The following is a 288358-nucleotide window of genomic DNA, read 5'->3' as shown; positions in this document are numbered from 1 at the left end:
AGAGGGGTGTTATAAGTTTGACGTGTCTGTCTGTCTGTCTGTCTGTCTGTCTGTCTGTCTGTCTGTTTGTCTGTGTGTGTATGTACGTGGCATCGTAGCATCCAAACGGGTGGACCGATTTTGATCTAGTTTTTTTTTGTTTGAAAGCTGACATGATCGAGAGTGTTCTTAGCTATAATTCATCATCATCAGCCTGCTCAGTCCTGGACAATCAGGGTTTATCTGGTTCATGAAAGGCCGTTAGCAACTTGTAGTCGTTTGATGGGTTTTATATTTCATTCTAGTTCGTGATATTTGTGAATATACAATATACGTATACACATAATAATGGAAAGTTGACCTGGTGTTGCAGCATCACCTGGTAATCAATAGGATATCCAACTTCTCGCCAACTAAGAGCAGAGGTTTCGTGTTTGGGCTCATTTTAATTGTGACAACCAGTAAGAAGTAGATAAAGTATAAACAGTCAATATTTACATGCTGCTGCTGCAGCATCACCTGGATTCTATAGGAACCGAGCTTCGTATGAACCCAAAGTGGAGGTTTCATGTTTGGGCTCATTTTAACGGCCTCATCGAAAAGGACATTGATAGATGGTAATCATGAGAATATAATTCTGTTGATAGGAATTATTCTGCACTGTAACCAACACAAGTTTAAAAAGTATAAAATAAAATTAAAAAAATTAAAAAAACCCCCGCCAAAACAACTTTAATAAGTAATGAAATAATATTTAATGCCTTTAAGTTCAAATAATTCCTAACTTGTGTAAAGTAATATTTTAGTCCATAATTGTTGTCAAGGTGTGTCGGGGGACCGCTAATGTAGATGTTTAATTTCACTTAACAAGTTTAAGGATCAATTCACAGCGATCTGAATCGAGATAGGTAATCAGCGACTTGGCGGTTATAGGTTGTAGTTTACTTGGCGGTCCCCCGACACACCGTGACAACAATTATGGACTAAAATATTACTTTACACAAGTTAGGAATTATTTGAACTTAAAGGCAGTCAATATTATTTCATTACTTTTTAAAGTTGTTTTGGCGGGGGTTTTTTAAATTTTTTAATAATACTTGCTCCTAGTCACCGAAATTCTAAATCCCTAGCTTTGTTAACATCGAAGATAAAGGGGGTGTGAAAAAGCCGCGAACCGCTTCGAGAAAAGTATGCTACGGCCGTGCCTTTGCTAAAAAGCTTGGCTGGAGCACTGCCGTGCTCCCAGATAATGATAGTATCGCGAAAAAATTATGGAGTATAGGAATGTATATTCCTGAATCCCGATTAACGAGCTTAGTCGTAAATGAAGTTAGGATATTATCTCTATCCCTTTATTTATGTGACCAGTGCACGTGGAAAGACGCTTAAATGAGTGAAAATAAATTGAACATTTCGATCGCCATTTTCGGCAATTTTCTTAGTCCAAATGAAGCCCCCGAACATCGAAATATTACACTATGGAAGAGTTACGGAACAAAAATATGATTTTATTCATTTGTCGCGCGGTAACCGTACATGCAACAATGCATACAACCGTCTGGTATAAAAAGTATCTTATGTCCTTAGTATCCTACTTACCAAATTTTAAGAAAAACAGGTTCAGCGGTTTGGGCGTGTAAAGTTAACAGATAGATAGACAGACACACTTTCGCATTTATAATAATATTAGTATGTATTAAATGCACATCGAGGCGTACTTTTAGTTTGTTGTCACACTCAGTTCGGTCATACAATTGTCTTTATCATACAATACCTGTTATTAAGTGTTTATGACAGTCACTGAGCCATATACACTATACACTATACAGGGTGTACCAAAACAAACTGATAATACTTTAGGGTTTGTGTCCCTAATACGATGTACGTCATTTGGACATACTATGTCAATTTGTTTGGGTTTGACATAACGCGACCAATCTACGTAGGTCCACCATTATTGACATCCACCATATGAAATGAAACTATTAAAGTAACAGCGCTGAAATCAAAGTCAAATCAGACCAGTAGTTCCTGAGATTAGCGCGTACAAACAACAAAGAAACTCTTCCGCTTTATAATATTAGTAAGAATAGATTTGGCTTGAGTTTAGTTGCGTTTAACTGTAAATCTCCTCGCTCTGTAATATTTTATCTGTTAATATAAATATTGTCTGCCTATACTCATAAAAGTCAAGTCAGGTCACCTATTTTTTATAGACCCCCGTTAACGACTCGTGGACCCCCATTTTTCTTCCACGCGAGCGTAGACCCCTGTCGAGCTCCCGTGGACCCCTGGGAGTCCACCTGGACCACTTTGGGAATCAATGCCCTTTGTTTTGTTACAGTACCTATGAGTGGTCTAAAAGGCTATCGTTCTATAGGCACAGTATTTCGACGCCTCCGAATCACAGACAGGGCTCAGTCTATTGGCGAAACGTCAAATAAATAAGCGCAAATGTAATATAAAAGTAAGCGAAGTGCGTGCTCGGAATTCCAGAAACTTCCAACTAAAAATGATCTGTACCCCGATTCAATTATATTGATGTTACATTAATGTATAGTCCGTGCAATCCACGAAGACGCGCCCCACCACTTTTTGGGTAAGCATCTTTTCCTTTGACCGCGACGCTTTTTCTTAATTGGTCAATTAAGAGCCCATATGACCCTAAATTGACTACATATTTTAACCTAGATCTCAAAATCTGTAAGGTCTAGAAAACTGATTTTTTGACACAAGTAACTTCAGTTCATAAAGCTCAAGACGAAAACACGATTACTCAAAAAATGCTCGATAGTTTCTTTTTTACAAAAAATCTTGTTTTAGACACATTTTTGCTTGGATCTTCGAAGTTTGCTGTCTTTTCTTTAATATTTTTTAATATCTAAAAAGGTATTGATAAAACCTAAATTTGCTCAAAACACTTTTTTCATAATCATTATAGTTCGTCTTTTATTCAAGTAAAACTAACTCGGCGATGATTCCGCGCCGTCCTTTTCCACCTGGCATATGAAAGACGGGCGTGAGTGTGAAGAGAGAATGTTTGATTTTTAGAGTCAGGTGAGCTCTTAACAATAATAATTTATTGTAGTGTGCCCGTGCACTCATATGTATTTAGTGTGTACCGATAACACTCAAACATTGGCGAAAGCTTGCACACATATCTATTTATATAAAACTCAAAGGTGACTGACTGATTGACATAGTGATCTATCAACGCACAGCCCAAACCACTGGACGGATCGGGCTGAAATTTGGCATGAAAGGATTTTGATAAATTCCAACCCCAAGGGGTTTAAATAGGGGATGAAAGTTTGTATATAATAATACTTCTTAACGCGAGCGAAGCCGCGGACGGTTATACTATAAACGATTAGGAGGAATAGTGGGGCGCGTCTTCGTGGATTGCACGGACTATAGCTTCCATCCAGTCCGATCAAGAAGCAACATAGTGATGTTATAGCACTACGTCAAATTACTGACTTCTATCAATATACTCTTATGACTGGGTGAACTTCATAATACTTCCCTCTTAATACTTCCTTCCTAGACTTTCACAAATATTTTGAGACTAAAATTAGCCAAATCAGCTCATCAACATGTTAAGAACTTATAATTTTTTTTTTTTTTTTTTTTTTATGAAAGAAGGGGCAAACGAGCAAACGGGTCACCTGATGGAAAGCAACTTCCGTCGCCCATGGACACTCGCAGCATCAGAAGAACTGCAGGTGCGTTGCCGGCCTTTTAATAGGGAATAGGGTAATAGGGGAGGGTAGGGATGGGAAGGGAAGGGAATAGGGGAGGATAGGGAAGGGAATTGAGCCTCCGGTAATCTCACTCACTCGGCGAAACACAGTGCAAGCGTTGTTTCATGCCGGTTTTCTGTGAGAACGTGGTATTTCTCCGGTCGAGCCGGCCCATTCGTGCCGAAGCATGGCTCTCCCACATAGAACTCGACAAGGCTTTAAATGAACGTGGCGAAAAAAGGAACTAACGCTGTCATCATACAAAAACGCCATTTTTAACCGTTCTCCTTTACCAGCAGCGCCCCGCCCACGTTCATTTAAAGCCTTGTCGGACCATAATGGGCAACTGCTGCTACTAGTAATAACTGCATTTTTTATAAATTTTCATTTGTACATGAAACAATAATGGGTATGCATGAAGTTTTTTTTTAATGGAAAAAGAGGGCAAACGAGCAAACGGGTCACCTGATGGAAAGCAACTTCCGTCGCCCATGGACACTCGCAACATTCTAAATGATATTCCGAATCGAATGAGACCAAAATCATAATTTTCGGTGCATGAGATCAGGTTTCGAGGAAAATGGCACTTGTAGACTAGAGTAATATGGACATTTAAAAATGTGAAGGATTAATAAGTAGTATTACCAAAATTAGATTTGTCTTTCAGGTCAGTTTGGTCTTCTCTTTTGCGTAGTAACTATTAATCTATCAACGCCTCCGTGGTCTAGTGGTTAGAGCGTCGCTCTCGACTCCGGAGGTCGTGGGTTCGAATCCCGCGTTGGATACATGTTATTTCCAAGTTTGGTTAGGACAATGCAGGCTGATCACCTGACTGTCTGACAAGTAAGATGATCCATGCGTCGGATGGGCATGTAAAAAAGTCGGTCCTGCGCCTGATCTCTCGCCGGTCGTGTCGGTCTTCTGTCCCACTGGGTTATGAGAGTAAAAGGAATAGAGAGTGCTCTTGTGTACTGCGCACACACTTGGGCACTATAAAATTACTCCTGCGTACCTGGCCTGGTTTCAATGAAACCGGCCACCGTCACCGAAACCGGTGTAGGGAGTATTAATCTATTGTACAGTTGTAGCCTGTGGTAACTGGTAATACAAAGCAGATCTTACATGGCTGTAAATGTAATAAATTCCTAATATCCTTCCAATTTTCTCCCCCATTACGTTGGAATAAATATGTGTGTGGGAACAATTCCGATTCCAATTTATTTCCACGGTAATTGTATAAGTAATGAGCCTTCGAATGTTCTAGACGGGGGTATATCTGTGGCATATATTTAGTACCTACGTCGTGATTAAATTTGTGTGTACAGTGTACCATAGCAAAAAAGAGTCTAGCGCGGTGACTAAGAACTAAGAGTTTATTCAGGTTTTAAGAAAACTAAATGATAACAATTTAGGGTGTGTATCCATAGAGTTCAATGTGAAAGTAGCAGCGCTGAAAAAGCAATTACGTTCCTCCGGCGAGTACCCCAGAGTCACGCATCTACGCACTTCATTCAAAACGCGCTCTTTTTTGCCAAGCTGTAGCTATTGAAAATGTAGTAATATAGAAATCGATTCTTTATATCTAAGTATTATATTTTATATTTCTACTAGATGTCCCGCGCGGCTTCGCCCGCGTAAATTAGAAATTTTACAGAATCCGTAGGTACATTTTCCCATAAAAAATATTTCCCCCGTTTTTCCCACATTTTCCTGAGTTTCTTCTGTCGTATTAGTCTTAGAGTAATAATATAATATAACCTTCTCGATAAATGATGAGTCTTACTCGATAAATGATCTATCTAACACTGAGATAAGTTTTTAAATCGGACCTGTAGTTTCTGAGATTGACGCGTTCAAGCAAACATACTCTTCAGGTTTATAATATTAGGTAGATATAGATTTTTTTTAATTATCGCTTGACAAACTCGAGTCTCGATCTAAAAGACTATGAAATGGTATAATATGGTAGTGATGATGATGATGATGATGATGAAGAATGTAATTTGCATAGTAGCATATGCTTTCTGTTCTTAAAACAACGCCGAAACTCCCAAACTTGTATCTATAAAGAATCAGGAATTCTCTCAGCACCTTCCGAACCACGGTATACCAGGTATATCTCGGTGCAAAATCTTACTTGTTGGTAGCATATGCTTAGAATACTTCTCACGAAACCGAAGTCACCATATGTTTCCCTAAAAGTTTTGAGGAGTTCCCTCGATTACTTATGGATCCTTCATCAGATCACCACTTTTCTGAATATAATACCAAATTGGGATGATACCCTATATACCAAAAGAAAAATTTTGAAAATCGGTTAACAAACGGCGGAGTAATCGTTGAATATAAGAAAACGAACATAACACCTCCCCCATTTTGAAAGTCGGTTAAAATTGTAGCCTATGTGTTATTTATTTAATATTTTAATCAGCACATGAATTGAATAACAAAAATTTTTTCAAATTAATCGTAGCACCATCTGTCAGGACAAACTAAAATTGAAATAGAATAATATTGAATGCGATGATAGCGCCGTCCGCCGGATCTAATGTAAAACATTCCAAAATCAACAACTCCTTATAAATAAGAAATTAATTGAAAAAACATTTTCCAGTAGACCAAACTGTAAATCTAAACCATTCTCGAATCTCCACGAACACACACAAAAAATTTCATCAAAATTGGTCCAGTCGTTTAGGAGGAGTTCAGTCACATACACACGCACACAAGAAATATATATATTAAGATTGAATAATGTAACCTACATTAATCAATAGAAATATATAATATACTTATTGAAACTACTTGAAATACTACTTGAAATAATCCGACCAAATATATATAATATATTTGGTCGGATTATTTCAAGTCCGAAGTGAAATAATCCGACCAAATATATATAATATATTTGGTCGGATTATTTCAAGTCAATGCTAGTCGTGATTTGTCGGCTTGGTTTGATATAGTAATAATATACACTTTTCATGCACTTTTTCCACTTTTATTAATAACAATTATGTTTTACACGACCGGTTTCGATAAAATCATCATCAGGTGTAGTGATATAATTTAAAGTGGTTTGATATAATATAATGTTATCCTACTTTTTTAAAATCTCTAAATTAAAAACCGCTTTACTATTGCTACAATCTATGGCATTCATCCGAGTAAATGTAAATTAATAAATATTTTATAACTTGGTTATATTAACAAATAATGTCGTAAGGTGTCGTATTGTGGGCCTTATAAAATAATAATAATCTGTGTTTATCAATCACGTGGGTAGAGGCGGAGTTATTCTGGAAATGTTAACGCGCCGCCATTAATATTTAAGTGGGATGCCATCCGTGATCACGTTAACCCAAATCTTATATTACTACGTGTGAATTTTGTGCTGTTTATGCTGTAATATGTAACGCCTCCGTGGTCTAGTGGTTAGAGCGTCGCTCTCGACTCCGGAGGTCGTGGGTTCGAATCCCGCGTTGGAAACATGTTATTTCCAAGTTTGGTTAGGACAATGCAGGCTGATCACCTGATTGTCTGACAAGTAAGATGATCCATGCGTCGGATGGGCATGTAAAAAGTCGGTCCTGCGCCTGATCTCTCGCCGGTCGTGTCGGTCTTCCGTCCCACTGGGTTATGAGAGTAAAGGAATAGAGAGTGCTCTTGTGTACTGCGCACACACTTGGGCACTATAAAATTACTCCTGCGTACCTGGTCTGGTTTCAATGAAAACCGGCCACCGTCACCGAAACCGGTGTGGGGAGTATTATTATTATTATGTAACAATATTTTAGTGCTGTAGGGGTTGGTAATAATAATTACATAACTTAAAATGAATGAAGAATTTGACAGGAACTATGACACTGGATATACTGGATGTATGGATGTTTGTTACTCTTTCACGCAAAAACTACAAAACGGATTTTAATGAAACTTTACAATAATATAGCTTATACATCAGAATAACACATAGGCTATAATTTTAACCGACTTTCGAAATAGAGAAGGTGTTATGTTCGTTTTTTTATCTTCAACGATTATCCGCCGTTTGTCAACCGATTTTCAAATTTTTATTTTGGTGTTACATAATATGATATCATCCCAATTTGGTACCATATTCATAAAAGTGGTGACCTGATGAAGAGATCCATTAGTAATCAAGCAAGTTTCTTACGCCGGTTCTGCGAGTTTCTTACGCCGGTTCTTCTCGGCGGGGTAGTTCCCGAACCGGTGGTAGGCAACGTAATTTCTTCGTTCGACTTTCAAAAAGTGTATCATGATACCCATTTTGAATAAAAAGATATTTTATTTTAGAACTCTAAAAAGATATTTCATTTTATTTTATTTTAGAACTCAAAATTTATATGGACATATGTAGTACTAGCTGTTGCCCACGACTTCATCCGCGTGGACTTCAGTTTAAATAGCGCGCAATGTCAACAAAATTGATGTCAAAAGCTTTTATAAAAAAAAACCTGGTACCCCTTAACTCAAAACAGCTGTGCAGCGTGCACATTTTTTTAAATTAAACTTTTTTTTTTTTTGCCAAATTTTAAAGCTTATTTAGTTCGCCAGTTACACAACTTTACCCATATATGCATAGATAAAGTACTGAGTTATTTAACAACGTAAAATAGAAATAACAATCTAAAAAAATCGGAACGGAAAGACTTTGAGCAAGCGCCATCTCTTATGAATTTTTGGAACTAACTTAATTTGAACAAATTTACGCATTTTCACCACCTTACAACCCCTTTTTCCAGTAAAAAAGTAGCCCATGTCCTTTCTAAGGCTTTAGACTATCTGTATACAAAATTTCATTACAATCGGTTCTGTAGTTTTGGCGTGAAAGCGAGACAGACAGACGGACAGAGATACTTTCGCATCTATAATATTAGTATAGATCTTCAGTTTCGTGAGTAGTATTCTAAGCATATGCTACCAATAAGTAAGATTTTGCACCAAGGTATACCATGGTTCAAAAGGTGTTGAGAGAACTCCTGATTCTTTATAGATACAAGTTTGGGAGTTTCGACGTTGTTTTAAGAGCGGAAAACATAATATGATACTATGCAAATTACCTTCATCTTAATCATCATCACTACCATAAACCGTTATAGAACCATGTGTCGTTCCGTTTTGAAACTATTATTGGTACTTTTCATAGTCTTTAATGATATAATATCACTTAAACCGCGGGTAATAGCACGGGGCACAGCTAGTACTATATTATATAATGAATATAAATCAAAACTGCTGAATCGATTTTAATCATTTTTTTCAGTGGCTATTTATATTTTGTATCCGCGCGAAGGCGGGGCGGGTCGCTAGTATTTTTATAGTAAAATTTCACCATGTAATTATATTCCAGCCATTTTTTTACATTCTGTATTTTAAACAGATTTGATTCTAAGACTACCTCTGGTTGCAACTATCTCATAACACGACTATTTTAAATTTTATAAGACAATTTAATACTCATCACTTCAAACTCGTTTCATAGAATAATATTCTTTGCACTATCTGCTTGTGGCAAAGTTGAGTAGAACTTAATCTAGTCGGCGAGAGTTTTCCATGCATTTAAGACGAACTCAACTGAAAATGATAAATTGCATCACAGAGTAGTGACTACAGAGAGATGCTCAAAATGTTACTGCAATAAAAATAGTGTTCTAGGAATACAAACAAAATTATTTACCTGTTAAATACTTTGGTCACCTGTATATAGTTCACTGTGAAAAGAGCAGCGCTGAAAGCGTAACTTTTTTTAATTTTTGAATGTGAAAATTCAAATTCTAGGACGCTTACAAATCACAAAAAATAGCTCTGTCAGCGCTGCTACTTTCACTCGCGAACTCAGCACAAGGGAACCCATACATACCAGTATTATCACTTTGTTACATGATATTTAAAAAAAACTTGAGAGGTGTCAAGGGACACCTGAATGGAACGAAGTTATTTCTTATGTTAGAAAAACCTGTATACATAATATTATACACTCAAAATAAATATTAAAAAAACTCCATCTACTGACTACAGGAATGCTAACAACGCGTCGCTGTTTATTCTCAAAAAAACGCCATCTAGTTGACTCACAGGAATACTATCAACGCCCTCTGCACCTACCATACAGGTACTATTAAAAAAGTGTCGTTACAAACTTTTTCAGTCCAGCCCAAGGCGCAACGCGCGATTAGGAACTACGTTCCAATAAGGGCATAAACGAGGAAACCGATCATCTGATAATAAGCAACTACGGCATCGCATCGGGTAAAACTTTAGTTAAAGAAAGACGATACGAAAGTAGAAATTAGCAGTCTCACTATTTTCAGACTCAAGTTGTTTACAGACGATGTTCTCGAAAGTTCTGTAAACTTTAACCGAAGTTTGTAACTCAGGTAAGCCGTAAGCGACACGAATGATGACATTTCAATTATTTTTTTGTTAAGTATCCCAAAAACTCAAGTTTTTGATAACATGAAATATTTACGATAATATTAGTAGTTACGTCAGAAAATAAATTACTTGAGTTTTCATTATGATTTGTGATTTTTTTAGAACGAAGTTCCTTATCGCGCGTTCGGCGTAAATCTGAAGGCTAGTCAGAAAGATATTTTACCTTGATTTGACCTCGACATATTTTTATTAGTACCTGCATGTTAGGGGCAGAGGGCGTTGATAGTAATTATTCATGTGCGTCAACTAGATGGCGTTTTTTTTTTAAATAAACAGCGACACGTTGTTAGTATTACTAGACGTCAATAGATGACGTTTTTTTAATATTTTTTGAGTTTATAATATATACAGATTTTTTGAACGTATAAGTAATAACTTCGTTCCATTCGGGTGTCCCTTCACAACTCTCAAATCATTTTTGAAGATCAAAGCTGGAGGAGGTTATACGTTCGGCTGTATGTTTTTTTTTGTCTGTTCAACGATTGCTCAGCCGTTTGTGGTCCGATTTTCGAAATATTTTTTTCTTGTATAACTTGAATTTAGTACCGTGTCCACAAAAGTAGTTATATGATTAATGATAATGAAATTTTCCATCCTCGGCAACAAATACAGAAAATGTTAGCATTGTGTATGTCCGTCATTTGGGTACTTTACCTGTTCAGTTGATATACTCGTCGTGCAGTCAACATTTACTTAATTTTTGAGTTATTCTTACACAATCAAATACGAAAATGTTTATTACTATCACGATTTTACGTAGGTAAATAAAACACAAACTACCTTCCACCCACATTTAATAATATTAGAATTAGTTTACGCCCCCATATAAAACTTCGGAAAAGCAAAAGTATTTGTAATGTAATTTCGAATAGGTTTAATCAGTAGTGAGTTTCGAGTTACGACCGAACTTTATTATACGGCAGATATTCATTTGTATAAATTATTTTATCATTAGAATATACAAAGGTAAGCCGCTCTTACCGTTATTATAAGATTAAGTTCAAACTCGTTCTTGAGGTGCTGCTTTATTAGAACAGAGGTTCCCAAACTTATTTTGTTTACCACTTTAAGAACAAATTATATTTTAGCGCCCCTATTGTTTCAATTTAAAATGCATCGGGGTGAAATAAATCACCCCCCAAGCCTTTACTCAACGCCCCCATTTTTATCTGGGTCCCACACCGCCCCCCTTCAGACCTTCAGCGCCCACAAGGGGGCGTTATCGCCCACTTTGAAAAAGGATGGATTAGAACCATAATTTGTTTTTTCTATCCTTCGAAAGCAAGTTGTTGGAGCCCCGACGTCACTGTAAGTTGCACCCTTGTAGGACCTAATTTAAGGCCAAACTTCAGGTAGAGCAACTGCTGTTGTCGCCTAGGCAGGTCGGCCTGGAATCAAGGATAGAAGGAGTTACTATTAGTAGCTAGTAATATTTGGAAAGAGGCACCTTAACACGTTCAGACCGGGAGCTCATGAACTGGTATATAGTATCCAAACGGGGCGAATCTTCATATGGCCACCGGTGGTACCACCATAAACCAAAAGACCTGCCGGGCGGGGTGCGCCACCGGTGGACACGGCCAACGATTATGCACGAATTATGCATTTTCTCTCTTTCTAACGATCTAATAATTCTATAATAGGTCAATTGTTCTGTCTCATCACTCATCACGCGTGGATATGTATCAGATCAGATGGCTTCGTACTATACCAGCCTTAGAAAAACCCTAAAGTGGTACCGCAAACTTATCACCGAGATTGTGGCACAATGTTAGTAAATGCTTGGGTTATTCACTAGAAATTTGGAGAAGGAAAGAAATTTAGTATTTTAGAATTCTGGGAACAAATTATAAAAGAGATGATTAGCAAGTCTAGCACTGATAATGCACCCGATGACGCTGCAGAGGAAGGTGAGCCGATTGTTCAACGGAAGCCAAAACATAAGTTAGAGAAAACCGAAGGAAGTGCAGGCCTTGTTACGACCGTATTACAACAACCAAATCTGCGTCTATGGCTAGAAAAAAATCAAAACGCGTGAATACTTTTTGCTCTGCATGTGACTTATCAAAAATAATTTTCGTCTTGTACCATCAATGTCTTTATAAGTTTTTTCATGTTTGATTTAGTTTTCCTCTAAAGAAACGTTTTCTTAATGTGATCCAGCAGAAATAATTTGCATTTCGTACCTTTTATCGTGATTTTGTCATATTTTGTTTCTAATTAGTAGGTACAATTTTTCAATCCTGTTTTTTTTTACTTCCCAAAATAATATCCATCTCCTGAGCTACACTATAAAACTTTGTCGATTTTACAGGGCGGGAACGGTAATTACAATACTCTCTTTCAAGGCGGCACGAATTTATTAGTACACTAAAAGTCAGGTGTGATGTGGCCACCGGTGGTACACTCCGCCCTGTCAGCGAGTACTCCGTGCTCCACCGGTGGTACACCCCGGTCTGAACGTGTTAAGCTAAACCAAACAACCACCTAAATAAGCCGTCTTTAGTCAGTAATTTCTAATTCCCATGCACTGAAATAGAGGTACAAAATAACCTGAAGTAAAAAAAGTATGCCTAATGACTAAAGCAATCGAAAGCCGCCATTCAGTCGGTGGAAAGAAATGACGTCATTGATGTTATCGGCCTATAAAATAGCTCTCAGTAGGAAATAGAGCATTAGTCGCGCTCCGAGCGGTTCCAGAATAAAACGAATTCAAGGAATGGTTTAGCGAAACGAGCAGACGGATCGCCTGATCAGCGAATACCGCCCTAAAGAAGAATCTGAAAGTTCTGGGGTCTGTTCTATAGTATTTACATTGCCGTACCTTACCTAGATATTGCTGCGGGCAATATCTAGGTAAGGTACCACAGATTACCAAATAGTTACTACGTAACCGCAACTTCGGCCCAAATTTTAGGGTTCCGTACCCAAGGGTAAAAACGGGACCCTTTTACTAACACTTCGTTGTCTGTCCGTCTGTCCGTCTGTGTGTCTCCAGGCTGTATCTCAAGAAACCCTGCTAGACTTCTGAAATTTTCACAGATTGTGTATATCTGTTGCCGCTATAACAACAAAATAAAATTTTTCTCGTTATCAATAATGGAAACAGGCCAAATTTCAAAAAGGCCTAATCATATTCTGTGCACTTTAATAATTAATTTAATAATTTTAAATTAATACTTAGGTACTGAATAATAATAATAATAAAATAAAAATTTAAGGCGCATGCCATATAAAAAACACAATTTTAGTCCTATTTTTGCTTAATAACGGTACAGAACCCTTAGTGCGCGAGTCCGGCACGCACTTGGCCGATTATTTATTGTTCGGGAACAGCATATTTTTCGTGATAAAATCGGTACAGTGATTCAAGCCGGAAAAGGTAACAAAATAGACACTTTATCTGAGAGTAACACATTTTTCGGTTACTAAAACAGATTTTTTGGTTGGGACCAGCCCTGTCGTACCGAAAATAACATAATATTAGACAAGCGAAGTCGTCAGAATCAACTTAGTCGATAATATCATAAGCGAAGTCATAAAAGTTGCCAAAATAAAAAGCAAATTGAACGAAAAACACAAGGTGTTCAAATTGAGACCGACCGAAGTTTGATAAGAACATTAATGTTAAAAGTTATGATTAAACGAAAATGTTGATACGAGATATATTTTCCATTAACATTTTAACTTTAGCATTTCCTTTTAAAGTTGAGGTACTTGTTGTATGTGAAATATTGCATGTCTTGATTATTGGCTAATGGGTAGACCTTTGGTTCGCACTCTTAGAGGGTGCAGGTTCGAACCCGGGTGGAGGCGTGTACCAATGAGACATTTTCTGATCCCAAGTACATAATACGGACGCTCGCTAACGAGATCTAGCAAGCAAAAAAAGTGCTTGCTAGATCTCGTTCAAACCAATTTTCGTTGGTAGTTTTTATAGTAATGCGGTCATATATATATTTTTTTTAGAATTATCATGCCCCTACTTTTATAGAAGTTAGAAAGGGGAGGGAGGGGGGACACACATTTTACCACTTTAGAAGAGTCTCTTTCGCAAACTATTCAGGTTATAAAAAATGATATTAGAAACCTTAATATGATTTTTGAAGACCTATTCATACTGTACCCCACACGCATAGGTTAGATGAAATTTTTTTTTTGTTTCAGCTGTGCCTATGGGGACCCATAAATTTTTTTATAATTTTTCCATTTTTGTATCAAAAAGTATGTGATGCGGTTTACAGACTACATCTACTTATTAAGTTTCAATAGTATAACTCTTATAGTTTCGGAGAAAAGTGGCTGTGACAGACAGACAGACAGGACGTATCTATAAGGGTTCCGTTTTTTGCCATTTGGCTACGGAACCCTAAAAATGGATCATCGATTTACTAAGTAACATCTAAGGTATTAATCTCTACTACCGAATAACAACATAGGAGGTACTTATAACTTGCCTTTTTAATAACGTTCCAAAATCAGCCATATACCAGTGGGAGTCAATGACCTTCAGATAGGTGGAAAATTCTCTGGCGATAACGACTTTATGCGTTCGGATATGCAGACGATAATCTGCAGGATTAAGGTTAGCGAAACACATTAGCAGCTAAGCACAAATCCGCCACCATTCAGTGAACCGAACTAGTTCGTGTGGGTTATCAATGGAAATCAAACTCAATTGACGTTATGGTTTAAAATAACCTTTAAATAGTGTAATTAGTAAAAGATCTTTATTTAAATTTTAATTGTATGTATTTACGTAATAGAGCCATGCCATGGGCCGGTTCGACCGGAGAAATACCACGGGCTCACAGAAAACCGGCGTGAAACTTCATCAGGTGACCCGTTTGCTCGTTTGCCCCCTTTATTTCATTTAAAAAAAAGTTGTACCTCTACAATAATAACAAGCTAAAACATAAAAAGATTTTCCTCAAAACAATATTTTGTAATCAGCTACAGCCTTAAAAATTTGACCATTGGCCTATATATCTTGTCTCTTTCGCACACGAAAAATTAATTCTCTTACGAATTTCTATCCGTCTGGCGACCGGAATATATTATTTTCTACTAAATAAAAAATCCTCTAAGTACGAGTCGGACTCGTGCACGAAGGGTTCCGTACCGTTATAGAGCGAAAATAAGGAAAAAATTGTGTTTTTGTATGGGAGTCCCCCCTTAATTATTTATTTTATTTTAATTACTTACTGCCTCGATCGTGGAAAACCCAGGCACAAAAGCTTATCTATTATTATCGCGGCCGCATGTGAGTGAGTTTACCGGAGGCCCAATCCCCTAACCCCTACCCTATTCCCTTCCCTACCCTCAACTATTCCCTTCCCTTCCCTTCCCTACCCTCCCCTATTACCCTACTCCCTCTTAAAAGGTCGGCAACGCACTTGCAGCTCTTCTGATGCTGCGAGTGTCCATGGGCGACGGAAGTTGCTTTCCATCAGGTGACCCGTTTGCTCGTTTGAAAAAAAAAAAAAAAGTGCCGCTTAGTAGTTGAAGCATTAATATTAAATTACACATAATATAATTGAGGATTTTGTGAAAATTTCAAGTGTCTATCTATAATCTATATGTTGCCATTCTGGATTACGAGCCAAAAAGACCTAAACAATAACGTTTGCTGTATGAGAGCCCCCCTTAAATAATAAATATTAACTTTGATTTGTTTTTAGTATTTATTGTTATAGCGGTACCAGAAATACATAATCTGTGAAAATTTCAGAAGTCTAGCTATACCGGGGTTCAGTTACAGCCTGGAGACAGACAGATGACAGACAGACAGTCGGACAGACATTGAAGTCTCAGCAATAGGGTCCCGTTCTTACCCTTTGGGTGTGGAACCCTAATAAATCACAGATTTTTTTAATACCTAAGAACCTTAAAGAATAATATTGAACTGACAACTCGTTAAGCAGTATCGTGTTGTAAAAATTCGTTGGATAGCTCGAGATGACTGATAAGCACTGCCGGGCCGACGCGACAGCCGCGGCATGACGTAGGAAATGAAGTAGTATTATCTTTCTTCCACGCGGTGATCTCTTCTCTCTCTCTCTCTCTTCTTTTTTTTTATTTTAACACTTTTTTACAGGCTTTTATGAGCTTGGGCTGTATTTAATATGTATGTTACGGAATCTTTTAACACGATTTTTACCTATCTCCAGTAGTCCACTTAATTCAAACCTTGGCATAATAATATAATGAGCAAATAATAACGCAATAATTTGTACCTTTTTTTAGTTTAGAAAAAAGCGTGTTTTTTTTTTAACTATTATATTTTATTATACTTTTCCGTCGATGCTGCCAGAGCGCAACCCTTTTCTACAGAGCTAAATTTTCCCTCCCACTGTAACTTGCCGAACAAATACTTGTTTGGTGGGAGGTACAGGGGGAAGGAAAATTTATTACGTATGCAGATAGCAATGAGAGAATATACATTCTATCATTGCTATCTGCATACGTAATAAGCTCACAATTTCCACAAGGATACTGCAGTTATCGCGTGATATCAGCGATCACTGTCACGGCTCCTGACGATTAATTTTCCACGAAAATATCGATTTCCCTTTCTAAGGATAAAGGTAAAGCCTATTAATATTATATGGCGTCCGCAACTCAGTTTAGCACGCGGGAAACATACATTTTTCCGTGATAAAAAGTATTATATTATGTCCTTTCCCAAATTTAAGCAAAATCGGTTCAGCAGTTTAGCGTGAACAGGTAACGGACAAACAGACAGAAAGACAGACAGACACACTTTCGCAATTATAATATTAGTATGGATTATTTGTTATCTCTATAATGCCGCGGCCGCACATGCGTCTATCTTCATGAAGCTTCATACACGCAGATCGTCCAATGGTATCGTCTTTAGCACGAATTGTCACCACGATAAACGCATCATGTCACGTCATCAGGGTCACGTCGTCCGTCTGAGCTAGGGAATGCAATAGCGGGATACCGGGATCCCGCATGCATTTTGCGGGACTAATCCCAGTCGAAAATTTAGCGGGATCCCGCGGGACTGGCGGGATTACAAAGAAGCGTGATTCATAATTGTTAATTTACATAATACAATTTTTCCCAAATACATTTCCTGTTTACGACCTACTATGAATAACTCGATAATACTCAAACTCCGCGATAAAAACTATGCAACAGCTTTGATATAGTCCAGATTAATAGCAAAATAATATTATTGTTCTTAATATGTATTATGTCAAATGTCAAACAACGTCAGAGAGCCAGCCGCCGGCCGCACATTATCCGAATTTCTGATCAGAGAAATTCGGCCGCCATACATTTTGATACGTCAGAATTCTGATAGTATGCGGGTTCCACAACAAAATGTATTCATTTTGTCGGAACAGACTGCGTTCCGGTGGGCGTCCGAATTTTTCTGATCAGAAATTTCGGATAATATGCGGCCGGCGGCTGGCTCTCTGACGTTGTTTGACATTTGACATAATACATAATATTAAGAACAATAATATTATTTTGCTATTAATCTGGACTATATCAAAGAAAGAAGCCTGATTAAATGTCACGCTATCTCATTGCTCGTACTCAAAAAGAGAACTTAGACAAACGAGAAACACAAACATCTGATGTAATTGGAACTTAATTTTATGTTATATTAAACTCTGGATCATCTACTCCTCGTGTAAATTATTAATTATACTTAATACGAAATATTGGATTTGCCGTTAATTAAGTTTATATTACAATATAATTACACATAATAAAAAAAAACATAATATTGTAAATATTGAACATAATATCATACAATCTGTTGAGAAGTTAAATCTAATAGTCTAGAACAGCTGAGGTTGACAACTTTTTAAATGAAAAGAGCCAAAAATTTTAATTTATAAAATCTCAAATTATCAAAACAATAGCACAGATTACTAAATAGTAAATAGTTACTTGACAATATGTTATTACTTCCTAACTTACCAGTTACCTGGCTTACCGCCTACACGGTATAAATTAAAGTGTAGTTTAACGTTCGATTACATTTTACAGTTTAAGCTATACGGCTAAAATACCATATTGTATATGGTGAAGTGAAAAGGAATATTCTAATGAGCTTAGCAATTCAGATTATACAGTGAAAATAATTATTATACCTTAGCAGTCGATTTATATGCTCTTTAAGAAAATGTACGAATATGCGGACTGCGATAAACCTAGTAAGTAAGTTCATAAAAAAATGCTTCTTTAAGGATACAAATTGTCAGGTCATCAATTAGAACATTGAGTATGCAATTAGTGTTAAAGCAAACACTAGAATATTGTACGGAACAAACAGATGCCAGTTAGTGTTAGTGCATTAAGTCACTGGCTGTATTTTTCCATTTTACGACTCGACGACAACTTTAGAAAATTACTTGAGTAATCTCTAGAGTCTACACTCTAAACAAATACGAGCCAGGCTGGCCTACATCTGCGTTGGATCGAGAGGTTTAGAAGACTTTGGGGGAGGCAATGATATTCTACTTATACAGATCTGTTACGTTCATACTATTTTCCGGTTTAAATCTCTTCCGAACCACATTGACAAATAAGTGAAACAAAAGATACGAAATGCCATTTACATAAAAGAGACAGACTAAATTAAAGACGACCCAATTGGGTCGTATTTGAAGCTTCACAACGCGTGCGGTAGTAACATATCTGCTTTGAGTTTTTTATATAATATATCATTGGGGGGAGGCCTTTGCCCAGCAGTGGGATATTTTATAAAAACTCCCAATATTAATAATATATTATGAATATTGATGTTGGGACTTTTTCAATATGCCAGACAGAAACTAACAGACTTTTATGATATAGTTGTCTGCTGTCTATCGGTATATCTTTATGTGCATAAAATATGATGATTATTATAATTGGTTTATTGAATGATGATAGACCAATGTGATAACGAACATATAAATTATATTATGCCTATTCGGGATTGTCCATATTCGCCGTCGATTGTGTATGTTATCCATCATAGCCCAACGTGATTATATTATTATTTGATAATATCTAGGCGTCCTTTTAGACAATCTAGAGCCAATTGCTTAGTCACCCCAATAGATAATGTAACTTCTCTCACCTTCGTCCACAATTCTGTAAACTTTTAAATGAAGGAGAGTTAGCCAAGTTAATTAGTTTTCGTCGCATAAACAATCTAAACTTACCAAATTACTTCTTAGGGGGTCGTTAATCGTTAAATATTTAGGAGGTGTCGCGTTGTTTGATAGATCTTATCGAAATAGATGGTCTCTAGGTGTTGAGCACGAATGAGTCGGCTTGACAACGGCTTAAAAGATTTTTAAGGAGTATGCTTTTATGGCATGTGTGACACTTCTTTGCCATGTTCCAGCCTAATAGCGCACTAGCGGCCAGGCCGCGGCGGCCATCGAAAGTATGGTGTGGCCGCTGGCCGCGTTGCGGCCAGGTGGGCGTTGTCTGTGGCGGTTTTATACTAAGGTATATATCTCGATGGCCGCCGCGACGGCCGCTGCGGCCTGGCCACTAGTGCGCGCCCGGCCTAGGAAATCTATATAATTATATAAAACTCAAGGGTAACTGACTGACTGATTGACATAGTGATCTATCAACGCACAGCCCAAACCACTGGACGGGTCGAGCTGAAATTTGGCATGCAGGTAGATGTTATGACGTAGGCATCCGCTAAGAAAGGATTTTGATCAATTTCAACTCCAAGGGGTTAAAATAGGGGATGAAAGTTTGTATATAATAATCCTTCTTAACGCGAGCGAAACCGCGGGCAAAAGCTTGTATTTTTATATAATCAATATAGACATTTGTTCGTAATAATTATCACCAGGAAAACCATTTGCTCGTTTCCTACTGCCTTTTTACCTCATTTTATACACACGCTGATTTCGTGCGTAGCCATACTTCCATACCAATATTATAAATGCGAAAGTCTGTCTGTTTGTCTGTTACCTCTTCACGTCCAAACCGCTGAACCGATTTTGATGAAATTTGGTGTGGGGATACTTTGAGACCCGAGAAAGGATATAAGATAATAATATCTATAATAATATCTATGGACGCTTCACACCACGTTAGTCTGGCCCTGTGGTAAGTACCTGAAGGACTTGTGTTACAGGTACCAGACAACGGAAATATATTTAATACTTTTATACTATACATATATTTAAGATTTTATACACATCCATGACCCAGGAACTTTGAAAACTTTTTGTTCCGTCGGCGGGACTCGAACCCGCGACCCCCGGCTTGAGCTACCAACGCGCTCACCACTGAGCCACAGAGGTCGTCAAATAAGATACTTTTTATCCCGGAAAAATGTACAATTCCGCCGCGATAAATGAATTGCGGGCGTCATCTTGTTTAAAATAAGCGTTTAATTGTATAAAATACGCACGAAATCAGCCAAATTAGTTCAGCGGTTTGAGGGTAAAGAGGTAACAGACAGACGAATACTCTTGTGCATTTATAATCTTAGTTGGATTAAAAACAAATTGTAAAATACTAATCGTGTAAAATATAAATCAACTAGCGACCCGCCCCGGCGTTGCACGGGTATAAAATATAAAGCCACTGAAAAAATGATTAAAATCGATTGCCTATGATCCTTCACGTGGGCTACTTCATAACTGTGCCAAATAACATAAAAATTGCTCCAGTAGTTCGCGAGATAAGCCCTTTCAAATAATTTCCCCCGTTTTTTCCACATTCTCCTATTAGTCGTAGCGTGAGAAAATATAGCCTCCTCTCCTCAATAAATGGGCTATCTAATACTGAAAGAATTTTTCAAATCGGACCAGTAGTTCCTGAGATTAGCGAGTTCAACTTCAAGTTAGCCCTTTCAAATAATTTTCCCCGTTTTTTCCACATTTTCCTCTATTTCTTCGCTCCTATTAGTCTTAGCGTGATAAAATATAGCCTACAGCCTTCCTCGGCTATAAAATGGGCTATCTAACACTGAAAGAATCATCAAAATCCGTTGCGTAGTTTTAAAGATTAAAGGGAACAAAGGGATATGAGGGAAAAAAGCGACTTTGTTTTATAATATGTATAGATATACATGGGTAGTTAGTTGCTAGTTGGGTACCCTATATTGTTGGATGTTTAATGCGTAAACTTAGCAAACTTATAATTTCGCCGAACTTGTAACACGAAAAGGCTTTCAGAGGGGATTCTATAATAATAATCCTGTGTTGACATTATAGATTTTGAAATAGCTGTACAGGCTTTCAATTGAGGGTGTGCTCCGGTAATGGAATTGCCTAACCAAAATTTAATAACTTAAATAAAAAAATCTGCGACGTAATTCTCATATTAAGGTGCTCCGTCACCGGGAACATCTTACTAATATTATAAAGGCGAAAGTTTGTTTGGATGTATAGATGTATGGATGTGTGGATGTATGAATGTTTGTTACTCTTTCACGCAAAAACTACTGAACGGATTTTAATGAAACTTTACAATTATATAGCTTATACATCAGAATAACACATAGGCTACAATTTTAATCGACTTTCAAAATGGGGGAGGTGTTATGTTCGTTTTCTTATGTTCAACGATTACTCCGCCGTTTTGTTAACCGATTTTCAAATTTTTTCTTTTGGTATATAGGGTATCATCCCAATTTGGTATTATATTCACAAAAGTGGTGATCTGATGAAGGATCCATAAGTAATCGAGGGAACTCCTCAAAATTTATAGGGAAACATGTGGTGACTTCGGTTTTGTCAGAAGTATTCTAAGCATATGCTATCAACAAGTAAGATGTTGCACCGAGGTATACCTGGTACCGTGGTTCGGAAGGTGCTGAGAGAACTCCTGATTCTTTATAGATACAAGTTTAGGAGTTTCGGCGTTGTTTTAAGAACGGAAAGCATATGCTACTATGCAAATTACATTTATCATCAACATCATCATCATCATCATCACTACCATATTATGCCATGTTATTGGTACTTTTCATAGCCTTTTAGATCGGGACTCGAGTTTGTCAAGCGATAATTAAAAAAAAATTATACCTACCTAATATTATAAACCTGAAGAGTATGTTTGCTTAAACGCGTTAATCTCAGGAACTACAGGTCCGATTTAAAAACTTATTTCAGTGTTTGATAGCTAATTCATCAAGTAAGAATATAGGCTTAGACTAATACGACCAAAGAAACTCAGAAAAATGTGGAAAAAATAAAATAGAGTAGACCAAGTGAAGTGAGTGGGGATATAGGAGCTATTTTTTATGGGAAAATGTACCGTTTCCGTAAAATTCCTAATTTACGCGGTCGAAGCCGCGCGGGACATCTAGTTCGCTTATAATGTAACGTTACAGAGTCGATCATCAGTGTGTGATACAATGTGTATACGTGGGAGAGCCATGCTTCGGCACGAAACTTCGGACCGGAGAAATACCACGTTCTCATAGAAAACCGGCGTGAAACAGCGCTTGCGCTGTGTTTCGCCGAGTGAGTGAGTTTACCATAGGCCCAATCCCCTACCCTATTCCCTTCCCTACCCTCCCCTATTACCTTATTCCCTCTTAAAAGTCTGGCAACGCACCTGCAGCTCTTCTGATGCTGCGAGTGTCCATGGGCGACGGAAGTTGCTTTCCATCAGGTGACCCGTTTGCTCGTTTGCCCCCTTATTTCATTAAAAAAAAACAACTTATAACATCCATGCAACGTGACAGTGAAGTCAACTTGCTATGTAAATTGTAATGCTCAAAGTCGAATCTATAATGTTAGTGTCTAAACACACTATACCTACAGGAACGATAAAGTCCTAAGCCACATGGCGGGTAGATTCGACACAGAACGATATCTTTTTAACAACCTAGAAACTCCACCCAGCTTGAGTGACCCCTCTCCACCAAGCCAATGTCACAACATCTAAAGGCAAAGGGTGGAGCAGCATAAAATCTAAGGAAATCGGAAATTGTCGGACCTACTGGCCGCCACACCGACTGGGACCTCACCGTTCAAAACATTAATATTATTATTATGTAATTTATAAAACAATAAATATATTTTTATTTATTATATATATAATATATAATAGTCTATTCTACTAAGTATATATATATTACTTATATTGAAAAAAAAAAAAAGTGTCCATGGCGTGATGGACCACAATTAATTAAAATTCATAATATTATTTCAAATATCCTTGGTGCGAAAAATCTAAATAATAAAATAACAAAAAAAGGATATGGACCAACAGTCCATAGACGGCCACAATTTTATAATAAAAAAAAAAAAAAAAAAACACTACCTACCGAATTTCCGCGGCGGAAGTTTGGCTTGATTCCGCCTGCAATTTTCCGCCGGTATTTTAAATTACCGATGACACATCAAGCCGAACTTCCGTCGTGTTTTATTCTATGCTTTGTATGCGTTTGACATTGCTGACGTAATCATGCGGAATTTCCGCCGCGGAACTTCGGCATAGTGTGTTTAGACACTTAAATTACACGCGAATGCTCCCGGTGAGGGAGCACCTATAAGTTTTATTTCATTTTAATGTAGACTAAATGACCAGCTGAACTTCCTAGGTATCATTTCCCTTCTAAAATAAGTAAACCTTTTCTGGACTTCAACGAATATTATCTTAAAATCGGTTTATTGGTTCTAGGGTGTTAGCGAGGCTAAAAATCTAAAATATCAGTACAAAATATCATATCATTAAACCAAATATCAGTACAAAATGATACCTACAGTGTATGTCACCTACACATACGTGGGAGAGCCATGCTTCGGCACGAATGGGCCGGCTCGACTGGATAAATACCACGTTCTCACAGAAAACCGGCGTGAAACAGCGATTGCGCTGTGTTTCGCCGAGTGAGTGAGTCTACCGGAGGCTATTCTTTTCCCGATCCTCCCCTTTTCCCTTCCCTTCCCATCCCTACCCTCCCCTATTACCCTATTCCCTCGTGAAAGGCCGGCAACGCACCTGCAGCTCTTCTGATGCTGCGAGTGTCCATGGGCGACGGAAGTTGCTTTCCATCAGGTGACCCGTTTGCTCGTTTGCCCCCATATTTCATTAAAAAAAAATGTCATAGAGTAGCATTTTATTTGATTTTTTATCAGTCGCGGTCGCTCGCGGCAAAAGATCCGAAAGCCACCTTAAATAACACTCCATTTAATTTTATGCAAAAAAAACGGCATTTTTTACCGTTAGTTTTTTTTTTATGAAATAAGGGGGCAAACGAGTAAACGGGTCACCTGATGGAAAGCAACTTCCGTCGCCCATGGACACTCGCAGCATCAGAAGAGCGGCATGTGCGTTGCCGGCCTTTTAAGAGGGAATAGGGTAATAGGGGAGTGTAGGGAAGGGAAGGGAATAGGGGAGAGTAGGAAAGGGAATAGGAAAGGGGATTGGGCCTCCGGTAAACTCACTCACTCGGCGAAACACAGCGCAAGCGCTGTTTCACGCCGGTTTTCTGTGAGAACGTGGTATTTATCCGGTCGAGCCGGCCCATTCGTGCCGAAGCATGGCTCTCCCACGTATTAAGTAGTTATTATGTTCTTCCACTCACGTTCTCAAATCTTTCTCTTTATGGTAGCGAGGATTATGTATTAATAATGTAGAGCTCCATTAGGGAAAGATATCTACCGGAAATCGTATGACTGAGCTCGTTATACCCGAGCGTTCCTATGGGAATGAGATACGATGCTCATGTGATTTACTTACACGATGTTCTTTTATCAGTATTCTAAACCAACATTAATACAACATTAGTCCAGTCCGGATGCGATTAGTGCCTGTCAGATGAGGCGTTTTACGCGCGAAGTCCATACGCGCGTTTGAATTCCTATTGCATCCAGATATCGCGTTTCACGCGCGTTTTTACGCCACAAACATGGACTCGAAGTTATGACGATCTGCAATCAAATACGTCCATTCGCAACAGACTCGCGCGTAGTTCTGGACGCTGCAATGGTTCCCAAGTATCTCGACTCGCGCGTCGCTCGCGCGTTGTATGGGCGAGTCGAGAGTCCCGCTCATTGCAAGCGTTTTACGCGCGAGTAAGACAACGCGCGTAGGCATCTGGATGCGATATATTATAATGTACTCGTAGCTCTAGTATCTCGGGTACGCGCGAAAAAGCGCGAGTCGCTAAAATGCCTCATCTGGACAGGCTCTAAGTGAAGATTGTATTCTCCTATAGAAATAAACGTAAAATTTGTTACTTTTAGGATTTTGGTCCCGAAGGAAAGGAAGACGCAAAGGTTGGAACAGAGGGCGCTACCGACCTATCCGACCAAAATCCAACATGTTGCACAGTCCACAAATATCAGAATATTGGAAGAAACGTTGTCGAATGTTTTGTTTACTGGTGCTGGTGCTGTCTCTAGCGTGAAAACATTGCAGTATTGTACCCTTAGGGTCAATTTATACTAGCGCAGAGTCGAAGCGAAGCGAATTCCAGAAAATTCAACCATAACTCCAGAGCGTAGCGCGTACATTACTTCAGCGAGTCCAATCACCGTTGGTCACGCGAATTCGGGCAGATGCGCGCGCCTTTTTAAATTCTCAGAAGTAATAAAGTGCGTTAACGCTTTGGAGTTAAGGTCGAATTTGTTATGTTCAGTTTTAATAATTCGCTTCGATGCGCTTCGACTCTGCGCTAGTATAAATAATTGACCCTAATAAAACGTTTTGCGTCTGTTTACAATTTTAGAAGAATGTCGTTTTGTAGTTTTATACTGAGACTGCATCGAAACCATATCGATGTTGTATTGCTGCATCAACACCTCCATCGTGGGTATCGCAGACATAATAGATCAATTATTATGCGGCAATTGGAGATTAATGGGTTAAAACATAAAATTCTTTTTTTTTTATGAAATAAGGGGGCAAACGAGCAAACAGGTCACCTGATGCAAAGCAACTTCCGTCGCCCATGGACACTCGCAGCATCAGAAGAGCTGCAAGTGCGTTGCCGGCCTTAATAGGGGAGGGTAGGGAAGGGAAGGGAAGGGAATAGTTGAGGGTAGGGAAGGGAATAGGGTAGGAGTTAGGGGATTGGGCCTCCGCTAAACTCACTCACTCGGCGAAACACAGCGCAAGCGCTGTTTCACGCCGGTTTTCTGTGAGAACGTGGTATTATCCGGTCGAGCCGGCCCATTCGTGCCGAAGCATGGCTCTCCCACGTAATTCGAGGAACTAATGAATTTTGAATAAAAGTACTAGAAGACAAGCATACAGTAAAATATTTTTCAAAATGTAGACTTGACCAGAGAAATGGCGAAGCTACGTAATTTCACAAGTAATTTGATCTGGTTATGGAAGGTCTAGTTGACAGGTTAGCAACATTGCCTTGACATAACCCAACTAAATCGCGTACGCTATCTGCCTCAATTCCTAATAGTATAGGTCTACCAGAATCTGATGGCAAGAAGTGACAAAATAAACTGACTCTAGCATACCGGGGTAATTGGAATAAAACATTTTAATCCTTTTTTTCCTTATAGCGGCTTATTCTGTGTGTGAAACATGCAAATATAAAAATTTATCCAATGATCAAGGATATTTTTTTAAATCTGTCGTCAAAATTTGCCAGAACCTTCAGATCCAGATCCAAAAACTTTGAAATGATATTGTTTGCTAACCTGTGACAAACATTCTATTTTCCTATTGTCGTGTTTTATTGAATTCCATTTTATATTTTCGTTTATTAGCTAGTCGCGGAGACATTACGGCGGCGCGGCGTATTCCCGGAAGATACAGTTAACCACTTTAGTAGTTTTCATTGTCGAACGAATAGAATTTAAAATATGATATTATAAAGATTCATAGCTTGATTTATAGTTCAACGAAATCAATAAACTTTACAGTTCCAATAAAACAGAAATTATTTGGTTAGAATTTAATATGTAGCTCAGTTTATCTTTGTCTTTGTTACCTCACTGTGGTGTGGATGGCAATGATACGGATGCGGATGCAAATATGCGAATGCGGATTAAGATTTGGTTTCGGTTTCGGATAGGTCTTAGTTTTGATTTTGGGTTCGGTTCCAATTTCAATTACGAATATCCGGACGATTTCAATTTTTTTTCTGTTCGCGAGGAAATGAAGCTCGAAGAACCAACGTGCTATTGCTCGTTACACAATATTATGATTGGTATAAAACCTATTAACATCCTAAAGTATTATCACTTGGTGTTGTCAAATGAAACCAAAATTGTTTTTCATTTTTCATCTGTGTGAAAAATATGTGTACGTATACACTTACACAGAACATAAAATCTATGAGATTAAATTGTCAACGTGCGGCACGTGCTGACTGGACGTCAAAAAAAGAGGGCTGCTGTCATGTATCAAACGTCTCTTTTTACCATGCAGTGTTACTGATAGTGACATCTCTCTTGCCCGGCCTTTGTTTCTCTATTCCGCTAGGTATATTGACTTTATGCCCTGCGGGGCTAAAATGGTCGCTTTAGAGAATCATATATTGAATCACGATATGATTCATTTTTAAACTCCACTTTGCGTGCAATTCATATAGTGATTCGCTTCGATTAATGATTGGTCGCCGCGCGCGAGCGCCGCGCGAGAGACCAATCATTGATGTAAGTGAATCACTATACGAATTGCACGCAAAGTGGAGTTTAAAAATTAATCATAATATGATTAATTATATGATTCTCCAAAGCGACCATTTTAGCCCCGCGTAACCTATAGATGTTGCAATAACTTGACTGAAAATAAAAGATTTTCCCGGAACAAACTTTCAATGTGGCATCTACGATTGCAGAACATTCTAGAATCTTCTAGATGTAGAATACTCTAGAATCTAGATAACTCAGTACATTGAGTGACTTGTAACAGAGCGTGGGCGTTTACGCGAGGCTGCTTCGATATTGCCTTTGAGCGAGGCGATCTGAATACTTTAGCGTACAAGTTATCCTGACGTAATACTACTTAGGGCGGATTTAACCAAACTGGAGTAAAATTTTACTCGAGTATAATAGTTTCCTAATCTAAGAGTAAGCTGGTTTTGCGTTTTTCCAACTTCTAATCCAAAAATAAGGTAGGTAAAGTAGCACGGGAGTAAATATTTACACGGGCGATTTTGATGGAGTGAATATTTAACTGAGATTGCACAACAGGGTGTCTGACACGGTCGGTGTCATTGTGAACTAATTGACAATTTATTTCATACTCTTCGAGTATCTTGGTAAAACGCAAACGAATGTTATCCTAGAGTAAATTGAAGGAGTAAAATTATTCTGATGATAGTTACACTCGTATAACTTCAAGTTTCGTCGAATGGTGCCTTAAGGTGACGCCGTGTTAAAGTAAAAAACCGTATTGGGTATGTTTTAGATTGCTTGTTTTCTACAAGAGGCCGGCCCGGCCTCTCATAGAAAACAAGAAATAGAACAGCAAGAAATGGAAAGGGCGTAAGCGACAAAATGGTTTTTTGTCGCGTAATTTAAAAACCATAAATACATTTTATATATAAGCTATGGGCAAATTAAAGTGTATGCTTGAACCAATGTATGTACAAATTTTGGAACCTTAAAATATCACTCACCTCTGTTGGAAAAATAGGAATCCCTTTTTTTACAGAGGTATTTTTGATTGACTATTCTGTGTTATAAAAGTTGACCAATCGTGTTATGCTATGGGTAATTCAAAGACAAAGACATGATGAATACTGACAATGAACTTTAATTTCTTAGCTTTAGTCATTGCTGAGAAAAATCGATATCGCTACAGCCAAATTATCACGGCGTCGCCTTAAACTGCTTTAACGCGATAACGTCGGCTTAAAGATTTCTAAATAATAATTTCGAGAAGATGTACCACAATTGTACTGTTGGAGGCATACATAATGGAAAAAAAATATGTATATTTATTTCATACTTCATTTATTGCACTTACCCTCTTTTCTTTTGATTAATGTCTTTGCTGATCAGAACACAAACTAATATAAAAATTGAGAGGTGTCAAGGGACACTCGGATGGAACGAAGTTATTTTTTATGAACAAAAAACCTATACCTATAGGTACTCTCAACAACAAAAATAAAGAGAGAGAGAGACAGAGAGAGAAACACGCACTACCGCACGGCTAACAACTATATCAAAAAGCACAGACTAGATCAAGATAGATACCGCATGACCCGCCGCCCGCGAAGTACATACACATGCGGTATCTATCTTGATCTACGTCTGTGGCAAAAAGTGTCGTTACAACTTTTGGTCTTAATTTTTTCCATCTAAGGGTTGATTCAGACAGCAACGCAACGCGTAGATGCATTTCATAATTTATATGGATTTGACAGATTCGCAAGACGTCTCACGCAATTGAAATCTGTCAAATTTATGCCATACAAATTTATGCCGCGCCGCGCCTCGCCTCGCCTCGTCGCGTTACGGTCTGAATTGACACTAAAGTTTTTCGTTAAGGGGGCGACTAACCCTAAAGTGTCGATTTTATAATTCATTTTTATACTTGAAAATTGGCCCCGAATTGTTTCATTTTCTAAAATTAGATACTACATTATATTTTCGAGAATTCAATCTGAGCAAAAACATGATATCTTAAAATTTTCTCGATAAAAAAAAAATCACAAAAATGCATCTAATTTTCACGAATTTTTCATTTATTGCTATAAACGTGCATTGAGCTAAGTTATTATTTTAACACATTGTATAAAATTCTATCATTGAGAGACCGACCCAGCGGATTTTAAAAATGTTGTATATTTATCGAGTTATTGAGAAAAAACTAATTTGGCGATGAATCCGCGTCGTCCTTTTTCACCTGGCATATGAAAGACGGGCGTGAGTGTGAAGAGAGAAGGACGATGTTTGATTTTTTGGGTTAGTCGCCCTCTTAAGAATCGCCTGTCGCTACACAGGAGATGCAGTACTGAATATTTGGGGAGGACCAATGCCCGAAAATAGCATGCTTCTACACACTATATCCAATTATTATGTACATTTAATTTAGTCAACCCCTACAGCACAAGACTCTTAGTGTAGGGGTTGTGCACCTTATTATTGTAACACTCTGTAGGTATCTATCTTTTGTCTTGTATCATTTCCTTATTATGTATTTACTGAGACAATAAACTATTATTATTATTATTATAAAAAACTAGCGGTGTAATATGTTGTTATCAATTAGAAAACACCATTTAATTTCTTTTCTCTAACATATTGTGGATTTCATCAGGCGATAGCACTTATCTCAATAAATATAAGGCTCACTTTTTATTTCGCTATTTTATCTTATATCATAACATCATGTTATTGCATCTTAGGCTCCGAGCGAACCCTCGTAAAAACTTAATAACATCTGAACGACGTTTATCGTGACACTTTGGATAATTTAAGTGGCGTTTAGATGTTTTATATCCCACCAAATTATAGAATTTAAGTGGTCAGGCTTGTTTCAGGTAGGATAAAGGCTTCATGCGAGAACAGGTTGTCATAACTATGAATAGAACAAATTGTAATAACAGAAACTGTTTCACGCCGGTTTAATATAAATTGGATTTTGCCAAAAATCCCCTGATTTAAATAAGGCTTTTTAAAACTTCATAAGGATTTGAGCTCGTACTAAGTATGAATTAAGATAACATAAATAAGCAAAGTTATTATAACTTCTCGAGTATAACTTTTACATCCCCTTCGATTCCCATCAATTCCGGGAAATTCCGGAATTTACTCCGGATTTTATTTATATTCGGAAATTTATACGGATGTCTCAACTTTGACAGGAGTTTTGGGGTTCCAGTAATTAATCTTCCATTACGTCCATCTGATCTTAGCCCTAGATCTACAATTATATTGAACAATATTTTATTAAACAACTTATTTGACATTAAGATTGAAAGATGTTCAATATTAACCCGATATTTATTTGATTTATTTATTTATTGTGAAAACCAACAGCTTACATACTTTAAAAAAATTACATAGAGCGTTTAACAAACAATAAAGCCAATTACAGGTTTCCCATATATATGTATTACAAACTAAAACCTTAAAATAATAAAGGCACATTAATATTCAAATTAAAAGTTAAAAGTCTAGAAAGAAGAGGCTAGTCAAGACGTTTAACCAGTATAGTACAACAGTTACTGTTAAGTTCAAGAATAAGATAAAGTATCTCTCATTATTGTACACTTCAAATATTACACATAATATTATTCAAACCTTTTTTATTTTTAATAAGACTATAATGTTACTATGTAGGTTTTAATAATAACGAAGTGTTTTAGCTGTGTTTTATGTAAGTATTTAATTTAAATTATATTAACAAATTTGAATTAATTTTAATCAAGAAGACTGGTGCAAGCAATAATATTATTTCTTTAGTCATAATTTCAGGCTTTTTACCGATTTTATTACTTAAATTCTAAATTTATACGTGGGAGTGCCATGCTTCGACACGAATGGGCCGGCTCGACCGGAGAAATACCACGTTCTCACAGAAAACCGGCGTGAAACAGCGCTTGCGCTGTGTTTCGCCGAGTGAGTGAGTTTACCGGAGGCCCAATCCCCTACCCTATTCCCTTGCCTATTCCCTTCCTACCCTCCTCTATTCCCTTCCATTCCCATCCCTACCCTCCCCTTTTACTCTATTCCCTGTTAAAAGGCCTGCAACGCACCTGCAGCTCTTCTGATGCTGCGAGTGTCCATGGGCGACGGAAGTTGCTTTCCATCAGGTGACCCATTTGCTCGTTTGCCCCCTTATTTCATTAAAAAAAAATTAGCCTTAGAGTGAGAAAATAAGTCAATATTACTGAAATGCTTATTAAATACATGAGTGATACGTGTTAGGACAGAATTTTGTTCGTAAATTGTTTGATGCAACGGAACCTGCAGTAGTGGGGTCTTACGGGTCCGGGTTTTTGGGGTTCAAATGAAATTTGAGATACAAGGTGTGGACAATCTATCCTATTATTTAAAATATCGTAAAGAAAGCCCATATCCAGGACAATACGCCTCTGCTCTAAAGTTAGCAGATTGTGTGAATCACAGGAATCTTCATAAGTTTTAAAGAATTTCCCGCTTTTATAGTTCAGGTGATTAATAAACTTCTTTTGTATTCTCTCTAGTCGGCTTTTATAGATAATGTAGTGTGGAGACCAAATAGGACAACTATATTCTAGAGTACTCCTGACATAAGCTGAGTAGACTGACATAAGAGCTGTAGGGTTTGAAAAAGATTTACAGCTACGCAGAACAAATCCAAGGTTTTTGTGAGCTTTCGAGATGATATTCTCAATGTGGTCCGAAAACATGAATTTACTATCTAAAAAGACACCCAAATCCCTGATACTACGTTTTCTTTTAATGACGATTCCATCAAGCTTGTAGTGATTAGTAATAGGGTTTAGTTTTCGAGTAAAGGTTATGCACTCGCATATACTAGAGTTGACTGTGATGTTGTTCAATGCATAATATGAGAGTAAATTGTCTAAATCGTTTTGTAGCAAGATACAGTCCATAGGTGTTCTAATTTTAAAAAAAACCTTCTTATCGTCTGCGTACATTAGATAATTTGAGTTTTTTATCTATAATCCGATATCAAATAAGTATGCATTGTAAAAGAGCGGACCCGAATGAGAGCCTTGGGGGACGCCGGTAGGAACAATAATGAAATCCGAGCGATAGCCTCCCAAGACCACAGCCTGTGACCGGTTAGACAAGTATGATTTCATCCATCGTAACAAGTCTCCATGAATGCCGAGAGCCTGTAGCTTGTGAAGAAGAATATCATGGTCTACACGATCGAAGGCTTTCTCAAAATCCGTGTAGATTACATCAATTTGGCCACCACCTTCCATATTTTCTAAGATATAGCTAGAGAAACAGGCCAGGTTGGTAGTAGTGGAGCGACCTTTTAAGAAGCCATGTTGTTGATTGGGTATTGATTGATGTAAGATGGGGTATATATAATTGTAGACAATTTTTCCAAAACTTTTGCCGGTACATTCAATATAGAGATTCCTCTGTAATTTTTTATGTCCATACGCGAACCTTTTTTATGTATCGATACTATTTGAGCAGTTTTCCACCTACGTGGAAAGATTCCTTCTTTAAGAGAACGATTATACAATGTTGTTAGTGGAAGAGAGAGCGAATCAGAACAACGGGACCAAAATATTGCAGGTAGACCATCAAAGATATGATCAATAATATTGCACAATACGTGATATTTCACAAATTTGACACAGCGCCCGTGTAGCCGGCTATGCGTTAAAATATTTGCGTTGCGACGACGCAACACATCGCGCCGTGTGGACAGGCCGTCAAGCAATAATTTGTACGTGTGTACCATTCTTAAATTAAACAGAAAACTAGGCCAACGAATATGCTAATATTTATAACAATGTTTGTAATAAAAGTGGGAATACCGCGCGTAATTTTGTGTATGCCAACTTGTCGCCAAGCTATCTTTATGGTGGACATAAAATCAACGCGAAAGATAAGGATTTCAAAAGGAATATCTTTGGACTGGAACATTTTACTTCGTAATGATATGGATATTGGCCAAAATATTAGTACAGTCCAAAGGCGTACATTTCATGCAAAAATATGAAACTTTGTCGTTTGGACTATAGCTTTAGCCCGTGGCTTTGCTGTAAATTGGGACTCCTAAAAAGCAAAAAAAGCTGTTTTACCCCTGGGGGTGGAATTTTGAAAAACTCTTTTTCGTTTTAAAATATTGCCTAAGTGTTTTAATATTTTTGAGGAACATTTTTAATAGTTTTTTAAATATTTTATTTTACTGTACCGATTAACAATCTGCTATGAATAAATTTCTATAACAGTACGTAAGGCGGTAGATTTTTAATTATGTAAATAGCGTCTGAGGCATTGTCTATTCTTTTATCATAGTGTATCTCGATTCAATTGTTATTTTAATTCTATTTACTTATGATTGAAATAGCGAGAGAAAACAATGTTTATACAGGAATCAACAATCAAGTATCACTTAGGTAATATAATTAAAATCACTATATCGGAAGAATAAAACATTAGTAGAAACATAATAATTATTTTACAGTGGCAATATGCGGCTTTACCACGTTGACCAATGTTGGACAAAATATTTGGGCGGTTACACAGGTATAGAGATTAGAGGAACATGATCAATACTCATGGTCAATGTTAATTCGAAAATGTTTTAATATTATATACCGTACTGTAGATAGTTCCAATCGTGTTAGCAATCATGGTTATTCATCGTCCAACGTGAAAAGGAGTCGACGCGTATAACTTTAAAAATTACAAAAAGGCCGTAACGACTATACTTAGAGATAATTAAACTAATTTGATGAAAATGTTGGCATAAACTACATAAATTTTCCCAAAAAAACTGGTAATTAAAGTTAAGTAATCTTAAATCTAAATATATATATACTTAACTCAAATGTCACTGACTGACTGACATAGTGATCCATTAACGCACAGGCCATACCACTGGACGTAGGCACCCGCTAAGAAATAATTTTGATCAATTTGATAAAATTCGATAGAATTGATCAAAATACTCAAGGGGATAAAATTGGGGATGAAAGATTGTATGAAACTTTTAATAACGCGAGCAAAGCTGCGGGCAAAAGATACTAAATAAATATATCTGAGTGCGTAAGACATATCCACACTATTATATCCATGAAAACATATTTCAGTTGTGCAACTAACAGACTTCGGCTGCCCTAGTATTAGTTGTCGGACCACCATGGCACGCGCATTGTTCAGAGCTTGTGTGTTTTTATTATTTATTTTCTATTCAACGCAGAGTTCTATTGCTCAAATAGGTAAGCTTCCTTATTATAAAAAATAATATATAGGGTAAACTAGTAGAAACAGTCGATGTAGCAAGTTCTCTATGCAACTTTTCAACTTCTTTAGTTAGGGAGAGGAAGAGGGGATTTCGGTACAAGCTCGAGCGTGTCAGATTAAGCTGGTATAGGCTTCCGATATGTGTCTAGTTATCATGGTATAGAAATCAGATTTCTCACGTGGTGGGTTAAAAAAAGTTATTTTCGAATATTGAAAATATAAATGTCATTAGATCTGTCGAATTAAGATAGGGGATCACCCTCCCCTCCCCTACTATATGACAATGTTAATGTTCATCCTTTAAAAAAAAATTAAACACTGTTTTTGCAAAATGTATTTAGTATATTATTATGTTTGGGCCTATTATTTTGTAACGAAATCTTACGTACAGGTAGAAACAATTTTTGCCGTGTTACTTTACTAAACTTATATAACAATTTAACTGACAAGTTCGTTTACCAAAACAAAGCTAACAAATTTTACTTTTTCAGATGATGATTATCCTGAACTAAAAATATTTGGTATCGAGCAGTTCTGTGCCACCCACAGTTCCCATCATGTTTTAAAAACAAGCAAGGTTTGACACTTTTAAGAATGTACGCGTACCGATTATAATAATACATACTAAATATATTAAATGCGACAGTGTGTCGGTCTATTTGTTATCTTTTCAGTCTTCAACGACTGAATTGATTAAATTTAAACTAGACGACGCCCGCAACTCCGTTGCGTCAAAGTTCGTTTATCGCGCGGGAACCGTAAATTTTTTCCCGGATAAAAAGTATCCTATGTCCTTTCCCGGGACTCAAAGTATCTCCATGCCAAATTTCAGCAAAATCGATTGAGTGGTACGAGCGAGACAGACAGACGGACAGACAAACAGACGACTTTCGCATTTATAATATTATATTAGTATGGATTTGGTATAAGATACTTAAAACAATGGCAGTGGACATAATATTATTATGATAGTTTTTATTGTGAAAAAAAATTTGGTTCTCGTACGATTAACTAATTTGGTACAACGAGGGGGCCAAACGAATCGAGGGGGCTTAAAAACCAGCAAAATGTCTTGCGTAATTTATAAACGCCCCCTATATTGGCATCAAAACGAATTGAAACAGTACAAACTTTGAACTGGGCTACCGGGTTACACATGTTTATTCAACTGCACAACCTATGTTACTGTATTGTGTTGTAAAACATTGTATTGTGTTTGAAAGTTTTTGTGTCAATTTAACCATAGGCACATTATTTTCCAGTTAACCCCTAAGTCTGGAAACTGGAATGACGGCAATTAATAAAACAATTCTTCTATTTTAATGCAATAGAATGCAGCTTTGAGTTTCGTTACTTGTTCGATTTAAACTGTTTCGAATCAAACTACAAAATGGCATCCAATCATACTAATATTATAAATGTGAAAGGGTGTCTGTCTGTTACCTCTTCACGCCTAAACTGCTGAACAGATATTGATGAATATCTGTTCAGCAGTTTAGGCGTGATCATCTAGTAATATTATAAATGCAAAAGTGTATCTGTCTGTTACCTCTTCACAACCAACCGATTTTGCTGAAATTTGGTACAGGAGATACTTTGCTGTAGTACTTAAGTATGACCATAAAGTTAATATACCTAGCGGAATAGAGCAACAATCTCGAGCTGTCAAACGTAACTGAAATTGGTTTCATCTGTGTGTAAAAATATGTCTACGTATACACTTACACAAGCATGATTGAATATGATTTCTATGTGACGAACTTGTCAACGTGCGGCACGTGCCGACTGGACATCAAAAAAACAGTGTTACTGTCATGTATCACACGTCTCTTTTTACCACGCAGTGTTACTGATAGTGACATCTCGCTTGCTCAGGCCTTTGTTTCTCTATTCCGCTAGGTATATTAACTTTATGAGTATGACTCCCTCCAAATTTTAGGCTTTAACCACTGTGGTAACCGCTTACCATCAGTTATTTCACACATTTGCGCTTATTGGTAAAAATAATTTCTTTCAGTTAATCTGCCTCCTCTGCAAAGGTTTCGACATGTCCTGCCTATTTAAGACCACCACTGCAGCTACCACCAGCTCGGAAGCGACCACCACTACCACCACCACTACCGCTCCCACCACCACCACTATCACCACTGCAGCTACCACCAGCTCGGAAGCGACCGCCACTACCACCACCACTACCGCTTCCCCTACCACTACCGCTTCCCCTACCACTACCGCTTCCCCTACCACTACCACTACCACCACCACTACTACTCGCCCTCCCACTACCACCACTGCAGCTACCACCAGCTAGGAAGCTACCACCAATAAGTAAAGAGTACTAATGACATAATATACTGAGTGTGACAAAACAAAGTGATAATTATTATACGTCTTTAGAGTTTAGAGTGTGTATGTGCCCCCATATAAATTAACCGTGAGAGTAGTAGCGCTGATAAAGTATTTTTTTTTTAATATTTGTATGGGCAAATAACGCTAGGGCGCTTGCTCATACAAAAATCATAAAAAAATGACCCCTTCAGCGCTACTACTTTCACAGAAAACTCTATACAGGGGACTGAGCCTGTAGCCAAGACCAGCTTTTCTTTATCGCTTCTTTTAAATTGAATCGCCGATGAAAAATGGAATTGACATTAGACGAGTCGAACGTCAACGTCATATTAACGAACGCTTATGTCAACTCCATTCATTTTGATCGGCGACTCTATAACAAAACGATAAAGAAAAAGTCTTTGCTAAAGGGCTTGGGTACATATACACAGTACACATCCTCACGTATTTTAAGTTTCACTTTGTTTTGTTACATCCAGTTATGTGATCGAAGCATCCAGTAGATACTTTAGTAATTGTTGATAATTTCTCAAACAATAATTATTATTATACATACAGACCGCCGTACTCAGAGACATTTAATCATGATTAATTCTCAATTTAATGAAGAGTTTGACAGATAATGTATGAGGCTTATGTCAAAATTTTGAATTAATTACATTTAACTAAATAATGTTCCACTCTAAGTGCGGCAGTTAGCTCCTAAGGCTGCGTCCCCATAAGACACGGCGCAGCGCCGGCACCGTGTTACGGCACGACGCCGCCACCGTGATACGATACGGCACCGCACCGTGTCACGGTGCCGCGTACGGTGCGTCCCTATTCAGTCGATATTTGCGCTCGAACGAGAGTGCTTGTCTGGATATGGATATGGATCGCGAAAAAATTATTCTCTTGTTGTTACTAAGACGAAGATTGAAAAAGAAACAGAAACAGAGGAAATTTTGGGTAAATCCGTATATTTATACAAAGAACCCAGACGGAAGTCATTTCAGAAGGAAAATGCAGCGCTAAAATTTTCTCTATTATTTATTATTATATAGATAAAATTTCCTCGGTATACATGACAATATTTGCATTACGCGACTTTGATATGTACTTTCATATGCCTCGTTTAAGTTTGGACACAAATTTTGTTCGGAAGTTTTACCAGAATAGGGGCGTGCGGTGCACAGTACACGGCATCGTGTCACGGTGCGGCGCCGTACCGTATCACGGTGGCGGCGTCGTGCCGTACCACGGTGGCGGCGCCGTGCCGTGTCTGATGGGGACGCAGCCTTAGGGTCAGTTTACATTACAGGAGAGGAGATATGCATAGCAATTTATGTCTCGGTATAAATGATCCTTAGGAAATACTTTAGAAAATTTACAATATAAAAAAAAATAGTTTGTTATTATTTTTAGCAATATTCCGCGAAAACAACTTCCACCTTTAAGTAAATGAGTGAGTGTACGCATAGGCATGCGTACAGCACCTCCCTCCTCCCACACTGCCTATGCGTATACTCGCATGCAAGAACTTGCATACACCACCACCACACAAGCAACACTAGTACACTCACTCATTTACTTAAAGGTGGAAGTTGTTTTCGCGGAATATTGCTAAAAATAATAACAAACTAAATTTAAACTATGGATTTCCGCAAAGTAACGCCTGATTCCATTAACAATTTACAATATGTTAAAATATTATAATCATAGTCATTACTAATTAAACTTAAATATATAGATATAATTTTATTATGTGCGTGCGATTTTTTTTTATTTCTCTTATTTTGTAAGACTGCCAACATTAAAGTTTAAATAAAACTACTTTGTTTTTTCTTGGATCATTACAGCAATGATAATATTACAGTTAAGTTAAAAATAAAAAAAACCCCCGCCAAAACAACTTTAAAAAGTAATGAAATAATATTTGCTGCCTTTAAGTTCAAATAATTCCTAACTTGTGTAAAGTAATATTTTAGTCCATAATTGTTGTCACGGTGTGTCGGGGGACCGCCAAGTAAACTGCAACCTACAACCGCCAAGTCGCTGATTATACCTATCTCGATTCAGATCGCTGTGAATTATTGATCCTTAAACTTGTTATGCGAAATCAAACATCTACATTAGCGGTCCCCCGACACACCTTGACAACAATAGGACTAAAATATTACTTTACACAGGTTAGGAATTATTTGAATTTAAAGGCAGTAAATATTATTTCATTACTTTTTAAAGTTTTTGGCGGGGTTTTTTTAAATTTCTTAATTTAATTTTATTTCATACTTTTTAAACTTGTGTTGGTTATAGTGCAGAATAATTCCTATCAACAGAATTATATTCTCATGATTACCATCTATTAATGTCCATTTCGATGAGGCCGTTAATATGAGCTCAAATATGAAACCTCCACTATGGGTTCATAAGAAGCTCGGTACCTATAAAATCCAGGTGATGCTGCAGCAGTAGCATGTAAATATTTACTGTTTATACTTTATATACTTCTAACTGGCTGTCGCAATTAAAATGAGCCCAAACACGAAACCTCTGCTCTAAGTTGGCGAGGAATTGGATATCCTATTGATTACCAGGCGATGCTGCAGCATCAGGTCAACTTTCCATTATTATGTGTATACGTGTATATTCGCAAATGTCACCAACCAGAATGAAATATAAAACCCATCAATCGACTACAAGTTGCTAACGGCCTTTCATGAACCAGATAAACCCTGATTGTCCAGCACTGAGCAGGCTGATGATGATGAATTATAGCTAAGAACACTCTCGATCATGTCAGCTTTCAAACAAAAAAAAACTAGATCAAAATCGGTCCACCCGTTTGGATGCTACGATGCCACGGACAGATACACACACAGACAAACAGACAGACAGACAGACAGACACGTCAAACTTATAACACCCCTCTTTTTTGTCGGGGGTTAAAGATACATACAACCGAACGTATTGCCTCCTCTCTTTTGGTAGTCGGTCAAAAATTGGTTAGTAGTTTCAGCGTCAAAATAACGAAAAGACTCACGAATTTATTCCATTAGTATTTAGGGACAACCCACACTTACCACAACCACAACACAACCGCAACCACACGACAACCACACGACGTGGTCGGGCGCATATTTCGTATTGTAAATGAACTGGACCATTTTTTTTTATTAAATAAGGGGGCAAACGAGCAAACGGGTCACCTGATGGTAAGCAACTACCGTCGCCCATGGACACTCGCAACATCAGAAGAGCTGCAGGTGCGTTGCCGGCCTTTTAAGAGGGAATACGCTCTTTTCTTGAAGGTTTGCAGGTCGTATCGGTCCGGAAATACTGCTGGTGACAGTTCATTCCAGAGTTTTACAGTGCGCGGCAGAAAGTTACGCGAAAAACGCACTGTGGAAGACTGCCACTCATCAAGGTGATGAGGATGGTATGTTTTTCGCATGGGACGATAGCGAAAAGTCGCAGGTGGTATGATTCCGAACAATTCCTCAGAGCACTCCCCGTGATACAACCGATAGAGGATGCAGAGTGAAGCTAATTCTCGACGAAATCTCGGCGTAATTCCATTCACACGTACCACATTTTGCGGTCGTTGTCGACCACTTGTAAAATACCGACCACATCGCAACCACGTCGCAACCACGACGCAACCACGTCGCAACCACATCGCAACCACAAAATGCTGCAGCGACACCAATCACACGTAACCACAGCTCGACGACATTTTGTCGTTGCGATGTCGTGTGGTTGTGGTACGTGTGGTTGGCCCTTATACCTGTACGAAGTCAGCATAAGTAATGTACTCGAAAGGTCAATGTCGAAGTCTTGTAATTAATTTAGTCTACAAATGACAGGTCTGATTACTTGCACCTACATAAACACTTATGAGAATATTAATGGCGTCTCCACTTAGTTAAAGGTTTAATTTGTGTCAGTCCCTTTGAGAATCCAAGATGTCAGCTTGCAAAAATATTTCTCGAGTTAAATGTCAGGATTATTTACTAAATGAGACCTCAGCTTCAGACGTACTAGTGTAACTGTAGCCACTCATTTGCGTTCCTTCGATTTATCGCAAAAGGCTTAAAAGCAAATTGAACTTAGATTGACAAGCTACCGCGTGTCCAGATATCTATACTTAATATTATGAATACGAAAGTGTGTCTGTCCATCGGTCTGTCGTTACCTCTTCAAGCCCAAACCGCTGAACCAATTTCGCTTAAATTTGGTATTTAGATAATTTGATTATAGAGTCCCGGGTGAACAGTATCCTATGTTCTTTACATAGGATACTGTTCATCCCAGAAAAATCTACGGTGTAAGTGATCGCCACCGCCTGGTTACGGCACAATAGACATAACGACCAGTATTCAACTGCAAAGAGACGGACAGGTTTCAATATCTGTCAAATTCGTCGGGTTTCACTAGGATTATAAATGGAATGTGCCTCGCGCTGGCTGATATAATTTATTTTTAAATATTTAAAATAAAGATTTCAAAATTGGATTCTGTCAATTTTAATCGCATGTGCCAAAACACAAACAACAATACGACCAAAGAGGAACACGTCCAGCGAATATGTCATAGTTTTAAATTCGTAGGTAACAATTTAACAACCCTAGCGACGATTTTCGTCTTAATGCGTCAAATTTAAAAATTTCAACATCAGCTCTAAGTCGGCATACTCTATAATTCTGTCTACTCTGGTTACGGCATTTGGAAAAAATGGGTCAATTCAGACCGCAACGTCAGAGTAGACAGAATTAAAGAGTATGCCGACTTAGAGCTGATGTTGAAATTTTTAAATTTGACGTATTATGACGAAAATCGTCGCTAGGGTTGTTAAATTGTTACCTGCGAATTTAAAACTATGACATATTCGCTGGACGTGTTCCTCTTTGGTCGTATTGTTGTTTGTGTTTTGGCACATGCGATTAAAATTGACAGAATCCAATTTTGAAATCTTTATTTTAAATATTTAAAAATAAATTATATCAGCCAGCGCGAGGCACATTCCGTTCATAATCCTAGTGAAACCCGACGAATTTGACAGATATTGAAACATGTCCGTTTCTTTGCAGTCGATCTACTAGTAGTTATGTCTATTGTGGCAACGTGATGCGTAGATGCATTTCTAAATTTGTATGGATTTGACAGATTTACAAGACGTCGCACGCTCACGAAATCTGTCAATTCAGTACAAATTTAGAAATGCATCTACGCGTCGCGTTGCGGCCTGAATTGACCATAATAGCATAAAATTGTCATGTCAAGCGACATCACGCTATTTTTTGTACTGTTTTTATGCATCATCTGCAATCGTGCGTACTCAACCTTAGTTAGTGAAAAAATGTGATTTTCTTCCAGTAATTAGGATGCAATTAAGCAGTTTTTATAGCTCATCATTTAAGTTTGATATAGCTCAGCTCAGTTTGATACAGCTCAGCTCGTACAAACTCAAAGTAAGTTCATTAGTTCTCCTCCGTTTAAAAATTCTCAAACACAAACAGTTCATAAGTTCATAACTGAGGGAACTAGATTCCTGGCTATTTTTAATGTGAAAATAAGGAGCTCTAGACTGGTACTTAAACGAACCTGCCCCCTAGTTAAGATGTATTCGTCATAGATATCAAAAATGTATGGGATTATGGGATTTGACATTTAAACGCACCATGACACTCCATGCATTATGTCAGACCCCGTGGCACAGAATATACATTAGTTTAACAACCCGTGGTTACTTTTTTTTTCTTTTTATTCCTGCTGCTATAAAATTTCAGCACCATTTTTACTTTATATTGTTCTATTTCTTACATTACATAATATTTATTTTTATACAGTTTTGTGCCTTTTTTTTTTCCTCTTCTTTTTCACCTTTTTTATTATTATTATTTGACTCAGGGCTGGGACACAAAAACTCACGTAGAAATTTAAAGGTGAGTTTCTACGACGCGACGTCGTGCCGTTTATCGTGGCACGTCACGATGTCGCGTCGTCGTAGTTTTTTACGATGTTCGTAGTAGATTCCCACGAGACGACGTTGTATCGTGTTTATGTGTCCCGGCTCTTAGAGTGGTGACCACAAAGTGACCTGGTGATACCATATAACACTTTATAAGTCGGCGGCATTTCGAAAAGTAACGGGCCAAAAGACCTTTCAGTCTAACTATAGAAGTTAGAGAAAACCCATTTATAAAATCAGAAACTTATTGCAGCGTTTTGTAATTTAGTAAAGCGCACACCGCGATGTAGGAAATATAAACCGTGGATTAAGCTAAAGTAGTTTTACTTTGAGAATTTATTACTTAAATAATAATCTTTCATTATAAAATCTGTTTAAGAAACTAATGGCCGGCTTAAATTATTCGAGTAGTAATCCATTATCCAGCGCTGGATTGGATCACTGGATTGGAATAATGTATACCGGCCATAAAGTCCAAATGGCGAATCGAGGCAGAAAACTTCATATAAAATGACAAAATTTGTATGAAATGCCATGCCATGTAGGGTGTCGTTGGATAGGGTATTTGATTTTTTCAGATTATGAATTTCATAGATCGATCTGTAAGAATATGAATTGCCGATTATGAAATTCCGGCTGTGTGAGGCCAGCCTTACACTTCAACCATTAAGGGTAAGTACTTAATTATTATTAAGAAGCCTCACATTAGGAAAAACATAAACGTCTCGCAATTAGGAAAATATTATTTATCAAACGAAATCCTATAGTGATGGTTGGTTTGAGCCAATAAATAGATCGTACGAGAGGCGAATACAAATACCCTCATCAGTGATCCAGACCGATATAATTGATAGAAAAATTGGCATCAGCGCAGACTTGCGACAAAGTAGAAACTAGGTTTTTCTGATAAAGCGATAAAATGTACAATAAAATTGGATAGAAAGAGCGTCAGTGAACCCTTTAGTAAATTTTTAAAGGTTGAGACAGTACTGTCTTTATGACAAAACAAACTACATACTGTTTAGGGTTCCGTACCCAAAGGGTAAAAACGGGAGACTATTTTTTTCCTACTTTCGCTCTATAACAACGGTGCGAAACCCTTCGTGCGCGGGTCCAACTCGCACTTGACCTATTTTTTTCTTTCCGAGCATAAACGCAGAAAATCGCCGACAAAAAACTTGAGAACCATTTTAAAAACATGGCTGCCAAGAAGGTTGCTTTGATAGAAAAAGAATCGAAATAAAATGTCTTCAGTTAACTGTGCAAAACCTCATGGTTGTTAGTCCAAGAGGGGAAGTGACTTATGTCTACCCTAGTTCACAATATGTTTTGAGATGTGACCCGAATTTTTTCCTAGTTTTACTTCAAGTCTTATGTTTGCGCTACACTTATTGGAATATTGTTATTTGTAGTTCATCTTGAAAGAATCAAACACTGTTATAAGTGAGTTTTCACAATAATATAGGTACGGTTAGTTAAAATCAATAAATCAACTATTTCAATAATATTATGATAGGAAACGGAGTTTTTTTTTAATGAAATAAGGGGGCAAACGAACAAACGGGTCACCTGATGGAAAGCAACTTCCGTAGCCCATGGACACTCGTAGCATCAGAGGAGCTGTAGGTGCGTTGCCGGCCTTTTAAGAGGGAATAGGGTAATAGGGGAGGGTAGGGAATGGAATCGAGTAGGGGATTGGGACTCCTGTAAACTCACTCACTCGGCGAAACACAGCGCAAGCGCTGTTTCAAGCCGGTTTTCTGTGAGCCCATGGTATTTCTCCGGTCGAGCCAGCCCATTCGTTCCGAAGCATGGCTCTCCCACGTGGAGATGGCACTAGATGATGATGATGAAGATTTTCCCTTACATTTATGGGATCTTGTGACTATAATAGATTAGAAAACCAGAAAGAAAGCAATATGCGAGTGTTTATTATGAAAGTTGCAAAAGAAAAATGTGTTTAGTAACTTATTTTTTTAAGATAAATTATTTGATTGGAAAGATAAAATGGAAATGGAACATCCAAAATCTGAGTGATTAATCTGAAGTCAACTTCAATAAAATGTTCCATAATATTAAATTGTAACCTAACATATTAATTTATGGTCATTGACAAAATGAAACAACGGTTAGGCACTGTTTATTTTATTAATACGTAGTTTAGCTTCTGCGGCTGTGGTGTCTATGACCGGAGTCGTCCTGAAACACAGATACATTGATTAATTTATGAGTTATTAATATGATGCTGTGGACTGTGGAATAACTATAGAAACTGATTCCCAAAGTGAATTCTTTCTGGGGGATTTCAAATGTGGGTTAAGACAGAAATAAGTTTGAGAACCACTGTATAAAACAAAGGAGGCATGTCAAGGCCAAAAAGCGTACTCAAATGACCATAAAGTTATTATACCTAGCGGAATAGAGAAACAAAGGCAAGAGAGATGTCACTATCAGTAACACTGCGTGGTAAAAAGAGACGTGTGATACATGACAGCAGCACTCTTTTTTTGACGTCCAGTCGGCACGTGCCGCACGTTGATAATTTATTATTTAATCTCATAGAAACCATGTTCAATCATGCTTGTGTAAGTGTATACGTACACATATTTTTCACACAGATGAAAACCAGTTTCGGTTTCGTTTGACAGATCGAGATTGTTGCTCTATTCCGCTAGGTATATTAACTTTATGCAAATCACTAAATGACTGAATTGAAGCCATTGTCAAGTGGGTAACAATTTGAAAACTGACGTTTTTTGCACAAATGAAAGCTTTAAGACCGAGGAAAAGATTTTGAGCTTTAATTAGCTATATGACAAGGTAGGTAAGTTACAAGGTTTGTTCAAATCATAAGGGCAAAAATGGGTAATTGCTATGCTGGATTTACACGGGTCGATTTTAGTCGCGCGGTAAGTCACCAGTCGAATCGCCTGTCCAAGCCGAATCACATTTACGCCACGCCGTTTACACATTCTACAAAAATCGCCTGTGCCGCCCGAGGTCTGCGCTCGCTACAGTGCCGACAAACTATGTATTTACAGCAAGCGATCGCTTGTGACTGAGTGTTTGCACGGTCGATTTTAGTCACCAGCCGCATGCAGCCATTGGCCGCACGACTTTGGGGCTTACGGCTTTAGCCTCATGCGGCGTAGTCGAATTGCCATTTAGACGGTCGATTTTCGCCGTGCAGCGTAAATCGTGCGGCTTTAGTCACCCGTGTAGGGTTCGGCCAAATCCACCATTATGTTGTAAAATGTTATTTCATCCACTCATGTCTTCAATTAAATATGAGAGACAAAGAAAAGATTATTTGTTGATATTTTACCTCATCATGCCCCTGATCATCGCTATCGTGGTGATGGAACTCCTCTGGTACGTCGAAGTTGTTAATGACACTCGGGCTTGGCCAACTGTCGGAGCCTTCATCGATATCTTGACTCTTCATGGTCTTATGCTTCTTATGCGCTGAAATATAATAGAAAATGTCATTTGTGATTCTTTTCTATTTATGTTTGTGGTTTTATTTGGTTTTTTTAGTAGAATTAGGAAGTATTACTTAGCAATGTATGTACTTTTCTCTGAAAGAATTAGAATAATATCTGTTGTAAACAATGATATTCTATGTTACTAACGTAACTAGATTGGAAGTTTACGGTAGCAACGCGTTGCCACTTCGAAGATGCCTGCAGGCATATCTCACATACATAATGACATAACGAATATATGACTTGACATTGTCTTTTGAACAAAAAAGTGGTTACGCATTTCTGAGAATCTTTTGTAAGACATTGCTACTCTAGTATTTTAGAAACTCATTGGTTGTAAATATTACAGTTAGCCTGCCATTTCAGAATTCCAATACATCATTCAATTTTGGGTGACAGAGTAATAACTAATAAGTTATAACGTTTATACACGTATTTCTAATATATTTCCGTCACTAGTAGGCTACACTATTCTCTACAGCTACGCCGCAATGTTGCTACATCGCAATATTGCTACGCCGCTTTGTCGCTACGCCGCGCTATTGCTACGCCGTTCATTATTCGCTACGCCGCTTTGTCGCTACGCCGCGCTATTGCTACGCCGTTCATTATTCGCTACGCCGCTTTGTCCCTACGCCGCGCTATTGCTACGCCGTTCATTATTCGCTACGCCGCTTTGTCCCTACGCCGCGCTATTGCTACGCCGTTCATTATTCGCTACGCCGCTTTGTCGCTACGCCGCGCTATTGCTACGCCGTTCATTATTCGCTACGCCGCTTTGTCGCTACGCCGAGCTATTGCTACGCCGTTCATTATTCGCTACGCCGCTTTGTCGCTACGCCGCGCTATTGCTACGCCGTTTATTATTCGCTACGCCGTTTTGTCGCTACGCCGCGCTATTGCTACGCCGTTGATTATTCGCTACGCCGCGCCGCTTTGTCGCTACGCCGCGCTAATGCTGCGCCGTGTTAGTGGATAGAATACGCCACGCTGCAAAACTTGATGATATTGAATTTGATGCCACCCCTACACTTGGACGTCAAGCACTGATAATAAAATATTTAGTGTTGGTTTTATGTTTATGTTTTTATTTGTCTAAGGGCCTGATTGACCACTTCCTGATAAGTTCCGGATAGGTTATCGACACCTTACGAGCACCTTATGGATAATCTGTCAAATAAGTGGTTATGCTAATATGCTGGATAGCCTATCCAGTATTTATCAGGAAGTGGTGAAACAGAGCCTTAGTATAGATAAAATAAACGGAAATATTTTACATAATTAGAAACAAAATTTTATACAACTTAAAAATTGTAATTTAAAAAGTTAATAGTTTTTAAAATTCGTATTATTTAAGTTTGTATAAACCATTGAACCACGCAGTTTTAATATTTAAGTTCCACTTATTTTGTGAAACGTCTAAACCTCCGATCATAACATTGGATAAGCCTAACCCTACCTACCTACCTACCTGCTATTACAAGCAGCCAAGTGCGCGTTGATATTTCGTAGGTGATTCGGTATACCTTGCAATTTCTTTTGCTATTGTTGATATAATTTACAATTCTCATTTCTCAAAAAAATAGAAACTTATTTCTTGGACCTAAGTTCCAAGAAATACGTTTCTATTTTTTACTGTACTGTATATTTGGGTGTGGATTTTTGTCCTTTTTATAGTATTTTTCTGCTATAAAATTACAGAGTACGATAGTCAAGATGCATGACATAGCAAAATAGCTCTTGTTGACAAAACGACAAGACTTATAATACTCTACAGTCTACACCTTATAGAATTTGACGACCTCTGTGGCTCAGTGGTGCGCGCGTTGGTAGCTCAAGCCGGGGGTCGCGGGTTCGAATCCCGCCGACGGAACAAAAAGTTGTCAATGTTCCCGGATTTGGATGTGTATTAAATACGTGTATGAAATAATAAAAATCTTAAATATATGTATAGTATAAAAGTATTAAATATATTTCCGTTATCTGGTACCTGTAACACAAGTCCTTTAGGTACTTACCACGGGGCCAGACTGACGTGGTGTGAAGCGTCCACAGATATTATTATTATTATATTATTATTATTTATATTTTTAAGTTTTTACTTCTCCATTAGGGGTATTTCACTAAAGCTGCGGGCTTGTGACCAAGCAGCTTCAGCTTGAGTTGAAAATCAAGCAATCGACAGGAATTTTCTGACATGTATTAAGAATTACAGCCTTTTGAAGGGTGATATAAGTGAGTGGGTGAATGTTGAGTGCTTTAAGACTACTGTGTAATGTATTTGGGATGATTCCGGTACTCGATATAACTATTGGTATGGTTTTAACTATATTAACTTTCCACTGTGATTTTAATTCAATTGTTAGGTCTATATTAGGTAGGTAGGTTTGTGTGTGTGTGTGTGTGTGTGTGTGTGTGTTGTGTGTGTTGTGTGTCTATATATCTCTCGTAGGAATTGTTCTTTTTCTTGATAATCTAGAGTAGATTATCAAGAAAAAGAACAATTCCTACGAGAGATATATAGACACACAACACACACAACACACACACACACACACACACACACACACACACACACACACACACACACACACACACAGCGCGCACTTAAAACTTAAAATTTAAAATCTTTAATGAGTAGCCAGAGGCTCTTTTATTTGTTTTTAAAATATTATACCTGTTTTTAAATTTAAATCTTAACTAAACTATATGTCTAAAAGAAGGAAAATATATTGGTGATCTGCAGGACAGGCTCAGCCTAGTGCAGGCGCCAAAGTTATATAATATGTGTAAAATCTGTTATTTATTGTCTTCGTAAGTTCATATACAACTGTATTGTACTTCTAGGTCATATTATAACTACACATTGTAACAGATGCTAAAAGTTTTAAATAAAGATTATTATCATTATTATTATTATATATTTTGTGATTTTTGTTGTATGTGTGGTAGTGAGATTGTGTGTATTCGGTATGGCGATGTCTATTAGGTATACAGTTCTATTTCGTTTGTCATGTAGTGTTATGTCAGGTCTATTGTGGTGCACGGTCTTGTCTGTCAGTATTGTCCTGTCCCAGTACAATTTGTAGTCCGGTGAGTCTAGTATGATTTGTGGTGTGTACTTGTAGTATGGTGTTTTGTCTGTGATGAGTTTGTGCTTGTCTGCGAGTGTCTGGTGTATGATTGTGGCTACTTGGTCGTGTCTATGTTTGTAATCTGTTTGTGTGATTGATGAGCAAGCGCCTGTTATATGTTGTATTGTTTCAGGATGTTTGTGGCAGTGTCGGCAATGGTCACTTCTATAGTTACTGTCTTTTATTGTGTTTTCTATAATTCTTGGTATCTATTACTTGATCCTGTATAGCCAGCATAAAACCTTCTGTTTCAGTAAAGAGCTCGCCTTGCTTCAACCACGCGTTTGACGCTATTTTGTCAACGGCATTATTGGTAAGATCAAGGCAGTGTCGTCCATGTAATGATTTTTGGGTCCATGCGTCAATTTTTTGTTGGTTTGTGTAGGTATTTATTTTTTTAGTGTTATCAGCGAGTGTGTGGTGTGTACGTGTCGGAGTTGCAGATAGCTTGGTGAAGAGTTTTGGTTTGTGCGTGATTGTAAAAGAATGTTCTGAGAAGTGTTATTAGTCTATTGTGTAGATTTAGGATATCAATCAGTCCTCTACCTCCTTCATTTCCAGCTAAAGTTAAACGTTGGACACAGGCCTTTGGGTGGTATTTCCTATGTTTCGTCATTGTTGTATTAATAATTCGTTGTAAATTTTTTAGTTCAGTTTGGTTCCAACGTATTATACCAAAGGAATAGGTAAGTATGGGTATGGCGTATGTGTTAATTGCTTTTATTGTATTTTTTGCGTTTAAGTGTGTGTGTAGTATTCTATGTAATCTTTCTTTAAATTTTTGTCTGAGTATATTTTTCGTTTCTTTGTAGTGTATTTGTTGTGATTGGTAGTATCCTAGATATTTGTATCCTTCAATCGGGTCTACCACCTCAATTATTTCATCATTGCTAAGTTTATATTCTGTGTGTTCTATTGTACCATTCTTTACTGCCTGTATTTTACATTTGTCTATTCCGAAATCCATGTGTATGTCGTTTGAAAACGTTAGTGTGAGATCTGCTAAAGTGTGTATGTTGTTCTGTGTGTTTGCAAAAATTTTGATACGAAAACCAAAACCGATGCAAAACCAAGAATCGACTAATAAAAAGATGGTAAAGGATAGTAAAGAAAAAAAGAAAGAGCCGACGATCAGCCACGTGAGTACCTCACCCCGAAGATAGTGGGGTGGCGCACCCAAGTGTTGCCCGGGGACACCAACTAGAAGGGACCGGCTTCACCCCCTTATTATTATTATTATTATTATTAATCAATAGTGAGTTAAAATAACACGGAATTGGCAATGCCATATCAGATCTGACGAAGGTCCGTCCATGTTTTTATTACAATATAAATGAGGCGAGAATATCACATCAAGTCCAATAGCTCAGAAAAAACTAAATTATAGGTAGTTTGATTACTACTAACCATGGGCGTACCCAGGTTCTGGGCCAGGGGGGCCAATTACCCAGGTTCTGGGCCAGGGGGGGGCAAACCAGATTTTTTATAAGCTAGGTGTTTATAAAGAATAAAAAATTAATAATTTTTAGTTTTAAAAATATTGTATTGCAAACAAATGGCAAAAATACGTTTAATTATTTTTAATTTTTATAGATGAAAGTACTAGATAATATACTTAGTAGGGACGTCAACATGATCCAGGTGGGGGCAGCTGCCCCCCCCTCCCCCCCTCCTCAGAACGCCCATGCTACTAACTCAATTATAATAGAAAAATACGGAACCCTAACAAGGATCTTTGTTTTTCGAGGGAGATTAGATTTATGCAATGCAGGAAAATTATATACTATCAGATAAATTTATTAGTGAACTACGTAATTTGGTTAGACTATGTGAAGCCCAAAAGCTAGCAGCTGACAAATCTTAAATTAATATTGACTTAACATAGCCCGCCCGAAAAACATAGGTCAGCCATCTATCCATTGAATCAAGTTCCCTGATAGTACCATAGACTAAAAAGTTTTACCATAAACAAACGGATCCCCAAACTGATAACGATCTTACATTATGAATTCATTACGTGAGTAATCCGCTGTAGTGAAAATTGATGGATCATGGATTCCCAAGCAAACGGTATACGAGTTAAGGTGAACGCACATCTGCGTCCAAAATAGCCGCTTTTAGAACAACCATTCCCTACTAATCTGTACGTCTGTCTGTCTATTACAGCGTTGCCAGACGTCCCGATTTTGGCGGGACGTCCCGATTTTTTCATCAAAATGTAGAGTCCCGCGCGGGACAAGCTCAGTCCCGCTTTTCGTGAATAACTCGAATATAGTACGTGCAGCGTACTGAGAAAGGTGGGTAATGGAGATAAGAGTGTGGGAGAGAAAGAGGGGTAGATTTTTTATGGCTACTTTTGCCTATTGTCACGCAAACATAATTTTGAGTCAAATTAAGTCTTCAAATAAAAATTCGAAAACTTTTGATTTTATACTTTTTTTTTACTATGTCCCGCTTTTGACGGAAGAATCCCGCTATTTTCACTAAAATTTTCCAAAGTCCCGACTTGACACAAAAAAATCTGGCAACTCTGGTCTATTACCTCTTCTCGCTTCAACAGCTGAACCGATTAAAATTTTTGGTATAAAGATGAAAGACGGGAAAGGACAATAAGGGAGTTAAAGTTATGGTCAAAGTTACTTTAACCTTAACTTTTGACAGATGACACTTGACAGCTGGTCCGACAAGGCTAGAAATGAACGTGGGCGGGGGCGCTGCTGGTAAAGGAGAAATGTCAATAATGGCGTTTTTGTATGATGACAGCGTTAGTTCCTTTTTTCGCCACGTTCATTCAAAGCCTTGTCGAGCTCAAGGTTATGGTTAAATATGGCGTCCATTTTTTAACTTCAGCCAAAGATTAAACATTTTGCATTGTAGTTATAGTTAAAGTAAGTTGGTGCAACTCACTCTTATAGTTTTTATTGCGGAAAAGTGTACGGTTTCAACTTTCGCTTTCACAGTGCAAGTACTGTATGGTATTTAAGTCTGGACCGTGGAGTCCCAGGCCATGATAGTGGCGACAAGTATGCGTTTACGCTTACAGTACTATCAGTCATCAAACTTAATTAATAGGCCGAGGTCTGACTTTTCCTATTTTCACCCCCGATTTCACCCTGTGTTACAATAAATGTAATCCAGATTGATCTTTAAACCGCCTGCAACGAATCCATAGCAAAAGCGAAAAGTGTATTTCGCTTGTTGCTTTTACACAAAATATTATGTTCAGAGTGTTATTGCTCAGTTTTACCACGTTCTGTATATTTTTGCGAAGCGATCTTAAAATTTTGCATGATGCATATTGCATACCATAAAATGTTTAATGTCTCCTGCTTCGTCTTATGATAGTAAACCAATAGAATTATTGTAGCTCACATAAAATATAATCTAAGGTATAGCAAACTATATAAGTAATATTAAGCTCACAGAAGATGAGCGTCCAGGGCCAGATCGTGAGTATAGGGGGCCCAGGGCTAATACTACTACAGGCTATTATAGTAACTGTATTTTAAACAAGTAACATAATATTATGTTACTGCAATGTTTTACGCTAGACGGCAGCACCAGCACAGACAGACAAAAGGTTTTGTTCGACGTTTGACAACGTTTAACTGTCAATATTCTAATGCGTGCAACATGACGGATTTTGGTCGGATTATTTAATGTATGTGCCACCACTGGCACATACATTAAATAATCCGAATATACTGAATCTGAAATGAATCCGAATATATTGTAAAGATTAGAGCTGAGGACGCCACCGCCTTTTCATTATATTTCCAATATGGGTTTGAATAATCCCAGAATTTGCAGGGCTTAATTATTTTTTTTATGGACTATTTAGCATTATCGTCTTCTTTTTATTTGACTTGACACTACCTGGCCCCTTGAATTCACAGGGTCCTGGGCCCACAAAGCCATTAATGGTAGATCCGCCCCTGTGATCGTCTCAAAGTTATTTCGAATATAAACGACTTGTATAAGGTGTCGTTAAATTGCGAAATGGGAACGAAACTTCGTTATAAATGCATTTACTGTGTACATATTTATGTACCCATTTTATTTCCTTTATATACTTACTTCTTTTTTTACAAATAAAAAGTTTGAGAGGTTTCAAGGGACACCCGAATGGAACTAAGTTATATTATGATATTGAATGTACTGTCACTTCTTGGTGGAAATTCATCTTCAATTAAATAATTATACACTTTCCTTGCACTTATTCCACTTTATTTTAATATATTTATTACAAACTTCTTAAATGCACGACCGGTTTCGAAAAAATTATCATCAGATGTACTGCAGGTAATTTTAATTTTTTTTTTTAATTACCTGCAGTACACCTGATGATGATTATCGGTGATAATGCCATAGCTATAATTAATGTAACTGGCAATAAGTACATAATATACAAAAGACAAAGACTCATTGTGTAAAAAATGTCTGGTTTAAGAACGATAAATGAATTTAGGTTGAACGGGGTAGCGAATATATTATTTAAAGGAACAGTTTATAGGAGCTTAGCATAGGCCCTAGAATATTATAATGAAAAGCCTGGCTTTTCATTAAAATTCGCCAGGCCGACTGTAATTACACAAATCCGATTACAAATAGACATAGCTTTAAATAATTTATGTTCGTCCTTAGGCTAAAATAAAATAAATCTTAAACTAAATCCAACAATATTTTGTAAACACAACAACTCGGTCTAGGGATATTTCAATTAAACCTAATTAACTAAAATTATATTAACTTTTTGCTGAGACACCGACACATTAAAATAAACCTTGTTTAATATCCTACCTAATCTGATAATTAACTTTTAGATATACTTAGTTAAATAAAAAAAAAAAACTTAGAAGAGAAGGAAAAACTTTATTTTTGAAACATTAAAATCTAAACAATATTTTTGTTTCAAAATTTTTTAATAATCCGTGAATCCCCCTAAGACTCTCCTGACACATCTGCCGCGGTTCTGCATACTCAAAACAAGGGTGTCAATATCCTGTTGTGGAATACTGTCCCAAGTCCAGCTAAGATGCAAAGAAAAGTAGTTTTGATGCACAATGTCCTCAGGGAAATTCCTAAGGAGCTCTTCTCTGAAGCATATCCCAGGCATGCTCAATAGGATTTAAGTCAGGGGATTGTGCAGGCCAGTCCAAAGCTTGGCTATCATTGTAACCAACTTGTAACGATACGCGCGATAGCTGGAAAATTTGTCCCATTTGCTGTCTGTGGGGCAAGATCACAGGCTCTAGCACCTCATCTCGGTATTATATTGCCTTGTATCTAAACGAGGTCTGTTCTACCGCCGAGACCAATTATTCCTGCCATAATCGTGCTAACTAGATATGCATGAACTTATTGTGGGTGCTGCAGTCGATTCCAACGTAAAGGTTCTCTCCAAACGCGTACTCTTCGCGAATCAGGATGAAATCCAAACCTGGATTCATCAGTAAAAAGCACAAGTGACCACTTGGAATGGTTCCAGTTTCCGTGTGCAATAGCCCATTCTAATCTTCTTCCTCGATTGCCTCTCCTTAGCGCTGGTACCCGAAGTGGCCTACGAGCACGTAGGTTGACTTTATGCAGTCGTCTTTTTTTTAATGAAATAATAGACGGCAAACGAGCAAACGGGTCACCTGATGGAAAGCAACTTCCGTCGCCCATGGACACTCGCAGCATCAGAAGAGCTGCAGGTGCGTTGCCGGCCTTTTAAGAGGGAATAGGGTGAATAGGGTAATAGGGGAGGGTAGGAAAGGGAATAGGGGAGGGTAGGGAAGGAAATAGGAGACGGTAGGGAAAGGAAAAGTGTAAGGGATTGGGCCTCCGGTAAACTCACTCACTCAGCGAAACACAGCGCAAGAGCTGTTTCACGCCGGTTTCTGTGAGCCCGTGGTATTTCTCCGGTCGAGCCGGCCCATTCGTGCTGAAGCATGGCTCTCCCACGTCAAAAATAACTTCTCTTCTCAAAGTTTGAACGCTTACCATAAGTACTCTCTCTCTCTGTAGCCTATGAACAAATTGCATCGCTGTCACATTTGGTTGACTTCATGCAGTATTTACTATGAGTCGGTCCTGTACATGTGTTCTAATGCGTTAAGGTCCTCGGTGCCGTTCCACCACTTCCCCCGTGACACGATAACGTGGCTTCAGAAACTGCAATTTGTGTAGTGCCAGCTTGAATCATGCCCACTGCTTCGTTCCTGGTCAAGTGTCTACGTGCCATGATTAAATGAACACCGGAGATGCGTTAGACAATTTTTTTTTAAATAAAATAGTTGTTTGGTCTGGGTTTTGATGTTTCAAAAATAAAGTTAAGATTGAAATCTTGTCTGAGTTTTTCCTTCTTCTAAGTTTTTTTTTTATTTAACGTTATCTAAAAGTTCGTTATCAGATAATAGACAGGCTATTAAACAAGGTTTATTTTAATGTGTAGGTGTCTTAACCAAAAGTTAATAGAATTTTAGTTATTTAGGTTTAATTGAAATATCCCTAGACCATGTTGTTGTGTATATTATAATAATAATGAGAGGTGTCAAGGGACACCCGAATGGAACGAAGTTAGTTCTTATGTTCAAAAAACCTGTATACATATATATACACTCAAAAAAATCATTAAAAAAACGCCATCAATTGACGCCTGGAATAAGCAGCGACGCGTTGTTAGTGTTCCTGATACTAAGAACGCGTCGCTGCTTATGCTCAAAAAACGCCATCTAGTTGACGCACGGGAATACTATCAACGCCCTCTGCTCCTATTGAATCACTCTATCTATTAAAGAAAACCGCATCAAAAATATAGAAGTCTTTGATCAAAATACGTTGCGTAGTTTTAAAGATTAAAAGGGACATGAGGGAAAAAAGCGACTGTTTTATAATGTGTCACTACATATTGACATCACTTGATGGCCTGGTAAACTTCATATAACTTCCTTCTTAACATACTATCACTGTACCAACCTGCGCTGGACTTCCCTGATTAAATTGCCAAGACTAGAATTAGCCTAATCGGCATAGCCGTTCTCGAGTGTTAGCGAGACTTACAAAATAAAAAAAAATTCCTTATTCATAATCTTATATCTTTAAACGAGCAATTCTTGTATATAAATATATAATTGGAATCTCGGAATCGGCTCCAACGATTTTCATGAAATTTAGTATATAGGGGGTTTCGGGGGCGATAAATCGATCTAGCTAGGAACCATTTTTAGAAAATGTCATTTTATTCGTGTTTCGAGCAAAGCTCGGTCAAATAGCTAGTTCATATGTATATTATTATGTTTACTTACAAGCATCGACGTTGTACAGAACCACAGCAACCAACAACAAGACAATGGAAACCTTCATCTTGGACGCTTACTAACACAAAATGGAAATATCACTATTTATATACAAATACATAGGCTATTATTTGCAATTATACATGTTTCAAACTTATCGATAATTGTGTTTTTATCGCATAGGTCTTTATTTTGCAATTTTTTAGTACTAAGGAATTGCAAAAAGTATGCTATAAAGAACTTTCAGAGTAAAAGTACAGTATATTTAACTCACCAATTAAATTATTTTAAAAACAGCGAATCTACATAAGATCTGCTTGTCTTTACCAAATACGTTGGAAATGTCATAATACAGACAAAGATAGCTGATATTGAATAGCTGTAGTATTTAAAATACTTTAATGATGGATTGCACCAACTTACTTTAACTATTACTATAACTTTAACTATAACTACAATGCAAAATGTCAAATCTTTGGTTAAAGTCAAAAATGTATGCCATATTTAACCATAACCATAGAGCTCGACAAGGCTTTAAATGCACGAGGCGAAAAAGGTACTAACGCTGTCATCATACAAAAACACAATTTTTGACAGTTCTCCTTTAGCACTTAGCAGCAGCGTCCCGCTCACGTTGATTTAAACTTTAAAGCCTTGTCGGACCAGCAACGTCTTCTGTCAAATTCTGTGGTCAAAGTTAAGGTTAAAGTTAAATTAGCCTTAACTATAACCATAATTTTTACCATAACTTTAACTTAAACCACGCCTCTGGTGCAACCCACCCTAAGTGCCCACACTCCCTGACATCAGCGCCATCTATAATTTAATTAAGTATATTTGTACCAAACCAGATCAAATTTCAAAAATCACAAAGTAGTAGATAATTGGGTGTTCAGCGCTGCTAGTTTAAGGGGAGGTTATTCCTAAATTAGCAGGTCGATGTCTGTCAGTGCGAATATCGACGTAAATGACATTAAAATAACATTCATATCAGCGCGCCTTGAACAGTGGCGGTTACGACGCTCGCCACGTCCATGATAGGGCGAAATAGGAGAAAAAACCTTTTTACTTAGATAAAAAATAGTATAACTTAACATGTATCCGTACATTTCCCTGTAAAGTTTTAATAGTAATCGAACTATCCAAATTATTTTTTGATTGAGTCCCTGTAAGTCCTATAAAACTCAAAATGTTTTTAAAATCGAGGTTGTTTCGGATTTTTTTTATCGAGTAAAATTATCTGTATTGTGTTTCTAACCATAAAAGTCACTAGTTAAAAAATGGATCTGTACATGTATATATTTTTCAGTTTTTTTTAATGACGCTTTCTTGGAATAACCTAGCCTTAACTCTATATAAGACACACACACGTACACACCCTAAAGTATTGTCACTTAGTTTTGTTACACCCTGTATAATTAACACCAAACTTGGCTCTTACTAAAGGTAGTTTTTGTTATCTGCATTGCTTGGAAGATTCCTTTTTGCCCCGATGGGACGAACAGCTGAGGAAAGAAAAACCCGAGTAATCTTGTATCACACAAATTAATCTTGAGACCCTTTTTCATCCAATTCATAAATCAACAACAACAAGATTACAAAAGGACTTATTTTAGACTCGACTAGAAATAAGCCCTAATCTATAATTTTAGAGTCAGTTCACACCATAAAGTTAATATACCTATATTAACTTTATAGTTAACACTAAAATGGGACGTAAAGAAACACGATACAAGATTAAAATGTTATTAACCTATCAACTACCAAGTGGTCGAATTTCACCGCGATAACAATTAACAATCAATAGAATAACAATAGATTTCCAAGACAAAATTATAAACAAAAAACTTTTTGAAAAAGCTTTTAATTAAATAGTCTAAAAAGAAGAAAATAAATTTCTACTAAAAAAAATTAACTATTAAGTTGTAATCCTCAATATAAGTATTATACAATTTGCATGATAATAAAAGCTTATCGCGACTCACGAGACTGAATCTAGGACTTGATGATGATTGAAAAATATGATCTAAAAAGAATGAAATAATTCTTATTCTTCATTAGCGCCTTTTTCGAATTTCGACTAAACCTCAACCAATTCTGTTCTCAATTTTCATTTGTTTGAAGTTCGTCTGTTTGTCTGTGTCCGTGGCATCGTAACATCCAAACGGGTGGACCAATCTAGGTTTTTTTGTCTTTTACAATCACAATTTAATTTTGTAGAAGGGAAAAAGTAAAAATTGGTTAAAACTATAAGTGATCTGACTCGAGTTTTATATTTTTTACCCATGTCAAAAAAGTTCAAAACAGCACCTGTAGAAACTCAGTATTACCAGACCCTTTAGCCAAGGCGTTTTCTTTATAGCTTCTTTATAAAATGGCTTATATGTCAATTTTATTCATATCGAACGATAAAATGAGGTCGACTTTCAACTCATGTCATTGGCTTGGCTAGGGGATCAGCTTTTTATAATGTAGCGCTATTCTTGTGTACTCAGTCCTTAATTTTTCCATAAGGCCGCCCCAGAACACACTTAGTCCTTGGAAACAGTGGCAAAATAAATTTGTTTAACCACGACAATGATGTAACGTCCTAAACACATACCCCTGTAGGACACCTCAACTAACAAGAAGCAAATATGGCCATTAATAACGACAAACACACTTCGCAAATACGGATTCAACTGCTGCTAACAAATTAGAGATAAGTGGTCTAGATATATAGGGACCTAAGCTTAGGTCACTAGGTGCACATCTTAGTAATAAATTCGTAACCTAGGAAATAAAAATAATATTCACAGAAAATTACGTGAGTGCCGGCAGAAGAGAAAATGAAATGGAGCAGAGGGATTAGCCAACAACTTTTCTTTATCGCTTCTAATCGGCGATCAAAAATGTATGGAATTGACGTAAGCATTCGATAATATAAAGTCGACATTCGACTCACGTTATGTCATTGATGATCAATCTCATACATTTCGAATTGGAGAGAATTACGTCACAATATTCCAGACATTTCATTAAATTCTATTCCATTATTATCATCATAATACATAATTCAGATTTTCCATCAAATCTTTTCTTTTCGAGACCCTGCGTAATTGAATCCCTATTACCTGATTAAATTATAATCTACTTTTCTATGTAACCATAATTCGGATACGTATTTGGCATCATATTTAAAGGAAAATCTGTAATGCTCTGTCTTCGTCACACTTTAATTATCAGCATGGCCCGCTAAATCTCAAATCCAACTCAATGTAATAGAGTAATTACGGGCCCCTAGGGCCTAGACGATCAATTATCTGGTTGTGCAATATCACGCATTGTGCAATATTATTGTCAATAATACCCTAGAGTGCCCTAGACTCTCGTCTAGGGTTGATATTGAACGCGTTTGCCTTTCAATCTTAATATCAAAAAATTGATCAATAATATTGCACAATATAATTGATCGTCTAGGGGCCCACTAATAGACAAGAATAAACCTAGGATATCAAAACAAAAACCGTTGGCGTTCTTTTATTTTGACATGAAGCATACAATTTGGCGGTACCATCATACGATTTGATTCATAGGCAGACCTAACTTTTCGTGATGGTGCTGGAATAGAGAAGAAAATGATCAATTTCCCTTCTTAGTCTTTCTTTTCAAATACGGAACCTAATCGATTTTCTTGTGACTATACTAGCCAGCGCCATTATGCGTTACCATGGCAACGGCAGTAAACGAGCGCTAAACTCAGTAGGATTACTTGCACATAAACTGAAAATCACGCTGTTAATAGTGACGGGGATTATATTAAATTATTGCCTCAACAATGTACATAAAGGTTATTTCATTTAATAAGAGCTATGGCTTAATAGGTTTCGTCGCAGCTTATTTTCATTTTAGATTCATGATTTTCATGGACTTTAAACGTATATTACCACTATACTGCACTCGGCGAAATATGGCGGTAGCGGTCTCCCTGCCAAAAACTTGTCATTTTCTATATATAAACCGCGATTGACAATGAAGTATCAGATGTTGTCAATCATGCTTTGTATAGAAAATGACAAGTTTTTGGCAGGGAGACCGCTACCGCCATATTTCGCCGAGTACAGTAGTATAGATCTCAAAATGTGCTGAGCGGAGCCCACCAAATATAGTAAATGATCACCAAGTATAGTAAATGATCACCAAATATAGTAAACGATCACCAGATATAGTAAATGATCACCAAATATAGTAAATGATCACCAAATATACTAAATGATCACCAGATATAGTAAATGATCACCAAATATAATATATGATCACCAAATATAGTAAATGATCACCAGATATAGTAAATGATCACCAAAGCGAGCAAATCAATGCGATATTTCTGTCCAAATAAATCACTACGATTGACAAAAAATGTAAGCATATTAAAAAAGATTAAGAACTCCATATTATATTATGTTATATTCAGCAGTTTGGACCTCAAGAGATAACAGACGGACACCTACCCTTTCCAATTTAAAATATTAGCATGGATGATGAGAGTTTTACATACTACATAATAATATTATAAATGCGAAAGTTTGTCTGTCTGTCTGTAACCTCTTCACGCCCAAACCACTGAACCAATTTCGCTAAACTTAGGTAGGTTTTATACTGAGTCCCATTATCATTTTATTATATTATTATTATTTATTTACGATAGTCAAATAACGAGATGTAATTCTTTTGTTTCTCATTTTAAAATTAAAATGTAGTTGAAATTTGGTTTTTATTATTTATTATTTTCCGGTTAGCAATATTTTTATTGGTTCATTTTTAATAGGATTTTTTTTTTGCTCAAGGCAGGTCAAGTAGCCCTGATGTCACTGCGACCCTTGAGGATCTATTGTGACTCCTTCGCATTAGAGTACCGTCCCCAACCCAATGCTGCTCATAAATTGAACAATGTGGTTGGGGTTGGTGCCACGAATTTTCTCGGTGGATGTGTATTCGTAGCAACCAAGGTGTCTGTTCCTGCTCTGTAGTAGAGCAGGGCAGTCAAGGAGAAGGTGTATAGGTGTTTCATCCTCCTCCTCGCAGAATCTGCAAGTCATTGAGCTAGTAACACCTATTCTGTTAAGGTGCTTATTAAGCTTGCAGTGCCCAGTTAGGCTTCTGGTAAGGATTCTTAATTGATTCCTACCCATGGTGAGTACTATGGGCCATATATGAGACTCTCAGCCCCAAGCCTAGCCAGTTCGTCCGCGGTTTCGTTACCGGGGACGTTACTGTGGCTCGGGACCCATACTAGGCGTATTTTGTTGTCCTTTCCTAGCATGTTCAACGTCTCAATGCATTCCAGAACCAATTTTGACGAAACTTCTGCGGCAGTCAGTGCTTTAAGTGCAGCTTGACTATCAGAGAAGATAAAAATATTTTTGTTAACTAGTGCCATCTCTAGGCTTTCTAGTAAGCAACCGATGATTGCGAAGACCTCAGCCTGAAACACGGTCGCAAACTCCCCCAAACTGGCATGTTTGCCTCTTGGGGGTCTGCCTCCGTAGAATCCGGCTCCCGCACGGTTGTCTTTCCTTGATCCATCCGTGAACCAAACTATATCGCTAGGGCGAACATCAATTGGGATTTTTCCTTCCCAGTCCTCCCTGGCAGGTATAAGAACCTGATATTGCTTCGAAAAGCTATGCACCTTGATCATGGCATCTGATGGCATGTCCATGATGGGTGATTCACGAAGAGACTGTTCCAGCTGTCTAAATGGGGTGGAGGCCCAATTTGTCCTGCCCGCCGTCCTGGCCCGGAGAGCCGCCTTTCTGGCCTCTATCAGAACAAGCAGAGGAAGCGGAGTTAGTTTGATCAGGGCCTCGAGGGAAGCGGTGGGTGTTGACGAGAGCCCACCCGTGATTATTAGGCATGCCAGTCTCTGAACGCTGTTCAGATTTTTACGACAATTTACTTGTTCAGCCTTTTTTGCCACACTACGCAGCCATATGTGGTAATCGGTCTCACTATGGCTGTATATATCCATAGCATTGCCTTCGGCCGAATACCCCATTTAGAGCTGACAAGCTTCCAACAGGAACCCAGAGCACATCTAGCTTTTTTCGTAATATACTCGATGTGCTTATTCCAAGTGAGTCCTTTGTCTAAGATTACTCCTAAATATTTGACTTCACTCGCAAACTTAATAGTTTTCCCGAAGAGTGTTGGGGGTTTTAGTCCCTCCAACTTCCTCTTTTTGGTGAAAGGTATCAAGACCGTCTTGTCAGCGTTTACTGTTAGCTTGGCCCTTGGGCACCAATCCTCGACGACTCTTAGTGCTGACTGCATTAACCCAGCGACCACTGATGCGCATTTGCCCACCACTAGAATCGCGAGGTCGTCAGCGTACCCTTGAGCGTAATATCTTCTGAGGTTCAGTTCCCTTAGTAGGTCGTCCACTACCAGGGACCATTCCACAGGTGACAACACACCTCCTTGAGGGCAGCCTTGCGTCAGCCTGATTAAGAGTGTCAGTTCCATGATGGTCGATGAGGCTACCCTATTGTCGAGCGTGGCTTTGATCCACTGTACAGTAGTTGGATCCATGTCCCTCAAAGCCAGACTATTTGTGATAGAGCTGGTTGAAGTGTTGTCGAATGCACCTTCAATGTCAAGAAAGACACAGAGCGCAATCTCTTTATCTTCAATTGCTCCATCAATGCGATCTACTAATCTTTTAATAGGATAGCAAAATGAAAATTCTTTGGTTATAATTTTACATTAAAATGCTAGTATGATGTAGTTGGTGATCATTTACTAATTTTGATGATCGTTTACTACTTTTGGTTACAATAATTTATTTGGAGTCATTTTGCATAAATAGGATAGCGAGATGTTAAATCTTTGGTGATCATTTTACATTAAAATGCTAGTCTAATGTTGGTAATCATTTACTAATTTTGGTGATCATTTACTAATTTTGGTGATCATTTACTATTTTTTGTGATCATTTACTATTTTTAGTTTTAAGATGTTAAATCTTTGGTTATCATTTTTACATTAAAATGGTGGTTTGTATTTTGGCGATCGTTTACAATTTTTGTCTGTGAAATGTTACTATTTCTGGTGATCAGTTAATTATAAGCCAAAAAGAACTGCTGCAGTAAGAGAATATGATAATAACAAAATATAATTATATTTCCTAACATTTCTTGGAATAATTATGTAACGTGCAGCATATGCAAATTGTAATAAGTATCAGGAATCAAAAGCATTATTAAGCATTGTTTTTTTTTTCATTTCTTATACTTTTTTATAAAATATCGAAGTTGGTCGCAGTTTGGTCGCAGTTATTTAGTTGAATTTGCTATATTTTGATTGAATGACTAGAGAATTCATTAATTGAAAACATTAAATTTACAGTCAAAGACGTTTGACGAGTTGGTCTATTAGTCACTTAATTGAATGGTTTCATTTAATGAGTTCGCTAGTTAATCAAATAGCTGATTTAACCAGGTGACCTCGATACTTAAATGAAAAAACCCTCTTAAAATTCAAAGTAGGTACTAGTGAAAGTAGAGTTTGCATAAACAAGAACTAGGCTTATTATTAAAAGTAGTTTTTATGCAATGTTATGTCTAGTTAAACTTGTTTCTACGCAGATAACCCTATGATAACAGGTGGATAATTACAACATGTACTCTAGCAAATGACTGGGACATACTTGTGACACCTCTAGTATAATGTGTGTGTGTATAATAACGCCTCCGTGGTCTAGTGGTATAGAGCGCGGCTCTTGACTCGGAGGTCGTGGGTTCGATTCCCGCGTTGGAAACATGTTATTCCCAAGTTTGGTTAGGACAATGCAGGCTGATCACCTGATTGTCTGACAAGTAAGATGATCCATGCGTCGGATGGGCATGTAAAAAGTCGGTCCTGCGCCTGATCTCTCGCCGGTCGTGTCGGTCGTCCGTCCCACTGGGTTGAGAGTAAAGGAATAGAGAGTGCTCTTGTGTACTGCGCACATACTTGGGCACTATAAAAATTACTCCTGCGTAGCTGGCCTGCTTTCAATGAAACCGGCCACCGTCACCGAAACCGGTGTGGGAGCTATTATAATGTGTGTGTGTGACCCTTACGTCAATTCAGACCGCAACGCGACGTGTAGATGCATTTGTATTTGTATGGATTTGACAGATTTGCAAGACGTTTCACACAATTGAAATCTGTCAATTCAGAACAAACTAAAAATTTAGAAATGCATCTACGCGTCGCGTTGAGGTCTTAATTGCCCCACCCACGTTATTAAGTTTGATTATTTCAAATAAATGTAGGCGAGATCTGTTGGCTGGGATTGACATAACTCGACCAATTAATGTAGGTCCTCAATCGGCCTATGAATCAATTATTTCTTTCATAGTACCTCGTTCATTCAATGTAACTGATATTATATGCAACTAGATGACGCCCGCAACTCCGTTGCGCCAAAATTAGTTTATCGCGCGTGAATCGTACATTTTTCCGGGACAAAAAGTATTCTATGTCCTTTCCCGGGTCTCAAAGTATCTCCATGCCAAATTTCAGCAAAATCGGTTCAGCGGTTTGGGCGTGAAGAGGTAACAGACAGACAGACAGATAGACAGACACACTTTCGCATTTATAATATTAGTATGGATGTAACTAAAACTGAACTGTGAATTGACAAAAAACTAGGTATATCTATCACGGAAGCTTCAAGTCGATAACGATTTACAAACACAGCATTTAGTTATTGAACAGTTTCACATTAATCACAAACTTGGAGTATAAATCATAATTATTTCAGCGTTGACTGTGACGTTGGACACCGAATTTCACGCCTATTAATTAGTATCGATGATAGATACTTCAAAGTAGTTTAACACAGCCATTCCCAAACGCCGGCTTGGGAACGGCCTTGCTGGTACTCTGGGGGCGCGGGCGGTATTATTTCTAGAAATGACAGACTCTAGCTTGGAGACAATTAATTCAAAGAAAAAAACATTCTTTTTTCGGTGTCCGTTAAAAATTGCACTTCTTAAAAAGGTTCCTAAAAAGTTTGATAACCGCTGGTTTAGCCTATTTAGCTGTTTAAGAGCTAGGAATTAAGACGTAAATATCCTATTCCCTACGAATAATAAAAATTGCATTTCTTAAAAGGGTTCCAAAAAAGTTTGATAACCGCTGGTTTAGCCCATTTAGCTGTTTAAGAGCTAGGAATTAAGACGTAAATATCCTATTCCCTACGACTAATAAACACTCGTTAATACAAGAGTAGATGCGGCCCGCAGTGCGCGATTCTACGGATCATCGGAATGATCGGATATCAAATAATACGTGGGAGAGCCATGTTTCGGCACGAATGGGCCGGCTTGACCGGAGAAATACCACGTTCTCACAGAAATCCGGCGTGTACCAGCGCTTGCGCTGTGTTTCGCCGAGTGAGTGAGTTTACCTATCCCTTCCCTACCCTCCCCTATTACCCTATTCCCTCTTAAAAGGTCGGCAACGCACCTGCAGCAAATCTCCTGATGCTACGAGTGTCCATGGGCTACAGAAGTTGCTTTCCATCAGGTGACCCGTTTGCTCGTTTGCCCCCTTATTTCATAAAAAATATATGTTTTTGTATCTCACTGAAAACTTCCTAAAATTACTTACGATTGCAGAACTTCGACGATGCATTGATCTTTCCCAGCATTCAAAATGTTTTCCTACCATTAAAATGGGTTCGGCGGTTCAAGACATAACATTGTAGTAGAGGAGGGGGGAGCAGGGGAGAGTATTTGTGTAGTCACTCGAGCGCCATGGAGACCTAGTAGGTTTTATATATTAGGTAAAGCTGATAAAAAAAATAATAACAAGAGCGTTTTTTATTTTAGCAGTGGGTTCAGAAACTGCAGCCATTTTAAAGTTTTGAAAAGGAAAATATTATATTCAAGAAATTGCTCATTTCAGTCAGTTATTAATATATTTTAGACAATGAGGATTAAATCCATAGACTTATAATATATGGACTAAATCACTTGGTTTAGTGCTAAATAAAATATCTGCGAAGCTTAGTTAGGAAAATATGAAGCTTTATTTGTTTATATTTAAAAATGTCCCTACAGGCTTACCTAACATTTAAATCGTCAGTGCTTTATATGGATCGTATCCAACAACCCTTCGTTTCGATATTTTCGTATATTCGTATTTCGCGTATCTTCGTATATTTTTTACAACAATTCGAGCGGCCCTTCGCTCGAATTGTTGTAAAAAAATATACCATCCTCATCACCTTGATGAGTGGCAGTCTTCCACAGTGCGTTTCTCGCGTAACTTGCTGCCGCGCACTGTAAAACTCTGGAACGAACTGTCACCAGCAGTTTTTCCGGACCTACACGACCTGCAAACCTTCAAAAAGAGAGCGTATTCCCTCTTAAAAGGCCGGCAACGCACCTGCAGCTCTTCTGATGTTGCAAGTGTCCATGGGTGACGGTAGTTGCTTTCCATCAGGTGACCAGTTTGCTCGTCTGCCCCCTTATTTTATAAAAGAAATGGAAGCTTCTTTGGGGTGTACTTAACATCCCCTATCTTAATTTGACAGATCCGAAAACATTTCAATATTTAGAAAAAATTTAACCCCCCACGTGAGAAATCTGATACCTATACCATGATAACTAGACGCATGTTGGAAGCCTATACAAGGTTAATCTGACACGCTCGAGCTTCTCCCGAAATCCCCTCTTCCCCTCCCCAACTATTAGCATGGATATTGGATAATACTCATGCCTTTCTGAGAATTCACTGGTGCCCAAAAGAAAAATTCATTTGTTATGCCGGTTACACACTTAATCTGCCACGAAAGGCTTTTCCTAAATAATGGCATTGACAAATTGCTTTTGGCATACTCGAGTTTGTCGTACTACACCCATATAAATGGGTGGATTATCTTTTGATTCGTTGCCTGACGAATGAATTTCCGGAACATAATGGTATGGATAATGGAGAAATACAGAGTGTAACAGAACTAAGTGATAATACTTTTATTGTGAACGTTTTCCTTGTAGAGAGTACCTTGTAGAGAGTACCTTGTAGAGAGTACCTTGTAGAGAGTATAAAGACAAGCATTAAATTATAATCAATTAGAAAATCAACTCCGTTGCGTAGAAATTAGTTTATCGCGCGGGAAGCGTACATTTTTTCGGGATATATATCCTATAACCTTTCCCGAGACTCAAAGTATGTCTATACCAAATTTTAACAAAATCGGTTCAGCGGTTAAGGCATGAATAGCATTCCCCTCAAATTTAACAGTTCCTGTAGATTGTAGAAATTTTTAGGACCTGTTTCACCACTTCCTGATAAAGTACCGGATAAGCTATCCACAAGTCACAACTTATTTGACAGATTCTCCATACTCTATTTATCAAGTTAAGTGGTGGATAGTCTATTTGGCACTTATCAGGAAATGGTGAAACAGCTGCCCTAAGAGGAACAAAAGTTTGTGCCTTTTTCTGTTCGTCAAGGGCATGCGTTATAGCGCAGTCAACAGCGAACGTGAGGCATACCCGCGACGCATGCCCTCTGACCGTATCCAAAAACAATAATGATAATGTTGGCGTTGCGTTCGTTGACGCATTCAATTATTGAATGCGCCAAAACGAAAGTTGAATAAAAGAAGATGACGAAAATTGAAGACGAAAGCGCATAGTGTGGACACAGCTAAAGACCTTTATTGCTTTTAAACCAACGTCACAATACGTCATAATAATATGGTTATTGATAATTTTCGAAGAGAAAATTGAGAACTAACAATTGGACAATAACTTAATTTTCCACTTGTCGATTGCTTAACAAGACAAAGGTTTGGACAAAGGCATGTAAATTTTGTTGTGACTTTCGTTTCCTTATGATGCACGCAAATTAAAAGCGATAGATGGTAGCCGGTAGGTAGTCTCTGAACAGTATGTTAAAAAAGCACGACCTAATAATTATTGTCTTCACGACTCCTTTTAAATTTTCGTGACGAGAGTTGAGACCCATATTTTGTTTTTATTTTTGGTTAGTCTGATCAGATGGTATAATAAAACAAACTTGATATTATTATTAACAATTTACTAATAGCTTACCTTTCTATTTTTCACAAGATTTTCCTAGCGATGGTCCAGAGGAAAACCTTAAGGCCGTGTTCAGACGACACGCGCCCGCCCCGCCCACGCCACGCGCTTCTGCACCCGCGTCAAACTCGCTTTGAAATTTGTTGATTTTATTTGAGTCTTTAGGCACATCAATAGATTTCAAATTGCATTTATAGAATTCCACCCGCGTACGCCATGCGGCACGCACACGCCCCGCGCCCGCCTCGCGCTCACCCCGCATACGCGCTGCACATGCCTTGCGCCCGCGCTGTGGCTATTCTACTGAACCAAGTAGTCCAGTCATTACTTAGTTTATGCATGCGCGGGAGGTGCGCGAGGCGTGCGCGTGGCGAGCGCGGGTGTAATGCGGACACAACACAACACGTGGGAGAGCCATGCTTCGGCACGAATGGGCCGGCTCGACCGGAGAAATACCACGTTCTCACAGAAAACCGGCGTGAAACAGCGCTTGCGCTGTGTTTCGCCGAGTGAGTGAGTTTACCGGAGGCCCAATCCCCTACCCTATTCCCTTTCCTACCCTCCCCTATTCCCTTCCCTTTTTAATCCTACCCTCCCCTATTACCCTATTCCCTCTTAAAAGGCCGGCAACGCACATGCAGCTCTTCTGATGCTGCGAGTGTCCATGGGCGACGGAAGTTGCTTTCCAGAATTTTCCAGAGCTTTTAAGATGACCACATGGACGGAACGGAAAATAAAGGGGCAAACGAGCAAACGCCCTTTATTTAATAAAAAAAAAATAATAACGCGTGTGCGGTGCGCGTGGTCGAGGCGTGTCATCTGATCGCGGCCTAAGGAAGACTAACAACCGCACTCAGAGAGGAATATTAATTACGTAACTGTAATTAAATAATGAGTATTAGGGCCTGTTTCACACCACTTCCTGGTAAGGTGCCGGATAGGCTATCTACAACTTACTTGACATATTCTCCATACTCTATCTATCAAGTTAAGCTGTGGATAGTCTATCCCACAATTATCAGGAAGTGGTGAAACAGGCCCTTACAGACAATGTTTGGGGCTTATAATATGTCAAAACTTTATTTTAAATTTCGTCTCTGAGTATGGCAGTCACTTTAATATTATGCAGTTTACACAGATTACATTTTTCTTTTGTCTCAAGTCCCTTTTTTAAATGAACAAGTAATACCAAGAGCTGCTATGGATTCTCTATTATAACTATATTTTATACTCACTATAACTATAATATTTGCTGATATCAATCTTTACATTTCTTTTTACAGACTTGGCATATCAAAGTGGGTTCCTCCGTGGTGGTTGTTTTCTGTGTGGTGGTGGAGGTTGTCTTTTTGTGGTGAAACCTGGGGTAGAAGTGGTAGGGAAACTCCTCGAAATCATCAGCGTCGATGTACGGTGGAAAATCTTCGTAGATTTCCGGTTCTGAAAACAATTTCAATATTCATTAATCAGGATTCATGACTATCTATAGTAGCTAAAAGCCGAGCTTTGTACGGGCTCGCGTCATTTTTCTGCGTGGTATAAATCTTTTAAGTTTTTATTTTTTTATTTTAATAGTAACTAAACCTTGACTGACCGATCACACATCACCGAAACACATATCGATAGGTATGCTAGTTTTTCTGTAAAGTGTACCAGGAAAGTGCTCAGGTTGTAAGATTAACTAGGGCTCGCTTCGCTCGCCCTGATTATTTATCTTTGTCAATGCTATGATAATATTGACTAAATAATACCTCAGCAAAGAAATTGAATTAAAAAATTGGAAGAAGTCATGACATTCTTTTTGAGAATTTCATGAATATTAAATCGCCTCCTTTTTGGCGACTCAGTTAAAATCTATAACCAAACTATAGCCACTAGTTTCTATGTTGCTCGGGTCATATTAAAATTCTACGTTAATTACAATCGGATCACTAGCTTAGGCGCTTTGTAGCGCCTTGACATACAACACAATATGGCCGCGCCATGCCAACTGTATGGGCGCCGCAGACTCGATCACACAAAAAGTCTGTCGTCTGCGATCTCCCTTAGCCATGCCGACTGTATGGGCGCCGCAGACTCGATCGCACAAAAAGTCTGTTGTCTGCGATCTCCCTTAGCCATACCGATTGTATGGGCGCCGCAGACTCGATCGCATAAAAAGTCTGTCGTCTGCGATCTCCCTTAGCCATGCCGACTGTATGGGCGCCGCAGACTCGATCGCACAAAAAGTCTGTCGTCTGCGATCTCCCTTAGCCATGCCGACTGTATGGGCGCCGCAGACTCGATCGCACAAAAAGTCTGTCGTCTGCGATCTCCCTTAGCCATGCCGACTGTATGGGCGCCGCAGACTCGATCGCATAAAAAGTCTGTCGTCTGCGATCTCCCTTAGCCATGCCGACTGTATGGGCGCCGCAGACTCGATCGCACAAAAAGTCTGTCGTCTGCGATCTCCCTTAGCCATGCCGACTGTATGGGCGCCGCAGACTCGATCACACAAAAAGTCTGTCGTCTGCGATCTCCCTTAGCCATGCCGACTGTATGGGCGCCGCAGACTCGATCGCACAAAAAGTCTGTTGTCTGCGATCTCCCTTAGCCATACCGATTGTATGGGCGCCGCAGACTCGATCGCACAAAAAGTCTGTCGTCTGCGATCTCCCTTAGCCATACCGATTGTATGGGCGCCGCAGACTCGATCGCATAAAAAGTCTGTCGTCTGCGATCTCCCTTAGCCATGCCGACTGTATGGGCGCCGCAGACTCGATCGCACAAAAAGTCTGTCGTCTGCGATCTCCCTTAGCCATGCCGACTGTATGGGCGCCGCAGACTCGATCGCACAAAAAGTCTGTCGTCTGCGATCTCCCTATACCAAATCAATAACCCTATAAACTTCTGCGTTGTTGTTAGTTGAGTAAATTCCCAGACATTTCGAGTACATACTCTATTCCTTCATTTTAGATCTGACGCCTTTGTGACAAAGAAAATGTCTCGGAAACGCTATGCTAGCTATGCAATCCCGGTACAGTAAATTGACTTCAAAACTGAAGCCTTCAGGGGCAAAGTTGTTTAAAAGTCCCGCCTTTTTCCAACTTTTACAGACTATATATATATATATATATATATATATATATATATATATATATATATATATATATATATATATATATATATATATATATATATATATATATATATATATATATATATATATATATATATATATATATATATATATATATATATATATATATATATACATATATAATTAGAATCTCGGAATCGGCTCCAACGATTTTCATGAAATTTAGTATATAGGGGATTTCGGGGGCGATAAATCGATCTAGCTAGGAATCATTTCTAGAAAATGTCATTTTCCATTTTCATCGGATACCGAGCAAAGCTCGGTCAAACAGCTAGTCATAATAAAACGTACATAGTAAGTAAGTATATGTATAAAAAATCAAGTTTTCATTTCTTAGGTTCATTGACTACTTAAGTGAAGACGATTAAGCAGAAGAATAATTTAAAATATTTATCGCAAAAATATTTGTATAGTCGTGTTAGTGATTTTTTGTGTAATTTCCTTCCAAAATATCCTTCATTCTTTTTCCATTTTAAAAGAACTCAATATATTATGTTGATATAGGGAAGTGTTTAAACATGAAATAGAGTCCAAAAATAGTTTCAATCAACTACTTTTTATGATGAGAGCCTTTGAGATTGAGAGAGAGGGAGGAAATTGTAGCCTTCAAGGATTTCTTACCATAGTACTCGTAGCCAGCGTGCCTGCGAGTCCTCTTTTCATCAGGCTTGTCCATGTCCTTCAGGTCAGGGCAGTACAGCGGACAGACCTTCGAGCAGTAGAACGCTTGCTTCTTCTCTGTTAGTAAATAAACCATAAGATAAATATTATGTGTTACTGTGTAACAAATACTGGAACAAAAATAATGAGTAGTCAGTAGTCACTTGTCTTATTGTTCGTCCAACACAAAGGAAGTTCCAAATATAAATATACTTAGGGCCTGTTTCACCACTTTCTGATAAAGTGCCGAATAGGCTTTTCTCAACTTTTTTGACAGAATAAATTCTCCATATTTGATCTGTCAAGTTAATTGGTGGATAGCCTATTCGTTACTTATCAGGAAGTGGTGAAACAGGCCCTTGCTATTTTCATCATTTAAGACATTTTAAGTAATGGATAAAATGTAGGATTCTGGTATGCTTGTTCTGATATTTATAATATAAAGTAACTGTTTATTTGATTCGTCAAACTAAATAGGTTTTATCTTCAAATCGCAATCGATATAATATTTTGTATTGGCTAAACGCTATGATTTCTTCGAGGAAATGTTTATGCTTACCCAACAGAAAGAAAAAGCCTTGCACTTGCACAGAAGTTACAACAACGGCAAGGAGAAGCACCGAAGTCCCGTACATTATAAATATAACCCGCCTTTTTAGAAGTCGGATAAAGCGCAGTGCGTTTACTGAGGCCGGCACAAAACAACTTTGATGAAATTTCTTCCGCATCTCTATATACGCTGCAGAAGGGGTAATACGTAAACTGATGGAGATTAAACTCTATGACTGGATTTATATGCGTCCGCGTGAACGCGCGGTTTGGCGACACCGCGAGATGACAACAAAATGTAAGTAAATCGTATAGCCAGTACACAATGGCCCACGATGGCCCACTCCAGGCAACGCCATTGCGCCGCCATCATACACCATTACCCCGTCTACACAATGGCGATGGCTTGTAGTGGGCCAGCATGGACAACTGTGAAGAGGCACCTTTACATACTTTATATCTCGCGGTGTAGCGGCCATACATAATAGACAATCAGCCTATTGGGTAATGAGGAGCCAAACTAAAAGCTCGAAGCAGATGGCGCCACCGGCGACTGTCCTTTGTTTACTACAAATGTCAAATGAGTGGTTGCGATTTTCTATGTTTTCTTTGTGTTAACGATCTTAAAATGTATTCTTTGTTTACTGTGAGTGAGCTGAAAAGTGAGCTTCATAAGAGAAATGAATTAGTAGTGAGCAAAAAGCCGTGGTTGTGCACTTAATTTTGTTATAATTTAATATATTATATTTCCTTAATTTCCTTAATAATTAAATAATAAGTTCTCAAATTACACTCTGGATTTGTGTTGTGTTTGATTTCCACTGTTGGGATGTAGCTCAGTTTGGGAGTTTCTGTTCATCAACCGTTGGATGAACCTTTAACATAATATGGCAATTCACCACTGTCGGAAGAAGACGAAGAATACATATCTTTGACACTTGACAGATGACAAGTGTTTGCTGGCCGCTTTTTGCCGCTGACCGGGTTTGATGGCATTCGAGAAAATTTTGTTCTGATAATTTTTCCTTGAAAAGGCTTAATCTAGCTGGAATTTCAAGTTTCTTTTTCTTTTGGTTTTTCAATATAATCGCTGTGAACCTTTTGTGTGGTCGGCCGACCAAAGTGCATCAAAATTTAAGAGTACTTCAGCTACGCTCCGGAGCGGACCACGCGCTACAGAAGACAATCATCTTGCTCCTACAAGATCCAACGGGCTTGCTGCTACTGCAATTGCCTGCGGAGCACCCCTTGCTGACTATGGAACAGGTTAGTCGGGCATGATACGGATTCCGGAGGGTCTTTTTTGAGAACTTTGTATTATCCCGCAGGCAATTTAGCTATTTACACGCTATTGCCTTTCCAAGCCGATCTGAGCGAAAGGTAAACATAGTAATATTTTTAGGTTATAATATAATGTTTTCGTATCTCGTGAGATTAGGCTCAAGTGAGATTTCGCCAATTTTGAGATCTCGCTAAATCTCATGAGTTCTCGTTTGTTGAAAAATTAAAATCACTCTTTGATTATGACATTTCTATTCTCCAGTACCTACGGCTACAATCTCATTAATCTCGCGGGATCTCGCCCTTTTCTCGACAGAGTTTTATTTTCAAAACAAATCAAAACCAAATTAGCAATTGCTATTCTTTGTACGTGTAACGTTATGTATTAGGGAAGAAACAGAGAAATTATTCTTCCCTGATAAACAAAATGTTAACAAAAAGTTAAAAAGTTTCTCGTATTGAATACAATATTCCCTTATCATGGTGAGACTTAATATATTATCCGTTTTTAACTTTCATAACCTACAAGTATGCGAAAAAAAAAACAATTATTTTCCCTTTATTTTGGGTGGCCATTGGCCGCCAAATTGTTTTAAAGTGTTTCTCGGAACCTAATTTTCATTCCTGCAGTTAAGTTATCGTTTAAAATTGTTATTTTAACATTTATTAGTCTTAATTTCAACGTTTAAAGTTTTTTCGTTTCGACAAATTGTTAAAAGTATTTGGCACTTGTTTGATTTTATGAATCCTGCATTTTGTTATCATTGTCGCGCCGTAATAAAGACGAATTAATAAAATAAATAGAGTTATGAGATAATTTCCATAGAACTGGGGGCTTAGCCAACATGTTTTATCGCTTCTTCATAGAATCGTCGATCAAAAATGTATGGAAATGACGCGAGCGTTCTATAATAGTTTGAAGTGGACAATAGATTTATGTCATTCATGACAATTTCACACTTTTTAATCGGCGATTCTATAAAAAAGTTAGATATGAAGAAAACGTGTTGGCTAGACCTCTAGATCTATTCTGTCGCCAAACACGTAGATTAGCAACGAAAAGAAAACAAAATATTTTTATGTAGTACAATAAAACCACTCAATCAATCCAAAGTATCAGCACACTTCTAACAAGGGTAAAGGGAGGAAGGGGGGTTTTGTCCCTTAGATCAGGGACTCTGAAGCCTCTGTCTGCGACGGAAACCTTTTTGGTACTTACGAGTATTCCGCCTTTATTTTTAACAATCAATATGAGTTTCCGTTGAAAATAATGATGTAATATTAAAATTGAAGACATTTTAGCTACCAAGACGTATATATCTATATATATAAAACTCAAAGGTGACTGACTGATTGACATAGTGATCTATTAACGCACAGCCCAAACCACTGGACGGATCGGGCTGAAATTTGGCATGCAGGTAGATGTTATGAGTTATGACGTAGACATCCGCTAAGAAAGGATTTTGATAAAGTCCAAACCCAAGGGGTTATAATAGGGGATGAGAGTTTGTATATAATAATACTTCTTAACGCGAGCGAAGTCGCGGGCAAAAGCTCGTATATATATAAAACTCAAAGGTGACTGACTGACATAGTGATCTATCAACGCACAGCCCAAACCACTGGACGGATCGGGCTGAAATTTGGCATGCAGATAGATGATATGACGTAGGCATCCGCTAAGAAAGGAATTTAATTAATTCTACCCCCAAGGGGTTAAAATAGGGGATGAAAGTTTGCATATAATAATAGTTGTTAACGCGAGCGAAGCCGCGGGCAAAAGCTCGTTTTTACATAGCTCGTGATTTTATGTTTGACAAAGAGAATTGCGCTTGAAGTTTGAACTACTGTCCCTATTGGTCCAATAGGTTACTAGTGGACTATTCCACTCAAAATTTACAAAATCAATAAAATTTTCAAATTCAAGTTTTAGAAAAACGGATTTGGTAGTTACGAAATCTAATTACGCAAACGAACACAACATTTTCCTCATACAATCAGAATAGGCCACAGACATTGAGGTAGTGGACTTGTATTATTCACATTTTTATGGCTTAAAATATTTCAGAGGTAAAAATTAAGATCTAGGTAAAATCAAAGTCACAAGTGTATTGGTGCAATTTAGTTTATACCACAGATTATAGAAGGTTTATACCATAGACTTAATATATACTAGCATTATAGGTTTATGGTTTATACTTACGCAATATAAAGCAACTAAACCTTAAAAATTCAAAACTTGTTCTATTGACATAAAATAATGTCAAATGCTATTGTTATGTTCTTGATCTTGCCCAATACTTATGCGTTTTGTAAACGAAAATACGAACTTTACCAAAGTTGCCAAACCCATGACCATTTAAGAAAAGGGCCAAAAAGCAGAAAAGCAGGAATACGATTTATTACCCTTTTAAATCTTTTCGGTAACACTCCCTTGGAGGAAGTGGTATGGGAAAAACGTTTTACGTACTATACTATACTCCACTCGGGCTAACTTGTCGCTAGCGGTCATTGACTCCCTGTCAAAAACTTGTCATTTTCCATATAAGCCGCTATTGACAATGAAGTGTCAGATATTGTTTATTGTGGTTTTATATGAAAAATGACAAGTTTTTGACAGGGAGTCAACGACCGCTAGCGACAAGCTAGCCCGAGCGGAGTATAAAACCGTGGGGAACAATTTTTATAACACTTATTGACATTTAACTTTCAAATAAATAAACTTGTTACACATTAGGTTTATATTGCAACGGCAGCGATGCGACGAGATGCATTTCTGACCATGAAATAAGGGGGCAAACGAGCAAACGGGTCACCTGATGGAATGCAACTTCCGTCGCCCATGGACTCTCGCAGCATCAGAAGAGCTGCAGGTGCGTTGCCGGCCTTTTAAGAGGGAATAGGGTAATAGGGGAGGGTAGGGATGGGAAGGGAAGGGACTAGGGTAAGGGATTGGGCCTCCGGTAAACTCACTCACTCTTTCTGTGAGAACGTGGTATTTCTCCGGTCAAGCCGGCCCATTCGTGCCGAAGCATGGCTCACTCACGTCTAAACTTTATTAAATTATATAATTAATATAAAAAAAAACTTTAATTAATCCATTATAATTAATAAGATACACATTTAATTGAACTTGCCGCCCGCGATGTTAAACTGCCTGTTCCAAATTTGAATAACTCATATTTAAAAATCTATCGCAATAGACCCTTTCTTTTTATGTAACACTTCATTTCAGCAACAAAAATAAAATAGGTAAAACTTACAAGAAAACACAATCTTCCCTTGATTGATATGTGATTGATAAGAGATCTCGGTAATTACGGGGAATTCCCGGCGGGTGTACGTAAAACCCGGGATTATTCCGAAAGGGCACGAGGTAATTTCTCGCACGATTGTACCTGGATACGCCGCTGTATGTCGAATCAGCGGGAAACTATAATATGGTAACAGTTTTCTCATTAAGTGTACTTGTACCGTGAACGATCAAATGTTATAAGGGTGGATTTACATTAAGGCTTAGTGTAACACCACCCTTATAATATGCTTAGTGATAAAGTATCTAATAGCGTTTTCGGCATCTGAAACTGCCCCGGGGCAGGACAGGCCAGAGCAGGCCGAATGGATACGGAAATAGCCGAACAAAACCGATGACCCACGAAGCACGTGGACTTATTAGTACTATTGCAATACGTAGTTTATGTTCTTAATTTAAACTTCGGCTATTTCCGTTATCACTAAGCATATTATAAGGGTGGTCTGTTTGTACTACTACTAATTCTATTTGTACAGGTCTACAGTGGCCTGTACAAATAGAATTTAACAGGTAAATGATCTAAAGGTACTATCAGAGAAGTTGATTCCTATGCAAATCGGGGACCTAAGTAGTTTGCTTGCGTTACGTCAAACCCAGCTGACAGATCACAATTAACATTGCATTGACATATTCGACCAAATAACGTTGGTCTGTCAATTTGTCGTTTCGATCGATCCTCAAGAAAATCGTCCAATCGATCTTTTGAACGTAAAGTCGTTTGCGATATTACTACACACGTACAATTTGTCGTTCGATTTTAACATCGAGGAGATAAATCGTTACGATAATTGTCCCGTGTATGGCCACCTTAACCAATATTAAATATTCAATTTATTGTGTAAGCTAGATTTTAAGTTTTTTTTACTTGTAAGCCAAAATTATTATATCGCGTGGGAACCGTACATATTTTGTTCCGAGATAAGAAGTATCCTTATGTCCTTTCCCGGGACTCAAGCAAAATTTCAGCAAAATCGGTTCAGCGGTTTGGGCGTGAAGAAGTAACAAACAGACAGACAGACAGACACACTTTGGCATTTATTTCGATTCTTTCGACTCCGTATACTTAAAAAAATGATTTTTGCTATTTCTTATAAATATATGCACAGTCTGAATATTTAACGAAAACTCGACATGATGTATTCACTGAATCCAGAAAGCGTTTCGGCATTACTAAGACTTGGACGTGTGACGGATTTATATACATCCTTGACAATGAAGGTAACAGACATCGAGTAGAGACTAGAGAGCCTGAATGAATTCGACAAGATCCCAAACTCTGGCTCTGCTGAGCCGTCAACTTTGAAGAATCAATTTCCTTTTGATAAAACGAGTTTCACTCGAGCTAAAAAACTGAAAAAGTAACTTGATAATTTGGCATGTTTTTCGTCTACTATTAATATTTACTTTCTCCATGTCTGTATCTTAAATCCAGACATGTTTTACATTCATACAATTTGTAATAATTATAATAAGGTATTTGTTAATTCGTTATTTAAGTACACAGCAAAACTATTTATATTTTTCATTGTTTTTACGCAGATAGTACCGACATTAGAATAGACACTTACTTGACAGTGACACATGTCTTATGACACTGACAGTTTTTTTTTTCTTTTGTCTACATAGGTGGCATTGGCCACAACAGTTTAGTCATTATTCATGACTGAGATTCGAGACAAAAAGGTAAGTTTTCTGTGTCGATATTATTAGTGCATTATTATTTTTTTATTTTATTACATTGTATAGTCTGTTTTTTGAAATCATATTTTATAATATTTTATGCATTTTATGTTAATTTGTGTTGATTTAAGCATGGCATTTATGCTGTGGTGTTTGTGATACGTTGCTTCCTAATTTAGTTCTGATTTTATTCATAATTTATTATTTTAATGTTGTCAGTGGTGGTAATGTGTAGGTTATCATCGCAAATTTTAGATTAGATATAATTACTTATTTTTTTTTGTTTAGTTTATTAGTTTTATTATTAATTAAGTAGTTTTATTATTTACTCAGTGTTTGTTCTATTGCAATGGCAGAGACTGATGATGAATTTAATGATAGTTTTGTATCAGCTCTGAGCACGACAGAGTCCCAAACTAGCATTAGCAGTTTTCATAGTATTCCCTCCCTTAACGAAACACTATCCTCGACATTTTTTAACCTTCCAAAAAAATTTAATATGACTCACATTAATGCTCAAAGCATTCCAGGACACTATAACGAAGGTCTCTTCTTTCGTTAACCAAAATATTCATGCTATACTAGTTTCAGAAACATGGTTTAGGCCATGTCATAATTCTGACACGTACTCTCTACCAGGATACACCTTAGTTCGTCATGATCGTTCAGGCAGAAGTGGTGGCGGTGTTGCCATCTATCTCCAATCGAATATACAATTTAGTGTAATACTAACATCTTCGTCACTGGTTGGCGGCGCTGAGTACCTATTAATTGAAGCTATTATCGGTAATTCTAAAATCCTGCTTGGCGTGTTTTATAACCCCTCTCTTCATATAAATTACTTTGCTGACTTTGAAAACATTACAGATAAACTTATACCTGTTTACGACAAAGTCCTAATAATGGGTGATTTTAACACGTACCTAATAAAAGATGATTGGTGCTCCGCACGGCTTAGGTCCATTGCAACTGCTGCTAACTTGCAAATTTTACCTCTGTCAGCCACACACTTTTTCGTGATGCAACGCAATTTTTCGAAAATCGACCTGCCTAAGCTGCGTGATGATGCTCAACTCATTAATTGGTCTGCAATTCAATCAGAGCAGTCTGTTGATGAGCAAGTTACCATGTTAAACGCAGCAATAACTAAATTATATGACACACATGTCCGATCCAACCTATTCGTATTCGCCATCGTCCTGCCCCCTGGCTCACTGAAGAAATTAAGACAATGCAATTAAAAAGGAATAAGGCGAGACTTAAATATAGACTTGACCCGAGTGAAGTAAACAAAGAAGCTTATCGCGTCATACGCAACCGTTGCAATAAGGCATGTAGGGACTCACGAAGGCGTTATTACCACAAGGCTGTCTTGGAAGAAAAGGACCCGGCACGTGTATGGCGGTTCTTAAGGTCGCAGGGTATCTGCAAGAGTAGCGTCAGCTCTCCAGCTAATACCATTGACCTTGACGCCGCCATAAGTCATTTTTCCTCACCCACTCCTTTTGATGTTGCAACCAAAAATCTTACTCTCTCTTTATTGTCATCCACGCCTGTCCAGAATGTGCCTCTGTTCGAATTTGCTGAAGTCACGGTTGAAGACACCAAGCGAGCTATCATGTCCATTGACTCTGATGCTGCTGGTTGTGACAGCATTAGCCAAAAAATGATCTCACCAATTTCCGATATTCTGTCCCTTCCCATCACCTGGAACCTTAACAACTCTATCCGTACGGGTAATTTTCCTACTGCGTGGCAAAATGCTGACATCATACTTATTCCGAAAAAATCGAACCCTTCCCTTATTTCCGACTTTCGCCCCATATCTATCCTGCCTTTTCTTTCTAAAGTATTTGAGCGCCTTATCTATTTGCAGCTTAATAATTTCCTCAATAGTAATAACATCCTTAATCCTTTTCAGTCAGGCTTTCGCTCAGGTCACAGCACAACCACGGCATTATTGAATATTTTGGAAGATATTCGCTCCAATATGGATAACCGTCGCCTTACAATACTCGCACTTTTAGACTTCACCAATGCCTTTGGAACGGTTGATTTTGACTTATTGCTTGCTTCATTAAAATCAATTAACGCCGCTCCTAGCGTCTTGAGATGGTTTGAAGGCTACCTTAGAGGTCGAAGACAGCGTATTCGTAGTGACAACCATTACTCCGTATGGCATGACCTCTTAGCGGGGGTCCCACAAGGAGGGATTATCTCCTTTACTATTTGCTCTGTTCATTAATACTATTAGTAATCGCTTGTCGTCTCTTTACCATTTATATGCCGATGATATGCAGATCTATACCGATTCCGATATTGACCATCTAAAGGAGGCGAAAAAACGCATTAACGATGATTTGCTCCTTTTAGAACAGTGGTGCAAGTCCTTCGGTATTTGTGTTAACCCCAACAAAAGTCAAGCCATCATTATTCGAAGCGCTAAGCTCCTATCAAAAGTTAAGATCCAGGAACTTCCATCTCTCACATTCAATGGCTTACCAATCCCGTTTGTTCAAACAGTCAAAAACTTAGGTGTTATTTTTGACAACCAACTCTCCTGGAAACCGCACATTAACGCAGTCAGTAGCAAACTATTCCGTGCAAGTGGATTTCTTCGTCTCTTCGGTAATTTTCTTCCAATAAAAACTAAAATTGCATTGGTTCATACATTGCTTTTAGATAAACTTGAGAGACTGCAAAATGTTTGCATCAGATTTGTCTATGGCCTGCGGAAATACGATCATGTCACAGAATTTCGGAGGAAGCTCCGTTGGCTTCCTATTCGCTTGCGTCGAGACTGTCACGTCCTCTCCCTTTTGTACAACGTCCTTTTTCCATCCATCCTCCCCGTCCTACCTTAAAAATCGCTTTAAATTTTTGAACGATACTCACCAGCTAACAATACGCTCTTCAAGCAATCTCACTCTCGAGATCCCTCTGCACTTTACTTCTTTATATTCTAAATCTTTCGCTGTTCGTGCTGCTACTCTTTGGAATACTTTGCCTATAGATATTCGACGAGCCGGTTCAATAAATATTTTTAAACATAAACTTAAATCTCATTTTCTTAATATGCACTAGCTTATTCCTGTCACATCTCTGCTTTATCATCAATAATTATAGTTAACTGCCAACATAAATAGACCTGGTTTTAGTAATAGTTAGTAATAGTTTAGAATTTGTCTTAGTTTTAGTAATATAAGCACTAGTATTAGTTTAGTTTGCGCACCTACACGATTTTTATATCATTCCAATTTTCTAACGTATCTACAAAAGGTTGACTGGTAGAGATTGCTTAGTAGCAATAAGTTCGCCTTTTGTACATCAATTAGTAATATTTATTATTGTATCTTTCGTATTATGTACTGTATTTTGGTGTGCAATAAAGAGTTATATTATTATTATTATGCAAATGTTTAAACTAAATTCTTGGTGGAAATTAATGTTAAACACTAATCAAACCATTGAGTTATTATCTACGTGGGAGAGCCATGCTTCGGCACGAATGGGCCGGCTCGAATACCACGTTCTCACAGAAAACCGGCGTGAAACAGCGCTTGCGCTATGTTTCGCCGAGTGAGTGAGTTCACCGGAGGCCCAATCCCCTACCCTTTCCTACCCTCCCCTATTCCCTTCCCTTCCCATCCCTACCCTCCCCTATTACGATATCCCCTCTAAGAGGCCGGCAACGCACCTGCAGCTCTTCTGATGCTGCGAGTGTCTATGGGCGACGGAAGTTGCTTTCCACCAGGTCAAGCCTTCAAGCCTTTAAGACTTTTTTCTCGTTTGCTTGTTTCATAAAAAAAAAACATTATATTTTTTTGCCTGCACTTTCTATAAAATTTTAGAATTCACCTTGATGATACAATGATACACGTTTTAAACATGAACCCATTTACAATAATTAACTAATACTTAATATTGTAAGTTTGTTTAAAATGTTACAGACTACAGGAGTACATAATATTCTGTCGAGTCCGCTTGTTATTATTGTATCCATATTAACATTATAAATGCGAAAGTGTATGCCTGTCTGTCTGTATGGTACCACTTCACGCCCAAATCACCGAACCGATTTTACTGGGTATGGATACTTGTACCTACTATTATCTATTATGTGGTATGGAGATACTTTGGGTCCCGGGAAAGGACGGACGCGTACGGTTACCGCGCGATAAACAACTTTTGCTGCAATGGAGTTGCGGGCGTCATCTAGTAGGTAATAACTAATAAGTAATATCTAATAACATAACAGGAATACTATCAACGCCCTCTGCCCCTTCCATGGTACTAATAAAAAACCGGCCAAGTGCATGTCGGGCAACGCGCAATATAGGGTTCCGTAGTTTTTTTTAATTTTTATATGGTCAATGAATATACATTTATAACATGTTTTAAACTACTAACAACATCATCTCAGTTACGTTCAAAAGAATTTGAACGAAAAGTTCCTTTATACTCCGCCGAATAATTGTTTTTTAGTTGATCGACTATTACTCAATAACTTATCATTTATGAAGTCTTCTTAGCTGTGGTAGTTTTTCTTTTAAATTCAGCATATTTCCTACTCCCGTGAATTTTTTCACATATTTCTAGAAGCAACAATATTATATACAAGAATATTTTTAAAAAACCTATCCAACGACACCCCACACGATGGGGTGGACGCGAAAAAAAATTTTTATCCCCGCTTGATGAGCAGGGATGCGGAATAGTTTTTATTATAGTACGTAGGCAGGGAAAATTATTTTTTATGGTACCCATAAAAAAATATTTTTTTAAGATTTCATGTATCATTTTGTCGGCATCATTAATATGTGCATTCATGCCAAATTATAGCTATGAAGGTCCAATAGTCTCTGAGCAAAACCGCGGACAGACAGACAGACAGACAGACGGACGGACAGACCGAAACTATAAGGGTTCCTTGTTGACTACGGAACCCTAAAAAAAGTGTCGTTACAACTTTTTCAGTCTAGCCCAAGGCGCAACGCGCGATAAGGAACTACGTTCCAATATAATAATATTATATAGTAGGTTATAAAATAAGGTAAATAGACGGTCTGACAAACAAATGCAGATTGTAATTATTTTACGGGACGAATCGATAGTCAATTTATTTTCGGACAGTGACGCCTGTGGCTACGACAGTAGCGGAATTATTACAATCAATTTTAAATGGCATTTATTCATCAATCAACATTATAACCTACGCCTTACTAATAAACTACAATGGTTATTAACACAGTGAAGATCTTTTTAGCCGATTTCCAAAACGGAAGCGGTTATTATATTATATTCGGCTGTGGAAATTTTTCACTGACCTCCATTATACAAGTACGCTGGACTTATGATTTATGTAACCCTTTGAAATGACAGCTATGTTTTGCCTATTTGAAGCGGAATCAGCACCCCCAATGCGGGGGAAGAGAACTAAATCTGGCGTAAAAATGACGTTTGAAAGTTGCCATATTGGCGCTGATAGCAGTAGTGACAGTACTTGGAACTAATACTAGTGATGACAACCAATAAGGACTAAGCGGCCATTTTCAATTTACGTCACATTTAGTTCTCTTCCCCGCATTGGTCACTGATTCCGCTTCTATTTGAAGCGGAATCAGCCACTAAAAGCAGGTGGGTATAGCGTACTTGTATAATGGAGGTCAGAGATATTTTTTATTGGTAAGATCAATCTTATCTAAGTGATATCTGTCACATTTGATATTATAATTTATAAGGTAGAACTGGTGGAAGTCACCGCTTGCACGTTCCAGGGTGTGTTATCATGTACGTTACATGTTCTTTACGAAAAAAATAGAGAATAGAAGTTAAGCCTGACTGCTTCAAGCCTTTAAGACTTTTAAGTAAAAACATTGGCTACTTTTAATCTGGAAATATGTATACATAAAAAAATATAATTTATATTTTGAAGGTAACCTACTCATAAAATTAATCCCTATATCATATTATAATCTCTGTAATCTAAAGATTCACTATGACTACCTATTTTAAAATTTATTTAAATTTACAATCAAAAATCATTCCTTTGCGTTTGTACTACAAAAGTTTTTATACAATACTTACTATTTATTTTAAATTCATGCAAAATTCAAAAGCGACATCTAGCGAAATTTATGAGAACTACGTGTAGAGCGCGTGCTCTACGAAACAAAATATGAACAGCGAACGGGCATATTTTGTTTCGTAGAGCACGCACGTCCGTGAACGGGCATTCAACAGGTTCACTAAACGAGCACCAACATAATAATCAAAACAAATCAAAATTGTTTTATTTCTGAATAAATTTAAAATAAATGTTTTCAGAATGTCCTACATGATGCCTACCACCGGTAATATTATTATTATAATAGAACTCTAAACATACAGACAGTGTCATAAAAAGTATTCTACTATGTCGTAGCCCGGGTAGGCTCTTTCTCGAGTAAAGTATGCCAACTCGAGTTTTGCTAATTTGGAGTTGACTGGAGATGATTTTGGCCTAACTGGAGATCTGGCTGGCAGTAAATAAAAGATCAACATAGATAAAGAGTAAAGAGAACAGGATTCCTGTTTGCTCGTTTATCCCCTTGTTGTTTGAAAAGATTTAACAATAGAATTATCAAGCGACTAATATTTCCAAATAAATTTATTAATTTACGATCGGAAGACTTTTGTTAATTTTCATGCAACAAACTCTACTTTTTGTAGACTTATAGAAGGTGGTAATGTGGCCCCCCACTTTGTTTATCAAGCATTATTTAAAAAATATAGGAGTCAGAAGTCTCAAAAATACATTATGGGCTATGGCCTATGGCATAAATAAAACTCGTGCAGGATAATCGAAAGTTTTAATTATTCTTAATCAATGACATTTGGTATTTTGAGATTAAGTGATGGTAATGTGACCCCCCGAGGATGTCACATTAAATATATGTAATGTCACCTTTGGAGCCTCCACAGTCTACATAGCCCATTAGTCAAAATTTTGATACTGTACCCATGGCTCTACAACTATCGAAATAAAATCACACACAATAATTAAAAGTTTCACCGGTCGCAAGTTTAAACTCGATCAAATGACAATCGAACTTGACAGCCTCTGTTGGATTTGTATGGTGAGCATGCCGCGAACATCCCGTTCCACCAAAATTATACTGGATAGCGTTGTTAAAACATTAAAATATTGAAGAGGCCAATATATATGCAGGGGCCACATTACCACCTTTTCCCTGTAACTACTAGAGGATAAAATATAAGAAGATCTCCTGTTTTTACAACATGATGAACAATTAGGGGCCATCCATAAAGTACGTCACTCGATTTTCATGTTTAGACCCCCCTCCTCCCCCTTGTCACAGGTGGTCACATTTGTGCGACGTCCCTAGTATGACGTTAAAAACCACCTCCAATATTTTCGTTATTCAATTTATTAAATTTTAAATGTAACGTCAATAACCTATAGAACTCCTCCCCCTCCTTGTCACAACATGTCACACTTCATCGACTGCCCTCCACTTTAGGTATTTAGGTATGACATACTTTATGGATCGCCATTGGCCCCTTGCCAGATAATAGATACGAGTAATATTATGTTGATTAAAGTATTCTTAAAATAGATCTCGAAACAAATCCAGTCCATGAAATTAATCAACACAGCAACTAAATATTGCCGTTGTTTGTCTGTAGCCTCGAGGCAGACGAGCCACAGGGTGTAATCCCATCTCGGTATAAGACGCCAGTCTGTATCCTCTCAAACGTGTACGGATTACCCTCTCTATGTTATACGTACATTATGTACCGAACCTACACGTACATAACGTATTGATTTTTGTTGGGATGTAACGAAAATATCTTCTCTTATTAATAACTAGGTGACGCCTGCAACTCTGTTGTATAGAGACACTCACTTGTTGTGTGAAAAAAGTACATTGCGGTATAAAAAGTATCCTATGTCCTAGTAATGGGAATTAATGCTATTTCCTATTAATTTCATTAACATGCTAATTTTGATATCTTAGCATCAAGCATGTTACGTGCTATTGCTTTGCTATTTGCTAAAAACGCAACATTTTTTTTTATGAAATAAAAACGCAACGCACGCAAAAGACGGAAGTTGCTTTCCATCAGGTGACCCGTTGCAAACGAGCAACGGGTCACCTGATGGAAAGCAACTTCCGTCGCCCATGGACACTCGCAGCATCAGAAGAGCTGCAGGTGCGTTGCCGGCCATTTAAGAGGGAACAGGGTAATAGGAGAGGGTAGGGAAGGGAATAGGGGAGGGAAGGGAAGGAATAAGAGAGGGTAGGGAAGGAAAAAGGGTAGGGGATTGGGCCTCCGGTAAACTCACTCACTCGGCGAAAGTTTTAAAGGTGTTTCACGCCGGTTTTCTGTGAGCCCGTGGTATTTCTCCGGTCGAGCCGGCCCATTCGTGCCGAAGCATGGCTTTTCCACGTAGAAAAACATCGTGAATTCACGGTTTGCATCGCACTGCTCGCGTCGAGTATTATTTCGCATCGCGTGAAAAATAGCAATAATTCATAATTCATTAACAGTTAGCGCCGCGGTGCGAAACAACGCGAGCGTGAAATATTTTTCATGATCGCATACTATTGCTGCGCACGATAATATTGGCAATAATATTTTTGAGCAAGTATTGGTAATGGGCAATTAACAATTAATTATTATATATCCTTTCTCTGGAGTGCTCTGAACACAATGTGTTCCCATACCAAATAATGGGTAAGTATCATATAAATTATAAATCCATTCAGCGGTTTAAGCGTGTAGAGAGGTAACAGGCAGACAGATTTATATTATAATAACACAGGTCAACAAAATCGAAAAAAATTTGTATCCTGTGCAAACTAATAGCAGTTCCTATAAGAGTTTTGTGTGCACGATATATGTTTCTATGAAGCTTTCTTTCTATCAGCTCAAATTTTTAAGATATTTCATTCCAAAGTTTCAAAAATCTCGCATTTTAGCCCATTTCAGAATCACATTGCTGTTGAAAGTATTCATTTTTATTAGTTTTGTAATATTTATGCCAGAGGGAGACACTTCTTATTGAGAATGTAACTTGTTTCAATGAGTTATGACTAATTTCCCCAATATTATGACGGTTTTCAAAATGCTTTACCTAGCTCATACTACGTGGAGTAACAATTTTTGTATGAAAAAATAAAGTTTAGTTTACAACTCTCTTTTAATAAAAAAATATAATATGCAATTTAAATTGAGATCTAAATAATAGATATTGTGTATGTTTACTAAACATATTTTATCAAAATTCATGAAAATAAATTATTTCAATAGACTAAAATTCTAGATTCTTGAAACTTTGGAATGAAATATCTTAAAAACCTGAGCTGATAGAAACATGTGATCGGGGCACAAAGTTCTTACAGAAACAGCTTTTGGTTTTCAGGCACCAAATTTATTGTTGACCTGTGTAATTATACAAGATGACACCCGCAACCCCGTACATTTTTCCGCGATAAAAAGTATCCTATGTTCTTTCCTTGAACACAAAGTATCTGCATATTTATTTTTATTTTTATTTATTTATTTAATTCAGGCAACTTGGCCCATATTATAAATACCTTATAGACTGACATACATACAATTATACTAAAAACTAACACTAACACTAAAACACTAAACACGTATTGCATACCCATAAAAATCTAATCAGCGGTTTAAGCGTGAAGAGGTAAGACAAACATATTATTTTCGCATTATAATATTAGTACGGATAATAAAAGGGTTAGCTCTACATGTTTGTTTACTTCGTCCAATTGCCCTCGCGAGAGCAGCTCTACAGTCTACGTCGCTCAGGTGAGCAGATGTCTGGCAGCTGCCACGCGGGGTGGCCGTCGCGACCGACATTTTTATTTTCCCGAAAAAACTTTATCAAACAAAGCGCGCCTCCCCTGCATCTGCCGCCCAGCTGGCCCGCAGCCGGCCGTTCCGTCTCGCTCACTCTCGCACGATCCAGCCGCGTTGGTAAGGGACGGGCGATCCGGTAATCGCATCTCGACCCTCCGATTCCCGGTGCACGGCATTCGCAATCGAAGCGCCGGGATACGATGACGAACAAACGCAAGCACGAGGACGCGGCGAAGGCTAAGCGGCAGCGTCGCCGCAAGCGCTCCCACAGCGAACCGCTGGAATCCGACGGCGGGGAAAAACGACAGGTCCTGAAAAGGCTCTTCGGTCGAATCTGCTCCGTCGACTTAGACAGGCCTGAACCAGAGGAAGTGGAAGTGAACGACGAAAACGACGATCCCCTTCTGGACTCGATTCCCGTGGACATGGATCCGGAGCAGCTGGGTTTTCTGGTGTGCGCGCAGGAGACGCTGCGCTTCCTCCACGGGCGGGGAATCCCCATCGAGCACCCCGTCTTCGCGCGGCTTCGCTCGCGGCTGCTTCGTGGTATCGATGAGATGGCGACAGCCTGAGCGTTGCTCGGCCCGGAGCCCCCAAAACTGTGAACTGTGTTGTGAAAGTGCGGGCTTCGGCCGGTATGTCGTCCACGTAAGGTTCAATATCGTGAATCACGCAACAGGTGGTTGCTACCTAGTCAAATCTAGTCAAAATCTAAAGAATATATTTAAGCAAAGACGTTTATGTGTATGTAATAAACAGTGTATATGTATTGTGTACTTTTCTTTTACCTTTACAATTATTTTGTTTATTTTAACCATCAACTTAAAGCTGCGTCGCGTCGCAGGTAGATTAAAAGCTGGCGAGTAGAAAATTTAACTTTTCCTTTGTTACAATCAATACTCATAATATTCTTTTTATTTTATAAATTTATCTGTGACTAAAGAGTGTAGTCTAGCTTTTGTTTTGTTACTTGGAGAAAAGCTCAATAAAAGTATAGATAAGTTAAATAGTAATGACTAATGAGCTTGATTAGGGTAACTTTTCTTAGTTTTTTCTTTGTGCTCTGCAAATGTAACTTTAAACATTGATATCACCAAGAAATTTACAATATAATAAGATTATTCAATATATATAATGTTAATATTCATGAATATTATTTTTACTAAAGTCATAATTATTATTCGTTAAACTGGATATTTTTAACCTAGTTTTTAACATAAATTATTGTTATTAGACAAACATGAAAACAGAAAATGTTGAGCAAGCTTTTAGTCTTACGATGCTTATGTGAGGATAAATAAAAAACAAATTTATCTTCCAATGTGTAATAATTACAAAATAATTCATTTATTACACTCAAATAATACCACTAGAACATACTTTGGCGTTAAACATAAAATAATACTTAATACATAAAGAACATTGTTTTTGATACTGTAGTTTATAGTTTAAACATAATACTGGCAGGATCAATATTGAGTTAAAGTTGGACGCTGTTAAGCATACATGTACTAGCCCACAAAAAATACGTATTGAGTTATGAATGCAGTCATTTTCTCTAGACCATTTAGAAGTAGAGTGCATTCATAATCAAACAAAAAAAAAGTGGATTAGTACCCAAATGCTTAATAGCCACCGGTTATGTTTTGTCCTTATTTGATATGTTACAAAATTGATTAAACAGATAAAGACAAACATTGCTAACTATAACCTCTGTATATCAGTGTAATATTTTGATTACATAATGCATCATAATAAGAAGAAAAACTAAAAAGAATTATATAGAGCTAAAAGAGCATTAACAGTATTTCCTCAACAAATTCAAGATGGAAATTGTAATATTTTCCTTAAGCTGGTTCTGGGAAATGCACTTTTATTTGACGAAGCTTTTACGGGATTTTCCGAGAACTTGTAGCAAGTATTGATTTAAACTAAACATACATCATTAAAATATGTACTTTTTTAACTAGGATTTTAAAATAATACAATATGGCACATATATCATGTGACTGGATATAATATAAGTACTATCAGAGAGATTCATAGGTATGATCGACGTAATTGGGTCGAGTTATATCAAAACAATAGGCTTGACATCATCATCATAATCATCAGCCTATTGCCGTCCACTGCTGAACGTAGGCTTGACATAACCAGACCAAATTAATTAGATTCGCTAGGGTAATTTTCTCTGATAGTACATATAAAATAGAAATTACAATATAATAAATTATGAATACTAATAATATCTTTGGACATACGTAAAATAACTCGTATAAAGTTAATATTTAATTAAACATATGCATTTAAAAGTTATATTATATATTTTGAGTATTTTCTCTAAGCTTTAAAATTAGACTACATTCCGTCAGCAGCCTTATAATAGCTACAGAAATACTAAAGAATAGAAAATATAGAGACAAACTTGTGTGCTTGTTCCCGAATCTGTAGATTTCCTTTGTCAATCTGTCCCTTTGTTATTTCTTTTATAGAAAGTAACCCCTTTTATAGAAGCCATTCTAAGGGTCTGTTTTACCACTTCCTGATAAAGTGCTGGATAGGCTATCCACAACTTTTTTGACAGATTCTCCATTCTTTATCTGTCAAGTTGAGTTGTGGATTGCCTATCCGGGACTTATTAGGAAGTGGTGAAACAGGCCCTAAGTATCGTTATCTAAATAATATAACATTGATTATAATTCTACAGCATTATAATGTTACTGACAAAAATATAGATAGTCTCTAAAAATGTCTGAAATATAAACAAGGATCTTTTGGCGCGTGGGGACTTTTGCTAATACATTGTAAATATTTCTTTTAGAAGATTTCATTTGATTTGATATTTCATTTGACTATCGTGACTAGTTCTAGCCTCCAGGCGCGGTCGCAGCCTGAAATTGGGGGGGGGTTCTGAGTTGACAGCTACCTAGGTCGGACGCAGTGGTGGTTAGGGGATAACTAGAAATTTCCTTGTATTATTTGGCAAGATTTTGAGATATTTTCAATTTGACCTTAGATTTTGGGGAGTCATGTCCACTGTGACTCCCCCCCCCCCCCTTCAGACCGCGCCTGACTAGTTCTTGTATACTAAATTGCTACCTCTGTAAGCGTATTCCATCAGTATTCTGTGGACCTGCTCCTCTGTGAGTGGCTGATCATGATGATTCAGTCTCTGAGCCAGCAGCCTGGACAGCACCAGATAGTACTCATGGGCAGTTTTGGGCTTCGGAAACGCTTCTGCTGTAGAGGCTGTGACGGTTTCCGGAAGCATTCTGGAAATAAATAATTTAATATTTTAAACAAGACAACCTTGTTAAATCATATTATAATCGTTTTGTCTCATTACTTTTATGAAATTAATAATGTGCAGAGTTTTAGGGAAAAAAGGTTATTAAAAAATATGGTACTGAAAATAGAGCAAAGATATTTTTCGTGCTCTCTACAAACTGCATGGAAACAACATCTTTATTATAGAAATTGATAATTAATAATTATTATACAAAAGATGATGAAAAGAAGCTCTATTTAATATAGAGTGTAGCCTATGTACAAAATTACAATAATATTGGTAGTCGTTATCAATACATATGGTACAGTCAACGGATATGCGTACGTACAACGATAAAAATAAGGGAAATAGATAATTATTTTTTTATTTAAAAACAAAAATTATCGATGTTAGAGAATAATCGACCGTAGAGTTAAAAAAATGAAGAACCTGGGAGCTTAGCTAAGTTGCATTCGATAATATCGGAAATATGAAATGTAAGGAATTTGACATAAGCCAAACGCAAACGCTAGCGGCAATGTAATTTTACTAAGTATTCTGATATTATTTTAATTTTTTTTTTTACTATTCGACCCTAGAAATATGTGCATAAGCAAAGATCCTGCACAGATTGATCAACGTTATGGAGCCACATTAATGTTGGGCGTAGTTGACTCTACAAATTGCTAAATTAAGTTTCAAGGCTATTTTGAACATACTTTTTACAAATTTTTACAGCTTTTTACAGTGAGTATATTATACAGCAAATAAAATATAGCATAATGACGATGTAACATTAAAAACATATTATATCCCCAGCTGAACATAATATTATAACCTCCTCCTTTTTGGAAGTTGGTTGACTAATCCTACTTCTATGAGTCGATAATAGAAAGAAAGGAATATTTTAGAGCCAGAAAAACACACAACCAAAGAATTTGGTAGCTAAAATGTTGCACAAACACACTTTATGCACAAACACAACACATTATTCTATTTTGAGCTTTTAGAATGGAACACAAATACACACAAGTGTCCCCTCCACACTGACTCACAGGAAGGAATCCCAAAGGTAAAAAAACGCACCTGTATACCCTTATTCTTGAATAAAAACTTAAACGAGTATTATTCCTAGCGTTACTCGCGACGGAATGCCAGAAGCGAGCCGTGTTCATTCAGTCTTTTTTTATAAACACTAATTAACGGAGGACTTTGGATTCTATTATGTGGGTTTAGGGTTGGTTGTTGAATGTGTTTGGTATAATTGGGGTGCATATGGGAGCCGTCTGGGCCGGCGGATTTGCCCCAACATGTGGCGCTTTTTGACGGGGGAAATTATAGAGTAATGGTGTTTCGCTCGAGTTCTTAGAACTAATATTATAATATTATAGTGTAAGAAAACATAGTGATAATACTTAAGGGTGTGTATGTGTACTTTATATAGAGTTCACTGTGAAAGTAGCAGTACTGAAAGAGCAAAATTTTTGTGATATTTTGTATGAGCAAGTTCCATATAAAGGTGAAAAAAAGTTATCTTTCAGCGCTACTACTTTCACAGCGAACTCTTTACAGGGAACGAATATACACCCTAAAGTATTATCACTTAGTTTTGTTACGCCCTGTAGATACTAGATACATGCGAAACTCACGAAAGTGTGTTTACTGTTTAGCTATATTATGTTAGAACTTACCTTTAAGGTGACGCCTTGATAATTTGGCTGTAGCAATATCAATTTTCCTCAGCAATGACTAAAGCTAAGAAATTAAAGTTCATTGTCAGTATTCATCATATTGTCTTTGTCTTTGAATTACCCATAGCATAACACGATTGGTTGGTCAACTTTTATAACATAGAATAATCAATCAGAAAACAAAAAGAAGAAGAGAAAAGGGATTCCTATTTTGCCAACAGAGGAGAGTGATTTAAGCTTCCAAATTTTGTACATAGATTGGTTCAAGCATACACTTTAATTTGCCCATAGCTTAATTTATTATATGAAATGTGGTTATGGTTTCTAATTTATGCGACAAAAACTATTTTGTCGCTTATGCCCTTTCTATTTTTTGCTGTTCCATTGCTTGTTTTCTATGAGAAAGCATTTACATTATTATAGTGCACGTTGATTCATTTTACAGGAATATAATAAGGCACTAGCTATGAGGTGTCTGTTGTGAAAATATTTAAAAAATAAAATGGCGAACTGTCGGTAATATTATGTACTAGGAAATATACCTCTAGTATGTACTATGTTGTAAGTATACCACAAACCATTAAAAGCCTGTGTTTTTTACTGTGCAAAATATTTTTTATAATACAGGTTGCAATTAAACCTTCCTGCCAAATTTTGATATATTGATCCTTGTTAAAAATAAAAATACATTATATTATTTCTTTTATAGTCACTCAGTACTAAAATGTTGAGAAATACCTTCCGAAAGTCTTAAAAACACTACAATTAATGGACACGTCACACGATGCGTCGGCCGCGCGTGACGTGCCCCCGCGCGTGCACACTGCACTTCATCCCGCGTCACCGCCTAGCCTCTCATTCCCCCGCGCCGCGAGTGACCGTTCTGCAACGATTTTAAATGGGATAAAATATCATTGAAAAAAAAACACCCATTTATTTTGGTTAAATGGACACTGCTATTGTTACCCAAGCCCTGGAAAAAATTTGGTAGGAAGGTTTAATTGCACCCTGTATAAAGTATACAACCTCTACAAAGTGTCGTTGCAACAGGGGACCTAATTCTTGACGCCAAACAAAATTTAAAAGAAGTAATTACTGTTTGAGTATTTATTTCGACAAAGGTATTGTGCCTATTCCCCTATTAACAAATTGAATTATTTTGCCCCTTTCCCGCCTTTCAATTTTGTGTAGGAAATATTATTATTACTATTTACTATACAATTTATATACTAATAAAGTACAAGTAATATCTCAAATCTCAATATGTCGAGTCAATAGTCATGACTCAAGTCATGAGGAGGCTGAGTTTACCAAATATGTATAAATCAACTCTGATAGTACAAATAGTACAATGCTGTCACTACTCACAATTTAATAATATTATATTTACTCTGACACATAACCTTTTATACTTGCTTTGCTGCTGCTTGCTTATAATGCTTTTTACATAATATCCGTTTTGGATAAACCAGAAACTCTGATGACTACATCTCTGTTACTCATTGTACTTTTAAAATCTGTGTACTCATGTCAAGATAATTCTAAACTGTAATCTGCAAATAATAAAATTATTATCAGTCGAGTGGATGTTGATGTCAGACTGAGTTGTTAAATGATAAAAAATTAAGAATAATTAATATTTATTGTCGAGCTTTACAAACTAACAAATACTTAACATTACAAAAAAACATATCTTTAGAATGTTCCTAAATTATTTTATGCAGTCACATTCTACGGAAGCACGACCCGGTTCTTGATCTGATCCAAGTCTTCTTTTCTATATAATCCGCTATTTACTAGAAAAACAATGTTATCAGTCCATTCCATCTCAGAGCCTAACTTCAGCTTTTTGGGCAGTGGGGCTTCCATCGGTTCCGGGATAAGTTTATACCATGTTCCTTCCACCTTGTAGTGCTCTGGCACGATTGGATTGCACGGAACCTCAGCGGCATGGTCGGTAATGATATGGCTGCGCGGCTTCATGAACAGCTCTTTACCTACTATCCAAATCGGCAATCGGTCGTAGCATTTGTTCGTTTCTCTCACATAGTAGAATTCCACGGGCCCGCACTTCATCACGTGTACCACCTCCCCCGCTACAATACCAGTGTACCCCGGACCTCCCATTAATCGGAATGCGAACTCCTCGGGGTCCGTAGAGGCGAGAGCCAACTTATTCTTCAGAATTTCCTTTTGCAGCTCACATTCCCGTTTCTTCATATTGAGATACATCAACTCCATCGTTGCCTGAATGTTTCCGGGACTGGGAACTTGAGTTTTCTCATCCTGGAAGACATTCAAAGCATCCGAGTCCTTGTTTGCATCGGACACTTCTAAGTTGCCCAAATATTTACTTTTAACGATAAATAATCTAGGAATTTCCGTTTTCCAAAATGTTACTCCACAAGATTCTTCAGATTCATTAATTTTGAAGGAGTAGCTGGTCCGATCGACGTTAAATATGTTGATCATTCCTCTAGATTCTGACAGCGTGCCTTTTCCGGTCAATAATTTGGAGTAACTTTTTTCATAGCAATCCTGTGTAATGTTAGTTAAATTATTCAATTGCAGCACGGCGAAATCCTCGAAAGAACTCTTCAACTCCTCGATTTCTCGATCACACTCAGCATTTACGTCGATCAGAGATACACTAGTAAGTTTTTCTAATTTGCCGCCACATTCATAAGCAGTATAAGCGACCGCAGGTTCCACAGTTATAAAAAAGATCGCCAATATTCCCAAAACTGAAACAATGAAAGGCAGTTATTTAACAGGTGATTTGCAGTTGTCTTGGGATTTCAATTATTGTTTATTTTCAGCTTTGGGGCGTACCATTTACTGTTCACTGGGCGATTGTATTTTAACAACGATGCGTCACTGATCAATATGAGTTCTGTAATTTATTGTTCTTACATATACCGCCATACTCAGAGACATTTAATTACGATTAACCTTCAATTTAATGAAGATTTTGACAGATAATGTATGGGGCTTATGTCAAAATTTTGAATTAATTACATTTAAGTAATTAATGTTCCACTCTGAGTACGCTAGCTGACGATAAACTAACTGTCGTACAGTTAGTTAGTTTATCGTCAGCTAGCGGTTGTTTGACGTTTGTATTTAAAATAATGATAAAAGCAATTTCTGATCGCATTTTCCTGGAGATTGAATGTTCAAAGTATTTTATTTAGCCTTTTAAAACCTTTAACAATTTTCTCATTTTTTCTTTTAGTGGTTTTGCAATAAATTAACATTATTATTAAAATAAGATTAAGTAAGTAAAATAATTTATAAATTTTATTATTTGTAATTGTATATTTGGGACAGGAAGAGATCGGTAAAATTTACAATGAAAATATTTTATTTAACATTTTGAAACCTTTAAAAATGTATGTATGTACTTATTACTTAATAGACTTTCTGATGTGATATTCTCATTCCATTTTTCACAACGTTACTATGCTAGAGATTTTATTACATTATTTTTACACGGTAAATTAATAAACGATACTTTGAATTTTACGTCCTTACTTTGACGGAGATTTCATTACACTATTTTTACACGGTAAATTAATAAACGATACTTTGACTTTTACAACGTTACTTCGACGGAGATTTCATTACACTATTTTTACACGGTAAATTAATAAACGATACTTTGACTTTTACAACGTTACTTTGATGGAGATTTCATTACACTATTTTTACACGGTAAATTAATAAACGATACTTTGTCTTTTACAACGTTACTTCGACGGAGATTTCATTACACTATTTTTACACGGTAAATTAATAAACGATACTTTGACTTTTACAACGTTACTTTGATGGAGATTTCATTACACTATTTTTACACGGTAAATTAATAAACGATACTTTGACTTTTACAACGTTACTTCGACGGAGATTTCATTACACTATTTTTACACGGTAAATTAATAAACGATACTTTGACTTTTACAACGTTACTTCGACGGAGATTTCATTACACTATTTTTACACGGTAAATTAATAAACGGCAAAATAAACTTGTACTCACAGGGAATAATCGAAGTACCACGAGACATGGTGACCAGTGACCACTGGTGAACAACTGGTTTGACCAGGAATGAAATTACTGTGGCCCACAGTTCTTTTTATACATGTATGCTGTTCTCCAAATTAATATGACTAATCGCTGATAATATTGAACTGTACCTCTATGTGGTGATAAGACTCATCAACACATGAACAATGGACCTGTAATATTCAAACACAGCAACAATTCTGAAAACAGGAAAACCACTGTTCTAATTATAATAATATTTTAATTCAACATGAGTGTTCTCGGTCCACCAAACAATATGTAAAATGAAAGTAAAAATGTTGATGATGAAGACTCCAAGATAAACAAAAATCATCTCAAAGTTCGTGTGGCAAAAGTTATAATTTTGTTGACAGGTGTAATCATGTAGCGTAATAAGTAGCGATCATAATCCAGCCAGAACCATTCCATTCCAACCAGATCCAGCCAGAACCATTACTTTCCAACCCAGATCATAATCCTAATATGTACAGAACACGTCTATGCACACAGTTGTCCTAGGGCGCGCGGGTAAATGCCTTGAGTACACAAATATACACTGATATAATATAGTACCTGTATGATATATTATATAAATCTGAAACGCCCCTAGAGCATAGACGCCATAGAGTATCATAAGTCATAACCATAAAGTTAATATACCTAGCGGAATAGAGAGACAAAGGCCGGAGCAAGAGAGATGTCACTATCAGTAACACTGCGTGGTAAAAAGAGACGTGTGATTCATGTATCACACGTCTCTTTTGACAGCAGCACTCTTTTTTGACGTCCAGTCGGCACCTGCCGCACGTTGACAATTTAATCTCATAGTAATCATGTTCAATCATGCTTGTGTAAGTGTATACGTACACATATTTTTCACACAGATGAAAACCAATTTTGGCTACGTTTGACAGCTCGAGTTTGTTGCTCTATTCCGCTAGGTATATTAACTTTATGGTCATAACATAGTAATTTGTAACAGTCCATTCCGGCTTCGGGTGCAAAATTGACCATTAAATTGTTATAAATGCGAGATACTTTGTCCGTCTGTCTATATTTAGCACTCACAGATTTCGTCGCTAAGGTTTTAATCTTATTCCCGACGTTTCGACGACTTTCTAGCGGCTGTGGTCACGGGTGAACTTATAAGGTGATAGAAATGTTCGGATTGCTGAAATTAAGATTCATCAGTTACTATATTATGTGTTCTGACTTCTCATCTACACTGAAAGCACTCCATTATCTTGTTTTCCACTTTATAAGCTAATGTCTGCGCAAAAAGTTGCGAGTCTAGTATAGCTTCATCTATGGTAAAAACCAGCCCGATTGGATAAGTATGCCTTCGGTTAGGTCTTTTCTTGCCAAAGCATGTGCGGTTTCAATCAAGCTGGTCTTAAACTCTTCCACGATAATGGCTCCCACACCGGTTTCGGTGACGGTGGCCGGTTTCATTGAAACCAGGCCAGCTACGCAGGAGTAATTTTATAGTGCCCAAGTGTGTGCGCAGCACTCTCTATTCATTTACTCTCATAACCCAGTGGGACGGAAGACCGACGCGACCGGCGAGAGATCAGGCGCAGGACCGACTTTTTTACATGCCCATCCGACGCATGGATCATCTTACTTGTCAGACAATCAGGTAATCAGCCTGCATTGTCCTAACCAAACTTGGAAATAGCATGTTAAGAGCCGCGCTCTATACCACTAGACCACGGAGGCGCTATAGAGATCTTCCACGATATAGAGGTACTATACATACCACAATTGCACTTTAGCGTGGAGAAAAGAATAAGGAATTTAGCGCCAATCCATTTTCCCTGTATCAAACGTGTAATCTTACATAATATACCTAATGTCCTTCGCCGCAATACACTGTAGTCATCTGTAGTTCTTACGATTTACGCATTCAAACTATTCAGTTCTATAATCCATAAATTATCCATACTTACCTTTATTATAAATCCATACTTATATTATATTATAGTTAATATTATAAATGCGAAAGTGTGTCTGTCTGTCTGTCCGTCTGTTACCTCTTCACGCCCACCCCGCTGAACTGATTTTGCTGAAATTTGGTATGGAGATACTTTGAGTCCTGGGAAATCAAAGGACATACTTAGTACACTTTTTGTCCCGGAAAAATGTACGGTTCCCGCGCGATAAACGTATTTTGGCGCAACGGAGTTGCGGGCGTCATCTAGTATTAGTATTATGATGATAAAAATCATGAATATGAAGTTAAAGTATCCCGTGGTACTCCGCGGGATACTTTAACACATTTTAGTTAGCTTAAGCTGGCAAATAATAATAAACGAATATTTCATCATCTGCCTGCTTTGTACAAATCATATTATAATTTTATTTTAAAATATATTTTGTGGTTTCGGATAACGATGGATGATCGACTCACGGCGCCCCTCTTGCCCCCTCCCCCTCCTATTTACACTATTAGATGTTTCCCGGAACTTCATTGCCCAATCATTTAATCATTACCCAGAAACATAATATTTTTCCATAATAAAATCTTTAAAAAAAAGCCAAAGACTTTGTTTCTTTCATCCAAGTTGGTTAAATTAAGCGGTTTTTTCACCAAAATTCTGTTAACAGTAAAGAAGTTTGTCTGTCAATTAGTAATTACTTTGTTTGTTCTCTCCACTCGAAATAAACAAGCAAACACTTTTAAACAGTATTGTATCAAAATAAAAGAATTTATTATTGGCCTAGGCTTATGTAAAAAGAAGTATTAACATCTTTATTATATAAACATTCATTTACTCTTCAATGATACTCATTCCAGCATTACCGTCCGTGTTTTCAGTATTTCACCTGAGGGCCTGCCGCCAGCAGCATTGCTATTTCATTTCCACAGGCGCTCTGATTTTAAATCCACGCTTTGCGCCTGATAGACCATTAATGTTGATTACATTTTTAATGGAAATCATTTTTGTGTTTATTTGAAATCTTTATTTAGTATTTACATTTTCGTAATATTATATTACGAAAAATATTAGAGTTATTAAAGACAGTTTTCTCTCTCAACGCTCTTTCAACGCCTTTTCTAAGTCAACTCTATTTATTAGGTAAGTACTTACCTTTAAGGGACACACAAATACTTTAAATTATAATTGCTTAGCTTTGTTACACTCTTAATATTACGCGAATAACGTCTTTCTTTGATTTGAAAATTGGTCAAATTCTCTACATTTGTTTAGTTTTCGTAATGATAATAATTTCGGAAAAATAAAAAAAGGAATTAATTCCAATTTTTGCCAATAAATATCAGGTTCTCAGGCCTAATGTTTTGGGTCATAAATTGATTTCAAATATTTGACTTGTTTCACGTATATTTACGAATATTTACATAGGTGTAAAAAATATTTGCAAAATTTTCGTTTATCTAGCACATACTTCTAATATAATAATTAGAGATGTGTCGACTAGTCACCGACTAGTCGGTAAAGCCGACTATCCGGCCACTTTTGTAGTCGGCGACTAGTCGCGAAAAGTCTGCAAAAAGCGCCGACTAATCGGCTTTTTACTTTTTTGCTATTATTGAAATTACATTAAAGAAAAACCTTAATTATTATTATTTATAATACTGTTCATATCATACTCAATCAGTTTTACACATTTAAAAATTAAATAAGGAGTTTTTGGAAATTACTTACTAGCAGACATTATTTTTGTAGATATAATTTTAACAACAAATTAAGTAAGTATATGTATTATTAAATCGAGATTTCATGTACATGAAAACCATAAACTGTATCATAGAAACAAAATAAAGTAACGTACGCGAAGTAAACATAATTAACACGATTCGACACGTTTGTCGGCGGCGTGTGCGACTTACCCGCGAAACAGCAGTAAAAAGCGTTACGGAAACTTCCGAAACCATGATCGGCTTGGCCGACTAGTCGGCCGATTAGTCGGCTTCTTTGCAGCCGACTAATCGGCTAGTCGGCTAGTCGGCCAAAGTCATGATCGGCACATCTCTAATAATAATAATGTATCTATGGACGCTTCACGCTTCACACCACGTCAGTCTGGCCCCGTGCTAAGTACCTGAAGGACTTGTTACGGGTACCAACTACCAGACAACGGAAATATATTTAATACTTTTATATTATACATATATTTCAGATTTTTATTATATTATCATACATATCTATATATTAATACGCAAGCGAAAAACTTTGTAACCCTTTTTACGAAAAATGGGGAAACGTAGGTGCATGAAATTTTGCACAGTTATAGTTTATATGGTGAAGGAGTGCATCGAACTAATATTATTTTGAAATTATGCTTTTATCATACATTTTTTTAACAAATAAAACATTACACACACTACAACACACGTGTGTGTGTTTTAGTGTGTGTAATGTTTTATTTTATCTCATGTGTATGAGAAATGACAGATTTTTGAGTGACAAGCCTATACATACGAATTATACTCTTTTATTTATGGTTGAAGTCTGTTCACAACAAGTTGACAAATTGAAAATGGATTATAGTTTTTTTTATTGAATCTTAGATACTATTAGACAATGCTTACACGGCCAGTATGAGATCAGCAGAGTCCCAGAGACGAGAGTTAAAAAAAAATATGATAAAGTCAATATATTTTTACAAATTAAAAGTAGTAGTCCTAATGTCGTTGAAACTAAGGTCGAATTTCGACCATTGGGCGATCTCTAGTTATATTTAATACACATCCAAGACCCAGGAACATTGAAAACTTTTTGTTCCGTCGGCGGGATTCAAACCCGCGACCCCCGGCTTGCGCTACCAACGCGCCACCAACTGAGTCACAGAGGTCGTCAACAAAGTCGTCGTTCTTACTTTTATATGCTACTAAAAATTTTTAAAGCAAGTTATAAACCTAGGTAATCAGCTTACCGCGTGGCGATAGTCGGCACTAACTGAGTTAGCTTGAGCTCGAGCTAACAGCTTAACCGTAGCTATAACCCTGCTTTTACACCGTAGAGCTAACGTAACGTTAACGTAGCTACGTTATGTCGTTACGTTGCGGACAAACAACAATCTGGGGAGATTTTACTTACTTACGTTTTTAGGGTTCCGTAGTTAACAAGGAACCCTTATAGTTTCGGTCTGTCCGTCCGTCTGTCTATCCGTCTGTCCATCATACCATATTTTTTATGGTACCTTCCCTACATATCAAGCGGGGATGAATTTTTTTTCGCGTCTACCCCATCGTGTGGGGTAAGGTTGCATATGTTTTTAAAAATATTATGAGTATTCATAGATCATTTTTCGATTTAGCGATCCGTTTGTGAAATATTAAGTTTTAAAGTGGAAAAATCGCTTAGACTCCAGTGTGTGCCCCCCCCCCCCTCCACCAGCTAAACGGTTGCTTTTGGAAATGTGAAAAAATTCACGGGAGTAGGAAATATGCTGAATTTAAAAACTATCACAGCCAATAAGATTTCATAAGTTTTTGAATTATAGTCGATCGATTAAAAAAATGTACAAAAATTATCAAAAACTAGCGGTGCTACGGACCCGAACCCTGTATTGCGCGTGGCCCGACACGCACTTGGCCGGTTTTTACTTTTTCTATGATAACGGAAAGCCGCAGCCTACGTTTCTGGCTTCTTGGTACAATATATTATTTATTCAAAGGATCTTCTGCAGTCTGCACTAAAGGCCACAATGAAAAGCCATGATTGCGAAGCTGTGTATTGTAGAAATTGACGTCGATCATAAGCAATCATTGTCGAATATGAATCTCGTAATCACTTGCAAGTATGTCCACCATAGTCCATAGGTAAACTTGCATATTTCCCACACAAGAATAATAATATCATTAACCGATAATTATTAAAAAAGACGAGGTTCTATGGATAATATTGTTTTATTTTAATAATATTATTACTAACAGCAACAGCAAATAACAGGTATAAAAACTTCATGCGGAGAGGGACAATAGAAAAAATAGATAGAAAACCAGCTTCCATTGTTCGTACTTTACGGAAAATATAAAATTTACAGTCCTTTGTACATTTTACATCCAGCTTATCAATTATGTCCAGTTGTGTGTCCCATTGTTGGTTTTAAATTTATTTACTAAGTATAAATTATTATTATTATAAGTAAAGTATTTCATTTCTATAATATTATATTAAGTACTATATTACAGCAATTTTTGACATTGGACCAGTGGATAAAAAACAATTATATATTAATTTAATTTCCTTCATGAATACAGGTTAATTTCTAAATATTGCTTACTTATCTCAAAATGAAAGTGATATTATTTTAATTTGCGATTCGCGAAGCGTTAAACAATAAGATCTAGAAACATAAAATTATATTCATATTTATTTCTTAAGTATTTAATATTTAATATGTTTCCTGAAGTCAATTAGAACAATCTCACGTAATTTTTTACTCCATTTTCCTCTCGGAAACGACTTGCAGTTTACAGAGCCTATAAAGGATTACTATGTCGTATGTTCAAACAAAACCTTATCGTTCAAGACTTTATCACTCGTACACACGTCGCCTGCGCGCGCGCTCGTGACCAGAGTGTAAAGTGCTAAAAATGTGACGTTTTTTTTTTATTCTGGCAAAACCTGGCAAAACGCGTCGTTGTGCTTGGAGACTTCCTAATAAAAATGGTAATGTTCGGTTTTTAAATTTTTGTTCTTTTTATGATTACTAGCTATTTGATAGAGCTTTGCTCGGTATTCGATAAAACACGAATGAAATGACATTTTATAAAAATGATTTCCAGCTAGATCGATTTATCGCCCCCGAAACCCCCTATATACTAAATTTCATGAAATTCCGAGATTCCAATTATATACTTATATAAGTACAAGAATTGCTCGTGTAAAGATATAAGATTGGCGCTAACAATTTGTTTACTGTTTACAAATTTTAAATATTATAAAAGACGAAAACCGCTTTTTAGGGTTCCGTAGCCAAATGGCAAAAACGGAACCATTATAGATTCGTCATGTCTGTCTGTCTGTCTGTCTGTCTGTCTGTCTGTCTGTCTGTCCGTCGGTATGTCACAGCCACTTTTCTCCGAAACTATAAGAGCTATACTATTGAAACTAGGTAAGTAGATGTAATCTGTGAGCCGCTTTAAGATTTTAAACGAAAAAAATATAAAAAATTTTAGGGGTCCCCATAGATACAACTGAACCAAAAAAAATTTTTTTTCATCTAACCTATGTGTGTGGGGTATCTATGGATAGGTCTTTAAAAATCATATTGAGGTTTCTAATATCATTTTTTTCTAACCTGAATAGTTTGCGAGAAAGACTCTTCCAAAGTGGTAAAATGTGTCCCCCCCCCCCTCTAACTTCTAAAGTAGGGGCATGATAAGTCTAAAAAAAATATATGATGTACATTACTACAAAAACTACCAACGAAAATTGGTTCGAACGATTTCTAGCCAGCAGTTTTTTTATACGTCATAAATGGTAAATCTGGTAAATCTTAATTTAACTTTCATTAAATCAATTGAAATATGAAAATAAATGAAAAACCTATGAAAAAAAAAATAATCCTTATTGCTGTTGCAGAACCCTTCATGGGCGAGTCAAACTTGGCCGGTTTTTATTAAATTAGGCATGTACTTATTGCACCTTTAACCTTTTGTTATAATAATTGTGCTAAAAATCATGGTGTTTTTGCCAAGCTACTGCGAGAAGGTTGGACCGACATTAATAAAACTTTGATTGTGTAAAGGATAGGTTTGAGAATCCTCTAACATCTACTTTTTAAAAGTTTAAACCCTAAATTACTTACATATAACAAAACAACCTTTGCCAGCACAGTATTTAATAAAACTATTTCTTAGTAATTATCTAAGTGTGTAGTCTAATACTAAGTATATGTAAGTAACGAGCTTTTGCCCGCGGCTTCGCTCGCGTTAAAAAGTATTATTATATACAAACTTTCATCCCCTATTTGAACCCTTGGGGTTGGAATTTATCAAAATCCTTTCTTAGCGGATGCCTACGTCATAACATCTACCTGCATGCCAAATTTCAGCCCGATCCGTCCAGTGGTTTGGGCTGTGCGTTGATAGATCACTATTTTAATCAGTCAGTCACATTTGAGTTTTATATATATAGATTAAGTTATTAACCACTAGACTTTTCATTAAATTTTCATTTTAATGCTCATTAAAATTATGTAACCTGCTAGAACTGACTAGAAAACTGGTAGTTAGCGTTATCATGTTTTTGCGTCAGTTATTTAAACCAAATGACATCATTTTGTCGACATGCCAAGCACAAAATCCTAATCACTATAGATTCTTTCCAAGCTATCTAGCCAACGGTAAATACGAAGGAAACGTAAACGTACCGTTTACGCGACAAGACTGTAGTATGATTCTGAACACTCCGCGACCGACAAAAATTCAAATAAAATATCACTTTATGACCTAGGCTATAGGTTTCATTTTGCTCTACGCCTAGACAAAGCAGCGGCGGCATGGGTCGCTTGACCAATGTCGACAGAAAATGAAACGAATTGGAACAGATGAGGCCAAGACGCCGGCTGTAGGCTGATAATGATGAGTGATATCAGCTGACACAGATGTTGTTGACTTGAACCGAGGCTGTTAACCTCAATTTTAACTTGGAGCAGTTTCGTTGTCGTAGCAAAAATAATAAGTACCCAATAGTATTTTTAGCTATAGTAAAAAATAAAAATACTTATAATGAAGTAGATGACGCCCGCAAAATTAGTTTATCACGCGGGAACCGTACATTTTTCCTGGGATCCAAGTGTCCTATGTCCTTTCCCGGGGCTCAAAGACGCAGCAAAATCAGTTAGGCGGTTTGGGCGTGAAGAGACAACAGACAAAAGACCAGGCAAACACATCTCCGCGAGACTCAGTGGCTGTTTTACCACTACTCCTACAGCCTACTGCTATCTGTCAGATAGAGTATGGAGTACGTGTCAGATAAGTTGTGGATAGCCTACTCGGCACTTAACAGTAAGTGGCCAATCAGGCAAATATCACTAATAATACAAATTATTCAACGATTACTATTATATTACTAGCAACTATGTTATACAAAAACAGGCAAAGTGAGAAGTAACTTGAGTACTGACCATTGACTATTTGTGACTACTGGTTTTATTTGGGCTAAGGCTACATGTAAATAATCTTTTAATGGCAACCGGTCGGTCTCAAAGTCAAAATGTCAACAACAGGGTAGGTAAAACATAGAGCTCCTTATCGATCGTCTTGATGTAGAGTCTTAAATCCTTCAAAGTTGGGCCATAATGGCTGGTTAATACGTATTAAGTTGATAAGTAGTTAACTAAATTCTAATTGTCATCTAGTTTAGTACTTACTAAATTTTAACTTGCTACTTGCTACTAAATTTTGTGTTTACATGCAATTAACAACTTAAAATTAAGTTGAAATTTAGTTAACTACTTATCAACTTAATACGTGTAAACCAGCCATAATGGACGATTTCTATCTTAATTGTGAAGCTCTCTATAATAGCATGCACAACCAACGCCAATCATGGCCCATGAAGAACCATAGGCGGACATTTACACGTTTATAATCGCTTCAAGTATTGGTCGATCACGAATTCATTGCTCTTACCTATAGATTGACACCGCTGGCCCTTACTCCATAGTAAGACCTTCGTCATTACCACCAAATTGGCCGAGAGCATTGCCTCGCCATTCTACAAATATTTAATATGACAAATACAAATTTTTAATATGACAAATTTTACAGCGCTTCTAGCGGTTACTTGCGGAACTAAAATCACCATACTAAATATTTACGTAGTCGGTATCGAGTATCGAAAATAACTATATAGCTTTAAACACGTTTAAACTCATGGTAGACAGTACCGTGCCTACGAGTAGTACTTTGTATCGTGCTCGTGTATCGCGCATGTTTGTTTACACTTTTAATCGCTAATTGACCCCAAACCAGCAAACCAGCTGTATTGATTCACTGTATGCATACTGCTTTTGTCTGTTGACTCCTGTCATATGGCCATCCATACTAATAATCTAAATGAATCTTTCTGTTACCCTCTCGCCGTTCGCAATGCCACTAAACCATTTTAACATTTTAAAATCTTATATACTTGAGTTCTAGACAAGGATATAAAATAGTTACATAATATATCACACAATCCAGTCATAACATCTTTGAGCTTCCTCTTAGTTCTGTCACAGAATATACAGGGTGTTAGTGTAAACACCGTTATCCTTGAAACTATCAAATGAGGATGCCCGGATCGGCAATTTGTATGGATATGAAGACGGAGTTTTTTGAGTTCCCAGCATTGCTCTCATAGAAAAAGTTGTTCATTTTGACGGGCTCATTTGATGGTTTCAAGGATAACTGTGTTTACCCTAACACACTGTATATTAGTGGTACCAAGTTCTGTCTATAATGGCTTCCCTAACGAAATCGAAAGTTACGTTGTTAAGATTTGAAATTCAGGCGAACTCAAATTCTAGTAGCTCAAAATATTTTTATTTGGACATCTACCGGCGTAAAAAATTCGCACGGATAAGATCAATCAAAAAGATGGAAAACGGCTTGCCAAGTTGCTAAGCGTATAAATGCACTGTATAATAATGTTATCTATATATATAAAATTCAAAGGTGACTGACTGACATGGTGATCTATCAACGCACAGCCCAAACCACTGGACCGATCGGGCTGAAAATTGGCATGCAGGTAGATGGTATGACGTAGGCATCCGCTAAGAAAGGATTTTGATCAATTCCACCTCCAAGGGGTTAAAATAGGGGATGAAAGTTTGTATATAATAATACTTCTTAACGCGAGCGAAGCCGCGGGCAAAAGCTCGTCTACAATATTTTTATTAAAATATTCTTATTCTTACATGTGTTTGTTCCAGACATAACAAATGTGGAGCTACTCCAGCGTGGACATCCCGCGAGAGCGGGTGACTCGCGCGGACAGACTCAGGATATACATATCTGAGTGCGTCGTCTGCTTCTGTATCATATTCTTCATCGTCTGCGTGGGACTACTGCTGTATTTGTTCTTCCATCTATATAATAGTGTTACCAGCATCAAGAAAGTCACGGAGACATTGATAGAGAGCTAGAATTGAAAAGTACTCATAGTTAATATGCATTTCTGAGAGCGTGGTCTGCTTCTGTATCATATTCTTCATCGTCTGCGTCGGACTACTGCTGCATTTGTTCTATAATAGTGTGACGAGTATCAAGAAAGTCACAGAAACATTGATAGAGAGCTAGAATTATAGAATGTGAGTGATTTAACTTAGGAGCAATCCAGAATATACATATCTGAGTGCGTGGTCTGCTTCTGTATTATGTCTTCATCGTCTGCGCGGGACTGCTGCTGTATTTGTTCTTCCATGTATAAAATAATGTTACCAGTATCAAAAAATTCACAGAGACGTTGATAGAGATATAACAAAAAATGTAGAATATACATCTCTGTGTTCGTGGTCTTTTTCCGTATTATATTCTTCATCGTCTGGTGGGACTACTGCTGTATTTATTCTTCCATGTATACAATAGTGTGGCAAGTAATATTATGTGTAAATTAGGTCACAGAGACGTTGATATAAATCTATAATTAAATAATGTAGGTCACTCAAGTCATGATACAAGAACAACTCAGGAGTGCGTCTGAGTGCGTGTGGGCTTAAGCAATAAAGAATTTATTTTTTAAAGAATTGATTAAAGAAAGACTCGAATGTAACTAAATAGTTTCAAATATAAGTTTTTCAGCGTATTTTACACAAACTAGAGTAAAAATGTAGATGGAAGAGTATAGAGAACAAATAACTATTTTTAAAAATGTATTTGTGTATGAATGGTAAAAAAAATCTCGAACAAAGAAACGAGCAAATATTGACTTGTTACTGTATAGTGTGTGCTTACATAACATGCGTCATCACTTTATTGTCTACGTTTATTGACTCTGTAATATCAGGAGTAACATAAAACATAGCTCATGTCACATAATATAATACTTATGGTAAGAAAACTGTGTCTGTATGAAGTCATTTGAGTTTTTTTTTGTAATTTTTACACTGCCGGATCCAATACGTCCAAGAATAGGATAGACTCAGAAGGATGCAGCCTGCAGGACCATCGGGACAAAACCATGGTTAGGTTATATCAAGTCAATATCAGTTGTGATCTACACATACCCCACCAATTTACGGAGGTCCGCCATTTGCCTATAACATAATTTCTCTACTTGAAATTGGAAACTACCTTAGTATGTAAGTAAGTATTCAGAATTCAGCCATTTCTCAATGTTGCATTGTTTAGTACCTACTATTTAGAGGCGTAGCTACCACTGTATCTGCCGTATGAATTATACGGGGCCCCGAGCCCATGGGCCCCAACGTGCGTATGCAAAAGTTACTAAAAACTATCCTAATATTTTTTTATTCACAAACGACAAAGTTAATAAACAGCAATTTCTTTGTTACCCGCATCAGCGTGAGTTCAAATTGGTCACACCAGGTAACAACTTATTCGATTTTTTTGTGAGAAGTTTTAACTTTCTTAAGGGCCTCCAAATATTTTTATCGGGGTCCCTCCAAGGCCCAAGGCACGCTACGATTCTGCTAGTATTGTTACACCTTCATTATTAAATATTTATATTCCTAGTGTCTATTTTCGTCCTGATGCAGATGGTAATTTGCTACCCTCTATATATATATATATATATATATATATATATATATATATATATATATATAGGGTAGGGTAGGTTATGCTGCGTAGGGTAACCTCAATGAAACCACCACACTGCTGTTGGAACTCGGTTTATTCGAAACTAACTCGGGCTTATATAGGCTCACATAAAGTTTTCGATAGCGCGATGTAGCGGACTACAAAATTTGTATAGTGCCATCTGTTATCATTTGCTATAACTAAAATAACAGCTATCGACCTAAAAACTTCTATAACCTGCCTAGATATGAACCTTTACTGGGTGGGATCTTTATAATGTCAATGTTCTCAATTCACAATATTATTTTGTGTACTTATGTCATCTGTCATACCTCTTATTCGTATTAAACATCCCGCCCACCAAAAGGACTCGTTCCTTTTCAAACTTATAAAAAGGGAAAATAGTTAACTTACGTCTTGTTGCTATTACAATTAGTTGTTGAAAACGTTCACTTAGACAAACTAACATCCAAAGTATACATACTAAAATAAATATCAATATAGTTATAGCAATACTATATCATGGAAATAACAACAATATTACTTATGCACATTAAACATAATATAAGGCAAATTATCTGCTATCAATCTAACTCACAATAAAGTAACGGTAGACACACAAGATATAATGCAAGTAAAAACATAACTGAAATTAAACAAAACTTATTAGGCTTTTCGCAATGAACACAACTTATTATATGGACGTTCACAGATAGTATTTTTGATAACAGGTTTAATACTAACTACTCTGGTAAGGTTGTCTTTACCTGCATGGTTTTAACTACTCTTATCTCATACACAGTCATCTCTAGCTGATGAAATATTTTGATCTCAAATACTACAAAATCAATAACTTCTGGTACAGCATTTTATGGGAAACATTTAAGTATATTATTTAAAGTCACATTAACCATCTTTTGAGTAAGCTTCCATCGCTGAACGCCAGTTAGACGCGTCTCAGTATAATCTGGTTCTGAATTTGTATCCAGTGGTTCACCGATCAAAAGTGATCGGACGTCAAGGGCATTGGATTATCTGTGTTCTCGCTCAAAAGTAGATTGGATATAAAACTTAAGCGACTTCCACCAGGCTCAAAAAAGGTAAGTGTTGCTAGTACTCTCCCTCTCTTTGACGTGCGAGTCACTAGGCAAAATTGTTTCTCATTGAAAGAACAAGAAAATTGGGTAATATAGCCGCCCACCCTGAACACTCCGTTCCAATGAAAATGGATGATAGGGTGTGCAGTTGGTTTTTCTTCGTAACACTTCTCGTAGTTCTCCGACAAATTAAATATCTTGGAAATAAAATGATTGCGCAGCTTTTAGACTTCTATCAAATACTTCGTCCATTTCTTTAACACTTGTATCACTTTTGTTTTAGGTTTCCGACTCTTTTCATGCAGTATAATAATACTCTCTGGATTCACTCAAGTTTGGAAGACTCAGCTAAACAAATCTTCTTTAGGATAAATTGCCAGCACCGTGGTTGTTCTCGCTTCTATGTCAGGGCTGACATCTATTTTCACTTGCATTACGTCTGGAACATACCACCACAAATCGTGCTCTCAGTTCTCTGACCGAAGTACCTCTTGTTCTTGAGGCACAGTCAGTGGGTTTTGATCTGTGGCAATGTGAATCCAGTGATCGTATTCTGGTCGAAATTTCGGAAACCTCTTTTATCTTGTGGTCTAACAACTCGGTTCTCTTTGAAGCCAAGCTAAAGCTAAAAGTAGAGTGGAATTGGACCAGGCAAATAACTTCTCTTTAGGTATCTTCAATCTGTGAATACCTTAAACAACACCTTTACTCCAATCATAGTTGCACACAACTCAAAATTTGGAATAGTACTAATAAGCTTTTGAACAGGTTTGGCTGCAACGATATATACGTAAGTATTACCACTTTACCTCTTAGACTTTAGGTACACGGCTGCAGCATATGCCACCTGAGACACATCAGTGAAAACGTGCAACTCTACGGGATTGTGCTACGTGATCAACATCCATCGTGGTAAGTACTTCCTTAAACTCATCTCTGTTAAATTTGTTCCCTAAGAACTGTTTAGATCTCTTTATTCCGACATCCTTGGATTTATCATACATACACTGTGGATCAGGATCTCGAAAGGGTAATCTCACAACATGTCTGCCTTTAGTAATTCTTGCAGCTGTAGTCTCATCTATTTCTTTACATCTCTTTTCTTCTTTACATAATTTCCTTTCCTTTATGTCTGGCTTTCTCTCTATATCTCGAAACTGTTTCAGCATACTATCTTCTTTTACTTTCAGGTGATAACTAACAACTCTTGGTGTTTGCTCTCTTGTACGACCTGCATTGCCAGATATGATCCAGCCTAGCTGGGTATTCTGAGCAATCGGACCACTGGGTGATGAATGCTTAAGAAGACCACTTAATAATATTTGACTATAACCCTCTACTCCTAGAATAATGTCTATTTTTCCAGGTGAACCATAACAAGGATCTGCTAAAGGTAAGTGGACAAGATCTGGCCAGTTCAGGATGCAAGCTTTGGAAGATGGAAGAAGTGATGTTAATGAATTTAAAACAAATGCATTAATCGATAAAGAAAAGTCACGATTATGAAGTGACTCTATCTCAAAAGTAACAACACTCTTAGATATATTCTCTTTGCTTTGACCTACACCTGATACTAAACTATTAACTGGTTTGCGGTTAAGACCAAGTGATTTCACTACACTCTCAGCAACAAAGGATGTCTCTGAACCTTGATCAATTAACACACGCGCACTTTGACAGTAGCCATTTTGTGATTTAATTCTCACTAAAGCTGTAGGTAACAACACTCTGTTATGCTTTTGGTAATTCTCACTGGCAAAATTAGCTACTACTTTCGTCTCATATTTTGGAGTTTCTCTCTCATGACTGTGAACTGCATCTACTGAGTCGGATGCAGTACCAGTGGATGAAGTTGGCTGGCTGGAAATCACTTGAGGCCGACTTCTCTCATAATGCAGCAGTGTGTGATGCCTTCTACCACAACGTCGGCAACACGTAATTTGATGGCAATTCTTGACGTTGTGGGTAAGTGCAAAACAATTGAAACAAAGCCTCTTGGATTTTATAAACTCTGTTCTCTCTTGGGGAGACTTAGATCCAAATTGTTTGCATTGGTATAACAAGTGTGGTTTCTCGCACATTACGCAGCTTCTCTTAAATTGGACAGTTGAAGAATGATGGGCTTTAATCTCATTGGACAATGCAAAGCGGCGACCGGACTTGGAATCGGACAACATCTCTAAGGTTCTGAATTTCTTCTCTAAAAATGTAACTAATTCATTCCAGGTTGGGAAATCATCTGACTCTCTTCGGCTTACTTCCGACTCCCACTCCGTTCGTGTCTCATAGTCTAGCTTTGAGACGGTGATATAAATAATAATCACATCCCATTTATCCGTCTCAACTCCTAAATTCTGTAGCGATTTCAAACAAACGGCAGTAGTGTCAAGCAAATTCTTAATTGCGGCTGCGGATTCGCTATTTGCGGATTTCAATGAAAATAGTTTTTTCATAACCTCATTTGCATTATATCTCTTATTGCTGTACCGCTTAACTAGTTTGTCCCAAGCTTCAGCGTAATTTGATTCGGTAGTCGTCATACTTCGCAATAGCATCTCAGGCTCGCCTCTTAAGCCACACTTCAAATAATGCATCTTTTGCACAGCACTTAAAGAGTCATTGTTATGGATGAGCGACAGGAACATATCGTGAAAGCTTTGCCACTCTTCATATGCTCCCGAAAAAGTAGGTAGCTGGATCTGGGGTAATTTAACCTCTGGCTTTGCGGGATTACAGCTTTGGTTACATGCAGAAATCGCAGGTGCATCTCTTATCTCACTTCTCTTACTCATGTCTAACTTTAATCTACATTTATATTCGCTGTATGTCTCTTCTACAGTATCATACCACTCTTCTATGAAATAAGGTGTCTGTAATCTCTCGGCCTTAGATAGAGTATTCACAATCTTAAAATGGTTTTCTCTAAATTTTGTCCATAATGGTTCTAAAATTTCCAATCTATTGTTTTTATAAATCGAAGTTAATTTATCTTTGGCTGTTTTTTTATAGTTAGTAAAACCTTTCTTTATGAGTGTACTGATTTCCTCTTGTTCTAGCAAAAGTGACTCCATTATGTCAATCGCTTAATGCCAATACAACTGTCATATACTTCGCAGAATCTGACAATTCGCACAGCTCTGAATACAACTTACAAGTCCAAGCCACTTAATTTGAAGAGTCTATTGTCCTTTGCACCTACTACTCACTGCAATCCAGTTTTCTTGTCATTTGCACGCACTACTCACTGCAATCCGAATCTCCTGTCACTGCAATCCGAGCTTCCTGTCACTGCAATCCGAGGGTCCCTGTCACTGCAATCCGAGGGTCCTGTCACTTGCACTCACTAGTCACTTGGGTCCTGTCCACTCACTATTCACTGTTCCACCGCACTCACTATTCACTGGGTTCCTACCTTGTCCGCCGCACTCACTATTCACTTCTTCACTGTCCACTACACTTACTACTCACTTACTTCCCGGGTTTCGGCACCATATGTTGCTGCGTAGGGTAACCTCAATGAAACCACCACACTGCTGTTGGAACTCGGTTTATTCGAAACTAACTCGGGCTTATATAGGCTCACATAAAGTTTTCGATAGCGCGATGTAGCGGACTACAAAATTTGTATAGTGCCATCTGTTATCATTTGCTATAACTAAAATAACAGCTATCGACCTAAAAACTTCTATAACCTGCCTAGATATGAACCTTTACTGGGTGGGATCTTTATAATGTCAATGTTCTCAATTCACAATATTATTTTGTGTACTTATGTCATCTGTCATACCTCTTATTCGTATTAAACATCTATATATATATATATATATATTTATTATTATTATATTTTTTTTAAGAAAGAAGGGGGCAAACGAGCAAACGGGTCACCTGATGGAAAGCTACTTCCGTCGCCCATGGACACTCGCAGCATCAGAAGAGTTGCAGGTGCGTTGCCGGCCTTTTAAGAGGGAATAGGGTAATAGGGGAGGGTAGGGATGGGAAGGGAAGGGAATAGGGGAGGATAGATAAGGGAATTGGGCCTCCGGTAAACTCACTCACTCGGCGAAACAAAGCGCAAGCGCTGTTTCACGCCGGTTTTCTGTGAGAACGTGGTATTTCTCCGGTCGAGCCGGCCCATTCGTGCCGAAGTATGGTTCTCCCACGTATAAAATTTAGTCAGTATAGTATCGCCTAAACTTACCAGCTAGTGCCAACTCCAGTTAGCAGCTAGTACCATTATTGGCAATAAAATTGTCTAGAATACACAATTAGTTTGTTAAGTTAAAGTTTGATGTTTACAATTAAATGCTATCAGAAAGTAAATGTAGTTTATTGCATAATAAATTAGGTATTAGGTTGAGTATTAGTTTATCATTGTACATTGTATAAAGTCAAACAGTATTATATTATGGTAAAGCGTAAAAAGTTTTGCCACGTAGTCAATAAATATTTTTTTACTTGCGCTTGTTTGTTTATTTCACTTTAGACCAACCTGCCTAGCATACGCCAACGAGATATCTTACTCTACATGTTTTCTCGATGTTTGATGGTTTGTCTCTTCATCTCTATTGACCCAAGCATGACGAACATTTTTTCTCGCGTAGATGTTTTGTCGAGATAATGTCGAGATTTTGACATTATGAGACGATTAGTTTTTAATTATCTCGAGAGTGAGATATCTCGTTGGCGTATGCTAGGCAGGCAGGGGTCGGCAAGTAATTTTAGTACTATTGTAATTAGTATTTATAACTTTTTAAATCATTATCCATTGTTGAAAATAGAATATTTTATTTATTTATTTATTTATATCAGGCTACATAGGCCCATGCAATATATACCTTAATGACTAACATTCATATCAATTATATACACTTAATAACTACACTTTATCACGATGTTATCGGTGACGTGACGCGCGCTTCATTCCGGAGTCTCCCCCAGAACCTTCGGTAGACCACATCAGTCGGCCAGAATTCCTCCGCTTCGAAGGTCGACAGAAGATGCGTCGGCACTCTCACCATAAAGGAACTGAAGTTGACCTTGTGGCGAGACTGCAGACGTTCGACCCTCAAGTGGAGGGATGTCTTCTTACTGATGTAGTTCACGACGTCCTCGACCTCCATGGACCAGTGCAGGCGAGATATGTACAGGGGCGTCGCGGGGACCTCGCTCCGCAGACGCAGCTCAGGTACATAGGGCGCGGTGCCGCGATGGTTGCGGACGGCAGACTTCTTCTTCCTCCTCTCCACTAGTATGAAGCCCTCCTCATCGCACCCCCTGCTCTCGTCCTTGCCAGGTCGAGAAGACTTGGCCTTGTGGCTCTTCGTAGCCTTGCGGCTATCCGTAGACTTGCGGCTCTCCGTGGACTTACGGCTCTCCGAAGCCTTACGGCTCTCATTCTCCCCATTTTTGTTCGCCCGCGGGGGAGGTGCGGGGTGACCATATTACGCCAAGGTCGGGGCAGAGGGAGATACTAGCACAAACAGTAAATAATCCGACCATAATCCGACACAGACGTGTACAACATGTCGGCTTATGATTCTGAGACCAGAATATTGACAGAATCGTTGTCAAACGTCGAACAAAACTTTTGGTTTACTCCCTATGCTGGTGTTGCCCCTAGCGTGAAAAAATTGCATTAGGTATACTTCTACCAGAATCTGATGGCAAATTTTGACGGCAGATTTTCAAAATATATCCTTGATTATTGGATAAATTTTTATATTTGTATACGTTTCACCTACGAATAATAAAAGCCGCTAAAGGAATTAAAAAAATATATTATATTAACCGAATTAATAGCAGAACATATAACCTCCTCATTTTTTGGAAGTCGGTTAAAAAGGATGAAAATATTACCCCGGTATTGCCAGAGTTAATTTATTTTCTCACTTTTTGCCATCAGATTCTGGTAGACCTATAATATGTCCTATTTTCCGATATTTTTTCATAAAACAGGCCTCGAACATTTTTAGGCTTTTTCTTCTCGACAGGTTAGTCCCATGGACAGGTAATATTCAGTTAGTTTGCATACCTTTTTTTATTTTTGTACAGGACACCAATATAAAAAGTCTATGTAGAGTTTGACGAGATCCATAACCTTTGTCCTTTACAATAATTTTAATTAGCACAATTAATGTTTAATGGGAAAATAGACAAAGAAAATGTATATTTCCGATTTTTCACGTAGTCGCGTATAATGTTAATTAATTTTACAATAGCATTCATCTCCAGTGTTACAGAGAGTAATTACTGTCTGAGTGCTTCTGATATTTCATTTAATATTGTAATTTTAATATTCGAATCCGATATTTTTGCTCTGCAAATGATATGGCAGCCATCATATTATGCGAGCTGGAAAATCTACGGAATCGGTTTTTATGACACAATTTATACGACACAGCATAAATAAAAATTACTATGATGGTTAAGAATTATACAAGGCTCTGAGGTCAGAGGGATGAGCCAAGATCTTTTCTTTATCGCTTCTTTATAGAACCGCCAATTAAAACGTGTGGAATTGACATAAGACGAGTCGAACCGTCATAGTGACGAAAGCTTATGTCAGTTCCATACATTTTGATCGGCGATTCTATAACGAAGCGTTAAAGAAAAAGTCATGGCTAAATGCCGGTCTAGTCGCTAGAAGGTGCTTGGTATTAATGTATACAGTGTGTAACAAAAATAAGTGATAATACTTTAGGGTGTGTACGTGTTCCTTGTATAGAGTTCACTGTGAAAGTAGCAGCGCTGAAAGACGAATTTTGTTTTCACTTTTGTATGGGCAAGGGCCCGAGCGTCACGAGTTTCCCCATACAAAAGTGAAAAAAATAATTGGTCTTTCAGATTGTCCATTCCAAGATCTCAACACCGAAGCATCCTCAGTATGTGGGCTCTACGAACAACGTCCGTCAAGACCTGCGAAACGCGCGTCGAGGTTTTCAACCTGCATGGTGGTGAGGGGCCTTGCACGGATTTGCCAACATTATTGCTTCTGTGGTGGTGGTGTTCGCAAGCTCTTGCATGCGAGTGTACGCATAGGCAGTATGGGAGAGGATGCTGTACGCATGCCCATGCGGCATGCGCACACTCACTCATTTACATAAAGGTTGAGGTTTATTTCGTGGAATATTGCAAAAAATAATAACATACTAAATTTTAAGCTATGAATTTCCGCAAAATAACGCCTGATTCTATTAACTGTTGGCTTTTTCTCTTCGTAGCTGTTAACTCCAATAGATTTCTTTTCAACTTCAGTTTCATTTCCTATCAGTGTCATTACTGTTTCATACATGTATAGAGGTAGTTTTACTCTTTGCAAATACTCAAATCTTTATTTTCATTACATGTCTTGTCTTTAAAAATATTAATAACAAAAGCCCCAAACAGATATGTTTTATGGACTAAACAATTTCTTTGATCGAGAATTTAGTTTTGTTTTAAAATAAAACTGTAAATGCAACTGTGAAATGGTGGTGAGAATAATTTCTTTTACAGCGAAATTTCTACGAGATCCTTATATCCTTTGCATGAAGGTATTATCCAAGTTAAAATAAAACCAAACCGTCTGTACTTGATGCGGCTTCACCTTTTAACCCGTCGATCGTGGAAAAACGAGACACAATAGATATTCTATTGTGTCCACCGGTTGGCACACGACAGACCAATTTCATGCGTCTATGATGATGCCATAGACGGCATCGCAATCATGGATTTTTTTCCCACCAGTCACCACACATTCCCACCGCTGTATATCTCCTGTCTCGCCAGAATCGACAGCGGTATCCAACCACGAAAACCCTTTGATATGATCTCAGGGAGCCCGAGGGACATGCTAAAGCGGTCTTGGGACCCGCAACGAAATTAATCAGAAGAAAATACGAGTAGGAAGAATTCCAGATTCTCTCCATTCCATGGGTATCCATCCTAACGTAAAGGGGCCTTAACCATAAACACAAACACAACCCATTTAATTATGTACATCCAATTCGATTGGTTAATCAACCCGTAAAACCAAAAACCCATTACCGCGCGCATATTCCTTTGTCAAAAATTAATGAGCTCAATGCTATTTCGAATTTAGCAGTAAAATGCAAAATGAATCGGGCAAAATGCGTGCGTGGCTAACGGGGGGGCTAAAGGGGGGGAGGCGGTAATTAGCTAAGGGGTGGATAGGGGGGATAGGAGGTAAAATCAATCGAACTATTTAAAAAGCTATGGATTTTATTATGTAATGCGCTGTTGAAGGATTCAAGTCAAGTTGAGAAATGAGTGGTATGGCTTGAGTCACATGGTCTTGCAGGTTCTATCCAGGTGGGTACATTCTACAGAGACGGAGTCTTAAGGCCCAGTAGTCCCTAAAATAAGCAGGTCGATGTCTGTCAGTACGAATATCGACGTTAAGGACATTAAAATAACATTCATATCAGCGCGCCTTGTACAGTGGCTGTTAAGCGCTCGCCGCGTGCCTTGATAATAGAAAATAGGATTAAAAACCTTTTGTTTTTAGTATTACACAAATCAAATATTATATCAAATCGTTTACGTTAGGTTACCACACATATACAATTTTTTTTTTTGTTTTTTCTATAAAGTGTGTAATTTAGCCATAAAATTATTGATTTTGAAAAACAGCGTTATAAGAGTCATCTTTGAGATTTTTTTCTATCGAGCAGAATTTTTCAAATTGTGTACCTTTGCGTATAGGAAATTTTCTCAATTTTAAAACGCTACTTATTTAATACTTAAATAATGACATTTCCTTTACTAAAAACGTGTTTTAAAAAACCCATATTACGTAGTTGCAACAACCACAGCGCCTTAAGAGGAATCCGCCTTAAGAGGACACCGCCGTCTTTCCATACAAACGCTGTCCCCTGTTTCCTCCCTGGATAATGCCGGTAGAGTTATGATTTTTTTCCTGAATATCTATGGCCACTATTAGCATGTCCCTATGTTTTCTTTATTTTCATAATTTTATTATTAAAAAAGATAAGAACATCTAAAAACCCAAAAAAATGGCAAGATTTTCCTCTGTGTTCAAACACCCAGAAAACAAAACTGGCTAAAATATACAAAAAAAATAAAACATAGGAACACAGTTCAAGCCTTTCTTTAATTCTTAATGAAAAAAGTACTTAAATCGGTTAAGTTTTGGAGAAGGAATCAGCGGACAACGAATCGAAGATTTTCTGTTCTTTTATTAGAACTTTTGTCGTGTTGTCTCTATCGCGCTCTGCGGTGGGAGACTTGAGATTGGTCATTGGTGAGACAGCAATACATTTTCAAATACCTATTTTCAATTTCTCTCGCCCCTGGTGTATCCTCTTAAGGCGAAAATTTCCTATACTTTGTGTAATACTAAAAACAAAAGGTTTTTACTCCTATTTTCTATTATCAAGGCACGCGGCGAGCGCGTAACAGCCACTGTACAAGGCGCGCTGATATGAATGTTATTTTAATGTCCTTAACGTCGATATTCGTAGTGACAGACATCGAACTGCTAATTTTAGGGACTACTGGGCCTTAAGCTACGTACAGAGAAAAGGATTCTAAACTTATCACGGTCTGACAGAACTGTATGAACTGAATAGTTCCCGAACCGGTGGTAGGCACCTGTGTAGCCCCGACGTTCAGAGAATATTTGAAAAATTTTATTCTGAATAAAAAATGTTGAGTTTGAGTTTTGAGTTTGTCGTGAAATAGCGCTACTGTTTCACCGATTGAAGTTCAGAGAAAAGAGAACGCTCAAATGTGGAAATCGCTTACCATCACGCGATCTGTCCGCTAATTTGCCCTTGCATAAATGGTAGAACTTAAGAAACTTCTTCAATGAAAAAATAGCATTTAGCAAATATCGGACTATAAAGGGTGTAACAAAACTAAGTGATAACTGATAATACTTTAAAGTGTGTATGTGTTCCTGACATAGAGTTCACTGTGAAAGTAGCAGCGCTGAAAGACCAAATTTTTTTTTCACTTTTGTATTAGGAAACTCGTGACGCTGGGGCGCTTGCCCATATAAAAGTGAAAAAAATGGTCTTTCAGCGCTGCTACTTTCACAGTAAACTCTCTACACAATCTACACACCCTAACTAAAGTATTATCACTTAGTTTTGTTACACCCTGTATAGTCGAATATAGACATGTAGAGACTGACCATAATTATTTTTTACTAACATTTCCTCAAGAATTTCTTTTCTAACAAGAATATCAGCATATTCCAACTGCATCAAATGCCGTTTATAACATCGTACACAATTTATCAATCAATAAACGAGATAGCGTTTACTGTGCTTTTATTGTCGATGTAAAGATATTACTGAACCCCCGACAGTGCACAAGTGCTCCTCAATATCATCTTCAACATCATCATCATCATTTTAATGGAGGTTAAATAAAGAACACATAAATATGTAGCTTACTAGCTGATCTGGCAAAAGTCGTTCTAGCACCGATAGATTTATTTCATGCTTCTGAGAACTATAAAATTAATTTGAATTCATTAAGTATATTTTATAGATTTTAATGTTTGAAAAGTTAATTTCAAAATTAAAAGTTATGCTGCAACGTGATTTCGAGATTCTCAGACCCACGCCACATGATAAAAACACAAATAAATAAAAATAAAATATATTTTTATTTAAAATGGGTATCATGAATCATGAATTTCCACTAAGAAGTTACGGTACATTCAATATCATATGTAACATATAATCATGATACACTTTTTGAAAGTCGAACGAAGAAACTACGTTGCCTACCACCGGTTCGGGAACTACCCCGCCGAGAAGAACCGGCGTAAGAAACTCGCACGGGGCCATCTTTTACTAAAAAATGGAAAGTTACAATGTTTTAACCATAAAGTTAATATACCTAGCGGAATAGAGAAACAAAGGCCTGAGCAAGCGAGATGTCACTATCAGTAACACTGCGTGGTAAAAACAGACGTGTGATACATGACAGCAGCACTCTTTTTTTTGACGTCCAGTCGGCACGTGCCGCACGTTGACAATTTAATCTCATAGAATTCATGTCCAATCATGCTTGTGTAATGTGTAAGTGTATACATATTACATACACATATTTTTACACACAGAATAAACCAATTTCGGTTTCGTTTGACAGCTCGAGATTGTTGCTCTATTCCGCTAGGTATATTAACTTCATGGTTTTAACACAATCTGTCCAGCAGTTTCAAATAAGTTTTGCTACCAACATCGCGACACGAAAATTTTACATAAGTATTTAAAGACACATTATAATAAAGGGCAAGTAACAAAGAAGTTAAACTAGGTATCGAGATCAGAGTGAAACGAGATGAGCGCAACAGATAAAAGTTTGAACTGTAGCTGATAACTCCAACACTTCCTTACTTTGTTTGAATAATAAATATAACAAAACATTTTATATTTATTCTAAAGACCAATTCTCCCGCGTTTTTGCTAAAAGGCTATGCGTTTTGTACGCCGGTTCTTCTCGCCGGGTTAGTTCCCGCATCAGTGGTAGGGCTCATGTAGTTCCAAAAGTCTTCATTTTTAACCAATTGAAAAAAAAATAAAGCCATTTCAATAATAAAAGTATAAGAACCATACTTAAAAAACCGGCCAAGTGCGTGTCGGGCTGCGAAATATAGGGTTCCGTGTACACTAGTTTTTTTTTTTTTAAATTTTTGTATGGTCAATGAATGTAAGTAAAGTGTTTTACACTACTAACAACATCATCTCAGTTACTTTCAAAAGAACGAATAGTTCCTTTATACTTCGCCGAATACATTTTTTAGTTGATCGACTATTACTCAATAACTTGTGAAGTCTTCTTAGCCGTGATAGTTTTCCTTTTAAATTCAGCATATTTCCTACTTCCGTGATTTTTTTCATATTTTCAGAAGCAACCGTTTAGCTGGTAGAAGGGGAGGACACTGGACTTTAAAAAACGATTTTTTCCACTTTAAAACTTAATATTTCACAAACAGATCCCTAAATCGGAAAATGATCTATGAATTCTCATAATATATTTTAAAACCTATCAAACGACACCCCACACGAAAGGTGGGTGCAAAAAAAATTCATCCCCTCTTGATGTGTGAGGAAAGTACCATAAAAAAAATTATTTACGATTTCATGTCGGCGTCATTGATATGTATGTGCATTCATGCCAATTTACAGCTTTGTAGGTCCTATACTTTCTGAGCAAAACCGCGGACAGACATACCGGACAGTCAGACAGACAGAAGGACAGACAGACGGACAGACAGACGGACAGACAGACAGACAGACAGAAGGACAGACAGACGGACGGATAGACCGAAACTATAAGGGTTCCTTGTTGACTACGGAACCCTAAAAAGTACTTAACAGTTTTAATGCATCCAAACTGTGTCGCACTCACGACTATTAAATGGATCTAAATTCATATGATACTTCGACGGTCGACCCTTAAGCTACACTACGACAAACCGTTTTGGTCCTTACACGGTACAGACTTGAGCATGCCAAGGAAATACGCATAATATTCTTTACGACGCTTTACGATGTTTTGTTACACCTTGTCTGTGCTTATTTCCTTGGCACTTAATTTTCTTCTTCTGGCGAACTCGGCCCAAACCCATGCTTCGACACTGTCGGAGAAAATCTGTAAAACTTTACTTTAAGTAAAAGTCTAAGCGGGTCCCATTTTTATGGACTTGTTACTATTTCACCATTTCCTGATAAGTGCCGGGTAGGCTATCCACAACTTGAATCTGGCAGACACTCAATACTCTATCTGTCAGACAAGTTGTGGATAGCCTACGCGGCACTAATCAGGATTCAGGAAGTGGTGAGACAGATCCTTAAATGTCGTATCGATCATATGATTATAATCTAGATTCTAGGCGATCCAAAAAAGATTAAATTATAGTTGTGATATACTTCCATGTTGTTTGATTATGCGCATCATGCACAGACTAAGTACACGTGCGATAAATATTTAACATAGTGATTCGCTAGTCCCAATGCCATGGACAACATGGATCAATTACTATTATTATACTTAACAATCTACTATTTCAAAATTGTGTCAAGTTGCCAAGAAAAAAAATCTACTATTTTTATAATCATCACTAGATGACATGACGTCGGCAACTTCTTTGCGCCAAAATTCGTTTATTGCGCGGGAACCGTACATTTTCCGGGATAAAAGTATCGTATGTCCTTTCCCGGGACTCCGGGACTAAAAGTACCTCCTCATACCAAATTTTAGCAAAATTGGTTCAGCGGTTTGGGCGTGAAGTCTGAATAGGGAACAGACAGACAGACAGACGCACCAGAGGCGTGGTTAAAGTTAAAGTTATCGTCAAAGTTATGGTTATAGTTAAGGCTAATTTAACTTTAAGGCCATATACAACGAGGATTAGTGAAATTTCATGTTTTTATTTTCACTAGAACTTTGACCAGAAGTAATTATAAGCATTTAAACATTTTTTATAGCTTTGTTACGTTCCTTACTAAGGTTCCTGACAGCTTAGAATTTTGATTTAAATCCATTTACTACTAAAAAAAGAGTAATAAAGAATGAAACTTTCAAAATTTTATTTCGACTAGAATTCAGCGAAAATAAATGCAGGAAAAAATATTTTTACAAAAAAATGTTTAAATTATGATTTCGAAGGTCCTGGTCAGCTTCGTTTTTGATAAATAATAAAAATAAGTAGTTTAGATCACAAATTCGAATTTTTGCAATATTCCACGAAATAAACCTCAACCTTTATGTAAATGAGTGAGTGTGCGCATGCCGCATAGGCATGCGTACAGCATCCTCTCCCACACTGCCTATGCGTACACTCGCATGCAAGAGCTTGCAAACACCACCACCACACAAGCAATAATGTTGGCAAATCCGTGCAAGGCCCCTCACCACCATGCAGGTTGAAAACCTCGACGCGCATTTCGCAGGTCTTGACGGACGTTGCTCGTAGAGCCCACATCAGGATGCTTCGGTGTTGAGATCTTGGAATGGACAATTCTTACAAACCAACTATATACTCGTAAGATATTAATTATTGTAGAACTTGGGTGACATTGATTGAAAGGTGTGGGTTCCTCAAGTGACACTTTACTATCTTGATTTTCAGACGAAGTTAGTTCAGATACTATACAGGGTGTAACAAAAATAAGTGATAATACCTTAGGGTGTGTACGTGTTCCTTGTAGAGAGTTCACTGTAAAAGTGGCAGCGCTGAAAGACCAATTTTTTTTGTCACTTTTGTATGGGGAAACTCGTGACGCTCGGGCCCTTGCCCATACAAAAGTGAAAACAAAATTCGTCTTTCAGCGCTGCTACTTTCACAGTGAACTCTCTACAAGGAATACATACACACCCTAAAGTATTATTACTTGATTTGTTACACTTTGTATAGGTATGGGTAATACGTTATTTTGTTATACATTGTATATGTATTATTTAGAGGAAATACATTTTTTATGTTCGTGAGTACTGAGTACAGAACAAACATTATACTTAAATACCTAATATATTATTTTATTATAATACAAAATTCATTAAAGATTTCGTTTATCAAGTGGTGAACATGGCCTCTCTGCTAATCCTTACTCTGTATGTCGAGTTTACCACGTGATCACACTATTTCTGAAAATATTAAAATCCACGATGGCTTGCTATGTAAATATGTACCTTTCGAGCGCCATCTATTGAGCTAGTTTGCCTCAAATTCTAAAACGTCAATGGCCTATAATCCCGCCTTGACCACAGAATTTGACAGAAGACGTTGCTGGTCCGACAAGGCTTTATAAGAACGTGGGCGGGGGGCGCTGCTGGTAAAGGAGAACCACGAGGAGAACTGTCAAAAATGGCGTTTTTGTATTCTGACCTCGTATGGATAATCGTAAGGCATTTTCAAACTCTGCCTTGGTGTTTACACAGGTGAAATAATAATTGTATACTCTTAAGCGGTATGCCTAATATTACTTTTATCACTTCTTAACACATTTAGCTACTAATTTTCATAAAAGTCATGAGATCAATCAACACCATAAAGTTAATATACCTAGCGGAATAGAGCAACAATCTCGAGCTGTCAAACGAAACCGAAATTGGTTTCATCTGGGTGTAAAAATATGTGTACGTATATACACAAGCATGATTGGACATGAATTCTATGAGATCAAATTGTCAACGTTAGGCACATGCCGACTGGACGTCAAAAAAAGAGTGCTGCTGTCATGTATCACACGTCTCTTTTTACCACGCAGTGTTACTGATAGTGACATCTCTCTTGCTCAGGCCTTTGTTTCTCTATGCCGCTAGGTATATTAACTTTATGATCAACACATAGGCCACTAATACTTAATTTATGATAAAGAAGTAAGAATATTGCTTAAAAACTCGGAACGTAGTTTATATTTTTAAATACAGCGGAAATGGCTTTATTTAAAGATATTATGAAACATAAAGAAGATAATGTTATCATTGTTTCGTACTCTTGTCTAAAAAATATATCCTCTTCTAAATAATACCTAAATAATTATTTGTAACCTTTTCTTGCACAGTTGAAAATAAATATTTGCTATTTGCTTACACAATATGTTATCTTTAAGAGTGAAGGATTTACTGTATGAACGTACATAAAAGGCCTTTGTATGTGATTACGCAATGCAGTTAAAAACAACCAACAATCAATGCAAATAACAACGCCGATGGATATAAGATACCGTAGCTTCTTTAATTTCGCACACAGGTTCCTCTTATAATAATGTAGCCATCTACCAAGAATCTATTTTTGAGATATGCTCTCTCAAAGGAGGATAGGGAATCTGAGATTTTATATTACCTACAGTATCTATGATGGATGTAGCCACGGACAAACGTTGGCGTATGGATATCTAATATCATGTGCGCAGTGCAACTTATTGGGAGAAAGATTTCTTAGAGTATTAAAATAATAAAATTATTAGCACTCAATCTATTAAGTTATTGCTAGTCTTATTTACTAGGCGCCTTATTTTATCTTTTCATTGTTTTTTTTTTGTCCAGTCAGGATAGAATTTTCGCACTGCCACAATATAATTTAGATAAGTACTATCAGAGAAGTTAATTTCTAGGCAGATGGGGGACCTGCGTAGTTTGGTCGCGTTACGTCAAACCCAGCCGACATCATCAATTAGCTATGTCCACATTTTGCGCTTTTGTCTTCAATGTTTGTTATCTTATTTCATTCAACTTTCGTTTTGGCGCATTCAACAATTGAAAACGTCAACAAACGCAACGCCAACATTGTCATTTTTGTTTTTTGGATACTGTCAAATGGCATGCGTCGCGGGCATGCCTCACGTTCGCTGTTGATTGCGCTATAACGCATGCCCTTGACGAACAGAAAAAGGCACAGTGTGGACAAAGCTAATCATGATCCGACCAAAATAAGACATTGGTCTGTCAACTGCCTCGGAATCAATTACCTCGATAGTTTTTAAAACTAGGTAAGTTTCTATTTTCTTCCAGGCACCTTAAGCCAGATTGTATTGATTTTGTGACGTCACTGGGTTACTTCCTACGCACGTGACCGGATATGTTTGTTACCACACTATCTATGTAGAGGTATTGTAAATATGTATAGTAAAGCCTACCCAGTGGTTTCCTGTGATCCTTGAATCGGAAGTCTTGGATTCGATTTCCGCGTTGTTTTCACGTTTAGTTAGGATGCAGGATAGCCAGATTGTCTGACAAGAAACATGATCTATGTCGGATCATGTAAAAGGTTTACATGGTTTGTCAGAAGTCAGAACTCATGACCAATGAGTCTTGGTCATCAAGCTACTTATCAAAAATACGTGCCATTTTTCACTGTTTATTCATCAATGAAAATGAGTAAGAATATTGTGCATTTTATGACTTAGATATTATACTACGACCTAAAATAATTTAATTGAGGTACCTACCGGAGGTAGGGCTTGTCTTACTTAAAATGACGCGCCCTTCCGCCCCTCATTTTAAGTTAGATCACAATTAGTTAGTAGTTAAATCACAGTACAAAATGTTTCATTTATATACATATTTTATATCAACTATAAAGTAGTGGGGCATTCAAATAAGACAATCTCTCGTACATATTTCCTACTGATTTTTAGGAGTCAAGATGAAAAATTCTTAACGTATCTAAAAAGGCGAGTGAAAGCATGCCCTAACTTATGCTTTATTCAATTTTATTTTAAAGTAATAACAGAATAATAAAAATAAAATATAAGTGCAGTTCGCCACATGTCGTGCAAGAATCACGTTTCTTAATAACTTCTGTAATTATTATATTGTTATCGTTTTGATATCGTGCCTTGTCTTTAGTCTGTAACTCCTAATAATTTCGAAGAAAAGAAGGTCTCAAAACTCTGTATGTAAAGTGATTTCATAGCAAATTTTATCCAAATCCTTTCAGCGATTTGAGAAGCACCCTTTTGCATTTGTAATAATTACTATCTTCTATGCATTTCCAGTTAAGAGGATTAGGGAGATCGCAGATGCGGCCATGCAGACTGTATGTGCGCCGCAGACTCGATCACACAAAAAGTGTGCCGTCTGCGATCTCCCGTAACAAAATCAAATTCAACAAGTTAGTGTGTACTTAATAATAGTAATCGTGCTGGCTTTGACAAGCAACAACATCCAATATATGGTTTAATCCCGGTTCACAATACTCATACATTGTGCTAGATATAGTATATTCAGGGATAACATATGATATGATTTTCCGACAGGGCAGGTTACACACAACCCAAAACTCTATATCTATATAAGCTGTGACGTCATTGTAGAGCTTAGAAGTGGTAGATATTCCTAGAACATAAAACATCCATCCATACTAATACCATATCCATACTAATATATCCATACTAATATAATATCCATTCTTGCGAAAGTGTGTCTGTCTATCGGTTACCTCTTTACGCCCAAATCGCTGAAACGATTTTGCTGAAATTTGACATTGAAATATTTCGAGTCCCGGGAAAGGACATACGATACTTTTTATGACGGAAAAACGTATGGTTCCCACGCGGTACACGAATTTTGCGCAAGCAGTTGCGTGTGTCACTTACTATTACATAATTATGCAAAAGCATAATATAATAATATGGCAATAATTAAAATAAAAGACGAAAAGTCTCGGATTTCTGTTGAAAGGTGACCAAAATATGGACGGTCAAAGTTTTATAATATGTATTTTTAGCAAACCCAAACTGATATTTAGTACGTATCTATAATTATTGTGCATTTATTATGGACTTTGTAATTAGTATGACGATTGACGTGTCTGTGGCATGACGACATAGCACACAAGATATAATATTATAATAACATCAGGTATTGTCTAACTTAGAATTAGATGGATTAACAGAATATAACTATTATGTTTACATATAATTGCAACTCTTCTGATGTCACAAGTGTTCATGGAGTGACGGTAGTTGCTTTCCATCAAGTGACCCGTATGCTCATTTACCCCCTAATTTTATTAAATTAATTTTCAAATCCAAATTCTTTACTAAACAAAAAGAAATAAACGAAGGCTCTTTATTGAATAAAGATTAACTTTTATAAGCCTAACCTACTTCCCACTGGATAGAAAGTACATCGTTTATACCTTACCTACTTTTGTAAATAAGTCCCTCGACTCTATAATCTATGTTTTTAATTCATCAAGCCCCATACGCTCACCGGTGAACGAGACACAATAGAATATCTATTGTGTCGCGTTTTTCCACGATCGACGGGTTAATATCTATGGTTATTTCAAACCAGCTTTATGATCTGGGGAATTAATTAAATTTTTCTGAGATTCTTTGCCTATAGTTTATTTAATCAACAGTGTACTTACTTGAAGTTTTAAAAAATCTAAAGCGCTATAATTATATCGTGCGCATTCCGCAACGTGCAGCTATCAACCAATCAGAGCCTTGTCCTTCATTATTTTCTGGACATGTGCTGCCACCTTGAATTCATACATGTGTCCTATAAAATAAACGCCTTTAAAAATATCGGAAACCTAGTATTAGTTTAACTATACAACTTCGTACACCTCTACAATTTCCTGCTCTATGGCTAAATTCGTTACGTGGTTCTAGGCACCAGCAGCTGCAATTTCTACCCTATTCCCGGCTATTACCACTCAAATTCCCCTGCCAGGTGTCACAAACTATCAGAATACATACGTTAATGAGTCTCAATAGTGTCACTATATATATTTATGGACAGACAGAGAGACGGACTATTTCGGCCGCGTCAATCACCAACCCGCCGGTTAATGATCCCCGGCAAAAAAGCCGGTGTCGGGACATTAAACCCGTTTCCAGTAAAAAATACACCGCAATTTAGTTTTTGGACAAGACACGAACTGATACACTTTAACATTCCAATTTCCAATGTCAAAGGATGTAGCTATAAAAGTAGAGCCACAGATTACTAATATAACGTAAGTAGGGTAGAGCTACTAAAATTGAAACATTATAATATCATGGCGTAATAAAAACAATATAATATTATAGCTATATAAACTTAAATACAACAATTATTTAGATGCTGTTAAGCATTTGTGGATCATCCGTAATCAAATTACGTAAGTTATGAATGCAGACAAGTTCTTTAAATCATTTAGAACAATACTGCATTCATAACTCAACAAAAAAATGTGGGCCAATACACAAATACTTAACAGCGGCCATTTATATTATGCTTAAAAAATTTAGCGTTTTTCAGACGTAATAAGTTTTTAATATTGCATAATGGAATTTTACTATTGTGCAAAAACGTGCATTAAAAATCCACAACAAAAAAAAAAACAAAAGTATGTTTAAACAAAAGCATAAATTCCCCAAAACTCTTACAAAGGCCATTATCAAAAGTAATAAGGAACCCACTGTTATCATTATTCGTTATCAAGTTATCAGTTTAATAGCTGCGCTCGCGCAACCTGTGAGTTGTGACAGCAACCTGTCAGTTCGCTACCTATCGGCAACCAGAGCGCACGTGGCCGCTCTTTTTTTTCTTTTTTTCGTCACATGTTTCGCTGATAATGGTGAGTGCAAGTTTTTATGTGCTAAATATTTTAAGTGCTATTTTTTGTGCAACGTGACGAATGTTTTTACTAGTTGTTAACTAAATTGCCTTTTATGGGTGGTTAAACGAAATAATTCATCGCAAATCTATTGGGAAGGTGTGGAAATTATAAAAACTGTTTTACGCTTGGCTAACTGTGAAAATTGTAAAAATTAGCGACCACGTGTTTAAAATGTTGTCGGTCCCAGCGAATTGCAATGTGGGCCACGTCTAGAGGTGCATTATTAAGAATGACAGTGATACTCACATCCTCTAGCCATATATGCGAAACATTTTTAATTATACGTGGGAGAGCCATGCTTCGGCACGAATGGGCCGGCTCGACCGGAGAAATACCACGTTCTCACAGAAAACCGGCGTGAAACAGCGCTTACGCTGTGTTTCGCCGAGTGAGTGAGTTTACCGGAGGCCCAATTCCCTACCCTATTCCCTTCCCTACCCTCCCCTATTCCCTTCCCTTCCCTTCCCATGCCTACCCTCCCCTATTACCCTATTCCCTCTTAAAAGGCCGACAACGCACCTGCAGCTCTTCTGATGCTGCGAGTGTCCATAGGCGACGGAAGTTGCTTTCCATCAGGTGACCCGTTTGCTCGTTTAATTTAAAAAAATAAAATAAATTGTAATTTTTATGAGCAACTAGATTGCATTATTAAGAACTAGATGGCCCGGCTAACGTTGTTTTGCCATAAAATGATTTTCCCTGTTTTCCTGCTTTTCTCTTGATGTTTTTTCTAATTTTTTTTTCTATAGACCTCACCTTTCCAACGAATGCAAAACCGTGGAAATCGGTTCGTGCGTTCTGGAGTTATAGCGTCAGGAAGGAAAACCCGACTTAATTTTATATATTAGATGACAATGATACTCACATCCTCTAGCCATGTTATATGTGAAACATTTATAATGAATTAATATAATTTGTATAATCAACAAGAGGACGATTGCAAATCCGTTGCGCACAAATTAGTTTTAGCGCGGGAACCGTACATTTTTCTGGGATAAAAAGTATCATATACCCTTTTCCGGGACTTAAAGTATCTCCGCGCCGAATTTCTACAAAATCGGTTCAACCATTTGGGCGTGAAGAGGTGACAGACAGTCAGACAGTTTCGCATTTTTTTTTATGAAATAAGGGGGCAAACGAGCAAACGGGTCACCTGATGGAAAGCAACTTCCGTCGCCCATGGACACTCGCAGCATCAGAAGAGCTGCAGGTGTGTTGCCGGCTTTTTAAGAGGGAATAGGGTAATAGGGGAGGGTAGGGATGGGAAGGGAATAGGGTAGGGGATTGGGCCTCCGGTAAACTCTGAGTGAGTTTACCGGAGGCCCAATAGGATCCCCAATTCCAATCCCAATGAAGGGAATAGGGGAGGGTAGGGAAGGGAATAATGGTAGGGGATTGGGCCTTCGATAAACTCACTCACTCGGCGAAAGACAGCGCAAGCGCTGTTTCACGCCGGTTTTCTGTGAGAACGTGGTATTTCTCCGGTCAAGCCGGCCCATTCGTGCCGAAGCATGGCTCTCCCACGTATTTTATAATATTGGTATGGTTTAATGGACTTTTCATAAGCAACTTATGCGTTTGATTTCGATGATGTTGCGTCGGTGATCTGTTTTGTTTACTAAGCATGATAAATGATTTCTTACAATTGCGTTGGCTCTGCTCTATCATTACATTTGACGTAAAACATAAATTGCATAATAGCTCATATAAAGAAACCTTACTTTATAGACTTTATACTCTCTAAGGTTTCACCTTGCAGAGAAGATATTCTACCTGTCTAGGTAACTAATAGTTACGATGTATGTATGTAGTTTGTCAGCTTTTAAACAAAAAAAAATTGAAATCGGCCCACGCGTTGGATGTTACTATGGGATAGACACATCAAAATTGTAACATCCCGATTTAATTTTTATTTTTTTGGGGGAACATGTTAGTACAGTTCTCCCAAATTAATAATGCGCATGCAAATCTTTAATTGTCGTAATCACGAAAGCACCCGAATCTATGAAACGTAAGAGCACCAAACAATGCCTTTGTATTTTGTACCTTGTTCAAAGGAAATAGAAGTAAATATCATATAGCCGGTGGCCGTCCGCTGTCGCCGGTCCGTCAATAAGTGCGGAAGCCATCGCGACGTGGCCAGTGACGTTACCATGGTAACGTCCAAGCAACGGCAGGCGCCTCTACGTCACCGTAAAGCGCTGTATTTCTTAAAGTTAAGTTTAAAACAGCGCTTGCAGCGACGTTTTCCGTAACTCCGGAAATACGACCGTTGCCGAAAAATTACGAAAATTTCTATGCGCATTATCACTTTGGCCTTTGGGAGCAATGGTCGCTTTGAAAAATCACATTATGAATCATGTTATGATTCATTCTTTTAAAATCGCGAAATGCAAGTCTGCTTGCAATTCATATACTTATCTAGTAATTCGTACTAATTTGACATCTGTCAGTTTGACAGTTGAGACAATTCATTTGCTGAATTGATTGAGAGGAATTGCTAAATGTGACCATTTTAGCCCCGCTGTATGAATATTTGAGCGAGTAGAGACCTAACGTTGCAATTTACTAAGGTAGAGCTTGCGAGACGTTGCGTGTCTTGTTTTATGCAAATTTTATCTGCAGTCAGTTTAATGGGACTTATTACGTTTTAAGTCGGTGTTTTAAATAATTAAATAATAATAAGATGTATTTACTTTCAATTCTTCAGAATAAGAATTAGCAAAAAAAGTAGGTTGCATTGTTTATGCATTAAAAAAGTGTAATCGGTGGTCTGAGTAAAGAATACAGAATTTAACAACACAAAGTAATACTTTAAAGTGTGTATATGTCCCTTATGATTAATAAGAAAGTAGCAGCGCTGAAAGATCATTTTATTTGTGACTGGATGTTCCGCGCGGCTTCGCCCGCGTAATTTAGGAATGTTACGGAAACCTTAATTTTTTTTTCACGTGGTCTATTCTTCATGTTTACCAAATAACATAAAAATTGCTCCAGTAGTTTAAGATAATAAGCAATTTTAAATAATTTCCTCCGTTTTTTCCACATTTTCCTCTATTTCTTCGCTCATATTAGTCTTAGCTTGATAAAATATAACCTATAGCCTTCCTCGATAAATGGGCTATCTAACACTGAAATAATTTTTCAAATCGGAGCAGTAGTTCCTGAGATGAGCGCGTTCAAACAAACAAACTAACAAACTCTTCCGCTTTATAATATTATATAGAATATAGATTGATGAAGGAACACAACATTACTAAACGTATTATCACTTTGTTTTGTCTCATATTAATCATTATATAGCTTTGTACACACTGTGCCTTTTTCTGTTCGTCAACAGCGAACGTGAGGCATGCCCGCGACGCATGCCCTCTGACCGTATCCAAAACTTCGAAAATGACAATATTGGCGTTGCGTTCCTTGACGCATGGAATTATTGAATGCGCCAATATGAAAGTTGATGACGAAAATTGAAGATGAAAGTGCACAGTGTGGACATACTCGTAGCTTTCGGTTTTTCCCATTACCAAAACAATTCGAGAGGAGAGATCAATTATTATAACCCTATGGTCAGATTCATGAGACGAGTACAGTTCGACAAGGCTTTAAATGAATATGTCAATGATGTCAATGGGCGCTGCTGGTAAAGAAGAACTGTCAAAAATGATGTTTTTGTATGATGGCAGCTTTAGTTCCTTTTCTCGCCACGTTCATAAACAGCCTTGTCGAACTGTACCTAGTCTACACGGTGAAGTGTGAACTCAACAACGAGCGTCTCAAAAAACAGCAGGAGCAGTCGAATAATTTCCTATTACCTCTCTTACACCACGCCAGTGGTCTACTCTAACTCCAACTTAGTAATTTTTGATATGATCACGTGTCCTGAGTCCAGTCTTGAGTTTAACATTCTACCCTTCCCAAAACTTGCACGACGCCGCGCCGTATAAAGTTTTAACATCAATAAGTGAAATGAAAATCGATCGATCTCTATAGTCTCTACAGTCTACATAATGGGGATTGTCCATTTTTTTTTAAATTTTGCTCATTACAAAAACATTTCGAGGAATAAGGTCAGTGATCGTTTTTCTGTATATAAACGAAAAAAATACCCATTAGTTACTTATATTTTTGAACAAATACGTTTAACCTTTGTTTGACCTTCAATGGCGTTAAATTAGCAATAAATTCCACCAACATTACGTTTCGAACTTTTGGTAAGCTTCTCGTATCAGCTTTCACATAAGCCATTATAAATAAGATTGAAAGGAAATTTAAAACATATGCAGAGGACAATTGGTGGCCGATGATGACGTCAGAGCGAAACTTTAAAAATTTATTGAGAAAAAACTAGCCAATGAATTTCAAAATTATTTAATTTATATTCTTAAAATACCCTATTTTAACGAAAAAAAAATAAAAAGTACATGTGATTTTTTTGGACAATGCCCATTGTTTGACTTATGACGAAATCGCCTTTGCATGGAGAAATTATTTTAGAAAAGCGCAACCTTAGGCTGCCTTTTCCCTAGAGCTGACCGGAGCTGTGTTGCGAGGAATGTGTTTTTCAAAACCAATACCAGACCATAAAAGTAGAATCCCTTTTTGACATGACTTTGCCTTGACATCGCTCAGCGCGTCAATGCTATTGGTTCTCAAAAACACATTCCTCGCAACACATCTCCGCTCAGTTCTGGTGGAAACTTGGTTCGAACGGCACAATCCTGCACGTTTTTTGCAGTAGGTATATGTCTTAACATTCACATTGTACTGCAACAAATCGTGCAGTACAACCGACATGTGAATGGTTCTATATACATTGTATGCGCCACTATTTATTCGATATTGCAAAAAAACCTGCGTGCAGGAAACGTGCAGAATTGTGCCGTGCGTGTGTGTCGTGACCTTACATGTCAAATATTAGATATACAGGGTCAAGGGTGTAACAAAACTAAGTATAGGGTGTGTATGCGTTCCTTGTAGAGAGTTCACTCTGAAAGTAGCAGCACTGAAAGATAAAAAAAAAAATCACTTTTGTATGGGCAAGCGCCCCAGCGTCACGAGTTTCCCCATACAAAAGTGAAAAAAATTGGTCTTTCAGCGCTGCTACTTTCACAGTGCACTCTTATCAGGAACACATACACACCCTAAACTATTATCACTTAGTTTTGTTACACCCTGTATAAGAAATGCAACTAGCTACATGATGTCATAGACAATCCATACTTCCATACTAACGCATTTATACTATGCGAAAGTGTGTCTTTCTGTCTGTCTGCCTGTCTGTCTGTTACCTCTTCACGCTCCGCCCCGGGAAAGGACATAGGATAGTTTTTATCCCGCAAAAAATGTAGGGCACTTGTGCGACAAACGAATTTTGGCGCAACGGAGTCTTTTTTTTATGAAATAAGGGGACAAACGAGCAAACGGGTCACCTGATGGAAAGCAACTACCGTCGCCCATGGACACTCGCAGCATCAGAAGAGCTTCAGGTGCGTTGCCTGCCTTTTAAGAGGGAATAGGGTAATAGGGGAAGGTAGGGAAGGGAATAGGGTAGGGGATTGGCGCTGTTTCACGCTGGTTTTCTGTGAGAACGTGGTATTTCTCCGGTCGAGCCGGCCCATTCGTGCCGAAGCATGGCTCTCCCGCGTAACGAGTAAAGTCTAGACTAGTAGTAACATACAAGTAACTTTAAACCGTAATATTTAATTTTATAATTTTTACACGGACTCCAATGCCATGACCAATAATAGTTCTAAACAATGGCTCAAAATCGATTGTAAATAAATACCAGACGACAATTAATTGGTCTCACTAAATTGGATTAAAATGTAGGTTAATTAAGCCATAATAGCAGCTGTACTAAATATAGAGATATTTTCTTTCTCCTTTGGGCAAGTTTGAGTGAGTGAGTTCACCGGTGGCCCAATCCCCTACCGAGTCCCTTCCCTACAAGCGAACGAGTCATCTGATGGAAGTTGCTTTCCATCGGGTGACCCGTTTGCTCGTTTGCCCCTTATTTTACTTTAAAAAAGGGCTCTGAGGAGCACACTTTGGCTATTCCACAAGACACATTATAATATTTAGGTAGGTAGTATTATAATAATTACTAGATGTCCCGCGCGGCTTCGCCCGTGTAAATTAGGTATTTTAATTATAAAAAATAGCTTATGTCCCTAGTCCCTTCACTTGGTCTATTCTATATCTGTGCCAAATATTGCCATAAAAATTGCTCCAGTAGTTCGTAATTTCTAATATTTCCTCCGTTTTTCCCACATTTTCCTGAGTTTCTTCGGTCGTATTAGTCTTAACGTGATAATATAATATAGCCTATATTCTTACTCGATAAATGATAAGTTTTTAAATCGGACCTGTAGTTCCTGAGATTGACGCGTTCAAGCAAACATACACTTCAGGTTTATAATATTAGGCAGGTACAGATTTTATTAAATTATCGCTTGACAAACTCGAGTCTCGATCTAAAAGACTATTAAAATGGTATAATATGGTAGTGATGATGATGATGATGATGATGATGAATGTAATTTGCATAGTAGCATATGCTTTCCGTTCATAAAACAACGCCGAAACTCCCAAACTTGTATCTATAAAGAATCAGAAGTTCTCTCAGCACCTTCCGAACCACGGTATACCAGGTATACCTTGGTGCAAAATCTTGCTTGCTGGTAGCATATGCTTAGAATACTTCTCACGAAACCGAAGTCACCACATATTTCCCTATAAATTTTAAGGAGTTCCCTCGATTACTTATGCATCCTTCATCAGATCACCACTTTTGTGAATATAATACCAAATTGGGATGATACCCTATATACCAAAAGAAAAATTTTGAAAATCGGTTAACAAACGGCGGAGTAATCGTTGAATATAAAAAAACGAACATAACACCTCCCCCATTTTGAAAGTCGGTTTAAAATTGTAGCCTATGTGTTATTCTGATGTATAAGCTATATTATAGTAAAGTTTCATTAAAATCCGTTCAGTAGTTTTTGCGTGGAAGAGTAACAAACATCCATACATCCAAACAAACTTTCGCCTTTATAATATTAGTAGGATGTATCGAATACTCCAACAAGTATAAAATAAAAGTAACAAATATCATATTTCGTTATCGCAAAGTATAAAGAAGCAGATTTTTCCTCAATAATCATCGAAGAGGTCAAGATCGACGAGTTTAATTGAATAATATAATAATTGATAATTATAATCTTCGCGAATGTGAAATATTATGTTTTGACAATTTAAACTTCATAGATATGACGTAACCCGCCAGTTAAATAGATACATACAATAAGTATATATTATGTCTATGCAATAAACTATTATAATAATATTATACTATAAATAAAATAAAATACACGATAAAACACCTGCAGGCTGCGTCTAATTAGCGTATATTTACTGCCGTGGTGAAAGCTAAGGACAACCTATGATTTATGGGACTTTAAGACTGGGTTGCACCAGAGGCGTGGGTAAAGTTAAAGTTAAATTTATGGTTATAGGTAAGGTAAATTTAACTTTAACTTTAACTTTGCCCGGAGAAATTGACAGATGACAGCTGATCCAACAAGGTTATAAATGCGCGTGGGCGGGAGCGCTGCTGGTAAAGGTGAACTGTCAAAAATGGCGGTTTTTGTATGATGACAGCGTTAGTTCCATTTTTCGCCACATGCATTTAAAACCTTGTGGAGCTCTATGGTTATAGTTAAATATGGCGTCTTGATGGCGTCCATTTTTAACTTTACCCAAAGATTTGACATTTTGCACTGTAGTCAAAGTTAAAGTTAAAGTTACAGTTAAAGTTAAAGTTAGTTGGTGCAATCCAGTCTAAGAAGCGTCATAGAATAGGCCTATCCGAACACCAAAATCTATACACGTGCTGAACACGCCTTAATTTTTTTGATAAGTTAAATAATCGTAATCGAAACGTCATTATCTTATCGATAACTAATAAATTACTACATTAATTCCTGTATACTCGTATTATGTAAAATAACGTGTTTAACTATTTATCTTTGAATTTCATTTTTTTAAACGGGCTTTGGCCCACCACACATTCCTGCCGCTGTATCTCCTGTCATCTGTGTTACCAGGATCGACAGCGATATCCAACCACGAAAACCTGGATGATATAATCTCATGGAACCCAAGCGATGTCCCTAAAGCGGCCTTGAGGCCCGCAAAGAAATCAATCAGAAGAATACAGGAGTAGGAGTTACATTACTAGTAGCAATCAAGTTGCTAGTTGCTACTATAACTTTATTACTTACGAGCTTTTGCCCGCGGCTTCGCTCGCGTTAAGAAGGATTATTATATTTAAACTTTCATCCCCTATTTTAACCCCTTGGAGTTGGAATTGATCAAAATCTTTTCTTAGCGGATGCCTACGTCATAACATCTACAGTGGTTTGGGCTGTGCGTTGATAGATCACTATGTCAATCAGTCAGTCAGTCAGCCATGAGTTTTATTTTATATATATATAAAATAAAACTCATGGCTTTTTAAGAATCTATATATATATATATATATATATATATATATATATATATATATATATATATATATATATATATATATATATATATATATATATATATAGATTCTTAAAAAGCAAAGAATCAACGTGTGAGCTACATAAAAAGTTCGTAGAAAACGAAAAGAGGTTTAATGCCCGTTTTCACCAACGACACCTAAAATTTAGGTGTCCCTTTAGCCAATATAAAGGGCACCTAACGCAAGTTTTGTTTTCACCAACGTTTAAGTGACACCTAAACCATTATAATTTAGGGGATGAATTGAGCCCATAAAACTTAGGTGACGTATATTTTGATTAAAACAACCTTTAATACGTGGGAGAGCCATGCTTCGGCACGAATGGGCCGGCTCGACCGGATAAATACCACGTTCTCACAGAAAACCGGCGTGAAACAGCGCTTGCGCTGTGTTTCGCCGAGTGAGTGAGTTTACCGGAGGCCCAATCCCCTAACCCCTACCCTATTCCCTTCCCTACCCTCAACTATTCCCTACCCTTACCTTCCCTACCCTCCCCTATTACCCTATTCCCTCTTAAAAGGCCGGCAACGCACTTGCAGCTCTTCTGATGCTGCAAGTGTCCATGGGCGACGGAAGTTGCTTTCCATCAGGTGACCCGTTTGCTCGTTTGCCCCCTTATTTCATAAAAAAAAAAAGCCTATTATGCGATTCATCCGTCAAACCATTAGGTGACCCTTATAATTTAGGGGATGAATTGATGACTCCGTAACACTTAGGTGACGTATGTGGCAACGACGACGACGTTAGATGACTGTTGCCATGACAATGAATCTGTCATCGAATGGCCGTCTGATAATTTACTTGTAAAATAGCGAACTCCCATAAATATCTTCATATTCATCACAAACCTTCCTCTTTAATCACTCTATCTATTAAAGAAAACCGCAGTTAAAGGAAACAAAGGGACATATGGACAGAAAAACGACTTTGTTTTATACTATGTAGTGATATACGTCACCTAAGAGTTACGGGGTTGTCAATTCATCCTCTAAATTATTGAAACAAAACTGACGTTAGGTGCCCCTTATAATATTGGCTACAGCCTACACCTAAATGTTAGGTGTTGTTGGTGAAAACCACGGAGCTAATACAGAGAGGAGCTGGTCTAAGCAACTGTGCACTGTGATTTTCAACTAGGTCCTGACGTCATCATTGTGGGCGGGGCTTAAGTCAGTACACTTTCAGCGTTTGTCAGGTGCACACGTAACGAGACTCCCAATAAATTGGGGTTTTCTGCGTATTTAACAAGGAAAGGATGAAGTATTGTGTATTACAATGTCGAAAACACTCAGACCGACGTTCTGATAATATAAATACCATCACATTTCATTTGGAAATAATTTTAAATGTAATTAAAATATAAAAGTTCTAGAGCATTTCAGCTTTCAGCGTTAATTATACTACTTGACACTAGATGGCCAAACCTTTGAAAGATCATACAGACGTAAATGCGTATAATTTTGCATAAGTTCATTACAATAATCATCCTTGAATACTGAAAACCGTTATACACTTAGTCTTAAACACATTTAAATAGCTAAAACCGTGATTAGTTAGCTTTTTAAACCGCCATCTGTCGTCATCTATGATAACTATTTGAATCGTAACAAAATATCCAGCGCAGTAGCACGTCCCATAATATTCAAGACAAAATGACATCTTGTGTAAGATAGTTGAACTACGTAGTAACATCAACATCGACCTAAGCTAGTAGTTTTGATTTTAGCCGATAGATGAAATATTGAGAAGTGGGCGGAGCTTGACACCCCCTCACCCCGCGAATTGTCACGCGTCGTTTCATAAGGAAACTTGATTACAACACCTCCTCTTAGTATGAGCTCCGTGGTGAAAACGGGCATTAATGTTTCAAGTAGGTACCTATCTGCGTATGTCTACCATACGAATAGATTATAGACTAGGCATAGATAATCGCAGACAAAATAGATTTTCAATTGTTATGGGACAGCCGGGTGCCTCTTGGAGATTAATGGGTTAAGCAATTTTAAGATATATTATTATTTCTAACTCTCATGAAGTAGACACCATGTATTCGTAGATCCATACTTCCATAATATACTAATATTATAAATGAGCAAGTGTGTCTGTTACCTCATCACGGCCAAAGCATTAAACTGTTTTACCTGAAAGGTATGGAGATACTGTCAGTCCCCGGAAAAGGACTTTGCTTTTTATCCCCGAAAACTGTGCGGTTCCCGCGTGATGAATGAATTTTGGCCATTTTTGGCGTTTGCTGGCGTCATCTAACAGACCTATGATCTAATAGAATAATATAGCAATACAGAACAACTGGGGGGTGAGCCAAAATCCTTTCGTTTTCGCTTCGTTATAGAATCGCCGATGAAAATGTATGGAATTGACATAAGCGTTCGTTAATATGACGCACGTTGACGTTCGACTCGTCTAATGTCAATTCCATACATTTTGATCGGCCATTCTATAACGAAAAAAACAAAAAACAGGCTTGCTTGCTTCAGTTTCTAAGTTGTTGCTATTCGTTAGTGTTAATTATATGATAAGTATGTATAAATTGTCGTATTTGTTTTACAATATTATCTTAATCTATGCTGATTGTTGTTATATTGTTATCTTGATAAGTTAAGCCACTAAATGTTGGCTCAGAAATATGTTGGCTCAGAAATATATTTAGAAGAAAACGTACGTCTTATTTAAACTACAGAAAATAACGTAAAGTCTATAACTACTTTCTAGTAACTGTTCTTCGGCATATTATGCCGTCATCGAAAACAGAAGATTAGGTAAATCCTAAGGCTGTGCCTAAGGATAAATAATTGAGAACATAGACTTTATGTTTTATATTAGGTTTACATACTAATATTATGAATGCGAAAGTGCATATTATGTCTGTCTATCTATTACCTCTTCACGCCCAAGCCACAATATTATTGAAGATACTTTGAGTCCCGGGACAGCACATAGGATACTTTTGTTCCGAAAAAATTGACGGTTCTGGCACGATAAACGAATTTTGGCGCAATGAAGTCGCCGGCATCTGCATCTAGATTCTAGTTACTCATGAACAGGGCCCGATCTAAGGGGGGGGCGAGCCGGGCATTTCCCCAGAGCGGCAAAAATGAGGGGCGGCGAAATTGACTTATTCCTATCTTCCAACCTAGCCATCCACCACGAATTTTACCAGCCAACCTACCTTAAGTTTGGCAGTGTAAATATTTGAGTATATTACTTAAATATTCCTCCCATTTTCTCCCAACAAATATGTTTCCTGTATATGTAAAGGGCGGCGAAAATGATCTTTGCCCGGACCGGCTAAATGGCTAGATCGGGTCCTACTCATAAAATGTTAATTATTCATACGAACAGACTATAATATTTCTCTAACAAGTCACGACTCAGATGTCCTTACAGAATGCACTACAACTGCATTAATTCCAAAGCGACACATAATAGGCCCTTAATTGAAATATTATCATAACAATATTCGGCCGATTGAGATGCCTGTATCATTGGCAAATTACATTCAGCACATATTGAGATTGGTAAAATCATCATCAAGTAAACTGTAAAGTCTAAACTCTAACCCTTATAAGTTATAAATGAATTAATAAAGATATTATCTACTTAATAAAAAAAACTATTCAAGGACCCACTGTTTTTGTGTCATCTGACTTTTCTAATGTTAAACAAAAAAAAAATACGTTTATTTCAGGCTTTTTAACCCATATTTTGTAAGCAAAACAATAAACCTAAAAAGACTATGTTAGTAATTATAGTTACAAAAAAAAAAATTAGTTTAAGTATTTGCCTTACAGTTAAAGCAGACAAAGACCTTAAACATTCGCTGTGTGAACATTATTTTTTGGTAAGTTAGAAATAGCAAATCCTAAAAATTGGTTGCAGAAGTTGACCAAAGCAAAACCTTCATTCGGCAACAATAAGGTTCGACACGTAGGATATGAACACTTGAAGAAATCGTCAAACAATTTCAATTGCAATTTCTGAAAGCCTCCATAATAAGTAGAATTCCTAAAGATTTAAAATTTTTATCTTATGCTTAGGCTGAATGGTGATAAGTTGATAACTTTTAACCTTTTTATTAGCTCCGTACTTATAACCATCGGATTCGGTTCGGCTAAAAATCGGCCTCCGGACATATTATAGATAATAATAAATAAGGCCGGAATATCACGATGCGATCTTTACGATCACGTCAAGGCCACGACCACGATATCATCTCTTTTTGTCGCTTTTTTTACGACGCGACTTTTTATGTTGCACCTTAATCGGAAGTCGAGGAACACGTGATCCGACGAGACACGTGGTCAGATAAAAAACGCAGGTACATGGTCGCCAGATCGAAGAGGATAATATTGGAGTAGCTGTTGTGTGCAATTATAGCATAGCTTAGAGAGTGGCCAAAGTGCCCTCAATATCTAATTCTAAAGTAAATACATATCAAGAAATAATTGTAAGAGACCATAACTACAGGATAGAGAAAAGAATTGGTCGCACGATCTCTTATATTTCTCTTCGAGTAGTTAATTTCATCAATTTCATACGGGTTAATTGACTGCTAATTGGTGCGAAAGCTGTCCTTCTTCTGTATTAAAACTCTTTCTGTAAATCAAAGTACCTACCTATATTATATCCACGTCCTGTGGTTCAAGCTTAAATAGATAACTGACATTTGAAATATATCAGTATGGTTACAGTAAACTGTAAACCATATATAGTTATAGCCTAAATAAAATGTCATAACTTAAATCGTAATTTTGCGCTGTAAGGCAGTTTGTTATCTACGTACAAAGACGCAGGTGACAAACCAGTAAGTGGAGCAAAACACGTTAATCTCCCAACGACGGACCTGCAAACCTTCAAGTAGAGAGAGCGTATTCCCTCTTAAAAGGCCCGTTTGCTCGTTTGCCCTCTTATTTTATATTAAAAAAAATCTCCCAACTATTAAGGGTCAATTCAGACCGCAACGCAACGAGGCGAGGCTTGGCGAAGATACTATCTATGTGCCACAAGATCCCTTAAAAGTACCACTTGTATTATGACGTGCCAAAATAATATGTATTATGATTGATAACAAACATAATAATATTATATTCAAGTGTAGAATTTTTCCATGCTGCTTATTTTGTAAATACGAGTTTCCCTTAGTGCAAAGCTGAGAACGATGTGATGTAGGGTTGGCAATTTTATAAAACCGTATTTTAATACATATTTATTTTCCAAAAATGTTCTTTATATTATATTATACGTTGGGACAATATTGTTAATAGCTCTTCACCCACCACCTCAAGGTCCTGTTTCATCAATTCCTGATACTGTACTGTCTAGAACAGGTTAAATGTCCGTATGGTTACCCAAGCATATATCTTGCAATTGGTCCTTACATCTGAAACTAACCTTCAGCTGCGGGTTTCCTCATGTTTTCTTTCAACGTACAATCTTCCGTAAGATGTACTTGAGACCTAACAAAATTTATTTTTAAATGAATATCTACCCACGAGGCCACGGAAACTTCATCTGTAGAGGCTAGAGCAGCAACCAATGAGATATAGATATAAGTCAGGTCCGACTTGCGACACATTACTCACATCTAGAGCAAAGGCTTGTCTTATTACTTCACACTAATAATATGTTGTGTAAACCAAATATTAAGCGTAAGATAAATTCCAGATTTTTTATTTAGAACTCATTTTATGACCTTGATTAAAATTAAAATTATCACTTACAAAATGTTAAAACCAAAATATGTATGAAATCGACAAATCCATCTCTTTCATCATCCATACCATTATTTATGAATGTTTTAACGTTACTAAAATAAAAGAAGGTTAATTCCTTTTATATTTTTCACGAGAAGAAAAAAACAGTAAAACTAAAATATTTCATTTAAAAATAGCTGTACAACTTATTTGTACAACCCTAGCGCGACCTAATTCTCAGGAATTCCTAGAAGTAATCTCTACAATAACAACCTGCAGAACCTATCTCGACGTCTTACGAGTTACTAGTATACGTTAAGAGCCCATATGAAGTAGGTACCTACAACGAGGTAAAGGCCTTTCCTAATATAAATAGATGTTACACAAAAAAAATACACAAATTATAAGATCTATAAATTGCATTTTCGCCTAGATATTTTCTACTCATACAAAACTTCTTTGGCGGTGTTGTAGATTTTTGGGATAGGTAAAGTTATTGATTGGAAATTCTTAAGATGGAGGACGAGTAAAGAAGTGCCTGCTAGCTTTTCTTTTTTTCCCGTTGGTCCTTGTCTGCAATTTTTTTATTTCTTACTAGCTGTTACCCGCGACTTCGTCCACGTCAACAAAATGGACCAAATCTTAAGCAACAACAAAATAATTTTGAAAATCGGTCCACAAACCGCGGAGTAAAATATAAGTAAAACATAAAAAAAGTAAAAAATATCCTCCTCCTTTTTGGAAGTCGGTTAAAAAATAGCCTAAGTTACTCCTTATTACATCAGCTATCGGCCAATAAAAGTCCCGTCAAAATCGGTCTAGCCGTTTCAGAGATTAGCCGGAACAAACAGACAGACATACAGACAGACAAAAATTGTAAAAATTGCTATTTGGGTATATGTACCGTTTGTACATTCATATGCATGTAGTAAAAAACGGTTCTTTCAATATTACAAACAGACACTCCAATTTTATTTATATGTATAGATTTAAAGGGCTTTAATCCCTTAGCGATGAAGCCCTGGTAGGTATCATTAAGGGCCTGTTTCACAACTTCCTGATAAGTGCCGGATAGGCTATCCACATAAGTTGTGGATAGCTGACAGACACTCCGTACCCTATCTGAAAGATGAGTTGTGGATAGCCTATCCGGCACTCATCAGGAAGTGATAAAATAGGCCCTAAGTAATCATAACTAATAAATAAAAGCTCTCCTGTATTAACAAGAAAACTCATATTACCTATTGATAAGCTGAAATAGCAACCTGATCTCCCCAGAGAAAGGCCAGGATACTGTTACAGCCACCTACTATATTAAGGCCCCATTTCACCAACGTCTGTTAATGTTAACAGCTTGTTAATATGTCATGTCTTCTCTTTCATTCATAAGAAAAATTCAAGAGGAATCATGATACGAGCTTAAGACCCAGTTTCATTAAGCAATGTTAAATAAATAATGGCTTGTTAAATCAGTTAATGGCTTGTTAGAGCTATCGAGCGTTCCACCATGCCCTAATGTCATGTTAAATCACCTAACACGGTGTTAAATTTAATTCCTGCTATGGATGTCCGTTAAATATTTAACAGGCTGTTATATGAGTCAAAATAACAACTTTCACAGACAATAATATGCAATATCAATAAAAGAATCTGTTTTGACTTTTGAGTCTTTCCGCCATGTTTCCGCTACGTCCTTATTATTAATTATTTTCATATTTATGAATAATTATTTATTTTCACTTTGCCAAAAATTCAGCCTTCGGATTTTCCTTGACATTGCAAATATACTAACTTGTATCAAAATTGCCAAACCGAAATATGTAAATAAAAGTTTGTATTAAGATTCATGTTTTCAGCTTTGACAAATAATAATTATTAACCTGATAAATGAAGAAGAACTATTATAGCGTAACAAATGTACGCGATCAGTGATATTTAATTTGGTCGCATTATCTACTATTATACTACTATGGAAGAAAGTGACACATTGCAGCAAACATGTCGTATTAATATACATTGCAATTTCATCGCCTGATAACAAGAATGAACGAATTGATAGTGGTTCACTCGTTGTCCACTTATCATTGCATTTACTAATCCGCTGTTAAATTTTTACTGTGGGACATAAGTATTTTAACAGTCTGTTTAATTTTCCAAGGTCCGTTATGTAATGTCTTGTAAGGATTTAACAAACAGAGGTTGGTGAAATTGGGTCTTAACTTTAACAATTCCAATTTCATCAACGACTTTAACAGTCGTTGATGAATTTGGACCTTAAGGTTTTATTCGGTTTGTCAAGAAAGAGTAGACGCAGTACAAAATTTTCTAAACGTAATCACGCCCAAATGGTGTTTTTTTCTCTTTCAAGTATTTCCACAGAACCCTTATACACTTTAAATATCACCTTGCATTGATTTAATAAGGTTTTCATATTTTTTATCAAGTTTTTTAAAACGTGGGAGAGCCATTCTTCGGCACTAATGGGCCGGCTCGACCGGAGAAATGCCACGTTCTCACAGAAAACCGGCGTGAAACGGCGCTTGTGCTGTGTTTCGCCGTTAAGTGAGTTTACCCGAGGCCCAATCCCCTACCCTATTTCCTCCCCTATTCCCTTCCCTTCCCTCCCCTATTACCCTATTCCCTCATAAAAGGCCGGCAACGCACTTGCAGCTCTTCTAATGCTGCGAGTGTCCATGGGCGACGGAAGTTGCTTTCCATCAGGTGACCCGTCTGCTCGTTTGTCCCCTTATTTCATTAAAAAAAAGTGCCTAACTACTATTACAGTTAAGCACTTGATATTCTCACAAAATCTTTAATTAGATTTGTACTTTAATATTTAATAATTGACATATACTTGTCTATGCCACCTTTGGTCGTTGCCATGGTGATATACTTGTTACTTCACTTCATAATAAATTCATAACTATTCTTTACAAATAAAGCACTACAATACAAAATGCTATTTTAACTACACAACAGAGTTGGCGACGAGGATGACTACGAACTTGCTGAATTGGAAGAGGATTCGCGCCTCCATACGAGCACAATTTACGAGGTGGGAATCATACTTAAAAACACATGAGAATCTTGATTACGCGGAAACTCATGTCAGACTACAGCGCCTACACGAAGATATTCAAATAATTCGAGAACTGCAACAAAATATAATATCTGAAGTACCAGATGAGGAACTGGATAATGAGATTGAGACTAGTTACAATATTGAAGAGGAATTTATTTCTATCAAAGTTAAACTTCTTACCATGCAACAACGAGCTGAAAGTAATTCTACAACTACACGAATACCACAATTAGCTACAGAGAACAGATATACACGCTGTGATGCATTGGAGAAATATTTAAACAAAGAAAACCTACAATCTACAACATTTTTTGAAGATTCAGCTAACACCATGGACATAACTGAAGACGCCATACACGACTCATTAAAATCTATAATATTTACGGATGAGAGTATAAAAAACAAAGTACAGAACGAACTCTCATCAAGAGAAGAAAATATGAATACACAATATGAATACAATTCCGTTAACAAAATATACGACATATTTAAGGATGAAAAGGACACGAACGACACTCAAATAGGGAAATATTATACAGAACAGAACGAGAACAAAAGGCAGAGTATTATTATTCAAAAGAAATTGAAAAATACTATCAACAGATTCAAATACTATACAAATGCGACACTCGAGTTAAAAATACATATTAAGCACAAATGGAAAGAAAAGGAAGAATGAGAACAGCATTATACGACTGAAAGAAATGATTTATGTACCAAATTTTGGAGACATACAAGATACGCATACAAGAAAAGAGCTACTGTAATATACAATATACATGGAATAAGGGAGGAGGAGGCGGCTACTAACAATTTTAAGCCGTACCTACGACACTACAAGTCCTTACTGATGCTGTAACGATTTGACGCCGGCTCTGACTGGAGCTTTTGCTTCCTGCGCAAGCATTCAGGAATAGCGGGGGAGAGCTGACATATACTTGTCTATGCCACCTTTGGTCGTTGCCATGGTGATATACTTGTTACTTCACTTCATAATAAATTCATAACTATTCTTTACAAATAAAGCACTACAATACAAAATGCTATTTTAACTACACAACAATAATAATATAAATATTTAAGGGGGGCTCCCATACAAAAAACACAATTTTCGGCCTATTTTTGCTCTGTAATGGTACGGAACCCTTCGTGCGCGAGTCCGACTCGCACTTGGCTGATTATTTCAAGTTTCAATTCTTTAAAACTTGTTTCAAAACAATTGAAATTCATGGTACCTACGTAGGTAGCATGAATTTCGTCCCGCATAAAATTATCCGCGTTTTCCGGAAATATTTTCGTGAAATTCACTTAACCCGTCATAACATTTCGGAATCGGTAATGTGCTCATTAAAACAATTATTATAATTATTATGTACAAGCGGGCCACGGGGCGGAAAATCCGAAATCAATAATGATAATGAAATTGACAATTAATGAATGCGTTTATTTACCGACGGTACAATTTACATTGAAAATTCATTTACTTTCCCGTTTGTGTTTCATCTGTATGTAAAGTTATTTTTATATTTACATTGATGACCCAGTTTTTATATTAAGTATGGTACTTACATAATTAAAGTCGTGTGTTTATATGTATAACATAAGGACAATCACTAATTTTTTTCCCTTATAATACAAACCTTGTAACTTATTAGTTATTACCTATAGTCTGTCAAGAAAGTGAAGAAATTAAAAAGTGGCAACATCGTAGTGTCATCTCTTTCAAATCAATCGAAAAAAGGGATGATACTACGATGTTGCCACTTTTTAATTTCTTCACATTCTTGACGGACCTTTATCATCTGGCTAATAATATAATATCTGGCTATACATAAAATCAACATTTTTTTGATTTCAAAATTTCATTTTCACGGCCCTAAAGCCTCCATTTATGCAAAAAAAAAAACGTTTTTTAACTGTTAACATGATGTAATATGATTTCTCTATGCTGTTATTTACCTGCTTCTTCCACTCTTTATCATAAATAGTTTTTACATAGTTTCCTATGAAAATTGACGATTCTACTATTTATTTATTTATTTATTTATTTATTTAGGACCAAAAACAGTTTTGCATGAATTACAACATTAGGTTTAGACATTAAAAATACACGCTACATACAATAACTAATTACAATAATTGGTCACAGCATGCAATTACATTAAAAAGTAAACGGTAAACACAAATAGAAATAAAAATAAGATACATAAAAACATCTATAAATATGCTTTTACAATAAAATACAGATTTAAAAATATAATAATTACTATCTTATGGTCTATGGATCGTTAACACTTTAATAGCCAGTATCGTTTCTTGTTCGATTCAGTCACTTTTCTACCAAACAGAAAAAAGGTATTTTCATCATAATATTATATGTCAAGCCGATATACCATTTGTTTCACGTACAATATTATGAGAAAAATATTTTACTTTTTGATTTTGTGAACTGGATCGGACCGCATCAAATGAATCGATCCTTAATGAAACTGCAATAATAAAGACGTAGAGTCCAGGGTAAATTACATTCCAGAGGGTAAATATAGCGAGTAACTGGGCCATGCAGAATTAGTATCCGTATTACTAACCAATTATTGATACTTAAACCATTTTAATAGTGCCGATATGCCAACGACTGGGACTTCTCGTTAAGTTTGGTTGGAGGTTAAGAGGAGTCCACACCGCCGTTTTTCATACAAACGTTGTCCCCTGCTTCCTCCCTGGATAATGCCGGTAGAGCTATGATTTTTTTTTCCTGAATATCTATGGCCACTATTAGCATGTCCCTATGTTTTTTTTCCATAATTTTATTATTAAAAAAGATAAGAACGTTCAAACACCCAGAAAACAAAACTGGCTAAAATATACAAAAAAAAAAATAAAACAAAGGAACACAGCTCAAGCCTCACTTTAATTCTTAATGAATAAAGTACTTAAATCGGTTAAGTTTTGGAGAATGAATCAGCGGATTACGAATCGAAGATTTTCTGTTCTTTTATTAGAACTTTTGTCGTATTGTCTCTATCGCGCTCTGCGGTGGGAGACTTGAGATTGGTAAGACAGCAATACATTTTCAAATACCTATTTTCAATTTCTCTCGCCCTTGATGTATCCTCTTAAGCCCCAAATTCTCGATTGTTTCTGGACAAATGGAATTGTTTTGTTCACTGAAAAGTTTTTCTTTAAACTTAAAAGCTGTAGGTAATGCTTTAAAAACTATTTTTTTTTGATACGCTTATTGTGCTGCAATTACTATAATATTTTCGGACTCATAATAGGTATATCATTTTTCACTTTTCATCAGTATCTTTTTTAAACCTAAAAGGTAACATAGATAGACTCATAATCGGTCGGTTTAATAAGAGTCTCATTAGACCGAAGTCCGAACAGGGACTGTACCGGTAAAACGTATAAGAACAGTATTGTTATGTAACAACTTATAGTTTGTAACAATACGCAAAAATTAAGTGGGCGCCAACTTCCATATAGCTTTCTCAGAAGAAGATGCCTAGTCAAATTCTGCGTGATATACACAATACTAGCACCGCCAACTACTAATTACAAACGTCTTAATTATTATCTCAAATCAATGCCGTCAGTCAACTGAGCAATTAGCTCTGTTCTGGTCAAACGACACCGTTCTCTAAGGTCTGCAGTCAGTCAGCTGTCAACATCATCGGACCGGCAAATACCTTTTACACAACTTTGATAACAGTAATATTTTGGCGGTCAAAGTATGTAAATCAATTTGTGGTTCCATCATTGCTTGCTTTTGAAGTATTGATACACACACACACACGCACACACACACACACACACACACACACACAGAGAGAGAGAGAGAGAGAGAGAGAGAGAGAAAAGATTACATACTGACACACAGATTGAACATGTGAAAATGTAAGAGAATAGAGTCAGCAAAACATATTGTGATGCAAATATGCAATATAAGATTGTCGAAAAATACATTAAAAATACATAAAATTTATTATATTTTACAAAAAAGGTTACAAACATTAATATAATCTTACAGCGTACAAAATATATAAAAAATAATAAATGTTATTACAAGGTTTTCTATTTTAATTTTATTGAGTACTTTGAGCATAAAAAACCCTAATTTAACAAATTATTAATAAATAATAATTAAAAATGGAGTCAGTTATTAGTCCCACTCAAGGACAATATCTAATAGTATCTACATACCTATAAATAATACAAAAAAGTAGAATTGGAGTGTCTGTTTGTAATATTGTAAGAACCGTTTTTACTACATGCATAATATTATGAATATGTTATAATATTATACAGTATATACACCAAAAGCAATACTATGGCCTTTAAGAAAACCAGTACAAAAAACATTCAAAGTTATTTGCGAAAAAGTAGGGCAAAAATGTTATTAAGTATCATAATATTTTACTATGCACACAAAACTAATACACCACATGCACACGAGCTCAGCGAGTAGCGATTATAAGGAATTATTTCTTTTAGGAAGCTACCTAAAGAGCAGAGTTGCTACGATTAATTTAAATATTATACTTTTTGCCCATTTTCGCAATACCCGGGCTTTTAAAGAAGCCACGTGACCAACCGAGGGTTAATTAAAAGTAACTCCCGATTGAAAAGTTTAACAATGTGAAGCCGCACTAGTGCATAACACGAGGCGACAAAAATAAATATACTTACACCGGGCAACACCTAGTCTAAAATAAGTTTAATTACCATATTATTGTCCAATGTTGAAAAGAAATATCATGTATATTATTTTTAATGTTATATTTTGCCTAGGTATATAGCCGCCAACCAACCGGTAAAAAACGCCAAAATCCAGAGTTTTAACTTTAAGTTTTAACCTACGGCCTACCATAATTCTAAAGATCAAAATCCGTTCAGAAGTTTTTGCGTAAAGAAGTAGCAAACAAGAAACTCACAAACCCTCGCCTTTATCATTTCAGTGTAAAAATCTGGGTCCAATATTTCGTGAAGAGGCACAGATGGCCCGATTCGACCAAACTTGAAGTTACACGAGTATAACTATCATGAGAATAATTTTACTCCTTTAATTTACTCTAGGATATTATCGTTTGCATTTTACCAAGTTACTCAAAGAGTATGAAATAAAATGTCAATTATAGTTCACAATGACACCGACCGTGACAGTCGAACCCTGTTGTGCAACTATTCTCAGTTTAATATTTACTCCACCAAAATAGCCCGTGTAAACATTTACTCCCGTGTAATTACCTCATTTTTGGATTAGAAGTTGGAAAAACGCAAAACCAGCTTACTCTTAGATTAGGAGACAGTTATACTCGAGTAAAATTTTACTCCAGTTTGGTCGAATCCGCCCGGCCCGATTCGACCAAACTTTAAGTTACGTTAGTTGTGGAAGAGGTAACAAAAAAAACTCACATACTTTCGCCTTTATCATTTAAGTGTGAATGTTTGATTCAGTTCCAAGATAATAATTATTATGTTAATGGAAACATTGTAATATTATAAGTATCGGAATTCTTACATCTTAAAAATGAGTCAGCTTTAAATCAAAACAATGAAATATTTTGCTGACGGCCAAAGATATTCTAATTACCTAAGAAGGTCAAAAAACACAATCTGTATTACTTAACATACAAATATGCGCTATTGCAGAAACATTGGTTTATATGTCAGACCTTCGTATTTTGGTAAGGTTATATCAGGCAAACTGCCCAGACAGATCTAAGTCATTGACTTGACATAATCAAACCAGATAAAGATGGCCTATGAACCAATTTCCTTGATGGTACATAAAAAATCAGTCAAGTGCGAGTCGGAGTCGCGCACGAAGGATTCCGTATCGTTATAGAGCGAAAGTAGGCAAAAATTGTGTTTTTTGAATCGGAGCCACCCTTAAATATTTATTTTATTTTAATACAATTATTAATTATTATAGTGCAAATATAATTAAGGATGCTGTGAAAATTTCAAGTGTCTAGCAGTTGCCATTATTGATTACGAGCAAAAAGGCCAAAAAAATACGTTTTTTGTATGAGAGCCCCTCTTAAATGTTTACTAGAAGACACCCGCAACTCCGTTGCGCCAAAATTCGTTTATCGAACGGGAACCGTACATTTGTCCGGGATAAAAACTATCCTATGTCCTTTCTCGGGACTCAAAGTATCTCCATGCCAAATTTCAGCAAAATCGGTTGAGCGGTTCGAGCGTGAAGAAGTAACAGACAGACAGACAGACACACTTTCGCATTTATAATATTAGTATGCAAGTATGCATTTTATTTTATTTTTAGTAGGTATTTGTTGCATTATAGCGGCAATACAAAACACAATCTGTGAAAATTTCAGAAGTCTAGCTATAGCGGTTCTTGAAATACAACCTGGAGACAGACAGACAGACGGACAGACATCGAAGTCTTACTGAGACTTCGGGTCCCGTTTTTACCCTTTGGGTACGGAACACTAAAAAGCCTCGTTACAGTTAAGTGAGACAAAACATTGTGTGATTAAGACGTGTATAAACATAATTATTATACTTACCTGATAAATTTCTTAAAGGATAAAATAATATGTACATATTTGATAATTATAATAAATTATATTAAATTCTAATCACAACGTTATGAATATTCCAGCTTCAAACTAGGCGGTCGTTCTAAAAAAGGCAGCGCACATAATATAAAATATTTTATTGCAGTATTTTCCTATTGACTTGAGTGGAGATTACATCTCTAGTCTCTACGTGCTCGACTTTAATGAGCTCTATCGATAGAAAACGCAAGTAGTGACAGAACTTTGAGATGATCTATACAGAGTGTAACAAGAATAAGTGATAATACTTTAGGGTGTGTACGTGTTCCTTGTAGAGAGTTCACTGTGAAAGTAGCAGCGCTGAAAGACCAACATTTTTTTACACTTTTGTATGGGGAAACTCGTGACGCTCGGGCCCTTGCCCATACAAAAGTGAAAAAAAAAAAATCGTCTTTCAGCGCTGCTATTTTCGCAGTGAACTCTCTACAAGGAACACGTACACACCCTAAAGTATTATCAGTTATTTCTGTTACACCCTATAGATCCATACTAATTCCTCTTCACACCCAAACCGATGAACCTGTTTTGCTGGATATTGAGATACTTTGAGTCCCGGGAAAGGACACAGGATACCTTTTACCACGAAAAAATGTACGGTTCCCGCACGATAAACGAACTTTGGCGCAACGGAGTTGCGGGCGTCACCTAGTAGTAGTCAATAAAGTTCATTTTTTTATCAGTATTTTTTTTTTATTTTATGAAATAAGGGGGCAAACGAGCAAACGGGTCACCTGATGGAAAGCAACTTCCGTCGCCCATGGACACTCGCAGCATCAGAAGAGCTGCAAGTGCGTTGCTGGCCTTTTAAGAGGGAATAGGGTAATAGGGGAGGGTAGGGAAGGGAAGGGAATAGTTGAGGGTAGGGAAGGGAATAGGATAGGGGTTAGGGGATTGGGCCTCCGGTAAACTCATTCACTCGGCGAAACACAGCGCAAGCGCTGTTTCACGCCGGTTTTCTGTGAGAACGTGGTATTTATCCGGTCGAGCCGGCCCATTCGTGCCGAAGCATGGCTCTCCCACGTATCAATTGTAATTAAGATAATAATATGAACTCTGTATATTATAATAAGATGTATTGTAGTTTTAACGCCTCCGTGGTCTAGTGGTTAGAGCGTCGCTCTCGACTCCGGAGGTCGTGGGTTCGAATCCCGCGTTGGAAACATGTTATTTCCAAGTTTGGTTAGGACAATGCAGGCTGATCACCTGATTGTCTGCCAAGTAAGATGATCCATGCGTCGGATGTATAAAGTCGGTGCTGCGCCTGATCTCTCGCCAGTCGCATCGGTCTTCCGTCCCACTGGGTTATGAGAGTAAAGGAATAGAGGGTGCTCTTGTGTACTGCGCACACACTTGGGCACTATAAAATTACTCCTGCGTACCTGGCCTGGTTTCAATGAAACCAGCCACCGTCACCGAAACCGGTGTGGGGGAGTATATATTTTATTGTAGTTTTTATTATTCGTAGACTGTCACTCATTACGCTACCACCTACTTCTTTTTTTTTCGACTGAATATACAAGCATTCTTGTGGAACAAATCGTTCGACACTCGTTATTTATCCGACGCGTTTGGGCCGCCAGTGCGAGCGCTATGACCATCATTTTCCTTTTTGCCTTTACGTAATTAGACCCCTGAAGAACCGCCATACTGGTTGCAATACAAATGACCAAGAATTTTGAGTCACCATCTCCCGGTATGCTCTGGCGCAGTCGCTCTTGTTTTTTGGAAAGGATTCATTCATTTTGTAAATAAAATGCAGAAGCAGTATTAATCTCTATCAAATATTGCAGTTGAAATCATTCATAGCACAAAAACTATTGAACAAACGCGAAATAGTAAGAACGAAAATTAATAACGCGATTCGTAGAAGAGAGAATTCAGTATGAACGTATAAAACCGTTTTCCGGAAAATTCCGGGAAAACTCCGGAATGTGTAACCCGAGCGAAGCGCGCTTAATGGAAAACTCTACGAAAATATGAACACAGTTGTATATATTGATAAATTAATAGATGTTTTTACCCTGATATGAAATTGATTTTATACTACAAAACTAGGCAAAAGCCGAGCTTTGTGAGGGCTCGCGTCGTCACACCTTGACTGACTGATGATAAATTTATTGATAACACATTATTATTATTATTATTATTATTGGCCCACTGTGTCCCACTGCTGGGCAAAGGCCTCCCCTATTTTCTTCGACAATTCGCGATCTTGTGCTGTCACTGGCCACTCTTTGTCGAACGCATCCAGTTCGTCGCGCTACCTTTTTGATAACACATATTTACATGTAAATAAATATTACTATGTTAAAGCGCAAATCAATAGGCGTGATAGTTTTTCCGTAAAGTGTACCACAAAATGTTGAAGGTTGTGGGGTATACTAGGGCTCGCTTCGCTCGCCCTATTATCAGGGCGAGCGGTGATCTAAATTGGCCCTAAGAGCCAGTCCGCACGGCGCGTTGCGTCGACGCAGCCCTGCCGTTGCGTTGTTTTACAAACAAATAATCAAGGTGTTCAATAACACGGCGCGCTGCGACGCGCGACGTCGCAACGCACACATGACTGACAGCAGCCCCCGAGCCGAAGCGGGAGGGGGTGTTGACGTTAAGACTGCTTTGTAATAATGCTGCAGTGACGGAGCACCCGTGTGGCCGGCTATGCGTCAAACGGCAGCGCTGCTGCTAAGGGTTGATTTAGACCGCAACGCGACACGTAGATACTAGATTTTCTAAATTAGTATGGATTTGACAGATTGTCAAGACGTCTCACGCAATTGAAATCTGTCAAATCCATACAAAATGCCGCGCTGCGCGTCGCCTCGTCGCGTTGCAGTCTGAATTGACCCGACTCCTGCGTAATAACCCAACGCTGACGCAACGCGCCGTGTGGCCTGGCTCTTATAAGCTGTGATATCAGGTTGGCTGCATCAATTAGCGAATGTATGTGGGACAATAGCTCTTCCAGCTGTAACAAACAATTAGTTTAATTGAAAAATTGTTCCCGACATAGCTCTCTATTTGCAGTCTCTATCTCTTTCTTCATGTACTAGATGACGCTCACAACTCCGCTACACCATAAAAGTTTTATCACGCGGCAACCGTACTTTTGTCAGCACTCAATAAAAAAAAGACGGGTTGCACTCCGGGAGTGCCGGCAGAAGTAAAAACTTGATTATTAACGTTGTGCATTATTTTTTTAACCAATTTTTTATGAAAATCGATTTTAAAAAAATTGATTTCTTTAATTTTTCGAAAGCCATACAATTTTTATGAATTTTTTATGAAAATGACTTTTAGAAAATCGATTTTTTTAATTACTTAATCGAAAATTCGAAACCCTTACAATCGATTAAAAAATATCGACAATCGAAAAAAAAAAACAATCGATTGTTCGATTAATCGATTTCGATGTTACAACACTACTCTCCAACCGACGGTTTTTCGATCAGCACGAGAATCTGACGCGAGTTTTACAGTTTTTACCCATCCCACAAAAGTGCTCAACGCCGCTAAAGAAGTTTTCACTTCAAAAATCCTTGCCCATTTCTATGTCCTCTGTCTGCCTCTCAAGTCTCAAAGTAATTATCTTCATACCTAGTTTCATGTAAATCACTTCTGCCCTTTTAGCTGGAAGAGGTTCTGACATAGACACAGATATTTACAATAATATAATAATGAATATCATTGGCTATGCACTAAGACATTCAACAAGTTTGCACCAATTAAAGTTACAAGTTCTACTAATCCTATTACTTCTTTAAAAACCCCTAAAAAAAGCAACGGTTTACACTCCTGTAATGCCGGCAGTTCCTCTCCTACACCACATAGCACACTTTAACGTATCTAAAATTGGTAGCCCATTTTCATAGATTAAATCAAAGTTACATTTATATAAAAATCCGTGTATTTAAAACCCATTCACCGATGAGACAGATCCTCGTGATACGAACCACGAAGTGCGGTGTTTGCCGGGAGTAAATAAAAGCTAAATGGATGGATATTCAGTCTGTTAGTGCTCGCGGATAAAACTTCAATTATTCATCCCTTAATACGGACAGCAAAAAAAGCCTTGAATAGGGAATATTACTGCGATGTTTTCACACTAGCGGCAGCACCAGCAAACAAAAAGTTTTGTTCGACGTTTGACAACGTTTAGTGTCAGTCTGATATGGCGTGTGCAACATGTCAGATTTTGGTCGGATTATTTAGTGCTAGTAGCGCATTCTGCTCTGACCTTTGCTTTGCGTAATATTCGCTATTGCTAAGGAAACTACCCACGTTAGCACATGGGCCGATACAACGTGCAGAGCATATTCGTCTATGATTGCCCATGGTCAACGTCGAATGTCGATTGTGCAAGCTCGATACCATCCATACTAAGTAATATAATAAGTACTTAATATAAATGCGAAGTAATATAATATATAAATTCGAAAATAATATATAAATGCGAAAATAATATATAAATGCCAAAATAATATTAGATAAATGCGAAAGTGTGTCTAATATCTATCTGCATGTTACCTTTTCACGCCCAAACCGCTTAACTGATTTTGCTGAAATTTGGCATGGAGATACTGAGTCCCGGAAAAGGACTTAGGATATTTTTTATCCAGAAAAAATGTATAGTTTCCGCGTGATAAACGAATCTTGACAGAACGAAGTTGCGGGCGTCATCTTGTATCTTTTATTACGACAAAGAAACGCTGTCTTAGCTTCGCAATCATGGTATTCTTGGTTATCCATCATGGGCAACGGGAGACGGGTCTTAATGCTAAATTGATCAAAACTCAAAAGTTAAAAGCAGAAGGGTAAGTACATAAAAGACGTGACAAATTAAAGTCGAAGCAAAAAGCGAGTCATCTGAAAGTGGGGTCTTTGGAGTTTAGGACCATTAATTTGACATTTGAGGCCAAACTTCAAATGTCAAATTCAAATGAATTCGTAGATGATGAGGTAGATGATGTAATTTTTTTCGTGTACGAGCATTTTTTTTTGACAAACATATTAGTATCGTAACCGATAGTGACTTTTGAAACTGACAAGCGAAAAAATGCCAATAAAAATAAATACCAAAATAAGATACGTTACCTATACAGGGTGTAACAAAAATAAGTGATAATACTTTAGGGTGTGTACGTGTTCCTTGTAGAGAGTTCACTGTTAAAGTAGCAGCGCTGAAAGACAAAAGAAATTTTTCACTTTTGTATGGGCAAGGGCCCGAGCGTCACAAGTTTCTCCATACAAAAGTGAAAAAATTTTTTCGTCTTTCAGCGCTGCTACTTTTACAGTGAACTCTCTACAAGTAACACGTACATACCCTAAAGTATTATCACTTGTTTTTGTTACACACTGTATAATAATCATTTAAATAAAATAAATATAATTATTAATTAATATTATACTAATGCATAATAAATATGCACCAGAATTTTGTAAGTCTGAATTAAGTGTCTTTTGTGTCTCACATATCTGATGATTGTTAGAGAGAGCAGTTGAGAGACTCTACTTAACTCTACATTATGTCAAAGTAATTGCTAAAGTTGACATTGAAGAAAATATTATAACTGAAAGCGTAATGATTTGCTATCTGTACCTACACTCAACATCGTCGGTTCTGTAAAGTGTACGGTTTTTAATGGAGGTTGAAAGAGTTCTTTTCATTAAGTTTCGTTACGCTATTTTTCGGTTACAATTCGTCTATAAATGGCTAACAAAATGAAGTGTATCTCTTACGTTCTTTCGTGGCTTTGTTATATTTACGTGAATGTAATTACTGAGTCTTATTATAATTAGAGTTTATTTTAAAACCTCTGACGGATAAAGTCGGTGAAAATTTCACATAACCTTAAAGCGTTCACTGTGACGTGGGCCACTGGGCGAGGCTTGATTTTCATAAGACCTACTACCGCCTGCTAGCGCCTTCTTATGTGAAGTAATAGCTCCCACACCGGTTTCGGTGACGGTGGCCGATTTCATTGAAACCAGGCCAGCTACGCAGGAGTAATTTTATTGTGCCCAAATGTGTGCGCAGTACACAAGAGCACTCTCTATTCCTTTACTCTCATAACCCAATGGGACGGAAGACCGGCACGACCGGCGAGAGATCAGGCGCAGGACCGACTTTTTACATGCCCATCCGACGCATAGATCATCTTACTTGTCAGACAATCAGGTGATCAGTCTCATGTGAAGTACGTCATTACCAACTTTTAACGCTCGGTGATTCATTTTCAGCTCCCATACAGTATTACACTGTGACGTAACATGCGGACCTTGCCAGCTATTAACTCTCAACCATCCATTTCCAGCTGTACCTCACGCTTCTCCTCCTGGGCGGCGTCTCCGCCAGCATCGTGAAGCCCAGCACCACCAGCGCCGGGAACTTCGAGCTGCTCATCCTCCACAACAACGACATGCACGCCCGCTTCGAGCAGACCTCGCAGCTGTCTGGAGCGTGCGCCCCCGCTGACAGGGACGCGGGGAAGTGCTACGGCGGGTTCCCGAGGGTGGCGCATGTGTGAGTTACTTGTTGGTTGTTAATAGCATTTTATGGGCCGTTTACATTCAGCCCTGTCGGACAGGGAAGTGGGCAGCACAAGAATGTGAATAGTCACTCGCGCTGCCACTCGGCATGCCGCTGCCGCTGCCCGACGCGGCAAGTATGAAGAGGGCTGAGTGTAAACGCTCGCTCGCGTCGTTACTGCCGCAGAAGTATTCAGGGCAATATTGCCGGCAGCGCGAGGAGCAGCAGCAGTGGCTGAATGTAAACGGCCTATATTTAATCCTACATCTAATCCTATAGGATTATGCTTGGGGAAGAACGTACTCCGCTCGAAAGATCTTCTGACAGCAAAAACATAAGAAAATAAATGAACAATACATTGCGCTTTCTGTCAACGATACAATACAATTTCTACTGACGACAAGCGCCTGTTGCATTGCTGTCGCAAGATGTTTTGTCATCACTACTTCGTGCGGCCTCAGTTTTCTGGATTGATATCATTATACAAATATCCTGTTACATAGTTATCTTATATCTTTATCTAGTATGTGTTTCCACCTACGAATAATAAATACTAGTTTCCACATTTCGTATCAGTTCTACCTGGTTCTACATAGAAAAGCAGAACATAGATTTTGCACCAATGAGCACAACATGACGTCATTTCGCATAAGTAAAAGTTTTTGAATTTCGAACACTCGCGAACTAGAGTAGTTGTTGACAAACAATTCGAAATTGGAAGCACTTTTGTTCGTGCAACCAGTAGTGCTAGCACGGCGACCAGCGGAAATGCGAAAGTATGGAGAAACTGTGGAAATAAACCTAAGGTGCCGTTCCGATCTTTTTTCGTTCCGAAAAATTTAATTAAAATGCCACTTTATGACAGACTATAGTCACAAACTGTGGAGATAAACTTAAGGTGCCGTTCCGTCTTTTTTAGTTCCGAATAATTCAATTAAAAAGCCACTTTATGACAGAGTATAGTTCTAAAAATTCAAATAATATCCTACATTATGACATATACTATAGTGTGTCATAAAGTGGCATTTTAATTGAATTTTTCGGAACGTCACCTTAAGTTTATTTCCACAGTTTGTCCATACTTTCGCATTTCCGCTGGTCGCCGTGCTAGCACTACAGGTGCATCGTGTAACTCTACATTTTGGTAACATTCGAATTTTGTGACAGTGTGAGCTTATAAAATGTTATCTATATAAGTATTATATTTCCAAATCTGTTACAAAATTAACTTCTGGGGGTTAAATAAGTTTTTTGTAATGTAGCTTATATTCCTATTACAGTTTTTGTGGTTGTAGAATCGTTTATATAACGTTATCGAAAAAACTTTAACGACTCCCTTATATTTGACATTTAGTTATTGATGCTGATACGTAGCTATTTTTAGGGACTTAACGTGCTCAATAATATGGTGAGATTTTAAGGTATTATAGGTTTACCAGGATCTGATGGCAAATTTGAATGGCAGATTTTCAAAAAATATCCTTGATCATTGGATAATTTTTTATATTTACACTAGCTGTTGCCCGCGACTTCGTCCGCGTCAACATAGTATAATAACAAAGATGGGTAGTCCGCTAACAAATATGAAAAAAGTAAAATATAACCTACCCCTTTTTGGAAGTCGGTTAAAAAGTAGCCTAAGTTACACCTTACTACATCAGCTATCTACCAAAAATAGTCCCGGCAAAATAGCTCCAGCCGTTTCAGAGATTAGCCGGAACAAACAGACAGACAGACAGACATACAGAAAAAAATCTAAAAAATATTGTTTTGGTGTATGTACCCTACATACATTCATATATGCATACAGTAGTAAAAAACGGTTCTTTCAATATTACAAACAGACACTCCAATTTTATTTATATGTATAGATGTTTCACACAAGGAATAAGCCGCTAAAGGAAAAAAGGATCAAAATGTTTTATTCCAATTACCCCGGTATTGCTAGAGTCAATATTTTCTTTTCTCACTTTTTGCCATCAGATTCTAGTAGACCTATACTTATTTACACTTACACAAATAGAGGTAGAGTATGGAAATTACAATTATAGAAAGTAAGATTAAACAATTCATTTTAATAATTAATTGTGAAGATTACACCGTATACGAAATTATTATCTAAGACGTGTGAAATACACAAACATTTCCGAAAATTAATTACCTAGCTCTTACAATGAATTCCACGAAATGGTAATTTCAACGAATATTGTTTGAATTTCAAAATTACTTCACTGGAAATAACTGTGAGCTCCGTGACTAAAGCCCAGTTATATTTTTGATTTTAATAAAACAATCATCACATGCTTCGGCACGAATGGGCCGGCTCGACCGGATAAATACCACGTTCTCACAGAAAACCGGTTGTGAGTGAGTGAGTTTACCGGAGGCCCAACTATTCCCTTCCCTTCCCTTCCCTACCCTCCTCTATCCTATCCTATTCCCTCTTAAAAGGCCGGCAACGCACTTGCAGCTCTTCTGATGCTGCGAGTGTCCATGGGCGACGGAAGTTGCTTTCCATCAGGTGACCCGTCTGCTCGTTTGCCCTTATTTCATTAAAAAAAAAAATCACAATCATCGTCGACCGGAATACTTTCCAAAGTACAAATGCTTTCTTTCAACTAAGCCGGTTAAAAGTCAAAAAAATAGCCCACGAATATGTAGAGCTCTTTAAATGTTCATTATCGACGTCGATTGTACCATAATAATATTATTCTGTCTACTCTGATATTATGCAAATGGATTTACGCTATCTTGTCACGTTAAATCAAGTCAATGTTAAATGTGCTCGCGGCTTGTCATAACCCCGAATTACGTTGGTTCATCATCTACATATAATATATAATATGAAACATCTTCATATCTCTGATAGACGATAGTACATAATATTATAGACAATTACTGTAATGCAGGTTATATAGCCAACTAAAAGCCTTTACAAAGTTTACATACGTACACACTCTCATTTTGAAAATCTTAATCCGAGGGTAAGGCTGCGTTTCCACCAGAGATGTGTTGCGAGTAGGGAATGCAATACCGGGATACCGGGATCCCGAAATACCGTATGTATTTTGCGGGACTAATCCCGTTCGAAAATTTAGCGGAATCCCGCGGGACTGGCGGGATTACAAAGAAGCGTGATTCATACGTGTAACTCTGCGCGAGGGGATGCTAGAACTGGCTACAGGCAGCCCACTAAACAATAATTTACAGTCAATTCGCCTATATTTCACTTTAAATGATAATAATTGTACCAACCAGCTTGGAAGCTGATCGAACTTTTTCAGCTGCTGGCTACTTTGTGTCGAATATCAGGAGCCGTTTGGGAGGCGACAAAATTAATACATATAGCTTTTATAAGCTTGGGCTGTATATTATGTATGTAATGGAATCTTTTAGTACAATTTTCTCTATAAAAAAATCTTTTAATAAAACATGAAAAGAAATAGGCATTGTTTTTTAGTTTATTTTAACTATTATTATTATTACGTAGCCATTTCCAAAAAATGATTAGTTTTTTTTACATCTGAAGTCTGAAGTATTTAAAAACCCCCTGTAAAAAAGTGTCCGACAAAGTTAGTTCAATTTGAATTCTAAGTATAAAACGGGGTCTATCAACTTAAGTCATTATAACCATTTATTTTGAAAGTTTAAGTCTACTCTGCGGGATCCTGCAAATACCGGGATCCCGCGGGATTGCGATGGTTCAGTCCCGCAAATACCGGGATTGAAATTATCTGGCGGGATTGCATTCCCTAGTTGCGAGGAATGTGTTTTTAAGATCCATCATTGCATCGCTGCGCTGAGCGATGTCATGGCAAGCTCGCGTCCATAAAGTTAATATACTTACCCAGAGTAATAGAGCAACAATCTCGAGCTGTCAAACGAAACCGAAATTGGTTTCATCTGTGTGTAAAAATATGTGTACGTATACACTTACACAAGCATGATTGAACATGATTTCTATACGATTAAATTGTCAACGTGCGGCACGTGCCGTCAAAAAAAGAGCGCTGCTGCCATATATCATACGTCTCTTTTTACCACGTAGTGTTACTGATAGTGACATCTCTCTTGCTTAGGCCTTTGTTTCTCTATTCCGCTAGGTATATTAACATTATGCTCGCGTCAATGAAGCGATTCTATTGGTTCTCAAAAACACATTCCTCGCAACACGCATCTCTGGTGGAAACGCAGCCTAAGAAGCCACAATCATGCTTACCCCTCATGACCCACTAACACCTTACCATACAACTACTCTCTTAATCTTCAACTTTCAATTCCAGGGTAAAGGAGGCCCGCAAAGCCGCCGCCTCTGGTGAGGGTCCGCCAGTCCTCTACCTCAACGCCGGAGACACGTACACCGGGACCGCCTGGTTCACCATATACAAGTGGAAGGTGGCAGCAGAGTTCCTTAACGCACTCCAGCCTGATGCTGTCGTAAGTTCTGATGAAATATAAGTGTCATCGATGAAATTGATTCATAGGCAGATGGCGGACCTACTTCGCTTGGTCAGGTTATGACCATAAAGTTAATATACCTAGCGGAATAGAGAAACAAAGGCCTGAGCAAGAGAGATGTCACTATCAGTAACACTGCGTGGTAAAAAGAGACGTGTGATACATGATTCATTTTTTGACGTCCAGTCGGCACGTGCCGCACATTGACAATTTAATCTCATAGAAATCACATTTAGTACACATATTTTTACACACAGATGAAACCAATTTCGGTTACGTTTGATAACTCGAGATTGTTGCTCTATTCCGCTAGGTATATTAACTTTATGGTTATGACAATTCAAAGTTAATTGTAGTTTGTATGCTGGTTTTGACATTAACACGTCCAATTAATAACGTAGGACCACTATCTGCTCATGAATCAACTTTTTGAGAGAGAGAGATTTGACTTTGCGGTGGGCACGATCTCAAAGAATTTGCCTACCTAGCTATAGCGCATCTATATTGCGAAAGGCAATTTTTTTAGCTATATTTATGAGGAGACTATTTACAGATGATAAAGCTTCTGGGAAAGGCAGAGAAACTGTATCTTTGCCTGATTATAAGCGATTATCGTCTGCCTATCTTCTGAAACAGCAATTTTATGTGCATTTATCATTTTCCTTGACTAAAGGCAAAAAAGTAAATGAAATTAAACGATATCTGTACTTTTAAATACCATAATATCATAAGAGTGGTATAAGTGGACTGTTTTGATATGGCTACGAGTAAGACGTGCTTTTGTGTCGTGCGTGTCGTTTTGTGCCTGGCAAAAATGGCTTTGCCATTTTGCCATTTCTGTGACTGTATTCGACATGTACTTTTGTGTTGTAAAGTCTGCTGAGCTCCGATTCGTATTGCGTTCCTTCGCTTCAGCTGGGTGTGAAGATTTCCACGTTTAAAAAGTTCCACGGTTCAAACTTTGTAATTATGCTGTTTGTGAAGTTCGGAATGTGAACGTTGTTTCTGTGACGTTGTCAAGCCGTTGCATTAATTGCTTCGTATGTTTTTGCGCAAAACACATCAAATGAATTTTAAAGAATTGAAATTTTGGCAACTTCTTCTGCAAAGAGGAAATCTTGTAGTTCTGGAAGGTTCATAATTACCTACTGCTAACTCCAAAATTGATTTTCACGTAAAACCCAGCTTTAGGTACTGTAACATATTTTGAGCTGCAGATTTTTCGACCTTATGTAACTTAAAAATTAAAATATACCGTGACGTATTAAAACGAAAATAGATTTTGTACGCACAAGTAGGTTTTTTAAGACTGTTCGAGCCCAATAACATGGTAATAAAAGGCCTCTTAATTGCAAATATTATGCCTTTACTATTTCCTTTCCTTTTCAGAAATACCATAAAATCAAATTTATTTTGCCTTTTATCACCCAATCTATACTAATATTATAAATGCGAAAGTATCTCTGTCTGTCTGTCTGTCTCGCTTTCACGCCAAAACTACCGAACCGATTGTAATGAAATTTTGTATACAGACAGTCTAAAGCCTGAGAAAGGACATAGGCTACTTTTTTACTGAAAAAAAGCGTTGTAAGGGGGTGAAAATGCGTAAATTTGTTCAAATTAAGTTAGTTCCAAAAATCTATAATAGATGGTGCCGTGCGTCTTCTACATCGCGCTAACGTTTGCCCAAAAGTCTTTCTATAAGAGGTGGTATTATCTTACAATCGATTTTCGGTTTTTTTAAATTGTTATTTCTATTTTACGTTATTTAATAAATCAGTACTTTATCTATGCAGTGACGTAAGTCGTAACCTTAAACCTATCATTGATAAATAGTTTATGGGAAAGTTGTGTAATTGGGGGGCTAAATAAGCTTAAAAATTTGGCATAAAATATAGTTTAATTTAAAAAATTGAAATATTATGTGCACACTGCACAGCTGTTTTGATTTAAAGGGTACCAGGGTTTTTTTTTTTATAAAAGCTTTGACACCAATTTTGTTGACATCGCGCGCTATAAACTGAAGTCCACGCGGACGAAGTCGCGGGCAACAGCTAGTCGTATCCATATACGAAAGAAACGTCTTGTAATTATTATAGTAATAAATTCTATCTTTTGTATGGGACGTGTCCTACGAGACACATAATATCTGATATGAAGCCTTATATGATAATAGTTTTCCCAATTTTATTGATCAACTAAAGAAAAAGGCTCCATAATAAATTGGACGCTGTTAAGCATTCGTGTACTTACCCACACAAAAATTAAGTATTGAGTTATAAATGCAGTTATGTTCTTTAGATGATTTAGAACAAGACTGCATTCAAAATTTAACAACAACAAAAATTGTGGGTTAGGACACTAATGCTTAACAGCGACCAATTGTAATCATCAGTCTTCTGTGATATTTATTCTCCTGATAAAGTTATCTAAAAATACTTGTGAAAATTTTGACATTTCCTATTTTTAAGTGCCCTCCTGCCGCACTCAGAGACAAATTATAACTGTAACTTACTTAACTGCCCAGCCCTACTAGACAAGTGGCAAGCGATTATCGTAAACGCCCACAAAATGTCAACTTCAGTTCCTTTGTGGTGAGAGTACCGACGCATCTACTGTCGACCTTTGAAGCGGAGGAATTCTAGCCGACTGATGTGGTCTACCGAAGGTTCCGGGGGAGACTCCGGAATGAAGCGAACGTCACCATTAATTCGTGATAAAGTGTAGTTATTAAGATTATAATTAAATATGTATGTTAGACATTATGGTATAATATATTGTATGGGCCTACGTAGCCTGATTTAAATAAATAAATAAAATGTATGCGATTTGACAGAAGCGATCGCTTCGCTAGCGAATATTTACCAATGTCAAATCCCATACATTTTGTTGGCGTTTACGATAATCGCTTGACACTTGTCTCTAGGCTCAGGCCACCGAGGAAAAAAGGGGCGAAGAAGGCAAACGAAAAGAGGTTTTTTTGTTAGCACCCTGGGCGCCGAAATTTCGCCCAGGGCGCTGTTAGTGCTAAAACCGGCAGTGGTTAGAGATAATGATGATGATGAATCACTAACCGCAGTATATCCGCAGTTTTCGTGGTGTGCATTTTATTGCGCTATGAATGTACGTTATGTACTGGGAAAATCAATACCGAATAATTTGTTGCATCACGTCCGTTATATAAAGTGATATGGCCGCGTACATAAGAGACATAGGGTTGGCAACGCGGAAAAATTTTTTTTAGACTAAATGTTGCCCGAAACTTCGTCAGGGTTAGCGCCGAAATCAGTTTATTAAGCAGAGATCGTATACAATATCCGAGAAAAAAATCCACATCAGAAAACAGAACCTCCTCCTCCTTTTTTTTTTTTATGAAATAAGGGGGCAAACGAGCAAACGGGTCACCTGATGGAAAGCAACTTCCGTCGCCCATGGACACTCGCAGCATCAGAAGAGCTGCAAGTGCGTTGCCGACCTTTTAAGAGGTAATAGGGGAGGGTAGGGAAGGGAAGGGAATAGTTGAGGGTAGGGAAGGGAATAGGGTAGGGGTTAGGGGATTGGGCCTCCGGTAAACTCACTCACTCGGCGAAACACAGCGCAAGCGCTGTTTCACGCCGGTTTTCTGTGAGAACGTGGTATTTATCCGGTCGAGCCGGCCCATTCGTGCCGAAGCATGGCTCTCCCACGTATAAACGTGGCTCTCCTTCTTTGAGAGTGACAAAAAGAAGGTCAAAAAGGTCAAAAGTTATTCTGGGACTTGTTTCGATATTCCATCTAAATTGACTATTACGTGTACACTGCACAGATCGATTTTTATTTTGATCAAAAAGCTTCGATTATTGCTACTTTATCTACAGAAATTCTTATTTTTACGAATTGAGTGTTAAAAATTGATGTGGATACTAAAGTTGAAGTAACTAATCCAAAATTATCGAAATCCAAAATAATCGGTCGAAGTAGATAGGTAATAGCATTGTATTTCAGTAAAAAATTATGGAGGAATAAAAATTGTTCAATATCCAAATTCTGTTGTATGGTAAGCCGATTCGGGAACTAGCCAAGAGAAAAGAACTGGAGTAATAAACTCGCGAAAAATATAACATACTGTGCCCGGTGCCACCCCTAACACCGGCACACCTGTATGCCTTTATTCCACAAACACATATATATCCCTTTGACATGTCAAAAACATGTCCGCGCGGTAGTGATCCGCAAATAAAGCGGCACGTGACGCAAATATTAACTTTTTTCCGTTGAAACCTTTTACAGCGATGCATTTTAGATGCGTTCAATTTCAGGCCTCCATGCTAATATTATAAATGCGAAAGTGTGTCTTCACGCCTAAACCATTGAACCGATTTTGGATATTTGGTATCAAGATACTTTGAGTCCCGGGAAAGGACATAGGATAATTTTTATCCTAGAAAAATGTACGGTTCCCGCTGGAGCATTTTTAATCTTACCTACACATTATTATTAACCGCAAAATGCTAATTTAAAAATTGCCGTTGAAATAGTGATAAAAGTAAATCTTCAAGCAGTGTTATCTCTTAAGCTGATCATAAATAATCGTAAAAACATTTAAATTTTTAAGTAAGTCATACAATTAATGCCAGTGTATCACTGAAAGTAAAAGAAGGACGTGTTCTGCAAAATGATGTAAGTCTTTAAAACACTTTGATTTGATACTAACCGGCCTGGGATAAACTATTTACTTACCTATCTTTAAATTAACTAACCCTAATTATTGAGAAACTAATTTACATATTATTATGTAATGTAAAAGCTATAGATTCTAAATTACTAATACTAACAACCGGCGTTATTAAAATTCTAACAAAATAACGTGCTAAAATAATTCTCCAACCCCAATCATATCATAACTCACTATTAACCCATTTTCATCCTTTTTTTATGTTTTGTGTCGTCGGTGATGGTAACCTAACAAACTAACATTAAGTAGTAATTAACAGCATGATAACGACTAATTATACTTTTTAATTTTTCAGTCTCTGGGTAACAACGACTTTGAAGGCACGAAGCTGGCGCCGTTCTTAGATAACCTAAATGCACCCATTTTGACTAGCAACATAAAGGTCCAGTCAGATACTGCACAAAAAATTAAGAGATCCGTCATCATGGACATCGATAGCACAAAAGTTGGTATAATTGGTTACCTCACACTAGATTTCAACGTTCTGGATAAAGCTGGAAGCATCGAATATAACGATGAAGTAATCATTCTCAAAGAAGAGGTTGAAAGGCTGCAATCTGAAGGTGTAAACATTATTATAGCTTTGGGACATTCTGATACTAGCAAAAATGTTGAAATCGCTAAGGAAGTTGAAGGTTTAGATTTGATCATTAGCGGTCGCAAAAACGCATTCTTTTGGAACGGTACCAATGCTGAAAATGATGCTGATTATGAGCCACTGAAAATCGTAAAGCAGAAATCAGGAAAAGAAGTACCCATAGTAGAGTCTTACGCTTACAACAAATACCTCGGTAAAGTAATTGCTAAATTCGACAGTGAGGGCGAAATAGCCGAAATAAAATCTGATCCTATTTTACTTGATGTTACAATTCCACAAGATGCAGCAGCATCGCAGATTTTGCAAGAATATAACGATGAAATAGATTCAACTGAAGTTGTTGGTAACACTGCCGTGGTGTTGGACGGTGAAACTTGTAAAACTGAAGAGTGTAATTTTGGCAATTTAGTTCTAGATTCCATTATACAATATTATTCAGTAAGATTTACAGGCGAACGATGGACTGATGCAGCAATAGCGATCATGCACGGGGGTGCTCTTGCAACAAGAATAGCGCCTCCCAATCGACCAGCCGCAGTTACTAGAAACGATTTGTTATCCGCTCTGCCAGAAACTGACAATCTCGTTACAGTTACTATCACTGGTCAAGAGCTACTACAACTTCTCGAGCATTCGGTTGCAGATTTTAATTTAAATAACCCTTCAGGGCAATTCTTACAATATTCAGGAATTAGAGTCACTTATGATTTATCAAAGGATCCAGGATCTCGCGCCGTAAGCGTAGTAGCTCGCTGCTGGAGTTGCTTTGTTCCCGAATACTACACAATCGATAGTTGGAGGGACTACAAGATAATAATGCCACTCTCCTTAGCCAATGGTGGATATGGTTATTCTATGCTCGTCGACAAACCTAGGGAGACGCTGGCGTATGACGCTTTTACTTGCACGTCAGAATATATGGGTCTCAGGAGCCCAGTTTACCCGGACGTAGCTGGTCGGGTAACGTTGCTGAATATTGATGAAACTATTGAACCGACAACTGCTGACCCCTCAACTCCAGCTCCAACAACATTCGAACCTACGACCGAGCCATCGCCTGATTCCGCCTCCTCAATTACATCCACCTTGACAATACTTTGCTTCACATCCCTTATTTACATGTTTGTATAAAATATATAACCTACATTTTATGATCTCCAAGATACACTTCATTATGTGTGCTTTTAAAACCACGAACATAATATGTAAGTGGGTTACTACTATTCCACATTTTCTTGGAATTATTATTTTTATACGTATTATTTATTATTATTATTTATTATAATTATTATAACTACCAAAGACTAACCGCTCATCTATTTCCAAATGTTACTAACAACAATGTTATTAATACGGGTTGTACACTGTACAATTGTACATTTATAATATTATAGAAATAAATGTTTTATTGGTTTTGTTTTTTTTTTTACTCGTTTACTTTAAATATAGTACTATGTTAAATTATATTTTGTTCACCTAATAAAATGCCGTACTGAGATATTCCAATCAAATTGCTTAAACAGATTATTATTTATGAGTTATTTCATTATTTTTATCAGTTACATTATTAATAGTTTCACTTAGGAAAACTCTTTATTTTTCTTACCTTAGTACCTTAAAATTAAGATAGTTTAGTTACTCGTACGACATTTTCAACCACAAGACCTTTTTATACGTATATTGTGCAACATTCACTCTTTCAATGAACCAACAATGAGTAAAGAATATGACCCGCTGACCGCTTATTTGTATAGCTTGCTGCAAGCAATAAAATTGGCTACGAATACATATGCCAAATGAATTATATTTCAAGAATGTATAAGCACAATAGACATAACTACCAGTAGTTTGACTGCAAAGAACCGGACAGTTTTCAATATCTGTCAAATTAGTCGGGTTTCACTAGGATTATGAACGGAATGTGCCTCGCGCTGGCTGATATTATTTATTTTTAAATGTTTAAAATAAAGATTTCAAAATTGGGTTCTGACAATTTTGATCGCATGTGCCAAAACACAAACAACAATACGACCAAAGAGGAACACGTCCATCGAATATGTCATATTTTTAAATTCGTAGGTAACAAGTTAACAACCCTAGCGACGATTTTCGTCATAATACGTCAAATTTAAAAATTTCAACATCAGTTCTAAGTCGGCATACTCTATCATTCTGTCACAATAGACATAATTACCAGTAGTTCGACTGCAAAGAAACGGACAGGTTTCAATATCTTTCAAATTCGTCGGGTTTCACTAGGATTATGAACGGAATGTGCCTCGCGCTGGCTGATATAATTTATTTTTAAATATTTAAATAAAGATTTCAAAATTGGATTCTGTCAATTTTAATCGCATGTGCCAAAACACAAACAACAATACGACCAAAGAGGAACACGTCCAGCGAATATGTCATAGTTTTAAATTCGTAGGTAACAATTTAACAACCCTAGCGACGATTTTCGTCATAATACGTCAAATTTAAAAATTTCAACATCAGTTCTAAGTCGGTATACTCTATCATTCTGTCTACTCTGATTCTGTCTACTCTGGTATAAGGTAGGTATTATAAATGACAGCCAGAGGCGTGTCAAAAAACAGCCATAGGTACTTACTAAATATCTACAGAACAATCGCAACTTGATAAACGATAATCAGCAGAAGGCTAAAAAATCATTTTCGTAAACATTGTATTGCAAATCGGAATTACATGTGATTACAATTAGTAATAGGGTCCCGTTTTTATCCTTTGGGTACGGAACCCTAAAAACTACAATTTGTGGTATTAGTATAAAATGCCGCCTATTTTATGGGCATTATCATTTTCTTTCCTAATCAAATTCTAGTTCTTGTTACTTTTCATGAGGTTGCTAATTATTATTATTGCCCTGGTGTTATCTTAAAGACAGAGAAAAACTACAAGATTTAACTTTATTTTCGGTAAGAATATACTGCATCTACTGTTTTTCCTACTAGCAATTTTCCTATACATGTAAGGCTTATAAAAGAAATTAGGAGTATAAGAGCAATTTCAAAGAAATTTAGTCATTGATTAACTTCATGAAACCCTTAAATGCTCGATGCATTCCCGACGGCCTGGGGGGCCGCCAGGATATGTGGGACTCCTCGGGTATTCACATCCCTAATATTTGCCTGAAATTTTTAAAATTAAAGCCAAGCCTAAGCTTATATTATTACTAACAAAAGATCACCTTATATTATTCATTTTTATTATTATATGACTTTACTCTTTCAAAACTTAATTTGTATAAGTAGTCTATTGAATAAGGTTATAAAAAAATTAAATGACTTTTCTGAACTTGTGTGTTTTTATGTTTGGTGTCGCTTTATCCTCGATTTTGTCATATTTAATTCGACTATTGTGTTACTTGGGATCACATCGCACTTTATGTATCAATGCACTTTTGTAATAATATTATTACATACGTTTTCTGTCCATCAAACTCTTTTCTACTTACTCGCTTAATCTATTTCCCCTTTTTGTGGTACTTATATATTGTTCTTATATTATATTACTAGCGTAATATTTTTATCCCCGTTTTTCTTTGTTACAGTCTTTGGGCAATCACGAATTCGACAACGGTGTTTCTGGACTTACCCCGTTTATCAGAAATCTATCTTGCCCTGTGCTTGCCGCTAACCTCATCCTTACAAAGGAGCCTGACCTAGAATTTGAAGCCAATCTTATGAAATCCGTAGTTTTCAACGTCAATGGCATAAAAGTAGCTGTGATCGGTTACCTCACGCCAGATACCAAATTTCTTGCCGTCAGAAACAACGTAGAATATATTGACGAAGTATCAGCAATCAGAGAAGAAATGGAAAAGCTAAAAGATACTGGGATTAAGATCTTTATAGCACTGGGTCATTCTGGATTCTTAAAGGACCTGGAAATAGCTAGAGAGGTGGAAGGGATCGATCTTGTAATTGGAGGTCATACCAATACTTTCCTATGGAATGGCAGTGTCCCTGACTCTGAAACTCCGCAAGGTCCTTATCCCACTTACGTCAAGCAAGCATCCGGTAGAAGGGTACCGGCTGTGCAAGCTTACGCCTATACAAAATACTTGGGCAAACTGCACATTCTGTTCGATTCTAATGGGGAGATTATGGAATTAGATGGAAATCCAATTCTTTTAGATAACTCTATTCCGCAAGATCCCGAAGTCTTAACTATCATAGAGAAATATCGATCCGGTATAGACGCGATATCTGAAGAAATCGTCGGGAGCTCCTCAGTCATATTAGATGGTAGCAAATGTCGTTTGAAGGAATGTAACTTAGGAAATTTGATTTCAGATGCAATCGTTCATAAATATGCATCTTCATACGAGGGTAAAGGTTGGACCGATGCACCAATAGCGATCATTCAGGGCGGCGCAATTAGAGCATCGATAGCTCACTCCAACGACCGGTTCAATATCACCAAAGGCGATCTATTCACTGTTATGCCATTTGACGAATATGTCGTCCGAACGATGGTCAATGGTTCAACAATCTGGAAAATGTTCGAACACGCTGTAGAAGAATATAACCTAATAAGAGCGCCTGGACAGTTTCTGCAAATATCTGGAATGAAAGTTATTTACGACTTTAAGAGGAGACCGGGTCAGAGAGTTGTGAAAGTTGAAATACTATGTTCAGACTGTCAAGTTCCGACCTACATGCCCTTAAATAAAACGGAAAATTATAACATACTGATGAACTCATTTTTATCGCTCGGAGGAGATGGTTTTGTCGTTTTTAACGGTCTGCCTACAAAAATCTTGCCTTTCAGTGAATTATCTGCAACAGCTGATTATTTACGACTAATCAGCCCCGTTTACCCAGCCATAGAAGGACGCATCACCATTTATAACATGGACTCTATAACTTCTTATGGTAGTAGATCTGTCACAATACTACCGATATGGTTAATTATAGTTATTGTATTCAAATCTTTGTTTATGTAATTTACTGAATTCGTAATTTTCTAATAATTGATTCTAAGATACGTAATGTTGCATTTATTGAAGGTGCTATTTAGTGCATACTTTCATACTTTGTTCATTGTTGTAATATAATATTATATTTTATGTACGTATTACATTCACATACGTAATGTAAAATAATATTGAATTGTTTATTACGTATATTAATTATTTATTATAGCATTAAAAGTTATTACTATAAAAATGTAATTTAATGCTGTAAATTATTAATACATTTAATGCTGTTATACACAGACCTACGTATTAGATAATATTATTATGTTAATCAAATTTCTAAGATTTCTGATTTTTGTTTCAGTCACTCGGAAATCATGAGTTCGATAACGGAGTCAGTGGGCTTACACCATTCATTAGGAATCTCACGTGTCCAGTTCTAGCAGCTAATTTAGATTTATCTAAAGTCCCAGAACTAGCTAATGAAACCAACTTGATGAATTCGTTTGTATTTAATATATCAAACAAGACTATCGGGGTGATAGGGTATCTAACACCTGAAACTAAACACTTAAACACCAAGAATGATGTTGAATATATAGAGGAAATAGAAGCTCTAAAAAAGGAAGTTGCTAAGATGAGAAAAGACGGTATCGATATAGTTATAGCGTTAGGTCACTCCGGATATACGAAAGATTTGGAAATAGCCGAGAAAGTAGAAGGGTTAGACTTGGTTATTGGCGGTCATACAAACACGTTTCTATGGAACGGTGAAGTTCCTGACTCAGAGCCGGCGTTAGGGCCTTATCCTACTTACGTAACCCAACCGTTGGGGAATAAGATTCCTGTAGTGCAAGCTTACGCATATACTAAGTACATGGGTAAGTTACTCATGGTATTCGATAAAAAGGGTAAATTAATACGGATTGACGGTGAGCCTATTCTCCTAGATAAAAACGTTCCCGAGGATAAAGAAGTGCTAAAATTAGTTAAGCGTTACCAAGAAAAAATTTCAAATATAACAGGAGAAGTAGTAGGGAACACGTCAATCGTTCTGGAGGGCCTTAGTTGTCAACATGAAGAATGCAATTTAGGCAATTTAATAACCGATGCTATAGTGTATCGTTATTCCAAAGAGTACCAAGGTGACCAATGGACGGATGCACCAATAGCTATGCTTCAAGGAGGAGGAATAAGAGCATCTATAGCTCATGCAACGATGCCGACTAATATCACAAAAGCTGATCTCATGACTGTAATGCCCTTTGAAGGGGCACTAGTTGTCATGACGATTAAAGGTATCGTTATTTTACAAATGCTAGAACATTCTGTTGAGTATCTAACAGACATATACTATCCTGGGGAGTTCCTACAGGTATCAGGTCTTAGGGTTACTTATGATTTAAGTAAAAAGGTAGGTTCAAGGGTTGTGAATGTAGAAGCAAGATGTTCTAACTGTTCAATACCGAAGTACGAATTATTGGACCCTAAGAAAGAATACAATGTTATTCTACCAGGTTTTCTCAAAAAAGGAGGTAATGAATTTGATATGCTAAAAGGTAAACCTTCGAAAAAATTAGAATACGATGAATTGGCTTGTACTGAAATGTATATGAAGGAGCACAGTCCAGTCTATGCTGAAATTGAGGGAAGAATAGTTATTTTAAATGGAACCCAAAAACATATTAATTTATCTTCCAATATACATCCACTATTACTATGTTTGTTAGTATCATTATTGAGTGTAGCACTCATTAGTTAGTGGATGGCTATGCATTAAGATATTTTTGAATCTTATAAATAATTCCTAATTATTTAAATGAAGTTTTATGTATATTATGATTGAATCAAGTAGTAGTTAATTAGTTCTTAAGTATTATCGTCTGATTTAGACCGAACATAAAACAAAAGAAATAAGCTCTGCCTGGATAGGTACTTAGGTTAGAAAATACAGTGCCCGAAACCTGAAGTGCCATAGTTGATGTTTTTTGTTCGTAAATAACAAAACACGTTATTGCAAGAATGTCAAATAATAATTAGACCAGTCTGCACAAGTACCAAAATTAGAGATTATGTTCATAACAACAATGTTATTCCTATCAATAAACAGTATTATTTGTTAATAGATTAGATTAAAATAAAGTTTGTTATATCTTGTACCTACTTAATTTCAAGTTTTAAAAATAAAAAATGTTTTAACTACTTCTTGGTCTTTTCTTTTGCCTTTGAATTCAAGAATTTTCTGTTGTTGCTCTGTCTATCTTTCTCACAAAGATTTTTTTATACCAACATCTCTGGTATGCGAATTAGTAAACTTAAAAATCAAATCAAATTAAAGTAGAACAAAATAGATATTATTTGATAAATAGCTGACATCAAAAAAAATAATAGGTAAGGAATATCTTCGGATAAAAATCCCTAATTAAATATAGATAAAAAAAGAAGGAGCCTGTACCGCAGGTTAAGTTTAAGCAAAGCTGTAGCCTGTAGGAACTAAAAATGCGCCTATTGAACCTAATAACAGAACACTACTATAACAGCTAATACTGATCGACGCAACTTTAAAAAGTGTATCCTAATAGCTATGTCCACACTATGCAATTTCATCTTCAATTTTCGTCATCATCTTTTTATTTAACTTTCGTTTGCAATGAGTTTCTAAAATACTAGAGTAGCAATGTCTTACAAAAGATTCTCAGAAATGCGTAACCACTTTTTTGTTCAAAAGACAATGTCAAGTCATATATTCGTTATGTCATTATGTATGTGAGATATGCCTGCAGGCATCTTCGAAGTGGCAACGCGTTGCTACCGTAAACTTCCAATCTAGTTACGTTAGTAACATAGAATATGATTGTTCGTTTGCATATTTCATTAATTGAATGCGTCAAAATCCACCCGCGTTGGAAAAAAAGTGTCATAGCGTCGCGGGCATGCCTCACAGTCACGTGCGATGTTGACTGCGCTATAACGCATGCCCTTGATGAACAAAAAAGGCACAGTGTGGACAAAGCTATTCAACAACTTTTTTTAGTTAGGTTCACTGAAATTTTTAAAACAAAACCTGCTATAGTATCTACGCATTATATACATTATTCACAAAAAAAGCTCAATATCAATAAATTGAAGAAGAAAGCTTAGTAGTAAATGCTTAAAGTAAAAAACTAGGCTCTACAAAATAACGAGATAATTTATGCAGATGACTTTAATCCAGACTTATTTTTACAAAGTGGATAAACAGCAAAGCACTCAGCACTAACACTAACTGCAAGTCAAAAGTAACTGTTTAAATATTAATAAAAGACACATGTAAGACTTTTCACTAATTGGCTTATTCTCTTCAAAATACGGTAACGAAGTAAAACTCTTCGAAGAAATTTTACGGTGATAAAGAAAAATATGAAATTGAGTAATTAGTCTTGAGACCATTATCCTCGGCTTAACCGTAACGGCATTGTGTGCAATAATAACAATAGGTAGCTAACGTACAACGCTTAAAATATTCAGTCATCTGTAGATACAACTATAACAAACATGAAAATGGTTTTAACTAGGGACTCCAAAAGCAATGTTATTTATTGAACACTTTTTTTATGCTGCACTCAATACGAAAGGCATTTTATTTTAGTAATATATTTACTTTTTGTTGCAGAGTTTGGGAAATCATGAACTGGACGAAAAAGTAGAGGGTCTTACACCATTCATAAGAAACCTCACAAGTCCGGTTGTCGCTGCCAATCTCATATTAGACAACGTACCAGAGCTACAAAACGAGCCCAATCTATATAAATCCGTAGTTTTACACGTGAACGGTAAGAATATAGGTATCATTGGTTATCTGACCCCAGACACAAGGTTCCTAGCGCCGAAAAATAACATAGAGTATGAAGACGAAGTGACGGCTATCGCCAAAGAAGTACAAAAGCTCAAGGAGCAAGGAGTCGATATATTAATAGCTCTAGGACATTCTGGTTTCATAAAAGACCTAGAAATAGCCAAAGACGTTGAAGATATAGACATAGTAATAGGTGGCCATTCAAACACTTTTTTATGGAACAGTCAAACGACAAATGAAAAGCCGGAGTATCCTCAAGGGCTTTACCCGACTATAGTTACCCAAAAATCTGGTAGAAACGTTCTTGTTGTGCAAGCTTATGCATACACAAAATATATGGGATCTTTACGTCTTACGTTTGATGACAACGGTGAAATAATACATTTTTCTGGAGATCCAATTTTGCTGAATCATGAAATACCAGAGGATCCAAATATTCTCGAAATGATTGACGTATACCGAAGTGACGTCGATCGCATCAATAACGAAGTGGTTGGAAGTTCCAATGTATTTCTGGATGGAGATCAATGTCGACTTAGAGAATGCAATATAGGGGATATGATAAGCGATGCAGTATTACTGTACACGAAGGAACACTATAAGGAGGACAAAAACGTCACAATAGCGGTGATCCAAGGTGGAAGAATAAGAAGCTCTTTAGATAACGATCAGAAACCGTTCAAGCTCACAAGAGGGGATTGGATAACTGTAGTACCATTCACGGACAATCTCTGCGTGATGACTTTGACTGGTACAGTGTTGAAACAAGCTCTAGAACATTCTGTAGAAGCTTGGCGAACTATAGACACGCCGGGACAATTTCTACAGATGTCCGGAATGAAGATAGTCTACGATCTAGCTAAGCCGCCTGGCTCCCGTGTTGTAGAAGCTAAAGCCACATGTGCAAAGTGTACACAATTGGAAGATATCAGAGATGATCATGAATATAATCTGATAACATCAGGTTTCATAGCTGACGGGGGTGATGGCTTCTCTATGTTTGAAGCTATACCTAAAGAGATAATGGCATTTAACGAAATGTCGGCCATTTTAGATTACACACGTAAGTATAGCCCTGTAGAACCCATAGTTTCGAACCGCATAACAGTATTAAATGAGGACCACGCACAAAACATTCCAATAATCAACAAATACTCTAGCTCTCTAGCCACGTCGAGCAAAATAAGTCTAGTGTTATCAAAATTAGTTATATTATTTACATTGTTAACTAGATAACAATTAGCAAAACAATAATTGTAAAGCTTGTTATACATTACTGTACAAATAAAAAACAATAAGTAGTTTTAACGAATTAACGTAAATAGAAGTATCTAATGCCATGCGATCAAAATAAAAAGAATATTTAACTAATTTACTTACAAACAATAACCTCGTGATAAATTAGTTGAGTACTTATTTGAAAAGTGTGAATGCGTAATATGTGTCCCAACACCGGTGTCCGATCCTTTAATGTTATGAAATATTGCATTTTTATCGACGAAAAGGCTGTTATTTTTTTCCTCTCTTTCACGATTACAAAATAGCAGCCATATTTCGTCGATAAAAATGCAATTTTTCATAATACTAGGACACTGATGTTGGGAGTTTTACACATTGTATATTAGAACAAATTAAGTACCTACTTGATAAATGGCTTTAAATATCTATGTCATGTAACAATTTGTTGAAACTGGTGTAGTACGCATAAAAGATGTTTGTAAGTCACATTATATTGTTTTAAGAGCACCGACGATATTAGATAATCTATACTCACTCTATACTATATACTATATGACTATATATTACTATATTAGGTACTATATAATATTATAAAGAGATAAACTTTGTTTGTTTGTTTGTTTGTTTATTTAATTGTAATGAATAGGCTCAAAAAGTACTGGACCGATTTTAAAAATTCTTTCACCATTCGAAAGCTACATTATTTGCGAGTAACATAGGCTACTTTTTATTTTGAAAAATATATGGTTCCGTAAGATATTTCAGTTTTTCCGAAACAACCAGAAAATTTACTTATTTTGCGTACGCTGCCTAAACTATAAAAGATAGAACCATACAATGTTCTAAGTAAATGATATATAGATCTTATAAATATCTACAAAAATGTCCGCGACACACTATACCTATCTATGTCAACTGAGGCACAACAACCATTTTTTTATTAAAAAATCTTGATTTCTTTTGGACTACATTTAAACGCATTTATTTTACTCATGCTAATAACCCTTATCAAAATAAATTATTTCATCTCTAAGTACAGTTTATGTAGACAATATTTGGTCTTTGAATGATTAAAATTGGACGTTTGGTTTAGAAGTTATGGCGAAATTAAAATATTGCGATTTACGCCCGTTTCGAAGTGGGCGCTACCAACTACCAAGGCGGGGGAGGCTCGCGGGAGCGGAGTTTAAATCTATGAGTATTGAACTATTGACTATTGAGTAGTAATAATATATCTATCAGTAATATCGACGGAGAGCTGACGACCAAATCAGTCATGTAGCTTCAGCTGTATTAAAACTCCGTTAACTACCTACTTCCCTAAACAACCCTGTCTGATAATCTGCGTGCTGGCAGGTCGTGGGCGGTGGGTGTGGGAGTAGTAGGGTTGGGTAAAAATTGGGAAAAATGTAGTTTCAGCGACTTAATAGTGTTTGCGATGATAAATTAATGTAAATTTATAATTTTTTCACATAGATAATAAATAATAATGAATAATCGGCCAAGTTCGAGACGGACTCACGCACGTAGGGTTCCGTACTGGTATAGACCGAAAGTAGACAAAAAATTGTGCTTTTTGTATGGGAGCTCCCCTTAAATATTAACTTTATTTTAATTTTGTTATTAATTATTAAGATACAAATATAATTAAGGATTGTGTAAAAAAAATAAGTAAGTACAGTCTGTCAAGAAAGTGAAGAAATTAAAAAGTGGCAACATCGTAGTGTCATCCCTTTTTTCTTAGATTAATTTGAAAGGGATGACACGACGATGTTGCCACTTTTTACTATACCTATTACCTAGCTGTTACCATTATTGATTACGAGCAAAAAGGGCCAAAAAGCCAAAAAAATCACGTTTTCTTATGTTTCACCCTTTGATATTAATTTTATTTTGTTTTTAGTATTGGTCTTATAGCGGCAACAGACATACATAATCTGTGATCAGAAGTCTATCTATAGCGGTCCTAGAGAAACAGCGGACAGACGGGCAGACGGACAGACAAAAAAAATCAAAATTGCTGAACATATTTTTTTCATTAATTTTTCATTAACCCCACACCCACCGCCCACGGCCTGCCAGCACGCAGATTATCAGAAATGGTTGTTCAGGGAAGTAGCTAACGGAGTTTTAATAAAGCTGAACCGACATTTTTTTCCCCCACCGCACTACTCCCACACCCACCGCCCATGGGCCACGGCCAGCCAGCACGCAGATTATCAGAAAGGGTTGTTCAGGGAAGTAGCTAACGGAGTTTTAAGAGAGCTGAAGCCACATGACCGATTTAGTCGCCAGCTCTTAGTCGAGTAGTCGTAGTAGATCTATGAATAAACAAACAAAGTTTACCTCTTTATAATATTAGTATAGATTAAAAACTACTAAACCGATTTTAATCATTTATTCAGTGAGTGACATAGGCTATATATTTTTACCCGTGCGAAGCCGGGGCGGGTCGCTAGTATATTATATGTTTAATATTGTTAATAAAAATAGAACAATTAAATAATTGTTATTGCTAATAAAATTTAAGGAATACATAATATGTAACATTATTTTTTTAGGGTTCCGTACTCAAAGGGTAAAAACGGGACCCTGTCCATTTGTCTGTCTATCTTCAAGGCCAAGCTGTAAGTCAATAACCGCTATACTTTAAAACATTAAGGATAGTAAACTTCCATGCTTTAAAAGCTAGACTTCTGTTTTCACAGATTACATAATAATATGTATTTCTATTTTCTGTTGACGTTATAACGTCACGTTATAACAACAAATACTAAAAACAAAACATAATTTATATTTAAGGGGGGCTCCCGTTCCCGTCCCGTAACAAACGTTATTTTGTTGGTTTGAAATTTTTATAAAAGTCCTGCGGCACTCAGATCGTAATTAAATGTCTCTGAGTACGGCGGTCGGTTACTTATATATCTACATTAATAATAATTAATAATAATATTTAAAATAAAATAAAAACGTAAGAGGGAGCTCCCATACAACACATAATTTTTGGCCTATTTTTCCTTTATATTTTATAACGGTACGGAACCCTTCGTGCGCGTGTTCGACACGCGCTTGGCCGATTATTTATAAAGGAGCCCATTCACGGCAAGCCGCCTAGCCGTCCGCCGGCTAATACAGGATAGTGAATGGTGTCGCAGGCCTGCATGGCCGGCCGGCAACGACACCATTTACGATCCTGCATAGCCGGCGGACGGCAAGGCGGCCTGCCGAGTATTGACATTGTCAGTAGATGGCGCTAGTTAAATTATTTTAAATTCAAATAGAATAGATTATATTAGAATTTAAAACAGTAACAGATCTGTTACCTATGCACTATGTTACGAATACGAACTAACTGCCACACTCAGAGTTGAACATTAATTACTTAAATCTAATTAAAAATTTTGACATAAGCCCCATACATTATCTGTCAAACTCTCCATTGCAAACATCCTTGGCAAATTTGCCATTACCAGTAAAAGCTATTTAGTGAAATATTACGTCATCTCCCTCATTGTAGTTATGGAGGGTAGATGGAGGAGAACTATCTTATATGGGGAATTATATTATATAAATATTTTTTTTATAACTTTTTATTATTAGTATAGATTAAAAACTACTAAACCGATTTTAATCATTTATTAAGTGAGTGACATAGGCTATACATATATTTTTACTCGTGCGAAGCCGGGGCGGGTCGCTAGTATATTATATGTTTAATATTGTTAATAAAAATAGAACAATTAAATAATTATTGTTGCTAATAAAATTTAAGGAATACATAATATATAACATCGTTTTTTTAGGGTTCCGTACCCAAAGGGTAAAAACGGGACCCTGTCCATCTGTCTGTCTATCTCCAAGGCCAAGCTGTAAGTTAATAACCGCTATACTTTAAAATTAATGTTTTAAGTTTAGTGACGTATCCTTAAACCTATCAATGATAAATAGTTTATGGGTAAAGTTGTAAAATTGGGGGGCTAAATAAGCTTTAAAATATGGCATAAAATATAAAGTTTAATTTTAAAAAATGAAATATTATGTGCACACTGCACAGCTGTTTTGATTGAAGGGGTACCAGGGTTTTTTTTATAAAAGCTTTTGACACCAATTTTGTTGACATCGCGCGCTATAAACTGAAGTCCACGCGGACGAAGTCGCGGGCAACAGCTTGTACTCATATAGATTCACTATAAATATAGATTCACTAGAAATCACCAGTTTTAAACAATTTTTCTAACAAATACTATAACCGCAGTATGAATATCGACGCCGATATGTAACATCTGACGTCACATTTCGTTTCGACCAATGGTGGCGCGTTTAGTAAGTTTGAATTTCCCTCCATTAATTTTCATTTTTTAAACAACATTTTATGGGTTTAAATGATAACTAATTAAAAAAATACCTTTTGATTATAATGTGAGGATGATAAAGAGTACAGAAAAATATATTTGAGATGGAATTATTTTTTTGCATATTCCCTATTGTAGTAATAATGAAAGAAATGATAGCAATCCGTAGGGCGCATTCGTAAAATGGACTAAGTTTAGACGTGGTTTAGACATTTTAATCTTGTTATTAAACACTTGACCGTTATTTGAAGCATAATAATTGAGATAGGCACTTCCGTTTCCGCAGATTTTACCTCCTTTTCTTTCCTGAATGTTGGTAGCCCTGTCAACCTTGGCGCCATCATCGAGCAGGTAGAGGGAGAATTCCCGCTCGACTATGATCATTGGCGTTTTGTTTTCCGCACCGCACAGTCGTGCTCAGAAGTCATTACGTATTATACCTCCTTATTATATAACTCCCAGTTATATAATTTAAGTATAAAGTGAAATAATTTCAGTGTTGTGTTTTTACCGTTTTTCAAGGTTTTGGTAATTCACGTAAGTTATATTTTTATACATTTTTTCTTTAGAAAAGATGAACATTTCATATTAATAACGATTTTATCGTTCGTATCGTTACTTTAATAACGAATATAAATTTAAATACTACATTTAAATTTTTAAATATTAATTTTCTAGTTAAGTTCTTGTGTTTGTGTTCTTTCCTAGGTTAAGGTAGCTATTAATAATGAATAACGAATGTGAATTTGTTCATGATTCGGTAGTGACACCAGCTAACGTTAGATTTGAAACTACCCACTAATGTGGTTAATAAAAAAGGCCTTGTTCTCGTGCAAGGTCATCTAGTAGTAGTAGTTGAACAAATGATTCGAGCTCGTCATCGACTTCTACTTCACACAGCAAACGTAAATCGAGGCGCCGCCGCCACAAAAAGGGGGGGAGCAAATACAGACTGCGCTATAACCACCCTTTAGCTAAATTAACTCAAGAGGTTAATGAACTTAACAAAAAGGTTAATTATTTTTACGAAAACCGATCTATTTTTCAAAATCATGCAATTGCATCGACGATAATGTCAGTCGGGAATTGTATAGCAAATCAAATGAAAATGAAACGACCGTTAGAAATTCTTTATAACCGAATCTTGTTTTTGAAATTGAAACAAAACTTTAAGAAACGTCCGTTACGAAAACTTCTCTTTCGGGGGTTTTGGCTATATTAAATAAATATTCAACATAATAACGAATGGTCAGAAGTTCGTTATTCTGAAGTTCAAGAATTTTATAATCATATACTAGTTTTTGTTGATTTAGAGGTCAATGATGAGCTTAAATATTTAGATTAAAAAAAAAAAAAAAAAAACTCACGTGCACAAATCATACGCGGCATTATTATATTGCGTACTTATGCAGCGCGGAGCATTGAAATCTGCTCTTGAGAAATTGTTACAATGGTCACACGCTTCAAGCTTGACCCCTGAAGGTTTAATGAAACCGTTAAGGATTTGTATCACAACGTCAGAGTTACTTCAATTAATTTGTGGTCTGAGCTGGGCTTTGAGATCTATGAGGTTTTCAAATGAGACGCAATGCAATTATCAATTTCGTTCATGACCCAGTTCTGGCAATCATTTTATCTAAGTTAATTCCGAGTTGCTGGTGTCACTACTCGAAAAGACTGAGGGAGCTCGCAAAACCTTTGTTGCGAATAGTCAGAACAATGTTGCTGCCGCTGCGCAAGCGGGTTCTAGAGCAACAGATTGACTCGCCGCCCCCCGCAGGGGCAGGCTAAGAGTTATATATCCGCGCAGGGTATGTCTCATGGATGTTGTGCTAGCTCGCACATTTCCCATGCTCACCAGTCTGCGCAAGGCTGTTCTTACAATCGTCCCCCGCAGGGACAAACAATAAATTTTGAACCACGGTCAATGCCTAGCAATGCACGAAGTTCTTTTCACTCGAGAGCTAAGCCTACCCCCGCAGAGGCAGACTAAGAATTATATACCCGCGCAGGGTATGTCTCATGGATGTTGTGCTAGCTCGCACATTTCCCATGATCACCAGCCTGCGCAAGGCTGTTCATACAATCGTACCCCACGGGGACAAAGAAATAATTTTGAACCACGGTCAATGCCTGGCAATGCACGAAGTTCCTTTCACTCGAGAGGAGCTCGATTGGACAACTGAGGGAACTTCCACGGCAAAAGTACCCGTGAATATGCCGCTTCTCTTTCGGATCTCGGGAATCTCTGGGATCTCGGGAATGCCAAAAAACGTAACTGACAATCAAAAATTCAGAGCGGGTCAAACTTTGAAGTTTTATCACCGTTTCTCGTTGGCAGCGCCTAGATGCTCCAGGTTATTATTATAAAGATTCTAAAAGGGTACCGCATACCATTCATGGAGAAACCACCTCGGTTCATTCCAAAATTAAACCAAAATCATTTTTCTACCACAGAGTCTGAAGATATGTATCTCCAAATTCGACAAATGATATTCCAGGGTGTCTTAGAAGTTGCCAGCCCCTTGCCAAGTTTTATTTCGACAATGTTTCTGGTCCCTAAGGTCGACGGGTCCTGCCGTCCTATTTTCAATCTTTCCACTCTATTCGATTATGTTTTGACTCAGCCATTCGGGCTCATAAATGTTCAACTAATGACAGTTTCGTTTTGCAACCCGACGATTGGCTTTGCAAAATATACCTGTCCCAAGCTTATTTTACCTGGCAGTCGCTCCATCGCACTGACGGCTCCTACGTCTGTATACAAGGGACAGTTGCTGCAAATTACTTGCTTATTGTCCGGTCACCTGCTTCCCTGACCAATTGGGTTAAACAAACCCTCAGAGAGCAAGTTCTGCGTATCATCGTTTATTAGGACGATTATCTTATTGCTTATTAAAACAAAATCATCCTACAGAAGCATGTCCACATTTTGCTTCAAAGGCTTTACTTACGCCTCAACAAGACCTGGTATTTCTAGGTGTTCGTTGGAACACGTTTCAAAACGAAAAGCTACTTCCAGGCGAGAAAATGTCTAAAATTCATCAAAAGATTTTACCAGTCCTGCCTTTTTTGACTGCCATAGTGTTTCAAACAGCTTGGACCCCCTGGAATTACGCCGAGATGTTGCTTCACTCTGCATCCTCTATGGGTTGTATCACGGGGAGTGCTCTGAGGAATTGTTCGGAATCATACCACCTGCAACTTTTCGCTATCGTCCCACGCGAAAAACATACCATCCTCATCATCTTGATGAGTGGCAGTCTTCCACAGTGCGTTTTTCGCGTAACTTTCTGCCGCGCACTGTAAAACTCTGGAATGAACTGTCACCAGCAGTATTTCCGGACCGATACGACCTGCAAACCTTCAAGAAAAGAGCGTATACCCTCTTAAAAGGCCGGCAACGCACCTGCAGCTCTTCTGATGTTGCGAGTGTCCATGGGCGACGGTAGTTGCTTACCATCAGGTGACCCGTTTGCTCGTTTGCCCCCTTATTTAATAAAAAAAAAAAAAAAAAGTCCTGAGTCCTGACAAAGAGTCTGGTAGATCTAAAGACCTTGCAGAGCATCCTCGGTCTCCTGAACTTCGCCAGTTTCATAGTACCGAAGGCTACATTACCGAGCTCTCTTGTCTCTTCTCATAGACTTGGATAAGTCCGCATTTCCGAATCGCTGCTCTCTACCGAGACAAGCGTTACGTTTAGCGACGATCTTCGGTGGTGGTTGCAAAGTCATCATCTATCAACTTCCATTCATTGGGGTCCACCATCGCACTGCTTGGCAACAGATGCGTCGGACCTAGCTTGGGGTGCTCAACTCGACCACCTTTCCTTAACGGGGACATGGTCAGCATAAGAATTTCATGCATTACAATCAGAAAGAGCTTCTAGCGCTCTGCTTCTCCGAGGTCAGCAGTCAGCACCAGACTCTCACTCGCTCGACAGTTCTTTGGCAGAGCGACAATCGAACAGCTATAACCTATATTTGGGACGAAGGTCGCACCAGGTCAGATGCCCTGATGGACATAACCATTCAGATTTTTCGAGTAATTGGATCATTCCCAAATCTGTTAACTTCTTGCACGGAGAAGATCAGAAAATGCGGCTTACTTGTGTGACCGATCTATTTGCTTCCGCCGAAGCTCATGTAGTGACTAATTATGTAACTCTCGACTTGACCGATCAAGCAGGTTTATATCACGATGCTATGATGCTCACAAGCCGACGGCCACAGTCCTTGCAAAATTCTTAGCTTATCTATTTTTAATAGATTAAGCTCTCTTATAACACTATTTTCTTACATAAGTAGATATCTTCCATGTCTGATACAGAGATTTCTGGCCCTTTAAGTTCTTACGGTTTGGTAAAACATGTTAAAATCTATTGCATTGAAAAAGCTTGTACAACATAAATTAAGAACTTATTGAAGTCTTATACTGTTGACGCCAGTTGACGCAAGTCATTTATTTGTATTTTTTAGACATACAGATATTTTGCTTTTGTTTTCGTCGGGCAGACGTGTACATGATCTTACACACTGTAAGAAAACAGTGGTTTAAAATTCTTAATGTGATTAATTTATTTAGTCATAACTAAAACGAACAGTTCTGATTCTAGGCAATCTAGCTGGAAGATTTTAAGCAATCCCAGTAATAAGCAACTTTGCTGTTTACTGGTTGCTTGTCTGAGACAACTGCACCACCAGGTAACGTCCGCTCAGCTATGGCTGAAAGTTGGATAGACAATGTATCCATTCATGAAATACTTTTGGGGCCGTTATTGAAAATCGGTACAAAAAACTAGTACTTTAATCTAATTCTAACGATTTAAGAAATTATTTTGTTCCTTTAGTTGATTTCATTATGTCCATATCAAAGCTTTTACAAGTTGTATTTTTGATTTGTCAATGAGTTTTTGGTGTAGTAATTGTGTAAAAAAGTGTTTGAACACTGGATTTTCTATTCCATCACTCTTATATCACCTATATATTCATTTATAAAGTTTTAGAAGTATTCCCACAAGGAATTACTATTTTTATTTTATATTGTTATATTTTCTTTTCACATTGGCGTTTTACTTTTATTTTGTCACATTGGCGTACATCATCACCAGGCGATAACAAACACGTCTCAATTATTATGCTTCAAATAACGGTCAAGTGTTTAATAGCAGCGTTTTACCCTGAAATAAAACGCTTATTAAATACTTACCTTATTTGAAGCATAACTTTATTTCTGCCTGGTGTAATTTCGACTCAATGATCATAGTCGAGCGGGAATTCTCCCTCTACCTGCTCGATGATGGCGCCAAGGTTGACAGGGCTACCAACATTCAGGAAAGAAAAGGAGGTAAAATCTGCGGAAACGGAAGTGCCTATCTCAATTATTATGCTTCAAATAAGGTAAGTATTTAATAAGCGTTTTATTTCAGGGTAAAACGCTGCTATTTTCTCTGTCAAATATGACGAAAGGAGAAGGCTCATACTGCATACCAAAGAGAATATAATCACTACGTTTTACTGCATACAGTTTGGGTCAGTATGAAGTAACAGGATAAAGAAATAAGCCTCCTTTTCAACACTTTGTTTGCGTCCAATGCAGTAAATTATATTTTGCGCAGAGCAATAAATAATGATAATTAAGTACTTATAGCAACTGCTATAAATATTTAGCAACAGACGTAAAATAAAAAAATAGTTTATAATATAATCATTTATTAGATAAAATAATATAGTGATAATATAATAATTAATCAGAATCAAATTCCACAAAACAAATATAAATGACAATAGGTAAGTTCCTACAACAAGCTCTTGAACACTCCTGCGTATTAATTCTTAGCAATAAGTATTAAAATTTAAAGTACTATCAAGGAAAATGATTCATAGGCAGATAGCCTACGTAAGTTGGCATTATTCTAGTCTGTAGCTCTACCATGAGTACAGTACATAGTAAGTTTTTATCGATACTCGATACGGACTACGTAACTTTTTAGTATGGCAAATTTTACAGCGCTTCTAGCGGCCACTTTCCGAACTAAAATCGCCATACTAAAAATTTACGTAGTCGGTATAGAGTATCGATAAATACTATAGCTTTAAGTTTAAACTCATGCATGGTAAAGCTACTGAAACTTAAACGTAGTTAATGCGATCAAATAATGTACGTACGCCATTTACTTATGGATCAGTTTTTTCTGATTGCACATAACATTCAGTATTCATTTGACTGCATAAAAATCGTATTATAATTAAAGTTAATAACCATTTTCTAAACATTTCAAATCACTTTTCAGATGCTTTTAGTTTATTAAGCAAACCAATTTGTTTACTTACCTTATTTTATAACAATATATCAACTTTGATTAAATGATTAAACATTGCTTATAAGAATAATAAAAATACCTAATGCGATATATTTTTTCGCAATTAACCTTTGGTTTCCAAAAAGAATACTTAATTAAAATTACAGTACAAACCCGATTAATCGGACAAATAAGAATTATTATTGTCGATAAAAGGTTGATAGGCATTCGGATAATTGACAATCCGGATAATTGAATGTATGAAGAAAAGTGGTTTTGGTGCACCGCAAGTGTACACAATAATATTATTATGTGTTTGTTAAGAAGTAACACAGAAAATTAATATTTATTTAGAAATTATTAAGATAAACTTATTTATTAATATGCACCCCAAGACGGCTGGTCACCGCGGGGAACTGCGACTACTACCCCCCAACAATTACTACATCTTTACCTGAAAGAAGCGCCCACACAAAGAAGAAAAAATAAAGTTTTGAAAACATGTATATCGCTACTTATAACACGCTGTCCCTAAGAACCGAAGAGAGCTTACAAGAGCTTCTATACTCTTTAGAAAACATCAAATGGGACATCATAGGCTTGAGTGAAGTAAGAAGAAATGGTGAAGCAATCGAAGAACGTAGTCAAGTCATACTGTACTATAAAGGTCCCGGGAAGGAATGGAGTGGTGTCCCTAATCAAAAAAGAACTAAAGAAACATATAGTAGAAATAATAGGAATATCAGATAGAATCGCAATATTGAATGTTAAAATTCCACCGGGGAATGAAGTATGGTGTATAGTGCAAATATACTCGCCAACAGAGCAATCATCATCTTCGGATATTGATTTGTTCTACACATCTCTTAATACCGCTTTAAAAAACCACGCACACAAAAATTGCATTGTGATGGGCGATTTCAACGCACAAGTCGGCGAGCCACGGAGGGTGAAAATGCTGTGCTAGGTCCATATAGTACGGGGAAAAGGACAAGGAACGGTCAAAAATTGATTGAAATGGCCTCCGAAAATAACATGAAAATAATGAACAGCGTATTTAAGAAAGCATTTGACTCAATAGAGCACGAAAACATCTGGAAATGCCTGAAGGCACAGGGAGTCGAACACAAATATATTAGGATCTTGAAAAACATATACACCAATAGTACAGCCAAAATCAGACTAGAGAAGGAGGGAAAAGAAATAAAAATAAAAAGAGGGGTAAGACAGGGAGACCCGCTTTCACCTAAACTATTCACTGCTGTGTTAGAAGGAATCTTCCGAGAACTAAATTGGGACCAGTATGGACTAAACATTATCAAACTTAAGATTCGCTGACGACATCATATTATTTGCCAAGACAAAGGACCACCTACAAAGCATGCTCATAGACGTAGAAAGAGAAAGTAACAAGGTAGGCCTCACGATGAACGCCAACAAAACAAAGGCCTTGACAAACGCAAAGGAAGAGAGCATTACCATAAGCGGAAGAACGATTGAGTTTGTGAAGGAATACACCTACCTCGGCCAGCAAATGTCGGCAACTAATATGATGTCAACAGAAATAGACACAAGAATTGCGCAGGCTTGGAAATGCTACTGGGGATTCAAGGACATAATGAAGAACAACGAAACAAAGATGAACGTAAAAACTAAACTATACAATACATCGACGGGTGCAAAGTAAAAAGAGTCATCTACAAAACAGCTACTTTTCAGGAGAGCGCATAATAGGAAAAAATGCTCCCATTTTGTCAATTTCCAATCAAATTTATTGAAATTTTCATCGTTGTTTCATTATTTATAAATTAATCCACATGTATATTTAATTTCTTCTATTCATGTTTAATTTACGAGATATTGTAGTTGTCTGCATCTACATTGCGATTGAAAATATGACAACTGAGTTAACTACCACTTGGTCGTTTCTACGTGGGAATTAAAAATTATATTTATTAAAGTATTTTTACCGATTACTAGTGCGATTATCAGTACCTACGTAAAGTGTAACACTTTATATTATTAAAATATGTAGTTAATGCCTGTTTTACACCTTAAAAACACCAAGTTCAGAACATAATTGCATAGATATCTTTTTCTACGTTGTCGATTCGGTGCAAGGTGCACGATTTAGAAGGAAGTTAAAATATGAAATACTAGCTTTTGCTCGCGGCTTCGCTCGCGTGGAATTTGAAAATCGCGTAAAATGCAAATATTCCTGTAAGCTCCCTTAGAAACATGATGTTATTCCAAGACCAAAAGTAGCCTAGTAACATAGGCGGTTTCATCTTTTCAAATAAGCTTATGCCAAAAAACAATACGATTAGTTTCTTAGTTAGAGCGTGAAGGAAGGACAAACAAACAAATAAATAAATAAACAAACATACTTTCCCATTTTAATATTAGTTTGGATATACTTAGGAATCATTCATTTACTTTCGTACAAATCGTAATTTCTCACAACAAAAATGAAATTCTGTGTCAATACTGGAATTACTTTAAAACTAATTTAAAAAGTATTCAGTATCATTATCAGTACAGGAACTATGTTGTAAATTATTATAATTTAGGCAGAGGCTTATTACGAGTAAGTCTTTGTACTTGGCACTTGTGAATTGTGATCATGATGTGTTCATTATAACATCATAAGCATCGCCGGACGTTTTACACCATCGGAGGGATGTATACGATTCTTTAGAACACAAAATGAAATTTTATTTCAACGATTTCTCAATTGCTTTTCATTATCACAGAGATCCTAAAACCGGTCAAAGATAAGTTAAAAGGAAAACTTCGCGAGATATTTTTGCGCTACAGTTAAACTTGCAAATGCCGGAATATGATGTTTTGCATATTTTGTTTACCTAAATTTTGTCGTAATTTACGTCACGTGTCAATACACGTGTCTTTATTTCTCAATCGCCTTTTCTTTAGATCAATACTGAACTGATGACGTCTTTTTCTACCGTTTAACGAGGAAGGCGTAGAACATTCACTTGATGCCTCCACTGCCGAAGAAGTATCAATGGTGTTGTCTTTAGAAGATTCACAGTTTGAGAGGGATAATATAGTCGATGGCTCGATATATGAGTTAATAAACTCAAGCAGGTCATAGATTATATGAGATCAAACTATCTGTTTAATAAAAAAGACATAATATTTTGATCTAATACTGATAATGGACGCGGCGGACTTGAAGTGATGAATTGTATTCTGAGGGCGTTGGCGTATTTAATAATTTGCTTAGATCGACATCCAAATTTTCAAAATCATTTTATATTTTAGACTGAGAGTGAACTGGTGTGACTGGCCCAGAGTATTCAGATCATGGGGACTTATCTTACGAAGTTAACTTATATTCATTTGTATTCATCGCTGATACATCAAGGTTTTCTATAGAAGTTCAATAATTCTTCATCGGGCAACACAGTATTTTGCTCGATAAATCTATCGTTTATGTTCTGGAAACTTTCAACTTCTTTAAAAAGTTGTTTTGGACTTTCTGAACATGAAACAACAGTAAAAAATAACAGAAAGAAATTAGAAGTCAATTAATATAATAACAATAAGAATTAACATAGAAAGGTACTCATAAACATAACAAACAATACTAATTTACAAAAGTAAATTGAGACATCTAAATCACAATCGCAACATAGAAAAAGCTATATGGCAGATAGCCGCTTATGCCGCATAACATTAACCCCGCGCGTCCCGCGTATAGACGACCAGCGGTAGTTATCCGCATCTACGTCGTGCAATTTCACAAAACAGGAGTAGATGTCTTCTTTTACGTGACAAAAGTACCAGAAATAAGGTGATATTTGAATTTTTGTTTTTGTTATGTTGTAGAACATGATATTTTAAGCTAGTTTCTACAAAAAAACGAAAAACTCAAAATTGCAGATGACTTTTTTTACTTTGCACCCGTCGACATGCATTCTCCCAGTCCTAACATATGGATGCCAGACTTGGGCACTCACTAAGGAACAAAATAACAAACTGAGAACCTGTCAGACAGCAATGGAACGAAGCATGCTAAACATAAGGAAGACCGACAGAATAAGAAACAAAACAATTAGAAAACGTACAAAAATCGAGGATGTAATAACAAGAATTAGGAAACTAAAATGGAAGTGGACCGGTCACATAATAAGAGGCACTGAAAAGTGGACCAAAAACGTAGTGTTCTGGTACCCAAGAAATGGTAAAAGAAATAAAGGAAGGCAGTTCCGGAGGTGGGAAGATGAATTAAAAATGACAGCAGGAAAAACTTGGACAAGAACAGCGCTAAACAGAACAGAATGGAAAAGAAATTGGGGAGGCCTTTGCCAAAAGGCAAACAGACTGAGTATATGGTACTACTGACCCGCTAAAGTCAATGGGTTAAGCTAAAAGAAAAATCCAACAAGTCTGAAAATAAAGGCTATAAATATAAAGATAAACTTATTCAGTTGGAAGTCAGAATAATCGAGTTTTTACTGTACATGTATTTATTGTGACTTAAAAACTAATATACTGCATTGTCAGTAAACATAATAATCAGTTAGTACCACTTTAAAATAATTAATGCAAATAATACTTGGCCATTTAACCTTTTTAAATTTCAAACACAAAAAAAACAAAACACTTAATTTTTTAAACATAAAAAGTAGCATTGATGCTGCAAACAACTGATAATATGGTTTTATTAAGATGTTAAAATAAAATTTAATCTTTTGCTAAAAAAGCTTACAAAATAAGCTACCCTCTAGATACTATGTAGCACCAAAGTAGGACAACGGTTCTATACTTGCATTATTGTTTGTAGTTTTGTTTGTAATGCTGCGGCTGCACATGCGTCGATCGTCACGATTCGTGACGAAGCTTCGTACTATGAAACGATACCATTGGACGATCTGCGTGTATCGTCAAATGGTATCGTCTCATAAGTCATAGCACAAAGCTTCGTGAATGTAGACGCATGTGCGGCCGCAGCATAACAACAATAGTTTTTTTTTTTCTATTTATAGCCGAGCACTATTAGCCAAAATACTTGATTTCATTTTAAACAAAGAGGCTACAGAGGCCATCTCTTTGTTTAAAATGAAATCAAGTATTTTTATTATTAATAACTTAGGAAATGTTAAGGTAAATACTAAGGCCGGTATAAATAGTCAGTACTCAAGATGCATCTCGGTCTCAAGACACGGTTCAGGCTCTGTGATTGGTTGGCTGTCAAAATTTGGACAAATCACAGAGCCGAACCACGTCTTGAGACCGGGTCGCATCTTAAGTACTGACTATTTATACCAGCCTTAGTATTAAAATTTAAAAGGGCACAACAGCTCAAAAGACTATTTTTTATTATTTACGTTAAGCTTTTTTTATATATAGACTTAGATATAAAAAATTTCTGTACTTACCTTTTTTTATAAAATATAAAAAAGCTGCACGTAAAATAAAAATTCCCGAAACTTTAAACTCGTTTTCCCGAGAGTTGAATTTTTTGAGTTGTGTCCCTTTTATTTCTGAGGATGTCATAGCCCTTGCCAATAATAATATATTATATTATGATATAAATGAGTATTGTTTAGTAATATCCTTGGATAATATCAATCAGCCATATACAATGCAAGGTTTGTTGAATTTTTGGTAGTGATATAAAATACTAGAGTTATAAAAATGGCATGTACATATAAGTTATATGTGACATAACACAGTCCCCACGTTTCACTTGACGTTTAAAACGATCAAAACGCTCAAAATAGGAGGCATTTTAAGCGTTTTGATCGTTTTTAACGCCAAGTGGAACGCGGGGAGTATGATCACAGAAATTGATTCACAGGTAGCTAGTACTTACGTTATTTGGTGGGTTGTGTCAAATCAATATCAGACGTGTTTGTCAGCTGAATTTGACATTACCCTAAAAAATTATGTCCGCAATCTACTTATAAATCAATTTCGTTAATAGTGTCTTACTTGGGCACCGCATTCCATCGTATGGTTTGAATACGACCAGGTGGCAGAAGTCCTCCCATTATAAATAGGCACTGTTTTAGTGCCTCTTCAGTGTCGGAGACCTCCTTGCATGGCACATAGGCTTCCATTTCTTGGCACAAACTACATAACTTATCAAACATTTTGATCGCAGTCTTCTCATCGCCTCTCTCCAGTAAATCTATGGTGGCCCTGGACAGTACTTTTCCCACAGTTCTTTGTAAATTGACAGGCATATACGTCGAGGGGCCCAATTCAAAGTATGACGGCCAGTTGTTGATGCAAGCCTCGCAGTGGCACACAAACTTGTACTGAAATTTCAGGGATTGTGCTCTTGACATGAGATCTAAAAGTGCATGATGCGCCCTGGAAAATTGACACAACAAAATTAGTTTATAAAAGTAGGAACAATACAAAAAAAAATAAAAAAAATTCAGCTTGACCTATATTGTCCATGATTTTCTCAAACTACTGACGCTATTTGGAGATTATTTAGGATTTCACTATTTATTATTTAAAATGGCATTTATTTATAGTCCATAAAATTTAGTTACGCCAGGCCTGTCCCACTCGCGAGAATAGGTATCGAACTGTAAGTACCACCCGCGGGTGGCCAATCAGTAGGGACTCACAAGCGAGCGGTGAGTGGTGACGCACGCGCAAGATTTTTCGTCGCGTATCTACTGTTTAGTGATCATAGAGGAATTTTATTCATGATACTGATTTAACCGCTGTGACAAAATCGTTATAAATCTTATAAAAATGAACAATTAAGGAAGGCCAATGAAATATGTATTTGAATAAGGTATTTAAATATAAAAAGTAGATAAAAACTATACAAACATAGCAAATAAACCAATTTCATACAAAGAAACGCACAAACTACACAGAAATAAACACAAGTTGCTACGTTTAAATTGTAAAAGTTTCCTGCACTATAATCGAATATATACTTACTCGTAAAACTACTATAAAATATAGGTTGGGTTACTAAAATTTTATATTACTATAAAAAGGTTTGCTATTCGTACCAATAGTAATTAAAAAATAATATTTTGTTTTCTAAAAGGCGAAAACCTTGATTTCGTCAGAAAAGGTACGAGTTATGCGATAGACAGAGAGCGGACATGTAGGTAAATATAATTGTAGGCACCTAGCACTGCGCGGTCGGAATTTGAACTTAATAGTATCGTAACATGAGTCGTTATTTCTTTAAACGGGTTTCGCTAGTGAGACTTCTGTTGGTACCACTAATATATATTCTATGGTTACGATGTATAAAATTTATTATCATTTTGTGGATGTGGCTACACAGTTCATTGATAAAAAAAATAAAAATCATTATGATTCTCATATGATAAACATAAGCATGTAAAAATTCTGCAGTACTTACTGCAGTACTGCAGTATTTTTTTGAGGTACACTTACCCATAGTTATCAAATAGCTGCATGCCCTTCTTAATAGGTCGCAAAGCCAACAGTTTGGTTGCTGTGTTGCCCAGAGTACCAAACCGGACCACATTTGGCGCACAGGAATGATTAATTAGGCTGTGGAAGGCATACACATTACTGGCCAAACTGACTTCTTCAGTATACTTTCCCAGACGATTGACTGTGTTTGTTGAGAGATTATGACCATTTGTCGGCACCGTCATTATATGTAACAGCAGAGTACCAGCTACGACTTCCCTAATTTTCTCCTTATCTTCATCATTTGTAGGCTCCAAAAAAGTAGAATATTCCTCTAGGAACCTCAAAAACACTGCAGCGGTTACGGATTTTAGAAATATGTCTGAAACTGATCGTTTATCTACATTTGTCTCTAATGTGTGAATGGCAGCATAATGTTTTGAATCGTACACCCATTTGCCATTTATTTTAACCTGCCCATGTAGTTTTGTACCAATGGTGGATTCGGCTTCTTTGATGGTTGAGAACAGGCTGCTCCAAGAGTCATGGTCGCTTCTAGCCTTAATGACTATTCGCAAAGCAGTCCATTCAAGTTTTGTGAAGTCCATGTCAATGAGGGTTGCCATTAATGGACATTCTGCCTTGTGATACTCCTTGTGGGCTTTTGTTTTACATTCATCGCTGCAATACATTGAAAAACAACAGCTGTCGCACGGCATTAAATTCAAGTCTCGAGAAAGACAGTAGTTACAAGCAAAGAGAATTTGTTTGGCGTCGATTAAATTCAAATACGGCTCCTCGTCCGCTAGCACCTCTCCAACTTTTATATCTTCTTTAGCAACAACATGTCTTCCCATGTCTTCACTGAATCTAACTTCCAGTTTTGAGCTGGAGCACAAATAAACAGAATCCTTTTCTCCTTTTAACATCAACCTGTCATTATTAACATTATAATCATTTTTATTAAGGTTCATTTCTTTCAGTAATTCAGTTTCGGCCATATCCTGACGTTTATTCAATCTTTCTCTAAGGGATTCTGGTATATCATATTTTAGCACACGCTCAATATCTTTAATGCATTCATTATACTTCTTGAGTTCATAGAACACTGCAGACCTATTTGAAATAGCCAAGTAGAATTTATCGGAGTCCAACGGTGCATACAGAAGTGCTAAATTATAGTATTGCCATGCTTCAAATAGGTTTTCTTTTTGGAAACATTGGTTGCCTTGGTTACGAAGTTGTGATGACAAATTTTCAGATTTTTTTACCTTGTCCACTTTTGGAAAAGTCGAGTATTTTTTGATGAGATCATAAGTGAACAACACCCTTTCATAATTGTCTGTCTTATGTAATAGATCTGAGGACATTTCCTTTATTTTGCCGATTTGTGTTAATTTGCCCACAAGGCCTTCATAGAACTTGTCAATAATCATTTTGTTCACTTCACACAATAATTATGTCCCACTTTGCTACACCATTTATAGTTATAAATTTGGGTTGTGAAATGGTATATGTTATTGATCAAAGGCTGCAATCACAAAACGTACCTGCAGACAAAGCAGAAAGAGGTAAGTTAATCTTAGAAAACATTTTTTTGTTTTATTCTTTAAGCATTATTCTTAATTATTAACATCTAGAGAGATAACCATGGGCATACCCATCAGGGGGGGCAAATGGGAATTAGAAACGTGTTACCTACTCTGCGCAAAACAAAGTGTTGGAAACTAAATATCTTTTCGGTCAGAATAATAAAAGTCAATTTTCATGATTTTTTCTTTCAATATACCAGACCGACCATCTTCTCGAAACCGGTATGCCCCCCCCCCCGTCCCCCTAGCTGAAATCCTGGGTACGCCCATGGAGATAACTACTCTAGATTGAGTGCGAGCATTACTAACAATGTGATTTTTTCAGTGCTTACAGATATAGTGACTGTATTGCTACACCCTAAGCTTCTAGATGAACTGTTTATACCACAACCGGTAGGCTCTCATACTACAATAAGGCAGCTGCTACAAGATATTTCCGCTACTTCCATCATGAAGCTGGACGATTACTCTCTCAGCAAATTATGGGATCTCATGACTATGATATTTAAATGGCAACTTTCAGTAACAACTTGCCAAAACATATTTGACATAAGCTGCCGACATTTACGAAACATAGCATCTTTGATGCCGGAATACTTCTCAAAGGCTTTCATAGAGAATGCATTGAGGAGATTTGAAATACTATCAGATATGTTCACAGATGAAGACTTCAAGGCATTGAATAACACTCTAATACTCTGGTTTTCAGAATATCACACAAAAATATCCGTCCTCATTAGACTAGGTCTACAACATAAGGACGGTACTCTGAGTCTACCGTCAACAATTGATTCGAAAATCCTACACAACTTAGGTGAAAACATATACAAATATGATATGAAAAGATACTTCATTGACGAAAACAGTACCGATACGAATTCAGGAGAAATAAAATGTTTACTTTCCAAAATAGATAAAGTGCATCATGACAAAAAATCCATTAAATTACAACTACCGATTGAATTTGGGACAAATGAAAAGAAAACTTTAGAAATAAACAAAAATCAGAAATTTCAATATATCAATACAAACATCAAAAATAGGGAAAATGATTTAATATACACAGCACATGCACAGAAGTCAACTCAGGATGATCTTCTGCAAATGTTGGAAGATGATATGAATTAAAACATAAAGTTGCAGCTTTTACAGCCATACTTGAATAGAGACAAATATGAATTACATTAATAATTGTTCAATATCTATAATTTGATATTTTGACATAAACTATACCTGCCTATAATGGAAATTTAAGCAGGGCTGACTCAGAGGCAGCTGTTTATGGTCTGAAATTGTTTCCAGCTTCCCATAGGTAAGTACAATGCTAAGTAATTATAGTCAATATACTATACATCTAGAATACCAGTGTTTCTCTTCTATAAAATAAACAAATAATAAATAATAATTATTATTATAAACCTCTAAAAAACACTCGCATCTTTTATCCCTATCAAAATATACAGCACAGACTATTAAGAGATACTATCATACTATGTTAGATACATACAGCAGCACCGTAGGTACCTAGTTACCTACCTATAGTTATAAAAACAAAATATGCATAACATTGCAAACTGCAAATCTAATCTCTAAGGTACAAATAAGATGATATAAATATTAACAATTAACAATAATATACTTTTAGGTTAAATAATATTTTAGCCAACTTACCACTTGCCAGTCAATATGATGTAGGACTGATGATATTCATTGATAGAATAATTGAGAAATGCTGTCTGCAGTATGCTGGTGAGAAATATAATGCAGTAATCAGAGTAATGGCAAAACAAAAATTCAAAACAAACAATTCACTGAACACCGGACGTATACCGTAATCACTAATCAAATATGAAAAAATCGGCCAAGTGCGAGTCGGATTCACGCACGAAGGGTTCCGTGCTGTTATAAAGGGGGTGACAGACCATTTTTTTTTTAACATGGGGAAATGCTTTACGCATCCCCGGCAAATTGGGGAGATATCCCCGGCCTATCGGCCGGGGTATCCTGCTACCCACTAAAACCCCATGGTGTTCCATTCATCGCAGAGTTGCGGGTATGATAGAACCTACCGCAACTAGGGGGTGACAGACCATAGTGATTATATTTACTTTGTGACAGACAACGAATACTATACTCACAAGGAGGTGACAGACGTGCGAGTAAGGAGGCCCATTCACGGCAGGACTGCACGGCAGTCCTACAGTGAATGGGCCCTTTAAGTAAGCGGACTTATGGATCGACGATCTTATAATGTGAGCCTAGGGGCCTAGAAATCCAGTGTGAGCGATTCTCGTGTGTCACCGACGCGAGCCGAGTAAGTTCGCGAACTTAAAACCCGTGTACTTTAAGTTCGTACGTCTATCAGCTTCGATCACTAATATACTAGTATATTATATTAGTGATCGAAGTCTATCAGGCACTTTTTTTAACCTTGATTTGACCTCGACACTTTTTTATTAGTACCTGCATGTTAGGGGCAGAAGGCGTCAATAGATGGCGTTTTTTTACATTTTTGAGTGTATGTGTACAGGTTTTTTGAACTTAAGAAATAACTTCGTTACATTCGGGTGTCCCTTGACACCTCTCAAGTTTTTTTTAAATTTTATTATTTTATTTTTTAATTAGTAGACTACAGATAAAATAAAGAAAATTGTGAAAATTTCAAGTGCCTAGCTGTTGCCATCTTAAATATTAATTTAATTTTGTTTTTAGCATAGTTTTTAGTATATTTTGTTGTTATAGCGGCAACAGAAATACATCATCTTTGACAGAAGTCTAGCTATAGTGCTCATTGACTTTTATAGAGTTTATGTTTCCTTATCCATTGATAGTGATCCAAGGCTTTCAATGAATATGTCAATGGGCACTGCTGGTAAAGGAGAACTGTCAAAAATGACGTTTTTATATGATAGAAGCGTTAGTTCCTATTCTCGCTACGTTCCTAAAAAGCCTTGTCGAACTGTATAGCGGTTATTGAGTTACAGCCTGGAGACAGACAGACGGACAGACTTCGGACTTCAGAGTCTCAGTAATAGGGTCCCGTTTTTACCCTTTGGGCACGGAACCCTAAATCACACTTGGTGCAGGATTACCCACAGATAATAGGTTATAGGGTTACCAATGCTAATTTATCTTTTTGATTTTATCCTTTCATCTGTCACGAACTGTCAAACCATTTTCGAAAATACTTTTGAATAGTCTTATGCCACGGCATTTTAAGCGCGAAGCACTACGCATATGCGGCCGCGGCATTAGAGTAAGACGCCCATTTTTTAGTGTTATGATCCTGTATTTTATTATGAAGACCTGTACATTTCATTCTGGCAAATAAATGATTATTATTATGAAACTGTGGATATTTTATAAATAATAATGATAAACAGTGATTTAGTAAAAGAAAAAATATTTTGTATTTTGTAGTACGCATGGTAGTCGGTAGATAACTCAAATATAATAATTATAATCTTCCATACCTATGGACGATAATTCAATCAAGAACAAATCAAGAAAAACGAAAAGCATAATATCAGCCACGACACGAATTTCGCGTTATGGTCTTTTTGTGGTTGCCAGAATGCATCGTGGCGTGGCTGTTTTCAGAGCCACAACGTGAATTTCGCGCGTCGTGGGCCGCGGCAGTTTCACTGTGATGGGTGACCACAGTCCACTTATGGCTGGTTTACACGTATTAAGTAGATAAGTAGTAACTAAATTTTAACTTAATTTGCAGTGCCTGCTCGAAATGTGTCAAGTGACAAGCCCCGCCTGCCAACATAATAGAAAATAGTCAAATTTCTAAATTTTAACTTGGTACTTGCTACTAAATTTTGTGTTTACATGCAATAAATAACTTAAAATTAAGTTAAAATTTAGTTAACTACTTATCAACTTAATACGTGTAAACCAATGAATAAGGAAACAGATGGAAGCGACATAACTACAAAAAAGTGTGGCCGGCGCCTTATTGCCAAGAACTAAACATGGCGGTCTATAGTGATGGGACACTCGGTTGATATTTGTCGAGGATATCGATAAGTAAGATGTTATAAGTGAGCTATTAAGGTTAAAATCTTTTAAATAAATGATCGGATTCTCCACCTTATCTTTTTTTAATTCGATAAAAAGTACATCACTAAACGTCAAATCTACTAATTTCTATGTTGATTAAATATCGAAAATCGAGCCATGTTATATTCTATTTTATCACAAATCTTATTTATTGTCTAATTATTAACTAAGTTAGCACATACGAAATCAAGCCATCGGTAAAATAACAAAAAATTGAGTAAAAATATAAACGTACCGATCCAAGGACAAACTTTTTTAAATTTCTTTACTTTTTTGACGGACTATAAATTAATTTAAAAAAAGCAAATTGGTCGAAAAATTTGACCGATATATCGATATTTTTTTCGCGATATATCGAGACCGATATTGATATTTTTTCAAATATCGATGTATCGATATTTTCTTTCAATTTCGACATCCCTATACTTTGACAGTTTATGTACCTTGGAGAACCGGAACATAAAATGGCGGACCGGCCACAGTATTTTGATTTGGTAGAGACCATTATGCCGCATCCACTTATAATAGTCAATGATGTAAACCAGCCCTTAACGCGTTGTGAGTTGTGAGTTGTGACTTGTGACCTATTTTTTTGCTTACCTACTGAGCGTTTTTGATCTTTGAGCGTAACATTGACATATTTTGTCAATGTCAAATCACAAATGTCAATCAATCCATTGACAAATTTGATACCTACATTTTATGATTTTGCAGTTTGCTTCCCTTTGAATTTGCTTTCCGAGGATTTTTTTGAGCTTTCAATAATTTATTTAATTTATTACAATAACTTATATGAAGTGTAATATTCATTTTTACTGTTTTTTATAGCAAAGTAAGTATTTATTACAAAGTAACATAAACCGTGTATTCAGAAAATTGAATTTTATGCTTTATTGATATCAAGTACAAATCAGCCGGGGATGTTTCGTGGTTTCGATATTTAATTCTATTTTTAACAAGCCTGTAATGTAACTACCGTAATATTATAAGTAAGATTTTATACTCTGTTCAGGTCCTCCGAATATTCTAAGATGGGTGTAAATTTTTATTATTTGGTATTTTTTATCTTGCTGACTTTAAAATATGGAATGTTGTCTACTGTGAGCCGCCTAGACAGTGATATTAAATTATTTCAACACCCTGAAACGTTTACTGTGGAATCTACAGTGGTTTTGAGCGAGCTTGGTAAAGAATTGGGTATCAAGGTGAAGGCTATTCTAAATTTGAAACCGATTTGGAGGGACACACAAAATGATTACCTGCTTAAATTCAATGTAAGTATTATTATTATAATGTCTTTGAAGAGAGATTATAAGAGAAAAATTATCAATTTTACATTTGGTTCCTGCTTATAATTTTGCTTTTTTTATCTTTTTTTTTAGCTTTTGTCTCCACAGCAGCTATCAAAAAGTAAAAGTCATGAGTATTTACCCCAGAAGTCTCTGTGGGACTCTTACCCTGACACAGAGTTCTATGTTCATTGGAAAAATGGGATCATTGCTGAGGCATACATGTCCCCTTCAGAACCAATAGATGTTCTCAATTTGAAGAAGTCCATTTTAAGTTTATTTCAGGTACGGTCTGTTGATTGGTTTAGTAGTAAGTATATGATATTGAATGTACCATAACTTGGTGGAAATTCATGTTTCACAGTAATAATATACACTTTTCATGCACTTTTTTCCACTTTTATTAATTAACAATTATGACCATGATTTTATCGAAACCGGTCTTGTGAAACATAATTGTTAATTAATAAAATTGGAAAAAGTGCATGAAAAGTGTATATTATTACTGTGGTTTAGTAGTGTATTCTGGGTGCAATAGCATACGCTTGGGACAAAAATTGGTAGAATAAGTAAATGAAATTAGGTATTACTAAGGTTCACTCGACGTAACTAGGCGGTAGCGGGACTCCCTGTCAAAAACTTGTCATTTTCTATACAAAGCCGTGATTGGCAACATCTGACACCTTATTGTCAATCGCGGTTTATATAGAGCTACGCCGAGTAAATCTTAGTTTACTTTTAAAATATTTGTCTGTTTGCTGTTGCCTTACTTCATTATAGTATTAACTCGTTAATCCCCAAGAGGCAGCCGGATGCCGCATAACAATTGAAAATCTAGTAAATTTTTCATTATTTATGATTTGGTGATTGTAATTTGACAGTAATAATAACTGCTTAGCTATGTGCTATATTGATGAATATACAAAATTACTTTAAATAACACGAGAAATGAAAAAATGAATTTAAAAAAATATTAATAAATGAATTATATGTCTCACTTTATCTGCTGGTGGTACTAATTTTAAAATACTTATCTTATAATTTGTGTTTTTTTAGTTTCACATATTTGAAGGGGAAAGCAGTGAAACAGATGTATCTGGAGTCTGTAAGGTGCAATATGAAGCAGTTTCTCTGCACAACATCAAAAAGATTAAGGTGAGTTGTCAGCTCAGCATTACAAGATTTATATATAACTAGATAACGGCCGCAACTCCGTTGCGCCAAAATTCGTTTATCGCGGCACGGGAACCGTACATTTTTCTGGGTCAAAAAGTATCCAATGTCTTTTCCCAGGACACAAAGTATCTCCATACAAAATTTCAGCTAAATCGGCTCAGCGGTTGGGGTGTGAAGAGGTAACAGACAGACAGAGAGACATTTTCGCATTTGTAATATTAGTATTGATATCAGATTTATCCAATATCAGCAGTCTTAGCATGACAACATTAGAAACGGGAAAGAATGGACATACTGACAGATTTTAGTGACAGAGTGGCGGATTTCCTTTGTCTATCTGTCACTCTATTCTTCCCTAGAAAGAAACCATTTCTATGGTGACCATGCTAAGCCTGCAGATGTTTAAATTAAAATATTTTAGAGTGTTGATGGGTGAAAATAATTATTTTTTTATTTTAGAACAAATGTGTATGGAACGATCAAGAGTTGGATAAAGATATAGCCTCATCACGGGTCACATTATATAAATTAGGAGAAGCTCTAAACAACATTAAAGACATCTACTCGAAGGAAGAACATAGCCTCAAGGATGAGTCGCTCAGAGCTCGTGCCTGGTTACATTTACACCATGAAACCTCCAGTGGTGAGAACCTTCCTCTCGTAGATGGATCCTTGGCTGATGCATTGCAGAAGATACCCTCTACTCATCAGTTAATGCCACTGTCGATGCAACTACCAACAGAAGACAAAGAAAAGAAACTGGTGAGAATTCTGACATGATTTACTGATTATAAAATTTCTGGTTAATGCCTGCAATTCCGTTCCGCAAAAATGAGTTTATCGCGCAGGAATCGTACATTTTTCCGGGATAAAAAGTATCCTTAGATGTCCTTTCTTAGGACTCGAAAGTATCTCAATACCAAATTTCAGGAAAATCGGTTCAGGGGTTTGGGCGTGAAGAGGTAACAGACAGCTAGTAACATGTTAAAAAAATTAATATCCATGATTATAATATTATGCTTGAACATGAACTACATATAGACATACACATCGCTAGAACTATCAAAGGTCAGTTATTATTTAACAGATAAGAAAGTTTCACAGTAACTTTGTTATTATTCAATTCGTTTTCTGATAAGTTTATTAGGTATGCTTCTGATAATGTACTCCACTGTGCCACATTACTTAAAGATTATTTCTTATTTAATTTGTTCTATTTTTAAGAATTCATTAGGTCCATAACAGCAAATAAACAAAGAGAAAGAGATAATGCGAAAGGAATAATCTTTTATCTAACGTACATTTTGTTTAAATGAGTTTGTTCATGTTAATATGTGTAATTACCAATTAGCATACAATGTCTCGTAAACTTTGTACTCTGTTGCTGCTTAATCGACTTGTTATTGCCATGTTGACGTAATTGCATCTTGCATTATATTTGCTAACATTTGACCAAAAAATTATGAAAAACCTTTTTATTTTGAGTTCTAATGAACAGGCTTGTTGTCAAGGGTCTTAAGTCTGAACACATTACTCACCTATACTTCAATTGGAATTTCATTTACAAAAATAGCCCTGGTAAAAATAACCACATTATACAATATAATAGCCCTAGGATGTTGAATTAACGAATGCTTATTATATAAATACTAGCTGTCCCGGCATTGTTTTGTATATGTTACGCTCAAAGACCGAACACGCTCAGTGAGCGAAAAAGTCGCCGTTTCACTATGACCACAACGCGTTGTGAGCCATTTTTTCGCTCACTGAGCGTTTTCGGCCTTTGAGCGTAACATGACGTATAAAGTATTTGGCCCATAGACTTAATATAATAATGATTTGGCCCATATTATTTTATTGAAGTGACTAAATAAGTATGTCACCATGGCAATGTCCATCGCTATCCCGTCGTACAACAATGGTCACCGTCAGTCTCGAGTTGTAATAATTTACTATTATTTATTCAACAAAATATGCACTTATCAATATAAAAAGTAGATGTTGTCTGATTCTCCACCCCAGCCGATATGCTCGCTAAGATTCACGAAAATCGGTCGAGCAGTTTCAGACGAGTTCAACCACGCACACCGTGACACGGGAATTTTATATAATATTAGATATGATTAGATTATGCACATTTCTGCCGCTTGCTTCTTATTAAAAAATTATTAGACATTACTTGACATTAGACAAGGGCCTCTGCTAGCTAACATTAAAAATGAACGCTCGCGCCGGACGTCCATGGCCACTAGCGGAGCCCCTTACAGATGAAGTCGTTTTATTTCATTTTCTTAGTCTCGCTAAAACTCGAGAACGGTAGAACCGATTTGGCTAATTTTAGTCTTGTAATATTCGTGAAAGTCCAGGGAAGGTTTATATTACGAGAAAACTGAAAAGTGATACGAAGTTCACTGGGTCGTCTAGATAAAAAGGACAATATGTTTTTCAGAATGCCAAAGAGCTAACTGCTCTATTGGAGAGTGCCACCGAAGCGCTGGCTTCAGAAGCGGGCGAGGGCGGCACCGTGGACGCCGCGGCGTGCGCGATTCGCGTGCTGCCCGCACTGAGCGCCGCGTCACGTGACACCCTCGCGGCCGTGCTGACAGACACACACACGGACCTACTGTGAGTACACACACGGCAGCAGGAGCGGCGCCCGGAACAGCCTTTGTAGAACTTCATCGTGTATGGTCTGAATTTTGGCGTTTGAACTTTTTAAAAAGTTGTAATGTCTATATTTTGACGTTAATATTTTTAAATTAACGTTTCCAGGCCCGTTGTATGTCGTCTGCTCGGTCTGACCGGGACCGCCGCCGCGCACCGCGCCGCTGAGCGCGTGCTGCAGCTGCTTCGCGGGGACCCGGCCGTCGCGCTGTCGCACCACTATCTAGAGGGGCTGGCTTTGGCGCCTGAACCTGAGGTGAGGCTTGATACTTACTGCTTACTTCTAGATTCGGGTGATAATTAAAAAAATTGACAGTGGCACACCCGATCCAGAAAATATAATCTATAAGAATATTATGACAATTACATCTGGATATTTTAATAATTAAGATGTTTTAGTTTGTAGTATGTATTTTCTTTCTACAGGAGAGTGTGGTGACAGAAGTACTTCAAATAGGTGATGAGACCCCTCACAAGGACATAGCAGAGAGCGCGTTGCTAGCGGCGGCGACGGCGGCCACACGCCTTCCGTCCCTTTCTCACGCACCAAGGAACGTACGGGACGCATTAGTGCGCTCGCTTGCACGCTGTAAGGTACTTATTTCAGACATGTTTACCTACGTTCTGAGAGGCTGAGAAATAAATCATATTTTTACTCTTAAAAAGGCTAATTTTACAATTACGAATTGCACACTGGCAAAACATTATTAAATAATAATTCAACTTGTAGCAAACCTACTAAATGACAATAAGCAGATTAAGATCACCAACCAATATCTATACGGTTCTAATTGAATACTATGCCTGGCTATATTGTAAATCTGATATTTATACAAACTAACAGTAGATTGTCTATGTATGAAATAGAAAGCACTAGTTTGCAAGATCATATCAAATTATTATTAGCAAGCTATTGCTGCTCTTATAAGTTTGCTTAAGCTGCTAAGCCTCTTAAGAAAAGGAATGAAAGTATACAAACATTTTCAGGATGACGAGTGTCGCGCGGTGCGTCTCCTGGCCCTCGGCAATATGCGTCGCAGTGACGTCACACATATCCTGCTCGAGCACGCCGAGCGTCCCTCGCCCGCTGCGCTCGCGGCGCTCGACGCGCTAGCGTGCGTGCCCGCACTCGACGCGCCGCGCTTAGCCCGCTTGGAGGGTGTGGCGCTGGCTTCAAGGAGTTTAGGTAAATAGAATATTTAATTATTATATTAATGTAGACATTAATATGTCTACTGGCACTGGGCAATATGCGTCGCAGTGACGTCACAGACATCTTGCTCGAGCACGCCGAGCATCCTTTGCCCGCTGCACTTGCGGCTTCCCACGGGCTAGCGTGCGTACTCGTCCTTGAATTACTTGCAAAAAAATCGTGCTTAGTGGTCTAATGAATCTGTATTATTATTTTTAGAGATACGTGCAGCCGCTTTAGACCTTTTACTCCAAAGGACCGAGCCTAAATCTCTTGTGGCGCTCCTCAGTTCGCTGAATGAAACTGCGCCGTCGGAGCTTCGCCGACTCATGTGGCAGCGCCTTAATTTACTAGCAGAGGAGGTAGAATATTGTATACATATTTTATGAGAGCCATAACAGAGTTACTAGATAATGATATGCGTCAGACGTTGCAACGTCTACTTATAACTCGACGAGAGACGTTTACAAGTTTTTCCAGACGACCTTAAACTTGTGCGCGGAAAAATGTGCGGTTCACGTGCGATAATGAATGTTAGAATAACGGAGTTGCGGGCGTTATCTAGTTACTAATAACCAATAAGTAATACAACTCTACTTCAACATGTCATAGGATCCTCGCTGGGCTACCCTTCTCGGGGAGCTACCCCTACACCTACGTGGGTGGAGTCACCGCGCGGCTGCGGGCACGTCCGCACTGCTCGTCCGCGAGGCGGGGCGCAGCGGCGACTGGCGGGCGCGGCTACAGTCGGTGCAGCTGACGCGCGCCGGGCTCCTGCGCCGCGCCCGCGTCACACTCAACACGATGACGGCCGGTGTCAATGATGACACGCTCGCTGTGAGTACCCCCCTGTGTGGGCAGAGTCACCGCCCTGCTGGCCCGGGAGGCGGGGCACAGCGGCGACTGGCGGGCGCGACTACAGTCTGAGTCGCAATGTGCTCTGCAATTGAAAAACATACAAAGTGACGCAAGGAGCAGTATATGGTCTCCATTTAACTATCAATATCATATAACTATAACATCTTTATCTGTACCAAGTAAAATAACTAATAAGACAGCTTTACCCTTTTACGTAGATGATTATTCTGAAAGTTAAGTATTGCTGTTAAATCTGATAAACAACGAATCACGCTCATTACTAACAGTGCCGTAACTTCAGCTTAAAGTGTTTAATACAAAATAACAGCGGGGCTAAAATGGTAACATTTAGCAATTCCTCTCAATCAATTCAGCAAATGAATTGTGAAAACTGTCAAACTGACAAATGTCAAATCAGTACGAATTACTAGACATGAATTGCCAGCAGAGTTGCATTTTGCGATTTTAAAAAAATGAATCATATTATCATTCATATCATGATTCTCTTTATACGTTTATTGACTACGTGGCAAAACTTTTTACGCTTTACCATAATATAATACTGTTTGACTTTATACAATGTACAATGATAAACCAATACTCTACCTAATACCTATTTTATTATGCAATAAACTACATTTACTTTCTGATAGCATTTAATTGTAAACATCAATCTTTAACTTAACAAACTAATTGTGTATTCTAGACAATTTTATTGCCAATAATGGTACTAGCTGCTAACTGGAGTTGGCACTAGCTGGCAAGTTTAGGCGATACTATACTGACTAAATTTTATACGTGGGAGAGCCATGCTTCGGCACGAATGGGCCGGCTCGACCGGAGAAATACCACGTTCTCACAGAAAACCGGCGTGAAACAGCGCTTGCGCTGTGTTTCGCCGAGTGAGTGAGTTTACCGGAGGCCCAATCCCCTACCCTATTCCCTTCCCTACCATCCCCTATTCCCTTCCCTACCCTCCCCTATTACCCTATTCCCTCTTAAAAGGCCGGCAACGCACTTGTAGCTCTACTGATGCTGCGAGTGTCCATGGGCGACGGAAGTTGCTTTCCATCAGGTGACCCGTTTGCTCGTTTGCCCCCTTATTTCATAAAAAAAAAAGCGACCAATTTAGCCCCGCAGTACTTATATCATTACCCCTTTCATAGTTGTTTCCTATATTGTTATTTCATGCTACATTGCTATAGTTTGTGCGTTTTAAGATGATATGTCATATGGGTGACACATTATAATTGACAATAGTAGGGAAGTTACCTAAGAAAATTAATCGATAATTTAAAAATATCGAATCACTTCGATGAATTGCAATGGAAATTATCGATTTCGTACTGAAGTTTCAGAGTGGCGCCGGCGATTTAAAATGGCCGCCCTTTTTATCGATTTGATTTCGATTCAACAGTGTCAATCTCTATTGGCATAAGTTCCATTTCATGCATCTGATAATTTTCACAGTTAAAATTTATAATTTTATATTAATAAGTTAGCATTTAGCAACTTTTCAATTTTATTCATTTACAATTATAGGAAACATTTGTTTTTGTAGATGGAAATTTGTTTTTTTTTTTTGTTTTCTTGTAAAAAAAAACCCGTAGCAAGGAATATGAGAAGTGTCACCCATATCATCTTAAAAAGCACAAACTATAGATGATCTACTATATTTTGCCGTGATGTAACCCAAAACTTAACTCACCTATTTCTTCACAGGTGGAGCTATGGGCGCGCGGCCTACAGTCGTTAGCGGGCGACGCGGACGAGGCTGACGCTGATGAGGCGGTGTCGGGCGGACTGGCATTTACAGTGGGCGGGGCCAGGACAAGGAGCCTCACGATGTTCGAGAGCCAGGTATAACTGTCGCTATAAAATATATTTAACTGAAATCTATGGTCTTTATAATACTTTGAGTCCCGGGAAATGCTATAGGATACTTTGTATCCTGGAAAAATGTGCGCTTCTCGCGCGATTAACTAATTTTGGCGCAACGGAGTGGCATCATTTAGTATTAATAAACTCTTAGTTTGTACAGCAAACATTAGTCTTGCTTTCTACTCTTTCTGACTTTTCGAGTTAAAGGCTTTTAATAAATGGTTTTTGTTATTAAGTAGTGTACTGTAAATGTACAGTAAAATGGCATAAGTCTTAATATTTAAATACAGGGCGAGCTACTAGGCCACGTATGGGCGGGCACGGGCAGCGAGCCCACAGCGGTGCTGCGTGCGTTGCGCCCGCTAAACCCCGTGCGAGCGACGCTGCCGCTGCCCGGTGCCGTGTTGAAGCTCACCCGACTCGCCGCTGTAGCTATTGCCATGGATGCGCAGGCGCAGGTAACGCGCCAACTAACTTAACAATACATTTTTATAACTAATAAAAATATGTGTACAAATGTGCTAAACAATATTTAGACAAGCCGCCCGAAAATCTAAGTTTGTTTATTACTCATGTTAATGTTTTATTACTCATGGCCCATGGGATTAATATACTGTACTTCACTTGTATGGTATTTTCTATTAATTAATTATTACTTAGTCAACTTTGCAACAATTTGACCAAGTAATAATAATTGTAGTGCGTAGTGTCGTGACACATGTGTGTGTGACACTGTAATTTTTGCCCATAAATGCTTAGGAGTGTACTTAGCCGTCACATAAAAAACATCCAAAATTATGCATTTTTAGAATTTATAAATAGCAAATATAACTGTAAGGGCCTGTTTCACCACTTTCTGATAAAGTGCTGAATATGCTTTTCACAGCTTTTTTGACAGATTCTCCATACTTCATCTGTCAAGTTAAGTGGTGGATAGCCTATTCCGCATTTATCAGAAAGTGGTGAAACAGGCCCTAAATCTTCCATAGGTGTCACTGTGGTCGCGAAACGCGCGCACAGCGTTGACGTTACGCGGCGCGGCGGTGAGCGAAACGCGCGCGGAGTTCGCGCTCGGCGGGCGTACAGTACGCGTAGCCAGCGTGCGCGCCGCAGAGCCCCGCCTACATATCGCGGCAGATATAGACTTCTACAGCACAACCGCTATGTGCGTACGAGTCAGCACCGACCCGTACGAAGTTATGTAAGTACAGTTTGATAATGATAAATAAATGTTATTTGCATTTTAGGCCATTATACTACACGACGAAAGACAATAAAATATATATCTAGCGACAATACAGCTACAGTATTTTATTCTAGCCTGTTGAGTTATTAATGTAATCACGTACCGAATAACGTTAAGACAATAATTCTAAATCAATCATTTTATTTTTAAATCATCAATTGGCTAGTTGAGAGCAGAAGTAATCCAAGTGACCTTTTTGTCAAAACAGAGTTAAGTCACTTTTTGCCCTCCGTCGGACTAAACTTACTTAGTGCAGAAGTAATCCAAGTGATACGAGCCATTTTTCTGAACAAAGTCCTATGTTTGACATTTCTGCATGGCCATTAAAAACATAATTTGTTAGTGGAGTTATGATCCAAGTGACTTGTATGCCACTTGGACAACTTCACCAGTGATTTGGACTCGGTAGAGAAGTAATCCATGTTCATTGTTGACACTTGGACCACTTCACAATAAATTTTATTACAGTGCAGAAGTGCACTATGTGCCACCTTGTCACCATCAGTTTTATCTAAACTTACCTCATCATACTAGAAGAAAGAACAATGCAGCTGAAAATGAAGAGGAGGATGTGCTACCGAGTGTGGAAGGTGATGAAAGTGATTAGATATAAGATATTAGGTCGTTTTTAATCAATAATAAAGTAATTTTCATAAGTTCTATGATTTCCCTTCTGCAATAGCATTATTATACTTTATTGTAATAGCAGAAGTGATCTAGGTTCATAAAAATTACAAAAACTTTGAAAATATTGGCTATGACACCACAATTTTCTAATGAAGATTGACTTAGGTTAATATCAATCATAAAACATAAACACCTTGCAACTAATTTAATAAACACTTGTTTATTCAATAAAAACGCGTTTTGATTAATATCTCAAAAGTTACAAAAGGTCACTTGGATTACTTCTGCTCTCAACTAGCCAATTAGGTACTTATTACGTCAAAGACAGTAAAAAAGTTTTTTATTACACATCTTTTATTATGTAATTATTACATACTTACAACAAGTAATAATACTTAATATCATAAATAAAATCTAAAGCTTTTTAAGTTTAGAAATATATAAGAATCTGTTAATATATTACAACTTTAATTTAACCTGCAGGCACAACGCAACCCTCGCATCGAAAGTGGGCAGGTCAGAGCGGCGCGTACGTGTTGCGGCGCGCGTTGCGGGCGTGGCCAGGACGCTATCGCTGGGCGCACTTAACGACCTCACCTGTGCTACGATGGGGGCTCTCTGAGACTGAGCGCCATCGCTTTCAAGCTTAACAGACCGCAACCAGAGTAGAGAGAACTAAGGAATACCTCGACTTCAAACAAATTGGCGACATCGATTCGACATGTTTCACAATGCACTCAGCATTAGTACGGCACTACGGCGCACGCTGGCCGATATGCCGATACATCAAACGTATAAAACTCAAGATCTCTTCTGAGTCGGCCTACTCGTTAGTACTGTTTACTCTATAAAGTTAATATACCAAGCGGAATAGAGAAACAAAGGCCTGAGCAAGCGAGATGCCACTATCAGTAACACTGCGTGGTAAAAAGAGACGTGTGATACATGACAGCAGCACTCTTTTTTTGACGTTCAGTCGGCACGTGTCGCACGTTGACAATTTAATCTCACAGACTTCATGTTCAATCATGCTTGTGTAAGTGTATACGTACACATATTTTTCACACAGATTCTTCTTCTTTTGGCGTAAGCCTCCCCATTTAGGAGTTGTCAGCGTCAGAGTTAAGGCGAAAGATAAACACTGAACAGTTATTTAAACGTAAATTGATTGCTATGCACTGGGCACGGGTGATGAGTGATGACTTCTTTCACACAGATGAAAACCAATTTCGGTTACGTTTGACAGCTCGAGATTGTAGCTCTATTCCGCTAGGTATATTAACTTTATGGTTTACTCTGCCGCAACGTGACGCGTTGATGCATTTCTAAATTTGTATGGACTTGACAGACTTCAATTGCGTGAGACGTCTTGCAAATCTGTCAATTCAATACAAATTTAGAAAGGCATCTACGCGTCGCGTTGCGGCCTAGTTGACCCTTAGCAAGGCGACAGTTAAAATATTAAATACTAGGAGATTTTATAAATGGAATGCAAGGTTTCCATTGTCAAACTATTTTTCCGTTTCTAGACAAAACTTTCGTTATAATATGGTTTATTGCTGGCACGCAAACTTGTCACGGATTTAGGTATTTAACCTACTTCTTTGATCGAGTTTTGCCGTTTCCAATTCGTCACTCTTCATATCGATCTTAAAATGTTCTCATTTTCTTTGATAGTATATCAAGCTCAAGATTGTTCGTCACGGCCGTAGCTAGAGAGGGGCATTGGGGGGCAATGCCCTACCTTAAAAATATCAAAACCCTAGAAAATCAATCAATTATGACAATTTTTTAACTTCTGCCCTACCTGTAACCAATGGTACCCTACCTCAAATCTGACTCTAGCTACAGCCCTGTTGTTCGTACTTGTAGAATATTAAAAATGTGTTCTAACTTCTAAGTAACATTCATTCCTAATACGAAATTATAATATTAAGTGGTGTTCGAAACAAGAAACTTATCTTGTTCTTCTTAATCTTGTCATTCCAATTTATAACTTTACTTCGCTATCTTAGCTAGTTAATTTGGGACTGATAGATATCAAAAGCATTTATATTCATGTAAAATGTAAACATAACATTTAAAAGTAATGTTTATTATAGTTTTTTTGTACCAAAATAATTATATTATTGTGGCCTATCGTACAAAGACATAAAATGGCTTTGTCAGGCGCTGTGCAGACGACGGGGCTGGGCGGGCCGGTCAATTTCGCCGCGTACGCCCGTCGATGCCTGCGGCTGCCCGCGCTGCGTACACAAAGCACACGCCGTCCGCGTTACTGCATGTAAACTGGTTTGTGTAATCCACGGCGGACAGCCGCGGACATGCGCCGCCAGTGCCCGCCGGGCACCAGCGATGCGGTCTTTTTGCCCGCCGTGTTCGTTGGTAATATAGGATTCCCTTTGTGCTATCGTTCGCGGCGAAATTGACCGGCCCGCCCCGCCCCATCGTCTGCAAATCGTCATACTAGTGCCTACGTACGGAAAATGCGTGCCGTATCGTAGGGGTTGTCGGCTACTTTGTAGTTAGCGCAACTTTATAGGAACCCCTTGTGTATACTTGATGTCTTCCAAATTTATCTCTAAGATGACCAAAGACTATTTGACTGTGATCTTTTCTGTGAAGTTCTCAAGTCATTATAAGAGTATGTGTAATGTGTATATGTGCTATATTAAATTATGTTCTTAGCTATGATAATATACTGCAAATACATAGTTAAATAGCTATAATAATAAAGCAATATTTTTTGTAATATTATCTAAGTGCACTTTTTAAAGGTTGTTGTTAAATATTATCTAAAAATATATTTTTGAATCTCTTTGTAGTTGAAGGATCTTGTAACGAATCTTTTATAATTATTAATATTTTTATAACCTTTATAGTCGAAATTTTATCTTTGTATACTTATTTAAAAATATATACCGTTAATATTCAATAATGGTGATATTGATTTATTTCTCCCTTAGCCAGATGTTGCTGTTTAAAAAAACAATGAAATATTAAAACAATATCAAAAATACTTTTATTAAGTAAGTACTCATAAAAGCTTAAACCTTTTTCAATTTACAATTTTTTGTTCGACACAATACATTTCATACTACGAATAATAAAAAGTAAGGAAATGTAACTCCCATACTTCAACCGTTTTGAATTTGGTTCCTATTCACACACTAAAATATGACAATAACACAAAATTGTGTACTGAATATATGCATAAAGTAAGCATGTATTCGGGATCTCATTTTGTAGACTCGCGGACACAATTTTTGACACAGTTACTCTTCCTAAGTTTTTAATTCATAGGTTTCATAATACTATTTTATTCATAAAGTTCTATTATTTTATTATACATTATCCGAAGCATTTTATATAACATATAAAATGCTTCGGAATTTTAAAGTTGTTAATAACATGGACAAATATGTATAATCAATTAATCATGTTTTATAACTGCATTGAATTGAATTGATCCAGGTATTAAAAGAAAATATCTCAAGAAACATACATAATAATATTATGCTGATTTGGCAGTTGCATATTTATATCCTTCACAAACTGATAAAACCCAGTTTTGTCATAATAACTTTTAGCACTGCGGCGGGGGTAAACTGGTCACTTTGGAGAATCATATTATGAATCATAATATAATTCATTTTTTAAAATCGCATAATGGTCACTATGCTTGCAATTCATACGCACAACTCCTACCAATTTGACATTCGTCAGTTTGATAATTCATTTTCTGAATTGATTGAGGAATTGCAAAATGTGTCCATTTTTGCCCTGCTGATGTCAAGATAAATTTTCATTTTTTAATTGACTTTTTAACCTAATTATAACTAATAATAATTAGGCTATACGCCCATGAGCAAAAATGTAGCCACAGTTATTAAATAAAAAGAGAGGATAACAAAAAAACCTGTGCATCCAATAGCATCATTTGTTAAAGTTACTTTAAACAATGTTTTTGCTCTTGAGCGTATAACCTTATTTCTTACATGATATCTTCTATCACCAAACATTTTATCACATTTTATGATATTTCTACCAACTCACAAAATAAATATGACATTTACAAAATTCAAAATTACCTCTTCAAAATCATGACTATTTGGACCACTTGCGCCAATCTGTGTTTATCTAAACACACAATGCCGAAGTTACGCGGCCGAAGTTCGGTATGATTACGTCAACAATGTCAAACGCATACAATATAACGCGACGTAATTTCGGCATGGTGTGTCATCGGTAATTTAAAATACATTGCAGGCGTAATCATGCGGATCTTCGGCCGCGTTTTTTCGGCTTAGTGTGTTTAGACACTTAATATAAAATATCATGCCTTTTCTTTCACTTAAAAGATGAGAGACATGACACGATATTTAATTAAGGATAAAGTTATTCCAGACTGGTGTTAGTGGGCCTTACTATATCAACATAGCCTGCCATAAGCTTATATCTCATGAACTATCATAAAATGAGATCTTCTATCGAGACTTAGAATAAGAAAGCGTCCTTTTCCTCTTGATTTCACCTCAGCCATACAACCTTAAACACAAATCAATTCTCATATGTGCAAAAGTGGCTAAGTATATGTCAAATTCTTTCATTTCAGCTCAGTCTTCAACTGGTCAGGTATTTCAAAAATATGTCTTTATTCAATATAAATTGAGGTACTTTATCACCGATGTCACTAAGCACTTCACACTTTAACATTAACACTGTCAACATTAAAACTATTTTATTAGCAGAACCTCAATTCTCGTATTTAACATTTAACAATTTGCTTTAACAAACTAAATAAGAAAAATCCTACTAATGCTAGCTCCTTATTTGGTAATGATGATGATTTTAGAGCTCGGATCAATCAAAACGTATCAAATAAAGCGTCAAACGCGATTTCATTATTCAACGAAAATTGAGGTTATTTTTCACTTTTAACACTTTGTCACATAAACTGTCACATTTGAACTTGTCTATTGGAAGTACGAGTTCCGTGTTCTTGTCACGTTGGGCGACAAGCTTGAGTCGGGTAGCACGCTCGTGTCACCGTATACCGGCGAGGGCGGAGTTGCGGGCCCGTTTGCGTACGGACTGCGGGCCCACGTGCGTGCACGCGTGCCGTTGAGCGTCGTTTGTGGGGACGGCGGCTCCATCGGCATTCGGATCTGGACTTTCTGCTGCCATTTCATTTGCACTGAAACAGTGAATGTAGAATTAATATTATTATAACATAAAAAGCCTTTTATTTTAATATCTTACCTATCAATATTACGGTATATTTTGATTTTATAAAACTTAAGTTCGAAACATACTATTCTATTATTCATGTTTAAACCGCTGAACCGATTTTGATGAAATTCGTTATGGAGAAACTAGTCTCTGGAAAATGTACGGCTCCTCAGGTTAAACGAATTAGTGCGAAAACAAAGTTGCGGACAAGAGAAGGACAGGCTAACTATCGCAATTACAATGCAAGCATGTATTAAACTTACCATACAAAAACGCTGCAGCGACAGCCACAATTGTCATAAGAGTTGGCAAATACGGCTTTAATATAGACAGTATAGCTCCGAGCAAAGTTCCACAAGCGATGTCACACTCCCTCTGCACCTCAACTCTTAGCTCCTGTGACGTCATTCGTGACATAATATTGACCCAACCGATACCACAAGTGACGGAATCTCCCTTAACGTTTACAATCACTTCGGTGTTCTTATTCGTCACTTCCAATTTCAATCCTGGGGATGTGCTCATTTTGATTAACTTCAACGCGTGCGGATGGCCCTGCACTTTAAATGTTGGTTGGGGATCAAGCAGAGATATTTTCTGCTCTGTCACTGATATCAGAGGAAGTAGAAGAACTCTCGTACAAGTTCTTAGTGAGTCCCATTCCGCACAGAGTTCGACTTCAGTTGATTCTGTTATCTTCGTCGCTGGTATGATCGTGCAGCCGAGTTGACCTGTTTAACAATTTTGAAATTGATTAAAATAAACAAAATATATAATATTACGTTCAAAAAGAAGAATAGACAAGCATACACTTTTAGAACAACTAGGTATTAAAACAGCAATAAACTTTGAAGATATTGCCATGATTGTTAGTTGATTAAAGCTTATGTTAAGAAAGATTTCAATATAATCAAAATATTTCTACTAATTAGGACCGGTTTCTGAGTTTCTCTATTCACTAGTATTTGAAGCTATCGTTATCAACCAACCACCAAAGCTGTTGAATAAATGAACGTTTGTGTGCTAAAGCGCATTATAAAGTCAATGATTTCATCGAGGACAGCACACCTTGGGAATAGGGTGGCTCCATGCAGGTTACTTTTCTTTTATTTTTGTTACATAGCTGTAAGCCATAATAATATAATTTTCCATTTTTTTAGTAAAAGATGGCCCCGTGCGAGTTTCTTACGCTGGTTTTTCTCGGCGGGGTAGTTCCCGAACCGGTCGTAGGCAACGTAGTTTCTTCGTTCGACTTTCAAAAAGTGTATCATGATACCTCAGAACATTTTGAATAAAAAGATTTTATTTATTTATTTGAACTCCTGTGAAAATACCTCAGAAACTGTACATTATTAGTCTTTTGCGACTTACTATTAGGAATATCCAAAACTGGTTGTGCAGTATGCGGCGCTTTAGTTCGACAAGAATACGGTAGTTCTATCTGCACGCCATCTAATGCATATTTCTGATCCTCCGAACAAAGAAGAGGTCCGTTCGCGAGTGAAGCGCCTTCTATGGTCAGCGGGACGAAGGAAGACGGCCATTCACCAGGTATAAACTCCATCTAAAAAAATAATAACCTGATATTAACCAAATAAAAATTAGCACATAACAGCAAATGTTGTAGGTAAAATGTATAGCGATGCTTCTGCTTCTCTAGCCCCCAATCACAACATGGGTGTCATAATTTTGACGTCTGTCTGTGTGTATGTTTCCGTAACATCGTAGCATCCAAACCATTTTCATAGATATTTTTTAAAGGTGTTCTTAGACATAAGTCATCATCAGCTTGCTCATTCGAGTTTTTTTTTTATTTCTTTTTTTATACCTTGTCTATGGACACCTGGTGCACAGTGAGCGCGGCGGGCGGGCGCTCCCGGCGCAGCTGGTGTCGCGCCGGCGACGTGCGGCTCAGCAGCGCCAGCGTCACGCCCCCGCCCTCTGCTAGAGCCACGGCCCCCGGCGCCCGCCAGCCCCCGCCTTCTACGCACACGCCCCAACCCCCAACCGCTGGAAATGTGGATAGTTGATTTAATTTTTTATAAATCCTTTATTTGCACATAAACATACAAAACAATGACAATATAAAATGTGCAAAATGGCGGCCTTACCTCTGTAAGCGGTTTCTACTAGACAACCATCAGTTGTCTAGTATATTGCTCAACGATGTCGTGAAAAAAAGAAGTAGCATAGAATATTTTGTTTATTGAAAGATAATGTTATTAACACATACATGTAATGCTGCTGGTTTTCTAAAACCATAACCTAACATAACTCAATAAGCCATGGGTCACCATGACTTTACTCCGACAAATATAAAATACACCGTACAGGGAAAAAATTATATAAATACAGGACAAATATTATTTTTCTGCCTAACCAACACATCCTTGTGACACATCCACAACACATGATTTTATGACACTTAATTTTATATTCAAAGTCTGTTCTGTACTATCCACGGACCACGGACCACTTATTTCTCTTGTCGTCACTGTTCACATATCGGCTTGCAGTTTGCACAGACATGAAAAGAGCTGTTACACAGACCAATACGCCGTAAGTCGGCTGACACATACGTAAAGGCCAATATCTAATATATAAAAATTCTCGTGTCACGGTGTGCGTAATTGAACTCCTCTGAAACGGCTCGACCGATTTTCGCGAATATCGGCTAGCATATCTACTTTTTATATTGATAAGTGCATTTGTTGAATAAATAATAGTAAATTATTACAACTCGAGATTGACGGCGACCATTGTTTGTGCGATGGGATAGCGATGGACGTTGCCATGGTGACATACTTATTTAGTCACTTCAATAAAATAATAAAGAACTAAATTACAACTACAAATAATTTATATGGCAAATCAACGTTTGCCGGGACAGCTAGTATATTATAATTTTGTGCACTCACCTAGTACTCTGTCAGTTCGCGCGTCAGCGGCCAGATACAACTCGTCGGCGACGCTGGCGCCGCCCGCCGCTGCGGTCACGCGCACATACGCGCCGCCCGCCTCCACGCCTGTCAGTAATACCTCGTTGGGCTCAGCGCTGTAATCACAAGATAGTAATAACAGTGTAAGTTTGGGAAACTTTGACTATTAGAACAGTCGTGAGTAACACACATCAAAAGTACACGTACAACAATACAATTATAATACGTTCAAATACGTACGAAACACGTTCAATAGGGGCAGCATATGTAACCATAGCAGGCCTGTCCCACTCGCGTGCTTAGGTATCGAACTGTAAGTACCCCTTTAAAGGGGCAGATCACAAGGGACTCACAAGCGAGCGGTGACGCGCGCGCAAGATTTTTTCGTCGCATATATCTACGTACTGATTTAACCGCTGTGACATAATCGTTATTAATCTGATAAATATGAACAATTGAAAAAAGTCAAAGAAATATTTCAATAAAGTAATTTAAGACTTTAAAATACAAAAAAAGATTTAAAAAAAATACACAAACATAGCAAATAAATTAATTTGTTACAAACAAACCGCATACTACACATAAATAAACACAAGTTACTATGTTTAAGTTGTAAAATATTTCCTGACCAGCTCCTACACTATAATCGAATATAAAACTATTATAATATATACGTTGGGTTACTATTTGATTATTACTATAAAAAAGTTTGCTAGTAGTAGCTATAGTAATTAAAAGAAGATTATTTTATTTTCTCAAAGGTGACAATCTTGATTTCGTCAGAAAGGGTGCCTCTTACGCGATAGAAAGAGAGCGCACATGTAGGCAAATATAATTGTAGGCACCTAGCACTGCGCGGTCGGAATTTGAACTTTATAGTATCGTAGCATGAGTTGTTATTTTTTTAAACGGGTTGCACGAGTGGGAAATCTGTTGGTACTACTAATATATATTCTGTGACCATAGGCCATAGTTATATATATTTTTCGTGTCAAAAGACAAGTAGCGGTAGCCCAGTGTAGGAAATCCGGGAGTTGACAGTATGTTTAAACTTTTTAAAATAATTATTAAATTTTATAGATTTATTGATAAAAAGTCTAAAACAATACAAATATCGAAAAAATAATTATTGATTTATTTTATTTTACGTTGACAAAAATTTTATTTATTAACTGTAAGTCACGTGATTGGAAACGCCAATCTGAAGCAGCGACGTCATCGTTCAGTGTCAAACAAAATTGACAGTTGTTAGGTTAAACACGTCTTAAGAGGCACATTCACTGCAGGACTGCACGGCAGTCCTGTAGTGAATGGGCCTTACTGATTGGTCCACACTCGGCGTTGCCGACCGGAAACACCGAGTTTTTTACTCACTTTTGCTCTGTCTACGGTTGTTTTGTTTCATGAACGATGACGTCACACGTCACGTGACCATAATGCCGCGTTTTTGTGACATATTTTGAATTCAGTATTTAAAATAACTTTAAACTCATTCTTGGGCATAATAATGAATAAAATATTAATTTACAGGTACTATTGTAAACAACTAAAGCGCTTAAAACTATTTTTAAAAAGTTGTCAACTCCCGGACTCTACGTGCTCTGCAATCGTGATTTATCTTCAATAATTAAAAACTATTTTTTGCTTAAGCAGCTCACCCAGGGTCAGTTCTATTGATGGCCACGATGGGCGTGTCCGCGGCGATATGGGCGCGGCCGAGCAGGCGCCGCCCGAGCGCAGACCGCAACACGACACGCACGGCGTCCGCGCCCGCACGCTCGTCCGCGCTCGCCTCAACCGTGCAGTACGATAGTGCCGATACTTCGACGTGAATAGCCTGTGGGATGAATTATATTCAAATGAGCGGAAGACTTCTCACTACTGAAATTATACTGTGACGCAGATTCTGCTACAGTATTATGTAAAATATATCATGTCGCGTTTTAATTGTATATACGATAGAGAAGTGAAGAGAAATAGTATAGTGGACGTAACTAATTATGATGATCAGGGTTATTGCTAATTAACAGTATTAAAATACCGTATATTTTAATACTGTTAATTAGCAATAACCCTGATCATCATAATTAGTTACGTCCACTATACTATTTGCAAGCCGCACACAATTAACTGTTTTAAAAATATGCGAATAATTGCACACAAAGAAACAATTTTCTTTACAATCAGTATGTGCTGAACACGTCATGTTTTGAGGCAACATAATAATATATCATGATTGATAACAAAGATAACACTGGAAATAAACATTTAATTGTTATATATTTGACTAAACTGTTGCTTTAAAACAATAATTATTTTATTAAATATATCATCAAAAAATAGCATACCATTCGGACAACTATCTAAGCCTATGTAAGAAATTTCATATCCTACCATTAAAAGCTCGACGCATGATAGCTGACTGTACTTTACTATTAAAGACGATGTCAAATGAGTTAGACTGTCCGCAACTACTTTCTAAATTCTAGATTAATGTCCCCACTAAATTCACTAGGTTCAACCCACCAATTAAAGACGATGTCAAATGAGCTAGACTGTCCGCAACTACTTTCTAAATTCTAGATTAATGTCCTCACTAAATTCACTAGGTTCAACCCACCAATTAAAGACGATGTCAAATGAGCTAGACTGTCCGCAACTACTTTCTAAATTCTAGATTAATGTCCCCACTAAATTCACTAGGTTCAACCCACCAATTAAAGACGATGTCAAATGAGCTAGACTGTCCGCAACTACTTTCTAAATTCTAGATTAATGTCCTCACTAAATTCACTAGGTTCAACCCACCAATTAAAGACGATGTCAAATGAGCTAGACTGTCCGCAACTACTTTCTAAATTCTAGATTAATGTCCCCACTAAATTCACTAGGTTCAACCCACCAATTAAAGACGATGTCAAATGAGCTAGACTGTCCGCAACTACTTTCTAAATTCTAGATTAATGTCCCCACTAAATTCACTAGGTTCAACCCACCAATTAAAGACGATGTCAAATGAGCTAGACTGTCCGCAACTACTTTCTAAATTCTAGATTAATGTCCTCACTAAATTCACTAGGTTCAACCCACCAATTAAAGACGATGTCAAATGAGCTAGACTGTCCGCAACTACTTTCTAAATTCTAGATTAATGTCCTCACTAAATTCACTAGGTTCAACCCACCAATTAAAGACGATGTCAAATGAGCTAGACTGTCCGCAACTACTTTCTAAATTCTAGATTAATGTCCCCACTAAATTCACTAGGTTCAACCCACCAATTAAAGACGATGTCAAATGAGCTAGACTGTCCGCAACTACTTTCTAAATTCTAGATTAATGTCCCCACTAAATTCACTAGGTTCAACCCACCAATTAAAGACGATGTCAAATGAGCTAGACTGTCCGCAACTACTTTCTAAATTCTAGATTAATGTCCCCACTAAATTCACTAGGTTCAACCCACCAATTAAAGACGATGTCAAATGAGCTAGACTGTCCGCAACTACTTTCTAAATTCTAGATTAATGTCCCCACTAAATTCACTAGGTTCAACCCACCAATAGCTATACCAATAGCATCTACTAACTACAGACAAAATTCGTATGTTGTGAGAGTGAGTCGCAACTTCAACAAGCTATGCCAGGATCATGATCTTGACGTATTCACTACAAAGGCAACGTCGATTAGAAACAGGTTGAGCTGTAAATTTTTTGATAATTTGATTTCCTAAAATTTGTATCAGTTGAAACCATATTACTTATTTTATTGTAAGTAGCATGTTGTTCTTTTTGGTTTTTTGGCCATACCATCGTTTAAACCTTTTGCTATAAGTACTTGTTTTTGCATTGTATCCTATTTAAGAAACATTTCTATATAATGTAATTAAGACCGTTCACAATATCATGTATAATTTTATCTGTTACTTAGAGGTGAAAACTTGCAATTGGCTTTCTGATAATGATACATAAAATTGCCACCGACATTACTTAGCTGTAAGTTTTCCATGTTATATATATAAATAAATAAATAACTTCATAAAAACACGCATATAAAGAAAGACAACTCACCGTCTCTCTATAGATATCGTTCCTCTCATCCTTATGCTTGACAACTATCATCCCGAACCCTGGTCTTAGGGCTCTCACTTCACCATTCTCCTTCAACTCGAAGGCACCATCTTGGTAAGCCACCCAGTTGCCTCGAGGCAGGGATTTCAAACGCACTGAAGCTCCCACTACAAGCGCCAAACGTTCACCGCTATCTATGTCGCCTGCTGAACCTTCGATCGACGTTTTGATGTCGGACACGCCGAGAATCTCGACCGTACTGTCCCAAGATCTGCTTTCTGATATCTGTAACATAATGGTTAATTATAATTCATCAAAACTATTTAAGAAAGAACTACTGATATATCGACTTACGACCGAGACGAATGTAATGGTACCTTTCAAGCCTAAATATCTAGACTAGAGCATGCTAAAGAGATATCAGTATTATTATCATTTATCAACCTAAGGCTACAAAACCTAAGGCAAGAAAAATTGTTTGCACCTTATTTATTTTTAAGTTCTAACTTCTCAATATATTTCAAATGGCCAAGATGCCTGTAATTAATGGTTAAATAAATAAATAAATAAACAAATATGTTTACCTGTCCCAAATTGCGTACTCTGACGTCAATTGTAATGACCCCAGGCTTCAGTGGCACAACTCGTACTGTGAGCCCCTCCACGATAGATCTCTCCAGTTGATCTGCAATAGATAAATATTTATAAAGTGCATAGTATTGATAAACAATATGACTAGTAGTTCTTCGATCCTACTATTTAATGCAATATCAATGCAGCTGAATTCCGTATTGCTACCACTTTGTACGCACCATCAATATGCGAGACGTACAGCCGCGCCGCAGTCGGATCACGCACTGACCACGTGACGCGAGGGGGCGGGGCCAGCGCGCCGAGCGCCCCCGCGCGTAGCCCGCCCGCCGCCACCCACAACGGCGCTGGCCGACCCACTAATAACGTATGCGTTGCCGCCATCACCGTTATGTCCGTTATTTCGACCACCTGTTGAAAAACGCGTAAGTAAATCTATTGTCATCAAACTTTAATACACGTGTAACGTGTATGTGTGTTTTTGTATAATAAACCACATTAAACGAAAGTTATCACTGATTTATCCATCAATTCGATAAACAGCAAATCACGCATGCTGACATTACCGTTTACACCATTACCGCACCAATATCTCAGAGCCGCTTCAGTATCGAGCGGTTCAGTGTGGTTATGCCAAGTAATTACTGGCATACCCACTATATTATAATACACAGTAACTGAAAAAATAAAAGTCACGATTAAATCTGAGTACTGTATAGAAATACCTCAATTTCCGCCTCAGTGCTAGCGAGCTCGACGTTGTTAAAATCCGTGGCGATCAACTTGAGACGCCCCGTGCCCACTGCCAGCGCGTGCACGTTACCCATTGATGATACCTGACGGAAGGTATATAAATACAGAACAATTTCAAAGGTAATTTGTATGCATTAATTAGTTATATTACTAAATTGTTTTGTCATAAAAAGAGTCGCACTCAGTGGATTTAAGGATTGTTTAGATTAAATTTAATGAAAATGTTGACATACACTCCATGCAGTCTGTCAAAATCTCCAATGAATTAGAATAATTAAGTTACTACAAGTAAATTGATTAGAGTTGACTGTGTGTTATGTATTAACTTGATAATACAGTATTTATATGCAGTCCCGCTACATTACTAACGACGGATAAATACAAGCTTTTATTCGTAAAAGCTTGTATTTATCCGTCGTAGAAAATGCGCCTCTCCACCTTCGGGTGGAGAGGCGCATTTTCGTCTATGATTGTTTATAATAATCGATGTCGATTGTGCATGATACAGCCAACTTTACTATCATTGTTGGCCATGACACAACGTGAAGCGGTACCTTACGCACGTCGTATTTTTAAGAAGAAATAAATGTAAGTGCAATATTGGGAGTTTTGGAATAGTCAAAATACAAAAGATCATTTCACGTAATTATAAAGTGTTTGGCCGAATTGTGTTACCTCTTTAGATTTAAAAATAATACTGTTGACAAGAGTGATACGTGTCAGAATTGTTGTCTAACGGCCGTTCCCAATATTTGATCTATCTCTGGTTTTGCCCTACTAGAGATAGGAATAACTCATATTAGACATTAGATACATATATTTTATGTCAATTCAATGTTAGCTGCGATAGGTTGCATGTCAAACTAGAGATAGATTGAATATTGGGAATGGCCGTAAGAAAATGGCTTGTAACAGCAACTTGTGAAAATGAATAAATATTATTTGTAACGCTTTACAGCCTTTGAGTGTTAAGAAATACCTTTTGGTATTTTTAACATAAAGGAAGTACTTTTATAGACACATGCAAATTTTCAGTTGAAGAAATCTATTTTCTTCTTAAAAGAAAACGACGAAGCCTGCGATATTATTCATAATATACCAAGAGGCAACACTACTCTTTAAATACAAGTCCACTCACATCAAGTATCGGCTTCTCCGCTCGGTACGTCAACGTAGCTAAATGCGAAGGCGGGCCGCCGCGCGCACGCAGCTGCACGCGCCCGCCGGGCGGCAAACGCGTGCGCGCCGGCTCCACAGACAGCGGGGGGAATACGTGCACCTGTGTATAATAAATAGATATTATAATGTAACTAAAAGATATAACTCCTTACTAATAATAAACCTTATGTATTTGTAAGGTCATTCCTCATAGTATATAGACATTGCAAGTTGGTGTTGTGTCCATGTTTTTTATGCGTTGAAAAGTTTTTTTGCTAAAAAATAAACCGTATAGACAATTTTATAACGTTTCTACACACCCTTCAACATGTGTTAACGCCTCTAGTCCACCGACGCTGCGAACTGCGAAACAGCAGCGAACCGATTTACTGTCTCATCCGCCACACGACAGTGCGTAATATTGCATCTCGCTCTATTGCTGTTTCGCGTTGGTTTCGCAGTTCGCAGTGTCGGTGGACTATAGGCGTAACGGCCGACCTAGCAAAAACAAAAACTTTAAGTTTAATGTTTTGTTAGATCACAAATTTTTTAATTATGTTGTCAATTATATCCTGCGAGATTTCCCTCATTGTAAAATACGAGAACGAGACTACAACATCTATCTATCTCACCTCAACGTCCTCGCTCCACACACCCGCGACCGCCGCGCTGACAGTGGCCACGCCCTCTCGTACGCCGCATAGTAAGCCCGCGCGTGCCGCAATCGGCCCCGACACGCGCCACTGCGGCCGTGACGCGTACAGTACGCGGCCGGACGCGCCGCGCGCCGCAACGCGGGCGGATACGCAGTTGTCCACGCCCACCGCGCGTGACGTTAGCACCTCTACGTATATCACTTCTTCTACGTTCACCTGTGAATAACATGAGATATTAATGATTTCTAACATTATTATATTGGTTCCAAATGATAACCTTTTAATAGGGGAAATTAGCAAAGCTTGATAGCATGTTTATAGTGCTCGTATAAACAATCACAATTTGCAAAACAGATTCTGGGACCCATTTCTCGTATTGATGTGTATAATATTATGTATGATTTTCTGGTCTAAAATATTTGCTATTTTGGCATTTTGTTACGAATATCTTCTCTTATTTTCAATAACTTGGCTACTTTTAAACGAAAACGAAACGTAGGGAGTAAGAAAACTATATTATTCTAGTTTTTTTTTTATCGTTTTAATATTGTACTTTCTCTACTGACCTCAACAACCTGCCTCTCTCCGTTCACACATCTATCGGTGACGACCACATCATACATCCCCGGTGCTGGCACGATCACATTAAGCAGTCCATCGTCAACAGATGCTGCGACACCTTTGGGCGTCTCCACAGAGTATAGCCCACTACCGCCTTCTACACTGGTGATGTTTGGTATACTCTCTCCCTGCCACGCTATGTCGACCTGAAGAAAATATTTAATTTAGAAAAATTTCATAGTAACTGACAATCCTATTACGAGACGAATAGCTTTTAAGCAGAGAGTCGCTCTTTTAATGTAAGCGCAGATAAAACTTATTAGGTCATATGGAAACAGTTATTTGCTTTTGGGTAAATGCTATACATTATATTCATTTTGCCGTAATGCTTGTGGCAGTATTCACAAATTAGCGCCACAATCTTGCATGATGCATCGCGCAATTAATTTTCTGAGCACGACAAGATAATATTATATTACAACGTCTGAAATTACGTCAGTGAGATTCGGCCTGACCAAGTATGAATAAGAATAAGAATGGATTTATTTTTAGCATCACACAATACATATTACATGATAAAGTTCGACTATAATATTATAAAATAATTTACTACAATGCTGTGTGACACCAAAAATTGACATGCTATCTCGCTCGTTCGGAAGATCTTCCTTTTCGGCCGCCACGCATTTTCTTAAATGCTTAAGAGCATACTATTGTTCATCCCTGTTTTAAAAAAGCTACATTAAGGGCGTTCACTGCGTTAAGCGTGCGCCCGGCGCGGCCACCCGCGAGGCGTGCTTATTTTATGTCAACCCATTATTATTGATTATTACATATACATGATTAACGCTGCGTGAGGCGGTTCAGCCGTCGCACGCGGCGCGTGCGGCGATGACTCGCCCGCGGGGCGACGGGTCAACAATCTAGACATGAAAAATGGGCTGATTGGCTGACGCCTTTGTACACGTCGGCGTCGTTGTCTGTTGGCTAGGTAATATATCAATAAAAAATCCATAGGTATCGGCGCGATCGAAATTATACTGGCCAATGCGAGAGACGGGTGACCGTCGCGGCCACCCGCGACGGTCAGGCGGGCGCCCACGCCGGGCAGCCGCGCCGGGCACACGCTCAACGCAGCGAACGCCATTATGGATAAAGCCTCTGACTTGTTAATTGTTATAAACATTCTTTTGGTAAGATATTTATAGTATTATTCTACTCACTTTGAGCGTATCACATCGTAAGGGCGCAACAACTTTGGCCTGTATACTGGCAGAGGCGTCCGGTATAGACGCCTTCAAGGTACCGCTCCAACCGATTGACTGATCCGTTGCTTCTACGAGCTGTAAGAGACATAAAAAAATTATAATAATTAGAGATCGCCCAATGGTCGAAATTCGACCTTAGTTTCAACGACATTACAACTACTACCTATATTTTGTAATAAAATATTGACTTTATCATATTTTTTTCAATTCTTGTTTCTGGGACTCAGCTGATCTCAGACTGGCCGTGTAAGCATTGTCTAATAGTATCTAATATTCAATAAAAAAAACTATAATCCATTTTCAATTTGTCAACTTGTTGTCAACAGACTTCAACCAGAAATAAAAGGGTATAATACGTATGTATAGGCTTGTCACTCAAAAATCTGTAATTTTTCCTAGTGTGTGTGTTCTAGTGTGTGTAATGTTTTATTTGTGAAAAAATGTATGATAAAAGCATAATTTCAAAATAATATCAGCTTGATGCACTCCTTCACCATATAAAGTATAACTGTGCACAATTTCATTCACCTACGATTCCCCATTTTTCGTCAAAAGGGATACAAAGTCTTTGGCTCACGTATTAATATATAGATTTTACATATAATGGATAATTTGAACAAAATATTGTTTTCAAAATTGGCAAGAACAAGCACAGCCATTTGTGACACTAGGTTTCCAGTAACGACAGAGAGTGTTCCTATGCACTGCTCTGATGGGCACTATGAAATTACTCCTGTGTATGCTGCATCCAAAGAAGTGGGCTATTATCACTATTTTTATTGATAAAAGAATGTATTTTTTATGCCTGAGCTTTGTTTTGATGGTATTATGTAGAATCGGCGGTCTCTTATTAGTACAGATATTTAGACCACATATAATAATTATTGAATGTCTTTCTCTGTCACGTGACATATCCAAAGTGCCAGACAAAACCAAGCAGACCTTGTATTTGCATAAGTATCATTTAAAATTTAGTTTGTTATTATTTTAAGCAATATTCCGCGAAATAAACCTGAGTGAGTGAGTAAGAATGAGTGAGTGTACGCATAGGCATGCGTACAGCACCTCCCTCCTCTCCCACGCTGCCTATGAGTACAATCGCATGCAAGTACCTGCAATTGCTTGTGTGGTGATGGTATTTGACCCACTCATTTACTTAAAGGTTGAGGTTTATTTCGCGGAATATTGCTTAAAATAATAACAAACTAAATTTATGCTATGGATTTCCGCAAAGTAAGGCCTGATTCTTATTTTTATGTGATTATATGATGATGATATGATATGAGATTCTGATTATTAACTAGTATCATTGAAATCAAAAAATAAGATTCTAGTCTACATACAACATAGGAAGACAAACATTTAAGCTTAACTAATACCTGATAGTAAGACAGCGGTACAGGTACCGGGTAGTACTCTGGGTTGGTCTCTACAAACAGTCTGTCAGCGGACTTGTACGTGATGGCGGCGTGCGCAGGCGTAGTCTCCCACGATACCGAGGGTCCGTACTCGTCTAGCAGCTCGCGGCCTATACCGTCGAATAGAGTTACTCTCACCATGACTTCATGGTTCGGTCGTAGCCATAATCTGTCCAAAACAGAAGGTAATTTACAAAATATTGCTTGTAAAAGTATTATAAAAATATCTAGAGACATTCTGGTCAATTTAAATCGTCATATGAATTTGCTAGTCATGGGTAGTTAAGGTTTATATTTTTCCTATTCGTAATTGCGTAATAATACACATGTATAAAATAAAATAATACAAAAATGTCTATGATGTGTAATTCTATTTTCATGGGACTACAATATACAGTCAGAATATCTTAAGACTTGATTCCGACATTACGGCACCAGCAAGTTATCGCATACTAGCACAGTCTACAGATATTTTAAACGGGCTTTACCTCTAGTACTATGTCGTTTGGTAGTAGATAACTATAGTTACAGTATACCTGGTGTTGGCCGCACAGTCGCCAGGCGGGCGGAGCGGGTCGAGGCGCACGCGCGACACGTGCGGCGCGCACGCCGCCTCCACACGCACAGACTCCGCCTCTCCGTCCGCGTGAGACAATAAATCCAGGTTTGACTCGCCTTTCTATATTATACAAACAAATACAAATAATTAATTTTTCATAAAAAGATAAACACCACTTTATGGCCAAGATTAGTATAACTTTCTCATTTTATTTAAAAAAAGAAGCAACAAGTTCCCTCTTAAGATAATACTCTATACTGTCCCCATTTCGTCGCGACTCACGAATATAAAATGATTTTTATTATCCATACTAATATTATAAATGCGAAAGTATCTCTGTCTGTCTGTCTGTCTGTCTGTCTGTCTGTCTTGCTTTCACGCCAAAACTACTGAACCGATTGCAATGAAATTTTGTACACAGTTATTCTAGAGTCTGAGAAAGGACATAGGCTACATTTTGATGTGGGAAAATATCTTATTTCCATGAAAATATCGATGAAAATGAATTCGCATTGCGCGTGGCCAGCGCTCATCCCGGGGGTCCTGGGTTCGAGTCCCGCAGGCGGAACAAAAAGTTTTCAATGTTCCTGGGTCTTGGATGTGTATTAAAATAAAATTTCAAAAATCTTAAACATATTTTATATGTATAATATTATAAAAAATCCAGAAATATATCGACGCAATGAACATTTTAGTTCTAATACGATTCAACAGATGGCGTTTTATTTTTTACTTTATTGTACCATAGAACTAATCATACTTATTAGTTGTTAGTATGTTTTTATTTATAGTTTTTAATACGTTAGAATATTATGTTTAATAATATAATCACTTGGTATAATAATAATCAATCTATCTTATCTTATAGAACTCCTACTGCATTTCTAATCCATACTATCCATACTAATATTATAAATGCGAAAGTATCTCTGTCTGTCTGTCTGTCTGTCTGTCTGTCTGTCTTGCTTTCACGCCAAAACTACTGAACCGATTGCAATGAAATTTTGTACACAGTTATTCTAGAGTCTGAGAAAGGACATAGGCTACATTTTGATGTGGGAAAATATCTTATTTCCATGAAAATATCGATGAAAATGAATTCGCATTGCGCGTGGCCAGCGCTCATCCCGGGGGTCCTGGGTTCGAGTCCCGCAGGCGGAACAAAAAGTTTTCAATGTTCCTGGGTCTTGGATGTGTATTAAAATAAAATTTCAAAAATCTGAAACATATTTTATGTACTAGCTGTTGCCCGCGACTTCGTCTGCGTGGACTTTAGTTTATAGCGCGCGGTGTCAACAAAATTTGTCAAATTTAAAAACTTTTTAAAACCCTGGCAAGTGGTACCCCTCTTAGGGCCGCGCTACACCGGAATGGCAGCGCTGAAAGTGCTCGCCTCGCCGCTGCTATTCCGGTGTAGCGCGGCCCTTAATTAATCAAAATACCCAAAAACAGCTGTGCAGTGTGCACAAAATCTATACTAATATTATAAATGCGAACGTATCTCTGTCTGTCTGTCTGTCTGTCAGTCTCGCTTTCACGCCAAACGCCAAAAGTATCTCTGTCTGTCTGTCTGTCAGTCTCGCTTTCACGCCAAACGCCAAAAGTATCTCTGTCTGTCTGTCTGTCTGTCTGTATGTCAGTCTCGCTTTCACGCCAAACGCCAAAACTTCCGAACCGATTGTAATGAAATTTTGTATACAGATAGTCTAAAGCCTGAGAAAGGACATAGGCTACTTTTTTACTGGAAAAAAGGGTTGTAAGGGGGTGAAAATGCGTAAATTTGTTCAAATTAAGTTAGTTCCAACAATTCATAATAGATGGCGCCGTGAGTCTTCTACATCGCGCTGACGCTTGCTCAAAAGTCTTTCTATAAGACGTGGTATCATCTTACATTTAAGTTTCGATTTTTTTCGATTGTTATATCTATTCTACGGTATTAAATAACTCAGTACTTTATCTGTGTGTGACGTAACCTTAAATCTATCAATGATAAATAGTTTATGGGTAAAGTTGTGTAATTGGAGGGCTAAATAAGCTTTAAAATTTGGCATAAAATATAAAGTTTAATATAAAAAAATGAAATACTTATTGTGTGCACACTGCACAGCTCTATTGATTTAAGGGGTACCAGGGTTTTTTTATAAAAGCTTTTGACACCAATTTTGTTGACATCGCGCGCTATAAACTGAAGTCCACGCGGACGAAGTCGCGGGCAACAGCTAGTTATTATATAATTAACAAATTTATAATAGAAGCATACCTTCTAAAATCAAACTAATAAACATTACACAGCATATTACTTATATTGTGACTATGTGACTATTCCAATGTGCGAGACAAAGACAAACAGACCTTGCTTAGTTACTTGCTTTGTAAATAATTTTATTAGCAAGGGGGTAAATAGTTTTAAGGTGAATTTAAGTTCTAGTACGAACCTTTTTGCACGAAAGCGTGAACAGCTGTGCTTCGGGGTACCGATGCGGCGGCGGGCCCTCTCTCCTCGACAACTCAGCTACGCGTGGCTCGCTGGACTGTGTGACTAGCGCTTCACCCTCTGCCAGCACCTAGAAGGCACGTAGATATTCGTAAATTTACTTATCGCTGTCTCGAGACCTAAAATATTGCTACTTAAATATTACATTTTTTAATTGAAGTCTCTATGCAACAGGACTTTATTAATACTAGATGAAATAGTAGCTCTCATTCATATTTTGATGTTTGGCTGGCCAAAAAGTGTACCAAAGTTCTACACCATTTTTCTGACTCAGATACTGTTCGTAGTATTTATTATTAATTGTAGTAACACTGATTTGTAGTGCACGCAGCACGCGCCGTCTGCTGCGTGTACTGATGCGCGCCGAGACCATAGACAACACATACCGGGAGAGTGGCGGGCGCCAAGATGGCGGCGTGCGTCGGCCATATAAGCGCGGGGGCGGCGCGTATTAGCACGCGCGCGTCGTCGCCCGCGCGGCCGTGCGACACGCGCAGCGAGCACGCGCCGCGCGCCGCCCAGCTCAGTGAGAGCACGCAGCACGCACCATCTGCGAGACCATAAATTAAAGTGGTTAGTACCACACACAATACAAAAAAATGTTGTTATATGGGTTAGTCGAGACAGCGCAGATACATAAGGGGACTGGTTTGTCGTAATTTTTGTTTGAGTAAAAAAATTACTTTTCTGTCCAAGCGTCTTTCTCCAAACAATACCTTATGCCATCCGTCCTCCATAATTTACATTACGACAACATCTTTTTTTAAATATACGACATAAATATTTTCCATCTTACCAGCAGGTTCGATCCAAGGTGCAGCGGTCACATTCTGTGGTTCCGGGCCATCGATCAGTGTTACCGTGAAGGAGTTGCAGTTACAGCTGAAAATTTAAAATAAATTATGTTAAACTATTTTGCTAGGTTATTTTAAGAGGAGTCCACACCGCCGTTTTTTCATACAAACGCTGTCCCCTGTTTCCTCCCTGGATAATGCCGGTAGAGTTATGATTTTTTTCCTGAATATCTATGGCCACTATTAGCATGTCCCTATGTTTTCTTTTTTTCGTAATTTAATACATTTCATAAAACAAAACTGGCTAGAATATACAAAAAAAAAAACATAGGAACACAGCTCAAGCCTTGCTTTAATTCTTAATGAAAAAATAACTTAAATCGGTTAAGTTTTGGAGAAGGAATCAGCGGACAACGAATCGAAGATTTTCTGTTCTTTTATTAGAACTTTTGTCGTGTTGTCTCTATCGCGCTCTGCGGTGGGAGACTTGAGATTGGTGAGACAGCAATACATTTTCAAATACCTATTTTCAATTTCTCTCGCCCTTGGTGTATCCTCTTAAATAGTGTATTGAAATCACAAAGCGTATACAAGTGACAATCGACCTTAAGTATGCATATCATATCATACTGATTCACAATCGGTAACTTGTTTTGGATATAACAACTTCGACTTACCAATAAACGCTCAGCGCGCCTGACTTTGACCAATGACCGCGCGGTAAGCTTATAATCCAAGTCAAACGGGGATTGATCAAATCACCAAACAGATATGACGCAATACTGGAATGTGGTGCAAGCATATAAATTGACCTCACGGCGGTGTACTCACGTGTGAAAGTTGTAGAGGTCGCCGGTGTCGGTGCCGCCGGTCAGCGCCACGTGTAGTGCGTGCGGGCGGTACGCGCGCGCGACCCCCGTACTAGACACTTGTACCAACAACGGCGCAGCGCTCACCACCCTGAGAATTTTTTTTTTCTTTATTTAAAGACTTGTGTCGAAACTGACAATGCCAGCCTTATAAAAATTACAATTACAAAATTCGCATGCGCAATTATTTTACAGAAAAGTTCTAATCATAATTTGAATTAATAAGATCTATTCACTATGACTTTTGATGGACAAATGTCAAACAGTTAATCAAGCAACAACGCTATTAAAAAGTTAAGCTCCTGTGAAAAAAAATCAGAAACTGGACATCATTTATGTCCAGTTTCTTACATAATATATAAATCCTACTTTACCTTCCAACAGCTTTCACGTGGGGGTAGTTTGTCAAATGCACTTGTACTTCCATCGCTCCCTCCCCTCTGACAGTGAGAGAGCCACTGTGTGTGAGCGAGAAGGCGCTATGCGTCGTCTCGCTCTCGGACCACGTGACCGGCTCTGAGCCACCTCCACGGTGTTTCAATTGTACTTCTCTGTAAATTAACGAAAATTTAATGCTAGTTTTTAGAAAAGAGTATTATTAATTCTTATAATTAGTTAGGTGTGGACTCGTTATGGTGTGCACTGGGCAGTCAGACTTTATACTAAGGGACAATAACATATTCATAACAATTACATAACAGGAAAATTACAATTTGTTATCAGTTTTAGGCGACAAATAACTAGTTAGAAACTTTTGTTGCAACTTTATACTGCTTATACTACAACTTTATACGACAAATAACTAGTTAGAAGCTTTTGTTGCAACTTTATAATAACTTGAGAATAGCTATTTCACACTTCTGCTATTTAAGCTTGATAAATCTTATAGTAATCAACATGCATACTAAAAAACAATAATGACTAATACTTACTGAGCACTATTGGTCCAGGCTATGTACAGTTCTGGTGGATCAATTTCCAAGGGGTCAATAACAACGCCCGACGTCTCACCTTCCACCTGTGAGAAAAGATGAGAAGAAAAGAAAATTATGATGATTCACTATCTCCCTAAAAGTGAAGCCATGAGATGGCTTAATATAAAGGGGTTTCACCATCTTCTGTCAATTTCTTACTTATTATTTGTTTGTTAAGAAATCATTATCCAAATTAGCTTTATTATTTCATTTATTTAAAAGTTGTAAAACAGGTCCACATTGTTAGGTTTACTACTGAAGAGTAATTATTTATTTTGCTCTTGTAAACTTACTTTTCTGTTCAGTATTTTTCCAGCTATGGAATACAGTTGTGCAGTCACAGTGAAAGCTCCTGAATTGTGCGCCACTGCCTCTGTTATTGTACCATTTTCTGTCGACCTTATCAAGTCTATGACAGCTTCTCCATCAACTGTCAGTCTTATTAGCGTCTCTTGGCCTGCTGTAAGCTGATGTCCGTCTTTATCATACAACACACAGTGGATTGTGAACTGCTCACCGATCACAAGCAAGTTTGAAGGCCGTATTGACACTCTGATGGAATGTGGTGTCACAACTGTGAGCGTTGCTGAGGCCACTTCTGTCGTTCCTGATGTGAGATAGACACTTGACGATCCCAGCTGAAGGCCCTTTACAACACTCATTGAGTCATATAACTGGGCTATTCCAGTATCTGGTACAGCTATGTTGTAAACTGTGTCAGCTACATCTTGGACAGTTAGTCTACCTGCGCGTGCTCTCACTACCCTAAAAATATGTACACACAATTATGTTGATTTGAAAAACCTTGCAAAATAAACATATCAATAAGTGATTACACTATTGACCATCTTGACTTAGTAACAATAATAATATGATCTAAGCAACAAGGCATAAAGAAAACATTTCTCAACAAACAAGGCTCTTTGAAAAAAAACCACAAGGCGAATTAAGATACTTCATATTGTAAGAATTTAAAATACATATCTGAAATCTTTTGAACTATACAAAACTATTTTGCATGTTTTATCAAGTTTTAATATCAGCTGTGGTCTCAGGACAGAATCACAGAGAAAGTAAAAGTGATAAAACACAGTAAATTTCAGATTAATTTTTTCATTTTAAATATTATATTGAACAATTATCTTTTTTGTTTAAAAAAATTAAAAGAACAGTAAAATACCTGTAATTTATGGTATCACCCTGTGAAATATATGCAATAGCCGGTGTCAACACAACACTAGCCACCACAGTCAGATCAAACTGGGTACAAATCTTTCCGAGACACACTGTCACACGGGCGTCACCCATACCCTGACCGTACAAGAGTACTGCATGTGACCTGAGCCCTTGAGCTTCCAGTTCTGCTATACCCTTTGGTGCCTCGTAATCTGTATCTCTCCATCTTACTAACCTGTAAAAAACAATATGATATTTAGGTGTAAGGTCATTATACTTTTCTATCGACAGATAAAGTCATTATACTTTTCTACAGAGTACAGACTGATAAAAATGATCAAAAGTGTAGCTAGGTTTTTAGTAATTGCTAGATATATACTCTGTGCCAGATCGATTGAGAATATCGGACATTGACCTTTTACAGGGGTTACAAACTTACAGGCTATAGGTTCAAATTATGGTATTACTAAAATAAATATGATTATATTAAGTAATTACATAAAAATAATGGATATCGACAAAGCTCAAAATCAAACATTGTTTTGAAATTCCATTACTTATTTATTTTAATTTAAATACATTATTCTTGACAATATTTTCATTCGGGAGTTCTGTCGTCACTTAAATCTCCATAGCTTGACGTACTGTCACTAAATTCCGATGAGCTGTCTGTGACATTTATTATAAATCGATCTGCAGCTTGATCGATTTAGGGCCGTTCCCAATATTTGATCTATTTCTGGTTTTGCCCTACTAGAGATAGAAATAGCTCACATTAGACATTAGAGACATATATTTTATGTCAATTGTGAGCTATTCCTATCTCTAGTAGGGCAAAACCAGAGATATATCAAATATTGGGAACGGCTGTAAGTCATCCATTCCATGAAAACAAAATGGCGAACCCAAGGTGACGCTCCTCTGCCTGTCAGTGCTGCGTTTTCTTTGAAACAAAATGATGTAACTCGCGTTTTGCTTATTTTTAAAGAATAAAATTGGAAGTGCGTTTTCTTGCTTCAAATGTTGTTTTTTTTTATAACTGTTGTGAAAAGTGCTTGAAATTGGAACCAAATTACAACACATTTTTTGAGCTGAACTTTTTTTTATGACATTTGACTTAAGTGTTTTTTTTATTAAATAATTATTTCTAAGTCACACTTTTCGACTTTCGGCTAGTTTCAAGGGTAAATGTTTGGATTCAAATATTTTAAACATTAAATAATTAATTTCTAAGTTACACTTTTCAACTCACGGCCCACTTCAAGGGTCAATGTCCATTATTCTCAGTCGATCTGGCACAGAGTATAGCCTGAAACTTTTTATTTGAAATAGAAGATTCCTTGAATACAATGTGCAAATACAGTCTGCAGTATATATAATGGTTACATAAGTTTCATGACTCAATTAGCATTTTATCAAACCTTATAATTTTTTTATAAGTATTCATACTTACGTAACTAAAGGTTCTTCACCATAATTCTTTCCAATATTCTCAATAGTCCATTCAAAACTTAGTCCTTCTAGTGTTGAGAATGTGTTACCTGGACAACAATATAAAGTCATTAGAATGTAACATACAATCTACATAATATTGGAATTAGTAAGTAGGGACACGACAATGCACTTTGCTCAATATTATGTAAGACACCAAAAGTAATAGCAGAATAGAATAAAAAACCCAGCCTGTAAAGAAAAATATAAAGTAAGTTTCTTTTCAATTTAATCAACCATACCTTGATCATCGGAGGCCACAACTTCGAAAGCTTCTGGGGCCTCCTCCAAGAAAAGCTTCCAAGTAGTACTCACAACCTTCAGTGAGCTTATCACATCAATGTCCACGTCTCCACGCAAAATCTGAAGAATATGAAATACGAGATTATTTACAAACTAGTAGAAAACGAAAGTTTCGCGCCATTTTTGAAAATTACCTCGCCACTGTTGACTTCCTCTGCCAGGATTATCACCGAGCCGGGCGGGACGCATGTTCTAGAAACAGAAACACGTGCCGCTCGCGAACAGTGGCCCCAAGAGCCTTCGTAAATAGGATCAAGATCAATGATGTCATCCCGAGAAAGGCTCCTGAAATAATCACATTTCCAGCGTTTATTTCACCAATCAGTCAATGTTTGGTATTATATTCGACAAAATTAAGATATTTACCATGTATAACATCCACCTTCGATGATCTCAAACGTGAAATTCACTTTCAAATTATCAAACCACGGCAGAAGCACTCTCGGTGTGTTTATTTTAGCACAGTCACATGTGAACACCGTTACACACAAAACTAATACAAAAACCGCATATTTCGGTATGAAGCCGAAGTTTCCCATATTTAGCTTCAAAATAAAAACATAACTTCACATAAAAATATTTAATTTCAGTATTATAACCTCATAAAATTAGCAAAATACGAAAATATCGCTAATTACGGGCACCCGCCACCCGCAAACAAAATACGAAATGGAAGTTGACACCTGTCACTTGACAGTCATTTTTTTTTTAATTTATTCGTGACCATGGATACAAGTCCTTCAGCCGTGTCACTTGACAGTTGAGTCCAGTGTTGCTATTTTCAGTAGACCAAAATGTATTTTGCAAACTTTCTGAATAGAACTATCAGAATCAAACTTCAAAGTCCAAACTTGATAGGTCTATATCATTGGACTTTACGTCTGTGTCAAACGATTTACGGCGTATTGGTCTGTGTTACAACTTATATACAGAGCTTATCGTTTTATGATAAAGTCCTTTAATTAGAAAAAAAACAGTAACGGGAGCATCTGCAGATGCTTCCGTTACTGTTTTTTTACAGCGGGAATTTAATCTAAGTCCGTCAAGAAAGTGAAGAAATTAAAAAGTGGCAACATCGTAAACGTCAATGTCAGTAGCAATGGTCAAGTAGCACAGTTGTCAGCTGTCATTTTTTGCTCATTGCTGTCATTTATTACAAATGGCTGCTTTGTGTTCGTTCCAAATGTGTATTCAGCGAATAATTAAAAGTGATTTTCAAAATGTGCGATAAAATAGATAAAGTGATAATAACATAACAAATTGTGTACGGTTGAGTGTCTGTGTTTGAAGTTACTGGAGGAAACAACACGATACGCGATGTCGTTTGAAACCGTTTCTGAAATTAGGGGTAAAGAAATCGATAAAATTAAACGTCGTAATAAACCAAACGACTGTGTTATTGCATCAACGCTTACTACTACAGGCGACGATACATTCCACTGCAACAAAATGGATACAAAAGATCTGGAAGTCGGCAAGCCCACAGATTTGTGTCTTCAAGGCAATTCTCATTTGGTATCTAGCACAACCAGTAGTTTGGCGGATACACCTGGTGATTCTGGTGTGTTGTGCCTCGACAGCGAGGCTTCCGAGGCGACGAGTCAGGCGTTAATGTCTCACAGCTTATTAGGAACAGAGGAATTGGCGTGCGACAGTATTTACGACGCTGTTCCGTCCTGCTCGCAAGATATGATAAAAAGTACGAGTAGCAGCATAATGACGCGAAGTGATATCGACAATCAGAACGTAACCGACGACACCGTGCCCGAACTCCTCGTTGAGGCTCATAAAAAACCACCTTACGAAAACTTACCTGATGTCGTTTTAAAGGCATTAGAAAGTGAAAAAATAAGTCCCGCCGGTGTCACTGAAGTAAAAAAATCTGCTCTGAGGACTTCAGAACCAAAGAAATCCCTGTCAGAGGACATTGTCTACAGAAGGAGATGCAGAAAGAAATCACAAAATGCCTCAAGCTCTCAAAAAAAGAGGGTGTCCTTTCATGAAGACATATTGAACAACACGAGGACAGATAATATACATATTGAACGCGGCTTTATTTCTTATGGACCAGATAGTTCTTACTGTGATAGGTTTAGGCAAAAGAATAATATAATGACTGACAGGTTTTCCTGGTGTGCTTCAGGAGACAAAACTCCAAAATATGCTGCAGACGTAGCTCAGCAGACTATGTCTGACATCCTAACTTATGGTGACTCCAAACATGACAGAAGTGGGATCTTCGAATATTGTCATGACTCTGAACGAGACAACCAAAACAATAAAGACCGAGACAATAATAATGAGACTAAGCCAAAGGGTAAACTGTATAATTGTGACTCCAACAGTTCTGATTCCAACTTCAGCTGTGATTCAGAATCATCATCTAGTGATTCCTCCTCGTCACATTCAAACAAAACAGAATCATCACCAGTGAGGAGAAAATGTGACAAAACTCAGAAGTCCTACTCCTGTGATGGATTTGAAAATAATGCACATGTTGCATTCATGAGAAAAACTTACTTTTCTGAGGCTGATATTGATCAAAACCAGGAGCAAGCAAAGAAGCCTTTAGAGATAACACAGAGCCCGATCAATGTTAAATCTGTGCTCAAAAAGAAAAGATACATCACAACTAATGTTGTTGAGGAGAAGAAGCAGAATAATAAAGTATTAAATCTCTTAGATGCTAATAATATCATAGACTCTTTGAAAAATTTCTACAAAAATTTCAATTTCAATCTGGCACCTGCAAAGGGTTTGACTGAAACGAGCTTAGAACTGAACAATGTGGTGGAGGCACTACCGTGTGATTTGAATCAAAATAAGAAACTATCCAAGAGTCTGGACTCAGGCTTTCAAATTGATGATGAGGATGATTTTGTTGAAATAAACCTGAACTGTAAACCACTGGATAATGAAAAGTCCATGCTGAGCCCATCCTTATCAAAAAATCCTATTGCTGGCAATAGAACACCAAATGAAGGTTCACCGAGACATAAATTAACGCTGAACATGAAGTCTGACAATGATAAGAAACTCAATAAAGCTGATGCTTTCCCACCATTAGGCAAATATGTGGTTAATTGCGAAAGTACTGTTTATGAGCATAAAGGAGTTTCATACAGCTACGTCCATGACACATTCCAAACAGCTTTTGAAGCTCCTAAAGAAACATTTGTGCCCATTCCGGAATCAACACCCATAAAGGAAATTTCATTGAGTTCTAGCAAACAGGATTTCACTTCCAATCAATCTGATACAGCAAATTCGAGCAGAACGTCTACCCCTAAGAGACAGTTCAGCAAAAATATCCAAGACGAAACCGAGTTAAAGAATGGCATTTCAAAACATTTATCTTCGCCAAAAAAACAAAACGTCAATAGGTATAGTCGCAAATCGGCATCTACTGTACAAAAGAATGATGAAATTGTACAGTCAATTAATGATAATTGCTCCAACGGAGACAACTCAACCTTGAAGGGCGTCGATGATTTCAATGATGACTTTTTCGACAGCCCCTCGAATCAAAAACTACAATCTAACAAGTCCGCCTTACTGAATAGGTACTTAAAAAATGTCTGTCAACGTAAGGACTTGGAGACAAAGATTAAAAACAACAAGTTTTTCCAACTCAAGATGAGGCTGGAGAAACATTTCCCAAGCATCATATATCCATTCAAACAGGTGTCGGAAACCTTTCACATCTCCGCCGCAAGAATGGCGCGACTCATTGACAAAGAAGTGATTGAGAACAAAAGGCTTTCCGTCCGACTACTAACAGCTGACGAGCCTTCGTACTTTGACAGCTTTGAAGACAATGTGGCTATTGAATGCAATGAAAAACTGAGATTACAAATATTCTCCTATCCGAATGAAACTTTGCATAGGGTTAGTTTTATTTTCAACTAAATTTTTTTTTCATATAAAAATAAATTAACGAAAATGTCTTTTACACTTCACTCTGAGGTACACTTGCACTACACTTACTGTTACACTAATATTAAAATGTTTGCAGATGATGAAAGTCCAATCACCATATAACATGGAAGATGGTTCCTGGACACCGCTTCTAGTGTTTATAACCGACTACGCCCTGTATGTAGCTAGTGTGAAGCCCGACGGTACTGAATATGTTATACTGTGCCGGTTACCACACGATCAACTGGACGCTATAGCGGTATGTTCATAAAAAGCTTTTATTTCATGTTTCCAGGATTGTTTATTACCTAACCGTAAATAATTTGCATTTTAGGTTAGATAGTTTATAGGTAGCTGTACTTTTAATGTGTGTTATGATGGACTGGTCGCCACTGCACTGGGACCACACAGTTCAAAACATTAAGATTATAATTATTATGCAATTTATAAAACAAAATATTATCTATATATTGTTATTAGTATTACATATATATGTATATTATATTCTATCTATTCCATATACTTAATATTTAAAAAAAGTCCATGGTTTGATGGACTACGTAATAATATTATTTCAATTATCCTTGGTGCGAAAAATCTATATAGGTATATACAAAAAAAAGATATGGGCGAATAGCCCATAGACAGACCCAAATTACATAGTAAAAAAAATGTTTGTTATGCTGATACTTTGGGTGTCAATGGTTGCTTATAATATATTTAATATTATATTAAAATATTCAGCAAACAATAAGACCATATTAATAAAATATAATTAATACAATATTATATAATCAGCTAAGCTCAAAATTACGTGTTCCTTAATAATATCATTTATCAATATAATTATTAATACAATATTATATAATTAGCTGAATTCAAAATTATTTGTTACTTTTTATCATTTATCATTACGTCGCGTCGGGCTACAAACGCATAATATGGTACTGGCAAAATCTCTGATCGCAAAATGATTTGACAATAACCCAATAACAAAGCACACTCAAAGGAGTGAGCACACTGAGACGGGCCGTGCCGGGGCTCATCGCAAAAATCCGCCTCCATACAATTTGTATGGAAGCGGATGCGCGTATCGCACACTGTGTCGGGGCGCAGCGAATTTCCGCTTCCATACATTTTTTTTTTATGAAATAAGGGGGCAAACGAGCAAACGGGTCACCTGATGGAAAGCAACTTCCGTCGCCCATGGACACTCGCAGCATCAGAAGAGCTGCAAGTGCGTTGCCGGCCTTTTAAGAGGGAATAGGGTAATAGGGGAGGGTAGGGAAGGCAAGGGAAGGGAAGGGAATAGTTGAGGGTAGGGAAGGGAATAGGGTAGGGGTTAGGGGATTGGCCTCCGGTAAACTCACTCACTCGGCGAAACACAGCGCAAGCGCTGTTTCACGCCGGTTTTCTGTGAGAACGTGGTATTTATCCGGTCGAGCCGGCCCATTCGTGCCGGCTCGACCGGATAAACACCACGCATGGCTCTCCCACGTATAAAATTGTATGGAGGCGGATTTTTGCGATGAGCCCCGGCACGCTGAGCCACGGCACGGCCCGTCTCAGTGTGCTCACTCCTTTAACGCACACTTTTGTGCGTTAAAGGAGTGAGCACTTTTCACTTCATTTTAAAATGGCATCATCATCACATACCTACTGCTATATTTCATAATATATTCTATATATAAAGCACTCGGCACCTCATACTTCATAGTAATCATATGGATAGTTTAGTTCATCAATTATAATTATTATTTAGTTCATATAAAATGTATACGCCCATAATATAATTATTTATAGCAGTATACTATCTCAGGTTGAGGGTTAAGTATTGTTGCGTTATCAACAGGTCTATAAACTTTTTATGACTGTATCAAGTTTATTAGAAAGGCAATGTTAATAAAAACGTATCACACGTTTACAAATAAACACACCTTTCTATTCGTTTTCATAAAAAGTTTTTTACACTCACAAGTGAGTAAAAGAAAGTAGGTATCTGAGAGAGTTAAAAGAAAGAAAAAACGTAATAAAATAAGAATTTCCGAGAGATAAAACCTAGCAAGATATTTTTTCCCCACCGAAACCTCCTCCATAAACAATTTATTAAAAAAAATCGCAGACGTTGCCGTAAACAAAATATGATAATATATGTACATACGTACAAGAAGGTCTTGTTTAGAGTATGAACAGATGTAGAAATCGCAAATATTGTAACTAAAATTAAGTAATTGAAGACTAACGTAATAGAAAGTGCGTTAGAAAGTAAAAACATGAACTGAAAAACGAAAGGCGAAACAATATTTTGTCCATAAATCCTTTAACAGCTAGCCATATACCTGTCAATTTGGGAAGGCACACTACGCACTCCAAATAGCATTCATGAAGATAGAGTAAAAGTACCTTGTTGAAAACGATCTCTAGACTCTATGAAAAGAACATCTTCCATACGTTCGAGATTTAATAGCGTTTAACGATTACATAGCTGCTTATCCATTTACCGACTATTATGGTATCGAAACACTCACATTTGGATAAATAGAATTCTCCCAAGAATGCCATACTGTGAGCACAAATTATTGCATATTTATAAGACAAACAGAAAATTATTATTGACTTATACAATATTAACTTAGGTATTGTTGATAGGGTATTTGCATTACTCATGCAGCTTAAGGCTGTCCCCCGAGCAAACGACCTTGGCCATACATTTGCCGCGTTGCCAAGATCGCACCAAAACCCTATTCTTTTACTTAACTTAGTTCAAAATTGTTCTAAAAAAAGTTAAAACGGGGAATATGTAGTATATGATGTTGTCGATCTATTGGCGTGTGTTTCAAATAAAAGTAATTTGTAAATCCTATGCTGAATGTATGCTGATGCTGAATTTTGATAAATTGATTTTACTTTGGAAGCTGATATCATGAGTATAATAAACAAAATTAGAAAATTTAAAACGGGGAAAGGAATGTTGATATACTGAAGATTATTGCTGTATTTTTATTATAACTTTGTAGCTTTCAAATTCTGACAATATAAGGCTTTAAATACGATAAATTACGTAATCTCCGTAGGGAAGGCCCTTAAGAGGATACACCAGGGGCTAGAGAAATGAAAAAAAAGTACGTGTAATATCTATAGCTGCTGTCTCCCTTACCTCAAGCCTATACCGCAGAATGCGATAGAGACAACTGCAGAAAATCAACGATTCGTTGTCCCCTGATTCCTTCTCCAAAACTTTACCGATTTAAGTACTTTTTTCATTAAAGATTAAAGAAAGGCTTGAGCTGTGTTCCTATGTTTTATTTTTTTGTATAATCTAGCCAAATCTGTTTTCTGGACGTTTGAACACAGCGGAAAACCTGGCCATTTTTTTGGGTTTTTGAACGTTCATATCCTACGAGGGCTGCTATTTATGTATCCGTAATTAAAAAAGGAAACAAACATATATCATTTAATATGTTTTTATTGCTTTTCAAAATATTCGCCGCGATGATCGACACACTTTTGCATACGCTGGAACCAATTTTCATAGCACTTTTTCCATTCTGATTGAGGTATCTCCAAAACGTGCATTTTGAACGCATCAACAGCCTCTTCGCGGCTTGAAAAACGTTGACCACGTAATTTGTTCTTCGCGTATGGAAATAAAAAGAAATCGTTAGGTGCCAAATCAGGGCTGTACGGCGGATGACCAGTCAATTCGATCTTTTGACCCTCCAAAAACTGAGTTGTTTCAGCTGAGGTGTGACAGCTAGCATTGTCGTGATGTAATATGATTCTGCGTTGTCGGTTGTCCTTTCTTATTTCTTCAAAGACTTCTGGTAAACAAATGGTCGTATACCATTCAGAATTAACCGTTTTACGATTCTCTAATGGCACTGTAGCCACATGTCCATTAATTCCAAAAAAACAGGCGACTATTTGCTTCAAAGTACTTTTTGCACGAGTAACTTTTGTTGGTTTCGGCTCATCTTGGAACACCCACACCGTTGACTGTTGTTTAGTTTCGGGGTCATATGCATAGATCCAAGATTCATCACCTGTGTAGATATTATAAACGGCTTTTGACGTACCACGGTTGTATTTTTATATCATTTTTTTGCACCAATCGACACGAGCCCGTTTTTGATCGATTGTCAAGTTGTGCGGAATCCAACGCGAACATATTTTTTTTACAGCCAAATGTTCGTGTAATATCTTATGTATGCTCGTCATACTTATGCCTAAGGACGCCTCTATCTCGCGATATGTAACATGACGATCACGCATTATTAGTTCTCGCACAGCATCTATATTTTGTGGGACAACAGCTGTTTTTGGGCGACCTTCTTTATTTTCATCCGTGAGCATAGACCGCCCACGATTAAACTCACTGTACCAGTGATAAACAGTGGTTTTTGATGGTGCTTCATCTCCAAAAGTTGCGGTGAGTTGAATAAAGCACTGTTGTTGATTTAGCCCACGCCGAAAATCGTAGTAAATCATTGCACGAAAATGTTCACGCGTTAAATCCATGGCAAATGAAGACACGCAATTTTCAAAATGACGCCACAATGGAAAAATAATTGACAGTCACATGAAACAAAATGTATTCTTCAACCAAAGAGTTCTATTTTCAAATGTTGTAATTACTTTTTAAATATTGTTCTTGTAAGTGGCCAGTTCCGGATACATAAATAGCAACCCTCGTATTTAATAATTAAATTATGAAAAAAAGAAAACATAGGGACATTGTATTAGTGGCCGTAGATATTCAGGAAAAAGGTTATAACTCTACTAGCATTATCCAGGGAGGACATAGGGGACAACGTTTGTATGGAAAAAAGGGCGGTGTGGACTGCTCTTAAAGAGTCAAGCTAACACCTGAGTTCTGACTACATTATAAAGTCGTAGATTTGCATAACATCAGAATACGTAGATCTATCGTTGCATTTGTTCAATAGCTTGTAAAGAAAAACTTGTAAAACTAGGCCTAAAATATGCTGGTCACCGCTAAAAGATAATCTGGATTTGTATGAATCACCTCCAGTGACGATGGGGGACGCCACACGCTAAATTAAATCCACTTGTACACTGTGACTCATGAGTCATGACTGCAAGGATAACATACATACTCTACATCTCATGTCAGAGCAAGAAAAAACAGTGTAAATCGTGATAGCTTTATCTATCGAATGGCATTGTTGATCGGCTTTGCCAATTGCGTGCCAATTTGTTAGCCAAAAGCGCTAGTGAAAAGTCAAAACTCTAGTCAAAAGTCAAAACCCTCAAAATCGGGCCAAGATTATGTAACCAAATGACAAAATTACCCAGTAAAGTGTTTGCTAGCAATTCGAGAAATCCAATTATTTATCTTAAAACAAATAGAATAGATTTTACACGGTATTCGGTAATCAGTAAAACTAGTACTCAGCGCACGTCTTCTGAACATGACGAAAAAGACAGCTGTAGATTGTTTAGACTCGAGGCTAAAAGTGAAGCGCCACAGTTGTGTTGCTGACTCTACATTGCACAGTCATGCTGCACGCACACAATGCTTCTCGGCGGGGTAGTTCCCGAACCGGCGCGCGGTGGTAGGCAACGTAGTTTCTTCGTTCTTTCTACGACTTTCAAAAAGTGTATCTTATAAGATATCTTTAAACGAGCAATTCGTGTAAATATATAATTGGAATCTCGGAATCGGCTCCAACGATTTTCATGAAATTTAGTATATAGGGAGTTTCGGGGGCAATAAATCAATCTAGCTAGGAATCATTTTCAGAAAATGTCTTTTATTCGTGTTTTATCGATAATCGATAAACTGAAAAATATGACTCTTCCTGACATCTATTGGCGAATAATAATAATATATTGTTAGCAACTAATTGTTTTAACGACCAGCAGATGGCGTTATTAAGTACTTAACACGAAGTCAATGGTGTTTGCTATACCGAGCAAAGCTCGGTCAAACAGCTAGTCATGAATTATTCATGATACCTATTTTGAATAAAAATATATTTTAATATAATTATTTATTTAATATTTAATAGTAGTATTTTAAATAAATGGGAAGATGTGTATGTCTGTTTGTAACACCTTCACGCTTGACCCGCTAAACCGATATTGAATTTGGCATGCATATAGTATATACTTTAAGAGGATACCACAGCGGCTAGAGAAATGAAAAAAAAGTACGTGTAATATCTATAGCTGTCTCCCTTACCTCAAGCCTATACCGCAGAACGCGATAGAGACAACTGCAGAAAATCCAGAAAATCAACGATTCGTTGTCCCCTGATTCCTTCTCCAAAACTTAACCGATTTAAGTACTTTTTTCATTAAAGATTAAAAAAAGGCTTGAGCTGTGTTCCTATGTTTCGCTTTTTTTGTATAATCTATCCAAATCTGTTTTCTGGACGTTTGAACACAGTGGAAAATCTGGCCATTTTTTTGGGTTTTTGAACGTTCATATCTTATTTAATAATTAAATTATGAAAAAAAAGAAAACATAGGGACATTGTATTAGTGGCCTTAGATATTCAGGAAAAAAATTATAACTCTACTAGCATTATCCAGGGAGGAAACAGGGGACAGCGTTTGTATGGAAAAAATGGCGGTGTGGAATCCTCTTACGTCCCTTGAAACGATATAGGCTTTTATCTCGTGAAAATGTACGGTTGATAGGCAGTTGATTTGACGCAGCGAAGTTGCGGCAACTTCTAGTACATTCGTCTATGCCACTTTACGCCCAATTAAATAGAAGCACATAATTAGCAATAGGATGTTATAATGATGGTTATAATGAGATAGGCTTGCACGCAAATGCTATCAGATGAGCCTTGCTTTCTATACAGTATACACAAGGTTCTATTGACATGTCGTTAACATGAAATGGCCGTGAAAATGTTCAGTTTATTTGTTTGTATGTCTTGGGGTCCGCGTATACAAAAACGCGACGCATCGCAGCGATTCAACAATGGTGTTTATCAACATTACGATATCATCGCGTCATCGAAACCTCACGTTTTGCTTTAACAAACAAGTCTGAGTAATTGTGATGACTGATGATGAATTGAAGCAAGTAAATGTTTTAAAAAAATCAATATTTTTATTCCTTCAACAAAAAGCGCACCTTCAGGGATTTTTTTTTAATTTAGGTTCTAAAAAAATTTCGTGGGGCAATTTTGAAACTTTTTAGCAAAACTAACCCTCGCCTTTTCTATCCAGGTGGGTCCCGAAGCCCAGTACATCCAGGTGATCGACACAGCCGGCAACATAGCCTGTTCCGTGGTCACTGGAGAGTCCTTCCTCGGAGCCAAGCTGGCTTCCTCCCTGGAATGGAGTGCGAGGACCTCCCCGCTCCGCATCAAGAGACCTCCAGCCATGATACCCTTAGACTGTTACCACTTGGCATGCGCGGTGACACGACAGAGGCATGAGAAGAAGGTAAGAAACTTCTAGAAACCTTTACTTATAGCTCTAGTAACGTTAGAAGTGATAACATCTCCCCGCTCCGCATGAAGAGACCACCAGCTATGATCCCCCAGGACTGCTACCACTTATCCTGCACGGTGACACGGCAGAGGCATGACTCATGAGATGAAGGTAAGAACTTCTAGAGCAGATCAATTATTACTCTTGACCATAAGACAAGATGATGACATGCGGTGACCCATCAGGGGCATGAAAAAAGGTAAGATACTTCTTTAAGAGTTTATAAACTGATAATAATAATTAATTGACGACCTCTGTGGCTCAGTGGTGAGCGCGTTGGTAGCTCAAGCCGGGGGTCGCGGGTTCGAATCCCGCCGACGGAACAAAAAGTTTTCAATGTTCCTGAGTCTGGATGTGTATTAAATATGTGTATGATATAATAAAAATATTAAATATATGTATAGTATAAAAGTATTAAATATATTTCCGTTGTCTGGTACCTGTAACACAAGTCCTTTAGGTACTTAGCACGGGGCCAGACTGACGTGGTGTGAAGCGTCCATAGATATTATTATTATTATTATTATTAATTGAATGTAAGAAAGTAGAACTATAATATTTTAAGCCAAGATTAAGCTGATACTACATCCATCCAGTTTTTTTTGAGTCCCGGGAAAGAATTTACGATCTCTGTTATTTCGGAATATGTAATAAGGTCACCATGCGATAAACGATTTTTAGTAAAAGATAAACGAAATTTAGTATACAATATCATGTTAATTGATGTTAATAACAATCATTGACTAAGGGTAAACTGACACATTAACCTACTTCATAATAAGTATGTATTATGTACGCATAACGCATTGCAATATGTACAGTATGCGCATATTTTCTTTATAATTCCAGTTTCCGGATATGAGTTTTTATGCTGTCTTTATACTATCTGTGCCCCGCGGATTTTCGTGAAAGATATTTTTCAGCAGAAAAAAGTAGCCTATGTGTTAATTCAGGTTGTCAGCTAACTTTAATGAGCTAAATTTTATTAAAATCGCTCCAGCCATTTAAGAAGTCGTGAAGAAGTAACAAACATATTATATTACACGCTCACAAACTTCCACCTTTATAATATTAGTATGATTATAATATTAGTATGATGCAGAATGTAGGTGGGTTGATCGTGCCCGTAACTTTGCCTAAGCGGGGAGTGGAGCACCATGGTGTTTTAGTGGTTAGTTCCCCACAGAGTCCCACATTACACATACCCCGGCCGATGTCCCCAATCCGCCGGGAATGCGCAAAGCATTTCCCCATGTAAAAAAAAGATGTTAGTATGAGTGCGTACTTACAAAGTAAGTACGTCATATATTCATGAGTGTTGACAAGTCCTTTCATAATGTCTGTCCCTCGTTAGAAAGGACCCTTAAGGATATGAAGGGATCGCCAACCTTCTCGCTTTGAGATTTCGTTTCATATATATACTAGCTATTTGACCGAGCTTTGCTCGGTATTCGATAAGACACGAATAAAATGACATTTTCTAAAAATGATTCCTAGCTAGATCGATTTGTCGCCCTCGAAACCCCCTATATACTAAATTTCATGAAAATCGTTGGAGTCGATTCGGAGATTCCAATTATATATATACATATATACAAGAATTGCTCGTTTAAAGATATAAGATATATACTCATAAGCTATGTCTCGTTATTAGTTTTGTATACTTATAATTTTATTAAATTAAAATAATTTTAAAAGATGTACACGCGAGAAACTGGAACTTTTTTTTTATTTTGTAAACAATCGTTGATTTCTGTTATTGTATTACTAATTACATACATAACACAACTTAAAAAATTGTTTCTCCGACGTCTCAGAAGAATAATGAATACATAATTATGGAATATCTCGCCTTGAATACTGCCCCAAAGGTTCGTTACCCCTGGCTAAGGAGTAAGGACTTTTAAATAGAAGCTATGGAAGCTTGTACTTGTGTATAAGCTTTCATATTATCTTACTGTCTATTCATGATAATAAAGTGTAATAAGAAAGTAGTGCATTTATGTTTACGAAATAATCGGCCAAAAGCGAGTCGGACTCGCGCACGAAGGGTTCCGTACCGTTATAGAGGAAAAATAGGCGAAAATTTGTGTTTTTGTATGGGAGCCCCCCTTAATTTTTTATTTTATTTTAATATTATTCTTAAATATTGAAGTAGACATATAATTAAGGCCTTTGTGAAAATATTTTCAAGTGCCTACCTGTTGCCATTATTGATATCGAGCAAAAAAGGCCAAAAAAATCACGTTTGTTGTATGGGAGCACCCTTTAAATATTAATTTTATTTTGTTTTTAGTATTTGTTGTTATAGCGGCAACAGATATACACAATCTGTGAAAATTTCAGAACTCTAGCTATAGCGGTTCTTGAGATACAGCCAGACAGACATCGAAGTCTCATGAATAGGGTCCCGTTTTCACTTCAGTTAGTCCCGCTTTCACCCTTTGGGTACGGAACCCTAAAAAACAGGAGTACTTTAAAGGAGAAAAGATAAAATATTTTATTCACAATAATTAAGTTTGTCAGACTACTGACTACCGCGGGTTGATCTCAAATTTACATAAAGTTGTAAATTGTACTGTACTTCCATATCCATACTAATATAAGTAGGTATTATAAATTCGCAAATGTGTGATCTGTCTGTCTGTTACCTCTTCACGCCCAAACAAGCAAGTCCCGGACATAGGATACTTCTTGTCCTGAAAAAAATGCACGATTCCCGCGCAATTAAAGATATGTGACGCAACGTATCCAGGCGTCATCAAGTATTTTATTTTAGAAACTATAGTTTTGCACTTCATTATCATGTTTTAACACCTGCAACTCCCCAGGTACCGAAGATCCTGTTCTACGGGCGCGCGTGTTCGGGCGACGCGGAGGCCGCCGCCGAAGCCCCCGGCGCCTTCGCCCCGCCGCTCGAGGGCTACCTCATGTGTAAGACCGAGAAGAGCCGCCGCTTCGAGCCCTGCTATTTCCTGCTCAGGTAAAAGAACACCTGTTTACTAGTAACCTCTGACATGTTGTATAATTAATTCTACGTGGGAGAGCCATGCTTCGGCACGAATGGGCCGGCTCGACCGGAGAAATACCACGTTTTCACAGAAAACCGGCGTGAAACAGCGCTTGCGCTGTGTTTCGCCGAGTGAGTGAGTTTACCGGAGGCCCAATCCCTTACCCTATTCCCTTCCCTACCCTAGAAAAATATAGGCCAAAAATGGCGATTTTGTATGGGACCCTCCCTTAAATTTTTATTTTATTTAAATTTTATTATTAATTATTAAAGTAGACATAAAACTAAGGCCCTTATTAAAATTTCAAGTGCCTAGCTGTGGCCATATTGATTACGAGCAAAAAGACCAAAAAATAACGTTTGTTGTACAACGTGACAGACAGACAGACAGTGTTTTAAGTGTAATATAACGTGTCTGTCTGTCTATATGTGTTTCTATTCGTGGCAGTATCCAAGCAGGTAGACCGATTTTGATATAACTAGTTAAATTTGTTTTGAAGCTGATATGATGGGGAGTTTTCTTAGCAATATTTCATTATCATCAGCCTGCTCAATCAATGACTGAAGAAATTAAAAAAAAAATGTAAAACTTCCGACAAAATATTATAAATTGATTAATCAAATAATCGATTTACAATATTATGTCGAAAGTTTTACAATTTTTTTTATTAATTTACTATTGAATTGATATTATCACTTTTTGCATTAAGAATGTTGTAAATCAGACATATTGATGTTGCATCCGTATTACCTTTTTTTTTTTTTTTTTTTGGCGCCGAGAAAATGCTTTTAAGCATCTTGCGGGGGATGGGGTCCTATCCGCAAGTATGTGGGTCTCTGCTGCGTCCGAAGATGGTGGTGGACGCAGCCCCTACCCACTAAAAACTCGGCGGTACTCCACTATGCGCCTTGGGCGGGCCGCGGGATCGCGTGAGCCTACACCACGACTCCGCCGGGCATCCGTATTACCTTGGTCCATGCTAATGTTATTTGCTGCCTGTGACTCGCGCAAATGAAGCTGCGGGCAAGATAAGTTGCGGCCATCACAATTAAGTTCTTATACAGGGTGTAATAAAACAAAGTGATATACTTTAGAGTGTGTATGTGACCCTTATATTAAAGAGTTAACTGTGAAAGTAGCAGCGCTGAAAGAACATTTTTTTTGGGTTCCGTACCCAAAGAGTAAAAACGGGACCCTATTACTGAGACTTCGATGTCTATCCGTCTGTCTCCAGGCTGTAACTCGGGAACGGTAATAGCTACAGAGTTGAAATTTTGCACAGATTATGTATTTCTGTTGCCGCTATAACAACAAATACTAAAAAGAAAATAAATTAAGTATTTGAGGGGGCTCCCAAGACCCATACAACAAACATGATTTTTCAAACATTTATTGCTTGATATCAATGATGACAACAAGTAGGCACTTGTTGTCATTATATGTGTAATTTAATAATTATTAATAATATTTAAATAAAATAAAAATTGAAGGATTGTATACCCTGTAGATTTTTTAATATAAAATAAGGGGGAAAACTAGCAAACGGGTCACCTGATGGAAAGCAGCTTCCGTCATCCATTAATACTGGCAGCATCAGAAGAGCTGCAGGTACGCACCTGCCGGCCTTTTAAGAGGGAATAGGGTAATAGGGAGGGTAGAGAAGGAAATAGGGGAGGGTAGGGAAGGGAAAAGGGTAGGGGATTGGGCCTCTGGTAAACTCACTCACTCGGCGAAACACAGCGCAAGCGCTGTTTCACGCCGGTTTTCTGTGGGCGCTTGGTATTTCTCCGGTCGAGCCGGCCCATTCGTGCCGAAGCATGGCTCTCCCACGTCACGTAATCATATATGTAATCTACGAGATAAAATTTGTAAATATTGTATTAGATGTATAATACAAACACATTGCAAAATCTTCTCAAAATGATCGCGTGCACCAAAATATAGAAAGTAGGTTCCGTCACCGTCACACCGACTAGGCAATGGAGGCGCAGCTTAGATAATGTCTAGATCTGTGCTTGCGTAATTATAATATAGTAACGTTGTACTTGAAAATGTAACAATTTTCTTACATAGTTTTCTGAAGGTGGACAAGCAAAATTTCTGAAGGTAGTAGGTAACATTCACCTTTTGAATAAGTCTTAAGGCGGCGTTTTTTAAAAACGATCGAAACGATCAATAAATGAGTGGCCGCCCTCAGCAGGTTTTATGCGGACAATCATCCTTTGAAATACAATTAGTTATGTTTCTTCCTAATACCGTCTATATTTTATTCTTAATCTTGAGCCAGCGCGCAAAATCATGAAAAAGACAGAAAACTATAGTCAAAATATATTAAGCTGGCACCAGTAGTCATCAACCTTCCTAGTCTAGGAGTAGTATGAAAAATGCTTGCACTGTAAGTACTCTGTTACCTTAAAAAAATTGAACTGTAAAATGTAATAAAAAAATGTAATCACAGGGCCGGAGTCCTCCACTGGGGCCCCCACAGTCCGGACGGGTCGCCCCTGCCCAACAACATCGCGCTACGCTCCGTCATTGGGGTCAGGCGACACGTGGACGCGACGCGGCGGCCGCACTGCTTCGAGATCGCGCTGCGCGACCGGCGGCTGCTGCTCGCGGCGCCCGACGACCCCACCGCCTCGTCGTGGCTGCAGTCGCTGCTGCTTCACGCGGCACAGGTAAGTTACAAGTGTCGCTCAGTACAAGGCAAGGCAATGACTCCGTCGCCCAGTGCAAAGCAATCTGTCGCGTTGCTTAAAGATCGAAAGCTGTGTCATGCAGTTCAGTACTAAGCTTAATACTAAATTTTAACTTTTTTATTATTTTAATTTTCATTTATATAAATGTTTTATATATTTTTTGAATTAACTTAATACTAGCAGTCTACAATCATTGTGTCATCAAGCTATTCGTTGCTAGTTCTTGATTTCTATTTGAATCGAACTATGATTATTTACGGCCTGTGGACATCAAAAATGTCTCTTTGATACGTGTATGTGCAATATGCATACGTGTAAACGCGTGTTTATTTGTAGAGTGTGCGGCTAAAGAAGTCAACAATAAAATGGGCATGCACTTGTCATTTTTACTTGACGGAACGGCACTTGACGGCAGTCGACGCGTAAGCGCTTTAACACAAATAATGAACGTCGGTCCTTCGTAAGTTAAAAGGATTACCAATTTTTTTTTAATTTCCAGGCTCTGGAAGACAAACAAGAGGTGCGGGCGACGGTAGGGGCGCGGACGGCGGCGTGCACGGTGCTGGTGGCGGGCGGGGAGGTACTCGCCGCGCGCGACCCCCTCGACCTGGCGTTCGTGCGCGGCGCCGCCCCCTACCTGCGGCAGGCGGGCGCGCACGCACAGCTGGCGGGTACGTCTCTTAACGCACTGCCAAGTGCTGGTACCGACATGGTGCCAATCAGCGTTGCCAGACGTCCCGAATTTGGCGGGACGTCCCGATTTTTAAACCAAAATTGAACGTCACGCGCGGGACGAGCTCAGTTCCACTTTTAGGGGATATTGAGTTATCCCCTAAAAGCGGGACTAAGCCTGAACGTAGGTGCTGAGAAAGAAAGGCGCGTAATAAAGATAAGAGTGTGGGGGATAGAGGTGTGAATTTTCTATGGCTTTTTTTGCTAAATATTGTCACGTAAACGTAATTTTAAGTCAAATAAAAAGATAAAATGTCCCGCTTTAGACGGAAGAATCACGCTATTTTCGCTCAAAAAGTTCCAAAGTCCCGACTTGATTCAAAAAAATCTGGTAACGCTGGTGCCAATAGTCATTGTACAGGAAAAAAATATCACTAGTCTTTTTCATTCGCGATTCGCAAACTATTTTACATCCGGTTTGCATGAAGACAGAGATATTTTGTGCTCGTGAATGAGTGACATAAAATGCGGGCGTGGTTTACAATATTCGGGCATTTAATTTTCTGATACAGTAACATTACGAATTTATGTACTTAGTTACATGCACTCTATATTTTATGACGAATAGTTTTGCGTGTATGTAGTACGAAGCTAATTTGGCAATTGTCATATTCGACTACGCTTATCAAAAGTTTTTCTTTTGGCACCTAATAAATTGTTGATATTTTCCAGAATACATGGAAGAGATGAGAGCCGATATCGAGATATTAGCGTGCGGTTCGATCAAGAACTTAACAGCGTTGAAGATACCCGACACGGAGGAAAACTGGTGCTGCTTGGTGAGTTACATGAGTTCGATATTTTAATGTTTATAGTTCAAGCTTAATTAAGTCTATTTTATACTCATTTTTGTCTGTTACTATATTGAAATACAATATGTGTCGAATTTACTCTACAAACAAGATGAAAGATTTTTAAAGCAACTCTCAATCACAAAGCTCCTTGGCTCGTATAAAAATACTGAAGCTATAGTCTGTCAAAAAAGTGAAGAAATTAAAAAGTGTCAACATCGTAGTGTCATCCCTTTTTTCTTAGATTGATTTGAAAGGGATGACACAACGATGTTGCCACTTTTTAATTTCTTCACTTTTTTGACAGACTATAATATTTTGTTAACTATCACTGCAGCACACACACTTCTGCACTCGTGCATACACACAATGTATATTTCTTTTATATTTTGTAATAGTTGATGCCCGCAACTCTGTTGCGCAGAAATTCTTTTATTGGGGTGGAACCGTACATTTTTCCGGTTTAAAAAGTATCATATTATGTCCTTTCCCGGGACTCAAAGTATCTCCATACCAAATTTCAGCAAAATCGATTCAGCGGTTTGGGCATAAAGAGGTTATAAAGAAACAAACAGACAGACACCCTTTCGCATTTATATTATTGGGATGGATTAACAATATTCAATAATCCTTTCGCATTTATATTATTGGGATGGATTAACAATATTCAATAATTGCTTTATAAGCGTGTGGCTGTCTCGCTCATATTAATATGTAAGCGAAACCTATTCGCCTTCTCCTCGACTGTCCTGCTCTACTACAGTGCAGGAACAGGCACCTTGGTCGCCACGAATACTTACCCACAGAGGAAATTCGTGGCACCAACCCCAACCGTATCGTTCAATTTATGAGCAGTATTGGGTTGGGGATGATACTCTAGTGCGAAAGAGTCACAATAGATCCTCATGGGTCGCAGTGACGTCAGAGCTACAGCGACCTGCCTTCTTTAAAAAAAACATGTAAGCGAGATAAAATGTGCTATACTAATAAAACACAGTTTTTCGTGCACTTTTTCGAAACAAAACACCTGATGATGATTTGTTTCGAAACCGGTCGTGTAATTTGTTAAAAGTTATAATAATATCTTAATATAGTGGAAAAAGTGCACGAAAAACTGTGTTTTATTAGCGTTCAACATGTTTTTCCACCAAGAACCGACAGTACAATCAATCCATACTTACTTACTTACTAATATTATAAATGCGAAAGTGTGTCTGACTGTCTGTCTGTTACCTCTTCACGCCTGAACGGCTGAACCGATTGGGCTGAAATTTGGTACAGAGATACATTGAGTCCCAGGAAAGGACATAGGATACTTTTTATCCCGAAAAAATGTACAGTTCCAGTGCGATAAACTAATTTTGGCGCAACGGAGTCGCGGGCGTCATCTAGTTACATATAAAATGTGCTACAATGACATTATGTTTTTTTCTTCAGGAATGGAGCGTGTGCGAGGCACGCGAGCGCGGGTCGGGGCTGGCGCTCGTGTGGGCGAGCGGCGCGGAGCTGGAGCGGTTTATTGCTGCGCTCGAGTGCGCGTACTCGGAGCTCACGGTGAGTACTACATTTAAATACACGTAATAATAATTATATTACAGCTTGGCAAAAAATTAGCATTAGATATCACTAGTTTCTTCGTAGCTGTCACATTTTTAATGTGAAGTGTGACAGCAGAAGTAGTATACAGTTTATAATAGTACAGCTTCCAACGCTATTTACTGAGTGATGTATTGATTGTGTTTCCATATATGTAAAACTCATGTAAAACAGATTTAATTTGAATAAACATTTTATTATTTTATTATTTATTATATTATACGAAATTGTTGCCACACTGTATAACAACAATTTCGTACGGAAGAGTTTACTCTTTTATCCCAGGCTGTATATGATCATTAATCACCTAGCATTTATTTCGATTATTATCCTTCTATCCGAAACAGTTCGATAAGATGAGACTTTTTGAATCTTGCACGGAAAGAAAAACAATGTTGTTTGTCATAACGACATTGACCTTGCTGACATGTATTTCGATACAAATGATATTTATGTCGACGGTATAAATAATTTGAAAATTCAAATAGTTAGAAATATTTATATTTTCAGAGCGAGCCGTTCCCGCTGAGCGTAGTCGACGCGTCCAAATACGCGTGCAGCGCCGCGCACGCAAAGTACGAGACCGCGTGGGCGCACATGTTACCTTCACACCAGTAAACCAACATTATATTATAATCCGTTTAGAGTTATTTTACGAATATTCTATAAAGTTGAGACTGCAGTGACAATAAAGTATAAACTGCAGCGGAGCAACGCGATATTCACATTTCATAGAAGTGATGTTGTGTCGCGTATCGTCGCTGCCGCGTAGTGCGGCTTGCCTCATATTATTATGATTTCATAGGGTCAATTAAGACCGCAACGCGACGCGTAGATGCATTTCAAAATTTGTATGGATTTGACAGATTTGCAAGACATCTGTCTGTTCTCTGTCACGAAATCTGTCAATTCAGTGCAAATTTAGAAATGCATATACGCGTCGCGTTGCGGTCTGAATTAACTCAAACGAAGAATATTTAACCGTGACGTGTCGCGACGCTCCGCTACCGCGTAGTGTCGCTTAGTGCGGTCTTGCCTTTAGAACTGAAAGTCCTGTCCGTAAAACAACTCAGCGGCATGTAGTCTTTGACAGAGTAAATTAGCAAGTTAGAATTTGACAACTAACCTTTGACAGTTATGGGTCGTTTCAAAAAAAGTAGAACGTCCATCAAAAAAAAGTAAATTCCTAATTTGAATTTTTGTTTTATTCTGGCTTACATTGATACAGTAATTTAATTAATTACCGCTGCTAGTTATTGGACTGAATTAAAACGAGTTTAGTTATTGTTACTAGACATGTTTACATACAGTCCAACACTTGAATATAGTGATGCTAACATCCACTACTGTATCAATTTAAATTAATTAGGAAAGTTGTCAAATGTCTAAATTGGTTAACATTACTCTTGTATCATTAAACGCTTTTAAGATAATTAATACTTTATCAATATGCCGTGTGTCTGAACTGTAACCGAACGCTTTTAAAATACAATACTATTTTCAGATAATGCGTACTGAGTTTCTAAAAGTTATATATTATGTCTATAACTCGGTCACCCAAAATGTAGAAATTGGGCCATTGTCCTATTGCTACTTCTCTCTTTCAATCACACGCAACAATATCTCTATCGCGCTCTTATCGCCTACCTGTAAAAACAAAATATAAATATAAAGTACTCCAAGGCTTTAAATGAACGTGGACGGGGCGCTGCTGGTAAAGGAGAACCTTGAGGAGAACTATCAAAAATGACGTTTTTGTTTCACAGAAGCGTTAGTTCCTTTTCTCACCACGTTCATTTAAAGCCTTGTCGAGCTGTAACTGAATAATCGTGCGCAAGTGAAAGAGATAAGAAGCCTGAGGTGAAAGAGCGAATATTTTCTTCGTTTTCGGTAACCGAGCTATACGCATGTATAATTTTTAAAGATTCAAAAACGCTCCATGTATCTCCTTATATCAAATAGTTTTATATAAAGTTACAGTTTTAGTAGAACCAAACCTAAAAATACTCAAACATAGTTCGTGAATGCTTATTCCAGTGTCTATTTAGTACAATTTCGTATACTCGATTGTCACAAATGTAATTTTGTTGAATATCAAATTTATTTTAGCTTTGTAACATAGATCAGTGTTAGTTGATACAGTGGCTTCAGTAAAAATGCCAGAGGTCGTTAAAAATTTAGGTTTCGTATTGTCTATATCTGCCTTCCTCTGGCAGATAAAGTAAGAATGTAACGTAGACTAACCATAGACTTATTTGTTGGATTTATAATTCGAATTTTGAATTCTACCCTCTGACTAGTAAAGATATTTAAGTAGGAACTAGGAATGATTCAAGGAACGCCGTCTGTCTAGCATGTGACATTTTTAATATGCCATAGACAAGCAAACCTGGCCTTGTATAGTTTATTCGTTGTTCAAATATTTTTATTAGTACGGGGCTATTCTATCATTTTAAAATTATGTTCAATATTAAATTGCCGTTGATAATCTTTATCGATTACGTAGATTTTGTAATCGAAATACTCTTTGATGTAAAATAATCGATTGAATGGCAGATAGTTACTGAGCACAATATTATAGAGTATTTTTTGTTAATATTGATCTAAGCTTACTTAGAGTTATTAGAGCGAATTTTCGTTGTACTTAGCAATAGGTAGACTTAAGAGTAGATAATCCAGTGTTTTTCTATTTATGTCCAAGTATATCAGCATAATAAGTAATTTGAATTCCAAAGATATATATCACGTATTTATCATAGAATAATACAAGTAAGATAATGATCTCTTTTGGGCTTTTTAGTACATCGCTTATATTTTTATATGAGTATGAAACGGTAGGTATTATATACATAGATATCGTAGTTTGACAGCTTGTGAATGTGGCAACTATATAGATAATTTCTTATTACAAACTAGTCAGCACAGATTATACAACTTAAAGCTATTTACTATCATAGTTTGCAAAATATGGCGGATCTAGTATTATATATCTACGCTACACATATCCTGCCCATAGACAATATATTTTTCTTTTTTTTTAAGCTAATTTCAAGTGCAAAAGAATACTTGTTATTCTGAAACTTGAAAGAGATGACCCTAGAAAAAAGGTTTCGGGTTTGTGTTACTTGCAAGTTTTACTGAATAAGACTGCTTAAGATTATAAAAAAGTAAAAATCGAGCCTTGTATAGCTTTATTGTTATTTTAAAGCTATTTATAATGGTTTCGTTATTTTTTCGTTTTGAGGTTGGCATTATGACTTTAAACGCTTTGATTGTTGCACCATTTTTAAATTATCTTTTGAAAAAATATGAAATGAATGCTTTATTAAATCTATTTATTCTTATGTCTTAAATTCTATACTAAAATATAAACTGTTGCAGTATAATATGTAGGACAGATCTATTATGAATGTTTCGCGAACCATAAACTCTTGTTTGACATACAATATAAATGTTTCAAAGCAATTTTCACTTTCGAACATAAGTTGGCTTTTTAAATGCGTAAAGACAACACAGGAAATAATTTTTCACATCTTTCATAATGTTCGTTTTTGAAGGTTTGTGAATTTCATTGAGTACTTAAACATACAGTTTTCAAACAAAATTATGAGTAAACATTATGTTCAGTAAAGTTTTATTAAATATAATATGAAGTAACATAAGAAACTTATCTAGTGTTGCCAGTACTGTTTCTGGTTTTTTAAATCTTTACTCGTTTAGTTCCAGTTACATCACTCGGCCAAACAAAACATAATATTTATAATGTTGATTCGGCTTGGCTCTCTAACTTTTTTTTGTTATAAAGGTAACACATTTTTATTTGGAGACTGTATGTAAGTAGACTCAAAGTTGAGAAATGAAAACACATCTTCGTCGCAATGTTACCTTTTTCTATTGAAAGCGGCCGATGTAGGCCTTGTGATATTAAATGTATTTAGATTAGGCTAAAGACGTGCCTCGAAAGTATAATGTATTACTTGCTACACTTCAGTTTAAAAAAAATACGATTTTTTTGACTTAGCACCCTTTTACTGTTAAACTTCGCTGCTATTATGTTTGTTTGTAAATATTCGTTTTTTTATTATTATTTAACGTATTTAAATGAATTTTTAAAGATGCGTCAAACTTTAGGGGCACTCGAAAATAATAATCAAAAGTTTTGCAATATTATGACAGTGATTTTTATTTTAAGCATTTTTATTATTTACAACAATCGTTCTCTATGATATTTACAACGGGCAAATATTTATGGCCTATGCATAATTCCATAGAAAATTGAATGTATTTTTAATCTATATAATCTGTAATATACTATTGTGGTTCTGTGTATAACGCTTAGCTATGTTGTTATCTGTGATTCGTGTTTAAGTTAATGATAAATCGATGTTATTTATAATTTAAATGTTTGTGAATTTTAATGCTACTCGTATATGAAGTAATATCTTTGTCTGAATGCTTTTACAATTTGTGAATTTGCTAGTGGGAATTTTCAGAATGAAACAACATTAAAATCATACAAAATCACACATCCAGCAATCGACTGTCTTTGTCATTCTAAACTGACAGAGACAGCCTCTAAAAGGGTCTTAATTTTAGGAGAACTTGTGAAATCTTTTTGGGTCAGAAGGTGAAATATTTTAGCTACAAATTCTAGAAAAATATTCGTCTGAGTGACTCTAAATTAGTATTTTACTGTCAAGTTTTTCTCACTAGCATAGTGTAAATGACTAGTGATTGGACAGTACTAGTCATTGGACAAAGCACAAAAACACAAAATTTATGAAGTTTGCTTTAAAAACTGCTTGTTTTAAAAGCAATAGAGCGCCTGATTTTAAAGAAAAACAGCTAGCTTTTAAAACAACCTTAATAAATATAGTGTTTTTGTGCTCTGTCCAATGACTAGTACTGTCCAGTCACTAGTCATGTTCACCCTACGTACAGATAGAAAGCAAAGCATTCTAAATTCAAATGTAATTGTTTATTGGCTATGGTTATTCGTTTCTTGCCAAATCTGGTTTTAGCTCCTTTGTTAGAGTTACTTAAAATGTAATGATTTGCTCAAATGTACCCGTTGATTTGAGTGTAGCTTTGCCTCTTTGGTCCACTTGCACCAATTTGGGTTAAAGTAAACTAGATTAATTGTTCTATTTCTCTCGTTCCACGTATTAACGAAAGGAAAGGCATGACAGTTTAACAAGCAAGTTAACTTATTTAAATTGGCGCAAATGGTCCTTTAATATTTTAGGCATTCGACAATATCTTCCGATTATGCTATGAAGTATTAATAAGAACAATAATAATGTTAATATTAGAAAACGCAGTGATTATATATTATTATAATGATATTGTAATAATATATAATTGTACGGTCGAGGGAATTTATTGCTTAGCAGTTTTACGTACTTCTGCAATGGACATGCTACTGTTTTCTGATAATAAATGCCGATTTACATTAACACAGACAATGGCGCCAGTATTACTGGATAGCACTGCTGGTATCTTTGTGAACAGAATACTGTATTCTAGACTGGATAAAAACATGTTGAAATTAACAGGTATAGTGACTGTAACTTAGCGTTGGAATCCAGTGACAGCGGTCAGTGGCGCCTGTTACTGTATCAATGTAAACCAGCCTTTAATTACATATACCAATTACCAATATCGCATCAGTATAATATTTATTGGTCTGTGGTAATACGAACGAATTGTGAAGACGGTCCAACTGCGAAACAATAATTTTCCCTAACTGTACATCTAGAATTATTCTGCTACATTCGACGAATTGTATATTACCTGTAGATGTTTATCACTTATGTATATTCTGGAAACAATCTCAGATTGAAATAAATAATCAATTTCACTTACATGGTGTAATTATTCCCTAGGATTACCCCCTTGACCCTTCTCACCTAGTTTCCAGAATATTTTTATTTGTACATTATTTATTTTGTTGACTTAGGACCTGTTTCACCACTTCCTGATAAGGCTATCCACCAATTAAGTTGACAGATCAAGTATGGAGAATCTGTCAAAAAAGTTGTGAATAGCCTATTAGGCACTTTATCAGACAGTGGTAATATTGGCATAAATAAACCGTTACCATTCTTAATGATACCTAATTTCATTAAATAAATACTATCAGAAGTCTATTATATAGGCAGATGGCGGACCTTCATATTTAGGTCGCGTTTTGTCAAACCCAGCAAACAGATGACGTCTTACATTAAGTTGGCATAATGCGGCCAAATGACGTAGGTCCGTCAACTGCCTTTGAATCAATTTCTTCGACGGTACAGAGTGGTACAGACATAATATTTAGATTTTTGAAATTAAGCTAGAAGTCGATGGTTATGTCTTTGCTGGTTGGTATTTGTTTTTAATTCAAATAACTATGCAGTATGCACGCGGTACGACAATCATTTAGTAAACAAGATACTTTATCAACGATATGTCTTAGTGCTCTTAGTCTCAGGCCTACCATAATAAAATTATCATACCCGCCGCGCCACTTAGAAATACAGACTGGATTTTGTTGTGATCGAATGGAATATATTAAAAGTAGGTGTGTTTTATGTTACGGTGCAAACGTGAAACGAGCTACCGAAGACCGCGACAAATCGCTGACAAAATAGCGCGGTCGTGACAGTTATCGGTCGCCCGTTTAGTTGTAAGTATTAAAAGCACTCTCAAAATGAAGTTTACTCTCTCTTCTCTTGAAATTCTCCGACATACAGGTCGGTATCATCTCCTGTAGATGTAACAAAATGAAAAAACTACTTAAGGGTGTGTATGAGTGTTCTGTATAGTTTATTTACTGTGAAAGTAGCAGCGTAGCTTCACGCTAAGAACGCTAAGAAAAATAGCAAAAAGAAAAAGATATTTTTCGCGCTGCTACTTTCACAGTGAACTCAATTCAAGGGACACATACATACCCTTAAAAGTATTAATATCACTTTGTTTTGTTACACCCTGTATAAATTATTATGTACTATGTCAGAGATATAAAACATATTAATAATGCTACTCAATACTATATTTCTTTTCAGAGAAGCAAGCCCTTATTTTTTTTTTTCAGTTGGTGAAAATTTAAATTGGATTCCAATCGAACGTTCAAGATTTCCAATTATTTCACAAGATTGTGACATTGTTATTATTTAACTTGTTTAATAATAAACCGGACTTATTAGCATACTAGCCGCCGGTAAACAAGTGATAATATTCCACGACAGCACAGAGACGGTCGTGTTATCTGAAATGGCAGAATTAAAGGTGAGTCTATGATTTTATATCGAAGTTATTCTAGAAAAATTTACTTTATGTCCGTCGACAAATCTTATAGCAACAGACTTTGTATTTGAAATCTCCGCATTGGTCCGAGCTAGTCATTTTACGAATATGTAGAATATGCCCATATTAATATTACTCGTCTATGATTTGTACATAATCGAAGTCGGGATGTGATTGATGTATACAGCTTTTCATGGTAGCAAACGTGGCATGCAAAAAAATAGCAAACGTGAAGATGGGCCTTAACACAATGCTTACCAAACGAAATGTAGTCAAATATGTAACTCGAAATCGTAGGTCCTATAGTACCTAGTTATAGGTAGGGTATAACTAGGTACTATAGGTAGATACTCTTTAAATAAGTCTTTTCCTTATTTCTATAGAAAACATCTAGAAGAAGTACCTACTTTTTGTTCTGACCTATAAATAGATACTTTTCTACTGTATTTGTGTCTTTAAGGAAGGATAAATATGTTTTTTTATTTGCAAAAATCTAATCATAATAAGAAAGCAAGAGTACCTATACCTACGAAGAACCTGAATTAAACATAATTATTTACACCTAGATATCAGTTTCTGTAAACATGTTTACCACACAGAGACAAATACCAGTATCTGTATGGAAATATTTTAATTTAATTCATTCAGCATCAGACGACTGATCACTAATTCTGAATATATCATGATGGCCCTACGTCATTGGTCGGGTTATGTCAATTCAAAATTAAGGTGACAGCCCATTTATCAGCACGCAGTCGCACGCACCGAACTCGCCGCATTGTAGAATTCGTTGTATGAAATGATGTGAAACCTCGCGGACGAATGCAGGATTCGTCCGCACCGTACGCGCCGCATTTCGTGTACTATACTGTGCGTTCGACGCGTACGGCGCGTACGGTGCTGACAAATGTGCGAACCTTTAGTCATGTTCTAATGTGTGAGCTTTAGTCAAGGGCGGATCCAGGGGGATACATACATATTATACCCACTACCTTTGCTCAATAAAGTTACTCCAACAGTATCTATCAGGCTTCGGGTCAGAGTTTAGCAGCGAGGATCCGCGCAGGCCCGGGTCTCTGCCCCAGGGCCAGAACAACCCGCAGCGCTGCCCATACGGCCTGTACGCGGAGCAACTGTCTGGTACCGCCTTCACCGCGCCCAGACATGAGAATAGACGGTCGTGGTTGTACAGGTGAGTAAAGCAGACTTAGCCCGGGGCTATTATGACCGGGGCGGGGCGTCCGAATTTTTCTGATCAGAAATTCGGATAATGTGCGGCCGGGCTTGTTCAGCAGTCATTTGCATTTTAATTTTACTTTACTGAAAAAAATGCTGAAAGCAGAAAGACCAACAGGTTCCGGTATTTGATATTGCGTTACTTTATTGACTTTGCAATTTAAGTATTTTGTACTAATAAAAACACACGTGTCGTAAGTTCAACCATCTCTAGTGATCATGCAAACCATCAGAGGTGTTTCAAATGTGTTGTCGGTATTTTAAATTCTTCTTGTGTATATTTTGCTATCTAGTAAAAGCCACCGTTTGTTATAAGTAATACCAATAGGCATAAAGAAACATCTGGATATAACATTAAGTATTTATCTTTCAGGATTCGTCCATCCGTTATCCACGAGCCATTCAAAAGAACGAATTCTGCTAAATTCTTGACACATAACTGGGACGAAGTTGATCCCGACCCTAATCAGGTAATAAATAGCATGCAGTCTTACATAATAATTACATACCTAATAAATAATGTTATATTCTTAGTGGTCCTATTTAAGGCCGGTATAAATAGTCAGTACTCAAGATGCATCTCGGTCTCAAGATACGGTTCAGGCTCTGTGATTGGTTGGCTGTCAAAATTTGGACCAATCACAGAGCCAAACCGCGTCTTGGGACCGGGTCGCATCTTAAGTACTGACTATTTATACCGGCCCTAAGATACAAAAATAGTTATTCTTACTTCGTTATCTTTAAGAAAAATTGCTGAGACAAACATTCTTAACCTGTTAGTTGTTACCAACCTTCAAAATGAGAATTTGGCCATTAGGACATTTCACATTTCCCATTCATTAGAGTCAATTCAGTAGCTTAGCCGCTACGGTGAAGCACACCGTATTAGGCTGCCAAACCATAATTCCCTTTTGGCTCCACCATAGTCGGTTATAGCTGCCCCTATGTTGTCCAGATTTAACCATAAAGTTAATATACCTAGCGGAATAGAAAAACAAAGGCCTGAGCAAGAGAGATGTTCCTATCATTAACACTGCGTGGTAAAAAGAGACGTGTGATACATGTCAGCAGCACTCTTTTTTTGACGTCCAGTCGGCACGTGCCGCACGTTGACAATTTAATCTCATAAAAATCACATTCAATCATGCTTGTGTAAATGTATACGTACACATATTTTTACACACAGATGAAACCAATTTCGGTTTCGTTTGACAGCTCGAGATTGTTGATCTGTTCCGCTAGGTATATTAACTTTATGGGTTTAACCGACCACCGGCCTTTTTTTTTACCAGACACGCTGGCTGCCCTTCGACATCCCATCAGCATTTACGGACTTCGTGTCTGGTCTTCACACGGTGTGCGGCGCCGGCGACCCGCGCGCACGACATGGGATTGCCATCCACGTGTTCCTCTGTAACGCACCCATGGAGAAATCTGCGTTTTATAATAGCGACGGGGATTTCTTAATAGGTGAGCAAACCTTGCTAATGTAAGCCAACATATAATATCAGAGTGCTCCGTTGTCCAATGGTTTAGAGCAGGGCTTCCCAAACTGTGCGTCGTGACACTGTCCCAGGGGCATGTCAACACAACCAAATTGAGTGAGCGTCGTGCGTATTATGTCAATCATACATACTGGGAATCCCGGACAGTCGAAATCCCCCGTTTCAGAAGCTATGCACAGAAAAGCCTAGCCATAGCCTTCACATTAGCCAGCGTTGCTGGCTTTAATATCCTTCATAAATATCTCTTTTAATTCATTATTTCCTAATAAAAATATAAATATCCAAATAGTGTTTATAATATGATAAGCTATGTAGGCTGGTTTTAAAATTAGAAAGTATTTTTGGGAGCTGGGTTGAGGGGCGTCGTAAAGAAATGGCAAAGTCCCAAGGGCGTCACAGTACAAATAAGTTTGGGAAGCCCTGGTTTAGAGGTTTTAAGGCTCGATTTCTGAATTGAGAGGCAAGCTGTAACCTTTGAAGGTTGTATCTATTCACGTGTTGTTACAACACAAACATTGTTTCCATGCTCCTCATTCCTATTCCTCTCAATTCATTCCATTGAACCCTGCGCCTGATCTGGGCTCTTAGTCCAAATCCATTTTATAGTTTCGCCAGTGAAGTTAGAAATTAAGAAATATCTAACTTCCTGGTTATTCGAGTGCTATTTGACGGATTAGGTACCTCGATCTCTTGCCAGTCTAATAATGAATTTAACAAAATATACTTGTGTTTCCAGTGCCCCAACAAGGCACTCTCCAAATAACGACGGAGTTCGGCAAGATGGAGGTGCGACCTAACGAAATAGCCGTTATCCAGCAGGGCATGCGGTTCGCCGTACATGTTGATGGGCCTACCAGGTAAATCTTATATATAAAATTCTCGTGTCACAATGTTAGTCACCGTACTCCTCCGAAACGGCTTTACTGATTTTAACCAAATTTTATATGCATATTCAGCGGGTCTGAGAATCGGCTACTGGGTACTTTTTATATTGATAAGTGCATTTGTTGAATAAATAATAGTAAATTATTACAACTCGAGACTGACGGCGACCATTGTTTGCGCGACGGGATAGCGATGGACGTTGCCATGGTGTCGGTACTCAGTTTTCACTAGAGTGGCAACAGCACATTCAATACTTGGTGCTGCGATCCTTTAAACTTAGCCCACTAGCGTCACTCGTCAGTGTGCAAACGGTGCACACCGCTAAAAGCCACGACATAGCTCTATTTCTATCTTTCAAGATATAATTATTGTTAAACCCCCTTACTAATAAACGCTGTATAAGCTTTGAATAGTTATACAGTGTACGTCTTCTTCAATCCAATTAAAAATATCACTTGTGTGACAGGAACAAAACACTGTATTCAAAGCTTATACAACGTTTATTAGTAAGGGGGTATGTGTCTCTTACGTCCAAGATTATTGGCAAAACTTAAGGGTTTTCCTAAACATGTCTGTGTTAAGAAAATACTAGCTATTTGACCGAGCTTTGTTCGGTATTCGATGAAAATGACATTTTCTAAAAATACTAAATTTCATTAAAATCGTTGGAGCCGATTCCGAGATTCCAATTATCATTTTTAAACGAGCAACGAGAATTGCTCGTTTAAAGATATAAGATATAATATGACCCTTGATTGGTTGGTGAAAACGGGCATAAGTGCAGTTTAAGTGTTCTGTTTTGTTTCATACATTATGAGTCTTACTACAAAAGATTTAAACACCTGTTGAACAGTTGATTAGAGAAAAATTCAGTACAAAATCAACTCAAAACAACGGTTCAACAGATGTTTAGTTTTTTGTGGTAAGACCGTATTTCTTTAACTTCCAGAGGCTACATCCTGGAGGTGTTCGACGGTCACTTCAAGCTGCCGGACCTCGGTCCCATCGGCGCCAACGGCCTCGCCAACCCGCGCGACTTCCTCACGCCTGTCGCGCATTATGCCGATGAGGAGATACCTGGTACGTGCTTTATGGTCGTAACTTTTGCTTACGAGCTATTAAGTAGTAGTCAGTCACTACACTATTTTTTTTATTTGCGCCTTCGGACGGTTCTGGGTTGACAGCTGTCGGTCGGACGCAGTGGTGGTTAGGGGATAGGATAGCTAGAAATTTCCTTTTATTATTTGAAGATTTTACCAATTTCACCTTAGATTTTGGGGGGGTCGTGTCCCCTGTGACCCTCCCCCCCCCCCCCCCCCCCCGCCTTCGGACCGCGCCTGGTTCCCATCCTTGCCTGGAAAACATAGTCTAACCAAACTTGGGTTAGCCTGTTAGCTTATAATCCATAGATTATTTGCGCTCAGATAGCAAACAATCTAGCGATTAATTATCACGGAAATTGGATTAAAATGCAGATTTTTTTCCGTGCAACAGGCTTCAAAATCTTCAGCAAATATCAGGGCGCGGTGTTCGAAGCGGTCCAAAACCACTCGCCCTTCGACGTGGTGGCGTGGCACGGCAACTACGTGCCATACAAGTACTGCCTCGACAACTTTATGGTCATCAACTCTGTGTCTTTCGATCATTGCGTGAGTACTAGGAGTATAATAGTCACATAGATACAGAAGAGATAGCCAATATATTGCCACTTACAATCAGTTGATGCCCTAAGCAATCCATGCCTGTGGGCCCCCCTACCGTATCTCAACTAGAATCGGCCTTTGAACCTTTACTCTTCTGGTGCCTTTTAATTGCTTAATTTGATTAAGGGCTAATCCGTCACTGCTTACAATAAACAATATTATGTTTTTAGTCCCTATAGAAAATATTACCTATATGGGCGTATATAAGGGGGGTGTCCTGGGGGTCCGGACCCCCCTTACCATTACTATCCATCTTACTTGTCCAATCTATACTAATATTATAAAGCGGAAGAGTTTGTTTGTTTGAACGCGCTAATCTCAGGAACTACTGGTCCGATTTGAAAAATTCTTTCAGTGTTACATAGCCCATTTACCGAGGAAGACTATAGGCTATATTTTATCACGTTATAAAAATCTATACTAATATTATAAAGCGGAAGAGTTTGTTTGTTTGAACGCGCTAATCTCAGGAACTACTGGTCCGATTTGAAAAATTCTTTCAGTGTTACATAGCCCATTTATCGAGGAAGGCTATAGGCTATATTTTATCACGCTATAACTAATAGGAGCTAAGAAATAGAGGAAAATGTGGAAAAAACGGGGGGAAATTATTTGAAAGGGCTTATTTGAACGCGCTAATCTCAGGAACTACTGGTCCGATTTGAAAAATTCTTTCAGTGCTAGATAGCCCATTTATTGAGGAAGGCTATAGGCTATATTTTATCATGCCAGTATTAATAGGAGCTAAGAAATAGAGAAAAGAGTGGAAAAAACGAGGGAAATTATTTGAAATTGCTTATTATCTTAAGAACTACTGGAGCAATTTTTATGTTATTTGGCAAACATGAAGAATAGACAACGTGAAGGGACATAGGATATTTTTTGCGGAAAAATGTACGGTGGCGTGAAATTCCTAAATTACGCGGGTGACAATAATATATGTACCTCGCCGATTAAAATCGGTGCGGTACATAATATATTTTAAAAAATATTTTTGATTTTCTAAACACGTTTCCTATTTGCTGCTGCGGAACCCTTCATGGGCGATTCCAACTCGCACTTGGCCGCTTTTTTACGTCAGGGGACCCCCCCCCCCCACCTTATAAACAAATGCAACTTTGTAACTTAAAATGGATTGGATAAAAAAATCAAATCTCTCCGATGTAAATACTTTAACTAGATTAGCACTAGATACGTAGATGATTCCTTTGTCACATCTGAATGGACTGTAAACGAGACGGTACAAATACTGAAATTTATAACGATTACAATATTTACATACTAAATTGTAATCGTTCATATTTTTTGGTACTATGTATGTGAATATTTTGCAGTGAATCTTTGTACAGGAACCTAGGTAATTACTATCTTAAGCTGAATGAAAGCTGATGGCACCCGGACTCAATAAAAACTTCACTATCTATTATCTAATATTGTTATAATAGCATTCTAATTTCTAAAGTCATGTAATTCTATCCAGGACCCGTCAATATTCACGGTGCTGACGTGTCCGTCGACGAAGGCCGGCGTAGCGATCGCGGATTTTGTCATCTTCCCGCCGCGTTGGTCCGTCCAGGAGCACACCTTCCGACCGCCGTATTACCACAGTAAGTGGCGTAGCTACGTCAACATTGCCGAGAAACGTTGCTGCAACATTGTCAGGCAACATTGTCGCCACAATATTTTCACCGTAACATAAAACATTGCGCCACATTTAATTTTTACCGTAACATAGGAGTACCTACAACGTTGTTGCCGCAACATTACTGAGCAACATTGTCGTACTTTGCCGCACAAAAAAGCCATATTGACAAAGAATAATTTTATTTAAATTTATTAAATTTATTTTATTTTTATTTCTAATTGTGTTTACTGTTTACTTTTTAATGTAATTGCATGCTGTGACCAATTGTAATTAGTTATTGCATGTAGCGTATATTTTTAAATGTCCAAACCTAATGTTGTAATTCATGCAAAACTGTTTTTGGTCCTAAATAAGTAAATCTATACTAATATTATAATTGGGAAGAGTTTGTTTGTTTGTTTGAACGCGCTAATCCAGGAACTACTGGTCCGATTTGAAAAATTATTTTACTATTGGATAGCCCATTGATCGAAGAAGGTTATAAGATATATTTTATCACGCTAAGACTATTAAGAGCGAAGAAATAGAGGAAAATGTGGAAAAAAACGGGGGAAATTATATGAAAGGGCCTATTTGAATGCGCTAATCTCAGGAACTGCTTATCCGATTTGAAAAATTCTTTCAATGTTAGATAGCCTATTCATCGAGGTAGCCTATAGGCTATATTTTATTACGCTAAGACTTATAGGGGCGAAGAAATAGATGAAAATGTGGAAAAAATGGGGGAAATTATATGGAATTGCTTATTATATTATGAACTACTGGAGCAATTTTTATGTTATTGAATATGACCACGTGAAGGGACATAGGCTATTTTTTACTGCAAAATGTACGGTTGCGTGAAATTCCTAAATCACGCAAGCGAAGCCGCGCGGGACATCTTTATATAATAAAATCGTAGGAAAGTCAATTCTGTATACTTACCTATTGAATATTTTTGTACAATAAATAATAATTTGAATGTGAACTACTATGGTAACGCGTACGAAGTCGCGGGCAACAGCTAGTAAATAAATAAATAATGAAAATCTGCCAGTTTGTCCCTAAAATATTTCTCCAAAATACCAAATTAATTTGCTAATTAAGAAAGCATTTTTATTTTCGACTCATTAATTCCCTTATACTTTAGGGAACTGCATGAGCGAGTTCATGGGCCTCATACTGGGTAACTACGAGGCGAAGGAGGAGGGCTTCGCCCCCGGGGGCGCGACCCTGCACTCCGCGATGACGCCGCACGGCCCCGACAGTAAATGCTTCAACGCGGCCTCCACTGCCAAGTTGGATGCGGAGAAGATCGCTGTTGGCACTCAGGTTTGTGTTGAGTTATTGCTTTACGTCGCATATAATTCTAAGGCCCAATTTCAGCAACGATTGTTAAAGTTAATGCTCCAATTAGTATTATGTTACCTCTTTCGTTTTTCATATTATGAATGAAAGAGAGGACATGACACTTTAACAAGCTGTTAACACCCACAGACGTTGGTGAAATTGGGCCTAGGTTTGTAAAATAGGCGGCTCAGTGTTCGTTTTTTAGTGGGACAGAAACGCAAGGGGCGGGACCGGATTTATAAATAGGCCGCATAGGCCTAGGGGCGGCAGCGTCCATACCCAGCCTATACTCAAGGTGCGGCCCGGGCATGAAAAATATAAATTCGGCAATGGCAATAATTGTAAATGCTATTGGTAGATTAGACACTTCGCTATTGGTGAATATTGTACACTAAACACACTTTATTTAATTTACGCCGAATTAGGCCGGCGTAAATTCCGCCGCGTTTACGCCGCATTTCAAATGCACACAAAATACTGGCCGAACGCGAGAGGTGACACACTATTACGTCGCGTTCCGTCCGTATTTTGTATGCGTTTGACATTTGCGGCGGAAATTACGCCAGCGTAATTCAGCCTAGTGTGTTTAGACACATACGCCGAATTTTAGTTTTACCCATTCATAACATTTTCGCGGCCCATGCCCATTTAATTAAATCGGATGAGCAGCTTAGCTTACTTTCCAACAAACATAAAAAGACTGCCAAAATTATTATGGCTTCACTGTAAGGGAGATCGCAGACGGCACACTTTTTGTGTAATCGAGTCTGCGGCGCACATACAGTCTGCATGGCCGCGCCATCGCGCCAGCGCATCTGCAGATCGCAGAGATCTCCCTAATTGGGCCAAAACTTATGATTATATTTTCCAGGCGTTCATGTTCGAGTCGTCCCTCAGTATGGCGATGACGAAGTGGGGCGCCGAGACCTGTCAGAAGGTGGACCACAAATACTACGAGTGCTGGAAAAACCTGCCCAAGCTGTTCTCTGATGAAGTCAACGTTTAGTGTTATTTTAATATACGAGATGTTTTATTTACTTACGGCTGTACTCAGAGAGGTGCAAACTTAACCGTAACTTGATGAAGATTTTGACATAAATTCCTTTAAGTTATGTTTTAAAAGTTCTAACACCGCCCGCGTAAGTAAAAAATAACAACTCAGGAGATACAAAACAATTGCATGATTTTGTATGGATACCATTCTAAAGCAGGTTTACTGTTTAATTATTTTAGGAGTTTTTGTTAAGCGGTACGTGTTCCTTATAAGCTATATCCCACATTATGCAATTTCATCTTCAATTTTCGTCATCTTATTTTTATTCAACTTTCGTTTGGCATATTCAATAATTGAATGCGTCAAAATCCACCCGCGTTGTAAGAAAAGTATCATATCGAGTGCTACGATTTCAACGCGCGTCACGGGCATGCGGCATGCCTCACGTTCGCTGTTGACTGCGCTGTAACGCATGCCCTTGATGAACAAAAAAAGGCACAGTGTGGACAAAGCTAAGGCTGATACGATGCTTCTTCCGATTTTCTAGCGAATGGCATCAATATTTCAAAATAGCCAAAAAGTGACATTACGCGGTGTTAGAACTTAAATGACGATAAGCTCCATAGATTCTCTGTCAAAATTCTCAAAGTTAAGTAATCGTTAAATGTCTCTGAATGCAGAGGTTATATTATTTTTACAAATAAATCTTTAGTCTTTACCAAGTTAAAATTGTTTTAATGTCAATAAGGAGCTGCCACAAAGTAAGTACCGACTGTTATAAGCCCAATTATAGATAATATGATTTTTTATAACTTGTTATATTTTTTTTACTATAAAGATGACATTAAAAAACAAGCACCTAAACTCTAAAGCAGGAGTTCCCAAACTGTGCGCCGCGGCGCCCTGGTGCGCCACGGAAAGGCAAGAGGGGCGCCGCGCCGTGAATCGATCCTTCATCATTATCCATAACCACAAATATTATAAAACTAGTTGTCCCGGTGAACTTCGTGTCACCTTCCCTGGACTTCTACGAATATTTTAAGACTAAAATCAGCCCAATCCGTCCAGCCGTTTTCCAGTTTTAGCGCGACTAACACATTTGAAAATCCATTTTTATATATAGATAAAATTATAATATGGATTATTATACTATGCAGGCAAATTACTAAATATTTGTTTATTATTATTTACTTGCTTAACCTAACTACAATTATTCAATTTATGTAATTATATTATTTTTGTAATAGCTAGCTGCTAGGTAGAGTAGGGCGCCGCGCAGTGACAACTTTTGACTTGTATGTGCGCCGCAGGCTGAAAAAGATTGGGAACCCCTGTCCTGTCCTGTCCTGTATTATTGCTAGGTACAAAAACCTAAAACGAGGACAACTCAACTTCAGCGTTTATTTATTAGAAAATAAGAACACAATACAACACAGCAAAACTAGCGGCAAAGACTTGAGATTATCACAGTTATTGTAAGACCGTATAGCATATTCTTGCAGCAGCGCGCAATCCACTCGCCTTCTTAGTTGGGAAGTATCCCTGGATATTCTTATCATGAAACAGTCCATTCCGGGAGTCACTTGTAAAGATGGTCCTTTCACCTGTAACGCGTCGACTACCGTAGTGTTTTGTACTGTAGTTCCATTATTTATTACGGTTTGCGAGACAACTGTATGCGTTGAAACTGTCTTCGATTCTCGCTCCGCGTCCCATATAAAGCTGGACATTAGTCTGCAGTCCACGCGTGTTTCCTCGTACTCGCCGTTTCGACGACTAATAGCCAGCTTGCACATCTCTCCTGGACTCGATCTGTACTCCGATCCGTACCGTCTATAGCTGTCTTGATGGGCTGACATCCTTCCCAGGTTATAAAGCGCGAGGCCGGTTAGTAAGGTATCGAATCGGCTACCGGAGTTTCTATACTGGTATACGTATACGGGTGGGGTGCCGTGGTAGACAGGATGGTATGTTGATCCGTAGCTGATGTGCTGCGGCGGGGAATAGTGGTGATGATGATGATGGATCTCTGTTCTGGTATTCCCATTTCCTGATAAGCCGCCGCTAGGGGGGTAGCCGGCCCTGTTGCTCGATGGATACCCTCTATTGTAGCTCGTGCCCTGCCCGTAAGGATAGCCTCGGCTCGTTCCAGACAAGCCGTGGCCGGATGGATAGGAAACCCGCTGGCTGGAGCCCCCGTATCCGCCGCTCCGGCCTCTCCCGCCAAAGACCGGGAAGACGTATACCGTCAATATGAGGCGACGGAGCAACATTTTGTGTGAAGTGAAGACTGGACAAGTAAACTAGACACAACCGAACTGCCCGCTCCCAGGGGCGCGAATTGATATTAAGTCACGCAAGAGGTGCGGCCCGCGACAAACATGACCCACAACTTACATAGGGTTGATAGTTTTGACTTTGGAAATAAAAACGCAAAAAAATATTATAAATTTTGAATCCCAGCATGTTAATTAAATAATTTATAGGAGGAACATAAAATAATTTTTTACATACATAATTTTTAGATACAATACATATTATTATAGCTTACCTAGACTTACTTGAAGTACCTGGTATATGTCATTATTAAAACCAGTAAAATGATCATAAATACCCATATATAAAAAGGACTCATAAAGCTGAGGTTGGGGAAAAAATCTACATTTTAAATGTCTACAGTTTCTGCCAACCCTACGCTATTGTGGATAGCAATGATAATAAAAGTGCTACATTTTAATTTTCTTAATTGGATGGAATTGATCTACAAATAGAGGTTTGGCAAGAAATGCGAAATTGAGTTTAAGATGTTTGTGAGATGTATATCACAACTTATACATAGGTACTATAATATTTTAACGTTGTAGTGGCGGCCGAAAAGGAAGATCTTCCGACCGAGCGAGATAGCATGCTCGGTCAGGCCGAAGCCCACTGACGTCATTTCAGACGTTGTATCTTGCCGTTCTCCGAAACTTCGATAGCGCGATGCAGGAATGTTAGGCGAATTGTGGGTACCGCCACAATATAATAAGTATTATGGTTTATGGGCCACGCACAAGTGTAATATGCTTCGATCGTTATTATTTTTAGTGGAATAGTGCAAAAACTAGATCATAGATGATTTTTTATTTCCTTTAAATGTACTATCAGAGAAGTTGATTCCTATGCAAATCGGGGACCTAAGTAGTTTGGTTGCCTTACGTCAAACCCAGCTGACAGATCACAATTAACATTGAATTGACATATTCGACCAAATAACGTTGGTCTGTCAATTGCATAGGAATCAACTTCCTCGATGGTACCGTGTAATTTATTTATTACGACCCGCCCCGGCTTCGCACGGGTATAAAATGTATTAAAGCCTATGTCACTAAAAAATTATTAAAATCGATTCAGCAGTTTTGATTTTAAATAATTTATATTCATTACTACCCGTTCCGCAATTTTTAAATCTGTTATATTATTATCTTCGAAAATATTCATTTATTTATATCATAATATGCTGTAAAGGGCCATAATCAATAATAATGTATTTAAAGTATTTGATTAAATAAGGATTATTGCCGTATTGGTTCATACGTGGCAGAGCCATGCTTCGTCACGAATGGGCCGGCTCGACTGGAGAAATACCACGTTCTCACAGAAAACCGGCGTAAAACAGCGCTTGCGCTGTGTTTCGCCGAGTGCCATACTTAGTACATTATTTACATGAAGAATAGACCACGTGAAAGGACATAGGTTTCTTTTTTGCGGAAAAATGTGTTCCGTGACATTCCTAAATTACGCGGGCGAAGCCGCGCGGAAGGTAAACGTATAGTGATACTATGGTGATACCCTTCCCGCGAGCGCATCCCCGCATTGGTAGTGCCCACTTCGAAACGGGCGTAAATCGCAATATTTTAATTTCGCCATAACTTCTAAACCAAACGTCATTGATGAAATTAAAAGGTTTTTGATTTATTTTTATATTTCAGTTGATTAAATAAAAATTAATTTAAGGTTTACCATTTATGACGTATAAAAAAAACCTACTTGCTAGATCTCGTTCAAACCAATTTTCGTTGGTAGTTTTTATAGTAATGTACATCATATATTATTTCTAAATTTATCATGCCCCTACTTTAGAAGTTAGATGGGGGGGGGGGACACAAATTTTTCTTTTTTGGAAGAGTCTCCCTCGCAAACTATTCAGGTTACAAAAACATTATATAAGAAACTTAAATATGATTTTTAAAGACTTATCCATAGATACCCCAATAGGTTGGATGAAAAAAAAATTTTTTTGTTGGTTTAAGGTTTACCCTTTATTACGTATAAAAAAACTACTTGCTAGATATCGTTCAAACCAATTTTCGTTGGTAGTTTTTATAGTTATGTACAACATATATTATTTTTAGACTTATCATGACATGACATATACTTTAGAAGTTAGAGGGGGGGGGGCACATTTTACCACTTTGGAAGAGTCTCTCGCAAACTGTTCAGGTTAGAAAAAAATGACATGAGAAACCTAAATATGATTTTTGGAGACCTATCCATAGATACCCCACACGCATAGGTTAGATGAAAAAAATTTTTTTTTGTTTCAGTTATACCTATGGGGACCCCTAAAATTTTTAATAATTTTTCCATTTTTGTATCAAAATCTTAATACGGTTTACAGACTACATCTACTTACCAATTTTCAATAGTATAGCCCTTATAGTTTCAGAGGAAACTGGCTGTGACATACGGACGGACAGACAGACGAATCTATAAGGGTTCCGTTTTTTGCCATTTGGCTACGGAATCCTAAAAATGGTTTTTGTGCCTCACTTGACATAGATAGGTATAGTGTGTCGCGGACATTTTTGTAGATATTTAAAAGATCTACATTTACTTTGAACATTGTATAGTTCTATCTTTTATAGTTTAGGCAGCGTACACAAAATAAGTAAATTTTCTGGTTGTTTCCGAAAAACTGAAATATCTTACGGAACCCTATATTTTCCAAAATAAAAAGTAGCCTGTTACTCGTAAATAATGTAGCTTTCAAATGGTGAAAGAATTTTTGAAATCGGTCCAGTAGTTTTTGAGCCTATTCATTACAATTAGACAAACAAACAAACAAAGTTTACCTCTTTATAATATTAGTATAGATAGTATAGATTTAATTCGGACATTTTGTCACAATAGTACTTGTAATATGTATTCCCGTTTCGTAGCTCCAATACGTAATACGTACCCTAACTTTTGCCCAAACGGTGTAATTTTTTTATTGGTAAGCTATATTACTGGTTAGTACGCTATAGTTTCAAATAAAATGCGTATAAAATTATCCATATTTTAATTATAATAAAACCTTAAAATTAGATACAATAATGTTTAACGTAAAGTTCGGTTGGACAGTCGCGTGTGACTTCGTTTAATAAATAACCTTTTACATGGAGAAGAAAATATATATATATATATATATATATATATATATATATATATATATATATAAATAATGGAAAATGAAATATTTGGACAGCTATGTAAAAATTGGACAGTATGACCAAGGTGTCAATAGCTGTCGAGAACCGACGGTTTCATTCCAGGAAATAGTAGACTGAGTGTAAATTTTTGTCACTCATCCTGAGTAATATCCCTGGGTAATATATTATTTTGTATGGCGTTGATTTAGTTAGTATCGCCTGCCACTTGAGGCGATATTTTGATGCTAATGCTAAGTACTCACATACGGTTTTGGTCAATGCATCGATCTCACATCGATTTGCTTCGAGCTCACAACTCGAAGGCTCACATCGAGCCGGCTCGTTGTTTCCTTCGAACTTACTCGACGCGAGCCGTCGAGCTTTACTCAAGCGTGTGGACGTGACTTCGAGTGGCGCGAGTCGACCTTCTCCTTAGTTGAACAGACATCTTTTGGCTCGAACGGTTCGGTGAATACTGAACGGCGAGCTTACTCGATAGAGTAGTGCTGAATGTGTGGACGAAAGCCCAAGCCGCGAGTTTTGCTCGACGTGATTGCTCGATCGAGTAAAACTGTATGTGAGTACTTAGCATAAGAAAGCTAAGTGACAAAAACTTTCGCTCACGCAGATTGTCGAAAGCAATTAGCAAATTGGTCTTACTTAAAACCATTTTAAACGCACACAGCTTTCCATAGTTACATAGTATAACATCATCAAAATATCTTTTAACTTCATTTGACGGCCACATAAATAAGGGCATACCAGCGGAGTCTAAAGATATTTTGACCATTAGTACTGTAACCACCACGAGAAGCATATTATGCCTAGTCCCTAAGGTTTTTTGATTAAAGTGCCACTAGCACTTTTTTTTTCTTTTTTTTTACTTAAAACTTTTGACTGGCCAACTTAAGATTAACCAATCAACAATGTTGTTGAATAGATAAACTCCTGTCAGAAAACTTTCAGAAACCAGGCATTAATATGGTTTATGTACTCATTAAGAAAACTGTATCAGTACAACCTTAGTTCTAAGTTACATGGAACATTTATAGCTCTTATGCTGGCACTTCACATGGCACTTTGTATTTGCTATTGGCTATTTGTAGTATTTGGCAACATTATTGACGAATACGCA

General features: G+C 37.4%; 10 protein-coding genes and 1 long non-coding RNA gene across 14 annotated transcripts; 7 read left to right on the top strand and 4 right to left on the bottom strand.

Moving 5' to 3' along the window:
- Window positions 1-70547: 70547 nt before the first annotated feature.
- LOC121735646 lies at window positions 70548-81400 on the bottom strand. The gene is made up of 3 exons (XM_042126544.1): window positions 81373-81400; window positions 73050-73166; window positions 70548-70729 (listed from the first exon to the last, which is right to left on the bottom strand). The coding sequence occupies exons 1-3, from the start codon at window positions 81398-81400 to the stop codon at window positions 70548-70550; spliced, it is 327 nt and encodes a 108-aa protein (XP_041982478.1).
- An 8391-nt stretch (window positions 81401-89791) lies between these two features.
- On the top strand, window positions 89792-90574 carry LOC121735445. Its single transcript, XM_042126279.1, has one exon. The coding sequence runs from the start codon at window positions 90006-90008 to the stop codon at window positions 90375-90377; it is 372 nt and encodes a 123-aa protein (XP_041982213.1). The 5' UTR covers window positions 89792-90005; the 3' UTR covers window positions 90378-90574.
- Window positions 90575-105349: 14775 nt separating this feature from the next.
- LOC121735446 lies at window positions 105350-110399 on the top strand. The gene is made up of 2 exons (XR_006036856.1): window positions 105350-105474; window positions 109730-110399. It is a non-coding gene; the product is annotated as an uncharacterized LOC121735446 (long non-coding RNA).
- Window positions 110400-132620: 22221 nt separating this feature from the next.
- On the top strand, window positions 132621-183526 carry LOC121735169 (protein 5NUC-like). 2 transcript variants are annotated; one of them, XM_042125853.1, is made up of 8 exons: window positions 132622-132710; window positions 163019-163227; window positions 167517-167670; window positions 172701-173963; window positions 174630-174632; window positions 176578-177762; window positions 178313-179278; window positions 181601-183517. In XM_042125853.1, the coding sequence occupies exons 1-8, from the start codon at window positions 132708-132710 to the stop codon at window positions 183017-183019; spliced, it is 5202 nt and encodes a 1733-aa protein (XP_041981787.1). In that variant the 5' UTR covers window positions 132622-132707; the 3' UTR covers window positions 183020-183517. The 2 variants fall into 2 exon arrangements, with proteins under 2 accessions (XP_041981786.1, XP_041981787.1); XM_042125852.1 differs by lacking the exons at window positions 172701-173963; window positions 174630-174632; window positions 176578-177762; window positions 178313-179278 and having other exon boundaries at window positions 132621-132710; window positions 181601-183526.
- Window positions 183527-199460: 15934 nt separating this feature from the next.
- LOC121735200 (SET and MYND domain-containing protein 4) lies at window positions 199461-202500 on the bottom strand. The gene is made up of 2 exons (XM_042125929.1): window positions 201083-202500; window positions 199461-200020 (listed from the first exon to the last, which is right to left on the bottom strand). Exons 1-2 carry the CDS (start codon window positions 202498-202500, stop codon window positions 199633-199635), a joined length of 1806 nt encoding a protein of 601 aa, XP_041981863.1. The 3' UTR covers window positions 199461-199632.
- Window positions 202501-202523: 23 nt separating this feature from the next.
- LOC121735201 (protein OSCP1) lies at window positions 202524-204400 on the top strand. 2 transcript variants are annotated; one of them, XR_006036821.1, is made up of 3 exons: window positions 202524-202635; window positions 202982-203968; window positions 204302-204400. XR_006036821.1 is itself a non-coding variant. In XM_042125930.1 (2 exons), exons 1-2 carry the CDS (start codon window positions 202524-202526, stop codon window positions 203782-203784), a joined length of 915 nt encoding a protein of 304 aa, XP_041981864.1. In that variant the 3' UTR covers window positions 203785-203984. The 2 variants fall into 2 exon arrangements, 1 of the variants encoding a protein (XP_041981864.1); XM_042125930.1 differs by lacking the exon at window positions 204302-204400 and having other exon boundaries at window positions 202982-203984.
- Window positions 204401-207468: 3068 nt separating this feature from the next.
- Window positions 207469-219411, top strand: LOC121735199 (microsomal triglyceride transfer protein large subunit). The gene is made up of 16 exons (XM_042125928.1): window positions 207469-207556; window positions 207737-207998; window positions 208107-208298; window positions 209070-209168; window positions 209649-209951; window positions 211639-211814; window positions 211962-212109; window positions 212280-212447; window positions 212841-213039; window positions 213265-213407; window positions 213658-213882; window positions 215626-215763; window positions 216075-216242; window positions 216774-216985; window positions 218141-218302; window positions 219095-219411. The coding sequence occupies exons 2-15, from the start codon at window positions 207756-207758 to the stop codon at window positions 218277-218279; spliced, it is 2553 nt and encodes an 850-aa protein (XP_041981862.1). The 5' UTR covers window positions 207469-207556; window positions 207737-207755; the 3' UTR covers window positions 218280-218302; window positions 219095-219411.
- Window positions 219412-221952: 2541 nt separating this feature from the next.
- Window positions 221953-245603, bottom strand: LOC121735367 (nuclear pore membrane glycoprotein 210). The gene is made up of 28 exons (XM_042126177.1): window positions 245330-245603; window positions 245098-245248; window positions 244903-245023; window positions 244623-244710; window positions 243174-243404; window positions 242287-242758; window positions 241952-242037; window positions 241394-241570; window positions 240982-241110; window positions 240153-240238; window positions 239743-239906; window positions 239298-239426; window positions 236840-236982; window positions 236265-236472; window positions 234841-234960; window positions 233623-233823; window positions 233033-233272; window positions 232381-232521; window positions 231215-231325; window positions 230711-230900; window positions 230483-230583; window positions 229899-230183; window positions 227487-227665; window positions 225808-225944; window positions 224718-224899; window positions 224261-224453; window positions 223153-223620; window positions 221953-222854 (listed from the first exon to the last, which is right to left on the bottom strand). Exons 1-28 carry the CDS (start codon window positions 245500-245502, stop codon window positions 222634-222636), a joined length of 5127 nt encoding a protein of 1708 aa, XP_041982111.1. The 5' UTR covers window positions 245503-245603; the 3' UTR covers window positions 221953-222633.
- A 519-nt stretch (window positions 245604-246122) lies between these two features.
- On the top strand, window positions 246123-265985 carry LOC121735402. Its single transcript, XM_042126226.1, has 9 exons — window positions 246123-248851; window positions 248979-249140; window positions 256091-256309; window positions 259189-259340; window positions 261827-262046; window positions 262567-262738; window positions 263472-263578; window positions 265028-265144; window positions 265697-265985. Exons 1-9 carry the CDS (start codon window positions 246281-246283, stop codon window positions 265802-265804), a joined length of 3828 nt encoding a protein of 1275 aa, XP_041982160.1. The 5' UTR covers window positions 246123-246280; the 3' UTR covers window positions 265805-265985.
- A 5694-nt stretch (window positions 265986-271679) lies between these two features.
- On the top strand, window positions 271680-282042 carry LOC121735567 (homogentisate 1,2-dioxygenase). 2 transcript variants are annotated; one of them, XM_042126419.1, is made up of 11 exons: window positions 271680-271853; window positions 272262-272455; window positions 273493-273665; window positions 274083-274179; window positions 275002-275179; window positions 275951-276071; window positions 277049-277179; window positions 277594-277748; window positions 279283-279409; window positions 280577-280758; window positions 281648-282042. In XM_042126419.1, exons 2-11 carry the CDS (start codon window positions 272441-272443, stop codon window positions 281780-281782), a joined length of 1314 nt encoding a protein of 437 aa, XP_041982353.1. In that variant the 5' UTR covers window positions 271680-271853; window positions 272262-272440; the 3' UTR covers window positions 281783-282042. The 2 variants fall into 2 exon arrangements, with proteins under 2 accessions (XP_041982353.1, XP_041982352.1); XM_042126418.1 differs by having other exon boundaries at window positions 272233-272455.
- Window positions 282043-283170: 1128 nt separating this feature from the next.
- LOC121735645 lies at window positions 283171-284100 on the bottom strand. Its single transcript, XM_042126543.1, has one exon. The coding sequence runs from the start codon at window positions 284041-284043 to the stop codon at window positions 283171-283173; it is 873 nt and encodes a 290-aa protein (XP_041982477.1). The 5' UTR covers window positions 284044-284100.
- Between the last annotated feature and the right edge of the window lie 4258 nt (window positions 284101-288358).

The sequence above is a fragment of the Aricia agestis genome, chromosome 17, assembly GCF_905147365.1.
Source record: "Aricia agestis chromosome 17, ilAriAges1.1, whole genome shotgun sequence".
NCBI lineage: Eukaryota > Metazoa > Arthropoda > Insecta > Lepidoptera > Lycaenidae > Aricia > Aricia agestis.
Note: the sequence above shows the minus strand (reverse complement) of the source record. Positions and strands in the feature narration are given on the sequence as shown.

What these genes read in the sequence shown, in the direction of transcription:
- LOC121735646 (XM_042126544.1), bottom strand. Translation starts at nt 81,400, where the DNA reads ATGACTTATGGCGGCGTCAAGGTCAATG. An exon ending in TGGCGGCGTCAAGGTCAATG is followed by an intron (nt 73,167 to 81,372) that starts GTATTAGCTGGA and finishes ATTTACTAACAG; the next exon opens with AGAAGAAGCAAGCGTTCTAC. An exon ending in CGCTGGCTACGAGTACTATG is followed by an intron (nt 70,730 to 73,049) that starts GTAAGAAATCCT and finishes AATTGTTTTCAG; the next exon opens with AACCGGAAATCTACGAAGAT.
- LOC121735445 (XM_042126279.1), top strand. Translation starts at nt 90,006, where the DNA reads ATGACGAACAAACGCAAGCACGAGGACGCGGCGAAGGCTAAGCGGCAG.
- LOC121735169 (XM_042125853.1), top strand. An exon ending in TTCCCGAGGGTGGCGCATGT is followed by an intron (nt 163,228 to 167,516) that starts GTGAGTTACTTG and finishes TTTCAATTCCAG; the next exon opens with GGTAAAGGAGGCCCGCAAAG. An exon ending in TCGGAGGAGATGGTTTTGTC is followed by an intron (nt 177,763 to 178,312) that starts GTTTTTAACGGT and finishes TTTTTGTTTCAG; the next exon opens with TCACTCGGAAATCATGAGTT.
- LOC121735200 (XM_042125929.1), bottom strand. Translation starts at nt 202,500, where the DNA reads ATGATTATTGACAAGTTCTATGAAGGCCTTGTGGGCAAATTAACACAA. An exon ending in CAGCTATTTGATAACTATGG is followed by an intron (nt 200,021 to 201,082) that starts GTAAGTGTACCT and finishes TCAATTTTCCAG; the next exon opens with GGCGCATCATGCACTTTTAG.
- LOC121735201 (XM_042125930.1), top strand. Translation starts at nt 202,524, where the DNA reads ATGTCCCACTTTGCTACACCATTTATAGTTATAAATTTGGGTTGTGAA. An exon ending in TGCAGACAAAGCAGAAAGAG is followed by an intron (nt 202,636 to 202,981) that starts GTAAGTTAATCT and finishes TGATTTTTTCAG; the next exon opens with TGCTTACAGATATAGTGACT.
- LOC121735199 (XM_042125928.1), top strand. Translation starts at nt 207,756, where the DNA reads ATGGGTGTAAATTTTTATTATTTGGTATTTTTTATCTTGCTGACTTTA. An exon ending in TTAATTTACTAGCAGAGGAG is followed by an intron (nt 213,408 to 213,657) that starts GTAGAATATTGT and finishes AACATGTCATAG; the next exon opens with GATCCTCGCTGGGCTACCCT. An exon ending in CCATGGATGCGCAGGCGCAG is followed by an intron (nt 216,243 to 216,773) that starts GTAACGCGCCAA and finishes AATCTTCCATAG; the next exon opens with GTGTCACTGTGGTCGCGAAA.
- LOC121735367 (XM_042126177.1), bottom strand. Translation starts at nt 245,502, where the DNA reads ATGGGAAACTTCGGCTTCATACCGAAATATGCGGTTTTTGTATTAGTT. An exon ending in CACGTGAAAGCTGTTGGAAG is followed by an intron (nt 241,111 to 241,393) that starts GTAAAGTAGGAT and finishes AAAAATTCTCAG; the next exon opens with GGTGGTGAGCGCTGCGCCGT. An exon ending in CGCTGCAGCGTTTTTGTATG is followed by an intron (nt 222,855 to 223,152) that starts GTAAGTTTAATA and finishes TCACTGTTTCAG; the next exon opens with TGCAAATGAAATGGCAGCAG.
- LOC121735402 (XM_042126226.1), top strand. Translation starts at nt 246,281, where the DNA reads ATGTCGTTTGAAACCGTTTCTGAAATTAGGGGTAAAGAAATCGATAAA. An exon ending in CCCTGCTATTTCCTGCTCAG is followed by an intron (nt 259,341 to 261,826) that starts GTAAAAGAACAC and finishes ATGTAATCACAG; the next exon opens with GGCCGGAGTCCTCCACTGGG. An exon ending in CGCGCACGCACAGCTGGCGG is followed by an intron (nt 262,739 to 263,471) that starts GTACGTCTCTTA and finishes GATATTTTCCAG; the next exon opens with AATACATGGAAGAGATGAGA.
- LOC121735567 (XM_042126419.1), top strand. An exon ending in CGACGGGGATTTCTTAATAG is followed by an intron (nt 275,180 to 275,950) that starts GTGAGCAAACCT and finishes TTGTGTTTCCAG; the next exon opens with TGCCCCAACAAGGCACTCTC. An exon ending in CCGACCGCCGTATTACCACA is followed by an intron (nt 279,410 to 280,576) that starts GTAAGTGGCGTA and finishes CTTATACTTTAG; the next exon opens with GGAACTGCATGAGCGAGTTC.
- LOC121735645 (XM_042126543.1), bottom strand. Translation starts at nt 284,043, where the DNA reads ATGTTGCTCCGTCGCCTCATATTGACGGTATACGTCTTCCCGGTCTTT.